Below are 251,087 nucleotides of genomic sequence, written 5' to 3'. Positions count from 1 at the left end.
GTAAAATGGTTCTGTGACGCAAAGAACCTTTTTGTTTGAAGTATTTCAATTCGGTCCAGGAATCTTCTCTCCGGATCAATTTAAGTACTGTACAGGAACCTGTTTTCCTGATAAATTCAAATACGATCCAGGAACTTTTTTTTTCGGATTAGTTTAAATAGGGTCCAAATTCCATATTGAAATGAATCAATAGCCTACGCAAGTTGGACCGAAATTAAGACTTGCGAGAAAAAAGTTCCGGTCCTGTTGAAAAACCCAATAGAACCCAACCAATAGAACCCATTCCTACACTTTTAACAACTCTGCATATTAGAAAGACCTCCTCACCATAAAGCGGTTCCGTTCGGTTTAAACACGTGCGAAAAGACAGATAGTACCTTCTTTGACAAGTTTGGGCTTGAGTTTGAACCAGTGGCGTATTCTCCACTTTACCTCGTTTACCGCCGGTAAACCAACTTTTTTGTTATGTTTATACAAGGTGTCCAAAAAGTCATGTACCTGAGATTTTGAACTTACTAACTTTTGTACAAAAAGCAATAGAGACATGAAATACTGTGAAATAATTATGTCTATGTGGATATTTTTTTTAACATTAAATAGGAGAATCATGCTGTACATGAACGTTCGGTGTGCGGAAAAAAAATTACAGAGATTAAAAAAAATGTACCAAGTAAAATCAAACATGAATAAAATACATCTGTGGAGTTGCCTTCAAACACTTTATTTGTTTATCGATGGTGTGTTTGGGTATTTATCGAATTGATAAAACAACGATAATTTTTGACGCATTTTATGCATCAAAAGTTATTTATGGGGTTAATTATGACAAAATCATTAAAAAGTGTTTATTTTTTCGAAATTACGAGTTGTACTGGCAACATTGGTCGTATCAGGGGGCAGTACCAGGTGCGCCCGACATCTGGCCATGTTATTCAATAAATATGCAGATAACAGAAATAATTTGAAATTTATCGTACAAAAAGATAATTTGGGCAGGTTCTTTAGCTTTAATGCTCATTATAATTCTATTAAAACAAGTTTTTGAAACAGAATGTAAGTAAGCCGACCATTTTGGCGGAGTGGTTAGTACACTCTACGGATCCTGTGTTCTAATACCTGCCTGAGAATGGATGTTTGTGAGTGTCCAATCATCAATTTTCATCATATGATCATTCATCCCCATTTTCCCAAATTAGCCAAAAGTGGCACAAAAAGCGAAGTAAAGTAAACCAAATCAATCAATCAATAAATCAGAATTTAAGTAAATTATTTATCGAACTTAAAAAGACTGGTTTGTGTACGTCACTTGAACGAGGATAGTGAGAGGGAGAAGAAGACAAAGTGGGCGACTGACTACGCGGCCTGAGTGGTCAGTTCCACCGCTCCAAACAGCGTTGGCGAAAGAACACTTCCTGGTTTCTTCACCGCGCTAGGCAGATGCAGTGTTGCTACATTTACATTGGTGCAAGGAAATACAGGTTCAATTTCAGCCAAAAGGGAAATTTTATGAAAAATATGCAATTTCCGGATAATTTGAAATTGTCGGATTTCTCTCCTTGTTTTACTTGCTTGATTGATTTGCTTTGGTTTTTTTTTCGCTTTTTGTCCCACTTTTGATTAATTTGCGAAGATGGGGAGTGTGATGTTATGAGTCCATGCTCAGGATGGGGTTCAAACCCGGGACTCCTGTCGTCGTAGCGCGTTGTGCGTACCACTCCTCCACGAGGCCGGCTGTTTTGCTTTCATTGGTATTTTATTTCTATTATATGTAATTGTATAAAATAAATAACAATTGCTGCGGTAAACCAGGTCAGATTTCCATAATACGCCGCTGGTTTGATCATTTGTTAAAAGTTTTCAAAAATAACACTGTTAAAATGGTTCACCAAATATACCGATGCACTGCTGTTTCCTCTTACCAAGGAACTCACAAGCACCTCTAACATTCAGAATTTATTTATTTATTACACACTACATTCAAATGCCCAATTACAGTGCTTTGAGGTTAAATTCTGAGTTAAGGTCACATACATGTTGATTAAACAAAGTAATTAAGAATGGGGAATAGAAAACAAAAACAATAAGAGAATAAACTATAAGAAGGAACAGAATAATCGTTGCATAACAACAATATACAATTCAAGGGAAGTATATTATAAAACATACAACATATTTGGTTACAATGCTATTATACAGGGTTATTATACAATATGCTTAATTGGAAACGCCATTTGTATGTCACGCGGACTTGTTTAACACAAAAGTCCTTTTACGGGACTGATTGTTAGTGATAATAATTCTATGCCTCAGTGCAATATTAATTGGACATTCCCATTGTCTCTACCTTTGCTTATTTCAAAATTATATTTTCAGTTCACCTCTTCTCTCGTAAGGTGAATAAATATAGTCATATTTATCTTTGTTTCGGATATTGCAACCATTTTGCCTAATCTCGTTTCGCCTAACGGCTTAAGATAAGATATGACAACTTTCCGCTCTTATTGGCGAAATGGGATATCCAGATATTTCACACGAGAGAAACAGGACATGGCATAGAGTGACATGAGGCTAAGCAGATAGGAAGGGAGAAGAGAATGCTAGTGAGAAAATAGAAGGAAGCCAAGGACATAGAGAAGAAAGGTGAAGAAGACACAATGAACTGGAATGGGGACTGAAGTTAAACAAAGAATGGAAGAAGATGTTAGAAAGAGTGGAAAGGACAAGAGAGAAAGAGGAGAGGAGAAGGAAGAAAAATGAAGGGAAAAGAGCGTGAGATTAAAAGTCCAACCACATTCTATATGGAAGTAATTGTGTTTAGCCTTTTAGGTGAAAGTAAAGTTGGCAAGTGAAAGTCACCTGCTAGAAAGTTCCAAACAACTTTCTAAATAGTCTGGAGGGAGTAATGTTTGTGTATATATAATGCCCTGTTTTTGTATCCTGTTACTTTTGTACTTGATACAGAGTCTGAAGAAGACCTTGCTAGAAGGTTGAAACGTTACGTTTAGTTTATGTTTTTAATAAAATAAATTACTGCCTTGGTCAGCATATTTAGTTTTCCATGAAAATAAAGTCAAATTTAGATACTACTTCCGAATGGATACGAGTCAGTTTGATCATCTTTTATCACTACAAGCATGGATACTTTTCACTTCTTCAATTAACTTCTCTTGAAAAGTTAAATTTGTATCGTAGGAGTTTAATAAATACATGTTCTAGACACTAGTGAAGGAAAAGTACTGGTGACTGAGATTTCACGTAACAGGCATCTGAGATCAAGTCTACTGCGCATGCTTGTCCACGGTGACGCTTTCAAAACAATATCTGAGAATCCGATGATTTAGTGGTAAAGTCGTTGCCTTGTAATCATGGGGTCCCGGTTTAGGTATTAGTGTTTTGGAACCCACTTTACGCTGTAGGTCCAGTCTCACTTAGTCGATCTGTGCATAAACTCAAACTAGAATTCAAACACTCCTAAAACAGCGAACGTAGCATATGGAGTGTAGTCAACTCTGCTTGGCTACTCATGTTGTCAGTAGAGGGACATATTTTTTGCTTGGCATATCGAACATTCTGTGCGTGGTACTCTATGAGGGTGCAGTTTAATTCACATACCTTTACTTTGTTTCATATATTCATACTACGTTGGTGTTATATCTTAGCAAGTTCAAGACTGAGGATTAACAATGTACCAAATGATGTAGATAAGAACAGAGTTCATAATTTCTTGCCTTATCTCGCGTTAAATTCCTTGGAGGTTGGAAAATATTAACTTATTGAATCATACAGTATGTAACAATCTTATTCGTGCACGCGGATTTTCAAATAAAATGCTTTAATATCTGAAAGCAAATACACTATTTTTAAATTGTTTCTTTACAATTCAATAACTAATATCATTAGGAACATAAAACCTTACCCAAATTCTGTATAACCAATGATAATAATAAATTAAATGAAACTGAAAGAGAAACATGCCATTTTTTGTACAACTTTTCTATTCGTACACTTAATAATATAAAATACGAAAGTATATTCAGAGCAAATTGACTGACAGTTTTAATACTTTGATGCGTATCCTTTGACTTTAATTACTGCATGACACCTGTTCTTCATAGAATTAACCAGTTTCCAACATGTTTCAGAGCTTATTTTATTCCACTCGGCTTGCACAACAGTTTTCAACTCTTACCTGGACTTGACGCCTGCTTTATGGACTCTGCCATGACATCCATGCTTCCACAAGGCACGTCGGACAGTTTGATTGGTCATCATCTTGCCAACATTTTCTACTAGCAGTCGTAACTGAGGAACACTTAGTCGGGTGTTTTCTAGCACTCTTCTTAAAATAAAGCGTTCATCACGTTTATTCAACCGTCTCACTTTTGGTTTTCTCGGCACATTCTGTGTTGAACCTTCCTCTCTAAATTTGTTTACTATGTATTGAACTGTGGAGTGTGATTTATTGACTGTTTGTCCAATTGTCCTTAACGAATAACCTCTAAGGGCCAAATTTATAATAACATCCTTCAGATTTGCTTATTTCGAACACGTTGATAGATAGACGATAGGCCTACAACAATACCTACGCCAGCATTCCGCTTGACGTGGAGCGCGCCTGCTTGTTCAAACTTGTTACGAAGTTGCAAACTGCACGAAATCGCCAGAATAGGGGTGGCGCTGTATGCGAGGAAGATTGAAAGTCTTGCCTGTACGAATAACAATGTTGCATGAAACAGCGTGTTTTTCTATTTTCACACAAATTATATGCTCTGTTTATACACTTTGAACAAACATTTTTATTGACATTTGTTGCTGAAACCTGCATTAACATTAATTTCCAGGCACTAATGAAAATGATTATATTTACTAGTAGATATGACATTTTTTCCTCGAAAATTCTATGTGTACGAATTACAATGTTACGTACTGTATATTACAGGAGTTCCATTTTTCCATTGCTTTACTTGTATCTTGGGAAGTGTACAATCTGTAGGTATCTATTGTAACGCGTCTGAACATTTTATATGTATGGATGTGGCGCCACGTAGTACCGTATGTAGTAATCGGTCAATGTTCTTGTCTGTACTGTGAGAAATCAACATCGACTGGTTTATTTATATTGAAGGGAACATAACTGATACAAAATGATTTGGAGCTTAGTTGACAGCGCCTGAACACGATTCCTCAGTGGACACTGAATAGCTTTAGATGTTGAAAATTCTATAGTTTATCGAATCGTTTATGAGGACAAATATTCTAGATTGTAAATTTGAAGAGGTGCTAACAGATTTGTGTCTTTCGTTAGACGGAAAGATAGACAAATGAACATATTTTGACATTATAATTTATCATTGGTAACATTTTAGTGTTATTCTAAGCAGGTCTACATAGTAGAATTGATGAAAAACAGCAAAATAGCTTTACTGAAACATTGGAATAATGTTTGACTTTTGTATTAAATCCATTTTATGCACAAATAGGCTAATCGGTAAAGTGAGATCCAAATCACTATATGCCTCCACCGGGAATCGAACCCAGGAGCACTTGGTTTCTAAGGAACGGTGTTACATAGTGAAAATCCGAAGGTTAACATTGCATTAGGCACATAAGGAATAAATGCAATACAGGCGGAATACAGGCAAAATAAGAAAAAAACGGAACAGCAACTACAACAAAGAAACACTTTCGCTGTTCATTCCATGATCTTTCAAAGCATTTTCGATTGTTTCAAAGTCTGCCAAATATTATTTTGTATTTTTGAATAAATAGTAGTATGAATTTTGTGTATACGTGTATGATCTAAGGAATGCGATACGTCATAAAATTCCCACGTACAAACGTATATTATAATAAGCACTCATGTCATAGGTCCTCAGTCCACATAATTTACATTTTAGTTCAGGGAGTTTTGTAAGGTATTGATTGACAGGTCACGTGATGATGATTGTTGATTCACCTTGTCAGAAAGATCAATGCGGTCAATTTTTGTTAAGAATTCCTCTTCAAAGAGCTTCGTTTTTATTACTTTTTCAATAATTTGTCAATGTTTCATGCGGTCGAGTAGACTACAGAAGACTTAAGTAATTTACGCTTCAAAAATATCTTTATATATTGAAATAAAATATTATCTTTTCCTCAGGGGCGGCCCCAGGGCGCTGCGGAGAGGTGCTTGCACACCCCTTAATTTTCTTCCTCACCCCCTGTTCAAAACTGATTTTCAACCTAATGAAATGTTATACTACGTTATACTATTAAAACAATGTCGTCACTTTGGGCGTAGAATGTTAGGTATTCAAGTGATACCTCTATTATTGTATTCATTAAGTAATCCATTGGTCCTGAGGAAGAAATTGTATTTACTTTTCTGTATTGTCGGCGATCTATACAAATAACAGCGGCTGTTGTCTTACTTTCTTCAGCGTTGTTAATAATTGTTTGTACTTTTTGATATTCCGGTGGCGTTTTCAATAATTACCTACAGCTCAGTGTCAGTTTCTTCATATTTTTAATTTTTTTATTGTTGTTAATAAAAAACAGTTTTATTTTCCGCCTACTTTTTCTTCATCTATTCTGAAAATCGCACTGCAACAAAAAATGTACTTGCTTTCAGTAGATCATGGGGTTGTGTTCGGAAATCTTCATAATCTTTAAATTGGAGCTCTTTGTCCACAGTTACTCTACCAATGCCCTTGGCTTTTTTGGCAACAAAACCACTACATGTTTCAAAACTGTACATCTTGGCCCTTAACCCAGCAAATGCCACAATAACATCACCAACTGTCTCATCTTTTAACTTGCCAGGCACCTTTTTGTTGTGGGGTTGAATTTTTGTATGTTCACTAGTATCAAAATATTTAAGCAATGCAGGCTGTGACATATCTTGATAAACATCTTCTGTCTGAATATGAAGAATAAAGCTATCTGTGTCCATGTACATCAGTTTTACACAATCAATATAAAAAGGCTTGAGCACATCATAATAGAGCTTTAGCATGTGTAATTTGGCCAATTCCAATATCACAGCCCCTACATAAATAGGCTTATCAAACTTAAACTTTGTTTTGTTCATGTTGAAGAGTGCCATATTGCCATCATAAATTCTTCTATAATTGAAATTAGGCTTTGCCACCAATTTTTTGCTCCGGCTGGGGTCAGTAATTAATTTAACATCACTATGTTTTCTAACATTTTCTATAGTTTTGCCATACACTGAATTTACCATCAATTTAAACAAAGTTTTATCAAATTGGCTCATTGCAGATGTTCGAAGCTCTGTGTTTGTATCAATATATGGCTTCAACCATCTTGAGTGCCTGAACCTTAAGACTTTGCCAACTTTGGTCACTTGAACACCATGATTCAATAGGAACTGGAGGTTTTTGTAATATATGACATAATCCTGTTTTGGCTCTAGAGTCATCATTAGCTTCTTCTGTTTAGAGCCAGGTGAACACTTAACTTCAGGAATTGGGAGCAGATCAGAAAACTTGTTGTGTAAATCATCAGGAATTGTCAGATCAACTTCTAAGAACAGGCCATAGTTACTGTCATCCAAATCCTGAAGATCTTCAATATTGAAATCTTCAACCCACTCAAGCCCTGCATATGGCAATTTATCCATCATAGCATAACCATACAGGCTGTTGGCATCTACATACAGTATATAATTTGATGGCAGTGCTGGATCATAATTGGGAATATACTTGTTATTTGCTCTGGCATATCTCTGAGAACATTGCACCATGCCTCCTCTTAAACATTGCTCCATAAACAGATACATATCTTGATCTTGGATCAGATCCAATTGCATTTTAGTGTTTAAAAACATTGCAGACCATGCTAGGCCTGGAGCACTGTAGAAATACATTGGATCCAGCTTATAATTTTCCATCGATGATTTTCTAAATGCCTGAAGTATATCAGCTAAGAGAGTGACATCAAGTTTTAAATATGCCTTGTGATAATCACCAAATGTCTGGCATTTTAAGTTGTCCCACATCAACTGGGCATGATGATAATCATCATCAGTGATTCCAGATCCTCTGATTTTGCTGTAAAACTCTTGTTGCGGTGGCAGAGCACACTCATCTAATTTAGAAAAATCTGTAACATAGTCATATGGATATACACCCTTCCGCCTAATTAATTTCAGGTCCTGATTTGGAAACAAAGCACATGTGATTTTGAATTGATCATCAGATAATTGACTGGCCACTGTAGCCAGGCTAGCAGACAGAATTCTGTAGGAATCCAGAAATCTTAAGTGAATAGGAACACCATTAACTTTAATTATCTTGCTAATAGCAATATATTTCTCATCATTTTCTGCTAAAATATTTAAATTCTGCTTGTCAAACCCCTCGTAGCTGATCAAATGATGAAAATCATAATTAGATGCACCATGGCAAAATATAGGGACAAATTTTGGTCTCTGGATCTTAATATTACAGCTATTACACAGGGCCATTTTGAATTTACCATCTGTATGAGAATGGTGATGCACCTTGATATTTATATCTGAAAATTCAGAATCACATACCGGGCATTTTTCTGCATTGTTGAAATCTTCAATCTGATCCTCTGTTAAAGGCAACATAGGTTTTTATTTTAATAAGACATTAGATGCTATGTAATGGCATTTATTTTCTATTCTATGTGCAAATTCTTTGATGGCATCTGGTCCCATGTATAAATATTCTTCACTAACAACACCATCCTGTACAACAACATAATAAAAACTAGAAGGCTCATGTAACTGGTATGATGTAATTGAAGATTCATCAGGACCTGGGCTGCATAATGCAAGAGGTTTGAGGTTTGATTCAAAATCACAGACTATATATGCTAGGTGTTCCAACAAGGCTTCAAATTTTTTGAATTTTGCATTTTCATTTGGCTTAGGCATAACCACATGAACAGGTTTATGGTTGCCACAGTATTTTAAATGTTCAATTAACTTGTTTTTAGCAATTTCTGCATTTTGTTCATAGACACTATTCATTATTTTTCTACCATCAAATACAGTTAAACATCTTCTACACAACTTGAATATTGTCTTAGTGTCTAGTTGTTTTCTGACTAAAGCTTCAAGACTTTGTATCAGAGTGTAATGGTATGTGTCATCCCCTTCAATTAAGAGCAGATCAATCGGAACAGCAGAATCATCATCAAGTGTACTGATTCTGAGAGGTTCTATCAAGCAATTGCAACGGCCAGTAGAACAAATAAAAACATTAATAGATAATTGTTTACCATTGATATCCCTGGCCTTTTTTTCAAATTTATCAATATTCTGAACTGACATTGGATACTTTAAGCCCTCCATAGCATCATCAAAATCATGTTCATGTTGTTTATAATAAGTTATTCTCTGAGGGTTCCTTAAAACTGGATACAAAGCAGCTAAAATACACCACAGAAAACATTTCTCATTATTATTTTCTATGTTAACCACGGCTCTTTTGTTTTTAATATTGGCAGGTAATGGCAGATATGTAGATCCTTGTAATGGTATGAATTCAGAAATATTAATATATAACTTGTGTGGAGATCCACATAGGCTCCATCCTGATTCTTTTGCAGCAAATTCAGAAGGTTTAATATTCAATTGATCTATCAAACTGCTTATTATTTTGTCTAAATTTGTATTTGAGTATACAGGTACAGTTTCTGTTATGTGGGGCTGTGTAAATTTTGTGCCATTTGGTTTCTTATATTGTGTAAACAATTTGAGGGACAGCTTATAAGAGCCATTTTCTGCATTTAGAATTGCCTGCACATCAGGATTTATACTGTTCAAAAAATTCTTAATATCACATCTTGGCTCTGATACAAAACAGTGATCCCTAAGTTGGCCAGCAAAACTGCTATGAATAGGTGCATTGCGCGGCTGCTTTACTGCTCTATGATTATTGGGTATTTCAAGCTTCCTTTTCAGACCAGATGTAGATGGTTGTGGGGGCAATGTTGATGACTGTGCAGAACAAGTACCCATATGTTTATATGTGAAGTATTCCATGCTATATTTTCTATGGCATTTTGGGCATATTTTTGTGGGTGTTATGCATTTTTCTGGATCACAATTCTTTTGGTGCCTAGCCCAATTGGGGCTGGTTATATTCTTATTGCATTGATTACAATATTTTTGATTTGGCATTTTTGTTGTTGGTTTATTATATAAAATTTCTTGGGGTTCAAATCAAAACTCTATACTTAATAAAAAATATCAGTTGGGTTCAGCAGTGTGCTTTGTATATTTAGTGTATATACTTAGTGTGTAAATATGTTTGGCTTTGGCATTTTTGTTGTTGGTTTATTATATAAAATTTCTTGGGGTTCAAATAAAAACTCTATACTTAATAAACCTAAAAAAACACAGGTGTCTGTCAAGTAAACCGGAAGTAAACCGGAAGTGGACCGGAAGTGGACCGGAAATAAATATGTGTGTGTGTGGGTGGGTGTGGGTGTATGTGGGTGGCTCTTTTGAGCATTTTTGGCTTAGTTTTAAGTGTGGCCATAGCAATATCAAGAAGAGCATATTTTTAACATGGTTATGGACAACAATCTCACAGATGTAGCTTTTGTAAGTGTAGGCAAATCAATCTGAGGGGGCTCATCATTTCACGGGAAATTCCCGAGGGCATTTTTACAAAAAATCTTGGGTTAGACAGAGTACCACACTTGAGCAATAAGCTCATATGCACATCTTGAGCTAGTTTTAAGTGTAGCCAAATCTGCCTGAGGGGGGCTCATCATTTATCGAGATAGTACTATCACAAATAACACTACTATTGTACATTTGACTGCATGCTTTGTACCTCTCTATACATGTTTGTTGAGCGAAAAAATAACATTTTGGTGAGCATGCTTTGTAGGTCAAGTTCTAAAAGTATGAAGGTACGAGTAGAAATAATTTGAAAATTTACTGTATGTATTTGTCCGAGAAGATCATTCAACATTAAAGCATGAATTGAAGGCAACACACGTAATAAATAATTGACGAAAAGAAAAGATCCGTGACCAGGACTAGAACTCGTATTACAAAACACAACACGCTACGAAAGCTGGTGCCGCAAACCACTGCACCAAATTACCGTTTGGAGATTGTCCCGGCTGTTAGACCGGATATCCTGATCACAAATTCTCCAACACGACCTCGCCAAATTAATTCTAGCAACTACGCTGCTTAATTTCCATATTTGCACGGACATTGGTAAGCTCTGCCACACGAAACAAGTCTTCCTCTGTACCAATTTAACAGTTTTATGAATCATATCTGGCTTAATCTCACAGTGAAGTTGCGAGTGTGGAACTTCGATAGCTGCATGAGGCAGCCATGTTGCTTCGTAATTTCCAGTTAGGCTGGTAACTGCAAGAAGAAGTAGCAGTAAAGATAATCGACACCAGAGTTCCAGTTACGACATGAACCTTAACTGTACATTGAAAAACCGGCCCTTAGAAAAATAACTCAGTTACAGTTACAGTTACTTTTACAGTTACTTTCTACTGGAAAATTTCTTGCAACCAAATTACACAAATCGATCATGAATTGTAATAAAATAATTTGTGAAGACTTACATGTGTTTTACTTATCGTATCGTACCCAAGGTGTTGGGTAGAAGTGTCAAGTCTTAACATAGCAGGAAGCAGAGAAAGGAATGCTGAATATGTAATTAGGCAAATATTAGGATATTGACTTGAGAGACGGTGTGGAATGGCAGCTGGAATCGAGAGAGAGCGGGGACAGTTTGCGAGTGAACGAGATAGAGTGAAGTTCTGGGTTCGAGAGAGAGTAAGGAAGTGCGGGACGATTATTGAACACTTGGCGAGTGAACGGGATTGTAACAGGGGGTCAGATATGTAACGGTCACAATTGAGCGGTTGAGAGAACGATCTATGGAAATTACCTACATCAACGAGAGGCACAATTATGGAGAGCAGTGGCGCAGGTACGGGGGGTTACAGGGGTACATTGTACCCCCTCAAATTTTTGAAGGGGGTACTGTACCCCCCTAAATCGTAGATTCGAGTTTTACCCCTTGTACCCCCTCAGATAATTTGACAGACGCGAGGTGATACTGTTAAAAGAACCTAATATTTTATATTCGCTCAACACAAAAAGTGTATATTGTTTATAAGCATTATAATTCTTTACCACAGGAATTCAAGCCATTGTAAACTTAATCGACTACATTGTGCTAATAGTTAGTTCATTAACCTGTGTTCTTGGAAATCTTTCTAAGATGAAAATTGTTTAAAAATGTATCTGAAAACATGGAATCCGTTAAATTTTACTTTCATAAAATCATGCTGTAGACGAATGCCCCTTCGTGTAAGGCGAGTACACGTTTGTAAAGAAGTGGTCACGTCGATTCGAAGATATAAACCTGCATCAGAAGAGTATACGAGAGGCACTATTTATATTTTGAGCCTAACAATGAAAAAACAGGAATTTAGCATTGAAAACTGCTTTATTGTTTTTCGAAGTATTCTCCTTTATGGTCAATACACTTTTGCATTCGCTCGAACCATTTGTCAAAGCAATTTTTCCAATCTTCTTGAGACACCTCCATAATATGGTTTTAGAACGCATCAACGGCGTCTTCCGCCGACGAAAATCGTTGTCCACGCAATTTATTCCTGACATTCGAGAAAGAAATCATTGGGTGCCAAATCAGGACTGTACGGCGGATGACCCATCAATTCGATTTTTTGGCTGTTCATAAAGTCGGTTGTTAGACGAGATGTGTGACAGCTGGCATTGTCTTGATGAAGAATGATCGTACGGCGTTTCCGACGAAGACCTCTGGCAAACAAATTGTTGCGTACCATTCAGAGTTGACCGTTCTACGTTCCTCTAAAGGCACAGTTGCCACATGACCAGTTTTTCCGAAAAAAACAGGCGACCATTTGTTTCAATGTGCTTCGAGCGCTGACAACTTTTGTTGGATTGGGTTCATCTTGAAACACCCATACATTCGACTGCTGTTTACATTCCGGCTCATATGCATATATCCATGATTCGTCATCTGTTACAATCTTATATACGTCTTTTGAAGCACCACGATTGTATTTATTGAGCACTTGTTTGCACCAATTGACGCGAGCGTCTTTTTGAGTTTTTGTCAAATTGTGTGGGATCGAACGAGAACATACCTTTCTCACAGCTAAATGATCATGTAATATTTTATATATGCTGGTGGAACTAATGCTTATGGTTGCCTCAATCTCACAGTATGTCACATGACGATCTTGCAGTATTAGGTTTTGCACAGCATCAATGTTTTCTTGAACAACAACTGATTTTGGACGACCTTCGCGAATCTCGTCGGTGAGCGAATGGCAGCCACGATTAAATTCGTTAACCCAGCGTTTCACAGTGGCAAAGAATGGGGCTTCATCGCCAAATGTGGAAGTAAGTTGATCGATGCACTCTTGTCTTGATAATCCACGTCGAAAATCGTAAAAAATCATCGCACGAAAATGTTCACGAGTTAAATTCCATTTTATTGTTGTCGCGCAATCTCCAAGGCAACATAAACAACACAAATGAAGCTATTGACAAAACATTTGAAGTACGTTATGGTCAATAATGCCAGACGATTCCGTGCAAACGTCATATCGCGCCTAACTTCAATCAGTGTTGCCAAGGCTCAAAATATAAATAGTGACCCTCGTATGACTGAGTTTCTCTCCTTTTGATTTTTTCAAATGGAATTTTCCGAAAATAAATACTTTCACAATTCCTGCCTCGTCTTGTTTCCGAGATGCGATACGACAGACCAATTTGGTGGGGGTACAATGTACTCCTGTGAGTCACCGATTATTTTCTTTAATTAACTTTGTCAGGGGACGTTCGGAAACCTTTTTTTTCCTTTTGAAGATAGAGACGGTACGGAGACAAAAGAAGTCTCAAATTTCTAGACGAAACTGAAATAAATCTCTGCAAAATTAAAACGAGACGATCTCTTTCGAAACTTTCGTATCATATTTGAGGAATTTACTTAAAATAAATTGTGCCTTATTTAGATATACCAAGCGTATATTTTGTTCATATTTCAATTAAGTCGTCTATTTTGTTTATTGTAATTGCAAAGTTAATCCATTAGTGACAATGTGAACCTATGCTGCACGATTTCATCTAGTCTTGGATAAAATTCCGTATTTCGACTGTTTGCAGCGTCGAACAAAATGTAAAGGGGAAAAAACGTTATTAGGATTTTTTTGCTTTAATGACATATGTACGTTGTGGAAGTTTGAGTGGTGACACATTCGTTTCACCTCGATACCATTCCTAGTTGAAATGATGGAGAGATGTTTCCTAGACATTAAAGCAGGGTGCGATGTGTGATTTTATCAGAAGGGACGACTTATTTTACCTATGCATTGGGTATGCTTTGAATTGCACATAAATTGCTAAGAATCTAATTCAAGTTCCAAGGTCTCCTATTTTTTCTTCATTACTAGAAGCAGTTATAGACGTGAGAGTTCTTTGAGAAGAAGCATCAATTCTTGAAGTTTGATGAGGCCAGATGACAGCACGATACGACCCATAGGAAGTTAATGGCGCTATTGACATGTTTTTGATAATGGGAATGACATCATTTACATCGAAAGAACAGTGTGTTGTTATCCATTTTCTTCACATGCGTGGAGTAACACCCATCGATATTCATCTTAAATTGACTCAGACATGCTGTGGTTGTGTCATGGATGTGACCAATGTGCGTTCGTGGGTCCCATAGTTCAAGGAATGTCGAACGTCGTTTGAAAATAAACCACGAACCAGCCACCAGTTACTTCATTGCTGAGAAAAGGGATGTTTTGGGACAGCGAAGGCGTTATACTCACGCATTGCTATCCTAAGAGTACCACAATGATGGGTACAAGCTATGGAACTGATTTGTGGACCAAGTTGCTTCCAGCATTGCGAAAGAAACCGCCGAAATATGGCTGCAGCTGTGTTCTTTCATCAGGACAACACACCTCCTCATCGGGCGACCATTGTTCAGACTCTCTTCATGGAAAACAAATTTGAAGTGAATCACATGTTCTGTCCATACTCACCTGACCTCGCACATAGCAATCTTTGGCTCTCTTCAACCCTAAAGTACAGTCTCCGTGGTCGCCAATTATCCAGCTGTTCCCCTCTTGCATCAGCGATTATTCAGTATATATGGTACAAAACAGACTTTTAAAAAAGCGTTTGTAGAGGCCACGCTATGGTGACGTCAGCAATGTGGAAAATGTGTACGTCTAGACAGTGATTATGCTGAGAAATGATGAGGTGAGTATATTTTTCAAAATAAATTAGGAGACCTTAGAAGTTGAATGCACCTCATATCGAGTACAACACAAACATAACACCATTTATGGTTAAATTCTAAAGTCAAATTGTAAGAAAATTACATTAGTCAGTTGAATGAACGAAATAAATGACTCACTGCAGGTTCGATGATTTGCCAGTTGGCTTGTCAAGGACACTGTAATGTTTAGTCTTGATCAAATTTGTTACAATTTTTTCTGCATCAAAGCTATCCACTGGGGGTCATTTGAAATGAAATCAGATTTAAAACTTCTAAATGATTTCTCTAATTTGTTAGGGTAAGGTTCTTGGCACTGAACTCGTTTTCAGATTCAACTGTAGATATTGGTACAATTTGGATTGGATTTACAAAGTCTTTGAGTAAGTTGGGAATGTGTTTTGGATTTTGTTTGTAGATACGAATACATTCGACTGATGATGCGCACATGTTCTCTCTTACATTAAAGTTCACATTTTTATATAAACGAGAAATTAACATGCCACCACAAAACACATGTCTGTATCTGAATTTAATGTGACAACATCCGAAAAATAATCTAAACTTTTCAAACCGGCTCTTCATATTGTCAACCAAAGATTGAAACATAATATTTCGAACGTGTGATTTTCAACTTTTCTTGCTATGAGATCTGAAGGATTTCGGATTTGTATGTGCAATGGTAGTACTTTCAGTGTTTGAAGAGCATAAGGTACAGTTTATTACATTACAAACAATTACTATGTCAATTGTTTTACAAATACTTCAAAATTAGATCTCTTGTGAGTTGATCGGGTATCATCTCGACTTAGTATTTTTTTTAAAGATAACACAAAAAAGGTTTGATAAGTGTTAAGGACGAAGTGGCCCAATATACGTCAAAGACAGGGCACAGTTTTCGTTCGATAGAAAGTACTTTCGAAACACCCTTTAGAAGTCTGAGAAAATACGGAATACATTGCTTCTAAAAGGCACTGTCCAGGGTACATATCTGCAGTAAATTAGTTTAATGATATTTTATATATAGCTCTAAAATGAACTGAACTGAAGTGGAATTCTATAAGTATGATATATTTTATAATATGATTTTCATATTCAGTGGGTGGGAAATGATTATACCTGATTCGGAATTGCACAGGTTAGAGAATGGGGAATCCTCCTCACCCCCTTTAAATCGCAACATGCATTAAAATAAATAGATGTATCTTTGTTTGCAATTTCCACATTGCAAAATCCTGATCTTTCCATTTCATTAAAATCAAATGAGCTCAGAACAAGGTATAGAGGTTTATATGTTTTGGAATTGTTATATGGTCTTGAAATCTATTTTTAAGACAGCCATCAATTCTTTTTTTAAAAAAACAAAAAAGAAAATGGTATATAAAATATTAATGCAAATTTTGAATTAAAAACTGGATATTCGCGTCTGAAATGGAATTTTCCATGCCCCCACATTTTACTCAGATATACATATGTGTGTGAAGTACACACACACACAATATATATATATATGGAAGGTTGAAATTTTGTACCCCCCCCCCCCCCCAATGAAAAACGTTCCTGCGCCACAACTCCATTTATTGTACATGTCAATTCTTGCCATTCTATTCGAGTGCCACCTCTCGCACATCATATTTTAGGCGAAGCGAGTGAAGATCTGGATGATGAATGATGAACAGTTACGCCACCCAAGTGACAACTCAGGCAGGGTCTCTGGTTCGATCCCAATGCAGTATTAACATTGCGTTACGTTATGTTACTGGTACATAATATAATTCTACATATATTCAAATTTATTGTCGTTGCAACAAAGGATGGACATATGTATTGCAGCAGAATCTAGTAGTTTATCGATGTTTTCGGCTCACTTTAAGTTCTAAATCACCAATAATTTACGACACGTATATAGCAACTTAATGTGATGAAGTAACTGTACAATTAATTGGAAAATTAACTGTTGAAGCATTACGTTTATTGGAAGAAAGTAACTCTGTTCCAGTTACAGCTACTTGATTTTAAAAGTAACTTGTTAAAGTTACATTTCTTCAAAGAAAGGAGCTGTTACATGTAACTGAGATAATTGTAACTGTTACTTGTAACTAAGTTACATGTAAGTAGTTACTTCCAAACACTGGGGACACGTTTGTGTTCCCTGACCTTTCGAGCAAATACTGAGAGTTTGTATCACATGGATTGAAAATATCAACTCTACGACGAGATATTTTATTCTCTTAAACCTCGGAACACATGGGGTTGTGCTCTGACGTAGCAAGAGCGCGATCTTCTGCCATCCGCCTAATTTCATGCTTTTAGTCGATAGGCCGAAATAATTTTTCCAACATGCCCAGCACATAAATAACATTGAATGTATGAAAATTTAATATTAGCGTTAACCCATTATATATTTTAATTCGTTTTGGAGTGATTGAAATTTGATGACATGAATTTTTGTTCCGTCTTTGCAGGCATAACGATTTGCCGTGGAACATCCGCAAGTTCTTGAGGAACCAACTCCGCAACTTCCACTTCAACGAGAATCTACGCCAGGAGGAGCCTTGGTCGAAAAGCTCCTGGTCGCACACGGACCTCTACAGGCTGCGGCAAGGGATGGTGGGTGCTCAGGTAAGGATCCGACAGTTGTAAATGCATGCGATAGTCTTACTGAAATAGGGGCAATAGCCTGGGTGTGTGAGTGTCTTACGTCAGAAATATGTGTTATCTAATAACGTTATTTGGTTGCGTTTCCATTGAGCTGGTGTTCGTTAGGAAAACAAAAGAAAAATTCTGGGGATACATTAATACCAGAGATAGATGCCATTAATAATAATAAGAAGAATAATTAAATCAAGAAGACTTAGATGGGCAGGCCTTGTGGCGCGAATAGGTGAGGATAGTGGTAGATCCCATCATTCGCTTTAATATGTACTAAGTGATAATTAAATTATTTTCTTAATGTAACTTAATGACTTCGCACTCATTGACGTGTCTGTTATATAGGTTAGATGTTCCTTTAATCTGATCTCTTAGCATACTATTAATTGATATCGACACCCACATTATAAACATGTCTTTATGAAATTTGATTTGTTTTATATAAACAAATCCATACATAAATATATTCTTGAGTATTCCTATACTTCTACATTAATATATTATCTAAGTTTCAATACAATTTATGTTTCTCTTAAAAGAGGTGAACTTTTGAAGCATTGAAACGTCGAGGACATGTTAAAGTATACCACAGAATAAACATGTTTATTTCTTTCCCGATGGCGAAATAATAACGTTAACGTCTTGCAATCAAGAGATTCCGAGTTCGATACCCACGAGAGGTACCTAGTGCTTTAAATCTCACTTTAAACTGTAGATTTCAGTCCCTATTAGCCTATCTGTACATAACGTGAGTTTAAATCAAAAACTCAAAATGGAATAAAGTAATAGATCATAACTACAATTACCATTAAAAAAATGAAAAATATTGTAGGCTAAATATACAAATTAAGCCGGTCTTATCTTAACACTCAGGATTAAAGTAGAGTTGTACAGTAGTAATTATGATTATATTTTTGGTGTGGCAACAATAAGCTCAACATGTTTTTTAAGGGTGAATGATAATAATCATGAATTTCAACATTGGAGCAACTTGGTCCTGATTTTGAAGAGGCAGAATCGTACTTATGGCTTAACTACAGGGGGGGGGATAATAATGTTTTCCACATCATAAAAATAGCATAAATGATAATTTGCTAAATAAATGTTGCAGTTTTGAAAACACACATATTATTACCTAGTTCCTCAGGCCCTAGGAGGTTAACAGAAGTGCCTGTAACGTGTCAGTCTCTATAAAAAATAAATTTTTTTGGGGTCCAGTGCTCCTCTTGTCCTCGCCAAATTACGCCTATACATTCAAATCCACTTGACCTTAAATAAGTCAGTCCATACAACCGTACCTGGTTTTCAGTATAATCACTCCGCATGGATAAAAACATTATGTTGAATCAAATGAACTAAATCATATTTATAACCCACATGATACTGCACCTCATTAACCCTAGCATACCATTGCCGTATGAAAAACTTCCCTGACAGAGATGGGGGCACAGGGCCATCCTTTTTCCATCACAAAAATTAAAGAAACCATTTTGTTATCGAATCACTGCTTCCTTTCCTTGTTTACATACATTTAGTTATTTATTAATTATAACAATTAGAAAATATGCTTTCAAGGCACGGTGTTATGCACACGGGAAATTTTACCTTTACCTTACAATTACGAAAAATTACCATAATTAATCAAAATTAATAACCAATTATTGAATGAGTGTCACACAAATATTTAATCGCTCACTAAAACTAGCAGAAACCATATTAGTTTTACATCAATGGTTTTTTGTTTATATAGGTGCAGTTATATATATTAATTATAATAATTACAATAGTTATCATCATTAACAACCAATTGTATACATTGTCACTTGCATGAGTGCCGAATAACACACAGCCCATAATTAGGCCAATCAAATGAGTTTTGCCTCATATGTACTTTAATTTTATCATTTTACGAACAAAAGTAATACAGAAATATTTGGACCACCCTCTGGAAAAATGCAATTTATTTTCAATCTCTTATAAAAAAAATACAAATAATAACAGTCGGCTCCTGTAGCGGAGTTGGCACCACATCGCGCTACGACGCCAGGGGTACCAGGTTTGAATCCTGGTATGGGCATTGATGTTTGTGAATGTCCATTCATCAATTTTATCATATCATCAATCATCCCCATCTTCGGAAATTAGCCAAAAGTGGCACAAAAGGCGAAGTAAAATAAAGCAAATAAAATGAAATGAATTAAAAAATAACAGTTGACGTAATCGTGAAACTAGGGGTGGTGTGCTTGACAGCCCCACTCTCGGGTAAGCTAGGATTAAATCAAAGAAACAAGGAACACAAAAACTCATAACAGCTATTTACATTCCATCAACTAATGCTCGACAGCAAACAAGATGGGTAAATGGGTCTATAGGTGTGCAGAGACTGGGAACATTAAATATCTCAGTCGACCAACATCTAGCAAACAAGATAAACTATAAAAATAAATGCACGTTTAGTCGAAATTTGTGCTTTTGGATGGTATTTATATTTACAATAAAGGTGAAAATATCCTTCCCTCTCTATAGAGCGTCTCAACCTTAAAAGTCAGTATGGGTTAAATGGAGCGCAGCGTTGCCAGAATCAACAAGCGTAGGCGCATCGATTCGATGTTAATCGCTAATGATTGCGACAAATTTAGTTCCTTAATACCGTATAGGAAATCTTCAAAATCTATGTATTTGATGCATTTTGGAAAAAAAACTATAGTTACCTCAAGATTTGTATGTAAAAGTTTATATTTGCAAGCAACTTTTTACTATTTAACATTTGCATTATAGGTAATACACGCAAATGTTGTTACTTCCTTCGTTGAATGTTGAATCCTCTACACAAACAAAATTAAATAAATGCAAAAAGAAAACCATTAAGATATATTCGGTAACGAACTGTCATCATTTACCCTCCTCAATATTAATTTCAGAGTGGGTGGAATGTTCTCGAAAAGCAATGAACGGAATATGCGACGCAATCCACTTTGCACTATGCCATCGTATTTTGTCGTTCTGGCATAATTCTGTTTCCCCATTTTTTTAGACTACTTTCTTGCCGGTGTTCTAAGAGGACCTTCGGTTTCTTTCTTTCGTATTCTGTATACAAGATGTTCAGAACACTCGGTAACATATTCATTGACTTTAATGAGAGATTTAACACGCACATAACTATTATGCGTTCTTTACCTCGACGTTTACCAATACTGCGTCTTTTTCCAGCTTCTCTATCCATTCTTAAACGTATTATGTAATTTACATGAAATCCACAATTATCACACAGCACACTGCACTTCCTACGATCCGGGACACCTGCCTGCAACTGAATTATAACGTCGGTGGCGCGCAATGAATTTTATACGCGAGACAGCCCGCGTAAACAAACTAGGATTTTACAATAAATAACGGTGCTGTGGAGTAACAATGCATTCTAAAAATAATTTCACAAATTGGTCAGAACTTCTCTCACTTGGTCTGCACGTGTATCGCGACAAACCGAAAAGTTTCTCGCTAACCACCTTTTTGTGTTACGTTCTGATGATTTATACAAAATATCCAATGATAACTCTCTTCGTAAGTACGTTAATTAATTCAGGCTAAGAATATCATATCTACAAACACCATAGATCCCATAAAAAAAAACTGGCTAAGTTGTTCAAGCGGTTTGATATTTATGGCTTTTGAAGTATTTACAAAAAAAAAAATAAGCATTTTGCAAAATTGCATATTTATGTAGATTTCAGATCACATGAATTTATGACAGGTTATATAATGCTGTCAGTAAATAGAGCATAAAAATACTCTACAGGATAATGATTTCACTGTTTAGAAATTTATGACTTTTACATTTTGTAAATTTTCTAACATCTGGCAACGCAGCTGTCGTAGATGACAGAGCTATTGGAAAACTCATCTATTAAAGAGAGAGGGAAGTACTCCATTTACTTCCATACTGACTTATAAGTTTGAGACACTCTATAGGCTTCTTCACTCAGTTTATCTGGCAAATTATCTGTGGGCGACAAATGGTTGTTTTATTGTAGCAGAAAATAGCGATATACTGATAACATTGTAATAATGTATGAAAATGCTACATGTAGCGACATTGGAATAAGAGCCAAGTTTAAACATGGCACGCAAGATTATGAAGTAAACAAACCAAAATAAAACAAAAAATTGAATTGCTTACTGTAATAAAGAAAATGGTTCAACTCTTGATCAAAGAGAAGGTGAGAGAAAAATAAGACGCCATTCTTGGAAATAGCCTGTAAAAGTTTGTAGAATCACCCCCATTTCATTAAGAGTTAGGCCAACTCATTGTTTGATTAAGATCTGTTTATCCGTCTGGAAAGTAATGCTAGGTGAAAGTAATACATAAAGAAGATACTTTAAAATCAGATCGCACGTTATGTTTCACCATTTGGAAGCACTTGAAAGTTGTAAAATGTAATTGGGTTATCATCCGTGTGAGAGAGCGTGTGAATTATTAAATAACACATTTCAGCCCCACGTTTCAGATGGGGCAACATGAGCCCACTAACTGGTAGCACTCTTGCATACTTTAAAAGCGAAAAGAGATAGATGTAAATGTCAAATCCTGCCTTAAAAGATCAAGCGAGCGAGTTGAAACGTGTACTGGGAATATTCCTTCCATGAAAGAACTGGATACGTAATGCTACTCAGAAAAAGCCTGTCAAAGGTTAGGTCAACTTTATGCTCTGATAGGCTAATTATGACTGAACCTTGAGTTTAAAGTAGGACCTCAAGTTACTAAAGATGGAGCAGTGGTATCGTCGTAGCCTTGTAATCAAGAGAGCCCCGGGTTCGAATCCCGATAGAGGCATATAGTTGTTCGGATCCCACCTTAAACTGCAGGTCCAGTCCCGATTACCCGTGCTATGCATAAAGTGGACTTAAAACACGAAATCAATCAATCAATCAAGTTACTGAGGGACTGAGAGATGGGTAAACTCTTATAGCTCTTGTCTGGTTTTACGGCTGGGGGCCTGCATGCTGGCAAGGGAAGAGGGGAACGAGGAAGTGACCATCAGCGTTATGAAAATTAAAGCAGTTTGTAGAACGACGTGCACGCAGCACCCCTTCCTCTAGACATCGTAACTCTCGGCGCCACCGCTGTTGTCTGGTTGGTCTGCGGCGCATTCCCCGCTCCCCACTTCTCTTGCCAGCTTGTGGGGCGCCCGTCGTAAGACATGAGCTAATAAGGAAAGGGACAAGAAGTGTCAGGAAACATCCCGTGGCTTCCATTACAGTTTCGATATTAACATTTACTTGGAGGGGCTGAAGAAACCATTCAAGCATATCGACCAGATAAATTGATAGATTAGTAACATAAACTAATCTTGGGGCATAAGCTAATCAACATAGAATGTTCGTATTGATTGCAATGAAATGGAACTGTGACTTTAATTCTAATTGAGATAACATCAGGAAATGTTACTCATTCAAAAAAAAGAACGTTTTTGGCCAATCGAAAATAAGAGAACAAGAAGAAAGTTGAGGATCATTTTGCGGTCCCAAATTAGTTCGTCTTTGCACGATTTGTATTACTGTATTGTAAGAGACCTGTAGGAAGGCCAATACGAAAACGGAAACACAACGTTGAGATGGACCTGAGGGAAATTGGTAAGGATTGAAAAGATTTGATTGATCTTGCCCAGGATAGGGACAGATGGAAGAGCTTCCGGTTTAAGAAGACTAGAGGGTTAGTTTAGTTGAAGTTAGTTTGGGTCATGGTCTACTAAATCTTCGTATAAATAGAACAATAAACAGTAAATCAAATTCTGTGTTTTACTAAGATTTTGAGGTAGTATAGTATAGTTGAGTTGAGTTGGTGATTTACTAAGTCCACTTTATGCACAGTAAAGCTAATCGGGACTGGACCTACAGTATAAAGTGGGATTCGAACCACTTATACGTGCCTCCTCCGGGTATCGAATCCGGGACCAGTTGATTGCAAATGACGACGTTACCACTACGCAATCGGGGAAGCATTTTGAAGCAGTGTAGGTGTGCGCCAAAACTAATAGTCTTGTTCCTTTACTTGTTGAGTAACTCTCGTATTTTTCCCGCACCATGGCCGTGCGGTCTAAAGTTTGGATTCCGACAAAGAGTCGCCTCTCCTGGGCGAAGCGTAACGACTTTTCTCCTGAGATTTTGGCCTGTGTATCAAATAGGTGGCCAGCCACATTCATGAAAAAATTGGTGAGCTACGAATGAGTAGAGTAACCCGATCATTAACAACTTACGAGGCCCGTCCAGAAAATAAGTTTTTCTGGGACCATCTACAGAAAGAAAAATTATTGCAATGGAAATTTTTATCGGAAAAGATACAGCAATTATTCAGCTATTTTTCAACATAATCTTCACCGGAATTGAGACATTTGTAACCCTGAGTCGTAGAAATCTGCCGCCTGGGATCGGAACCAGTGTGTGAAAGCCGTCTTTATCTCCTCGTCACTTTTCAAATCCTGACCGGGCAGGAATTTCTTGAGATGTAAGAAAAGATGGTAATCACTGGGAACGAGATCCGGGCTATAAGGTGGATTGTTCAACACCTCCCAGCGGAACACCTGTAGAAGATATGTTGTACGGTGAGCCGTATGTGGCCGAGCGTTATCGTGCAGCATGACAACACCGTTACTGAGCATCCAGCGCAACTTCCGTAGTTTTTCACAGTACCGTTCAGCGTTCACAGTCTCACCTCTGGTCAAGAACTCGATGAGCAGAATGCCCTGTCTAGGCCAGAACGCCGTGCACAGCACTATCCGCACCGACACAGTGTTCTTGAATTTTGTCTTGCATTGAGATTCACTGTAACGCCAATGCATAGAATGCTGCTTTGTTTCTGGGGTAAAGTGTGCAACCCGCGTTTCATCGCCTCGTCGCTGTCATCATGGTACTGCTGCAGAAATGTCAATGCTGCTCCCATGCGCTTTGCTTTGTGTTCGGGTGTCAGTTGTTCTGGCATACAATTTATGGAACAGCAGGTTCTTCGTCACGATTTCGTGCAACATGGAGCGAGATATCTGCGGAAAATGGCTGCTGAGTTCCGTTATCGTGAAGCGATGCTTCTCCACAATGCGCTGTCGTATCTCCTCCCCAAAGGTCGTCCGTAAAAATAGAGAGTCGCCCACTGCGCTCCCCATCATGCACATTTTGCCGACCTTCTAGCGACGCACAATCTGCTTGCTCATGCATCTCGTACGCATGTGCAATAACCTCTCGTAGCGCATGGCATGCTAACTGTTGGCCATTCGAGAAACTTATTTTCTGAATCCGCCTCCTACAACAACGACTGGACGTTCGTCGTGTTGACCACACGTCACTCCATAACTTACTGGATGGCCGCCCGTATTTCCGAGGCATGAGGGAGTGAGGCCGACAGTCGGAAGGTGGTGTGGTGGGTGACACCTCCAGCTTGCACAGAACGCCAAAAATAAATGCTATGAGCTCTAAACCCGCTCATCCTAACTTACAATTCCGCTTAGGCCAGGTTTATGTCTCTGGTGTAAGCTGGGTGTGACCCGCACCAGACCGGCCGTTAGGTGGGTCTTGGCTCTCAAGGACTGTTGCGCCACGGGTTATTATATAGGGTTTCCAAAAATCCTTGACACATTTAAATTCACTTTAACATTGTAACGAACAGAGACATTTCCGTGAAATGAAGGTTGTACTTCACAGACGTCTTTCAAATTTTACCTGGCAGCACCGCATGTCTGTCGCTTTCATCGCCACACCTCCAACTGGGCACAATTCACATCCATGTATATGTGCAATCTTGTTCTGAATCCGCAATGCCGCGATGACTGCAGATATATCTGCTTTCAGGTCATACAGATCTCTTGGTCTTTCCGACTAAACTTACGTCTTGACATATTCCCACAGACAAAAGTCACACGGTGTCAGTTCAGGCGACCTTGCACACCTGCGGCCAATCCACCTGCCTTTTGAATCGAAGCACCTTGGTAACACCTCATCGCTCGCAGTCACGTGATCCTCTCAACGCGCAGTATTGCCAGATAAAACTTTAAAGACTGCTGTGCAGTACACAACTTTATTTCACTCAAATATATCTGTTCGTCACAGCGTTATAGTGAATTTAAATGTCGGAACGACTTTTCAAAACCCTGATTATTAACCATCGTATTAGGTTTGTATGCAGTGAAAATTCTCCTAATTATTGGAGTGCAGTTGAAAAGTACCTTTCACGCACGACGAAACATAAACATTATGACATTTGGAAGCCCGTGCAATCCCACAAGCAGCATTCGGTCTAAAGTCGCTTTAATCATGAAGATCTGCCTCCACGAAGTTCTCCAAGCGTTTTTCACACAAATTAAACACGTCATACATCACTGTTTAAGCTGTCACTCCAATCCTTCACGCTAATCACGGTAACCGAGTTTGAAACATGCACGTTGGACAAAAACAGGAGAGGGAGGTTCGGCTAGGTTTGATTGAATCATTCGTCTGATTTAAACCCTTCTATGAAAACCGCTTTCCAAAGCGCAACCGGGACGAACATAAACCTGCTCACGGTGCAGTGGTCAGCGCGGTACCACAGCACATGAAACCGCACATTAGCAGAATTAAACGAATTTGCGATTCGAAGACTTGGTTTTGATTCGGGCTTCACACAGTTCGTTATAGATTTCGCATATTTATGTTCACATATAACCAAGGCAGTAACGATAGACGAAATGTTCATGCAGGCCTCAGTCAATCACAAGGTACGCGAAGAGTATGTGGTTCAACTGTCAACAAAACTTTTCTTCTCTGAAAAACATACCTGAGGTTTTGTTAATTTATGCACACTTTAATCTTACCTTCTGCACTCTATACCGTGAATCTGTGGAGCGTAAAGGCAGAGGAGGGGGGAAATGCGTGGGCAGAGCGAACCAGAGCACTCTGGTGGAAAGGCTTTGTTGCTTTCCCACCTCCGCGCAATACCGCTCCCTCTCACGTGTTCATTGGTGGAGCCGTCTCGCGTCACTACTTGCGCATTGACTTGTTTTCGTTCGTTCGCTCCAGAGATTCTCGGGACAGAGTATAGCAGAATAGAGAATGTGGTCAAGCACGATGTTTTAATCTGTATGCTTGTGTTATGATTTTTACCTTCTTTGCATTTTTAGGTATTTTTCTCTTTCGCCGACCTTCGTGGCGTAGTGGTTAGCACTGCGCGCTTCAACGCCAGGAGTCCTGGGATCGAATCCCGGCGGGGCATGACTGTTCTTTATGAATGTCCCTTCATTAATTTAATCATGCACACATCACTCATCCTCATCGTCGCGACTAGCCAAAAGTGGCAGAAAAGCGAAGTTAAATCAACCACATAAATCAATCGATAAAGAATCGTAATCACTGCATGTGTCGGAAATGCTTCTCCTCAACTATTATATGCTGGGTTCAGAACACAAGTGGTGTAACTAGTTGAAATGGAGGTAAATATAACTTAGAACTGTGAAGTATCAACATTTCAGTGCTAGCAATGTCTCCTGAGTTTCAAATTCTTGCTCATATATGCACCAATATGTTTGCACTCCAACAGTTAAACACAGTGCTTAACCATATGCATATTCATATAACCAAAGTTATCGAAATGTAGCTTTTTCTCAAATCTGTCTTGAATGGAGTTACGCCACTTGTTTTCTGAACCCCTCATATATCATTATATATCACTACCTTTTTGAGAACAGTACTTATACATATATTGTCGCAGGGTTTTTGTAAATGGAACAATGAACATAGCAACTAATTCATATCGCACCCAGCTGCTAACGATAGGGACACACCGTGACCATGGGCGTTGTGACTGACCCAAAGATGTTCATTTATTATTTATTGTTTAATTTTGCGTTTAACATGCATTATGATATTTATGTTGTTATCAATTACTATTTTGTTATGTTTCAAAAACGTTGTAGAACTAATAAGATGTATAATTAATTATTGATAACGTGAAATTGCGATGTATAAATTTCTATACTTATTTTGAGCATAGCAACGAAAAACAAAAGACAGTAGATCAATAAGTGAAAAATATATTGAAGATATATATAGTGACGTCCGAGTTTTCTTTGAATTTAACAAACTGTAAGTAGATTTGGAAAAAGATAAATACTAGGATGTTTCGTTGAAGTACAAGTAAAAGGCTTGCTTCAATAATTTGGCGACCCAGCCAGGATTGAAAAAAAAAAAAAAGGACAATCTTCTGGTGCGTGGTGAGAAGTTTGCGCAATGGTAGTTATAGACTTTTAAAATTTTATTTTGTCTTCGAGTTTCAATTTGTTTAACATGTTGCGAAGGCAAAATTGGCGACCCTAAATATTTTATTTATGTTTATTATTATTCTGTGCAGTCATGGCAGATAAATCTAAAGAAACGAAACCTAGACATTCACGTAGGCTAAAATCTAATATTGCATATGAAGGAACCTACTTAAATAGTAGTAATTCTCACGATGGTGACATTTGTGATGTACAGTCAGGTAAGATTGAAGAAGTGACGTGTTGTGATAAGCTCGATAATGACCTGAGGTATGTGCAATGTTTTGATTGCCGTTCGTGGTATCATGTTTCATGTTTGAAGCTTTCCATCACACATTGGACAATTTATTCTACCACTAAGGAAAAATATTGTTGTAAGAAATGTGATTCCAGTTACGATCCTTACCAATTGCCAGTGTATTTGGAAAGTATAAATCCTAATTTAAATGACATACTAAACAGCATTAGAAGCATACAATTAGCTGTTGTAAATTCTAATCAGGAACTTAAGACTCAGTTTGAACAGTCTAATCAGGAACTTAAGACTCGGTTTGAACAGTCTAATCAGGAACTTAAGACTCAGTTTGAACAGTCTAATCAGGAACTTAGATCAGAATTAAATCTGTCTAATGAAAATATTCAACTTAAACTTGACGTTATATCTTTAAAACAAGCTGAATTATCTAGTGCACATACACAGTTATCTTCACAGCTTGATGTCAAATTTGAAGCTGTTAATCATGATATTAGTCATGTTAACAATCGGCTCAATATTTTAATGTCTGAATTTAAGGACAAAATAGATGCGGTTAGTACAGCGTGTTTACAATCAACTACACGTCTTGAATCTGTATTAGATAATAAATGTAGTAACGTTGATGACAAACTATCTGAATTTGAAAATGTACCAGGATTATTGAAAGAACACGTTGTTGATTGTGACGAACGTCTAAAGGATGTTAATAACAAGTTTAATGATTATGATCAAAGTTTAGATAATATCAAATCAAATTATAATTCTAACATTGTTGATCTTATGTCTAGAGTCACTATTTTAGAAAGTAAAAGCAATGTTAATGATGGTGTACATAAGCATATTTCTGATTGTATAGAAAAGTTCCAACAGTTTAATTCCCGAATTGAATGTATGGAACAAGGTAGCAAAAACCTGCAATCTGATGGGAAATATTTAACAGCCAAAGTTAATTCCTCTGCTCGTAATTCTGTTGTTACAAATAGTAATAGTAGAACAAAATCAAATGTTGTAGATAATACAGAATCTAATACATGTCGGAATGGAAGAACCCAGTGTGATATTGGACTCAGTACTTCGTCTAGTGATGTATCAGATGATTCTTCTAAGAAAGTTTCCGGTAACAAGAATGTTACTAATACTCGTACTCGTAAACATGTCCGTTGGAAGCACAAGAATAATAAATCTGTAAGATCTAGCTCTGACGAAACTTCCGTAAAGAAATTCCGAAGTATCGACGCAGAAGGTCCATTCCCAAAACGAGAGTTAGGTGCTGAGAAATATAACTACACTGATGCTTGCTATCAACTTTTTGGTACAAATACACATCCTACTTCTAGTTCTGTGTTTACTAAGAATAATGACAATGTTAGTAATGTACATAATAATCCACATTGTCATCTGGATCAAAGCGTTAATTCTCCTTGTATGTGGTGTGATTTTAACCCACAAATATCAGAACCTAACCCACAAAATGATTGTGTTAGTAATATATATCGTGATGCAAGTGTACCATGTTCAGTTTCGAACAATCACGATGATCTTCATTCTTCTGTAAATGGTTCGAGATTGCATAACTGTAGTAACACAGGGTTAAACGGAGCAAATCATATTTGCTATAATCAACCGTATAGTTCGAGAGGAAGAAGTGATCATCCTATAACTAGAAATACATGTAGTGGAGAAGGAAATGCAAGAAGTGGACGTTTAAAATTAAGTGAACTATCTCAATTGCCTAAGTTCTCGGGAAAGATAGAGCAACAATCAGCGAGAGAATATATTGAACAGCTGGATAACATATTAAATGTTGTAGGAGTGCCAACAGAAATGAAACTGCAAAGTATTCAACAATGCTTCATTGGGAGAGCTGGTTATTGGTTTCGGACTCATAAATATTACTTTAATTCTTATGATCAGTTTGTACAAGAATTCATTAATCAGTTTGCTTCTTCGGAAGTTATCCAATCACAACTCTCCGTATTGAGGAATCGCAAATACGATCCCAGTGTACATGGCAGTTTAGAGACTTTTGCTTTAAAAACTCACTCTAGTTATTGCAATTTGGTTGAAAATCCTCAAGATATAGATGTTGTGCAGTTAATACTTAGCCAATTACCTGATAATATTGCCAATCACATTACTTGTCACGAAATTCGTTCAGTGGATCAACTAACTAGCATGTTAAGAAGAATAGATGTAATAAAATTTAGTAGAAAGGGGCTTGTTGTTCTTCCTAATGAAGACAACGAACGTGAAAATATTCCAAAGGTTTTTAAGAATTTGGAACAAAATAGAGGCAAGTTAAATGTGCGGCAAGTTAATGTTCGACGTTCGAAGACCACTAGTGTTTGTACTCAGACTCCAACTAGTAGTGAGGTAGATGCCAATGCTGTTATCATTCAAGGTTACGAAAATCGGCAGGGAAACAATCTTCGAGGCCGATCTTTCAACAATTTTAGGCGAATCTCTAATAATTATGGATATCATGGAAATTTTATTGCTCGAAACAATTATAATGGTTTAAGATCTAGAAACGGAGGACAATTCCGAAATAATTACAGGCAAAATAATTATCGTTCACCTACAGGTCAATTTAGTGATGAAAATTTGCTCAATCAATCGCGATTCTATTACAGGAATGAAAATCGTAGTGCTGGTAATAATACAATGCCCTATCAGTGTTTTCCTGCAAATTCAAATTCATTAAATTCTCAACCTGAATCAGCAGGTTTGGTACCACAAACTAATTCTGATTCTACAAGAATGGCAAATCGTGAACAAAATTCTTCGCGAATAGATCAAGTACAAGGATCGATACAGCAACAAATTCCTAACTCTGCACCTTTAAATTAGTTGCGCAGAAGGAAGTGCCTCAGTCCCTCTGCTGTCCTGTTAAGAGGCAACGTTCAATTGATGATAGTGTTAGTGAAGAAGGTCATAATAATGTTGTAAATAATGCGAGTTCATCCTTCAAAACGTTTGAAATAAACTTTCTGTTAGAATGGTTCGACGATGAACCCGACTGGACTTTTAATGAGGATGGTGTTCCTATTCCTGTAACGGAAGTTCCAATCATACATGGACTCATATGTAAACTACCTATTACTTGTATAATAGACTCTGGAAGTCAAGCAAATGTTTTAAATTACGAAGTTTGGTGCAAAATAACATCATTGATTGGTAATCTTAAATTAGACAAGGTTGCAGATATTAGATTGTCTGGATTTGTTGGAAGTAAAAGGTGCAAGATTGCTGGTTGCAAAACGATAAGCCTTCAAATTTATGATGAATATTTTCCTATGGAATTCTTTATTATAAAGGAACTTAACGCTGATGTTATTTTGGGAGTTCCATTCTTACGAAAGTATAAGGCTATAGTAGATCTCAGGTCACAGCACATAAGTTTAGTAAGTTCTTCAGGTAAGGAAATTTGTGCTTCATTAAATAATGAAGATTCTAATTTGTTACACTCTAAATGTGATGAATACTGTAGCTCTACGATTAAGAATGAACCTCAATCCAAAGCAAATAAATTGAAGTGTTGTGGATTGTTAAATTATGTGCCTGTATCAGATATCGAATACATGCCTTCTAAGAGCGATATTTACAATAAAGTTTTTGAAATTAACGACATAAATGAAGTACAAAAACAAGATTTACTTTCACTTTTATGGAAGTATCATAACCAATTTTCCGATAGACCAAGACATGCAAATGTAGAGGTATATAAGATACAATTGGACACAGAAATACCTGTATCTACTGCACCATATCCCATTCCGATTTCTAGAAGAAAACCTTTGGAAGAAGAACTTGCCAAATGGGAAAGTTGGGGCATAATTTACCAAGAATCTTCGCCATATTTAAATCCTTTGCACATAGTCCCGAAACAGGGGGGTCTGTGGAGGCCAGTTGTGGATTTTAGGAATTTAAATAAGCATGTTATTAGTCCGCAAGTTAGAGTGGAACCAATCAATGAAATGTTGCAACGCTTTTTGGGAGCGCAGTATTTTTCTTCTATTGACTTATCTTGTGGATATTTTCAGATCCCGTTAAGTCCTGATTCATATATTTATACTGCTTTCTCATATCGTGGAAGGCAGTATCTCTTTCGATATCTTCCTTTTGGTATAAAATCTGCAGTTTCTGTTTTCCAAGACAGAATGAATAAGATATTCACAAGGGAATTTAATGATTATGTTGTTTGCTACTTGGATGACCTCTTGATCTTCAGTAAAACTTGGAAGGAACATTTACGGCATATAGAAGCTGTTATTCAGAAACTGAAGGAGGCTAATATGTCAATTAAGTTTTCGAAGTGCAAATTTTCATGTAAGGAAATTTCTTTTCTTGGCCATATAGTTTCTGGAAGCCAAATTAAAGTTGATCCAAGCAAGAATTCTGCAATAATAAATTTTCCGACACCTAATAACAAAAGAGCTCTTCGTAAATTCCTTGGCTTGGTCAACTGGAGACGAAAATTTATAAATAAATTTGCAGAAACTGCTCAGCCTCTTCATGAACTTCTGAAATCTGATGTTCCTTGGATGTGGAAGGAATTGCATTCAAAGGCATTTGAGAAGTTACGTGAGTTAGTTATATCTCCCGAGGGTTTAGCACAACCTGATTTTTCAAAACCTTTCAACATAAATGTAGATGGCTCGAAGAAGGGGATCGGTGCGGTTTTATGACAAAATGGCGACAGTTCAGGAGAGGATCTCAAGATTATACAATATGCAAGCAGAGTTCTTCGCGGTAATGAGGTGACTTACAGTACGCACGAGATCGAATGTTTGGCAATTCTTTTTGCTTTTGAAAAATTTTATATATATGTTGCTGGAACCAAAGTTCATTTGTATACTGATCACAAATCATTATCATGGCTGGAGTCTGCGAAGTCATTAAATCAGAGACTCAATAGATGGTCCTTAAAACTACAAGGATTTGATTATTCCGTGCATCATATACCTGGAACTTGTAACCAAGCTGCCGATACTCTTAGTAGGTATCCTGATTTATCTACAGGCGTTCCTCTTATCAATGAATTATACATTAATTATTTGAATCTAGATATTGTTGATGAGGACACAGTTGACTTTTGGAAGGAGAGTCAAAGACTGGATCTATACTGTTCTGAAATTATAGGGCATTTAAAGGAAGGCAATACTCCGAAAGGATCCAAAGAGATTTACAAATTCCATGACGGTCTTCTATTTCTGAAGCACTTTCCAGACGATAAGTGGAAACTCGTAGTTCCAAGGGAGTTGGTACCTAAAATTCTACATCGGCTTCACGATAAGCAAGGACATTTTGGATATTTTAAGGTTCATAATAAATGCAAAGATTATTTTTATTGGCCAAAAATGAAAGATACTATTAAGGAATATCTCAGAAACTGCTTAACATGTGCAAAGACTAAGCAGGCAGTCTTAAAAATTGATAAAGAACTTTTGCATGTACATACTACAACCCCTCACAGTATGCTTTCTATAGACCTTATTGGACCTTTACCGAAGTCACAAGGTCACAGCTTTATTTTAACAATTGTGGACGTTATGTCGAAATTTATAATGGCTTACCCTTTGAGAAAAGCTACAACCAAGGAAATTATAAATAAGTTCCAACTGCAATAATTTTATCATTATCCACTTTCTAAAGTAATTTTGTCTGACAATGGATCTCAATTTCGATCAGTTGAATGGAAGAGTTTTATAGAATCGAATGGAATAAAACATGTTACAACATCAGTGTATTCACCTTTCGCCAACCCAATTGAGCGATACAATAAGGAAATAATCAGGTTACTAAGACTATACACAAAGGATAATCATCAGCAGTGGTTTAAACACTTAAGTGTAATCATTGGACTTTTAAACAGTTCGGTATCTGAGGTTACAGGATTTACGCCGAATGAATTGTTTCTTCATGATAATGTCAAGAATACAGTATTTCATCAAATTAATTGGCCATCTGAACTGGAGAAGGTGACATGGCAGAATAAATGTCTAATGGCAAAAACAAGAATGAAGAAAAGGGCTATAACCAAAACGAAGAAAGAGGATGGAAGGAGTATCACAATCGCAGTCAACGATATTGTTCTTGTTAAAAACCACGAGAAGAGCAGCTTTCTTAATAAGAAAATTCACAAATTTCTGGATTTATGGTTAGGTCCTTACTTAGTTAAAAATGTTAAGAACAATTATGTGGAACTTATGTCTCTAGATGGGAAGAAATCTGTAAATAAGCAAAATTTGTCTAATGTAAAGAAGTTTAATTGTTCAGCCGACAGGAAAACAGAGTTGCTTAAATTTGCCTAAATAATTCTTGAATGTAGTTAGGTTAAGGTAACTACGGACACTTCTACAATGAAAAATGTTGGATATTTGCATAGTCAATAATATTGTTTATTCATTTAATGTACTGAATTCATGCAACTAAAACAAAATGAAGAATATGTCAGTCAAGTTTGATTCACGGAGTTCATAGTGAACTGAATTAATATTGTTTGAAAAAAAAGTAATTTATGTTGTAAGTTAAAAATGCAATGTTCACAAGTTTGTAACTAAATGTAAAATTTTCGATGTTTACAGAACTTAAATAAGTCGAAAATTTTCACCCGGAAGGGGTGCGTATTGTGACTGACCCAAAGATGTTCATTTATTATTTATTGTTTAATTTTGCGTTTAACATGCATTATGATATTTATGTTGTTATCAATTACTATTTTGTTATGTTTCAAAAACGTTGTAGAACTAATAAGATGTATAATTAATTATTGATAATGTGAAATTGCGATGTATAAATTTCTATACTTATTTTGAGCATAGCAACGAAAAACAAAAGACAGTAGATCAATAAGTGAAAAATATATTGAAGATATATATAGTGACGTCCGAGTTTTCTTTGAATTTAACAAACTGTAAGTAGATTTGGAAAAAGATAAATACTAGGATGTTTCGTTGAAGTACAAGTAAAAGGCTTGCTTCAGCGTATTTAACCCTCCGAGTACCACCGGGTCTATGAGACCCATAAGTTACTTCATATGTCTATACTTTTGCAAGGCATTTTGCAGGGACTATGATGTCATGTGACTTTGTTGCAGTTTCGGTGAAGATTAAGTGTTGAGATTATCTTCCTGTTTGAGTTTGCCAGTAGACTTCGTCTAGTAACAACTGGGTGTTTGAGACCCACTGATATTTTCCATTTGAATGTGTAGATGGCGCTGGGGAAATGGCGCTCGTTACCCTGAAAGGACGCAATGCTTGCATCCTAATGTCCCAGAAAGGGCAAAGTAGTGTTTGTTCTCAGCACCATGCACTCCAAAGGCAACATCGATGAGAGCAACTCATTGAGAAAACCAGAGGTGATCCTCTCTTACAATAGCACCAAACCAGAAGTCGATACAATGGACCAAATGGCTTGTTTCTATTCTGGGAAGACAATGACAAGAAGATGGCCAATGATGATCTTCTACAATATGATAGATATCAGTGCCCTCAACGCTTTGTTGTGTGGATGTCACTAAATGGGGACTAGTGCAGTGGAAAATCACACAAGCGTCGACTGTTCCTTATCGAACAAGGGAAACAGCTTGCTGACATCTCTGGTGCTTCACCCTCGGCTGATCCGAATCCTATTCCACCTCCAGCACAAGACAAGAAGCGAGGGAGATGCTCTACTTGCGAGTGGAAGCCAGATAGGATAACCAATCACATCTGCACAAAATGTAAGAAACCCGTATACATGAAAAATTCACATTTTGTTTTCGGGAAGTACATAGATTTGTAAATAAATTGCCTACTGTGCAGTAGTTCTTGTACCAGTGTAATAAAACCAGAAACAAATAAAATTAAAATTAAAATTGTAATAAAACAAAAGAATAATGTTACAAAACTGAATAAAGTGTAATAAAACATTTGAATATGTATGTAGCAAAACGGAAATAAATGAAAAACTAATGATAATGTAATAAAACAGAATATAGTAGAACTGTAATTGTAACAAAATGTAATAAACTGCAATAAATGAATAAATCGAAACATATACATGTTAGTTTCGGAATTTTTGCGATAAGAAACTGCATTGGGACTAACAAATCAGTTATATTTTTCTCCCTTGAGTCTTCTTAAAGGAATTTGGTTTCTGAGAACGCAGTGCAAAACCAGGGAAACACCGTAACACTCAAGTTGTTTGACACAAAATGGACAGAGAGTATCAATACTAAATAGCGTGACTTGTGAAAATGTAGAAACTTTAAAGGCTTTACAGTTTACCAGTACGAGAGAAACATTTCAGTAATCTTTTCAGTTTCTTTAGTGTGTAACCTGTGGGGAGTTTGAAATATCTCCACTTGTTCTAACCAAATTGCTTTATGCAGTTCAACATTACTTTGGTGACCTCAAAAGGTGGACTGTTCAATATTGTGAACATGTCAATATATTTTCTAAAGAAATCTAAGAGAGAGTTCTGAGAACTTTAATGAAATTTATTCCAAACCAAAGAAACTACTTAGAGACTATGATGAAGACATGAAGAGACCAAGAACACCCAGCCGTCAAATAGGAGGAATAATGCACCACCTGAGAGCACAAACGAACATTACAAACTAAATCATAATCGTCCATTTTATAACCATTTTGTATTAGAATTGAACTCACGTCTCTGAACAAAGTCAACACATTACCAGATTAACAACCGTGATGCGTCCTGTTTCTTCGGGATGCACAAATGTCCTGGGAAAGAATAAATTATGAAAACTATACTTTTCTAAACTTTATATTTAAGTGCGTAAAATTAAAATGCTCATTTTACTAAACAATCTAACTGTACATTGATCAGCTCCCTCTCGATATTACAAAAGTTGAAGTAAGTGATTAAGCTTTTCTGGCGACGAATGATGAACAGAATCTTTCAGGCTATCGACCAGATGAGCTGTGGAAAAGATTCCAAGCTTTTGAGAGCTAGAAGTATACCCTGAAGATGAGAGTGATGTTAGCTCTCGAAAGCTTGGGATCTTTTCCACAACTCACCTGCTCGATAGCCCGAGAGAATCTTTTCAACAATACAAGAGTTATCGAGTTACAAGAAGATGTTGCGAAGATATTTGACTTTACGATAGCGCCGGCATCTGCTAGTAGCAGTTGCAAATCTCTTCTATTGCATAGTAAGCTGCTTATTCTAAACAGGCAGTGCTTGGGTCCCTATCTGTTCAGTCCGCAGGTTTCAAATGAAGTTTCAACATCGTGAGATAGCAGCTTAGTTCATTATGAAAGGAATTGCAAGATTAATGATGTACTTCGAAGTGTCTTTTTTTAAGAAGTGCAGAGAATATGATAATGGATATGTACATACACACAACTTTGTCGGGTTCAGCACGACCCCCCCCCCCCCTCCACAACAAACCTCCGGTCAGCAGTGTCCAGGATTATGACTTATGAAATATAGCAACACTAATCATACCAAAAGTTGAACCCCCCACCTTACGTGAACTGTATATACGCCCATGACCATGACCCTACGTCAACTTATAATACAGAGTCAACAATCAATACCACGTGCTTAAAACACAAAATACATATCCTTAGTACATGTAGATTTATGAATATTTATTATTATTTTCATCAATATTTCAAATAATGAATGAATTTGTTTCCTTATACTTTCAGTTTTGGTCTGCATACGTGCCATGCAGTTCGCAATACTTGGACGCTGTACAACTAACATTAGAACAAATAGATGTGATACGGAGGCTGATTGACAAATATCCCGCTCACATGCAGCTCGTTACGACATCGGAAGGTAATTTCCACAACATTTTCTGTTTTCAGAGGTGAAGAGTATAATATATTGGGAACAATTGTTGCACATCAAATTATACATAAATTTAGCACCAAATTATGAAAAATCGTTAATACTATAAAAGTCAAATCGAAACCTTAAAAGTCCAATAAAAATTGTAGGACAGTCTGTATACATCTCAAATGTACACGAGCTATCAACTGTTATTTACAAAACGACCTCAAGGCTGCAACGCTGATTAAGTGAGCTTCGAAACGCCATTTTTGTTATTTTAAAGATGGCACCTCCTCTGCACACTTGCACCAGTGAAGAGGAGTGGTTTCGTGCCATCTGTCAGTCTAACAACTACAGAAATTTCTAGCCACATGAAATGTCATCTCTGTGCATGCTTAGCACATCAGAAAGTTTACTAATGGAGGAGAAATTTGACAATCACCCCCAGTTCGCAGGCAGATGGGTGCAAAGGCCTTCGCAGTGGCTCATAATTGACTGCACGTCAACCCCAAAGACGTATTCTTCTTAAGGTACACAAGCACTAACTCAAAGTTCAAAATATATGTAGGTCAGCAATAGGTCTGTGCTAAATTACAGCAAACTTGTGCAACCTTATACTCGTATACAGAAATCTACTACATAAGAAACAAGAACAAATGAAGGTTTTTATTTGACTCTCCCTTGTAGTTATACAACAGTTAAGGCCAACTAAGCTTTATACTCTAACAATTCAATTTGGATTTCTAAAAGTATTGTTAATATACTAAGTCATTTTTGGTAATACTATTGATTTAAGAAATACTGCAGTGACTCACACGTCATTTATAGTGAAAATGGTCAAAACGTGGGAGAGGAATTATATTTTCTACAGTTTCAGTAATAACTGATAAAATTCTCTTGATATTACATGAAACCTGCTTCAATAATATCTAATCCTTGAACAGGGAACCACACCTCACTCTGTACATTCTGGTGATTAATATAACTTTGAGGGCTTTTAGGAAATTGGCCTCTATGTATCGAACTTCTTCTTAGTTTGAACATAACACTTGTTATCAGTAGACCTCCGATTCTTAGGTTCTAAAAAGTGTGCTTTTAGGTTTGTAAAGTAGGCTCTAAAAATCCGCAAGTAGGTTCTAAAGATCCTAAAATAGGTTCTAAAAACCTCAAATTAGGTTCTAAAAACCTTATATTAGGCTCGAAAAATCCTGAATTAAGTTGAAAAAAACTTAATTTGGTAAAAACATTCCTGAAAAATACTAATTAGATACTATCATTAAAAACAAAATTTCACAACAACCGTAAAAACCAAATATTAATTTTCTAAACAAATTTTCATTTCTTTATATCATTTTCAATATTATCTACAAATTATTATAATACTGTATTTGTGCTTTTAGAAAAAGTTACTTGTTGATGTGAAAAATGAATTACGTATGTATAATTTGCTGCACAATATCAGGGTGGCTACTCACTTGGAATTCCTTGAATTTCGGGAATAACGCGTGAATTATTGACACCGTAAATTATGCGTGAATTATTGGCTCTGGAAATTATTCATGAATTTTGGCAAGACATAAAAAAAGGTACAACCGGATGTTTTCTCTATTCCATATTTTCTCCCTAGACGTGAAAAATTGTAACTTTTATTAATCCATATCCCATTAAATTTATACATGTTTATAAATGCCCTGATGCAAGTTTCTCTCAGTTTAGCTTTTATTTCATTATTTTTTTTGAAGAAAATAAAACAAAATTTTCTGAATTCGTTTACTTTGTTAGTGTCTTTTACAGAACAATCTATCTTACAAACGGAAGATTATTACAAAATAATATATCTTGAAGTTGATTAGGTAATTTTTGGAATCATACAAACCCTTTATATTGTCAATACTGTTGTGTGTAGAAGGGAGGGTGAGAGTCGGTAATACGTAAGGTTGGAATAGAGAAAAGATCTGCTTGTATCCTTGAATTTTTGGAAAGTTCACCTTGAAAAACAGGAATTATACTTGAATTTTATCATGGTCCTAGTGACCACCATGATTTTTTTTGAGTAAACCACAATCAAACTCCACCTTTCGTCTGTGAGGATCATTTCATATGCTAAACATTATCTTTCAACAGAAACATAGTCAGTAGTGCTAATTTGGATGCTGAAATATTACTTCGCAAGTCGTGAATGCCAAAAAGGACCAAACTAACGCGAAAGTGAGCAAGGCCACACAGATCAGAAGTTTGCACTTGGGACTGTACAGTCAGTAGAGACGATTGGGCGCCAAAACTGAGAATGTGGAGGAGGGGGTGGGCAAGGACAGTTTACTTTATCTTAGTAGGCAAGCCTTAGCATTAAGAGTCTATAGTGCAGGGTTAAAGAGATTGGGTACTGTCCCCTTTCGCCGCCACTGTCTGCAGGTAACAGTGACATCAGACATTTTTGTTTTGTTTAAAGCTTTGATAAACATCATATACGAGGAGGGAAGGAAATCGACAGAAAACATGTTTCAAACACGCCAGTCATTCAATTATTTCGCCACCAAACCAGGAAATACCTCTGTGAGATATAAAATTACTGTAAAACCTAAAAAATATATAAAAACCTAAAAAAAGGTTTAGTTTAGGCACATAAACCTAAAATAGGTTCAAACAAGCAAAATAAGTTATTATAGGCACTATAAAACTTAGTCAGTCGTTTTCTTTGTTTTTTTTTTTTTTGTTTTTTTTTTTTGTGAAACGCCGATATAGGCCTTCAGCCAGGCAAGTTGTCGGTACCTCTCGGGTGGACGGGTTCTGATATGATTTTTTGGTAAGGTTTGGATGCCTAGAGATAGAAAATATGTGATAGCATGTCATAACTCTTTGCCTTCTGTGTCTTATCACTCCACTCCCCAGATAACCTTCATGTAAATGGAAAATTTTGATAATTTTTAATATTTTGACATTTAATATTAGAAATGGCAGTTACAGTAATTTTGGTCTAAATTAATAATAATGATGATAATATTTATTATGTGAATATTTTAATAATTTAATTGGCAAGCTGGATGGTATTTAACACCATCACTGGAGTCGGTTGGCTATTTGCCCATCATTAATGCCGATATCTCTGAATTAACAACTGAAGTGCGTAGCTGTGAGAATGGCAATAGCATTCCAAGGACAGTGTAAGAGTTCATTGAGGAACGTGGGCAAGTGGCACAATGCCTCTAAATTGTGATTTACCTGAATCAATGGCGTGGAGAGGCATAGGATGGATGGAAGTTGGACAGACAACGAGAGGTATCTGTAGCTCTTGCAGTGTCTCAAAATGCCATTTCTCGCTTGTAGATTCGGTTCCAAACAACGAGAAATGTTCGACGAAGGCAAGGTTAAGGCCGTCATCAACAACAGCAAGAGACAACAGGTACCTCTTGTTAACAATATATTTGAACAGACGACAAAGTGCAACGAAGCTATAACATGCCATTCTCACAGCAATAGGGCGCAGATGTCATCTCAAACTGTCTGCAATCGCCTTCTTAAAGATGGCCTCTATGCATATAGACTAATGGTGTGTGTGTTCCATCACCGTACAGCTTTCAATCCGTAGAAACTTGGCTGAGGAACTTCGCAATTGGGGCCACAACAAATGGGGTTGAGCGGTGTTCTCCGATGAGTCGCCTCGATTCAGCCTCGAGCCTTACAATAGACGTGCCTAATCTGAAGTGAATGTGGAACACTCCTGTTTTTGTTCACGAAACATTCTAAAATGGAGGTGGTGGAATGATTTTGTGGGTTGGAATCAAAATTGTGGAACCTACGGACCTCCACGTCATCTAAAATCGCAGTTTGACGGCCCTTAGATATGGAGACGAGAACGTCAGACCTCTTGCCATGCCGTGCGCAGATGCAATAGGCGATCGTTTCCTTCACATCGGCGATAATGCTCGTACTCACACAGTTCTGTTAGTGCACAACATGCCAGAGGACGAGGGAATAGTGAGTATGGAGTGGCCACCGCGATTAATGAACTTAAATCCCATAGAGAATGTCTGGGATGCACTTGAAATATGCATTCTAGGTAGGATGGCACCTCCCTCAACACTTCCAGAGCTTAAATTGTCCAAAGTGAAGAGTGCCGAGGAATCCTCCAAGCTCTCATCGATCACCTCATCGAGTCCATGCCACACAGATGTGCAGCGCTGTTGGCCTACTAGGGGTGAGTTACTGCTGTGACTATGTCTGTTTCTGAGCTGTTCTGTTGGTACACACATTGATTGCTCTATAGTGACGCACATCATGTGAGCATTAGTTCAAGCAACTGTAGGGTATTTCTAATACCTGTACTAATCCATACTATAGTGTATATGTTCTCTACATGGTTTTCGTCTAGTTCTTTCTCTTCCTCTCTTGATCCAAGAAGTAGGCGGTGGATAGTTATGGCAGGTAAATTATTATCAGACAAGACACTATTTGGTCGAATTATTGTGACAGTACAGAATCGGAATCTTCAAATGGTCTATTTCTTAGAACCATTATCATGGGCTTCAGAGATATACTTGTAGAAAAATGTTATTCCCTCTGAGAAAATATCTGGAAATTCAGCCACAGCGATTGATGGTATGGCTCTTATTCAGAGAGTAAAAGAAGAGGAGTCAAATTTTGGTGAGGTCTATCGTCCTTCAGAATAGCCCCAAAGTGCTCCTCTGCATTCAGGTCCGGTGATGCACCCGGCCATTCAGAACTGCTGAAGAAGTCAATGCCACTTTGCCGAAGAAGGTCTTGGGTAGCATTTGCCTTGAAGCAAGGTGCTTTGTTGTGAATTAACTTTTAATTTTGTTTTTGTAGCCACAATTGTCGTAGTAAACATTTGGTATTACCATAATTTCTTAATTGTTGTTACTTTTTCCTGCAGACCCCTAGAAAAAGGTTATTTCCCACCCTGTACAATGAGACGTCTATAAAGAACACAGAAAGGATAATCACATGGGAAGAACTCGGGCATCAATCACAGAGCATGTCATCTTCCCAGATTGTCAGAAAGTGAAGGAAATTCCCAAGTCACGTAGTTAATAAAACAACTCTAATTGCATTTCTTGTTAACGAATATAGGAAACCAGAGCATTTTGCAAATCTAATAAATAAATCACTTCGAGAACTGTGGAGATAAATGATGGAACATCACATCTGAAGGGAGCCCCAAAGTGCTCTATCTCAACAGTAAACCTGAAGGAGAGATGGTCATTTGTTGGCGAATACTACTGCTGCTAATGAGGGTTATGAAGCGGTATTGAGAGGCTCAAATGACACCGATGTGTATTGTGTGTTTAAGATTCCATAAAATAATCATGGATAAATTGTTTCTGAAATATAGAACTAAAATACCCATGTGGGTTCTTTACATTAGAAAAATACCTTCAATTCTTATTAAAAATGTTTGTCGAGATATGATAAGTCTCCATGTTCATTTGCAGGAAAGGGAAAGGTAAATGCATATATCCTACCAACAGACGAACACAGGAAATATTTTCGCATCCTCTGAGATGAATGGGATCTCAATGAAATAGTAATGGGCAAAATGTAGTTCTCGGGCTCACTGTATGCTCCAAAATCTTCCATACATTGTGTGAATGACAAGACATGTCATCTATTCTGTGTAAAGAAGGGTGAGATAGATATTTATCAACTTGGAAGAAACATGCTTAACGTGCGATTATCAATCCGCTATAAGCAAGAGATGTCTTCTGAAGGATCCACGTACACCTAGACCAAATGTGAGAAGGTGGACATTGAAAAATAAAAAAGCACGATGGAGCAGAGGAGCTGGTAATGGATTGGGTGGAATGGTAGCCAGCATCTTAAACTCTGTTAGATCCACTAGCTTGCAACTCATTAGAAACTGTCTCTCCGATGGTGCGGTTGTAGCATCACCGCCTTGTAATCAAGGGGTCCCAGGTTTGATACTCGGTAGAGACACATAGTGGTTCGGATAACACTTTAAACTGTAGGTCCAATCCCATTAGGCTTACTGTGCATAAAGTGGACTTTAAACACCAAATAAATCAACCAACCAATCCATTAGAAACTACAAGCTGCCAACGTGTGTCTCTGTCAAAATTACATCAGGTGCAACGACAAGTGCAGACTCCCCACATGTGATAATCAATGAGTGATAACACCTATTCAGAAGATGATGATGATGAATGTAAATAATAAATCTTGTTTGTTAAAATATAACACACATGCATATTTAAGAGTTAGCCACTATTATTATTGAAAATTGTGAATAAAACTTATGTATTTAATCAATGTCAGTATATAAGCAATATAATAAAGTTTTATTATTATTATAAGGATATTAATATTATTACACTTAATACTTATAATTATTATAAAATAATATTGAATTTAATGAGTCTGATGAAATTCAATTTATTTATTCAAATATTATAATCAATTTGTATGCTTTTTATAAAAAAATATGAAAATTCCTTATTTTTTGGCTATGGTTACTAATTCAATAATATTATATAAAAAGCAAAGAGTTATGAGATGCTATCACACATTTTCCAATTCCAGGCATCCACACCTTAAAAAAAATCATATGAGGACCCATCCCCCCGAGTGGTACCGATAGCCTAAATTTGAGGTCCTGGCTCACGAACTAATATAACTTGTTATTTCTCATTTACCTGCAAGAAAAATAATAGGTTAAAAACCTAAAACCCAAGGTCTAGTTATCTGTAACATGCTTCGAACAGGTTGATGGAAGCATAAAGCGACATGTGGAGCAGTATTCATTAAACAAAATAGCAGTTACTATTAAACATAAATGAATGACTGATTAATATCATACCCCTTTAAATTGGAGAACAGGAAAATATTTGCAAATGTGCTAAAATCCTTTTAGGAAAATGTTGGAACTCACAAATGACAACCTACAATAAAAATACTGTACGAAGTATGAAAGCAATATGTATGAGGTCATAATTTGTAAGAAATGTTTACCAAAAATAAATGTTCTAAATAAATTATTGAGGAAACTGATTGAACACAGACAAGGGTGGTTCGAAGATACGATCAAAGAAATTTAACCCACCACATGGTTTCAACTGAATTAATTGGACTAATTTATATTTAAGAAAATAAAAGTGTGTGAAATTTTAAAAATTCCAGTGTATAAACTACTATTCCATCTCGAGCCAAGCCTAAGAAAATACAACAGGATACAATGAATACACAGTATAAAATATTTTTTGTTCAAAATATATCAACTAATTAATTGTAAATATTGTTCTCGCTATTTATGAGATATCACAATTGTTTTATGCATGCATTTATACGTGCGGGTGTGAGTGTACATATAAGAGCATTTGCTTCCTTGATTCCAGGAATTTATGAGGCCCATCACTCCAGAAAACTGGCGAGCCTTATAGGTGTGGAAGGCGGCCATTCCATCGGGAGCAGTCTGGCTGTGTTGAGGATGTTCTATCACCTGGGAGCGAGATACATGACGCTGACTCACAGCTGCAACACACCTTGGTGAGTCACTTTGCTATCCTAGAATTGTCCAATATATAAGTAGAAGTTTTGTATTCAAACATATTGGAATACTGGGTACTATTAGTAAATTTAGAGCAAAGGACTAACTGAAGTGATTAGCATAAGCCCTACGAAGTTAAGGATTACTACACGATCAAATCCTGATTCATTTATTTCATCAGTTCAATCGTCATCGTGAAACAATGTAAAAGGAATGAAACTACTAGTAACAAATTAAAATTATTACAATTCTTTGAATTATATTGGGTCATCACTTAAACTTTAGTAAGTGATTGTGTATTTTTTTTTCATTTAGAAACAATAAATACATTTCTCATAAGGGACAAAATTAAATTACAATATTTGAACAGTCTTTGTTTATGAATAGCAAACATTTTAGAGAACGGAGTGTGCTTGTTTGAGGCAAGGACATATTGATAAGATATTAAAAATTCAACAGTTTATATTAGATGAAATTAGTTATTTCGAATTCAGAGAGCACTCGTAAAATAACTTAAAAGTTATTTAGAATGGGATGGACTTTCATTGTAAATAAAAAGAGTTTTACTTGTTAATGTTATTTGCTCAAACCAAAAATATAAAATAATTGCAAATTTATTTTCAATTTAAGTCCTTAGCTGTAAAAATATCAATCTCATTTTATAATTCAATGTTTCGCAATTTAGAAATAAAGGATAAAGGATTGCCTTAGTTACATATGAAACATACATATTTTAATTTTAAAGAAATGTAATAATTGATCGGTCACACGAAGAACGTGATTCCAAACATTTCTTCTGCACTCTGTTTTACAACTAATGTTTGACTGTGCAGATCTGTCCAACATCTAATATCGTTACCATATTCTACATGCTAAGAGCAACGTTGTAATATTTCTATATCTCCGTTACCAAAAACATTAGTTGCAACAATGTTTTTGCAACCTTTTTGTTATTGAATATTTTGACTACTTCCATTGTTGGTTATATGTGTGCATTTATTTATTTATTATAAGAATTACAATAATTAACATTTTTATTGAAAATGTATAACCAATTAAGGCATAAGTGTCAGACATAATTTACCATTCGGTAAAACTCACAAAAAAACTTAATAATATGTTTATTAATGTTTTTCTTATAGAGAAGCAGATTTTTGATTTGATTTAGTTTATTTTACTTCGCGTTTTGTGCCTCTTGGCTAATTTGCGAAGATGGGGATGAGTGATGAAATGATGAAATTGATGAATGCACATTCACAAACAACAAAGCCCGACCGGGATTCGAACCCGGGACCCTTGGCGTCGCAGCGCGATGTGCTAACCACTTTTTTTTTTAATTATTATTTATTTACAATTTTTCTTTCATACAGTAATTTTGCAGGTTTTGGATAACAATAGTTCTTTTAACATTCCATCAGCACCTTTAAAAAATGTGCGAATAATATTTTTATTTTATCTTGAGACACTTTATGATATTCCTGTTTAACATATATTAAAAATTGATCATGAAAATCTATACCTTTATATATGCAGACAAACAATATATAATGTCCAACCAACCATCGTACACTACGCAATTTAGTACATGGAAAATACGAAAACGTAGGTAACATTATGTTATGCACAGTAAACGTATTGGGATGGGTGCGACAAATTTTTCCTAATAACACACATAGATATTTCCATGTTTCACGTGTCCGTATGCATTCACTTAGCCAGTGTGAAATCGAACCATTTTGTTGACACCTACCACATAGTGGGTCTTGTAACAGTTTTAATTTATGTAATTTCTCTTCCGTCACCACTATATCCTGTACCACACAGTACCACGCAGATTTTACCAAGGGCGATAAATGTGGTGCTTGAACATTGTTCCATATTGTGTGCCAGGGATGGGTTGGTTGTTTAATCATTATCTTGCAGCTAGGCAATGTTGCCAAACAACGTGACTTGTATAATTGAGATACTTTTGGTATTTCAAGAGGTTGCGCTGAAAGTAGTATATAACATATTTCTAACACTGATTCTTGTAAATATTTATAATGCGGTGGCACCGTTGCTATAGCGATCGGAGACTGCAATGGCATGGTGTCCAAAATCTGCTTAAGTATCACACCCGTTAAACTGTCTGGGAAGTTTACTAACATTGACATATCTGCTTGTACGCGGAGAGCTTGGCTTTTTAACTCCACCTGAGTCAAGCCAAGCGCTCCGCACCGTACCGCTAGACACACTCTCGTGACTCACCCGCAACATTTGGTGTGCCCAAAGAAACCAGTTTATCGCACTCCTTATCTGTACAAAATCAAATTTCCTCATCGGAAGCACTCGTGCCACAAACCAGAGCTTTGAACTCGCATAAATATTTACAAAGGCTACCCTGGCAACCAAGCTAAGGGCACGAAGTTTGTTTTGTTTAAGCACACTTTTCAGGCCAGCAATACATGTTGAATAATTTTGAGCAATCATTTCTTGTAAAGAGTGGGTAAAAATTATTCCAAGTATTTTCAGTGTATTTACTTTTTGAATTTTATCGTTTTGATACGAGTGGTTTGTAGCATCTAAGTGCATCCAATGAGTTTTATTATAGTTAAGCTTTAGGCCAGCCACCGAGCTGTATTTTTCTATCACATTTTCAAGTATTTCCATATCTGTCGGCAATTTCACAAACACAGTGACATCATCAGCATAACCTAATAATTTTATCGTTGTTGAGTGAATATTTAACCCCTGCAATTGCATTTCAAGTACCTTTAAAAATGGCATTAACGCTACACAAAAACTTATCATTGACATGGGATCACCTTGTCTGACACCCCTTTGTATAGGAAATGTCTTAGATAAAAAAACATTGATTTTTACACACGATTTGGCATCAGTATATAAACTCTTAATCGCATTTACAAATTTTGGACTACAACCCATCCTTAAAAATACAGCATAGCCTATAAAAATTCGTGCTGTACAGTATCAAAAGCATTTTGAAAATCCAATGCCACTATACCATGGTGACCTTGTATGGTCGTATGTCTATAACTAGTTATGACATCACGAATTGTCTGTAAAACAGTAAAGATCGATCTATTATTACCATAACAGTATTGATGGACACCGATCATTCTTTCCATATAGGGCAAAAGACGACGAAGTAAACATCGTGCAAAAATTTTATAATCCGTGCACAACAAAGATATAGGTCTATAGTGTTTTACTATCGTAGGGTTAGGAACTTTGGGAACCAGGACGATTACACCTGTATTACTCGTCCTTCCCAAGCAGTGTTGATCAAATACTGCATTTATCCAGTCTGTCACAATATTACCTACAAGTGACCAAAATCTTTTATAAAATTCTATGGGAATACCATCTATTCCTGGCGATGAGTTATTCTTCATTCCTAGAATCGCTTCGTACACCTCAGCAGCTGTAAAGGTCTTTTCAATCCGCAAGTTGTCATTAACAGAAAAAATGTCCGGAACTTGTTGTAAAAATATTTGTTCCTGAGCTGGATCATAACTTGTTCCTTGAAATCTAGAGTGATAAGCGCGGTAAAAGATTTCCTTTATGTCAGTCACATTACTATGTTCAGAATTATCTTCGTCTATTATCTTATGAATCGTTTGGCGTTTTCCACGATTACGTTCATGTAGAACATGACTAATATTGGCCATTTCAAGAGGGTCAAAAGGTAAAAGTTTACTACGTATTTTGCACCCACTTCTTTTTTGTAATTGCAACAATATTGCCTGTACTTGTTTAATGTTCTGTTGCACTTTTCCCCCTCTTACCCCTTCATCAGTTAGCTCTCTCAACACTTTATAATAAAAATTGTATTTATTATTCCAATCCTGGTTCCGTTCTCTACTATATTGTCTATAAAATCGTGTAATAGCTGGCTTTAGATATTCATCCCACCACTTAATTATATTTATTTGTTTCGCCCTTAATCGTTCCCAATACTTCCATTTCTCTTGGAATTTGTCAGCAAAAAGTGGATCACCAAATGAAGATATATATTCATTTTCCAATATCCATACCCATATTGTATATTTGGCAGTTGCATATTTACCGCCATTATAATTGCACTATGATCTGAGAAGCAAGTTGGCACCATATTAACATTAGTGATATTAGGGATAATTGATGGTGAAACATAAAATCTATCTAACCGTGAAGCTCCCCCATCCTTTACATATGTGAAGACTGCACTTGTTGGGTGCAAAGTGTCCCATACATCTTTCCATTGAAACCCAGTTACCAACTGTTGCAGCGCATTGGATGTATTAAAGCCAGGGCGCTGGTCTTTTGGCAACAACACACAATTAAAATCGCCTCCACAAATAATATGTTGCTTATTACCTTGAAGTTCCGTCGCAACTTCAGTTGCGAAAAATGCATTGCGTTGCTGCCTTTGATTACTACCAGAAGGCGCATACAGATTACATATCCATAGGTTTTCCACTTGTACAGTTGTAATTCTACCACTCGGATGGTATTCTACATATGATACAGGTATATTGTCTCGAACTAATACAGCTGTTCCTTGCGCTGAATATGTGGGATTATTATAGACAATATAACTAGAGGGTAACTCATAATTAGTTATTGCTACTTCTTGAATGAGAGCAATATCTATAGCGGACTGAATTAGAAAGTCCCCCAATGCACTTTGTTTTGTTTTGTTTTGTTTTGTAGTTTGTTTATGTTTATACTAGCAAGTCTAATGGTGGTAAGCATCACTATGGATATGTAAACACTTGTTTTTACAATATTGTTAAATATATACATTGTTTTACTGTTTTTAGGTCTACCTTACACACAAAGATTGTTAAAAGGAAAAAATAGCTATACGTTATACTCTGGCTATGTATGGAATATTTCACACCAATCACCTGATCAAACATCATATACCGTTACTCATTTTACACATACTATTTCTGATTTTCATTTTTACTTGCACCCACACATTCACTAGACACACTAGGGGAAACACTGAATTTGGATCCGATCACAGGTTGTAAATCAACACTCGGGGCTAAATTTGTCACACTTTGGGATCTGGTTATACGTACTGGGGAGGGGGCTATTGCCTGCTGCTTCACATTCTTCTTGTGGTGGGGGTTATGTGCCACATTTTGTTGTACTTTTTTCTTCTTCAACTGCTTCTGTTCCTGGAGTCTCTTCACATTTGATTTTCTTTTGGCATTGTCCTTCGTACCTGTTGTGGCTTCACCAAACTGAACTTTGCTTTGTTGACCTTCCAGTATATGGGATCCTCCTGCTTCGTATATGTTAGTCTCCATTTCACGATTGCTCGTAGTGTCAGACTCGCGCATCTCTTGATCAGTTGTTTCCAGACTGTCAGTCACCGAAAGGTTATCCCGTACATCACTGTGGAGGTTGTCTAAAGATGCCACCTCTTCCGCCCACGATTTGCTGTGGATAGGCACAGGTAGAGGTGTTTCCTTGGTAGGGTCCAGTTGGTGTTCTACAACATCAGCTTTTTTCGGCTCTTTTTGCAGATTTTTATCGCGTTCATTGTTCACAGTTTTTTCTTGAAACTGAATTGGAATTGGCAACACTGTAAATTGTGTGTCAGCCTTTATCTCCATCTCATGCGCTGAACGTTAGCTAGGTGGTCTATGTACCTTTGCTGCATATGACTGCTTAGGCTGGATTTCTACAGGAGTAGCACATGCTCCAATGTTATCTTGTATCACTCGCTCACCCACAGCACCACGTCGTTGTGGACAAAACCGTGCTGTGTGTTGAGTGTCTTCACATATTTTACAGGTAGGTTTCTGTCCATAATATGTTAGCCAATATTGCATACCCTGTATTGATACATAGGACGGGATTGGCTTATTCAGAACCATTCTCACCAACTTAATGCCTGTACGAGTTTTATAAATATGCTCATCCGAATATCGCTCGTCCACCGGAGGGGTCTTAATTTCACCATACTGCGCAAGCACTGTACGGATATGGCTATCGGTTATTTCCATGGGTATAACATGTAATCTCACTAGTGTAGTTGTCCTATCAGCCCAGTCTAATATAATTTCATGTTCATCATCCTCATCACAATACACTAACTTCCCTTCAAATTTATTAATTAATTGTTCGCCTAATAGACGCGTCACTAGCTTAATATATACGCACTTACGGTATTTGTCCAGTTCAATACTTAATACCTGGTCTTCAGTCAATGCAAGAGTATCCCGTATCCAACGATGAAGCATCAGCGATGATGGGCATTTCTTCACACTTGAAAACCATAACTTTAGCGTATTTACGCGACGAATTTCCATTTTTCCTTCAATTCAACAACTTTACGTAACTTGAAAATTTACGCGTTTCGCGTCGTCTAGCACGCCAGAGTCCCGATGACTCACCGGTTCACGAGCAGAGGCACGGCGATGTTGCTCGCACGGGCACTTCCGCTGAACACCACTCGGCCACAGGGTCGGGCAGAGAAGCAGATGTTTATTAGTTATAATAATTACAACAATTACTATAATTACCAATTAATTGTACACTGTCAATAGCATGAGCGTCTCGAATAGCACATGATCAAAGATGAGGTCTGATAAGTCCACCTAGTACATTTTGTCTCCTATTTACATTATATTTATGTTTTTATGAACAAATGTAAGGGGCCTCCCTGTTGCACGATTAGCCTTAATGTGCATAAAGTGGACTCAAAACATCAATTCAATCAATAAATCAATCAATCAACAAAAGTAATACAGAAATATGCCCTACTTTAATTTATTTTCAATTTTCTATAAAATTTTTCACAGTTGAAAAAATCGAAAAAAAGAGGTGGTGGACCTCAGAGCCCCCCTCCCTTTTTTGGGTAAGATGTATTTCAGTTTAATCTCTTTGCTGGAGCGATAAAATGTACCTCTGTTAATCACAATTCTGCAAGAGTAACTGCTTTCAATTGTCTTTTAAGCCCACAATCAAATTTGAAACCAGTTAGATTTGAAGCACGAATTCAACCAGAGTCGTACCAAACAGGTCTATACACTCAGACAAACTTGTCCTCTATTCATATAGCTAATTAACAATGAATCGTACTAGCGCGTGCCTTTTTCTTCTAGGACAAAATGCTATTTTCATCAGGACTGTGGCTTCTTAGTTTATTTGATCTTAGCGTCAAACCTGATGCTTTGCAATCCGCTAATTTCGGTCTCCAAGGCTGCTCCCGCGCGAGCATGGCTTTCACCTTCACCCCAGGAAACTATCGGCAACAGCGGGAAAAACAGGACGGAAGCTAAGTTAGATGGTCCTCAGAGATGAAGATGGCTTGAGTGAATACGAGGTGAACATCAATGACTTAGCCGAGTAAACAAGCAAGACCACTCGCAAACACTAATTAGAAATGATCTTATGTACTTTCATAAACATGATGAAACTAATTTATATTGATTATGGAGAATGAAGTGCTAATAATTCATAACTTGCTTGGATATGAACTCGAAAGAAATAGTTTTGTGTGTACACCCACTAACACAACCTTCCATATATATATATATATATATATATATATATACACAGAGTGAGTCACCTAAAATTACCACCGGAAATATTTCGTGAACAACAATAAATATTGAAATACTGCTTTCGCAGATATATGGGTATGAGAGGGGCTCATGAAATTAGTGGACACATTACGTTCAACTACATAAGGAAGTACGATTTTCAACACCAAGTTACGTTTCTTTAAATGGAACCCCCATTTTATTTTCAGCTCATTTGAAAGTACTGAAAAATTCATCAAGAATGGCGTTTGTTACATTGTAATACGTCAAGTAGTTCTCAAGTAATTGTAAAATGAAGTTGAGCGTGACTGCAAATCGCCACTATGCCTGTTGGCAGAGCCGAGCTTGAAACGCTTGAATCTAACATTCTCACAAGTTGATTCGTGGAATCACTTGTGATTCCCCTTTTGATGCCATCCGGGTATCGTAACAAACATGTTACTCTTCTGCAAACTATGCGTTGTGCTAAGGAAAGTTGTTACGTTCCAACAACTGAGGGTTACAATAAAATGTGTAGTTTATACATGAGTAAGCTTTGCCAAACTATCTAATGGCCGGTTTTTCAATGTCCTGTTAATATTTCTGTTAACTAACTGCCAGTTGGAGATAACAGCCAGTAACTGCTAGTTAAATAACCCATTCTCGTTTTCCAAAACAGTGTGTAGGCTATTCTGAAGCACGAAAATTACAGGAAATCGATCTGCGCGCCATCTGCTAGTATAGTTTTAAACCTTGTCGACTGGCTCACAGCCACAGAAAAGAAATGTCAGCGTCTCGCTCTAGTCTTGAGTTGTAACTTTCTGTCTCGTCTAGATTTATGAACATTCGTTTTATTCTCGTCTATAAGGACAAGTCTTGGTCTAGTACTTTTGTTGAGCATCTCTTTTCTGCCATGTTCGGCAAATTGTGACGATGAGGATGAGCCATGATTAGCTGAAATTGATGAAAGCACATCGATGAAGAGTTTAGTTCTTTAAACTTGAAACTTTTAATTATTAGGATCCCTAGTTAAAGAAATAAAGAAAGGCTAAAAAAATGTTCATGAATCTTAAAAAGAGGAAGCAGACTAACATTTACGAGCAATGTGGAGAAGAATCTTTTTAACATCCCGAAATAAAGAGAGCCTAACATAATGCAAATATTTCATGGGTCTATCCACGGAAAAATCACAAGCAATCGGAAGCAAGCATCTTCGACTTTATGGAAGTCCTGACGAAAGAGAACATAGCTGAGAGGGTCATGGATCAATACAATGTCGATGCAAGGACAAAGAAGATCTGGAAGTGGTTTCGATGAGAGTTCAAAGCTAGTAAGTGGACGAGCTATTTCCGGTTCCTTAAAAGGTCCAGGTTCTGGAGTAGACACAATGCCAACCCTTCAAGGGGATGGACTGAATTCTAGTGGCGGAATGGTTTAGGTGTTCTTACCTATGGTAACAAATTAATATTCAGTTTAATTTGGCATTATTCTCTTGTGCCCCCCTTACGTATATTTATTTCGCACAATTCGTAAAGACATTGTTTTATTTATCCAAATTGTCTTCCAAAATTTGTTAAGACAGTGTGTCTATTTTCTTGTAGTGGCATCGTCGTTACTTTGTAATCAAAGGATCTCGGCTTCGATACCACGTGAAGGCACATGATAGCTGAGATCGAACTTGAAACTCTTGGTCCAGTCCTGACTTGCCCCTCTGTGCATAAAGTGGACTCAAAAAAGCAAACGTTATCAATTATAACAACTATGATAATGTTATTTAGCATATCAGGAGTTTCGTTATTCCAAAAAATCTTAAATTAAAAAAATATTGGAAAAATAATTTAGTCAATTACCAATGTTGTACTATCAGGAATCTAAAAATAAGTCAAGAATGAATGAAATTACTGCATCATACAAAAATACAATTTTTAACATACATCATATTTACACAATTATGTCACACGTTTCGACAACTTAAGAAATCTTGTCATTAGTGGCTATACTCGTATGGTGGTAAAAGTAATTTTCTTTAGTTTCATAACAACCTGTTGGTTTCACGAAAACTCTACGGTGTCATAATTTTTTTTTTGGAATGGTTCATTTGTCATATACTTGTAGAGAAAGTTTTAAAAATGATATTGTTTTTGATAACGTAATTATTATTAGATCAATGGCAATACATTCGTGTCTCTCCATAAATCCCCACACTGGACCATTACCCTGACCCTGTATTAGAATAGAATAACATGCACTAAATGAATTGGTAATATGATTTAAGGCTAATGAGGAGTGATGGGGAGGCAAGTCTAGATATTGAGATTCTCATGAAAGTGATCTGGTTGTCACGTCAAGAGAACTTTACGAAGTTTATTTTCCGTGTGTGTGTACTTGAAACCAACTCATTCTGAAACTCAAATTCAAATTCATTTTTTTTAAATCGAAGGGCGAGGTTCAGCCTGTGGCTGTTCTCCCACAAAACCCCGGTTATACATTTACATGTTGTACATAAACAAAATCATAACACTAAAAAAAAAAATGGTTACAAAGAAGAAAGACAAATTTTAAAAAATCAAGAAAACACGTAAAAAAGAAAGAAGAAAACCACATTCACACACACACGTACTGAACATTTCTGAGCAGGAGATTCAAGCAAGGATATTGAGATTAATGTACTGAAATATGCTAGCTTTGTGAGGTAAGATAGAACAATGTAAATATTGCAGTATAGTAGCTGAAGATTTTTCAAGCATTGGCGAGGCTAGTATGCAGTTTAAACTGTATTGTGTAGTGCTATTCGTGGGAGCTTGAACAGAGATATTGCTCATCTAACAGAAGATTCTTTATCTCATTCTGAAATTTGTTACGACTAGCGAGGTTAGTTATGGAGGAGGGGAGTTCATTCCATGTTTTGCCGCCGAAAGTGTAAAAGACGATTCAAAAATTTTGAGTGAGTGAGTGTTTGAAAAGTTCACGTTTTCTTGTTCCTCCTCGAGCGATGTAGCAGGAGTAATTTTGAGACGTGTCTAGTCCTTTCCGCCATGTTTCAATTTAATATCTGTGAATATAGACACTAATGAGTAAATAGGATCTGTTAGTAGTAATTATCACACCATATACATCAACTACCGCGCGTGGAGCTTATTCCCTCTTACATACACACAGTGCATGCGTTTACATAAGCCGATGTACACTACAGCACCTGGTGAAGCGGATAGCATAACATATACAAGAAAAGGAAGGCGATACTGGATTTCAGCAGAAGGCATTGTGAGTCGTTGCGATTGTCCTAAACAGGTCGAAAATATACAGTAAAAATTGCAAATTAATGTAAATAGCAGACACTGCACAATTGATATGCTGGAGTAACTGATATTTAAAGATCAGAAATACTAACTTAAAAAGCAGGGTTCGTTTGTTTCTGCGATCCTCAGTTTTACTTCTTTTCCATTCTAGTTAATTATTTTCCTTCCATTTCCTTCTACTTCTTCCTCTTTTTCCTACGTGTTTCCTCATACGAATTTATATTCTTTCTTTCCTTTGTCTCTAATTTCCTTTCCTCTCTTTTCAAGTCCACTACATTCATTTCCTTCCATATCATGTTACTGGGGCTTCACCGATGGTGCAGTGGCAGCGTCATCGCTTTATAAGCAGGGTGTCCCGGGTTCGATACCCGATGGAGACACACATTGGTTCGGATTCTACCTTAAACTGTAGATCCAGTCCCGATTAACCTTACTGTGCATAAAGTGGATTTAAAACTATCAATCATATCATCTTACTCTTCTTTTTTTGTCAATATATAATTTCTTGTCCCTCCCTTTCATTTTCCTTTCCATTTCTTTCCTATCCTTTCCTTTCTTTAACATTTCAAGCCATCATTTCTCTTTAGTTTCCTTTCATTTCTTTTTCTTTTGCTGTGTTTCTTTATATACGTAATTTTCTTTCCTTCATATCAATACATCAAGTGTTCCCGGGTTCGATTCCCAGTGGAGGCACATAGTGGTTCGGATCCCACTTTAAAACTGTAGGTCCAGTCCCGATTAGCGTTACTGTGCATAAAATGGACTTAAAACATCAAATCAATCGAATCCAATTCATATCAACTCCTTTCCTTCCTTTTCCATTCCACTCCATTAATTTTCTTCCATTTTGTTTTACTACTTTCCCTTTCTTTTCTGTGATTTTCTTTGTATTATTTCTTTGCCCTTAGTTATCGTTTCATTTCCTTATATATCCTATCTCTTCCTTTCTTTACCATTCCCACTTTATTATTCTACTTCGGCTTCCTTTTATTTATTTCTCTTTGTTCTATGTATTTCTTTATTTCCATTTCCTTTCCTTTCCTCCTTTCCTTGCCTTCCGTTTCCTTTCCTCTCCTTTCCTATCCCTTCTTTTCCTCTATTTCCCCTGCCTGTTGTGTTCTTCAATTATGTTTCTTGAAGCTTTATATTTTTCTTCTTTTCTGTCATCGTTACCAATATTTTCTCCTTCAATTCTGATACTTCCTCGCTTCTTTTCTCCTACTTATTTTTAACCAAGGCAAGATGTAACTGAAACATTGTCTTCAGGTGGTTAATCCCAATACTTGAACTTGGAACTTCTTCATCTGGTTAAGTTTGCATTAATATGTAATTCATTAAGCAAATTGAGGAGGTTTCGAAAGACAAGATGCAATAGTGGAAAGGTGTAGACAACATCTTTCTGTTTACACAAAACTAGGTTTACGAAGTTTGAAAAATGCTATGTTTGTACAGAATTAATGCTAACACTGTACATCCCCCTCTCTATCTCACTATCCTTTTCAACACCATTTGGCTTTCTAGCTGCAAATGCTGGCATAAAATGAAATTATGGTGCAGAGGCTTCGCTAGTACAACGGCAGTAAATTTGTAACATTATTTGAAAAGCGAACGTGGCTTAATTTTCGACTGTTTTGTATCGTATCCAATTAGCGTTTCTAATTATCTGGCGGGAGTTATGACGTGGAACGTTTGCTTTTCCCCACTGCACATCCAAGTTCGTAACCTTTTGATCGCGGGTGAAAGCACATAGTGCCTGCGCACTTCAAGCCAAAAGCTTTTCATTTTCTTTACAAGTTCATGCTTTCTCATTAGTTTTAAGAGCTATGTCTTTACATTCATTAAGTATGCAAACTACTTGGTTTGTTTCAAGAATGGGTTCCGAAATAATACAGTTATTTTAAATGAGTTGTTTGAAACGTGGAGCTGTAGATCAAATAATGCGAACGTAGTGAATATGATGTCGGTTCATCGCGTCAGGAGGAAATAAGTTGCAATACCACGGTTTCTAGAGATGTGTGAAAGTTGATTTCCAGCACTACTGGAGGCTGTCCGTAAATACGTGGTTACGGTGACGTCATCATTATCTTTACTAAAGGTCAGAATCAGTGGAGCGAACTTACGCGCCCACCCAATAATGTGTCGTGTTGTTGTTATTATTATTATTACATTTTTAACGAGATTTGTGGTGGATTGCTTATTGATATAAGTAAATAACACATTTTTTTAAAACAAAATAAGTAAGGATGCTCATTGATATCATGATACGAGCACATAGAAGAGAGGTTGTATGAGATTTTTTTTTGTCAACTTATAACTCGATTGTTTGAGCCCGCCCAATGTTTTTTCAAAGTTGGAGCGCCTAGTCAGAAGGATTAGGGGGTCTCCTCGAACGGATAGTGGTACCACCGTCGCCTTGTAATCAAAGGGTTCTGGGTACGATCCTCGGTGAAGGAAGATAGTGTCTAGGACCCCACTTTGAACTACTGTAAGTCCAGTCCCTGTTAGCCTATTTGTGCATATAGGGAACGTTAAAACAGTTACCTCAAGTAAATTGTCTGTCGTCTGCAGCCCGTTGTTGACAAATAGGATATGTTTCATGGAAACGTTGAAACTAACTGCGCTATTTAACGGGTACATCGAAAGGGCAAGGCATTCAAGCTTTTACATAGTTAATTGTTTTCCGATAGCCACCTGATAAAAGCTCAAAATGGAAATTTTCACGAAAAGGAACTCGTTACGTCTTTTCTACAGTGCCGAATTTAACGACTAGTGAAATGACGCGGTGTATTATTATTAACACTAAAGTGGTACCGTGGATCACGATAGTGACCCACTTAAAAACTGCTGCTGCTGCAGTTGGGCAACAATCTTGACCTTGGCTCCCAGTAGACCTTCCTGGAACAGCACAGGGAATCTGTTCGTTCAGCCGTTATTTGAAATATATCCATTGTTGACGTGTTATTCGAGCTCATATTTCAGTGGAGCACATTAGCGATCCGCGAGACCATTTACGGAAGTGCTTTCGGATACGTAGCATTTTTATACATTTATAACTACGTGTCTCTAAAATCTGTTACATATATACACGTAAGTATGAAGTGGGTGTGTCCAGACCATGGAAAACCTATTTATGAAGAAAATAACAAGAAGTAAGATTCTAAGATATGTATTTATGTTTGGTTTCATCCCATCCAAACGTTGTGCACTAGATTTAGAAATTCCTGTAATACTGTAATGTGTTGAGTGAAAAAAATTATAATTGTTTTGATAAATGAACCAGAATACTTCACAAACGACATTCGCACTATAAAACCAGAGAAATGTTGACAAATTATGGGTAAAAGCGATAATATTCTATGGATGACAATAGTGATCCACGCGATCAGTGACGAGAGTTTTTCCCACGCGACCACTGAAATGTGTTAATAATGGTCAATATTAAAATATATACATGCACATAAAATAATATAACATTTGGACGCGAGGCTTTGGGAATTTTGTTCTTCTTAACATTTAAACAGACGGAAATAGTGAATGGTAGTCAGCTCTCCCAAAAAGGGGGAAAATCTTTGATTTAAATGTATATTTTTCTCAATACTCTTTCTTAATAATACTTATTAAAAGTGCATATTGTTATTTTGCGTGTGTTAAACGATTGCTTTTATTGTTTGACTGATTTAAAATATTACTATTGGGTTAATCGGACCTAGAAGTAAGGACGATAGAAAAGCACTGAAAAGGGAAAATTCGAAGGAAAAAGGAATGCTGCAGGTAAAATTGCTTGGAGATCCAGCGCTCGGTACTTGTCTAGGCAACACTCATACTCTAAGCCCCTTCTTTGCAACAATTCATATCCATGTATAGGAGAAGCTTATATGAATGCTGTAATATGTAGTATTAAAGAGTATTGTCAATTTAGTTCATACTGAAAATGAAAATGTGCTGTAAAAACTGCATTTAATCGGAACGGTCCGTTGCTATTTTTGGCGACACGGAAGGGGAAGGTTCGAGATATTCACGAACCGGAACGCCGTTCCGGACCGATACTATCCATTTCGACCCCTGCACTTACATGCACGGTGTTTCAATCATTCTCGGTCCTGGATTTTTGCTTATAAAAATCAAACTATTGGTCATAATGTAATTAAATTTGCTGCGGACATATCTTGATGACGTCACAACGAGTGTCGTTTGCATTGGAAGTGTGGCAAGTGGCGCCATCCAGCTGAAAATAGCCATTATGGAGTTCCTCGTCATCCAACTCATTTACAAACTCCTTGAAGAAATCCCACGTAGACTTCCGTATCCACTATTGTGAGGAAAAAGATGGGGTCAAGAATGCGGCGCCTTTATAAGCTCATCTCACCCCAATTTTTTCATCATGAAGAAGTGTTTCGTGCACAGTGCAAGGATTCTCAGTAGCCCAAAGCCGGGTATTCTGGGAATTCACGACCTCACTTTCAACCGAACACAAGGAAAGTGGACGTACGACTGGCATTTAACGGAAGAATAGCCCAGACGCATGCGCATGACCACGCAAATGGCTATAGAGGCTGCCGCTGCATCTCCAATGATGTCACCATGCTTCTCGTAACTTAAGGTACGTCGGTAGCAAATTTCATTACATTATCAACAATAGTCTGATTTTTATAGGCGAAAAATAGGTGAAACACCGTGTACCTGTTTTCTTCAACCGCATCCACGTTGAATGTGACAACCAAGTATTCAAATTCCCCTCGCAAAGTGAACGGCGAGCACGTCGGCTGCCAACATACGAGTGGTGGGAACTGTATCAGGCTAATCACAGTACAAATTAAGCTTTTTGCTCGGAGGGGAGGTGTGGTGCTCACTCAGCGGAGTATTTGTGATTTCATTTCAGGAGGTAGTTTTATTTGTGTATTCAAATTTGTATGTCACCAGTTAGTAAACTAAACTATTGCCTCGAACCCAGGTCATTAAATCTTATGATAACGTTTACAGGTAATTTAGAACACTTAGTACATTTAGTATATTTACATTCTAAGAAAACACAACGTCGTACACAAGAAGAACTATCGACCTAGTAACACCAAAAACTTCACTAAGTTTTATTGCCAAACTCAAACTTAACGTCCGTCTAACCTACATCCAATTTTGTTGTGAACACGTACACGTAAAATAGCAACACTACGCCTTGGAAACTAAAGTTGAAAACAGCCTGCTGTGTCTTGGATCGGTGAGGATGGTCAGTTGCAGAAAGGTGGTGTGCTTCTTTAATCCACAAGGATGCATATCTTTCCGAAGAGAAACATGGACCATTAATGATTTTGCAAATTGCGTTACACATAGTTAAGAAATTTATATACAAAGAATATAAATAATATTGTACATTATCTACTATGTTTATTATATACTTTCAATTCCATTTTCTCTAAGGGGAATAAAAATAACTCTAGCAGGGATAAAAATAATTTTCTTATTCCAGGGAAAACATGTTTTGTGGATTCCCGGCATTCGTCTGGTTGATTCTATGAGACTGAATGCGATCTAGTGCCACTTGATAAACATAAAACACACTCGGATGAGGATATAATATCAGCTGGAGTTTATAAAAATATAGTAGATATGAGTGTTCCTAGCGTCGATGGCTTGGTCGTTCTCCTTAACATATTGGATCGCTTATATTATAACAAAAATTGATGGAGAGTAGAAACCCACTCTTTTTCCCTCACCCTATGATCACAAACACACGTAGGTTGAGATAAATGGGTACGAGAAAGATATGTGTCTGAATCGATCCCATGTACAGTCATGCACAGTTCTGGGTTGTAACGACGGCATTGAAAATCAGAATTTTGTTTGCCAAACCAAAGGATAACTACCATCCTTTATGGTGTTACGTGCCGGAATGAGCGAAGCCAACGGTAAACATATGGAAAAATAGTTGGTGAAAATTACGATAGATGGCAGCACAAGTGGAAAAACTGAAAGTAAATTATTAATGAACTACTAGAAAGTATTTTAAAATAAAAAAAACAAATAGAGGAGAATGATTAGTGATTAAGTGCTTGTAAATAAATAATAAAAAAACATAAAGGAATAAAGGAAGCTCAATGATTGACATAATCCTCATAGGTTGTACATATAGAAGATTAAAGATGTTAAGCAGCTTATTCGAACGTGGATCTATTTCTGTCTGTCGAGATAGAAACTTTTTGCTAGAGTTTTGGTTGTTCCCTTTGTGGCGCTATATCAATATTTCTCGCTCAAAACACTACGGTAGCTCTATCTCCATTAGTCGCACTGGACCAACGGTAGCGCCGGTATAACCGCGATCCTTGGTTGCCTCATCGGTTGTTATCACTCCTGACATCTTGGGACGAACAGTGTGGAGCTTCAGACACCGTGTTTTGAAATGCATTGAAGAGAACGGTCATCATTTTGAACATTTGCTCCTTTAAACATTTATTTGTGTACCTCAAATGTTCGAAGGTTGCAATTTTTTTCCAATTTTTTTCGAACGAAAAATACTTCTTTTTCAACACGGAATTCAAATATGTAAAACGAATGGGGGTGTTCCATTTGAAATTTCACATTTACCACCCACCCCCTGTGGGGGCGACGACATTTTTGCGGCATTGACTTACCCTCTCAATAGCGTATCAATCCCTAAGATTATATGTTTATTTTTATAAAGTCTCTCTGAATGCTTCACGTTGACCAGGGCATTCACTTGTTTTCCTCAGTTGTCTCAACCTCTGAGGCATGTTTACAATGCACTATGTTGCACTATGCAAACCTCCTGAGCATTCAGGAAACAGGTAGTTTCTTCTGCCTATGGAGTCGGCGGTTTGCATAGTGGCAATTAAAAACACGATTCGGCATAGAGGAAGAGCTCGCTGGCCTAGTGATATAGAGGTGAGACAAGCTGAGAGGGGACTGACTTTTGGATTGGAGTGAGAAGGGAGAAGTGGTCAGGAGAGCAGTAGGTCAGAAGTGAGACGACGCTCTGGTCGACAAACTGAGAAGCCAACAGAGGACTTCGTAAATTCTATTCAGCCTAATTCTTCAGATAGACAGGTAATTATCCTAACCCCCAGCCATGATTCAGGTTCAACGGTTCACAAAACCCAACGAGTGACCATTGTCTTTTCTGCAGTTTAGTTCCTTAGTGTGATTTTGTACCTTTCGCATTGCCAAGCGTTAACTCGTCATGCCAATTACGAGTGCTCTCATCAGAGGATGAATGATGAGTAACATACATCACCCAGCAATTAATTGCCCAAGGACTGGTTCAGATCCCCTCATTCTTTAGAATGACACGATAGTATCAAACATTTTTTCTGTGCAATTTGTCGATTGTATGCATTCTGCATACGATATTCCATAGTATCATTATAAATGGACCACCCGGTATACGAAGAAAATATAACTCGAAATGGTTGACATGTAATGAGAACATTTTGCTTAAACGTTTGCTTGAAATATCAAAGATCTGGTATGTTTAGGAAGAAATGCTCATTTGTGTGTAAGAGGGGGAAAGGGAGGGGAGTGACACCTGTCGTTTCTCATATTCGCTAATCAATGTGTTCAAACAGCAAATGCGTCGAAGTGTGATTTCAGGAACGAGGAAATTACTAATCGATGTTTGCAGAGTTAGCTCTTCTCTCTCTCGGATTGGTGGAGCTTTTATTGTCTCTGCGAACACGAACTGGCATTCGATTACGAAGTCAACATTGACGGGAACGTTTCGTAGAAATGCAGGGAGAGGAAAAGATACGTTGCATTTACTAAACAGGTACTAATACTAGTCTGAAAACTGATTAGCTGGAGGAAAAACGTTGAATGGATCAGTGAATTCAATGTACAATTTATAAGGTTTTAATACTTGTGTTATGTCAATGTCTACGTATACGTGAAAAGCTGTGTTCGTTTCGTTTCTACTTGAGACCTCCGAGAGAGAGGGCGAGGGAAATGGAGAAACAGTGAGAGGCAACAACAAAGATTCGAGAAGGAACCGCGAAACCTATACAATATTTGACATAATGCTACCACCAACTAAAAGGTAAATATTACATCCACTCCCCCCTCCTCGATCAATACCGTCGCTTACCTTCCATCTTCAATTAGCGACTATGGTTATTTAGAATATAGATGATCCAGCGATAAGTAGGTGTCTGACTGCTTGATTATGGTTTATTTTACTTCACATTTCTGTCACTTTTGGTTAATCGCAAAGATGAGGATGAGTGATGATATGGTGAAATTACGAAGGCTCACTCACAAAGAACACCCATGCACAGACCGGGATTCGATATAGGGACACATCTTGAGGGTTGTCTGAATGCCGTGTGAGTGGTGTCACGTGGGGACTGACTGGCGTTCACTTAGTCTCAAATAAGCGAGTACCTAGAAGCAACTGTGGGAGGTAAATGCGACCCCAGAGTGTTGCTGATCACATCACCTCCAATAATCAGTGATTATGAGATTGTAAGTCCCTATCTCCATATCACCCAACATGTCTTCACGGCAGGTCTGGGTAACCAAAGCCTGATATGTGATTACAAATATTATTATTCCACGGGCGATATGGTCTTCCTAAAGTTATTGTTCCCTTTGGCCTGTAATTTGGTATTTTTCTCGCATGCTCAGAACACGCTGATTCAACATAAACTGATATTTTTTTCATTTATTCCACCAATGCTTCGACCTTCCATTTATTTTATTTCCAATTTCTTCACTTTTAATTTTGTCTGGTAAGGTTACTCCGCTTAAAGACGTTAAAAGTCTAATTTGTGAAAAACAATTTATTCTAGCGTTATCATCGTAATAAAGAGTCCAACATGCGCTACCATATAGAAGACACGGTTCTGAAATTATGTTATGGTATGTAATTTGAATTTCATTCTCATTTGTCTTTCAAAATTTATTCTCAAAATTCAATTTAATCTATTTTATTAAATCTTTCTCAACATATTTCTAGTGTTCGAACTGCGAAGGACTGATATTGCATAAATTATCAGTGGTAGAACCGCGTGTTATTTTTGTAATTTGATTATTCCATCTGGAAAAGAACTTACAAAATTTTACAATACGAAATGTACAGAGTGGTGCATATTCTATCTACCAATATGAGTTGATTACCCAGTAGGAACGCAGGTGCGCATGCGCATAAGTCCGCCATGCTTAGGCAGATGCAAGTCTAATAATTAGTCTGCCATGAATTTTTAACCGGTCCAGACAGGAATTGTGACAGTGGAAGCGTTCATTCGAACGGGTTCCATTCAAGAGAAGCACCAAGACGCCAGAGAATACGTCTCCTCCGACCTGGATACTTTTGTTTCTGCACGCTGCCATTGGGTTTCTATTGTCTGACGCATCGTATCATGTTGTGACGCTCTGGCACTGGTTGATGGAGACTCTAACTGGACCGTCGTCCCAGCACCTGCTGCTTCTCCTGAATGGAACTCGTTCAGATGAACGGGTCCAATGCCACGATTCTCGACTGAACAGGCGAACGTTTCATGGCGGACTGATTGCCAGACTTGCACCTGCCTAACCATGGGAGACTTCTGCGCTTGCGCATCTAGGTCCAGACAGGGTTGCCAAGTCATATTGGTAGATATAATATGCGCCACCCTGTACTTAACGTTATGGGTGTGCGGAAAAAGAAAAATGATGTCCAGGTAAAGACTAATTCATAAAATATGTAACATTTTTTTTATTTATAACCAAGGTCCTTCATTCCAAGAAACGTGTCCTCCACTCTGTTCCACTGCCACCATGTTAACTACTTTCACGTGTGTGGATGACAAATGGCGATGCTTGAATGAATACACACACATGTATCCATTGTGACCACCAGTTTGTTTTTTAAAAATTATATTTCCTGTCATACAAAGACAAATTATGCATGTGTAAACTTTTACTTCATGTCTTCTTTTGTGCAACTTGTCGTTCAATTGAAATTATTATATTTAGCCGAAATATAAAAATTATCTTAACCATAAAGTCATCACAAGAATAAAAAACATTATTCAAATTCTACATACCATTGCTACAAATTGCACAAAATGTTTCAATCATGTGTGAAAAATGTAAAGCAAGGTACGAAATCGATTAATGTCTATGCCTTAGACAGAACTCTAATAGTCCATTAATTTGAAGTGACGTAACTGTCACTGGTAGCATATACATACTCACAGAATTAATTGTAAACGTTTGTATATATGTGTGCGTGTACACACACACACACAAACACAGTCACATACGTATGAAGAAGATGTGACTATGTTGGTACAGCGTGAGACTGCAACTCCACAGACTTGGATTCGATTATCTGATAATGTCAACATTTAAAGCGATTCTGGAGTCCACCCAATCGCTAACCATTCGGTAACTAATCCACTAAAGTCATGATTGAGAACGTGTGAAGCCATATATCCTAACTCGTATGCGCCTGCAAAGTACAGTTCAATTAAATTCATATGTTTTCTGTGTGTGCGTGCATATTGTATACATATATGAGTGTGTGTGTGTGCGCGCGTGTGTGTTGGGGGTGTCTTGGTGTGTGTGTGATTTAACTTTGAGATGAGTTATTTTTACATGACTTAACTTGTTAATGTGATTGTCGGTGTAGTTTTGTAAGAAGTTTCTTATAATTTTACTTTAGTCTAACATAAAACTTGTACAACTTGCTCATTGCTTTGCTCCTTGTTAGGGCAGACTGCTCCACAGTGGATGCCCCGGGACAGATTCCAGACCATGGAGGACTCACGGACTTTGGGAAGGTAGGTAATTGCTCCACTCAGTTCTCACTTCTCAGAAGTTGCATGTTCTGCTTGTTCGTACTTGAATAAATAGCATATAATCATCTTGTTTTATTGCACTGTCAACATGACCATGCTGTGTGTGTATACTCTAAAGATAGGAAGAAGGTTGGGATGCAGAAATGTGAAATTGAGTTTGAATCAAAAAACAACCCCTATTGTCGGAAACCCATATTACAACTTTCAGGGTGCTTCACTCGCTCTTGGCCCCTGATTTTCGCTTGTAAAATTCAAACTATTTGGCATAATGTAAGGAAATATGTTAAGGACATATTTTGGTGAATGAGTAGCATCGTGACGTCATTGTAGATGGCGCCATAGTTTCTCAAGTCCTGGCGTGGGCATGCGCGTGCGCCAATCGTACGGACATGTGCTTTCAGTCTGAGACGGACTTCAAGGGGGTTGTTTTTTTTTCTGGTTCGGTTGAAAGTTCGTGATTAAAGTGGAAACACATTGTTGGATGTGCCTGAAGGAGATCGCCTGACCTATTCCCACCTAATTTCTTCCTGAAAGGAGATTCTATCGTAACAAGCCATGGACTATCATGGAACTGCACGGCAGCATTCGGCGGGAAATTGACGCTGTGGCTTCTAACGTGTTGGTGGCTATTTTCTGTAACAATATGCAGACATGCGTTGATTCTAATGGCAACCACTTCCAATTCGCTGTGACGACATCATGCTTCTCATACACCAAGCTGTATCCGTAGCAATTTTAATTACATTATGACCAATAGTTTTATTTTTCTAAGATAAAATCAGAAGCCGAGCGAGTGAAACACCCTGTACTTTGGTGCATTGCTTACTCTGTAAGGAAGCATGTTGAAATAGATAGGTGCAACTAAGATAACTTCCATGCACAAAGGAAAACTTTGACGGTGAATACCCATAAACATACTTTTCCTCAAGATAATGGTTTCCCTCCTATATGTTCAGCAAGAGGGTACGAGTTCGAGACCCAATATATGTGGTGTTGTTCTTTTTCATTTCTCCATTGATCAGTACTGTCATTGCACGAATCTAGCAAGAACTCATAATAGACCATTAGTATGCATATTCCGATGGCTGAGAAAACACTAAGACTTTTTACCTGTAATAGCACAATGGTAAAGGAAAAATTGAGCATACACAATCAAAATGTAGTTAAATTGGTTTCAGCGTGCGACCGAATATCCAGCTTAATATGCAGTACATCAATATAGAATGTTACATTGTTTAGAGCATTTCGGACTTTAAAATTCGCCATAGTGTTTTTCAAATACAATAAGAACAATTAATTAACATGTGAGATGTGTGTATTTTAAATTATTTATTAACAAAAACAATTAAATTATGAATGTGTTCTCGATTACAATTTCTGTCACCCACTTCTCCAAAGCAGATAAGAGCTTCACAGGTCTCTAAAATGTCTAATCGATTTTACAGACGCAATCACTTTTAAGGGTAAATTAATAATTATTCTTAGTTTCGATAATAACTGCATTCATCGCAATATAGAAGCAATACGTGATGCCTGGTACCTACAGAAATGACGGATAAATGCAGTTTCCGAAACAACAATTGGTTCATTATTATGTGAATAGATTCAACTCTCCTATGAATATGTAACCTTTTGTTAACAGATAACTGTATTGGCTTCGTGTAATTTCACATCAATTTATTTTTATCCGTGAAATGTCCAAACTTCAATTAATTCCCGATAGTTCAAATCAATTAAAATTGGATATGCAAGAACATACAATTGACATACGGTCAAGCGTTGTCTCTAACATCTGTTACTTACATTATTATCATTTTCATTTTATAATTGACGGTTCTCATTTATCAATTTATACATTCCTCATTTTAGCTTTTTTCTATCTGTTCTCTACTGTCTATGTCTCACCGCATCTCCTTCTCTCTCTCTCTCATTGTTTTTCTATCTCTTTCTTATTTTTCTTTCAATACACTTCTCTCTCTTTCTCTTCCTCCTTTTCTTTCAATGCCCCTCTCTCTCTTTCTCTTTCTCCTGTTCTTTCAATGTCCCCCCATCTCTATCTCTCTCTCTCTCACTCTCCCTCTCTCTCTACTTCACTCCCACCCTCCCCTCTCTATCTCACTCTCTATCCCTCTCTCTCTCTCCCTTCCTCTCTCTCATTTCTTTCTATCTCCATCTCCTTTCTTTCTATGTCTCTTTCTCTATCTCTATCTCATTTTCATTATATCTCTTTCTCCATCTCTTTTTATTTCTATGCTTCTCTCCCTCTTTCCCTGTAATGTCCCTTCTATCTCTTTCTTCTTTCCTCTCCATTCCCACCCCGTCTCTCTCTCTCCATCGTTTTCCTTCTATCTTTTTCTCCTTTTATTTCTACTCCCCACCTGTCCCTCATTCTCCTCCTATGTCTTTCACCTTTCCTATCTATTCCTTTCTCTCTCTCTCTCTCTGTTGTCTATCCTCTCCGCACTTACACTCTCTTTTCTCTTCCCCTTCTCTCTTCCCCTTCTCTCCTTCGCTCTCTCGCTCTGTCTGTAGCAATATAACAATCAATAAGCCATGTTTCCTGCGAAATCAACCATCAGTCTTTCGTATTTCAAATATTCCTTCTGCCTTCTAACAACCTTCTTACTCTCCTGATCTCTTTAAATTTTCTTCGACATGATGTCTCATGAGCGACAAAGGTTGGGGGAGGGGGAGGGAGGGCAACCCTTCATTGGTGTTAAATATCACTTAGCAAAATACAAATGGAATGTGCCAAGAAACAGGAATGTTCAAGCATAACAAAGGCACATTGTGGATGTATTTGGTTTAAGATTCATTGAATTGATATATTTTACTTCGTTTCGTTATGAAACAAGTTGTAATCACTAGAGCCCGGATTTCTATGCAAAATGCATGTTTCATGTAGCATGCAAAAACTTATGAAAAATATTTTATTCTTTTCGACGAACTTGTAAAGAGTCTTTTGAGACGCATATGATAGCGCATATAAGTGCATATTTTGAGTGAATTTTGTTTTGCGTGCATATTTCTTCAACTTTGCAGGATAAGGCATATTTCGAATTTTATTGCTACATACTAGCATATTTCATAGTCTATCAAGAAATAATAGCGTTGAGTTTGTTGCCCACATTAGTTGGTACATTCACTTTCGACTACACGGCGATGACCGAATGGCGAACATACCAATTGAATATACAATATACACTATACTTTTTAAAGTTTATTTTTCAGCATTTTAAACAACAGCGATCTAGCATGTTCTGATGCTTTTACAACTGGCAACTAGCGCGAAGCATTTCTCACGACTTGGCAACTATGTGGAAAGGATTCTGCTGTCAGTATCAAAGGAGTTCACGAACGTGTCAGTGTTATTTTGTGTTGTGTTAAACAAGCCACCTGAAAAATCAAGTAAGGCAGTATTGTTGCGTAAATACGTACAAGAATTTGGAAGTAGTGTATTTACAGAAGATGGGTCAGTTTTGTTCTGTGTGGTGTGAGAAAAAAAGAGTTTCAGCAGAGAAGAAATTTCAAGTTACTCAACGTGTCAATACAGCAAGACACAGGGAAGCCCTTCAAAGAAGATTGCGCAGTAAAACACAACTGCTTACTACCGCGTCCACTAATTCAACATCTGAATGCACAGTAAGTGATACATTCTATGTAGATCTGTGTTCTGCGTTTGTGAGTGCTAATATTGCTTTGTGGAAACTGAACAATGCCCATCTACGAGGTTTCCTTGAAAAGTACACGGGAAAGAAGGTGCCAGATGAATCAACGCTACGTAAAAACTATGTGCCTGTTTGTTTTAATGGGAGAAATTCTGTAAGCGTTGAAGCACGAGAATATATGGGTGTCTATCGATGAGATTATTGACGCGGCGGGACGTTGTGTTTGCAATGCTGTTGTTGGTGCAATGAAGGCGAGTGGTAAACCCTACTTACTGAATATCCAGGTGTTTGAGAAAGTGAATCATTCCACAATTGCCAAATTCTTTAACGATTCGTTAACTTTGTTGTGGCCAGATCACATCCAGTATGACAATGTGCTACTGTTTGTTACTGACGCGGCCCCGTACATTGTCAAAGCAGCATCTGGTTTGAAAGTGTTGTATCCTAAATTAGTCCATCTGACTTGTCTTTCACACGGTCTTCATCGCGTAGCAGAAATAATTAGATACCAATACCCGGAAGTAGACGCACTTGTATCAAATGTAAAGAAAGTATTTGTGAAAGCTCCTTCGCGAGTACGTCTCTTTCGCGAACTGGCGAAAAATGTTCCGTTACCTCCGCAACCGGTATTAACACGATGGGGCTCGTGGCTAGAAGCTGTGTCGTATTTTGCAGAAAATTTCAATGAAGTGAAGGCAGTAATAGACTCACTAAAACCAGAAGACGCAGCCGCTATTCGTGTGTCACAGAAATGTTCCTCTAGAAGCGGCATTGAGAATGAAATTAAGTACCTACACAACCGCTTCTCGAGTATACCTGCAATTATTACACAGAGTCCCGTAATAATCCTTTGCAGTATTCACTCTCCTAGTTGGGCGAAGTATCGCAAACGTTATCCAGTGAAACTCACGGTGTCGCCAAAATAGCGTCAGAAAAACTTCGCCAAGTATTAGACAAAAATCCCGGGTACAGAACAATCTGTGACATTGCAAATGTACTGAATGGTGAAAATGTGCACTTGGAAGAGAACCTAACACAGGAGGAAGTTTGGTGTTTCTCACATGCACTTGTGACTTCTGCTGATGTAGAAAAGAACTTCTCGATCTACAAAACGTTTCTCACTGATAAACGCAGAGGGTTTACAGAAGAAAACCTAAGGAATACGTTCATAGTTCATTGCATCAGAGGTCATTAAGGTAAGATGTTTGGAAAAAAAAAATTGTTCATGCATATCTTAGTGCATATTTTTGATATTTTTTGTGCATATTTGCATGCATATTTTGCTGTTTGTTTGTGCATGGAAATCCGGGCTCTAGTAATCACACATTTTGGCATGCAAAGTTTGACCGACCAGTATAACACCCAAGTGGAAAGTTTTTCTACCACGGCTTGTCATTTTTAAACAGCGAGCGATGGAGAGTTCAGAGTTCAACGACTAAATCTCTCAGAATGGGTTCAGGGGACCTCGTGGATAATTGAAGAACTCTTCTTCTTCTTCTTCACGGAGACATCTATAAGCTGCTTGTACAAGTATGTTTTTATATATGATTCGTAGATGAAAATTCTCTGTTCCAAAGTGTATCCTGCGGCATTATAACTACATTAATAACATTTATAGACACTTAACATTTGTAAGTTTATGACGTATCACCTTAGCATTGACCCCCGTGGAGTAATGACTATCACAGTTCGCTACAATCCCGCCTTGAGCATAGGCGTTTTTTGTGAATGTCTCTTAATCATTTTGATCATATAATCACTCATCCTTTCATCTTCGCGATTAGCCCAAAGTGGCAGAGATGCGATGTAATATAACCTAAATCAATCACTCTATCACTTATGAACATAGTTAACTACACAGAAGATAATACATATAACTATTCCTCCCACACAACATATCCACTCGTACGAAAGCAAATACTGACATTCACGGCAGACAGAGTGGTTTCACGTTCTTAGAACATGGATCTGTTCTTAATGACATTTATGATTTAATCAGAGTTAGTTTCATTCCGCTCACTGCTCCACAGTGTGCTTGAGCAACTTCAAACCTCAGCTTGGAAAGTTAACAGATGCTCTTGAGTTGAGCCCATAATAATTTGAGAGAGCCCAGGGAGGTCAGTTTATCCCCTCCTGGAAAATTATTTTGGGCCTAATTATTGATTCATTGATTGTTTGGTGCTTCAAGTCCACTTTATGCACTGTAAAGCTAATCGGGACTGGACCTACAGTTAAATGTGGGATCCGAACCACTATGTGCCTCCACTGGGTATCGAACCCGGGACCCCTTGATTACAAGTCAACGACGTGAACACTGTGCCATCGGGGAGACCCAATGTGGGCCTAATTATATAATTATTGTTTTTATTAGCGTATTATTATTATTTATGAAAGTTTTGGTGACTTAAATGATACATCATGAAATAAATATGATCTCCTGTTGTCAAAAGCTATTTACTATCTGCGTGACTTACATAACGCTTCTCGTCCCTTCTAATAAACTTTTTGATGTTAGTCCTACGTTGAAGTTGAGAAATTTATCAGAAGAACCAATCTTCTTGAGAACTCCTTTGACTTGAGCAGGCGTTAATAAAATTCTCCGAAAAACTTAAAACTTACCCCCTGACACACAAAGCGAGATTTGTCTTTTGATTTTGTGTCAAAACAAATAATCTAGATTTTATATTCTTCTTGTAGGTTCGTATTGAATCTTCATGTACGGTATGGCTATGTTTATTCACTGTTCAACATATAACGGAACACTAAAGAAAATGCAACCCACGACGCAATTTAACATACTCAGTAAACAGCTGTTTTCGACTGCAATGGAACATTTTTGATGGTTATGAAGTGCTTGAAATGCCTCCTTCACTGCCCCTTTCCACAAAATCTACATTCAATCTATTAAAATGTTATATTACGTCATGGTATTAAAACCCTGTCGTCACTTCGCGCTCAGAATGTTTGGTATTGAAGTGATACCCCTATTAGTGTATTCAACACGTAATCTATTGGTTCTGAAAGAGAAAGTGAGTTGTTTAGTGTTTCTATTTATTATTATTATTATTTGCATTGTTGGTAAGAAACATATTTATTTTCGGCCTTCTTGTTCTTTCTGTATTATCAAAACCAGATTCAGCAACAAAAATCATCGGGTTATGCCCGGGAAATTATTTAACGCAACTTTCATCGAGACTGGTAGTTTTTGTTTTGTTAATTCACACTTCTATGTAAGAGAAGGAGTCTGATAATTACTTGAAATTGACTACATCATTTCGTATTTTTTGTACGTGTTATTTTCTTTTCCAAATAACAGAACTTCAGGTTGCACATCGATTTTTTTTACCCAACGCACACAAATTGATCACTCAGCAGTAGTCACTGATATCTGCATCGTAAAAACGTACAAGAAAGGAAATAACTGTTATCAAAAAATGTTAGATATGTATGGAAAGAATATGAGGTTAATCCAGTCTATATATAATGAATTGAAGCCTGAACTTGGCACCAACGCCAAAATATTTTCAATTTAATTTCAATTTTATGATTTCTGTAACAACAGCAACAATAATAAAGATAAAATGTAAGGTCCTGGAAAGATACGATATCGTTACTCTGCCCCCCCCCCCCCCCATCCTCCCAGGAGCAAAACATTTGCAAGCCTTAATTGTCTTTACGTCTGGTGGCTCCCGTTGTAACGCACGTCTGAAATGTCTTTGGACTAAAATTGGCGATTTCGTTTCCGCATAACATACCACGCACTACGCTCTCTCTTGTGCTGTCTTCATCGTTGCTAACTTCTCAACGCTTTAAAAAGAAACTTTTTGAGTTGCTTTACATGATACACACACACACATACGCGCACGCAGACGCACCCCAACCACACACATATATATAAGGGGCGATTCAAATGATTTTAACATTATACGGGAAATGGAAAATTGGCTCAAGTAAGGAAACTTTGCTGCACTGACATGCTGACGTTGTTAATTTTCTCTCGCAGCTAACAGCGGCCTCTCATCTGCTTTAAGTAGACGTCAGTACACAGCTGATAACGAATGCCTTGGTGCAATGGTTGTTTAAACCCGTAGGTGGCAGTTTGCATGTGATGTGAAATCATAAACGATGAGTAAGGGTTTTGTATAACCATCAGTTAAAAGCATCAACATTTTTATCGTTGTGAATAATAATAAATTGAAAAGCACATAGCACCGTGCCATGAAGGCACATTTAGGAGATGTGGGAGTATCAGTTGGAGGCACATAGTGGTTCGGATTCCACTTTAAACTGTACGTCCAGTCCCGATTAGCCTTGTTGTGCACAAAGGGGACTTAAAACACCAACTCAAACCAAACAATGTTTGATGGCTACAGACACATTCTCGATATCGGTTTTATTTTAAATGATGTGAACAGCACCACGCTCCGGCAGTTTTTACCTCCCAGGTACCCATTGATTTGAGGCTGGTTGGTTTCCAGAGCTGCTTTTAGCGGAACTCGAATATACAAGCGCGTTAAGTGGTCAACTTTTATACTCACAAATGAGGTTTCCTGGTTCGGATCCCAGCCTGGGCAGTGGCGTAAATAACACCTCCGCAAGCTCCGCCTTGCAGGGTGTCGCACGAGCTTCAAGGACACATTAAGAATGATAAAATATGAAAGAAAATAGATACTTGAAGACTACAATTGGTAAACGCTGTAAGTGCCACCATAATTCAAACACCGTTTTCCACGTTAAACTGTGCAATGTGCCATGTGTTATAAGATGGTAAACGTGAAATGTGGCTGGTAACCCTCTAAGTAGTTCAAAGGGCGTGTAAGGAGGTCACTAGTGTGAACGTTCTTACGGGCTGATGTGCTGAACGATGCGAATTCCCAACACTTTCGCTTTTGGCACTTACAACGTTTACCACTTTTAGTCCTCAGTTCACAAAAGTTTCTCTTTGGATGTTAAAATATATATTCAACCAAACATAACATACTTATGCCCCAACAACTGAAGACAGAAAACGTTGATCACTAAAAAGTAGAAAGTGGACCTTCATTATCTGCTTAGTTAAAGTCTTTGATTACGTCACCGTAGGGTAGGCGACAGGCAAAAAAAGGCGCCGCAACTCTGACTTTCACCACTCTCCTTTCACCTCATTTTCCCCTTGCGTTTCAGCAAGGTTTGATCAAAAATTACTTAAGAAAGAAAATGACAAGAGCGAAATTGGGTGGACTGGTGTTAAGCATAGAGCACCAAAATCGGACTTGACCAAACTATCAAAAAAACGGTGAGGACTGATATATAATTAAAAAATATAATTTTTTACAGTTTGTCTGTTGTCTCAACCTTTCTTACCAGTGACATATATGTATTTGCATATTTGTACATGAATACGAGGGGAGGCTGATTAGTATTGAGCCTTAGTAAGAAGAAAAATATGAGCTAGGAAGCTGTAAATGCCACATCATTAAACATATTCCCCCAGGAAGTCAGTGCACTTGCGACATCTGTCTTGCAGCTTTTAAGTCCCTTAAATAAAATTTCTCCGACTGCTGGTAATATCACTCATATGCAGCATTAGTTACCTCCTCAACTCCAAATTCGTTGTTCTTTAGGTGTTTTTCAAGATGGGGAACAACAGATGATAGTCAGATGGAGCAGGTCAGGCGAATAGCGTAAAAAGCCTAAAGAGGTCAGCGTCGCCACTGTTTCGCCTGCAGTATGTGGCGAGGCATTGTCATGCAACAGGATGACGCCTTTGGAGAGCTTTCACTGAAGGTGCTGCCATTTTCACTTTGGAACTGAAAAACAAATGGAAGTCGATTTTTGCATCATTACATAAATGTGAATTGACCAGTGCATCCTGCAAATTTCAGTCTCCTGGCTATATATTTTTCTGGGTAAGGCTCAATACTTATCAGCCTTCCATCGTATGGATGTAGGCGTGAATGAATATTTTAGAAAAGAAAGCATTTTTCTTAAACGAATAGGGTTGCATAACTGAAATATGTTGGGGCCGGGGAAGGGGCGCAGAGCGTGTTAGTTACGCTACTATGTCTGGGCATGGGAGTTGTTTGTGAATACCCCTTCATTACTCATTACACATCTAATCATTAACCATCCTGGTATTACAAAAATGTTGCAGAAAAGCAACGAAGGTGCTACCTACATGTAAGCCGTAGAATTCCAAATTAAAGCAACGAAGTGTGGGAATTCATAGAACGTGCTGAAAAGGTTGTTGGAATTTTTATTCGTCGACAGCGAGGATAATCATCTGTGGAAGTTCCTTTGTGAACTGAGTGCTCTCAGCTTTTAATAGTTAAGCAGATGCTACTCCTCAACGACAATATAGTTTTACTTTATTTGAAACAATCAATGAATAAATGCCTTTAATAAATTGTGATAGAAAGTTCTCCGCAACCGAATTGCTTAAACTTTAGATCTAGGATTGCGCAAAAATCTCACTGACCTGTTTTGCGCACAGATTTTGAGAGAACGTTGCCACTTTCATAACAAAACTGTTTTTTCTTTAGACAAGAAGAGAGAGAGACATTAGAAGTAAAAGAGTAAATTTCTTAAGGATTAAATAAAATAATATAATTTGACCAGTAAATGTAGCAAGTCATGATACAATTTTCATACCAATTTACTCAAACTCAAATGTTAGGTTAGGTTCGGTTAGGTTAGGTTAATGACTGCAAAACAAACACTTCTGTCAATGAAGCTCGTGACCTTCGGTTCAAATACGGAGATACGCCGACCATTACATTCTAGTCCACCAATCAGGTTCAACATCTATGCCTATCAAATGCTATCCTTCCAGCAAGTCCACAAACAAACACACACAAACAAACACAACAGAAGTAAGAACGGCTTGAGAACATTTTACATCTGACAACATCATTTTTTGTGCACAATCCTCTACATTGTGACAGCTTGTCAACGGCTTATCACATACCACTGATAAAACCGTAAACGTGTGCTCAATCTGGCTGTAGCCAGAAAGTTTTAACAGACCTATTTTATTTTCTTGTTGGTGCGTATCCACAATTTTAGTTAAAAGGCTTATTGTCGTTTTGTGTGACTGACGAAAAAGCCTCTGCGCTGAAATCCGCATAATTTTAAACATCAATCGATCTACACACGCACAAATACAACACGTACGCATACAAATATACGATGGGTTTCTTGTTATTCGTTATCCACTACAGCTCTTGTCCAGTCTTACGGCGGGCGCCATACATGCTGGTAAGGGAAGTGGGGAGCAGGAAACCGACCAGTCCAATGCTACAAAAAACACAGCAAACAGCCTGTAGAACGAGGTGCACGCAGCACATCTTCCCCTGACGTCGTATATCTCGGCTGTTGTCTGGTTGGTCTGCGGTGTATTCCCCTCTTCCCACTACCCTTGCCGTAATGTAGGGTGCCAGACGTAAGAGTGGACAAGAACTTTAGCTCGAATTATCATCACTGCTGTTATGTATAAGTTTCACCACGTATTATGGTACAACAGCTCTGTATGGGTGTGCTGATAGTTTTTCTTCAATTTTCAACACAATGCGGACCTTCAATGGACTCGTTGCAGCTTTTCCAAAGAGATCTATGTAAATGTGAGGAAACGCACAAGTAAATTAGCCTACATTTTGGGGAGATGGGGAAGTGCAGTCCATTTTTCGATTGAAGTCTTGATTGATTCATTGATTGATTGATTGATTTGGTTTATTTCACTTTCCATTTCTGCTACTTTTGGCAAAATCGCTAAGATGCGGATGAGCGATGACATAATGAAGGGACATTCAGAAAGAGCAGCCATGTCATACCGGGAATCGAACCCGGAACTCCTGACGTCATATAGCGCTGTGCTCACCACTCCGCCACGAAGGTCAGCCCACATCGCGCCACGACGCTAGAGGTCCCGGGTTTCAATCTCGGCCTGGGTATGGATGTTTGTGAGTGTTCATTCATCAATTTCATCCTATCATCACTCATCCCCATCTTCGCAATTAGCGAAAAGCGGAACAAAAGCGAAGTAAAATAAAGAAAATCAATCAAAAAAAAATTAAACAACATTGTAGAAAGTAAGTACAAAGAAACATTACCATAAAAAGTTAAAAAAAGAGGGAGAAGATTGGACATTGAGAGTGAGAGAGAGAGAGAGAGAGAGAGAGAGAGAGAGAGAGAGAGATAGATAGGATTCAAAAGTATAGTATTTGCAATATTGTGTGACTGTGATGCTGACCTCTTATTGTGATTGGTGACCTACAAGTGCTGACGTTGCACGTGGAGCATGACTTTCTGCGAGGGTTTTGTTAGTACAAGATATTGACAACAGACACTCAACTGTGTAGCGCTGCAAAAGAAAATCATTACAACAGCCCCGTAATAGAATTGAAAATGGACCCTTTAGTGTACCTCTCTCCTAAATTCTCGCGCTTGAAGAACCTCGTCCTGTTTTCCCAACTCGATTTACATTAAAATGAGGTCGCCAGTTCGTGGACAAGATTATCCCAGCGGAATAAATCATAGCAGGGACCACTGGACAGAAATAGAGGGACAGAGTCATCTGTTGAGAGAGAGAGAGAGGAATAGTAGAACAGAACGGTGCAGAATTTCAATTGCCCCAACCGCAGACAGAAGTTAACATCGCCGCGGTGGAACAACCTGTTTCCTTCGTCCTAGTAATTGAGGGGGGAATATTCACCTCTTAAAAGAGCCAATAAGGACAAGGAACCCTTGTCCGCATAAACTGGACATACTAACCTATCCGAGTGATTATGAGTCGGTCTTCTCTCAGACGTGTTCCTCTGAATTTAACGGAAGGGCAATAAAGCCAGATGTAACAAGGTTCCCTTCGAGATGTGGATACATTCTTTCGCCCTCGACGATCCACATATTGCAGCAATATAACGATCTGGCAGGCTAACTTCCTCTGTTATTAGGTGTACCCTTCCATAAGCAAACAAAGAGGTAATTCCCTCCGAAAACAAAGTTAGTGCGTCAGAGTTGTGAAAGCACCTACAATTGTTGTGGTGTAATTTCATTAAAGTAGAGAGTTCTCAATGAAGAATTGCGCTAACGTCGCGATTATACAACAGCGCAGCGGAAGGAAACATAAATATTAGACGCATAAAGCGTTAAAAGTATATATTTCTGGAACAGCAATATTGTCATAATAAATTAAAACCAATTAGAAAAGGAATACACAAATATCAATATCTAAAATTTATTAGAGCTTAACAAAACAAAACAAAGTTTCTCATTGAAATAATTCTTGAAGGTTTCCTGGAGGCGAATGATGAAGATGTTTTATCGGGATATCAAGAAGGTGATTTCCGAAAGGCTTCCGAGCTTTCGAGAGCTAACGTCACTCTGGTCTTCAATCCCTGAAATCACCTGCTTGATATCCCAAAAAAACATCTTCCTCAAAGTTTTTCATTGTAGAAATACGATTTAGTTTGAAGTTTGTGGAAATATTTACATCGTAAGATGACATTTCTTTTATGTTGTCTCAGATTACACTTACAATACCGAGAAAACAAACTACATTTTCTAAAAGTTGCCATGCCTCATTTTTAGGAAGAAAATTGTTGTCTCCCTTACGAAAAAACTTCCCGTTCGACACTGACATCTTCATGTTCAAAGCGAAACCAATGTCGAAGTTTTCTACCATCGTGTACAAGTGTTATGTTAAACCATTCAATGTTCAATTGACGGTGTTGTTCAAAACCTTTCAATTGTCCACAGCCTTGAACGCCATATATTAATGCCTATTTCGTTCATCATTTTTACTCAGGAGGAAATTATAGACACCGGAATGAAAGTGAAACACCCACGTCTTAAAATGATTACTTCTCTGCAAAGTTATGTGTGTTGCCTAGCTTTACGGCTGTTGTACAAGTTGCCATTAAAACCTAAAATTAAAATCCACTTGAGTTAGGTAACACACATTAGGCCTTGCAGGGAAGAGAGCATTTCAGGATCTAGGTGTCCGATTTTTATTTCCGGTTACTGTACATAGGAGAGAGTTCCAAGACAAATCGCTCCAAGTGTAATCGGGTTACCAGCAGAATTTTTCCTGGAAGAGATTGTCAAAAATGCTTATAATCTGGAATGAAACTACAAGAATTGATCGACTGACAAAACATTGTTGCTTGAATACCTAGATAATCTATAAATAATGAAGATCAGTATCCAAAAATAATGCATCGGGAAAGTGCTACCAGAGGAGACGAAGAGGAATGTATACCGGGATAACGTGGATGGATGATAATATGACAGATTTACGGCAGATGGGGATAAGAAGTGGAGAGATGAAGCGAGAAATAGAGAGAATTGGAGGGTGGAGTAGATCAAGGACCACCAAGGGTTGTAGAATCAGAGGGGTTTGATACAATTGATGCCTCAACTTTCCAACAACATGCAATTGAATGTTTAGTATTGATTTCTGTTAGTCCCCTTTTGTGTAGTAAGCGAAATGTATAGAGGCTCGTATGTATATTCCCTCACAAGGGGATGAGTTTCGAACATGGACGTCTGCAGAATATTTTCCAGGAGCAAGAAACTAGGTATTTTTTTCCAGTAGGAGGCCAAGGCATATTTCCGCCCTATAATAATGATGCTTGAGTGAAAGTTGTTCACGTGCATCGGAATTGTAGTGCTGCACAATGCACTTATCAAATATGTTGCAACTGAGCACATGAGATCGCTTACAGATATACTCATCTACCTGAGTAATGTTTCAATAAACTAAATTGCTTTCTTATTTAAATATATACTTAGATTATTGTTGTGAACTACATAAGTGTTTGGTAAAGCTCTTCATACACTGTTCAATTTTGATGGTACTTGGTGTTCAAGACAACGCACAATCGAAAGGTGTTGAACAACCTATCAATCGAAAAACTCGAATCGTTTAACCATAGCCGCTGGTTTAACATGGTTCTCGTACACGTTCGTAGAAATCCCTGCCAGTGATTTTGCTTTCAAGATGTCAGTGTTCTACGGTAAGCTTTTTTAATGCAGGCAATAACTTTCTTACTAAAAGACGAGATAAAGAAACCAGCAAAAAAAATATTTGCTATCTCGGTATTATAAATGTAATCTGGGACGCCATAAAAGTTGTGATCCCATAAATGATGTCCATACTTACCAAAACTATTCAATAAATCTAATGTTGGTAGGCATTTCGAAACTTTCTTTCATTTTGTTATGCTACATAAAATACAGTATATTCTAGACATGGATGTGAAAGTTTATGTAGTTGTTTTTACGACTCCATCTTCGAACGGTTTTTAATTTATTATCAGAACGTTTCTGCTTCAGAATAATTTAACTTGAACGCTCCATGCGTCTAATATTTCTACTTCCTTGCCGTGCATTTTTTTGTATAATTGTGACTAAATGAATAATGGCAAGAATGTTTGCTTGGCCCGGAATATTGTATGCTATCGCAATGCTATACAATTCTGGGTAAATTGTACAGTTTGCAACACTGTAATTCGGAAATGAAAAAGATATGGATCTTCAAAGTTGCATGTTTTCCTGACTCAAGTGGATCTTTCAGTATGCCAAAGTTCAAATGAATCAAAATATGTGAGTTTGAAGTGCCTCTTCACTGGTTGATTTCACATGGAATGCCCCCATTATTTTCTTATTCTCTGAAAAAAATTGTACAGTAACTTGCAATAAAGATTTGCAGTTGTGTTATAATATAATACGATATACGAGGGGAAGTCAGTATATAGGTCATAAACTGATGTGGGTTAGCTGAAAATTATAGCGAAGTAGTTTCTAAATGTGCCATTGCGTGGCACCATAATAAGCTTGATGATAAGCTTGATGATATCCAGTTAATAGTTGCTAGTAGACAGACGCATGGCAGATCAGTTTAAAAATGGCGACCATACTCGAGGACTGTACAGTACGGTACGGGTGGAGTACATGGTTCGAGGTGACAGGCGAGTGGCAATAAGCAGTATGCAGTTCTCATAGTTTAGCTTAAAGCATAATGTATGATCGTTTGCATTTCCGAAAAGTGGCGGAAAACGTTTCCAGGATGATGGAGATGTTGAACGTGATGTCCGGCTGTGTCTAAGGCAACAGGCTAAATACTTTTATGCAAGAGGATTTGACTTTTCAGGACTGACAAAGCGCTGGGATAAGTATATCAATGTTGGTGGAGATGTTGTTGAAATATAAAAACGATTTTCACGTCAGTATCTCGTTTAGTAGTTCCTTAATAAGTGTTCGTAACCTGCTTGCTGATTTACCAATGAATTATTCGAATATTCACCATAAATTTGCAGTCGAAAAACATACACGTTACATCGTTTAGAACAAGGCAATATAGAACAGTTTTTTTACATATCAATATGTCTCCATAGATCCCGTGACATCGATTATTATCTTGCATGGAAGCCCACTCTACATGTGTTATTGCATCTTTGCTTAGGCCTCTTAGTCCACCAAATTTGGTAAATATAAAATAATTTTCTTTTTGGCATAGACAGACAAACGGTGCATTAGGGTTCTTCCTTTTCAACTTTGTCCAACAGTACACTTGAGCTTGATTCACATCTACACTGAAGCAACACTCAGGTCACTGTCCTCTAACGCTCCGCTCACGATCAGGGGATATCCACACTAAATTTCAAGCTTCGCTCCCGTCAAGAGCGTGAGTCTGGTGTTGGTTTCTTCATAGAGTACACCGACTTTTCTGTGTAAAGAGCCTGCCGATTGTGCTGAGTAGAATGTTTTAAGATATTTTCAACGACGCACTTGTCTGTTTCAGCACTGGCATTAATTAGAAGAAAATATAGAAGAAAGAGAATTGCGAAAACGAGGATTGATTGATTTACTTCGCTTCTCTGCCTGTTTCGACTAATTGCGAGGATGAGGATGCGTTGTGATATGTCGAAGGTATCAACTCAGGGCAAGCCCTGACACCTACCGATCTTTTGGGTGAGAATGAGTTAAGGCGAGCATGCTATATATCTTTTCTTGGTACCCCAAACATAGGCACTGGCTAGGCTGGAAGGTTTAATGAACAAACAGATTCTGTAACTACGCACTGGTAATGGCAATATGCAACTTCAATACATTCATACGTGGAATCCACTCCTCCGTAAAGTCGTCCGCTAGTAAAACACGAGAATCCAAATCGAACCAATCACAGGACAAAATCTAAGCTTCTTCCCCTGATCCACGCATACGGTATTTATCCTTGCATTTGGTAAGCTTTTCAACCTCACCACCTACGGTGAACGTCATTGGAAACGTGCCACCCGTAAGAAGAGTCCATAAGTAGGGTAAAATAATATTTTGGCCCCAAAACGGGACATCCCAAGGAGCCCAGTTCACCACCGCCCCTTTCCTGATAACTCGGTTCGGTCTAATTATAATACATTTTCTTATTGACTCTGGTCCCATTTGATAAACTTTGATGCTAATCCTAAGTTGAGGAATGCCAGAACTATTTATCGGAAGAACCAATCTTCTTCAGAACAGATTTTTTCTTCACCAGCTCCAGACATATCTGACAGGAAATGCAAGATTTGTCTTTTGGTCTTGTGTCAAGACGACGGAATTTAGAACCTTCATTCAGGTCCGTATACTACGCTCATTGAAGATGGCTATTCATTTCTCTACAAATAACGGAACACACAAAGCGACCTAAATTAAACACTTAACTGTTGTCTGATCGAACATTCTGGACGACAATGGAACATTTTGATTGTTAAGACGTGCTTGAAACATTGTCCAGTTTTTGCCATGGTGTTGCCATGGTGCTAGTTTAAAAATTACAACCTTATTTTTAGTATGAACTGAATCTCAGATTTACAAGATATGGTTTTCAAGCTAACTCTTAGATTTTTATACAAGGTAACAAATAGTGTATTTTTAATAATCTCGGCGAGAGAGCCCTTACACATCTTTGAAACTGGACTGTCCTGGTCAAAACTGGACGCATGGTCACCCTAGATCCCACGACACCACTAGGGCAATACAGAATGACATCTACAGGTCAACAAGCAGCACCCCTGCTGCACTTGCCTTACCCTGGCCTTACGCTAAATATTACATCCTTACCGCAACGACAATCTTTTCACTTTCGACGGTTGCAAGTGGCATCATTTGACCCAAAAATACGATTAACGTAAATACTGAGACATAGCCATTTCTAAGGCCGAAACTCAGGAACATTGCAACCGCTATAACCCAGGATGAAGGATGTAAGATGAAGGATGCAGGATGTCAATGAAAGTTCCGAATCGGTTAGTTCATCGAAGTCTTTAGCCTAACTATTTCCTATTTAGGGGAACAGGGAAGGGTGTTTAAAGTCAATGCTTTGACTAATTCTGACCGAACAGGTCGGTAGGTGCCAGAGTTTGCCCTGAGTTGATACATTCCTAGAGATGAATCCAGCTCGGAAAGGTTTGGAAAGTCCAATCAAGATTCGCTGATTATGAGAGCAATGTATAAGCTCGAACTATTTGAAGATGATGTTGCCGGCACCCGTGGCGGAGTGGTTAGCACATCATATCATCACTTATCCCCATCTTAGCAAATTAGCCAAAAGTGGCACAAAATAAAGCAGCAAAAAATGACTGGTATCCCGTGAGCACTTGCTGTGAATTTTCCAAGTTATTTATATTAATAAATAAAATAATTCAGATATGTCGGCAACGTACCTTTTTAGTTACCAGTATGCAACACACAAACGTGCAAAATGTATCCATTGAAATTTTCATCTCACAGTTGCAGTTGCGCTTGTTCGCAAAGGCATGTCCCTGAGAATTGTCGAGACTAGATTTAAGCTTCTTCGTGGAACTGACCTGGGAAATCTCCTCTGCTAGCTCTAAGGTTTGTCCTGAGAGACAGCTAGGGAAAAATACCAAGTTATAAGCTTTCTCTTGAGCCCATGAATAAATACCAACTTATGAGTGCCAATTTAATCCAACTATACTCTTATTCCTATGGTCTTCATTCCAGAGGTCTTCATATAGACGTACACATGGGCGTGCAAGCGGAAGGGGGGCAGTTGACCTTCTAATATTCTCACTTACAAATTTAGTGTACAGAAATATTATTACCGTTATAACACAATATTTTTCTGTTTAAAAAATAGAGTATTTTCAAGCAGACGAAAGTTCCAAGCAACTACGGCTGGTTTATTTCCTGTGTAATTGGATTATCTAATTTAGTTCTCCATTAAATTACTTGTTATTAAGACTCACGTATTGTATTTATCAGTCAGTTCCATCTGGTCGCAGAAAAAATTGGTCACACATTGGAGAGGAATTTTATATGTGTTGTTGCTTTGAATCTGACTTACGAATCATGCTTGGATGTAGGTTAGTGTGAACCACAGAAGGAAAATAAAGGGAGAACACAGAACTATTTTGCCTCAACAGCTCGAATTCTTTTAATAAGAGTATTTTCTTTTCGGTGCGTTCGGACACACACTATATACACACCCCTGTTTAGAACCCATGAATACAATAAAACCGTGAAATGAAAGGAGGTTTTTCTTTCTCCGACTGAAGGCTCTTGCGCCCTTAATCAAAGGGTTTGCGCAAGCCTATTGGTCTTCATTATTTATTAAAATTTGTTTCCTATCCAGTGTGCAATGTACCTTCACCATGAATCGAATACGGGTTCTGTTGGTAACAGGGAAACAGCGTTGCCGTTATCCAAACATTATCATGGAGGTCTATTGCTTTCTCACGAAAAAATTAACTGTTCTACTTCTTAAGTCACATGTGTTCATAAAACTTGCACCTAACTTCCAGAAACTTTTTAAAAATACTTTTTGCTTGTGAATTCGGGCTATTGCAAACCCATCAACCCCTCTTTATATTTTCACACTAGTTCTGTGGTGGATCACTTTATTTGCTCGACGTACAGTCACCGGCAAAAAATATGAGACTTGCATTCTGAAATACTCTCTTCCCTGCAAGGAGTTATGTGTGTTGCCTAAATATACGGCGGTGGTAGAAGTAGTGGTATTTACTATAGGATTGGTGCAAAACTTTTCTTGTATTAAAATTAGGCTAAGATGCCTATAAAAGTTTATTATTCAAGTGTCCCCCTCTATCAAATTTAAGATTTTTGTACAATATTACTGGGATGAAGAGGGAAGAGGTATTTTTGACTGAATAGAAATATTTGAAACTAAGGCAAAATGTCTATAAAATCTTATTGCTACTGTGTAAAACCTACGATTTTTGAGCTTCTGAGAAAGGATGACCTCTTTTTTTAGATTGATTTGGCTACAGTTGTATCTGTTAGATTGTTATTCATAAGCTTGTTAAAAATATGTCTCTCTCGATACTATTTTGGCTTTACTTAAAACTAATCTAATAAGTTCATAAGAGTTTATTAATTATATAGTAGTATACTGTAATATAATTTTAAATATTTATTCAAAATATTTTTGTACTATTATGTTAATATGTTGACCTGGAATATTCTGAATATTTTAATTTAAGACCAAACTCAACTCATATATCTAATACTAAGACAATGTAATATGCAGAGGTGTTCTAGAATTGCTCTGTTTGGTTTCGCGTGGGTATTTTTATTTCTTGAGTCTCTCACTTGCTTAGCCACTACTCTGTAGATATTTTTATCTTGAGTGCATTTTAATATTACCTACATTGGTCTCTCACTTGCTTTTAGTTTAGCTATTAGTTTTTACAACCTGTTATTTATTAAGTATAGAATTTTGATTTGAACCCCAAAAAATTGTATATAATAAACCTATGATAAAAAAATACCTACACACTAAATATATACACTAAATATACAAAACATATTGCTAAACCTAATTGATATTATATATTAAATATAGAGTTTTAATTTAAACCCCAAAAAATCTTATATAATAAATTAATAATAAAAATGCCAAATCAAAAATATTGTAATCAATGCAATAACAATATATCTAGCTCTAATTGGGCTAGGCACCAAAGAAATTGTAATAAACATAAAAATACTTATTATATACAACTATCTACATCTTCATCTGGTCTAAAAAGGAAACTTAAAACATCTAATAATACTAGATCAGCAAAGAAGGCACGCTATGCACCTATTCGTAGCAGTTTTAATGGTCAACTAAGTGATTACCGTTTTATATCAGACCCAAAATGTGATATTAAGAATTTTTTGAACAATATAAATCCTGATGTGCAGGATATTCTAAATAAACAAAATAACTCTTATAAATTATCTTTTAAATTATTTACACAATATAAGAAAGCAAATGGAACAAAATTTACACCCCCCACATAACAGAAACTGTAGTTATATATTCAAATACAAATTTAGATGAAATAATAAACAGTTTGATAGATCAATTAATTATTAAACATTCTGAGTTTGCAGCAAAAGAATCCGGATGGAGTTTATGTGAAAGTCCACTCAAGTTATATATTAATATTTCTAAATTTAACCCACTACAAGGTTCTACATATTTGCCATTACCTGCTAATATTAAAAACAAAAGAGCCGTGGTTAACCTAAAAAATAATGATGAGAAATGCTTCCTGTGGTGTATTTTAGCTGCTCTGTATCCAGTTTTAAGAAATCCAGAAAGAATAACTTATTATAAACAATATGAAAATGATTTTAATAATGCAATGGAGGGCTTAGAATATCCAATGTCTATTCAGAATATTGATAAATGTGAAAAAAGGCCAGAAATATGAATGGTAAACCATTATCTATTAATGTATTTATTTGTTCCACTGGTGTTGGGAATTGCTTGATAGAACCTCTCAGAATTAGTACAGTTGATGATGATTTTGCTGTTCCGATTGATTTGCTTTTAATTGAGGGGGATGGCACATGCCATTACACTTTAATAGGCAATCTTGAAGCTTTAGTAAGAAAAAAACTAGACAAATCTAATGCAATATTCAAGTTGTGCCGAAGATGTTTAACTGTATTTGATGGTCAAAAAATGATAAATGGGGTTCGTGAACAGAATGCAGAAATTGCTAAAAATAGGTTAGTTGAACATTTAAAATATTGTGGCAACCATAAACCTGTTCATATGCTTATGCCTATGCCAAGGGAAAATGCCAAATTCAAAAAATTTGAAGCTTTGTTGGAATACCCAGCATATATAGTTTGTGATTTTGAATCAAACCTCAAACCTCTTGCATTCTGCAGTGCAGATCCTGATGAATCTTCAATTACATCATACCAGTTACATGAACCTTCTAGTTTTTGTTATATAATTATACGGGATGGTGTTGCTAGTGAACCACAATTATACATGGGACCAAATGCTATCAAAGAATTTGCACATAGAATAGAAAATGAGTGCCATGATATAGCATCTAATATCTTATTAAAATCAAAGCCTATGATGCCTTTAATAGAAGAATAAATGCAAAATTTTAAAAATACAAAAAAATGTTTGGTATGTGATTGTGAATTTTCAGATACAAATATCAAGGTAAAACACCATTCCCATACAAATGGTAAATTTTTAATGGCACTGTGTAATAATTGTAATATTAAGATCCAGAGACCAAAATTTGTCCCAATATTTTGCCATGGTGCATCTAATTATGATTTTCATCATCTGATCAGGTACGAGGGGTTTGACAAGCAGAATTTAAATATTTTAGCAGAAAATGATGAGAAATATATATCTATTAGCAAGATAATTAAAGTTAATGGTGTTCCTATTCACTTAAGATTTCTTGATTCATATAGAATTCTGTCGGCTAGCTTGGCTACTTTGACCAGTCAATTATCAGATGATCAATTTAAAATTACTTGTGACATGTTTCCAAATCAGGATTTGAAATTAATTAGGCGAAAAGGTGTATACCCATATGACTATGTTACAGATTTTTCTAAATTTGATGAGTGTACTCTGCCAACACAAAAAGCATTCTATAGTAAACTCAGGGCCTCCGGAATCACTGATGAAAATTATCACCATGCCAAGTTGATGTGGGACAATTTAAATGCCAGACGCTTGGTGATTATCATAAGGCATATTTAAAACTTGATGTAACTCTTTTAGCCGATATACTTCAGGCATTTAGAAAATCTTCAATAGAAAATTATAAGCTGGATCCAATGTATTTCTACAGTGCTCCAAGCCTAGCATGGTCTGCCATGTTTTTAAATACTAAAATGCAATTGGATCTGATCCAGGATCAGGATATGTATTTGTTTATGGAACAATGTATACGAGGAGGCATGGTGTAATGTTCTCAAAGATATGCTAGAGCTTATAATAAATATATTTCTGTTTATGATCCAGAATTGCCATCAAATTATATACTTTATGTGGATGCAAAAAGCTTGTATGGTCACGCTATGATGGATAAATTGCCATATGCAGGACTTGAGTGGGTCGAAGATTTTAATATTAGGGATCTTCAGGATTTTGATGATAATGATTATGGTTTATTCTTAGAAGTTGATTTGACAATTCCAGATAATTTACACAATAAGTTTTCTGATCTGCCCCCAATTCCTGAGGTTAAGTGTTCACCCGGTTCTAAACAAAAGAAATTGATGATGACTTTGGAATCAAAACAGGATTATGTAATATATTACAAAAACCTTCAGTTTTTGATGCGTCATGGTGTTAAAGTAACTAAGGTTTGGAAAGTTTTGAGGTTCAGGCCCTCAAAATGGTTAAAATCATATATTGATACGAACACCGAGCTTCGAACATCTGCAGTGAGCCAATTTGATAAAACTTTGTTTAAATTAATGGTAAATTCAGTATATGGCAAAACTATAGAAAATGTTAGAAAACATAGTGATATTAAAGTAGTTACCGACCCCAGCCGGAGCAAAAAATTAGTGGCAAAGCCTAATTTCAACTACAGAAGAATTTATGATGATAATATGGCACTTTTTAATATGAAAAAAACAAAGATTAAGTTTGATAAACCTATTTATGTAGGGGCAGTGATATTAGAATTAGCCAAATTACATATGTTAAAATTATATTATGATGTGTTGAAACCTTTTTAAGGTGATCGTATTAAATTAATGTACATGGACACAGATAGTTTTATTCTTGATATTCAAACAGAAGATGTTTATAAAGATATATCACATCCTGAATTAATTAAATATTTTGATACCAGTGAATTACCAGGCCATCTGAATATTCACCCGAACAACAAAAAGGTGCCTGGCAAGTTAAAAGATGAGACACTTGGCGATGTTATTGTAGGATTTGCTGGGTTAAGGGCCAAAATGTATAGTTTTAAAACATGTAGTGGTGGTGTTACTAAAAAAGCCAAGGGAATTGGTAGAGATACTGTAGATAAAGAGCTTGAATTTAAAGATTACGAAGATTGTCTTAAATCAGATAGGTTAATTAGAACATCGGAAAATAGAATTCAGAGTAAAGATCACTTGTTAACTAGCACTATTGTAAGGAAAATAGCTCTAGACCCACATGACGATAAGAGATGTATTTTATCATGTGGCATACATACTTTACCGTGGGGGCATTGTGACTTGAGAAGTGGCAATCAATGCCCAATTACAGAGCATAATTTAAAATAAATAAAACATGCCAATGAATTTATTTGGATTTAAAAAAAAGTTATTATGGACCTGTCGACACCAGCACCCTCTCCTGATATAATATCTAAACTAACTGGTTTGCTAATTATTCATCTCAATAGCATACTTACAGATGTTGATGATAAAACATTATACATATTTAACAATAATTTAAATCATTACCAATTACCTATAGGTGGTCAATTACAATTTATTACAACTCCCGAGGGTGATGTCAAAATTTTAGTAGGGAGAAATATTTATAGAATTAAGCACTCAAACATGATTTCTGGTACTGTATATACCGTCTCTGCCGGTGACTGTTTATATATTGAGGTCCCGGGATATTATGACAAATTTATACCTTTTTTTATAGAATTAAGAATTAGATATTCAATAATAAATAACCCCTAAAATAAAATAAAAATAAAAATGCCTAATGATATATTTGGCCATACAAGACATGAAGATCACAGTGATGAGATTCTCATGCTTGATGTCAGAGTGAAAAAATTAAGAAGTGATTTACAAGTTTTACAAAGCACACTCAATGCCAGTCTTCAACTAGAAATTACAAATTTACAATCACAATGCATGGACCCTCTTCTTAAAATTGATTCAGAACTTAAATTATTGCTTCAAAAATATACTGATTTGGCAACATTGGATAATTTTCAAAGTTTAGAGGAAGCTGTAGCAACTCTTCAAGCCAAATTAAAAACTCAGAATACCAATTCTGAACAATTAAAACAACAACTAGAAGACCAAATTAGTAGTGTCCAGGCACAACTCCAAACAATTGTCAAAAGCATAAAGTCACAAGAAGATTTTGATCTAGTAATTTCCACTCTAAAAGAACAAATTCAATCACTACAAATACCTAATCTGGACCCCTTGAACAATGCCATAGCCGAGGTTAAAGAAAAAATTGAGACACTTCAGAATTTTATGAACAATTTACCATCTTCTGATGCTCTGAATGCTATAACTCGCAGTGTAGCTAACATCAAACTGCAACTTGAGACATATGAAGATTTTGGAAAAATTCAGAGTACCATAACCCACCTTGAAGGTACCATAGCAGCAGTACAAAGTGATCTGACAAATATACAAGAAACTCTAGAATCCCGCTTGCCTGGTATTGTAGACACTCTTGACAGTGTTCAGCAACAAATCACAAAACTTGAAAACCTCAACACTGAATCTGAGCTATCTCATTTTCATCACTTGATCGATGATATCCAAACAAAACTTGAAATTTTACAACAATCGACACCTACTCAGGCAGACATAACCCTGCTCCAAGATGCTATGCGTAGTGTGGCTGATGCTAGTGAATTAAATGATATGAAATTAGCACTTGAATCTTTGCAGAATACTGTATCAAATCTGCCCACATCACAGGAACTTAAAAATATTAAGAGATCAGTAAATCGGATACTCAAATCAGAAGATATCAAGAATATCCAGACAGAAATCAAACAGATTACTCAGACAGTGGCCACTCTACCAACTAATCAACATATTAATGAACTGCATGCTTTGTTTGAGGATATCAGAAGACAAGTCCATGATCGTACTGCCCAAAATTCTAAATTGGCAGTTGTTGAAAATTTACAGCAAATTGTAGCAAACATCAAGCAACACCTAGGGACCATGGAATCCAACCAAGCAAATACTCTGTCTGTTTTTGCAACGCAACTTCAAGAAATTGTACAACAATACAAAAAACTTGCTGTAGACATAAGAATAAAACCAGGCCACGATGAAATTGTTAGGACTATCAACAAGCATCTTGAATCTGTAACAAGTAGATTGCTTACAGCAGAAAAAGAAATAACTGGCCTAATCGAGAATCCTAAGCATACAGTAATTCTTGAATTGAACAGTATCCCTAGCAATGAATATAATTCACCATTTACACCAGGTGGGAAACTGTATAAGCTGTCCCCTGCACAATTTTATTACGAGTTTTTTGTTGGGGGCACACTTAGACCAATCAAGATTAAATATAGCCTACAACCACAAGCACACCACTATCCTACCTTATCAATAACAAATGCTGACAACAAACCAAAAGTCACCAATATAGAGTTAGAAGATTTTACAGATCCCAATACATTAGAAACATCTTATGCTGAAGATGATGGATCTCTGGAATTTAAAATACATATAGGAGACAAATTATATTTAGAAAATCCTGTAGTATCGGATACTGAGCACCCTATAGTTGCAATATTCTTCTTTACATACTATATCTAGACAAATTATTGTTGATGAATTACACAAACCAACTAGACATAATTATAAGCGACTGCCAGTGGTCACAAAAGGCATAGATGATTTATGGCAGTGTGACTTGGTCGAGATGGCACCTCATGGGGGACAGTTGAAAAACTTACACAAGGTCAACAAAGGATACAAGTATATACTTACTGTCATAGATACATTTTCAAAATTTGCCTGGGCATTGCCGCTAAAATCTAAGACTGGAAAATGTGTTACAGAAGCCTTCAGGACAATTATTAATCAGAGTGGAAGATCATCGCGCTATCTACAAACAGATAATGGCAAAGAATTCTATAATTTGGTGTTCCAAAAATTTATTAAAAGCCAGTCAATAAAACATTACTCGAGTTACAGTGATCTCAAAGCCTCTATTGTAGAAAGATTCAACAGAACTCTAAAAAATCATATGTATAAACAATTTACCCTTCAAGGTAATTATAAGTGGCTTACAATCTTACCAGATCTTCTAGATAGATATAATAATTCAGTTCACACTACAATCAACATGAAACCCTCCGAGGTAACTTCATCTGATGAGCAAAAATTGATCAGCACTGTTTACTATCCTAGATACCAACCAACAACTAGAAAAGCTAAATACAAAGTTGGTGATCAAGTAAGAATTAGCAAATATAAGCACTTATTTAAAAGAGGTTTTACAAGAAACTGGAGTACTGAATTATTTACAGTGGTTCAAGTTAAACCTGGGGCTCGTAATACATATATAATAAAAGATTACCGAGGTGAAATTCTCAAAGGCAGGTTTTATGAAGAAGAACTTAACAAAACTAAACAGCCAGAAACATATCTCATAGAAAAAGTTATACGCAAAAAAGGCAACAAAATACTGGTCAAATGGCTAGGTCTCCCAGAACACAGTTGGATCGAGGCAGACAAAGTGATACTATGAACACCTGGGATGTTATAAAGAGACTACCAGAGCCTGAAGAGCAGACTAAGAGAAATGGCCAGCTGCTGCCTGATAATATTAGATGTCTTATTGTTGGGCCATCGGCTTGTGGTAAAACTACACTAATGATTGATAATTTTTTATTGGCACCCAATTGGCTAGATTGGAAAAATAGGCATTTGTATGTTTTCTCTAAGAGTTTAGAACAATTAAAATATCAGCAACTGATGAAGATATATATGATGGACTGGATATAGCCACTTTTGAATCAGATGTTAAACCACTTCATGAATGTCTCGATAACTCTGTTGTTGTATTTGATGATATTATATTAGAAAACCAAAACAAGGTTAGAAATTTCTTTACACAGGGCCGACACAAAAACATAGATTGCTTCTACCTGGCACAGACTATTTCTAAAATACCAAAACAATTGATAAGAGACAACAGCAATTTTATATGTGTATTTCATCAAGACCATACCAACCTCAAACACATATATGATGAATATGTAGGTGGCGACTTGAGTTACAATAATTTTTCTAAGTTTTGCAGTAGGTGCTGGAATCAGGACAACTATGGGTTTGTCACAATTGATATGACAAGGAAACCTAATAATGGTAAATATAGAAATAAAATAAACAATTTTATAGATATTAAAACATATATAAATAACCATGAAAAGACCAATAAATGATGATCTTAAATGAAGAGATTATCTTGTAAAAAGATTTAAGGGATGGAAATCAGAAAACCGAGGTATTTATGAACAACACAAGCGCACAGAACAACCTATTATTGATGCTATTAGTGAAGTAGGTAAAAATATCAAAACTGTTACAGAGCAGAACCAAAATTTGATCACAGAGCTTGTACCGGTAGCTGCTAGGAACATATTAGATTATCCAATCACCCCACTTTCTAGTATTCATACACCTAGTCCTGTTCCTCTTCGAAGAATTGAAGCTACTCAGTATCCTATTGAATTGGGTATTCTTGCTCAAAAATATTTACACCTAAAGACAATAAAGATGAGGTTTTTGGTTTATATGCCGACACAGAACGTGATGGTAGCATCATACATAGAATTGGCAATTTTAGGGTAACATTTATGGGAGATGATCTAATTGTATATTCAGAATCTCATCTTGGAGAAAGAGGTGGTTTTGTTAAGTATCCTGGCACACCTGGATTGTGGGAACTGATGACTCGTAAGAGACCTGGCAGCTATACAGATCAAGACTATGAGCACTACAAAGAAATATTAATAAAATCAGATGCTCTATACCAGAACAATGATCCCACACAAAAAAGAGTCAAATCTAGTAGTGGAGCAAAATACAACAATTTAATCAAGCCCATACGGTCACAGATCAAGACAGGTAGTGGGATCAAACAGTACAATACCCTGCCTAAAGAATTTGTCTGGGTTGACGATGTCAGGAAACTCGTAGATAGGTTGCTGGTCATAGCTGGGGAAGAAAATGCTGGTAACCACAATTTTTACAATGAAAAGGTTGGAATTATGGACATGATAAGCACCAAATTGTCTAATTTTATGGTTAATGACACTAAGGGGATTGGATATCTTATAAAAATTATTAATATTTTACCACCCAAATTTTGGAATATCTCCGAGGGTCGGGGGCTAGTCAATGACATCATAAACAAGTTGCCATTTGAGCTACACATACCAGGCTATCAGTATTGTGGTCCAGGTACCAAACTAGACCATAGATTAAACAGAGGTGACCCTGGCCTTAATCCCCTAGATGCTGCCTGCAGAGACCATGACATAGCATACAACACACATACCGATCTTGACAAGCGACATGTGGCAGACAAAAAATTAGAAGAGGTTGTATTTGGTAGATTTGTAAGCAAAGATGCTTCTTTGGGTGAGAGAATAGCAGCATTGGGGACCACCATAGCTATGAATACCAAACAAAAATTGGGGTGGGGGTTGTAATAAATTAAGTAAATTAGCTATAATTTAATTGAACTAGTTAGTCCCAGAATATGTATATAATAAACCAAAAAAATGAAGGCCAAAGGTGTTATGTATCAGATACCTTATGCAAATCTTAAATCTCTTAAAACTATTGATAGTCTTCTAACCAAAAAACAGCGCAAGAAGAAAAGTTCTTGTCTTGCCAAGGGACATGGTATGAAATTATTACTTAGTACCCCACAATTAAAAAAATTACAACAATCTAGAAAAAAATCACATATAGGTGGATTCATATTTAGTATCCCAGCTATTTTAGCAGCTCTCGGCGCAGTTGGCAGTTTGGCTGGGGGATCGGCTGCCATAGCAAAAGCAGTAATAGATGCCAAGAAGAATAAGGCAGAATTAGATGAACAAAAGCGCCATAATCTGGCCATAGAGAAACAAGGCAAAGGTGTTAAGAAAGTTATGAATAAGTTAAAAAAAAACAAGAGCCGCTTACAAACCAAGACATTGAAACTTTAATCAAACCACTGGGCATCAAAAATTTTAGAGGTGTGTACATGTCTGATTCTTTACCAGAAAAACCACTTAAAAAAGAGTGTGGCATAGTTAATTTGGATAAGTACAAAAATCAAGGTACTCACTGGATCTGCTATCTTAAATATTTAAAAAATGAGGCATTTGTGTTTGAATCATTTGGAGGTGTTCCACCTGAGAATTTAGTAAAATATCTAAACTCAACTAATCTTTATTACAATAATGCCCGTGTTCAAAATTTCAAAGATGTTAATTGTGGACATCTGTGTTTATCTGTTCTTAGATATCTGTCTCAAATAAATAAACCATCAATTGAAAATTTTCAAAAAGCCTTGTGGTATCTAAAACATCATGGGGGTATTCCATCTCACCAGCCAAAAATTCAATATTGAAACTTAGATTACATGATTATATAGTTTATCCCAAAACAATAGCTCTCAGAGCATTCTATGGCATGTACTTGATACCCAATATTACACACCATAACAACACAATCACAGTTGGTGACCAAAACATTGTCATCACTCCAGGGCAGTATAATCTGTCTACTCTAAATGCTCAGTTACCCAGAGGTATAGTTTTAACTCAAAATTCTGTTACTCACAGAGTAGAAATTGTGTCTGCTACAGAGAAAATAGATCTGGGTACTATAGGAGAGCTATTAGGCTTCCAGAACAACACAAAACTTGAACCAGCCATTAAACACACTGCTATTAATATACCTAAATTTTTAGCCATAGAAACTCTAAATATTCACTGTAATGTGGCCGAGGGTATGATCACCAATCAAATGGCATTGGCACTCACAAACAAACTGGCATTATTGCAACATTTAAACCTAACTCTGAATTTATGGAACCAATCATCTATACTCCATCACCAACATTATATTTTCCTGTGTGTCATAATAGAATAGACTATATTGAGTTGATGGTCACTAATGAAAAATAAGAATTAGTTGATTTTGCTGGAGCCACAACAACTGCTATCATAGAAATTAATATTTAAGTAAAAATACATACAAATATATAAAAAAAAAAAAAAATGGAAAATATTGAGAGTTATGAGCTACAATCATTCCCTCCAAACAGGAGGACCTTTGCAAATCTAAATCAACCCAACACAGAGATTGAGGTTGACCTTGATGTAGGAGATGGCTTTATACACCCTCACAGAGCAGACCTATATATTAAATTTGATGTTGTAAAACTCGATGGTACAGATTATCCGGCTAACTCAAATATAAGACTGGTAGACAATTTTGTGCCACATCTGTTCTCTGAAATCGAGATAAGAAAACATGGTGTTGTTATAAATATAGTAGACTATCCTGGTATTACATCTACTGCTTTGGCCACAATAAAATTATCCAAGACTGAGGCCTCATACTACAAAATAGGTGGATTTGAGGCTGGTGATAAAATATTAAGCAAGAACCACACAGTATTGTTTTCAATGCGCCTGTTGCCAGGATTCTTCTCAGATTACAAAGATATTATGTGGAAGGGTGGTTTAAGAATCACATTTAGAAGATCTGCCAATGATAATAACGCTTTGATGAGGTACAGTACATTAAACCCTACCGGGGCAGCTCTGCCTAATACCCTACCTGATGAGGGTAAATGTCTTATTCAGACTATGGAGCTAAGAATCCCGGTAGTTGAATATGAAGCCAGTTATGCTCTTAAATACAAAGCAAATATACTAAAAAATCCACAGGTTCCTTTAGAATTTTATACATATCAATGTGTGCAGAAGCCTGCCACTGGTAACTATTATGAATTTGATGCTACAAACTCATTCTCCAGTATACAATATGACAGGCCAGATTTTGTGGTGGTACTGTTTCAGACTGGAAGAAACAATAATCAAGAAAAAAATTCAAGTAAATTTGATAACTGCAACATCAAAAACATATATCTTAAAAATGGCAGAAATGAGGTGTTCCCCAGAGAAAATTATAATTTAGACATGTCCAAGGATGATTTCCTCAAATTATATGAAGCATTTACATCATACATAAGAGTTACAATTGGGAATACTGACATGTATTACTCACCAGATGAATTCAAAGCACAGAGACCCATGTTTGTCATCAACACCTCAAAAAGGAAACAAGTTGTGTTAATGACAGGACAAACATTAAAATTATTTGTGAATTCCATGATACATTCCCTGATGACACCATATGTAGTGTTATTCTTATAGGTGAAAAATCATATGTTTATGATGTAAGAAATGAAAGAGTCACAGAGCAATTCTAGAACACCTCTGCATATTACATTGTCTTAGTATTAGATATATGAGTTGAGTTTGGTCTTAAATTAAAATATTCAGAATATTCCAGGTCAACATATTAACATAATAGTACAAAACTATTTTGAATAAATATTTAAAATTATATTACAGTATACTACTATATAATTAATAAACTCTTATGAACTTATTAGATTAGTTTTAAGTAAAGCCAAAATAGTATCGAGAGAGACATATTTTTAACAAGCTTATGAATAACAATCTAACAGATACAACTGTAGCCAAATCAATCTAAAAAAAGAGGTCATCCTTTCTCAGAAGCTCAAAAATCGTAGGTTTTACACAGTAGCAATAAGATTTTATAGACATTTTGCCTTAGTTTCAAATATTTCTATTCAGTCAAAAATACCTCTTCCCTCTTCATCCCAGTAATATTGTACAAAAATCTTAAATTTGATAGAGGGGGACACTTGAATAATAAACTTTTATAGGCATCTTAGCCTAATTTTAATACAAGAAAAGTTTTGCACCAATCCTATAGTAAATACCACTACTGGTAGAAGTTGCCACTGAATATTTACTATTGAAATCCATTTATCGCCGTATAGTTAGGCAACACAAATAACGCCTTTAAGGACAGTAAGCATCTCAGGATGTAGGTGTCGCTTTTAATTGTCGGTGACTGTATATCTCTTCTAGGAGTTTTACTCATTGGCATTGTGATTTCTCCCTATACCATAAGGTTTGAAATTTTACTACTTGATGTAACCATCTTTATTCACCTTCTACGGTAGTTTTTCTACATTGAAGGGCATATCATAATGTGAAAAAATGAATTTTTTTTTCGCTTAATCGGGAGGTTACATTTCGCTAGGCAATGATTCTCGAATAACATGATCTTAGGACAGTAGTTTTCTTGCTTCCTGATTAGATTTATTTTTAGGAGGATATGGGGTTAATTTGAGCAGAAACATGATGCACTTGTTTTAAAGAAGCACTGGCGTACGCAGAATTATTTTTTTCGGAAATTACGGAATTGTAAAGGAGGATAGCACGTACCTTAGTTCTAGCGGAGCGGGATGCACAATAAAAATATGTATTAATCTTGCACTCGAAGAAAAATGTGAATAGGGTGATGATTTGTTTCTTTCCCGTTCTTAACGAACTTACGACGGCCTCCGTGACGGAGTAGTTATCAGCGCGCTACAACGACAGGGGTCTCGGGTTTGAATCCATGCCTGAGCATAGGTGTTTGTGAGTGTTCTGCTGGAGGGTGGTTGAGTTGGACAGTAGGAGTAAGTATGTCAAAGTTCCTAGTAAGGAACGAGAGAATCACAAGGAAGAATCCAACAACCAAGCACTTAGTTAAGGACCATCAAAGATAGGAATCGAGATGAACAGTGACAGAACATGCAAAACTTAGGAAGTGATATAAAAAGGAAATGCAAGCATACTACATCTGGAAGTGTGAAACAGTAAAAAGTGCATAGTGTGAAACGGACTTAAGGAACTCATGAAAATACAGACCCAAGAAGAAGAACAAATTACTTGAGGGACCATAGAAGTCCCAACAGAAAAGTCTAGGGGGACGTAGCCTCTTTAATTATGTAATATAAACACAAGTCTCAAACTCTATCCGAGACAACTTCATCTTCTCTAATCTCCTAATATTCACTCACTATTTTAATTATATTCTAATTCATTACTCTATTCTCATATATCATAAACTATCATATCATCTTGCATATATCCAACTAATATTTTATAACTTCTCATATCAATTATTACTCAATCTATTCTTCTACGTAATTCTTATATTTATATCCTATATTTTTATATTTTACTTATCTAGAAGAGGAAACTTTCAATTACGTCTGTCCATTCATCAATTTCATCATACCATCAATCATCCCCATCTTTGCGATTAGCCAAAAGTGGTAGAAAAGCGAAGTAAAATCAACCAAACCAATGAATCAATCAAATTTAATTTTTTATTTTCTCAATATTTTTTCGGAGTCCCATCAACTCTCTTATGAGTACACCAGTGACACTTGCCAGTCAGTTTCCCACAAATGCTCAAATGCTTAGGCTTAAGGGGTTGTTGCCAGAGGATTGGGTTATGTATGAAATCATTATGGTTACGAGGGCAGCGTCTCTCGCACAGAAACATCGCCGAGGAAAGATAAGTCTGAATGCAAAGCGTTTGCTTTGTCCCGGCGCACTTCAATTGTTCTCCCAGAGTTCCAAGTGCGAGACACGCGGCTCTCCTAATAAACAAGAGAATGCCTGAATGCGTCTCACGAAAAGCAAAAGGAAGCAGCGGGGGATTAAGTGCAGATGGAAAGAGACCCTCTGCATCTTATTGATCTACTTCCCACCAACTGCTCCGTAGCGAAGCAGCTGCTAATTGCATTTCATTCGCTCTTTGATCCGGAAGGAGGTTCAAGTGGGGAGTTATGGAAATAAGGCACTGAGCGAATAAGTGGCTACCTGCGGCACTGATGGAATGCGATTCCACGTATTTGAATTGTTTTATCTCGAGGGCGTGTTGCTCCCGTGCTTAGGAAACGGGAGATTGTGGGTTCGAATCCGGTAGCTGAAGTCAACGTTGAGGACGTTTGGGGATAATTAGGCACATACGTATGTTATAAACACGCAAGGAAGCGCGTATGGGTACAAATTACCCAGCGACTTTGAAATAAATATTTTCATCAATTCTAATGAGTTCCTGAGTCCACCCTTTTCAGTGCCTTTCCAGTGAACCCTTCCCAACGTCAGAACCTTGATTCACATGCGAGTCTTCTTTTGCTCTGCTCCCAGGCCCATAGATACACTGCCTGGCAAATTTTACTCACACACTCACGCCCATCCGTTTCAGTTTTATATTTCAACATGTTCTCTGATTTTCATATTTTGGTGAAGTTGTAGCGTCGTTGCCTTGTAATCAAGGTATCCCTGGTTCGATACGCGGAGTAAGCATTTGCACAGTGGTTAAAATCAAACTTCAAACTGTAGATTCAGTCCCAATTAGCCTATATGTGCATAAAATTGACTAATAGAGCAATTCATTCCATTAATCATATTTCTATCAATTGTGTAATACAATAAAATTTTCAAACCTAATAAAATTAGTTCAATGAATGAATGTACAGCGTGAGCACAAAAAACACTCCCTGGTTTTGAAAGGGTATAACTTTAATACCAAAAGTAGTATTCTACAGAAATGTTCACAGTAGTTGTAAAAACTCATAAAGTTTTAAGTGGTGTTCATTGGAATTACAAATGCTCAATGTGCGCGCCACCTGTTACGCGGGAAACATCGAGACGATAATCCAGCTCCAACCACACCTTCTCAAGCGTATCCGGTGTGACGAAGTTGACAGCTGGACTGATGCGTTCCTGAAGATGATTCAAAGTTGTGGGTAGTGGAGGTACATAGACCTGGTCCTTCACGAACCCCCAAAGGAAAAAGTCACAAACTGTCATGTCCGGTGATCGTGGGGGCCACTTGCATAGATTTTGTTCATTGGCTCCAGCTCGTCCTATCCAACGGTGTGGGAGGTTGTCATTCAGAAAGCTGCAGACAGATTGATGCCAGTGTGGGGGCGCTCCATCTTGTTGTAGAATGTAGTCACCTCTCTCTGCAGCAAGTTGAGGAATTAACCAATCACGTAGCATTGTTAAGTAGCTTTCACCTGTGATTGTTGGCCCATCAAAGAAGAACGGACCGTACACTCGACGCTCTGACACTGCACAAAAAACATTCACCTTGGGTGAGTCACGTTTCACATCAAGAGTGGCATGCGGATGCTCGCTTCCCCAGATCCTAACATTATGCCTGTTCACTTTTCCACTCAAGTGAAATGTCACCTCATCATTAAATATGATCTTTGTCAGAAAGGTTTCATCGTCCTCCATTAAAGTGTGGATAGTCTCGCAAAACTCACGTCGCTTTACCTTGTCTTGTGGATATAACGTTTGAACCAATTGCAGCCGGTAAGGGTGAAAACGCAAACGCTTCCGTAAAATCTTGCTTACGGTAGTTTGTGGCACCTGCAACTGCCTGCTGGCTTGATTTTCTGGGACTGCGTACAAAGGCTTCTCGCACACGCTCCACAATTTCCTCAGAGATGGACGGTCGGACAGAATGGTCTTTTCTTTGATCACAAATGCATCCTCTCTCAACAAATGTTTTATGCCACTGCATAATGGATTTGTGTGTAGGTGGAACAACATTAAACTTCCGTTTAAATGTACGCTGCACTCTCACAACACTGCTTGTTTTGGCAAATTCTAACACGCACCAGCTTCTTTGCTGCGGAGTGAACGCCATTTTCGATGTTACTGCCCTCTAGCTACTGAATTCACAACTAGCTATTCTGAAAAGAAAGATATTAAAATATTTTGAGTTAACTGAGCTTTGGATATCAATTTTATAAAAATATTCAAGTAACTATTAATTTTATGACATCTTGAAACCAGAGAGTGTTTTTGTGCTCACGCTGTATTATTATTTGCATGCTTTAAAATTTATAATTCTGGTATGTACGAAGCAATTTTGTTTGTGGATAAAATTTACCCAGCGTCTATCCTTTCGGGTTTAAGAAGGGAGACTTACAAAATATCCATGGAGCATTTTGTGGATCTTCTATTTGTATTAGTGTCGTACTCACATCACAAGTGGCATTTGTTTGAAGATTTGGCTTCTTTGAGAGAACATTTGCCTTGGTATTTGTAGTCGAATTGAAAGACTTACGTCTTACCTTAGTGGAAGACAGGGTAACTCGTCTAATTTGTGAAAGAGCGCTCTTGCAAGCATGCGTAGCGAGAAAGGCTACTTTAGCGTTGTAAGAAGGGCGGAGTTGTGACGCGCAATGTTGCAAGCAACTTAAGCTTGAAATATGCGGAAGCTGTTACGAAGTTTGACACACGCACTCAAATTCAAATCGAACCCTTATTAACACATTCAGCAACACTACGGCTAGCGGATGACTGTCGACGTGGGACACAATTTAGGGGCAAGTGCAAGGATTCGCCACAATAATGTTAGGCATGTTCATAATTAAAATTTGTAGAGAAAATCTTCGTTGTTTACCCCATAATTGTTCCTTGTATTTTGAGGATGTCTTGAGTAGAGATCAGTGACTTTAATTCCCAGTAGTTAAAAGTTGTCCCGTTCTTGTAAATGAATTTTCTTCGAACTCTCTGGAGGAGTAGGTATCGTAATACCAAAGTTCGTAGTCCTAATAAAACATGCAGTATTTTATTTGTACTCTTTTAATTTCCTGTCGCTTTCCTGTTAAATTTGGCTAATCGCGGCGATGAGCATAATTGCTCAGTGGATGAAGTTGATGGACTCGAATCGGGAATTTTCGATGGCAAGGACCACTCGATGCCTTGACCACCGAGGCGGCTACTTAAATGCATAATTGATTGTGTTTACTCCATCGTTTGTTTCACCATACATGATCGTCGCAAATATACCAGAAAGTAGAAAATGAAGGTAAAATAACAAGAATGGGAATAGTAATAAAAAACTATCTTCTGAAGTAGATTAGATTTGTTTTTTGTAAGACCAATAGTTTATTTTGAAGCGCTGGTTTCCAAAATATGCTGAAATGTTATCTACTTTAACTCTGAGCGTTCGCCAGCCTCCACAAGTGCACGCGACTTGTCCAAGCATGCTTAAGTGAAAACAGCTATACATTGGCAAGATATATATTTTGCCCATTCAAAATTAGCGGGCAATATTTTAGAAGTTCATATTGAACTTTCAGTGTTTGTAAAGCCCACCTTCGGGGCGTAGTGGTTTGCACAGCACCTTACGATTCCAGGGGTCCTTGGTTCGAATCCTGGTCTAGCTTCGGGTCTTCTTTGTTAGTGTGCCTTAATCAATTTCATAATTATTATCACCCATCTTCGTCTTCGTGGTTAGCCAAAAGTGACAGATAAATTAACTTAAATAAACCAAATCAATCAAACCTTCATCACTCACCCTACCTCTCATTGTATCGTATATTTATTTTGTTATTGCGTTGCAGGCATAATTAGTATAATATTACTTCAAATATGCCGATTCACATATTTGTATATTTAAATTTCTTGAACGTATAATAAAACGAAAAACAAAAATATATAAATTGAAATCCTGGCCGATTTAGTCCATGGACGCACACTCAAACTTTGTAATAACATATAGTAACCTCGGCACCCTGTACGTACCCCCAACCCCAGTGGCCCTTGCCACCTCGCAATTTTATAGATTGACTGCGTTATTTTATTTAATCTCCAATGAGCTTATATGATTCAAGGTATTGCGTTGCAGAATCTCCAAAAATGGTCTACAAAGAGCAGTTTCAACTTGCCATCACCATCCCATCTCTGCACCGACACAACCGCAAATTATGTGAATGAACCCATAGAGCTGACTTGTATGCAAATAGACTAAATGAAACTATGCACTAGGCTTCATAACCGCATCACATGTACTGTGCATGAGCCTGGATATATCCTGCCATGTATGGCTTTGTTTCGTATTGAGCAGGCTTGTATGTACCTACGTACTGCATTACGCAGGTCAACCCACGCGCTGGTTGATCCAGGGGACATAATATCAACATGTATTCTTACCAGCGTGTCTATCATCTGACTACACTGTCTTCCACTTTCTCTTTCATTTAATGTCCAAAATGCACTTTCCGGTTAGTAAATATCACATTTCTTAATGTTACTTGTGCCATTGTTGTGTTTCATTATATACGTGATTCGCAACAAGGGGTGCCGCGAGATATATTAGGGATAAACGAAAAAAACGAAGAATGAAAAGGCAAATATACTTGGGTAGTAGGCAAAATAAATATTACGATGAAATAGATACGTAATTTCCATCTCTAATCTCTATCCACCGATAATTTTGACTGGATTGTGTCACCTTTTGATTTCGCAGATATTTTGGAGGAAATAGATTTTACAACTTGTGAACGAGATGAATTAATTGATGTTTGCGCTGATTTCACATTCAAAGCTAAGTTCACCAAGAGGGAGGCATCGGTGGCTGTTGTTTGGCTTCGACTGGTTAACCTAATGAAGAGAATAATGGGCGTACTTTTGCCCATCTCAACTTTATATTTGTGCAAGCAAGCCTTCTCTGCTTCAGCGACAATAAACTCTATTCGATTCTGACGTTTGTTCCTTACATTATCTTTCAATAAATGAATAACATTAGTACTGGAGTAGGTATTTTTTTGACAATACATTTTTCATGTTCGTGATAACATATTCCACTTCGATTTAAGAATAAACATTAAAAAAAATTAACAAGGGAGTCTCAAGTTTTAATATTTTTTCCAAAGGTGTAGGAAATTTAAGAAAGATTGTAGATGTCAGTACTGTTTGTACAGTTAAAAGTAAAGTGCCATTGTTCCAGACGGATTGTGAAAACCAACCTTACATACCTTATTTATCTTGAATTTTACCATCATATGGATCGTCCGCTAAAATGGAATGCCAATAACTGAGTTTTAAATGGTGATTTAATGATTCCGTAATGAGGGTAACTTTCCCCTGACTGTTGCTCTCATGGTCCTGGAAACACCCCTATGCATACATTGCAAAATCGAATCTTTTTGTGCATAAACGTTATCATCACCCTCGATTCCTTTCAGGCAAACTCCCGGGAGGTATCGAGGCTGATGGGACCGCACGGTGGAGCGTACTATAGAGAGTCCTATGAGTCTCGAGGATGTTCATTGGAAATTGAGATGTTACAATTAATACCCGCATGCTTCAAGGAAAACAGATAAATATATCTGTTTTCACGTCTGTTGAAAACAAATTTCAAAATATACTAAAGGTAACAGAAATCCTTTGGAACCATTCTATAGTTCCATTAATCACATAAGTCAACTTAGATACACAGAACAACTCTCTACTGCTTTGCCAAATTAGATCTAACGAACTCTACCTTTACATGAATGACAGTGTACGTGCAGTGTATCTGTTCGACGTGCTACCCAAAACCTTTCTGGTCGCTCTTGAACACTCGAGCTCGTATTGGGCAGCACCAATCAGATCACGCCTGACGTCATATCTTCTTCTTATTTTTAACCCTTGAGTTCGTTGGTTAACACAAATATTTTAAGGCCACTTAACAAAAACATATAGTGTTTTTAATGTATAGTTAATAAAAATTTCTGTCTACGTTGAATAAAGCAAAGTATTTAGAAGTGTCAGATGAAAAGTGAAATAGCTGTACAATAATTTTTACAGTTCATTCCCATAGAGTGGGATTGGATCAATTCTCGAGGATTGCAGCCATCATTTGTTATTTCTTAAAACTGAGAATTGTACTTTTATAAAGGACTTGGGTTTATTTCTTTGATGCGGCACTATTGCAATATTATCTTCTATCAACTATTCCTTTTCAATATATTTTCTCTTTAAATGTGAATATTTGACCACACATCCATGCGATTCACTATCATTACTTCAAAAGTTATTTGCTCAAAATATAAGGTAGGTACGATTACAATTACTGTTTTTGTAAATACCCTGTTATGGTTACCATGAATTTTTACAGTTACTCAAATCCATGCCTTAACTGCAAGTAAGCTATTTTTTACTTTTACTGATGATCATCTAATGTACACTCAGCTTCATTATAAAAACAAACGTAGTTATTCATTTTTAAAAAGTAACCAGTTACGGTTTCTCATTTTAGAAAGCAAATAATTAAAGTTGTCTTTGCTCAGAAAAAGTAACTTACTTGCAGTAAATGTGTTACAAGTATCTGGTTAATAAAAGGTACTGACCCTTATTCGCATTCTTATCTCGTACTCTATATTGTGTCCATGGAATCTGTGGAGCAAATCGGCGCTCAAGGGAAGAGGACGGGAGAAAGGAAATCAGCGGAGCAAAACCGTGCCCGCTGGTGCAAACGACTGCTACCTGCACTCACTTACCCTCGGAGGCATTCATTGGTCGAGCCCTCTCGAGTCATCACTTCCGCATAGACATGTTTTTCTTTCCATCGCTCCAGAGATTCTGGAGACAGAGTATAGACGACATTTGAGTATTTGAAAACATTCATTTACATCTGCTACATACTGTTAACGTACCTGTACCACTACACTTTTTAGTGCAAGTGGAATTCATTCTCTTCGCAACTCTAAGTGAATGTCCTTTCTCCTCTCTCGCAGTTGGTGGTCAAGGAGATGAACCGGCTGGGGATGATGATAGATCTCTCGCACGTATCGGTTCGAACGATGATTGATGCGTTGCAGGTTACGAAAGCTCCAGTGATATTCTCTCATTCGTCTGCGCATGTGCTCTGCAACAGTTCCAGAAATGTCCCAGACCACGTTCTTCGCATGGTGGTAAGTACCTAATTACTTCCTTCATTCTCAAGTTTGGATTTCCAACAAATATTTTTACACTCATCAGTAAATAATTTTAGCTGATGTAGAGCATTCATTGTCTGCTAATGTCAATAACACGCAATCAAGTAGAAATATATACAGATTTTTTTTTTCAAATCGGCCCTTACGGTAGAGAAAGTTCGCTAAATTTTTAAAGAGACAAGGTCACATGCGATTAATACGTTTATAATCTCTGGCTTGCTTGACGAAATGAAAATATAGCTGCAAGATGTTATGTTATTTGTAATAATGCTTGTTTGTGAAAGAAGTGTTCATATAATAGATCCGAGAATTAAGTTTCTTTTAATGCATTTTAGCTTAAGTAACATTTTAAATGCCTGTGTCTGTTTAGCTCTTGAGGTTGGTATTCCTGATGCGTAGTGGCAAAGCTGTCGCCCTTTAATTAAGAGATCCCGGTTTCGATCCTAAATGGAGACGCATTGCAAAGACTCTCGGATTCCACTCCAACCGTAGCATTAGTCCCGGTTCTCTTATCTGAACATAAAATGAGCTTATAGCAAACTTTGGCGAATACGGTGAAGACATTGTCCATTATATCATAGCAAGTATGGTAATACGAACGGCTCGGATTCTTATTAAATTAACAGTGGTTCCGGGTTGGAATCTCGTCCTGTGCATGGTTGTTTTTTGTGTGTTCCTTCATCAATTTCATCATATCATCTATAATTCTCATCTTCGCGATTAGTCAGCACTTGCAGAAAAGCGAAGGATATATATATATGTATATATATAACCAAATATCTCAACCGACCTTATGTAATTACATACATTTTCGTTTGCGTATAGAAAAATATCGGCGTATTTCAATGTTATATGCGAGTTACATATAATTTATGTTATATATTCTGAAGAATGTTACACATTTTCCGCATGGAGTATTCATTTTTACATATAATATGGTGCTTTTGTCATTTCCGCAGCTTTCATTGAGTTATGCAGATACTGTATATTGTGAAACAAACATTCAAATATGATCCCCCCCAGAAAATATTTATTTAATTGTGGGAGCCTGTTTTTTTATTCGATGAGAATAAAAATATTGTGGAAATTTAAGTGACCTCCCACGGGGTCGCAACAGGCTTTTATATACTGTTGTCTGTTACACATGTTATCACATTACCACCCTCTTTTAATTAATGATTTAGTTTATTTCATTTCGCTTTTCTGCCACTTTGGGCTAATCGCGAAGATGGGAATAGGTGCTAATAACATGAAATGAATGAATGAAAATCACAAACATACAAAGACGACACAGCACGTATCCCTCAGACAATTATCCTGCATGCAGGTTTAGGTGCCGGAGCCTCGTTAGTCAGCAAAATACAGTCCAGGATGTTAAAGTTTACCACGATAACTTTTCAACGTTATTTAGTATATTACAATTTCATTATATCACAAACACCTCTTGTATTTTAAGAAATGACAAATTTATTTAGTATAATTACATTTTACTGTCAGAAACTTAAAAACAGTACGTAAGACTACGAAAAAAGTACTTCTTAATACATTAAATTCTTGTTAATCCGGACTAATGGGGGATAAATTAACTGGTTTAACGAAAGTCCGGATTAACTGAAATAACCTAAAAGAACAGTAGAAAGTGCATTAAAACTCCGTTTATAGCAACAAAACAAGTTTATTATGGTGTATTAAAAAGGCATAGGCCTAAATACACTATACAGTACAGTCTGCGGAAAACGGAATTCCATCAGTGTTTGACTGCCTTTTCTTCGGAAAGTTCTCTTGTTGACTTCTAGCCACATTTAAAACATTGCATTCTGTTTCTTTTTTTTCTGCCTGTCCGGATTAAGCGAAGTCCGGCTTATCGGGATCCTGATTAACGAGATTTTACTGTATAGTCACATATGTATGTACAAATTCCGAATGATTTGATTGATTGTGTTTAGTTTACTTAGATTTTCTGCCACTTTTAGCTAATAGCGAAAATGAGGATTGAGTGGTGATATGAATATGTTCATGAAGGAATCTCACAGGGGACACCCATGCCCAGACCGAAATTCGAACCTGAGATCCCTTGCATCGTAGCGCACTATCGGCGGGCATGATTTGACAGAATGAAATACAATGTTTAAGTAATAAGTTTGTAGTGGCTGAAGGTGGCATGACTTTGTTAGGGGTGCAAAATCGACGCACCCAACATAGCGTACATGTTACGACGTTAAAAGTTCAGTTTCAACCATACCAGTGTGGAAGGCCGGAAGCTGCCCCCTGTCGCTGATGTTGACAGTTAATTTAACATTCCTCCTCTGGCAATTACTTTTAGTCTCCTTCCCATCGTAAGTCCATTACATTTACTACAACCTTCGTAAACATGTATCAGGTAGGATAGATTCGGCTCCAAGCGCAACTTTCCCTGTGAGAGAAATGCCACAACCAGCAAGATGTATGATGGAGAACAACTGAAAAATTCCGATGCCCCAATGACACTTCTCCCACCATGCTGATTTCCAACCATTCACAGTTGTTTTCTAACTTAGAGTTTCATGATAAAATATTTATCAAATCTTTTTCTAACTTTTACTTCTGGGTCACGAAAGACATTCAATACAGATGTCTATGGAGTATTTGTAATAACAAGATGCACATTTAATGATGTTTATGCAAACACTGTATTCTGTCTGTGGTATAATGTATCAATAACCATGTATTTTGTACCTTTCCTGGTGTTATGGTTCGGCCTTTTGTTGTAATGATTTTTTTAGCTAGCAGCCATAGGGGTAGGTAATTTCGGTCAATGAAAGTGACCTTGAAGGACTATGGGTGCGAGTCTCGTGCCCAAAAACAAATAAAAATGCTATCATAGGTTGCGGATATAGACCTCCTAGCGGATCGGTTGGAAAAGCGTGCGCAATCTTGCAAAGGATGATCAGTAGCTTGCCACCGAGCCATCTATCAATATTCCTTGGAGATATGAATGTAAATTTGCTGAAAGATGACAAAGACTCAGATACGTTAATGGAAACGTTATCAGTCCTAGGACACAAACAACTCGTTACTCTGCCTACAAGAATTACGTGGACATCCGAATCGTTAATCGACCACATTTATTCCTCGAACCCTCACTTGCACACAGTCACACGAACTGTCTATGAGGACATGAGTGACCATTTTCTCGTTTACACCACACTTAAAATTAATATAACGCGCACGCCAAGGAAGCTAATTACTACCCATAAAATTCATAAAATATACGAACCTAATTTTTTCACCTTCGCGTCGTCTCTTCCGTTCTACGCAAGCACATCTCCCGACTTAACCGTGGACGACAAGGTCAGTCATCTGCAGTCTCTCATTTCGACTGCACTCGGCGAATTTTCTCCCTTGAAAACTCTCAGGGTGAGAGAAAGCAGGAAGCCCTGGATCACCCCTCAAATTATTAAATTAATTTCACAGAAGAACAGCTTGTTCAAGAAAGCGGTGGATCCTTCTTGTGACTATACGTGGGAGCAATACAAATCTTTTAGAAATCATTGCACAACAATTACTAGGCAGGCAAAAGTAAACTACTAAAGAGATATGGTGAACCAGACCACTAGCAATAACAACTGCAAATGGAAGGTTATCAATGAGATCACGGGTAGAGAATCAAAAACTACAATTAATCATTTACTAGTCGACAATGTCCTCTTAACGAGCCCGTCCGACATAGCTCATTATTTAAATATTCATTTTTCTAATATATGCAAAGCATCGGCGCACGTTAATCCTTGCAATTCGAACATAAATATTCTAAGAAAAGACCCCAATTCAGCTGTTGTACAACAAATTGAAGAGTTCTCATTAAAATCTGTTACGGTCGATGAAGTTTTGGTAATTCTTAATAAATTAAACGTAAAAAAGGCAGGAGGTTCGGACGGCATTCCCAACAGCGTTCTGGTGGCGTTGGCCCCACTTATAGCGGAGCCCCTCGCCGACATAATAAACACGTCCTTCGAACGTGGCCAATTTCCAACGAGCTGGAAGCACTCTATAATAACTCCAATTCACAAATCTGGATCTCCTACCCTAGCGTGTAACTACAGGCCGATTTCCTTAACCCCAACATTAAGCCGAGTTATGGAAAAAGTAATAGAGAAGCAACTGACAACTTTCCTGGAAGCCAACAATCTGATGTCTGATCGACAGTATGGATTCAGGAAGGATGTATCCTCGGAATTATTATTACTTAGTTTAATTAATGAATGGCGCGAGACACTGGACAAAAAAAGCAATTCCCTAGTTGGATTAATTTCCCTGGACGTATGCAAAGCCTTCGATACCGTTGATCACAATTTGCTAATAGAAAAATTAAAGAACAGATTTGGTTTCAATAGCAAAACAATTCTCTGGATGGAAAGTTTTCTCGCAAATAGAAAAATCTCAACGAAAGTAGGATGTTCACTTTCCACCGAGCAGTCAGTGTCTGCAGGCATTCCACAAGGCTCTATACTTGGCCCAAAATTATTCAACCTATTTATTGACGATATCACACTAATAAATTCAGATTTGTCGATTACTCTGTACGCAGATGACTGCCTTCTCGTCCATGTTGGAGATACGTACCAGGATGTAAAGGAGAAAATGGAAAACTCATTCCCCAAAGTATTAAAGTGGTACAACATGAACAACCTGAAACTTAACGTTGCAAAGACGAAGGCCATGGTGCTTCACACCGGTAAGGGAATCCCTGCTAACACGATAGATATTACCCTTAATGACGCCAGAGTACCTTTGAGCAATCATTTAAAATATCTCGGAATCATTATCGACCCTCAGCTAAATTTTAATTATCAAATAAATAACTATATTCGTAGAATCTATCACCATATTTACATATTTCGAAAAATTCGTAAATATCTCAATAGAAATCTGAGTAGACATTTCTACCTTTCATTTATTCGTCCCGTATTCGAGTATGGTGCTAGTCTTATTTTTGGCGGTAACATAACTCATCTGAAGAAACTTGAAACTATCCAAAACAATTGCTTAAGAATCATACACATGCACCCCCAAGAATATAATTCCCAACAATTGCGCAAGATTTACAATATACCTACAGTCACTTCGAGAATACATTACATCTACTTGAATAAGGTATTCCATAGCATACATAACAAATCGTCTACAATTCATCATAACATTAAGCTCCGTTCTGAGTTCAGCAACCGAAACACCAGATCATCCTTACATAGAGACCTAGTAATCCCCAAACCCAACAAAAGCAGATTTGGTCAGAAGTCTTTCTCGTATCTAGCAGCGGTAACCTGGAATTCACTCCCGACGAAGATCAAACTCAGTACCAGCAAAGCGCAGTTCTGTCGTCTTCTACGTTCACATGTCTTTAAATTCTAACTCCAGTAATGTTTATTTTCAGTGCTTACCCCCCCCCCTCCTCACCATCCCCCACCCACATTGCATATTTTTTTTTACTATATAGGGCATCAAGTCACTATTTGTATTAATTTTGTTCAAAATGAAATGTTGTATGGCTTAATTGTAACCCTATGGAAATAATAAATAATAATAATAATAATAATAGTAGTGTATATTGATTGTTTCAAAATAATACTTTGTAGGTATGCATTTGTAGCCTCTGTTTTTTACCAATCGAATATCAGTTTTTGACATATTTTGACAATTTTTTGTCGATGTTTTTGCGTTTAGCGATGTTTTAGTAAAATTTCCCTTTTTTCCCACTCATACTTAGTAGGTATGCATTTGTAGCCTCTTTTTTTACCAATTGAATATCAGTTTTTGACATGTTTTGACAATTTTTTGTCGATGTTTTAGCATTTAGCGATGTTTTAGTAAAATTTCCCTTTTTTTCCCACCTCACACTTGTAGGTATACCACGATCTTACGTGATATAACTTAACCTATTTATTTTTTTTTCGTGCTAAACTACACGAGAGCCTCTACGTGCTTTGACCTACTTTAGAGTAGACCCAAATGGAGAGTTCAACGACAGAAAGTGGAGCTCGGAGTGGGGTTCGGTGGAGCTCGCCTTAATGGTTTTCTCTTGTAAGGCATAAGCTCCATTTTCTCGCAGTGATGCCAACACCTCACTCGATCACGATCTTACGTGATATAACTTAACCTATCTTACGATTTCTTTTTTTACGATCTTCAGTGATATAACTTAACCTATCATTTTTTTTTATTTGCACACCGAACTGTAGTAGACCCAAATGGAGAGAGTTCACCAACCGAAAGTGTGGGCTCGGTGGGGCTCGACTTAATGGTTTGCTCTTGTAAGACACACAAGCCTTATTTTCTCGCAGTGTTGCCAACATCTTACTCGATCACGATCTCTTACGTGATATAACTTAACCTATCTTACAATTATTTTTTTTTACAATCTTCAGTGACCTATCATTTTTTTTTATTTGCGCACCGAACTAACTTACATTATATTTTATATAACCTTGTTGATTTTATTTTTTTTTAGTATGTGGCAAATTTTTTTAGGATTTTTTTTTTAAAACTGCTCCGTAACCCTCTCGTTCTTCACGTCGTGGACGAAGGACTTCTCTGCGACCAGGATGACGCTGCACAGAGTATCGGCAGGCAGCGCGTCGTAGAACTCGCAGACGATCTTGATGTTGGTGCGATCGTTGACCACCACCTGCTTTCTCTTAGATGTGTTGATGACGAACATCGGCCTGCGTGCTTTGAATTCGCTGGGCGCATAGTACACGCCCACGTTTCCCTCGGTCACGCGCTTGTAATCTGGCCCAACCCATCGCAATGATGAAAAGTTCTTTCGTTACGGTTTCGGCCATGATCTGCTGCAACCTGGCCGTCCGCATCTTCTCGTCGGCTATCAAAAACGTATCGGTCAATGTCTGCACGAGCTGCTTTATGTGCTCGCGATTCGAAACGCAAGCTATGTTTTTTTTTCGTACAATTCGATCAGGGCTCCCGCGTCCAAATGGTTGATGTGTCCGGGAGGCAGGGATGTTGATTTCAACGCCTCGCAGGTGCAAGAAGCGGTGGTCCCAACCCTGGGACGATCGAAATTGATGCTGGCAGCGAGCGCAAGATGGTGAAGCCCGTACAAGATCGAAAAAACGAAACATTCGACTACAATCTGCAGCAACGCGATGAACATGTGTAGCATGTTCTTCTCGTCCGTGAGAGGAGCCAAAATCGAATTCACCAGCTCGATGATGGGCGGATTGCCTTCGTACCTGCTATCCAAGCGCAGAAGGTTCGAAACAGCCGCACCCATGCATATCGATATGTATTTTTGCTGCACGGAAGCTTCGAGTATCGAATTAAGTACGTTGTTGTAAAGTTGAAACGTAGTACGGAGGGAAGGGGCCGTAACGAAAGGTTCAACAAATTCTCGTACCAAAAATTGAGAGGTGAAATGAAATTGTACCTCCTCGTTCGAAGCATCCGTAATAGCTGTGGGTTCGGTGTCGACCTCCATGGCATTTGAACGATTTTCAGCTTCGACATTCAATTTACTTACAAGTTCCAAGAAAGCTTTTCGTTTCTCGGCAAGATGAATTGCTATCAAGGAAATGCTGCTATCTCCGAGCATATGCATGGAACATGTCGTGGCTCGGAGGGCATCGTTGAAACTGTCGACAAAGAAAAGCGCGCGGTGAAAAAAAAAAAAAATAAGTGGCTGCGGCCCCGAGAAAATTTTTCGGCCTTCCCCAAGAAATTCTATATAAAAATAACATACCTGAAAATTGTATTCACAGTATAGATTGAATTCTTCGAGTTTTGTATTCGCACGCAAGAAATTCTATATAAAATAACATACCTGAAAATTGTATTCACAGTATAGATTGAATTCTTCGAGTTTTGTATTCGCACCCAAAACATTCTATATAAAATAACATACCTGAAATTCTATTCACTGTATAGATTGAATTCTTGAGTTTTTTTTGTATTCATACCCAAGAAATTCTATATAAAAATAACATACCTGAAAATTGTAACGCTATATATACTAGACTTTTTTTGATTTCTGTGATTTTTTTGGAGAAAGCAATGGCATCCACCTCCAGTTTCCATCGTAAAAATGATAAAACTGAATGTGTTACTTGTGGGAAGCTAATCTCAAGGAACAATTTATCGGTACACAGGGCAAGATGTAGCGAAACAGCTTCGAGAATTAATCGTTCGTTACCTTCTAAGCCTTGTGTTCGATGTAGAAAAATGATCAGCACTGCAAATTTAAGTAAACACCTCAAAATTTGCAAACCATCGACCGGACAAGCATCGAAAAGGAAAATCTATAATTCAGAAACGGAAGCTTCCACTTCCAAGCAAATTAAATTATCCGATGAACGCAAACCAATTAGATCTGCATTCAACGACCAACTCAAGGATTTTTCAATTAAGTCAGAACCAGGTCGTGACATCCTTAGTTTCTTGGATGAAACGAAAACATCTGTACTAAATATTTTAAAAGATAAACTTGAAAACAACTATATAAAAGTATACGTTGTTCTGTTTTCTGAATACGAGAAAGTTGATGGTACAACGAGTATTTTTTATCATCGTACAAAAAACCAGACACTTTATTTTGCTGACGTCGAAAATTTAGACAACTTCTATTATAAAGTTACCAACGAGCTGGTTAAGAAACACGACGATTTCGAGGCTAAAGGGTCGGGATGATCTCTGTGTGGAAGTCCTCACACGTTAACCGTTTACGTGAACCGATTCTCGCCTCTTCGCGCTTCCAGCTACGTTCCTCTTCCACCGAACATTCAACACAAGAGGGCTGTGTTAAATATACAGAACAGCGATAACAAGTGTTTCCTTTGGTGTGTGTTGGCTGCACTGCATCCTGTTTATTGCAAAAATAATCCACAGTGGGTTGGACATTACAAACAATACGAGTCCGAGTTTGAAAGTGTAATGTCTGGCATCGAATACCCGGTGACATTGTCGGATATAACAAAGTTCGAAATTCGTGCAGGAAAACGCATCGCTATTAATGTATATTCCTTCACGTCAGATAAATATCTCGTGCATCCCGTCAGGATAAGCGATGTCGACGATGATGATGCTCGTGTAATTAATCTTCTTCTTATTTCAAACGACAGTGTTCACCATTACTGTCTTATTCGTTCACTATCACGCTTGGTCAGAAGTCAAACTACCAAGTATGCAAACAACATCGAAGTTTGCCCGAGATACCTAACCAAGTTCGACGATCGAAAACAAGTCGATTATCGAAATTACACCGGACGTCAGATTGCTATCGAGAAACTTGCCGAACATAAAATTTATTGCGGTGACAACAGACCGACTTGCATGTTGATGCCGAAATCAAAAGAGGTCGAAGAATTTAGGATGCATAAGGCATTGTTCGAACATCCTGCAATCATCATTGCTGATTTTGAGTCTTTTCTCAAACCGTTGTCGTACTGCGAACCAGACCCCGAACTTTCTTCCACAACACCGTATCAGTTGCACGAAGCCTCGAGTTTCGGATATGTTGTCGTGCGACAGGATAGGATAGATGAACCGTATGTTTACCGAGGACCAGACGTAATCAAACATTTTTTTGAAAAGTTGGTTGAAGATGTTGAGACTATTGGCAGCCTCTTACGCGAATCGAAACCAATGCTTCCATTATCCAGCGATGAACTTCAATCTCACAATAACATTGAAACGTGTCCGGTGTGCGATCAACGTTTCACCGACGAGAACCGGAAAGTATTTCACCATAATCACTTCACCGGAAACTACATCGGTGGAATCTGTAACACGTGTAATCTAAAGATCCAAAAACCTACGTTTGTCCCCATATACCTTCATAATGGCAGCGGTTACGACTTCCATCTCTTAATACGGAATCTTGGATATGATAGACAAAAAGTAAATATTCTAGCAGAGAATGAAGAAAGGTACATCAGTGTCAGCAAGCGAGTATTGATTCCGGGAACAAACGAAACTGTGGAGATGAGATTTTTAGATTCTTACAGATTTTTATCTGCGAGCTTGGACGCTCTTGCAAGCAAACTTTCGGCTGAACAATTTAGAATAACGAGAGCTAATTTTCCCACCGTAGACATACAAATGATTAGACGTAAAGGGATTTATCCTTACGAATATGTTAGTGATAATTCTAAATTTAACGACGACACTCTCCCACCTCAAAAAGAATTTTACAGTCGACTCAGAGAGAAAGGAATCACGGATGATGAAAACGAACACGCGCAACGGATGTGGGACAAATTAGGATGTAGGACACTCGGCGATTATCACGATGCCTACTTAAAACTGGACGTGACAATACTCGCGGATGTTTTTCAAGCATTCAGGAAAACGTCGGCGAATATTTACAAATTAGATCCTGCATATTTTTACGGTCTCTCGGGCTTAGCGTGGTCTGCCATGTTATTACAGACAAAAATAAAACTCGAATTGATACCGGACGTGGACATGTTATATTTTATCGAGAGGGGGATACGAGGTGGAATGGTGCAATGCGTACAGAGACATGCAAAAGCAAATAACGTTCACATGACAGAAGAATACGATCCTAATGAACAATCGAAATACATATTTTATGTGGATGCAAATAATTTATACGGACATGCTATGATACAAAAACTTCCTTACGGCGGGTTCGAATGGGTGGATACCACTTCCATTAACATTAATAATTTCAACGACTGTGAATTTGGCTTGTTTATAGAGGTGGACCTCGAATTCCCCGACCATCTAGACGATTACTTCAAAGATCTACCTCCTGCACCCGAACTAAAATGTTCGCCTGATTCAAATTAACGTAAGCTTCTGTTAACATTGGATAGGAAAGAGAGATACGTTCTCCATTACAAAAATCTTCAATTCTGAATTGAGAAGGGAGCTCAAGTAATAAATGTGAGAAGAATAATGAAATTCAAACATTCCGAGTGGTTAAAACTTTACATTGAAAAAAATACGTATCATAGAACACGCGCCACGTCAGATTTAGATAAAGATTTTTTTAAACTCATGAATAATGCTGTTTACGGAAAAACAATGGAGAATGTCAGGAAGCACGTGGACGTGAGATTAGTTCCCGATTCAAATAAATGTAGAAAATTGATAGCATCGCCGACATTCAAATCACGAAATATATATGATGAAAGCCTGGCCCTGTTTGTGATGGATAAAAAAATAATCAAGTTCAACAAACCAATCTACGTGGGGGCGACGGTTTTGGATTTATCTAAACTGCATATGTTTGAATTTCATTATAATGTCATGAAACCCTTCTATAATGAAAATATAACACTTTTGTACACGGACACGGACAGTTTTATTTATTCCGTACAGACATCTGACCTCTACAACAATTTGAAACAACCGAAAATGATTGATCATTTCGACACATCTTCCTTCCCTCAACCAAACAAATTTGATCTCCCTTCTCGCAATAAAAAGGGGCTTGGTAAAATGAAGGATGAATGCAACGGAGAAATCATTCTGGAGTTCGCCGGCTTACGTTCCAAAATGTATGTGGTGAAAACAGAAACCAGCATCACCAAAAAAGCCAAAGGTGTTGGTAAAAATACCGTGAAAAACAAGCTTGTGTTCGAGGATTACATCAATTGCCTCTATTCACAGTCGAGGATTCTACGTTTGGAGACAAGGATACAAAGCGTAGACCACGTGCTTACCACAAACAAAGTTAAGAAAATTGTTCTGGATCCGCATGACGATAAAAGATGTATTTTGTCTTGTGGAATCCACACGTTGCCTTGGGGACACTATCGTTTAGAAATTAGTAAAAATTGTAGGCAAACTAACTAACTAACTCTCTAGCCTTCTTAAACCCGAAGGTTCATGGCTGCAGCAACACAGGCCTTCCATCTGTCCCTATCTTGAGCAAGATCTATATACTCTTTTCCATCCCTACCGATTTCCTTTAGGTCCATCTCAACGTTGTCCCTCCATCTTCGTCTTGGCCTTCCTACAGGTCTCTTACCATCTGGTTTCCCAACAAGAATCCTGTAAACTCCTCTTTCCTCTCCCATTCGTGCCACATGGCCTGCCCACCTAAGTCTTCTTGATTTAATTATTCTAATAATATCTGGACATGAATACAAATTATGTAGTTCTAAATTATGTAACCTTCTCCACTCACCTGTCTCCTCATCCCTTTTAGGTCCAAATATTTTCCTAAGAATCTTATTTTCAAATACTCTCAATTTATGTTCCTCTTTTAATGTAAGGGACCAAGTTTCACACCCGTATAATACTACAGGCAAAATTACTGTTTTGTATATTTTAACTTTTAGTTTCTTAGATATTAAACGAGAAGACAAAAGTTTATGAAGAGAGAAGTAACATGCATTTCCTGAATTAAGCCTACTTTTTATTTCCTCTTTAATATAATTTTCATTTGTTAATATTACTCCTAAGTATTTGAATTTGGAAACTGGTTCAAACGAGTTGTTATCAATAATTAGATTTTGATTATTACCTAACACTTGGTTTCGGCCTGTAAGCATATATTTAGTTTTCTCTTTGTTAACTTCCAAACCTATCTCTTTAGCAGTTTTGAAAAATATTTTAGCATTATTCTTAATCGTATTTATATCATCCCCCAGTAAGTCTACATCATCTGCATATGCTAACAACTGAGTCACACCATTTAATTTTAGTCCTTCTTTAGTTTCTTTTACCTTCCGAACAGCATATTCTAAGGCAAAATTAAAGAGCAATGGAGATAATGCATCTCCTTGTTTTAACCCATCATGAATTATAAATTTGTCAGACATATTATTACCCACACGAATTTTACTTTCTGTTTCACTGGTGCATATTTTTATCATACTAACAAGCTTCTTAGGTATTCCAAACTCTACTAATATATTATATAATTTATCTCTTTTGACCGAATCATATGCTTTTTTGAAATCAATGAATAGCTGATGGACATTTTGATTATATTCCCACTTTTTTTCAAGTGTCTGTCTGATGTGAAAAATTTGATCTGTAGTTGATCTGTTACGTTTAAATCCACATTGATAATCACCTATAATTTCATTAGCATATGGGGTTAGTCTTGTTAAAAGAATGTTAGACAATATTTTGTATGTTGTTGAGAGTAGAGAAATTCCACGGTAATTATTGCAGTTCATTTTATCACCTTTTTTAAACACAGGAACAATTATGGATTCTTTCCACTGTTGAGGGATTTCTTCTTTATTCCATATTAAACAAATTAATTTATGAATTTGACATATTAATGAATTTCCACCATATTTAATTAACTCAGCTGGTATTAAATCAATCCCAGGTGCTTTGTTATTCTTAAGCCTTTTAATAGCATCTTTAACTTCAGTCAAGTTAGGTTCTGGAACTAAAGGTTCTGCTGTGTGGACTTCATTTACTTCTGATTTATCTCCTACATGGACATTTAAAAGGTCATTAAAGTAGTTCTTCCATCTATTTAGAATATCGCTTGGGTCAGCTAGAAAATCACCGTCTTTATCTTTTATCAAGTTTACTTTAGGTTGCCACCCCTTTCTAAATTCATTTACACCTTTATATAAATCTCTGATATTTTTATTTTTGCTGTTTGTTTCAATTTCGTTAATTTTGCTTTTCAAGTAATCTCTTTTTTTACTTCTAAACGTGCGGTTAACTTCTCGCTTTATTCTATTATAATTGCTTAGATTTGTATCATCCGAGTTATTTAACCACCTAAGTCTAGCCTGATTTCTTATTTCTATTAGATTATGACATTCATTATCAAACCATGGCTTACTTTTTCTTGGTTTATGGTATCCTATAGTTTCTTTAGCTGCTGATTCTATTGCATTACGTATGTGCTCCCAATTCTTATTTACGTCTGTTTCATTTATATTTTCATCATCATTTAAATCCTGCAAAACCTCAAATCTATTTGACAGTTTAATTTGGTAATCTTTCTTAATTCTTTCATCAGCAAACTTTCCTGTATTAAATTTTATAACTTTTAGATTTTGTTGCTTATGATTTATCACTGAGAGTCTTTCTCTTAATTTAGCAATTACTAAATAATGGTCACTGGCACAGTCAGCACCTCTATGTGTACGAACGTCAATTATACTAGTATGCCTTCTCTTATCAATGAGAATATGGTCTATCTGATTATGAGTTTTACCATCTGGAGAAGACCAGGTATATTTATGAATATCTTTATGTTTAAAAGTGGTACTTTTCACAATTAAATTCTTTGAGGTTGCAAAAGTAATCAATCTTATACCATTATCATTACTTAATTCATGAAGACTTTCTTTACCAATCGTGGGTTTAAATGTCTCTTCTTTGCCAATCTGTGCATTACAGTCACCTAACAGAATTTTCATATCATACAGAGAAAATTTATCAAAGACCTGTTCTAACTCTGTATAAAAATCATCTTTAGTATTATCATCTTTATCTTCCGTTGGTGCATGTATGTTTATTAAAATAATTTTACACCACCTACCTTGTAAAACTGCATATGATATCCTATCATTAATAAATTCTATTGTTTTAAGAGCCGAGATAATTCTATTATTTATGAAAAAGCCTGTTCCAAAATTATGATTTTCAGTACCACCATAGAAAAAAGTATAATTTTTAGTTTTACAATTCCCTTCTCCTGGCCACCTAACTTCCTGGACAGCTACTACATCTAATTTATACTTCACTATCTCATTAACTGTACACTGAAATGCCCCAGGCCGGTAAAGGCTCAGAACATTCCAGGTGCCTAATTTAATATCCTTATTCCTAACGTAGATCTTATCCTTAGTCCAGGGACCTCCCAAAGTAGTCCCCACCCGGAGATCCGAACGGGGGACTATTTTACCTCCGGAATATTTTACCTTGGGAACATCCATGGCCTTATATTTCTGTTTCTTGACATGTCTTTTTACAGTGCAGAGTTGTCAGCTCTACGCCTAACCCCCGATATGAATGGAGGAACTACTACACAAGACAAACACAAACATATTAGACAGCACAATTACTACACAAGACGAACACAAACACATTAGACAGCATAACTACTACACAAGACACACACAAACACATCACAACTATAACACAATATAAACACACACACACCACAACTACTACACAATATAAAAACAAACAAACAAACAAACACTCAGTGTCTCTCTCTCTCTCTCTCTCTCTCTCTCTCTCTCTCTCTCTCTCTCTCTCTCTCTCTCTCTCTCTCGTGGAAGTGATCGATTTGCAATACAGAGTGAGCTTTTAAAATTTACTTAAATACTGTTAGCAATAATAGCTAACCCAACCTAATATAACAGCATCTAACACATCGTACATTAATGTTTTGAAGACATTTGCTCATTACATTACGTGAAGTAAAAAGTATTTTATTTATTTATTAAACACTACTATATATTATATATATTATATATACTATATATTATACTACTACTAATTGTAGGCAATGCAATTAAAAAAAATAAACTTAAATAACTATAACTAAAATAAAAAAAATAAACTTTAACTGTCTCACATACACAATAAATAAATAGCAAGGACAATGAATCTCTTTGGTTTCCGAAAGTAAACAATGGAGACTGTACACCGCACGACAGATCATGAATTTCTACCTTCCGTGTTAACTAAACTCAACGGTCTGTTGATCATTCACCTCAACAGCATTTGGACGAAATTGGACGAGGACTTGGGCAAGATTTTTTACGTCTTCAATAACAATTTACATTTCTACGAAATTCCGATCGACGGGAAACTTCGGATCACCGTGAATCCGGAGAACGAAGGGCGAAATATTAAAATTTCTAGCGGCAAGAACATTTTTCGAATGAAGCACGACAAGGTACTTTCTAACATGTCGTACGATGTGTCTGCAGGAGATTGTCTTTACGTGGAACTCCTCGGAGATTACGACAAACTCATTCCTCTCTTCGTAGAATTACGAATCGTCTATCCTATTATAAATAACCGTTAACCAAAAATGCCTAACGACATTTTCTGCCACACTAAGCGTGTAGACCACGCAGAAGAGATTCTCATGTTGGATGTCCGAATTAAAAAGTTGAGGAGTGATTTGATCGCTTTGCAGGAGACCTTAAACAAAAGTTTAGAGTCCGAGATCGCTACGCTCCAAACGCAATGTCTCGATCCCATTCTGAAAATCGATTCCGAACTGAAAACACTCATAAAAAATTATGTTGACGTACCTTCTTACGACAACGTTCAAAATATACAGTTGAGCGTGGATTCGCTTCAAAATGATTTGCTCAAATTACAGCAATTTCAATCGAAAAATGAAGATTTGGAAAAATTGAAACTCGAAATCGAAGAACGAACTTCCGCAATCGAAAAGAATTTCTCTGAACTTCAAACCGTCGTGAACGATATCGATGTAGAACGCTTGCACGTCGTCGTTTCCAAATTACAAGAAGAATTAACCAGCACGTTGGAAGAAATTAAATCCAAGTTACAGACTTTGTAAGATACAATGACGAACTTACCATCGTCAGACGAACTGCAGGTCATCGGTAAAAGCGTCGCGAACATAAAAATTCAATTGGAGGCTTATCAAGATTTCGAACACATTCAAACCACCATCGCTACGCTTCAGGCGTCTCTGGAGTTGATCAACGAAGAAATTAAAAATATTCACGCTGAAGCAAGAGCGTTGACGAGCATTCAGGACACGTTAATCACGGTTCAGCAGAAGATCGAATATTTAGAAAATTTGAACGTCGAATCCAATCTTGCTCATTTTCATCACGTACTCGACAACATACAGGGTGACTTGGAATCGTTACGGACGAGCGTACCTTCGAAGGAAAATTTGGAAAAATTGAAAACGGCGGTGACGGCACTATCCGATTCGAGCGACATCAAAAGTTCGTTGAGCGATCTCGAGAGTAGGGTGGCCAATCTCCCCACCTCCAAAGAATTGCACGCTTTGAAAAGGAACATATCACGTATGCTGAAACGACTAGAAACGGAAACGGCGAACGTGGAACAGATTCGAGACGAATTGCTTCACTGGTGTCGACGTTGCCCACTTCGCAGAGCGTCGCCGACCTTCACACGCAGTTTACCGAGATGCGAAGCATCGTGAACGATCTTACCGAGAAGAGCTCGAAATTGAATCAAGTCGAGAACCTTCAGAACATTGTCGTCAACATCAGAGATCAAGTTGGAGTGCTGGAATCCACGCAGGAATCGACGCTGGCCTCTTTCGGTGCCAAGTTGCAAGAACTTAACGAAAACTACAAGCAGTTGAACGTGGAAGTGAAAATGAAACCGTCATTTTCTGCCGTAACGGATACCATAGTCGAGCATTTGTTGCCCATCGAAAATAAACTCGGACACGTTCACAGTAATCTGCTCGGCGTCGACACTAAATTCGCCAAAATGTTCACCTTGCAAGCCATCGAAATCAACAGCGTACCCAATCAACAGAGAATCTCCACGTTCGTCGAAGGTAACAAACTGTACATGTTAAATCCTTATCATCCGTACTACAAGTTTCTCCTCGATGGCACGATTCAGGTAAACGAATTTTCGTACTGGTCTCACGGCAGAAAAGCTAGCGTCCCCACCATGACCTTGATATCGAATCGTGGTGTCCAGAAAGCAGGAAACATTCCTCTGGCACGTTGGAACGAAACGCGCAACATATATGAAATACACGAAGACGAAGATCTTACCGTTTTCGACGTGAGTGCCGGCGATAAGCTTATCATTCAAAACACGAGCGAGGTGCCACCCTCTTTGAATCCCATCACGCTGGTGCTTCTCTTCTAACGTAATCTCTAAAAAAAAAAAAAAAAAAAAATGTCCAGGCAAGCCATCGTCCAAGAATTGCATAAACCTGCACGCCACAACTACGAACGTTTGGCGGTGGTAACCAAGGGCATCGACGACCTCTGGGAAAGTGACCTCGTCGAGATGAGTAGCGGCAAGTTAAAAAATGTACATAAATTGAACAAGGGCAACAAGTACCTCCTCACCGTCATAGACACATTTTCGAAATTCGCATGGGCTCTACCTTTGAAGGCGAAAACGGGAACATGCGTCACGGAAGCGTTCAAGACAATTTTTCGCGAAAGCGGCGGCAGACGACCTCGATTTCTGCACACGGACAAAGGGAAGGAATTTTACAACGCCGTATTCCAAAAGTTTATTCGGAAACACGACGTTCGACATTACTCGACCTTCAGTGACGTCAAAGCCAGCATCGTGGAAAGATTCAATCGAACCTTGAAAACACACATGTGGAAACGATTCACGCTTCAGGGAAGCTACAAGTGGGTCACCATTCTTCCGGAACTCGTTAACGACTATAATCACACGGTGCACAGAACGATAGGCATGAAGCCAGCTGACGTTACCAAGTCCGACGAGCAGCGTTTAATTTCTAGCGTTTACTGTCCAAAGTACACACCCACGAAAAAAAACAACCTAAATACAAAATTGGAGACCAGGTGAGGGTCAGTAAATTGAAGCGAACGTTCGACAGGGGTTTCACACGAAACTGGAGCACGGAACTTTTTACCGTGGTTCGAGTTCTACCCGGGAACCGTTACACGTATATAATAAAGGACAGTGGCGGTGAAATTTTATTGGGGCGCTTCTACGAGGAGGAACTCTCTAAAACTAAATACCCCGACACGTACCTTATCGAAAAAGTTTTGCGTAAGAGAGGTGACAAACTTTTGGTGAAATGGCTGGGACTTCCAAAAACGAGTTGGATCGATTCGAACGAAGTGATTCTATGAGTGCGTGGAATGTCGTGAAACGTCTACCTGATTCGGAGAGTCAAACGAAGAAAAGGAACGGCGAATTGCTCCCCGATAGCATACGGTGTCTGATCGTAGGACCTTTGGGGTGCGAAAGACGACACTGCTCATTGATAATTTTATCCTCGCACCCAATTGGTTAGACTGGGAAAACAGACACCTCTACGTATTTTCGAAAAGTCTCGAACAAGCGAAATACCAGCAACTTATGAAACTGTACGAGGGACTGGGCATTGCAACTTTCGCATCCGAAAACATTCCACTGGACGATTGTCTCGAGAATTCCGTTGTGGTGTTCGACGACATGATCTTGGAAAATCAAAACGAGATTCGTAATTTTTTCACTCGAGGACGTCACAAAGGATTGAATTGTTTCTACCTGGTACAAACTTTTTCCATGGTTCCTAAACAACTGCTACGCGACAACGCTAATTTCATATGTTTGTTTCGACAAGACCACACCAATTTAAAACACGCACACGATGATTACGTAGGGGCTGAAATGAATTACAATATATTTTCTAAATTCTGCTCCCACTGTTGGAACCAAGGTGATTTCGGATTCGTGACCATCGACATGACTCGAAAAGCAAACCATGGAAAATATAGGAATAAAATAAACGTTTATCTAGACGTCTCAAAGGCTAACAAGAGGACAATTTCAGATTTGCAACAAGAATAAAAAAATCCAAAAAAAATCAAAAATCAAGAATCTAAAAAATAAAATTTGAAAAAACGTTCTTTTTTTCAAACGTCCGACAAGCATATATAAAATAACCATTACAACAAAAAGTGAGTGTTAGAAAAAGTGGATAGTCTCAAGCGGGTGACAGCAGAAAACTAGGAGAACCGAACGTATAGGCTGAGAATTCGACGTTTCAAAAACGTTTCAACGTATATAGAAAAATGTCAAAACGTCAATTTCAAGAAGACGAAAATCTCAAGTTGCGGGAATACCCTGTGAAGCGCTTCAAAGGTTGGAAATCCGAGAATCGCGGATCCTACGAAGAGAAGAAACGTCAGGATCAACCTGTGATCGATGCCATCAGCGGTCTAGGTAAAGAAATTAAAAGTGTCACGGAACAAAATAAAAATTTGATCAACGAACTCGTACCACTGGCAGCTAAAAGTTACGCTGTACCCACACCCATTTCGAGCATTCCTTCGACGCCGTTCGAAGTGAAGGAAGTACCGGCACGACGTCGAGCCATAGGTAGCACGTCGTCGTCTTCGGATAAGATCGAGTTGGGACCTTTGGCACGAGACTACCTGAGCACGGGGAAGTTCGACGAGGATGAAGTGTTCGGATTGTATCCGAGCATGGAAACCAACGAAGGCGGCGGTGTGGTGTGGAAGATTGGAAAATCGAAGGTGACCTTCGAAGGCAACGACATTAAAGTCAATTTAGGCGAGAAGGATAGTTGGACCAGGTATCCGGGTACGGTGGGACTGTGGGAACTCGTTGCCAAAAAGCAGCCGAAAGATTACACCGACGAAGATTACCAGAGTTACAAGGAAATTTTGATCATGACGGATGCCTTGTACCAAAACAACGACGCCTCGCAGAATAGGGTGAAATCGAGCAGCGGCGAGAAGTACAGGAATCTCATCAAACCGATTTGGAACCAGGTCAAAACAGGAAGCGGCGTCAAACGCTACAACACGTTACCCAAAGAATTCGTTTCGGTGGACGACGTGAGGAAGCTCGTGGACCGATTGTTGGTGATAGCCGGCGAAGAGAATGCAGGCAATCGTAATTTTTACAACGAGAAGGTTGGCATCGTGGACATGATCAGCACCAAACTTTCCAACTTCATCGTGAACGACGACAAGGGCATAGGTTACCTGATCAAAATCATCAACACGCTGCCTCCGAGATTCTGGAACGTGGCCGAAGGAAAGGGACTCGTGAACGACATCATCAACAAGTTACCTTTCGAGATGCATTTACCTGACTACCAGTACTGCGGACCGGGTACCAAACTCGAGAAAAGATTGGAGAGAGGAGACAAGGGTGTGAATCCGTTGGACGCCGCATGCAAAGATCACGACATCGCTTACAACAACACGCAGACGGATCTGGATGCACGTCACGAAGCAGACAAGAAACTGGAGCATGCCTCTTTCGAAAGATTCGTCAGCAGAGACGCATCGTTGGGTGAAAGAGTTGCAGCACTGGGCACCACCATCGCCATGAACACGAAACAAAAATTTGGGTGGGGTGTATAAATAAATAACATACAGTAAAAAAAAAATCAACATGTCTCGTATAACCGATTTGTCGCACGAACTGCTATGTAAAATATTCCAAGAGGCAGTAAACGGAGATGTTAATAAACTTTTAATCATAGCGAGATCAACGCCGGATTTTCGCATCCCTTGTGAAATGGCTGTCAAGGACCGTCTTCGGGAGATCAGTGGCATGAGGTGCGGTGATCTCGACACTCTTCTTTCGGCTGCAGGGGAAAAATTAAACGATAAGTTAGATGAACTTCACGAGGCGAGGCAGGGAAGAAGACGATACACGGATGATTGGCGAACGTCTAAACAGGAGACCGAAGATATCATAACCCACATCATCGCGTTTTCCGAAGCACGGACTTTCTTCCTCTAACACACACAAAAAATATTCGATACAAAAATCTCGTGAAAAAAAGTATATATAAATAACACACATCGTGAAAAAAATTAAATTTCTCTATAACACTCTGAAATTTCTCTTCGATATGAGTGAAAAAAATGACTCATCTCCAAGCATTAAAACAAATGCTAAATTTGTCAGTCGAGTATGTAAAAATTCAGGAATTGGAAGTCGGCAAACCCTACACGATAACTTCCGGTTCAATTGTTTCTACCCAGTATGGTCCCAAGGTGCGTCTGTTGCTCGACGGACAATACAGTCTATTTTTACCAGATCGATACGCTAACATGTTATCCGACGAGAAGCTAGCTATTTTAATCGAGAACAAAACTCGAATCGTGTACAAGGGGACAAAGGAACTTCTTGGTAAGAAAACAAAGCACGTAATAGAATTTGTGTAACGGGGCTGCGCGGAGTATATATAAAATAACATCCCTTGAAAAAAAAAATTACACGAAAAAATCTCAGAACATATATATAAATAACATACCGTGAAAAAAAAAATACGCGAGAGAGGGTAACAAAAAAATCTCAGAACATTTATATATAAATAACATACCGTGAAAAAAAAATTACGCGAGAGAGGGAAACAAAAAAATCTCAGAACATTTATATATAAATAACATACCGTGAAAAAAAAACATGAAGCCCAAGGGTGTCCTGTACCAGATACCATACTCCAATCTGAAAAATCTAGGTGCCCTCGATGGGTTACTCACCAAGAAACAACGCGAGAAGAAACGTTCTTGCTTGACGAAAGGACACGGAATGAAATTACTTCTCAGCACACCTCAATTGAGACGCTTGCAGCGTTCGCGGAAACAGCAAAAGATCGGAGGTTTCATATTCAGCATCCCGGCCATCCTGGCAGCATTGGGGGCCGTTGGAAGTTTGGCCGGCGGAAGCGCCGCCATCGCGAAAACCGTCATCGACTCGAAGAAGAACAAGGCGGAATTGGAAGAACAGAAACGTCACAACCTGGCCATGGAGAAGAAAGGGGGGAAGGGCGTGATGAGGAAGTTTAAAAAAAAGAAACAGCAGCACTCACCAACCGAGACATTGAATCTTTAATCGAACCATTACAAATCAAAAACTTCAGAGGCGTTTTCATGTCCGACTCGTTACCTTCAACCGTTAAAAGAAGAGAATGTGGAGTAGTCAACTTGGACAGTCAAGAAAATCCAGGCACGCATTGGATATGTTACCTCAAAAATGACGACAAAGCATTCGTTTTCGATTCTTTCGGAGGTGTTCCACCTACAAATTTAGTTCAATATCTGAAAACGAACAATCCTATATACTGCAACGACGAACGCATTCAAAATTTCGGAGACGAGAACTGCGGTCATCTCTGTCTCTCAGTGCTCGCGTTTCTCTCTAAAATAAATAACCCTACGATCGAAGATTTCCAGAAAGCATTGTGGAATGTTAAACACGATGGGCGTGTTCCATCTCACGAGCGAATCTTCGATCTTGAAACTCACGCTGCACGACGACATCGTCTATCCTAAATCCATAGCTCTGCGTGCATTCTACAGCATGTACCTCATACCTAACGTCACGCAGCACAACAACAAAATTAGCGTCGGAAGCGAACATATCGTCGTCACGCCAGGCCAATACAATCTTTCCACTTTGCAAGCTCAGTTACCCAAAGGCACGTACCTTTCTCAAAATTCGGTCACGCACAGAATCGAAATCGTGTCGGCTACGGAGACCGTGGACCTGGGCACCTTGGGAGAACTTTTAGGTTTCGAGAACGACACCAAACTCGAAGCTGGCATCAAGCACGTAGCAACCAATATTCCTAAATTTCTAGCCATAGAGACTCTGAACGTTCACTGCAACGTGGCGGAAGGCATGATCACGAAATCCTCGGACGGGGGGTTGTTGGGAAGTCACAAGCAGACGGGAATCATCGCCACTTTCAAACCCAGTTCCGAGTTCATGGAACCGATCATCTACACACCCTCTTCGCCGATCTATTTTCCAGTATGTCGCAACCGCATAGACGACATAGAGTTGGTGGTGACGAACGAGAAAGGAGACGTGGTGGATTTCGCAGGTGCAACGACCACTGCCATCGTGGAGATCAACGTATAATAAATAACACACATAGTGAAAATGGAGTAAATCGAAAGTTACGAGTTGCAATCTTTCCCTCCGAACCGTCGCACGTTCGCCAATTTGAACGAAGCGAACAGGGAGATCGAATACGACGTGGACGTAGGCGACGGGTTCGTTCATCCTCACAGAGCGGACCTTTACATTCAAATCGACGTGGTGAAAAAGGAAAGCGGAGAAGCGTTTCCGCCCAATGCAAATTTGAAACTCGTGGACAACTTCGTGCCTCACCTGTTCTCGCAGGTGGAGGTGAGGAAACACAACACCGTCATCGACAGAATAGATTATCCAGGCATCACGTCGACGGCAGTGGGAACATTGAAATTATCCAAAACGGACGCAGCGTACTATCAAGCTGGAGGTTTCGAAGCGGGAACCAAAATATCGACGAGAAGTCACACGGTGCTCTTTCCCATGCGTCTGCTTCCGGGTTTCTTCTCGGACTACAAGGAGATCATGTGGAAGGGAGGACTGAGGATCACGTTTCGAAGAGCGGCCAACGACAACGACGCACTGATGCGATACACCAACTTGAACGCCGACGGCACGCCGATAGCCAACACTTTACCCGAAGCAGCCAAGTGCGTCATCCGGAGCATGGAGTTGAGAATGCCGATCGTGGAATACGAAACGAATTACGCCCTCAAGTACAAAGCGGAGATCTTGAAAAGTCCGCAGGTACCGATTCACTTTCACGGTTACCAGTGCGTGCAAAAGTTGGCGTCCGGAAGTCACATGGAATTCGACGTGACGACGCAGTTCAACAACATACAGTTCGACATGCCAGATTTCGTCGTAGTGCTCTTTCAGACCGGGCGCGATAAGAATCAGGAAAAAGATTCCAGCAAGAACGTTTATCTCAAGAACGGTAGGAACGAAGTGTTCCCGCGCGAGAATTACAACCTCGACATGACCAAAGACGATTACCTAAAACTTTACGAAGCTTACACCTCTTACAAGCGCGTGACCGAGGGAAGCGTGGACGTGTACTATGCGCCCAGCGAATTCAAAGCACGCAGGCCGATGTTCGTCATCAACACATCTAAGAGAAAGCAGGTGGTGGTCAACGATCGCACCAACATCAAGATCATCTGCGAGTTCCACGACGCGCTGCCTGCCCATACTCTGTGCAGCGTCATCCTGGTCGCAGAGAAGTCCTTCGTCCACGACGTGAAGAACGAGAGGGTCACGGAGCAGTTTTAAAAAAAAATCCTAAAAAAAAATTGCCACATACTAAAAAAAAATAAAATCAACAAGGTTATATAAAATATAATGTAAGTTAGTTCGGTGCGCAAATAAAAAAAATGATAGGTCACTGAAGATTGTAAAAAAAAAATCGTAAGATAGGTTAAGTTATATCACGTAAGAGATCGTGATCGAGTAAGATGTTGGCAACACTGCGAGAAAATAAGGCTTGTGTGCCTTACAAGAGCAAACCATTAAGTCGAGCCCCACCGAGCCCACACTTTCGGTTGGTGAACTCTCTCCATTTGGGTCTACTACAGTTCGGTGTGCAAATAAAAAAAAATGATAGGTCGTTATATCACTGAAGATCGTAAAAAAAGAAATCGTAAGATAGGTTAAGTTATATCACTGAAGATCGTAAAAAAGAAATCGTAAGATAGGTTAAGTTATATCATATCACGTAAGATCGTGATCGAGTGAGGTGTTGGCCACACTGAGAGAAAATGGAGCTTATGCCTTACAAGAGAAAACCATTAAGGCGAGCTCCACCGAACCCCACTCCGAGCTCCACTTTCTGACGTTGAACTCTCCATTTGGGTCTACTCTAAAGTAGGTCAAAGCACGTAGAGGCTCTCGTGTAGTTTAGCACGAAAAAAAAATAAATAGGTTAAGTTATATCACGTAAGATCGTGGTATACCTACAAGTGTGAGGTGGGAAAAAAGGGAAATTTTACTAAAACATCGCTAAATGCTAAAACATCGACAAAAAATTGTCAAAACATGTCAAAAACTGATATTCAATTGGTAAAAAAAGAGGCTACAAATGCATACCTACTAAGTATGAGTGGAAAAAAAGGGAAATTTTACTAAAACATCGCTAAACGCAAAAACATCGACAAAAAATTGTCAAAATATGTCAAAAACTGATATTCGATTGGTAAAAAACAGAGGCTACAAATGCATACCTACAAAGTATTATTTTGAAACAATCAATATACACTACTACTACTAATAATAATAATAATAATAATTTGTATTGGGGTTCATTAAGGGAGTTTCAATTGCCTCTGTGAACAATTTTAGCCTAAATCAGGTTGAGATTTTATACATTTTCTACTGCTTACTACTTTATAAAATACAATATTGTATCTGGTCACTTTATATTTAATACTCTGTTTGATTTAATATGTAAAAAAGTATTCTTTAATACTTGATTACTAATTATTATAGTAAACAATATCACATTCTTTTCGGAGGAAGGAGGGGGAGAAAAAATCGCGAGAGGGGGTATTTCAAATGAAAGGAAATAGCTTACGTTTTTGTACCTCGAATATATTTTTACTATTTTAATAGTACTTTCTACTTATTATATTTTTGGAGACACGTTAAGGGTGCCCAGGCACACCTGGTACCCCTCCCTCCGTGCGCACGGCCTTAGAAGCAGCGGTTCGATTGTCTTTAGTAATCTACATATGTTTTCATTGTGGACTTTTAAAAGTCTCTTATGTAGGGCAAATAGCACAAAATTAAGCAGAATATTTTGTCTTCTAAAGTTGGTACTCGGGAATTTTTGTAACCCTTTTTTTGAGTAGGAAAATATTATATTCTCCATGTTTCAGTTTTCCAAATCTAAATGTACATATTTTTCATCATTGGTTATACTTTTCAAAGTATCTAAAGGTCTAGAATGTATTTAAATATAGAACGTAAGGAACATTGTGCTCATTTGAAATCAATGTTAATAATGTGAATACTGGTTTCATACGGATAATTGAAAAAGTGAAAATGTACAACAAGAAACGTACTTGCTTCATTGGATATACAGTAGTACGACAGTGACATTATACAAGCAGTCTCACCAGGCTTCGTAAACAAGTCATCTTGAGAACTACAGAGCTAAAGTAGAAGCTGTACTATAGCATTGTAAGGAGAGCGGTAAGGAGGCTTCGTCGGTCGCGTTCGTGCATTGGAAACCTACGCCCATCTGACTCTAGAGTAAGAGTGCAGTGGGTCCTTGTAATAAAGGCAGGAGAAACGATATGTGTTTCCTTGCAACAGTTTGCTTCTCGATTATTTTACGTCGCATTTCTATCTGTTAGGGTAATCACGAACACTACTAAATGATGACCTGATGAAATATTGATAGAAGATGCGCACTAATATATTAATATAATATGCAGCGTTCGTACCTCTGACATCAATGCAGTCTTTAATCTTCCTTTATAACCAGAAAAAATATAATATGACCTTGGATTAAGTTCGACAAGATATAAACAATTATAGTCCACATAATACGTACATACCACTTAGAATATAATGATATTAACATACAGGCCAAGGCAGCGATGGAGGTATAACGTTGAGATGGACCTAAAGGAAATAGGTAAGGATGGAAACGATTGAATTGATCTTGCCCTGGATAGGGACACATGGAAGGCTTGTGATGCTGCTGTCATAAACGTTCGGCTTTTAGAATGCTAGAGTTAGTTAGTTATTTAAAAAAACACTAGCATATAACCTAACTACTTGCCTGATCTAGACCGCAGAACTAATCGGCAGTAGTAATGCACCCTCCTTGAGTCCGATAAATCAATTGATTGGAAAAGATCGATCAAAGATCAATTGATGACGCAGCAGTTTTTTTTCGTCACAAAATGAGCGGGGCTTATTTTGCAAGGACGATTTTGATTGGTTCTGACGTCATAAGTGGGCGGGGCGTAAGTTTGTGAGGAGCGTTTTGATTGGTTGGAGGAGGAAAAGTATTCGGGTTTTTCCCGTGACGGTTGGCCGGAAGTTTCCGGCGTCTGAAAACAGATGGCGTTGATGAGTCAGAAAGTCGGGGATGGGGAGGAGGAAAAGTAGGCAACGTTTTTCGGTGACGGTTGGTTTTCTCGGAATTGGAGTACGTGGTTTCGGGGTCTGAAAACAGATGGCGTTAATGAGTCAGAAATTCTGGGAATTTGGGTGTTTCCGTTGTTTGAAGAGAGATGGCGTTGATGAATCATTCTGGGAGGAAGTGTTTTTCTCGGGCGTTGATGAGTTTGAAATTCCAGGAATTGGGTGTGGTCTGAAACATGCCCGAACTTGTTTTAGATTGATGAGTCATTCTGGGGAGGAGGTGTTTTTCTTGGGCGGCCGTTGATGAATTTCAGTGATGGAGAAACGGCAAAAAGAGAAAAAGGAGAGAGAGCGTCTAGATGTAAAGAAAGTAAATAGAATAAAAAGAGTAGGTTTCACGGAGGGGGTGACATTGCATAGTGTACCAGGGCAGGAAGAAAATAGAAATGGCACGGGGGCGTTGGACGCTTTGCGGGAACGAATGCGTGCAGAATGTGCTGATGACGTAGATCGGGAGGGAGGTATATAAAGTATTGGCGGATCGAGAGGTTACCATAATCAGCATCTCAATTGTCGAAGCAGCAGGAAGGACCTCCTCTCACTTGTGAGTTCCCAGATATTATACAGAATACCGACACGTCGGAAGCAGAAAACGACGTAGCTTAAAAGGTGAGTAAATAAGAATGTTACCTGTCTCAACAGCGGTTTATTTGTTGAAGCCTGAAGATGTAGAAGTTACAACAATGTTAGAAGATCCTGGAGGTAGAGTACTCGTTCATCACCGTCACACAGTGAGAATCGTAAACATAAATACATCTTTCTTTTGAAGCAGACAGCTTGAAAGGTGAGAAAATAAAAGCGGTACCTGTGTCATCAACAGTTTAATGCAGAAGAGGATGACATTTAACAGTGATCGATGGTGGGGGGGGTCGGATCCCGGTCCTCTTCTGCTGGGGGTGGGAGAGGGGGCGTATAGCGTCCCTCCTCCTCTTCTTCAACCACATCGGTGACGTCGTCCTTTTCTTCCTGCTCTGACAAAACAGGAGAAACAGTAGGAGAAATAGAAGGAGAAACAGGAGGCACCAGTTGGCGCTGCCGATTGGCTCTAACGTCATTTCGGTTACGCATTCTGAAAAACAAAATATAAGAATTAAAATATATTCCGTTCCATGTAGATATCGGCTAGAAAGAAAAGTTATCAGGTATGTAGCATATATAATCGGAAAAACAGCATGCTAGAATAAACGATGTTATCAGAAATAAACTGAAAAAATAATTACCTGGCTCTATACCGACGGAGATTGGCATGGAGCCTTTCCCTGTTCCGGGTACGTCGAGCCCGGAAAATAGCGGAGGCGCGCTGTTGGGCCTCCTCAATTCTATTTTCTTCCTCCAGGTACCGCTCAATGTACCTTGTAGCCTCTGTGAAATGCGCAGCGCCTTCAGTGCCTGCCTGATGTTGATAATATGCATTTCGCAGAGCCTCCCCGTGATGGATTATGTGTTCCTGAAAATATGTGTGAATTAATATATGAAAGTGATTAATTTGTGTAAAACATAATTAACATATTTTCTGTCTAATTTCAGATGTCGACACTCCCTCTCGGATTCAATTTGGTGCATGGCGATATTAAGGAGACAACAGCAGGTCCGACAGAACGAAGAAACTTATGGAGTAAAACACATGGAAGACAGGTTGAAAAACACATCGGCAATTATGTGAATTTCTGTGAAGAAAATGGACTGGCGGAAGAGTTATTGGCAAAATTAGAAGGGACATGTAAAGATATCGAGGTATCGGTGGACTGTTTGGTCAAAATATTTACTTACATTGTTGACAAGAAACGAGATGCGCCAGTGTTTGGCGATTTTATAGAAAATATACAAAGAGCGCAATATGTACCTTCCCATCTATCTTTAAGAATATGTTTCGAATTGATGGAGGTGTTTAAAGGTGTCAGAAATGAGAAGGGTGAAAATAAGAAGACAGGAGAAACAGGGGAAAATATACATGAACGAATGATGGAGATGTTGAAAAAAGAAAACTGAACGAGTAACTAACACATACTAATACACTAACATCTACCAGTAGTGTAACAAAATATGTAAAAATATCTAATAACCTGTAGTACGAGTTGAAATAAAAACAAGTTTGTATATGTAGAAAACTTGTACATTTTCTGTAGAAGTTCAATGTGTTAATCAAAAATTTTGTACAGAACAATATTGTTTTTGTATATAAATAGTATTATATTAGAATGCCTAAGACAGGATACAAACCCCAAAAGTTTAATGAAAAAAGTACCACAAATCCTGAAATTAACTATGTTTTGATAAACGAGGTACCGGATTCGAAACCCTCCAGACATGGTTCGAATCCTGGAATTGCCAATATTTGCATAAAGAAAACCCGGATTCAAATCCCACTCAGGCATGGTTGCGAATGTCGACGGAGACCCTGGATTTGAATCCTGCACTTAACTAAGGTTCCCTAAAAAAATGTTTGATTCTGCTCAGGTATGATTGTGAAATGTAAAAGGGTACTTGCAACACGTAATAAATCTTGGCCATCCATGTTGCTGCACAGATGAAAAGGAGATGAACTGGAGGGAAGAAGGCCTGCAGAAGGAATTCTATCCACTTCCTTATAGAGACACACATCTGCAATTATTTTTTGCAACGTACGTTAGAAGTCTGCATATGAGATCACGACGTTTTTGTGAGGCACAACAGTTCCTTGATGATTTTCACAGGAGTTCCTCGTTCCGTGTCAGCACATGTTCTTCGAACAAGACTTCCTTATAGAGACAGACATCTGGTATCATTTTTTGCAACGCGGTTTCCTACTTACTTTATTTCCAATCGTAGACCTACCTTCCGACCACTCAAACGAAAGGTCTCGACTTGCAGATTACGAATATATAATCAGATTCGCTGTACGTCAATGAGGGGAGGAGCTAGAGCTATTTGAAAATTTCGATTTTTGCAACTCATATGAGTCAGGAATACATCTGCGTTGAATAACAAAATGTGTCGCTGCTAAGAGCCATTTTGTAAAGACGGTTAATTGATTCCAAGAATGTACATGAGCCTTCATATCAGTCAGGAAAACATCTGCTGAAGACGTTTGACGATTTCTGAGAATTTTACATGAACAGTCATATCCGTCAGGAAAACATCTGGTGAAGACAGTTAACTAGCCGCAGTAGAACCGTTAGGAACGAAAATAACTGCTTTGTCATGCTTGCATATATAAAGACAGGCGTCCTCTCCACAACACAGTGTTCGTGAAACAGTAATCGTACGATCATGGCTGTACAGTTATCCGCTGACGATCTGTTAGCACGTTATCGTGATTGATATTACACAACACATGGACAGTTGCGGGAAGTGTTGACGATCATCGCGCAAAAAATCATCGCGGGTGAAAGTATCTCCCTAGTAGAGGAGTATGACCGTCTAGTACAGACCGTGACATCATTCGTACCCGATCTTACCGGAGAAGGATGGAGAGATATTTCCGAAGAGTCGCCAGGCCCGTCATCGACACCCGATCCTGTATCCAGAGTTGCCGAGGAGAAGCAGATAGCCGTCACATCACCAGGAACTTCCAGAAACACCGCATCCGGATCAGACCCGGAACCTTTACCAGGACCGTCATGGAGACCAGATCCCTTACCCTCAGCATAACCGTCATCCCAAAGTACTTCTGTATCAGATAGAAGAGGTAAGAAAAGAAAACGTGATACAGTGCCTCGTGAACAAATAGGGAACATAATATTACATAACATTCAAGAACGTGAATATCCCAAATTCCGTTCCAAAGGACGTCGTGTGGAATTCAGTTTCTCGCACCCTCTAGAAAACGTCGATCCTCACACATGGATCCGTGAAGGTGTTGAAAATCTTCTCACCTATGTTAAGAAAGACACCAAGGATGAAGACAAGATAGGTTTAACTTTCTCTAACATATATGACCCAACCGTGAAATATATTTATATCGGGTGGCACAGAAGCGACCAGTTACACAGTGATATGGTGTGGAACATTATGTATAAAATATTGCAGAGTGCGAAAACATTCATGGCTACAGATCGGTTAATTTTGCGAGCCGACCATGTCGATATACCTGTCGGAGGTGGTGGAGGTAAACGAACATATTGTTTACCTAATTACATGTGAAGCACGCAAAAAAGGAGTATCGTCGGTGTGCCGAATAGGAAAAAAACACTCTGTTTAGCTGAAGCTTTGGTAATATTAAAAGCCAATGCTGATAATGATCCGTCCTATTCACAGTATCGAAAAAATAGAAATATTCTTAAACCTTTTTTCGAACTTATGCGGAAAGCGGATGTAGATCTGACAGACAATGCGTGTGCCGGAAGCGGAATTCCTGAACTGAGAAAATTTCAGCAAGTTCTCACAGATCATAAAATTATTGTATACAACAATCTTCGTGATGCTAAAGATGTTCTGTTTGAAGGACAGGTTGAACATGTTTCAAAATTTATATACCTTCTGTATGATAATACCAGACAACATTATGATGTGATAGTGAACCGTGTTGGAGCATTTGCAGCAAAACAAGAATGTCATGGGTGTAACCAGCTCATATTTGGTAAACCTCATAGTCACATGTGTAAGCAATTATGTTGTATGTGCCGTGCAACTCCACCGTGTGTACCTGAACCGGGTGTCCGTAGAACATGTCAGACATGTCACCGAAATTTCAGAAATGAACAGTGTTTCACAAATCATGTTTCTACACCATTCCGAAACGGTACTGTCTGTAGCGAAATCCAAGTGTCCCCGATGTTTCAGAATTATTCTCACAAACAATAGATATGAGAAAGTACATAGATGCAACATGAAATATTGTACTGTGTGTAATCGTGTGAAACCTGTAAATCATTTCTGCTACATGCCTATACCGAAACCTAAACAGAACTCAAAATTTCTATTTGTGTTTTACAATTTCGAATGCTACACTGATATTAATTATTCTGACAAAGAAAAAACTTTTCTTCATGTTCCGAATCTTATTGTGGTGCAGACAGCCTGTCACGCATGTCACAAAAGAGAGGATTTAACAGCTTCATGTTCTGTTTGTGGAACAAGGCAGTTTATATTCTGGGATGACCCTGTAGATACATTTCTGTCGTATCTCGAATTGCAACATAAGTTTACCAATATAACCATCTGTGCACACAATGCACGAGGTTACGATTGTACATTTCTATTACGGAGAATGCTGGAAAGAGAAATGAAACCTCGTGTTATATTAGATGGTACCAAAATTGTCTTCATGACATACCAAAATCTCCATTTTGTGGACAGTCTCAACAATGTTCAGTCAAATCTTGCAGGATTTTCAAAACTGTTTGGTTTACCTGTGCAGAAAGGATATTATCTGCATTTGTGGAACCCTTACAAGAATAGAAATTACATAGGACCGCCACCTCCTCCTTCTGCATACGGATATGAATATATGAAAACGGTTGAAGATCCACACCGTTTCATGTCCTGGTACAACAATGAATGTAAAAAAGTATACCTTTTAACAACAAAAACGAACTTCTCCAATATTGCATCAAGGATGTGACCCTGTTGAGACAAGGATGTCTAAAGTTGAGACAGAATTTTCTAGAGATATGCAAAATAGACATTTTAAGGGACTGCATCACGATAGCATCTGCCTGTTCATTAATTTACAGACAGAAATTTATGCCGTCTAAAACTATTGGAATAATCCCTAAAGGAGGTTACCATCATGCAGATCAGATGTCCAAGTTCGCATTGAAATGGTTAACCTATGTTGAAGAACAGAATCATGTAATACTTCTTCACGGTGGACGTACTCGTGAAAAATATGTCATAGGAGGACGTTACAAAGTGGACGGCTATCACGAGGAGACGCAGACAGTGTACGAGGCGCTTGGATGCTACTGGCATGCTTGTCAACGCTGCATATCAATTAACAGAGATATGTATCCGAAAGACGACGACGAAGAAGAAACAGATCAGGATAGTAACAGTCAGAGATATAATGACATGTTGAACACAGCAGCCTTTAGATACGAGACAACATGCCGTAAACTTGAGGCATTGCGTTCTGAAGGATACCGTGTCGTTACAATGTGGGAATGTGATTTTAACAAAACATTGAAAGCCGATCCTGAACTTGATAGATATCTGTCGACACATCCTATTGTTTGCTGCATTTCTTTAAATGCGCGAGACGCCTTCTATGGAGGAAGAGTAGAAACTGTCAGGACTTATTACAGGATCAAGGAAAATGAGAAATTGCAGTACAACGATTTTACAAGTCTGTACACGTATGTGAACAAATACCTTGCCTATCCTGTCGGACATCCTACCATATTTCTAGGAACTTCTATTCCTTCGGTAAATGAGATTCTGCACATGGAGGGGCTCATCAAATGTACTATTCTGCCACCAAAAACCCTTTTACATCCTGTTTTGCCTACAAAAATGTATGGAAAACTCATGTTCGTATTGTGTAAAGAGTGTACTATCAAATTGAAATGTGAAGGTACATTCCAGCATTCCGATGAACAACTCGCGCTTTCGGGGACTTGGGTCATCGCCGAGGTGCGTAAGGCTTGTAGTTTAGGCTACAAAGTGTTGTCGGTATCGGAAGTGTGGAAGTATGAAACATCGATGTACGACCCTGTCACAAAAACTGGAGGACTTTTTGCAGGCTATGTCAACACCTTCTTGAAAATAAAACAGGAAGCGAACGGTTGGCCTTCATGGTGTCAGAACGATGAGGATAAGAAGAAATACATACAGGAATATTTCGATAAGGAGGGTATTCTATTGGAAGAAAACAGTATAGAAATCAATCCTGGGAAACGTACTCTGGCTAAACTCTGCCTTAATTCCCTATGAGGCAAGTTCTGTCAACGGGATAACCTTTCCCAAACAAGCATCATCAAGGAATCGAAAGATTTTCTCGATAAAATGACTGACCCTAATATAGTGATCGGAGGAGTCGTATTCATCAATCAGGACACTGTTTTAGTGAGTTGGAAATATGTTGAAGAGGCTGTCAGTTTGAACAGGAAAGTAAATGTTCCTATTTCAGCCTTCACAACATGCCATGCTTGTCTGAAATTGTATGAACTTCTCGAAATTTGGGTGACAGGATATGTTATTGTGATACAGACACTGTAATTTACATAGATAGTCCTGAAATGAGGTATCACCCCCAGACAGGTGACGCACTACGAGAACTCACCGATGAATTGACAGATTTCGGCCCCGATGCGATTTGAAACAGTTTGTCTCAACGGGACCGAAAAGTTACAGCATGAAAATAACGAAGCCATTCTCCGAACCACAATATATCTGTAAAGTGAAAGGGATCACATTGAATACCTCCACATCGGAATTGGTTAATTTCGACACCATGTGCGACATGATAAACGATGAAAAACCTGAAGTTATGGTCGAAAATATTTTCAGAATCAGAAGAACAAAACAGTTCCAAGTTATAAGTACGAATGAAAAAAAGATGTTTCAGCCAGTATTGTTGAAACGACGATTCGATCATGAACATTTATAGTTTCCTTTCGGATACTGTGCAGACTAAAATATGCCTGTAGTGGTCCAGAGTTTGAACCCTTCTTCGGACAGTCAGTGTATAAAATGTGTTTACAATGTGCCAGATCTTCATTTTTCTTCAAATCTCCAGTATAAAACATGTTTCCTAAACTTTCCCATCCTTTCACCATGATGGTCTGCGGAGCATCAGGAAGTGGAAAAACTACTTTTGTGACAAATATGGTCGACTCCATCGTTCATCTTGTCGAAGGACCCGTCAAGAAAATCGTATGGTGTTACGATCAGGAAAACAGTATTCCGCAAAATCTTCGAGATGTGCAATATCATAAAGGGATCGTCAATTGGCAGTCGTGGAACGGAAAAACCCCTACTCTCATAATCCTGGATGATCTTATGATGGTTGCTCAAGGAGAAAAAGTCGCCGACCTTTTCACAAAAGGCAGTAATCACAAAAACATTTCGGTGGTGTTCATAACACAGAATCTTTTTCATCAAGGGAAAAATTGCAGAGACATTTCGCTTAAAGTAAAGCATTTCGTTATTTTTAAGAATCCGCGAGATATGAACCAATTCACTGTGTTTGCACGACAACTTCATCCTCACCGCATGAAGGAACTCGAAAAAGTATATATAGATGCTACCACTCAAACTTTCAGTTATTTGTATATTGATCTTTCACAGTCAACACCGGATCCTTTACGTTATCAGACAGACATTTTTAACCAGAATTACTCAACTGCATATCTTCCTCATGAATGTTTAAAACATCGAGATGAGAACGAGGAAGACACTTACCAAATCACGTTCTAACAGGAATTCGACTCCTTTCAAGAAACATTCCCCTTTTTTGCACGTGTTGAAAAATTCACCGACCAAACTCCGTAAATCGTTGCTGAAAAGTGCTCCGTAGAAGACAATCCGTTTCATCAGCGAATGCTGCCTGAACGTTTTAAAAGGAAACGTGAAGATTAAACCGTTCACATAACGTCGTCTGGCACCTTACAAGACGGTCTTACGCAATCTCGTGAAACCGAAAGTGAACATCGAAAAAAGAAGAAAACTTCTTGTGCAGAAAGGAGGATTTCTACCCTTACTTCTAGGGTCTTTGTTATTGGGTCTTCTCGGTACTCTCATTCCTCATTGAAAAATGGCATCTTCTTACAAAAAGATGATCGTCCTTTCACCGGAACAACTAGCACGTATTCGCGGTTCCGACTTGTCTGTAATTCAAAAATTATCCGTTCTGGATAAGAAAATGAATGATATTCTGAAAATGAAAAATATAACAGACTATCAAAAATGGCGGCTTTACAGAAAAGAACTGGACGAGTATTTATGGCTGAGTCGAAAATCCCAAGAACCATTACAAATTCCTATTGTTCAAGATAACGACGGTTCTTCTACTATTTCGCCAGGATCGACGTATTTTCCTCCGAACCTAGCAGAGACGTTACCCCGTAATACACGTCATCAGTTACAAAATATCATCGACGAGTACCAATCTACGGCTCAACATTTGATAGACGAACGTCAGGAAAAAACACTTCCTGATCCGAAGACGTTGAACTTCTCAGCGTCGTCAACGGAAAGCCCTGGACCGTCTCATCGACAGAAACAGAAAAAGAAGAAGAAAGTGGCTGTCCGTGTTTCCAGAAAAACTACACCTTTTCTGAGAACACCTGACCCATACAAGCTGCTTCCTTTGAGAAAAAGCCGTATACAGAGAGATCAGTCATGGGAGTCCCTAAGTTAAAACACGATAAAATCCTCACCAAAATATATTACGATCCCCGACACCGTGCTTCATTCTCATCTGTAGATCGTTTATGGAACGCTGTACGGGATAAAAATATATCCCGCAATACGGTGAAAAAATGGCTGATGCACCAGGAAACGTACACTCTCCACAAACCTGCGAGAAAAAGGTTCCTCCGGAATCATTACAATGTGTGGAACATAGACATGCTTTGGGAAGCTGATCTCAACGACATGACTTCGATACAAAAACATAACGATGGATACAGATATCTTCTGACAGTGATCGATGTATTCTCAAAATATGCCTTTGCATTACCGCTAAAAAGTAAAACAAGCAATTCGGTAACCGAAGCTTTCAAAACTATTTTCGGACGAAGCAGACGAAAACCCGTCACACTACAGACCGACCAAGGAACGGAATTCACGAATTCTACATTCCAGAAGTTCTTAAAAAATGAAAATTTTTCGATCGCTTCAAATTATCCTGTGAAAGCAAGTGTAGTGGAACGTTTCAACAGAACATTGAACGAACGAATGTGGAAATATTTCACATCGAAACAAACAAGACGTTACGTAGACATTTTACCGCAACTTCTCAAAGGTTACAATACAACTATCCACAGTTCCATAGGAATGGCACCTCGAGATGTGAACGAGTCTAACGTTTACATCGTGTGGAAACGTCTCAACAAAGCTGACAAAAACATATTTCACAGCCATCTTCAGATCTGAATGTTGGTGATATCGTACGAATCTCCGTCGTCAAAGGACATTTCGAGAAGGGATATAAACAATCGTGGTCACGAGAACCACTCCCTTGTTCAGCGATCACCTGTACCTGTATACATATTAGACGATTTAAATGAAGAACCTGTAAAAGGTACATTTTACAAACATGAACTGCAAAAAGTTTATTCGGATCCTGACGAAGAGTATAAAATTGATAAGATTTTGAACAGTCGGGGAAAAGGTAAAAATTTGGAATACCTGGTTCGCTGGCTCGGATATCCACCTAGTTTCGATTCGTGGATCAAGGCATATTCCGTAAAACAGTTATCAGAAAAATAATTTCCAAAACATATTTATATCAAACTATATCGTCACCACGATCCAGTGAATTCTTTGTGTTCGGTGAGAATGGACGATAATTTCTATGTTTACCTTCCGTCATCTGCATCGGAGAATTATTTTCCGAACAACACGCTGGCCCATTTCAACGTAAAACTTGCAAAACGGATCGATCTGTCTCCAGAATTGTGGGAAGTCGGATTAGCAGAACTGCATTATTCAACTCTATACGACAATGTTTTAGAAACAGATTCTGGAGCGGTAACCTTTCCTGTTCGGACGTATGCGAGTGCTGAGGACCTGATCTCTTCCATTGAAGAATCCCTCCCCAACGACCTGGAAAAAAGGAGAACCGTTCTCAAGAAACTCTGGCATTTTTTGTTGTAACCGCAATGGGACTCGTCGGGATCTTCTGTTTTTACAGATAATACACTCTATATTAACGAACAGCCATTCTATTTTCCTGCAGCAACATACACAATAGAGGATCTGATTCATTTCCTGAAAACAAACCCTGCTAACATCGCTGTTCCTACTCATCTCAGGTTTTTCTTTAAAGAGGCTGTGTACAAACATCTGTCCGTGATAGGGGTTCCAAAGCCTGAATCTAACGATGCTCCAACAAATACTGTTACACCCATAGACGAGACTGATGACTATGCAAAATTTCGATATGACATATTGAAATCTATTTATTCTACGCACGCTGTGTCCAACAACGTCGTGGATAAAAACCCCTACATATTCATTTACTCCGATCTAGTGAAACCGCAATTGGTCGGAGGAGAAATGCTACGTCTTCTACGTCTTACTCGAAAACTGTATTCGGAAACTGATTCATCTTGCACAGTACCCGTAGCCCATCATACTTTCAATCCGATTCATTACGTTTCTCTGGATAAAGGTTCTTTCGAAACAATAGAAATTGCGATGTACGATAGAAAAGGAGATCTCCTTCCTTTGAGGAACGGCTCCGTACCCACAATTGCTGTTTTACATTTTCGTAGAAAAGCAAAGTCCTTTTAAAAAACAGCAGGCCTTTATTTTTCTCAGTCTATGCCGAAAAGCGGATGAATCACCATGAATTCGTAGACCGAATATTACAGTAATCAAATCCGTGGGTTAATTGGACCCATCTACCGTTCAACTAGAATTAAAAAAGGGAGAGGATTGGGCTCACTTTTCGCAGGACTCTTTAGAATGGTGAAACCTCTACTCTGGAGCGGTACAAAAGCAATCGGGAAAGAAGCTTTAAAAACAGGCGCTAACATTATCACCGACATTGCAACAAGCCAACAGACTCCGAGAACTATCGTCCGTCAACGTGTACGTGAAGCAGGTCAAAATCTTCAAAGTAAAGCACAACGAAAAATCGACTCTCTGGTAGGTTCCGGTATAAGAACAAAACCTGCAACAAAAATTGCTCAGTCGATGTTAAAACGTTCAGCCACCCGTATTAGAACATCTGCGATCCGTAAAAAAAGCGCATCCAAAAAGCGGAGAAAAACATCCACAAAATCTAGGACAACACGCAAAAGGAAAATTAAACAGAAGGCGGCAGGAAAATATATTTTTGGATAATGATGGAGGATAACACTTGCATGATCTCACAGTTCGATCTTTTCAGCAAAAAACATATTCAGCAAAATGTCGAAAAAACTTACACGGTGGCCTACAAGCCTATCGCTTCCATCAATAATCAGAACATACTTCAGTTTGCCATTCCGCCGGCAGGAACAGATTTTCTAGATCTTTCATCTGCCTATCTTCGTCTGCTAACGCAGATGGTCAATCAAGATGGGTCTCCCATGAGTGCTTCCGAACCTTCCAACGCCCTCACAAAAAACTGCGGCGTCGTAAATTATCCTCTGCATTCACTTTTTTCACAAGTTACAGTGGCTCTCAACGGTATCGCTGTAACAGTTGCCGATAACAATTACGCATATAAATCAATCTTCGAAGCAGAAATCAATTACGGCAGCGATGCTGCGAACACGTATCTCACAAATGCCTTGTGGTACTTGGACACACCTGGACATCAACATGAAATCACAGCCGTCAACAAAGGTTTTACCGCCAGAAAAGTATTTTTCCAGCACGTTCCGACAACCGGAAATCCTACGGAAGTGTCTGCCGTAGTCGAACTTATGGGAAAACTGCACATAGATTTTTTCCACCAGCCTAAATACCTGATCAACGGCGTTGAAGTACGTATCGATCTAGCCAGGTCACGTGATGCTTTTTACATCTGGGGAGATCAGACTTCACCACAGTTTGGCCATAGACAGAGCACTCTCTTACGTTCCTGCCCATTATCCGTTCACCAGAAGCGTCATCAAAGCTTATTCTTACTTTGCCGGAACGCAGCAGATTTCGATCGATAATGCTTTTCAAGGTCCTTTTCCGAATGTTGTTCTTTTTGCTATGGTATCCACCGCCAGCTTTCTCGGAGACAGTAAGAAAAATCCGTTCGACTTTAGAAGTTTTAACCTATCTTCTTTCCATCTTGTGAAAAATGGAGAACTCGTACCTTACGAACCCTTGCGGGTCACCACAGGAGGAAACGGTGGATTGATAACACGTGCCTATCAAACTCTATTTTCCTGTACAGGCATTCACCACGCCAATTACGGACACCAGATCACAAGGAAAATGTTCGAGAACGGGTCCTTTTTCCTGATTTTCGACATAACGCCTGGCTCTTCAAGAAACGACACGCACACCAGTCTCCAGGAACAAGGTATCATCGGAGCCGAGATGCAATTTTCTCCCCAGCTGTCGGAAAATATAACATACCTTCTGTATGCTGAATTCGAATGTGCAGTAGATATAACAAAAGACAGAAGTGTTATCCTCCATCAGTGAGACCGAATTGTCTATAGATATGTGTGCTCGTGTTTCTTGCTCGCAGTGTTATCGAGACAGTTCTGATGTAGACATTATACTACCTGTGATGGAAAAACCAGCCGAACGGAAAACCCATGAAATTACCCATAAAAGTGTTTCTTCGAAAGTGACAGCTTCCAAACCTGTTGACACACGTTTGCTTCCACGACTGCCAGACGCCAGATTTTACCCTGGACTCATAGAAATGACCAAAGACAGAGATTTTATTATAAAGATATGAAAACATATGTAACGTGAGATGAAAAAACTTTCGAACTGTTAACCTGTGATGATATTTATAATAGTGATTCTTTGGAAGCACTGTCCGCCAAACCTGTTGACACGCAACCGTCCCCTAAAATATTAGAAGAATATCATCTTACTCTCATTTTACGTTTTCGAAAACATAGGCAACATGAACACGTCGCAGATCAGGGAGATTCTATATCGAAACTGTTCCACCAAGAACATTTTCTACGGTATTTATTCGAGAGATCTTTTACCTCGGACGTTTCCTACCCCTGCCTTGATAATCGCAAACACTGACACTTCCAACTTCCAGGGTACACACTGGGTGGCCTTCTATTTTGGTAAAAACAATATTGCTGAATATTTCGATTCATACGGATTTCATTCTTTCTATCCAGAATTCGTAACTTTCCTGAATCGTCATTCCTCGGTCTGGACTTACAACAACATTCCCTTACAGGGGATATTGGCCACAACATGCGGTCATTACTGTTGCGTGTATGCTTATTACAAAACACACCAAGTTACGACCAAATATTTCATTCATGCATTTCCGCCCGGTGTCAGTAAAGATGGATATATCCTACACCGTTTTCGTCAGATCTTCAAATGTTTACCCCATTCCAAGTGCCCGAGAGGGGATCAATCGTGTTGCTCCTTCCACACGATCCGGTGTCGTGTTATGAAAAAAGCTATATAAATGTGTGCTGCTGTGTCTTTCTCACAGTGTCGTCGAGACAGCTCTAGTGAAAACATCATGGAGCCTACTAAGGATTCTACAATGGAAAAACGTAATAAACTAGTGAAACGCATGACCCATCAGGATGATGCTTCCAAACGTAAAACCCGCAAACGTGTACAGCCCCTCAAAATCGAAACTGCCCCTATCAAGAACGTACCGATGGACGAGGGAATAGATGTGACTACAGACTGTGATTTCATAAAACGGCGTAGGGAGATCGGCTTCTCCCCAGATACAATCGAATGTCCTGGACTACACAACGTAGAGGCATGTTTAGATCTCTATCTTGCTAACACATATTTTCTGAACAAGGAAAAAAACAAATTCGTAGCAATAGGATTCGAAAAGTAATCCGCTTTCAATTTGGTGTGGTAGTTTTCGCAACAGGGGACATCTCCCGTACGCATCGATTCTAAGCAGATTAGAGAACTGTGGGCTTTGAAATCTGACTTACTGAATTACGTCGAAACAGGTCGTCGATTCAATTACTTGGTTACGGGAAATATCACCATCAGTGGTGTAAATTTTTTCGGGAAACCTTGTATCTCGATGTATCAGCATCATTCATCCGATGCTTTTATTTTCACAGCCTCTGAACTACACTTATTTTTGTGTAACCTTTTTTTGGCCTCTGCTGAAATTAAAGAACGGACGTTATCATAAATTGCAACCCGAAATGGAGGCTTTTGTATATTGTATCAAGAACAATATGGTTTCAGAAAAAAAGAAGTGCCCAATTTAGTGAACTATTTTATATTCTTTGGTACAACGAACTGATGATTGAAATATATCTTGAGAACAATCTTGGACAGACATTGACATTGTAAATAAGTTCTGTTACTTTCATGTATCTGATGTTGTAAATGAACCATTGTTCTTTCTGTGTATTGTTATTTTATGTATTGTAATATAACCCTTCAGGTATTGTAAACTTTTTATATTCAATTGTAAATACAACATTTGTGTTATTCTATGTATTGTAAACCTATATCCATATTCTCGATTGTAAATAAAACATTTGTATATTTTAAAAAACTTTTTTATTTCTTGTACTTATTACAATAGAAACTGTACATCTTCCAGACATTTTCAACTGCACAGTTTTTTTTTTACATTTTTACATTTGCTATGTTCTTTGCATCTTCCTGAAGTGTTTTTCACACTATTCAATTTTGGACATTCAAGTTCTTCGATGTTACGTACGGATATTTTACCCTTACCTTTTTTTCCATGTAATTTTTCAAAACATTTCTCTTTCTCCGTACCTTTGACGTACACTATTTGATTCACAAGCACAACATATAACAGATCTCCTAATTTCTCATACGGCAGCCATCCATCTCCCCAGTTGAGACCGTGTTTGTTGGCACGGAGCCAGTAATTCACTCGGCGATACTTTTCACTCAAACAGTGTAAACCATATGGAGATTTCACTAAACAGTCAAATGCATTGTCAAAAGGAAATTTTAAAATTCCGACTTCTTTCCACACAAATTCTCCTCCTGCTCCTCGAAGACCTTGAACGTCCAAAAAACAGACATCCATTTTGTTCATCAGGTGAAAACTGTCAACGTATCTTCAATGCTACCCCGGCATACGGCGCACTTGTCCAATTGGGAAGCACAGGATCCGCAGGAAACAAAATGTCGACACGGGATAATTACAACACTGCTAGGATTCTCAAAACATATTTTGCACACAGAATCCACACTAGGTTTATCGGGCGTTTTCTCAGGAGTCTCTATACTGTCGCAATACTTGCAGCTCTTGGAGATACGATGTAACGCCGCAACACTCTGTATAAAAGGACACTGGGGTACCAACATGTAATGTCCTAGAATCGGACAATCTTTGGATGTCCAATCGCAAAGTCCGTACGAAAAATGAAAACATAATACTCTGTCGCTAAAGCCAGAATAGTAAAATCCTGCAGTCACTAATTCTTCCGGAGTCTGACGTAATCCTATAGGCCACTTTCTGTATATTCTGCATCTCGAATTCACTGATAAGTAATTGATAACATTCGGCTCGGCGTGAGTCCAGCAGACGTGATAAGTAAAAATTCTCATACGTCATAAAAGGTGAAGTAATCGGATACTGTAGGTGACGGCGTCCCAGGTATCGGCGATAAAGGAACAGCCAGAGGATCGTCGGGGAACAGACGTCTGCGGACACCGAAACCTTCTGCAGGAACCACAGGGAAACAGGGATGTCCTTCTAATTTACGTAACAAAGGACGATCACAGCCAGAACACCACAAGGAATTTCTGTTCGCCAACTAAGAAAGCCACTCTTTCAATCTCTCCTTTAAAGCTTCACCGATCTTGTCCTCTTCCTTCCTGCGACGTAGTTCGCACATACACCCGTGACTTGGAAATCCTGTTCTCTCGTCCGCTCTTCTTTTCCTCTCTTCTATCTCCTTCAACGTCTCGCAGTGATGATGGACTCCTTTTCCTAATCCGTTGAACAGGTAACATCCACCCCAGGGAGATTCAGGTATCGCTACATACATAAACGGGAAATAACTCAGCACCCGATGCAGGGCCGTTCGATCGTTGTCCACGTCGCCGCAAGATCGAACAAGTTCCCAGAACTCCTCGTAGCTAACCTCGTAGAAATTCACGCCATTATCAGACAGTCTTGTACCGCACACATCCATCCTCGCATGACGCTATTATCATGTATCCCTTCTATTTATACCTTCTTTTTTCCTACGTCACGATTTCCGTTAAACACACTTCAAATAGTCCTCTAGAAGACCGAGCCTAAAACATGTTCGAACATGTTCCTTTCAGACAGAAAACAGCCACACCCAATTCCAGGAATTTCCAAGAATGGCTCATCAACCTAAAACATGTTCGAACATGTTCCTTTCAGACAGAAAACAGCCACACCCAATTCCTGGAATTTCTCAGAATGACTCATCAACGCCATCTCTCCTCAAACACCGGATACACGTACCCAATTCAGAGAATTTGAGACTCATCAACGCCATCTGTTTTCAAACAAAGGAAACACGTACTCCAATTCCGAGAATTTCAGACTCATCAACGCCATCTGTTTTCAAACACCGGAACACGTACTCCAATTTATATATGACGTCACACGCCAAAATAGCGTAACAAAAACAAAATTGCGTCACAGAAATTAAAACAATTAATAATAATAATAATAATAATAATAATAATAATAATCCGAGAATTTCAGACTCATCAACGCCAACTGTTTTCAAACACTGGAAACACGTACTCCAATTTATATATGACGTCACACGCCAAAATAGCGTAACAAAAACAAAATGGCGTCACAGAAATTAAAACAATTCATAATAATAATAATAATAATATAATAATATTTAAATTAATAATAATTTAATAATATAATCTGGTCACGTGACTTCCATTTTGTGACGTCACAAACAGTCACGTGACTCCCATTAAAAAAAACTGCTGCGTCATCAATTGATCTTTGATCGATCTTTTCCAATCAATTGATTTATCGGATTCAAGGAGGGTACATTACTACTTCGGCAGAAAGAAAATTCTTAAAACGTGTACAGGAAATTGTGTTTTGATGACGTCACATAAAAGAAAAAAAACACTTCTATGCAAAAGTGACACACATGAATAAGAATGAAATATAAACGAAAAGTTTTGAATCTGTATCTAGGTGAAGAACTAAACATGGATATAAAGAAACGTGTATTTCAACGAACGGAGGGCATCAAAATTAAGTGAGAAATAAGAAAAATAGAATGAATAAAATCTCAAGTGGAAGAACTCTAGTTTTAGTTCCCTGGAAGCATGTGATAAAACACAGTAAATAACACCTAAGATCCATTATTTAATATAGTATCTTTACTGCAAATTTAACTGTAGTTATGGCTACGATTTTGGAAAATTCGCTTCTGTACAAGTCTTTATTATTCGACCATGGATGATTTGCCTAACTCGAGAGGACAAGTCCAAGCAAGCAAGGTGAAGGAAGTAGAAATATGAACGAAACTACACTGTGGGATTTGGATCAGTATGTGTCTTGTATGCATCCAGTTGTATATCGCTCGATGTGTACGTGCTTGTGATAGCTGTTACAAAGATTTTTTCCACGTTTACTTACAGTCGTCACCCCTAATTTGCCAGTGGACTCGTTTATTTAGAGCATGTGTAATTTCGTTCATGGTTGTCAGCGTCGTATACCGACTGCAGGAAGATATCTGTCTAGATTTATATAATTGGAAACATTTCTCTGCAATTTGCCAGTAAGGGTGATCAGTTTTCAACATGGCGATTGTATTTCGAAATTGACTAAATTTAAATGTATACACTACGGAAAGCTATTGCCAAATTTTATCTCATTCAGAGGAATTTTTATGCGTAATTGGCTGCACTGGCAATCAACTTAAATACGGCGGCGGTAATATGGGGTACACCTCACTACAGTCACGAATACCTCTGCATTGTAAAGCTCCTATTAGTTCTCAGCGGGATTGTTACAACCCAGAAGTGTCCGTGACTGTATTGGGGGATTCTTAGTACATATTATGAAATATTTGGAGGAAACTATGAACGTTGCATGATGATAATTCCTATCATTACAAATATTTACCAATTGTACTTTCTTGCACTGTCCATAGAATCTGCGAAGAATCGGAATACGTTCAAATCTTGATTAACTTCCCTCAAATGTCCCCGTGGTTTTCTCACAGGCACCACAGAACCAAAAATCCAGGCTTTCATTACGCTGAACCTCGCACACACGCATACTTTATTACAAACGCAATATCCTTCCACAGATGAGAGATGGAAGGGTCTTCGCGTCTTTCCATTTAGCCACGGAGACGCCTTTCACGAAGTCGTGTAGGACAACCGGAATTCTCTGTCCCGGCAAGAAGAGTCCACAGGTACTATTGTGGGAAGGAAGTTCATTCGGCCTTCCTTGTGGTGCAACAATGTGTGATGATAGTGGGGAGGGGTACTCTAGTATTTATATTAGGGTCCCGTAGGGTCTCATAAATTTACTAAGGGTGACAATTAAGAGTGGAAATGTGGGGAATTTTCCATCTCGCAAAGATAAAGAGGCCAACCGTCAGGAAAGTATGATTTTTTGTCTCCTCAGAGAGGGCGCCGTTGTGTAAGGTTTTGTAAAATACAAATATGTATATGTTAACAAATGTATAAATCTTTACATACAAATTAGTTACGGCTTAACACAAATATGCAGTGGCGTAGGTAAAGGTAGGATAGTGTGTACTCCCTTAAACCAAAAGGGATTTTGCTGTGGTCAGCGTATTTATCGTCAACATTATTACCATGTACGTACAACAGCATTTAACTTACTTTGCTACTCTTCCATCTGCTACTCTTCTCCCGCCCCTGGATCCCTTGCTTATTTTCGTTGCTAATTTAAGATGGCATCCTAGATAGCATATGAACTCTCGAGTACTCGTATTGGAAATGTTTTGGGTTAGATTTCCCATTTGGTCAACAATTTTGTTAATGTTTGTAGTACCTAAATAATGTATTACTGTATATACAGGGTTACTTCAAACTCGACGTATTCCTTTGAAGGCATGATTGTACAGCGAATTTGCAACAAATTTCCAAAAAGTGCCATATACCAAGGAGGGTCATTTTCGAGATATTCCACATTTATTGATTTTGTTGGAAAACTCCAGATTTCCAGGTTCAAAATGAAAATAAGAAACAAGGTGATGATAGAATTCAACTTGTTTTAATTTGTATGTCATGCCAAGTAAGTTTTGACCTGCTCTTTGAAAATGTTCGGCGCTTTTGATTGTTTTACTGTTCATAAAACATTGTCAACGTGTTGGCATGACATACTAATCAAAGCAAGTTGAATTCGATCATCACCTTGTTTCTTATTTTCATTTTGAACCTGGAAATCTGGAGTTTTCCAACAAAATCAATAAATGTGGAATATCTCGAAAATGACCCTCCTTGGTATATGGCACGTTTTGGAAATTTGTTGCAAATTCGCTGTACAATCATGCCTTCAAAGGAATACGTCGAGTTTGAAGTAACCCTGAATATTCATATATTATATATGAATGCTACAAATTGCTTTTCAGACAGAGATTTACTAGCATATACTTCCTCACAGAACACGTGTGAACAATTAAATCATATACGGAAAGTGGTATTCACTATAACTCTCAGATTACTTTCGCCAAGCAGCAATGACGAATAAGACTAGGGGTTACATTGCGATTTCCCCTTTCGGTTTGGAAACATGTCAATTTTTTGATTTACAATAATTTATTGCTTAAGCCTTACAGTATTGAAGAACAACACTTCATAACACTTTCTTTTTTACTTACTAATAAACTTCAAATTCTTCGTCTATTTATGACAGTTTCAGATTAATAATCTAAACTACAAAAGTAATTTTGTTCTAAACTGCAACGCAGTACAATTCCTCTTAATTCAAAACTATAACTTTCTCTACATTTTGCTCAGAATCTTCTCTCATTTTGACATTTTACAGACGAGATCCATCTAGGAGTCACTAGTTAATAAATAACACATCTCTGTAGCAGTACACGTGGATATATAAAGTTTAATTGAACGTTTACTGAAATTATCTTTCAAAGTTCTAGTTTAAGTTTCCTAACTTCGAATTTGACTTCATAAATTGTTGATTGTTGGCCAGACGTGTGTGTAAGACGAGCAGAATGTCGAAATATGCGAGTTAGTGAGGTCGAGTGTGGAATAGAATCTAGAGCGGCGATTTATTGAAGGTTTTTGCGCAAAATGTTTGCCAATTAATCATAAGTATCTCGGGTGCCCGAGGTAGACTGTGTTGGCCACCACTTTGCGGGTGAGTGAGGCCATCATGCATCAGATCGCTGAAGAGGACCGAAGATACACGTCCTATGTGATCAAGGTATGGCAGATGCTGTCTGAGGCTGCCAAGACCAAGGGAACTGTCTCGCTGCAACTTGCTTCTGGCCTTCGAATAGTCCACATGTAAATCCCCTGCACTATTACGTGAGGAGCTTTTTCACAAATGTTACTAACAAGTCCAGGCATCCAAAAGCGGCATCTCTCCAGGCAGCATTAGTGCATTTGTAACGAGAGCAGATACAGAGGGTGTGTTCGCGATTCAGACAGAGAATGGAGGCAGCGATCGAAGCGAATATCAGAACCCAGGAAGGATCCCTTCAGTAACATATGAATGATTGTTTGCGAAGTGCAAGTTTTTTAGGAGTAAGCAATTGTTCTATTTAACTTAGTGTTTTGTACGGATTTTGCTGACACACCCTGCATATACACTGCAGTTCCATATATATCTCTCTCTCTCCATTAAAAATAAATATTCCGAAGAGTGTACATTGAGGGAGAGATAAAAGGGTATCCTAATCCCTTGCCTTCTCCTGCCCTACCCTATCCCCAAGTCATTGCCTAAGCATGTCGTATAATGGAGTTAATATATTTTGTAAATTTGCTATTTTTTTGTCTAATTCTTTTCTTTGCAGGCGGAGAATGGAGGTGTTGTGATGGTGGCCTTTTACAATTATTTTATAAGCTGCAATGAAACAGCTACGATGCAGGATGTTGTAGGTGAGTTCGTTGTATTACTTTAAATTTACACAAGTCAAATTAGTTCTGAAATTTATTTTATGACTCTTATATTCAGAAATAAATCAAGTATTCTGAAATTTGCACCATTAATATAATATGCAAAATGATATGTTCAACATCTCTATTCGGAATATAGTTACCCAAAATATGCGGTGATAAAATTTCACAAGTAAGTTAAAAACGTCTTAGATAATTCGATTAGACGATTTTGAGTTCGCAGTGTTAACTTCCAAACTGTTAGTTACCATTAAAGCTCGCACAGATTTTTTTTTACTACGAGCTTGTGTGTTTCGTATTATACATTATTATTATTATATGAACTGCATGTCTACAAAAATCTAGACCTATTATTAACTCTGGAAGTCCCAAAAAAGTTTGTATTTGCGACGTGGATAGATTAGCTTCATGTCAAACTTTTGGTCGTGGATTAGAATCGTTAATGTGACCTCCTTTCCTCAATTAATCGTGCATCTACGTAGCTGCTACTTTGTACAAAATATGAATAAACAATACAGGATAACCAAAAATAAAAATACGTATTTGTGCTTCGTGGTAAGTTCATATAACATTGTCCCAGATTTACAGTTGGACTTCTAAAATTATTCTGAAACTCTCCAGCAAGATTCATGTCCTGAACTTTGCAGCAAGTTGCGCTTCCTCTGATACTAATTTGCTTTAGAAACTGGAAAAATATCACCGAGATCCAAGGATTCAATTCTAAATTTGCATTTTTTTTTTCACCTCATAAGCTCAGAATAAGAAATCAATGGAGCTGCCAACAATATGAGGCATTTGCTATCTTCATTTAAGATTCGTTTCCGGAGAGAATTGATCGGTGTTCGGTTTTCTTCTCAAAGAGATATTTCATTTTGATCCATTATTTCTGCGGATATGTTAATGTCAATGTCCTATGATATTTTCCAACAGCCCAATCGTCATTCACTTATTTCTTTTTCTGTTCTCTCTTTCAGCTCATATCAATCACATCAGAGAGGTTGCGGGGGTGGATCACGTTGGCATCGGAGCCGGATATGATGGGATCAACTTGTAAGTATATTATTTTAAAGCGCTTTCTGAATACGAAAATAATATTATTTGTTACTGTAAGTTCACATTTCATAATTATTATTACGTGCAACTTGAAATAAAGGGGTCTCGGATTCGATCCAATGTGGTGGCACATTCCACAGTGCATTTGATCTAACTTTAAACTGTAGGCTCAATCCCGTGGAGCATATCTGTGCGTAAAGTGGACTTATACTCTATCCCAGGAATCTGTGGAGGAAGACAGCTCAGAGTGTCAGATCGAAACAGTACATGCTGCTGGGAAGGCTGATAACTGCAGTTGCCCCCTCTCTCTCCAAACAATCCAGATTCCTCTCGCGTGTTCATTGGTGGAACTGTCTTGTGTCACTACTTGGGCAAATAGTTTTCCTTCGCTTGCTCCAGAGATAGACGGGACAGGGTATACACTTTCAGTTTTATTTTAATGTTCATATCATCTCTAGTGAGTCCTCGACTGTGGCCGTGTGACGTATGAGTAGTGTGACCCGGTTATGGAAACCTACAACAACAACAGCTGGGAGTTCGCCGTGCTGACCACACGTCACCCCGTAGCTAGTTGAATGGTGGGAGGTGGAAGTGAGACCCTGGCCTTGACGGGGTGTTGCGACACGGGTCATTACTTAGTAGGATAGGAGAGTAAAATATTACGTTTTAGTTTCACTAATTCATTTGTTTTACCTTCCACTTCAGTGTCAATATGGAGCCCAGTGTTCGGCCATTCTTTAAAATTTAGTGCACACCAATCTGGTTAAGATTTTTATGTGAAGGTCACGACATTGTTTAAGTTGAATATTAATTTGCAATCGCTCTCAGTTCATCAATTAAAATAGCACATACAAAAATTTAATTATTACAGAATAGAAAAGAAGCCTCTGTACGAAATGAGCTTAGGTTCACTGACTAGACAATTATAGAAATGTATGCGCATGCAGCTCAATAAATACAGGGCATAAGAACAAATCTATTTTACTGGTGTGTAGAATCGAACCTGGGAAGAACCTTTGAGTAGTCTGATGGCCCACTGCATTTGTTGTAAAAGACAGGTCCGTCGATCCTACCACATACATAAAATATTTTGTTCACTTGAATAGAAGTTAAGTGTTGCTCTCTCGATCCGTAACGCACTAGGTAAAAGGATAAACAATGGAATTAAGAATTAAGATTACATGCTATTTGTTGAGAATGTTGTCACAAATACTAATATTCAGAAAATATTGTTTCAGATTGAACTAATTTAAAGTAAATTTAGTGGTATTCTCTCTATTTATTAATTATCTGAATTTATGATCCTAGAGCCATTGTAAAATTTCGCGGTATTGCATTTGTATCTACGAGGGTCGGTCAAAAAATAAGTTGCACTTACCCATGACATTTTGTCTGAAAGATTCATTTTGATGAACGTGGCATTGAACACTGCTCACGGTTCTCTTGTGCAGTAGCTGTTAGGGATTGGATATGATCAGCTTGAACATGTTAGGTCAGTTGGAAGTGGTGTTCGAACTCTACGTGCATGCAGTTACTAGTTTGCTGTGTGCAAGAAGGTGTGATAAAGAAATATCGTCTCACGTGATCGAAAAATGGTGTGAGATGTTCGAGAATGTACTTACGGATATTGAAAACGACTACCAGCAAAAAGGCTGTCAACTGGCCGCGGTGGCTCAGTCTGTAACGCGTCTGACTACCATGCTAAATGTCCCGGGTTCGATCCCCGGCCGGTTCAAATCCGGGAACTTTTCTAACGTTGGAAAACCCAGCGTCGAATAACATGGGTACCTGGGGGAAACCCTGGGGGGTAAAGGCGGTCAGGGGCGTGATGCTGATCACATCACCCCCACTCACGACCGGATCAAGAAAGTGTAGGGCGTTACCCCCGCACCAACTATACGCCTTCATGGCGTGGTGCTATGCACAGGGGAGCACTTTACCTTGCGCCCTGCGATTTTAATGTGTTGCGAAGCGGCGATATCATTTCGACCAGGAAGTTTCAATTTGGACGTAAGGATGATTATCGAAGGTTGGACCGGAATTCTTCGAACAAGGTGTAGAGAAACTCGTGTCACGATATGACAAAGGTTTGAACAGACTTTGTGACAGTTTTGAAAGTGTCCATTCATGAAAATACAAGAACCGTTCTTCATATTCCATGCGCTACTTATTTCATGCTACTGCAATAACCATTTGACTGACCCTCGTAATATGTTTGCATTTGCATGTGCATCAAAGAACAGAGAACAATATACATAGTACTGAAACGTGTGAGTAAGTTATAACAGATTTACAAGAACAAAAAAACATGTATATTCATAATATATGTAATCATTGCATCCCGTCTTGATTTTGTTGTGCAGTTGAAGTTCAGTTTGCATCCAAAGATGACCTTCAGCTATTTAGCAAGACTTACGTGTTTCTTAAATCTCTTTGCAGAACTCCAGAAGGACTTGAGGATGTATCGCGGTATCCTTATCTCCTGGCAGAGTTGCTGGGGAGCAGTAGGTGGACGGAGAAGGACGTCGAGAAACTCGCTGGTCGAAATCTCATCAGGGTGTTCAGGGACGTTGAAAGGGTAAGTAGTGCTCTCATTGCTTTCCTCCAGCAGGCCCTGGAAGTGGACTGAGATTAGGAGATCGCGTTCCGAGATTTCATACCACAAGGAATTTCAAACAATGGCCTTGTTGTGTGCAGCCGGCATCTGCAGTGGCATTTGGGCAACTCTAATGTCCGGTCCTAGACTGTATTAAATGCGCAATTATATTTTATTTCGCTACATGAATCTCACCCATTTTCTTTAAAACCCAGCAATTCAAACCGAAAGACAAGCTGTCTCGGTTTAAATAGTTTTTACTAGATAACTTAGATGCATTTGACTGACGTAGTTGATTTCACTACATTGAGAATCGGTTTGCCGACATGATACTGTGTATTTAAACTGTGGCTATCTTAATAGTCGACGAAGATGCCAAGGGGTCTCGGATTTTATACCCGGTTGAGGCACATAATTATTTGGATCTCACCTTAGAGTGGAATAGAATAGAATGATCTTTTCATTTACTTGAGAGCAATGTTCAGCCTTAAACTGCTCTACCACCTAAACTACAGGTCCCTAGCAAGTGTCCTTGTTTGCAATTAGCACAAGTGGGTTGTATATATTGTTCCTTGTTGGAACAATCGGCGAACAAGTGGTCACCTGAGCATTTGACGCATCGGGGTCGGGCGTATCAGTTACTCTGACCGTGGCCTATGTGTTGGCATATGTGGCACTGCAGGATCTGTTGAGAACGGTACTTTTCTACCACTATGTGAAAAGGTCCAAGCATCTTGATTTTGTGAAACCAAAAATTATCGGGTTACTCTTTGTTCAGCGTAACCAAAAACAGCGGTAGGGTTTGCTTGGTCGAAGGAGGAGAAGAGGCATCAATTTGGTTGTCGTTCTTCTTGGGTCGTGCTTTAGTAGAAAGTCATCCGATGGAGAAGACACGTAGCCGGTGTTGCGTCTCTAGGAGGTCGAAAATGTAGTCGAGATCCAAGTCCTTTGGTAAGTGTCGGATGATTACTTTCATTTTTTCGGAGGCCGTGGAGCCGTAAGCGTGTTCGATTTGCTGACTCCGAAGGAATTGTCGAACAGCGGAGTATCCCGAGTTGTCGAGCGTGTGTATTCTACAGCTGCCTTTGCTGTAGATAAAGGTGATCCTCAAAGGGAGAAGAGCTTCTACTTGGCTCGCCATCGCGAAACCAGTCTGTTGAAATACTGTGATGCAAGGGCTTCTTTATCGGCTTCTGCGGGCACGGTGTTGAATCAGATTGTAGTAGTCCCATGGGAGTAAGGCTGTCGGATGTACTTGTATGGCTGCTGGTGGCAGGGGAAGCAGTGGCAGACCTTCCGCCTCCTTGCTGTTGCCACCTGACTTCGCTGTCTGGAACATCATCTTGTGTTCCAAAGGAGCAATCGGATTTCACTTTACGCTTCCTGCCGCTGTTGCTGGTCTCTGACGTTGAAGACCTCGTACCTCGAGGCACTCCGTCGGTGCGTGACATGACATATTGGTTCTTTCCGGACTGCAGCAGAGAAGTCGGACTTCCTTCTCTGTCAAATCTGGCTTGAAGGATGACGAAGACCAAAGTACAAATCAGGACGATATATATACACAAAAATTACTCCCCTCCAGACACAAGACTATTGGACTCTTTATCTCACACACTTTTTCCTTTTTCCAACCACCTTCCAGATGAAAGGAAATGTTTAGCTAAATAGCCTGTCAGGTGAAAGTACAGTTGACAAGGGAAGACCAGCTGCTGGAATGTTCCAGGATAACTGCTTTGTAATAGTTTTGCGTCTGGGGGAGTAATTTTTGTGAATATATATCGTCCTGTTTTGTACCTTGTCTCATTTGTACAAGGTACAGAGTCTGAAGAAGACCTTGGTAGATAGTTGAAACGTTACGTTTAGTTTATGTTTAATAATAGAATGAATTTCTGCCTTGGTCAGCATATTGAGTTTTCTAAACAGACATTATTTGTCCCCTGGCTTCGATATCTCACAGAATAATGACACCGCTAGGAGCTTAACGCATTGTACAGTCACGGACACTTCTGGGTTTTAACGATTCCATTGAAAGTCAATGAATTCATTTTAACCCAAAACTGTCCGTGACTGTACCTGACAGGTGCTAGGTGACGGAACCAATTGGATCACTCTTACAGCAGAACACCTGTAAGCTGTTCGCCATTACGTCTTTGTTCTGGATAACCACAATTTCCCCTACTACATACAATGCAAGCAAGGTAATGGGGTGGCAAATAAGCGTTAGTAATAATAAAAATTACAAAATAGAGCTTACACATGATGAATCTTTACAAGAGTTTTCATAGCACGAAGGAGGAACCAGCCAATAAAGGATGAGTTTATTACCCACCAAATACATTAGGCAGGTCCATTTCGAAGTAATCTCCTGCCTGCCCCAGTGCCGGAGTTTGTGAATGTCCATTAGTCAATTTCACGATATCATCACTTTCCTCATCTTCGCAAATTAGCCAATTGCCAGCTTTGGTACCCACCCTACACAGAGAAGTGCTATGGACAAGTACTCTGACGAATTATGAAGACACTGCCGTGAGAGATGTGTAAAACGTCTGCTAAGTCGAGAACGGTTACCGAGCATTCTTCATAATTAACAATGACAACAGCTGTGTTAATCGTTACCTTGGTCACGACTATGGCCGATGCTGAGAGATTTCTTATTGGGATATGAAAAGTCTTTTACTTCAATCCTATTCTCATTTCTGTTCTTATTTCTCTTCTTCATTTTCCCTTCGTTCTTGTGTAATACATTTTTTTCTCTTTAACTCTTGTTATTTCTTTCCTCTACTATTACTCTCTCTCTCCCTCTCTCTCTCTCTCACTCTCTCTCTCTCTCTCTTGTTTCCTATTTTTGCCTCTCTCTTTCTCTCTCACCCCTTTTCTTTCTCTCGTTCTCTCTCTACAATGTTTTTCATTCTCTTTCAATCTTTCTCCTGCACTCTCTCTCTCTCTTCCAAGTTTTCCTTCATTATTTTTCTCTCTCTTGAATCTGTTTTTCTTTCCTTCTTTCTATCTCTCTCGAACTCCTTTCCTTCTGTTCCTCGAGTTTCCATCTTTGGTTTTCCTTCTGCGCCTCTCTCTCTCTATCTCTCTCGAGCTCCTTTCCTCTTTTCTTAACGTCCACATCACTCTACCTTCTATCCTTTACATTTCCACCTCTCTCTATCTCTCTCTCTCTCTCTCTCTTGAGTTCCTTTCCTCTTTTCTATCTTTCCACATCCCTCTACTTTCTATTCTTTCCTTTCCATCTCCACCTCTCTCTCTCTCTACAGCTACTTTCCTATTTTATTTATTTCCACCTCCCTCAAGTTTCTATTCTTTTCCTATCCATCTCCACCCCTGTCTATCTCTCTCGCTTTATTTATTTCTTTCTTTCCCTCTGTCTCTGTCTCTGCCTCTCTTTCCATCTCTCTCTCTCTCTCTCTCTCTCTCTCTCTCTCTCTCTCTCTCCATATCTTTTTCATGTATTTTTCTTTTACTTTCGTCTTTCCTTCGCTGTCTGTTTCTACAGTCCCTACCAAAAGTTTAAGACCACCAACTTTTTTCATATAAATTAATCCTGACCTAAAGTTTTTGGTACAAATATGGAGTGAAATTTTATTAAAGTAATATAGTGTGTGAGGCATATATTACCGAAAAGAATATTGGTATACGTCTTGTAGTTCTTGAGATACAAAGTGAAAAATTAAATTTCTTAACTGAAAAATCCAGCATTTTGAAGTACAGATGAATGTGTATACACGTAACCGACGTCGTTATGACAGTACTAAATTTTTTCCAGTATTGTGGAACATGAACGAAGGTTTTGTGAAAAAAAATAAAAAAAAAAATTCTCATGTTCTTAAATTTTTTTCTAAAATTCGAAAAATTATAAAAATACAGCGAAAACTGAGAGGTCTTCAGATAACAGTATCTTGCTCAGCGACTGCGCTGGAGTGAACAAATTTTATCAGTCACTAGTTGAAATGTGTGTCAATAGATGGCGCAGAATGACATATCTCGAGTAGTAGCATTGTGCAAGTCCAAACTGTTTTCGTTACGCTTGAAAATAAACTGGGTGTTTGAATCGCAACGTACGTAATATTGGGGAGAAAATCTCTGCCCGTGAACGTGAAATGGAAAATAATTGGTATGTACAGATGCAAAAGGTCTCATAGGGAAATTGCAGTAGCATTAAATGTGAGTAAAACCTGCGTGGTTTTACAATAAACAAAGTCTTCGTGTAACCAGACGCCAGCCAAGGAATGTCCAAGAACTTCATGAACATATCTCCGAAGTATGGAATAAGATTACGCCCCAAGAATGCCAGAATGGTCAGCAGCATGAGAAAACTTGTGCAAATGTGCTTGAATCTTAAAGGTGGACCTATTAAAATTTCACACTTCATTCTTCTAATTTTATGAGAAATGTTTGTTTAAAAGTACTTTTTCAATGTTCAAATTTAATGATTTTACAAATTGTACGTTTAGTTGCATCTATTAGTTATAAGTGCACTAATATGCCTTTACACTTTCTTTATCTTGATGTATCTTTCAATAACGTTACATAATAATTCCAATTTTGTATTAAAGTATTTATTTCATTAAAATCACTCGCATATGCACTTTTTCTGTTTGTCTGAAAAACACATGACAAGATGGTCTTAAACTTTTAGTAGGGACTGTAAATATTTCTGTTTCACGATGATTTGCAAACATGACGTCACGGAAATTGTCACGACACACGTTTATAATATTGACCTCACCTACAGAAAATGATCTTCAGTATCACGGTTAACCTAAGAGGTAGAAATCTAGTAAAATGAGCAAAAGATAAACATAAATCATACTGAAACAACAGGGTTGAGTTTGTTCTTCTGTCGATTATGCAGAGAATATCATGATAAAACAATTCCCCTGTATTTTGCACGGCATGAAACTACGGTCATCTCTCTTCAACCGATTATGCTATTGATGTACAGCTTTAGGGAAATCGGAAATACTTTTCCCAGTTTTACATTCGCGTGTTGCACGCTACCTTAGTAGTTGTATTGATGATATTATAAACCCAACTTATAAGTGTAGAAAAGAAGAGCTCAAATGATTAAACAATCCGATTTGGCTACACTTAAAACAATGTCAAGAGAGGCTTATACCCCAATTCTTCTAGTGTGATATGTTTTTAAATCCCATGAATTCTGAATTCTAGTGTAGAAAAGAAGAAGTCTCAACAGACAGATTTGCCTACACTTATAACTATGCCAAGTTCCCATATGATCTTATTGTTTACAGTGTGTTTTTCTGTCAAAATCCCAGGAATCTTGAATTCCAGTGTAGAAATGATGAGCCCCCCCTCAGATTGATTCCGCCATGTGTACATTGATATAAAGCTCATAGCTCCTGGGTTCTGAGACCCAGTAGAGTGTGGTGCATAGCCCCATGGTTTTTATTGCCTTGTAATCAAGAGGCTTCTGGGTTTGAGTCCTGATAAAATATGAAGCCTCCCCTGATTGCAAAATGTTAATATTGTTGCCTTGTAAACAAGAGGCTCGGGTTTGAGTCCTGATAAAATGTGTAAGATTGAAATACATGTGGCAAAATAATATCTCCACACGTGAGATTTTGAGAATAATTAGTGCTAGTTGATATACAACTGATAGCTCCCAGATCTGAAACCTGGTAAAGTGTGTTGTACAACAGCATAATAGAGCAAAATTATTTTATATTGGGGATTACCAGAGCCTAGTTATTGCTGTTGTCTGGGTATAAAAGCACCAGCTCAGCCACTAACTGCTGTTATAATTGTTTTGGCATAGTTCTGTTTTTTTGGACCAAGAAATTTTATATAAATAAACAATAAAAAAGCCAAAACAAAAATATTGCAATCAGTGTAATAAAAATATATCTAGTTCTAATTGGTCTAGGAACCGGCATATTTGTGACTCTAAGAAATGCAGAAAGGCCACAAAAATGTGTCCAAGATGCCATAAAATATTAAGCAAGGCATATTACAAATGGCACAAGTGTAATTCTTATGTACAGTCATCAATATTGCCCTCACAACCATCTACATCTGGTCTGAAAAGGAAGCATGAAACACCTCTTAATGCTAGACCGGCAAAGCAGCCACGCTATGCACCACCTATCCATAGCAGTTTTAATGGCCAATTAAGAGATCACTGTTTTGTATCAGAGCCAAGATGTGGTATTAAGAATTTTTTGAACAGTGTAAATCCTGATGTGCAGGCAATTCTAAATACACAAAATGGCTCTTATAAGCTGTCCCTCAAATTGTTTACACAATATAAGAAACCAAATGGCACAAAATTTACACAGCCTCACATAACAGAAACTGTACCTGTATATTCAAATACAAATTCAGACAAAATAATATGTAGATCAATTGAATATTAAACACTCTGAATTTGCAGCAAAAGAGTCTGGATGGAGCCTATGCGGATCTCCACACAAGTTATATATTAATATTTCTGAATTCAGCCCATTACAAGGTTCTACATATCTGCCATTACCTGCTAATATTAAAAACAAAAGAGCCGTGGTCAATATTGAAAATAATGATGAGAAATGCTTTTTGTGGTGTATTTTAGCTGCTTTGTTTCCAGTTTTAAGGCATCCTGAGAGAATAACTTATTATAAACAATATGAACACATTTTTGATGAAGCAATGGAGGGTTTAGAATATCTAATGTCTCTTCAGAATATTGATAAATTTGAAAAAAAAAGGCCCGGGATATCAATGGTAAACAATTATCTATTAATGTATTTATTTGTTCCACTGGTCGTGGCAATTGCTTGATAGCACCTCTCAGAATCAGTACACTTGATGATGATTCTGCTGTTCCGATTGATCTGCTCTTAATTGAAGGGGATGGTACATATCATTACACTCTGATACACAGTCTTGAAGCTTTAGTCAGAAAACAACAAGGCAAATCCAATAGAATATTCAAGTTGTGCCGAAGATGTTTAACTGTATTTGATGGTCAAAAAATGGTGAATGGGGTTCGGGAAGTGAACACAGAAATTGCTAAAAACAAGTTATGTGAACATTAAATATACTGTGGCAACTATAAACCTGTTCATATGGTGATGCCAATGCCAAGTGAAAATGCAAAATTCAAAACGTTTGAAGCCTTGTTGGAACACCCAGCATATATAGTCTGTGATTTTGAATCAAATCTCAAACCTCTTGCATTCTGCAGCCCAGATCCTGAGGAATCTTCAATTACATCATATCAATTACATGAACCCTCCAGTTTTTGTTATGTGGTTGTACAGGATGGGGTTGTTAGTAAAGAAGATTTATACACAGGACCAGATGCCATCAAAGAATTTGCACATAGAATAGAAAATAAGTGCCCTGACATAGCATCTAATATCTTATTAAAATCAAAACCTATGTTGCCTTTAACAGAGAAACAGATTGAAGATTTCAATAATGCAGAAAAATGCCCGGTATGTGATTCTGAATTTTCAGATATAAATATCAAGGTGAAACACCATTCTCATACAGATGGTAAATTTTTAATGGCCCTGTGTAATAGCTGTAATATTAAGATCCAGAGACCAAAATTTGTCCCTATATTTTGCCATGGTGCATCCAATTATGATTTCCATCATTTGATCAGGTACGAGGGGTTTGACAAGCAGAATTTAAATATTTTAGCTGAAAATGATGAGAAATATATAGCTATTAGCAAGAAAATTGAAGTTAATGGTGTTCCTATTCACTTAAGATTTCTTGATTCCTACAGAATTTTATCGGCTAGCCTGGCTACACTGGCCACTCAATTATCTGATGATCAATTCAAAATCACATGTACCATGTTTCCAAATCAGGACCTGAAATTAATTAGGCGGAAGGGTGTATATCCATATGATTATGTTACAGATTTTTCTAATTTGATGAGTGTTCTCTGCCACCAGAACAAGAGTTTTACAGCAAAATCAGAGGATCTGGAATCACTGATGAAGATTATCACCATGCCCAGTTGATGTGGAACAATTTAAAATGCCAGACATTTGGTGATTATCACATGGCATATTTAAAACTTGATGTGACCCTCTTAGCTGATATACTTCAGGCATTCAGAAAATCTTCCATGCAAAATTATAAACTGGATCCAATGTATTTTTACAGTGCACCAGGCCTAGCATGGTCTGCAATGTTTTTTAACACTAAAATGCAATTGGATCTAATCCAAGATGAAGATATGTATCTGTTTATGGAACAATGTATAAGAGGAGGCATGGTGCAATGTTCTCAGAGATATGCCAGAGCAAATAACAAATATATTCCTGATTATGATCCAGCACTGCCATCAAATTATATACTGTATGTAGATGCCAACAGCCTGTATGGTTATGCTATATGCAGGGCTTGAGTGGGTTGAAGATTTCAATATTGAAGATCTTCAGGATTTTGATGAAAGTAACTATGGCCTCTTCTTAGAGGTTGATCTGACAATACCAGATAATTTACACAACAAATTTTCTGATATGCCCACAATTCCTGAGGTTCAGTACTCACCTGGCTCTAAACAGAAGAAATTGATGATGACACTGGAGTCAAAACAGGGTTATGTCATATATTACAAAAACCTCCAGTACCTAATGAATCATGGTGTTCAAGTGAGCAAAGTTGGCAAAGTTTTAAGGTTCAGGCACTCAAGATGGTTGAAGCCATATATTGATACAAACACAGAGCTTCGAACATCTGCAATGAGCCAATTTGACAAATCTTTGTTTAAATTGATGGTCAATTCTGTATATGGTAAAACCATTGAAAATGTCAGAAAACATACTGATGTTAAAATAATTACTGACCCCAGCCTGAGCAAAAAATTGATTGCAAAGCCTAATTTCAATTATAGAAGAATTTATAATGAAAATATGGCACTCTTCAACATGAAAAAAACAAAAATTAAGTTTGATAAGCCTATTTATGTAGGGGCTGTGATATTGGATTTGGCCAAATTACATATGTTAAAATTGTATTATAATGTGTTGAAACCTTTTTATAAGGATCGTGTAAAACTGATGTACATGGATACAGATAGTTTTATTCTTGATATTCAGACAGAAGATGTTTATCAAGATATGTCACAGCCTGAATTGCTTGAATATTTTGATAGCAGTGAACATACAACGATTCAACCCCACAACAAAAAGATGCCTGGCAAGTTATAAGATGAGACACTTGGTGATGTTATTGTGGCATTTGCTGGGTTAAGGGCCAAGATGTACAGCTTTGAAACATGTAGTGGTGCTGTTGCCAAAAAGGCCAAAGGCATTGGCAGAGTAACTGTTGACAAAGAGCTTGAATTTAAAGATTATGAAAATTGTCTCAAATCATGTAGCACAATCAGAACATCAGAATGCAGAATTCAGAGTATAGATCACTTATTGACTACAAATATTGTAAGAAAAGTGGCTCTGGACCCACATGATGATAAGAGATGCATTTTGTCATGTGGCATACATACTCTACCATGGGGGCATTGTGATTTGAAAAATGGGAATCAATGCCCAATTACAGAGCATGATTTGAAATAAATAAACATGCCTATGAACTTATTTGGTTTCAAAAAACAGGCTATTAAAGACCTGCCAACACCACAACCCTCTTCTGATATAATATCTAAACTAAGTGCTTTGTTAATTATTCATCTGAACAGCATACTTACAGATATTGATGATGAAACAGGTAAAACATTGTACATATTTAACAATAATTTAAATCATTACCAATTCCCTGTAGGTGGTCAATTACAATTTATTACAACCCCTGAGGGTGATGTCAAAATTTCAATAGGGAGAAATATTTACAGAATTAAGCACTCAAACATGGTTTCTGGCACTGTATATACTGTTTCTGCTGGTGACTGCTTATATATTGAGGTCCCGGGATCCTATGACAAGCTTATACCTTTTATTATAGAATTAAGAATTAGATATTCAATAATAAATAACCACTAAAACAAAAATGCCTAATGATATATTTGGCAATACAAGACATGAAGATCACAGTGATGAGATTCTGATGCTTGATGTCAGAGTCAAGAAATTAAGAAGTGAATTACAAGCTTTACAAACCACACTCAATGCCAGTCTTCAATTAGAAATTACAAATTTACAATCACAATGCATGGACCCTCTTCTTAAAATTGACTCAGAACTTAAAATATTGCTTCAGAAATATACTGACTTGGCCATATTAGATAATTTAGAAGAAGCTGTAGCAGTTCTTCAAGCCAAATTTAAGACCCAGGCCACCAACTCTGAGCAATTGAAACAACAATTGGAAGAGCAGATAAATAATGACCAGACACAGCTCCAAACAATTGTCAAAAGCATAAAATCACAAGAAGATTTTGATCTAGTGATTTCTACTTTAAAGGAACAGATTCAATCACTGGAGATACCTAATCTGGACCCTCTGAACAATGCCATAGCCGAGGTTAAAGAAAAAATTGAGACACTTGAAAATTTTATGAACAACTTGCATCTTCTGATGCTTTGAGTGCAATAACTCGGAGTGTTGCCAACATCAAGCTGCAACTTGAAACATATGAAGATTTTGGAAAAATTCAAAGTACCATAACCCATCTTGAGGGTACAATAGCAGCAGTGCAAAGTGATTTGACAATGTACAAGAAACTCTAGAATCCCGCTTGCCTGGGATTGTAGATACCCTTGTCAGTGTCCAGCAACAAATCACAAAGCTTGAAAACCTCAACACTGAATCTGAGCTATCTCATTTTCATCACTTGATTGATGATATCCAAACAAAACTTGAAATTTTACAACAATCAACACCCACTGAGGCAGATATAGCCCTGCTCCAAAATGCTATGCAAAATGTGACTGATGCTTCTGAATTAAACAATGTGAAATTGGCACTTGAATTTTTGCAAAATACTGTATCAAATCTGCCTACATCACAGGAACTTAAAAATATAAAAAGGGCAGTGAATCGCATATTGAAATCAGAAGATATCAGGAATATCCAAACAGAGATCAAACAACTTACTCAGACAGTGGCTACTCTTCCAACCAATCAACATATTAATGAACTGCATGCCCTGTTTGAGGATATCAGAAGACAAGTCCATGATCTTACAACCCAAAATTCAAAATTGGCAGTTGTTGAAAATTTACAGCAAATTGTATCCAATATCAAGCAACAGCTAGGGACCATGGAATCTAATCAAGCAAATGCTTTGTCTGTTTTTGCCACGCAGCTACAAGAGATTGTGCAACAATACAAGAAACTTGCTGTAGACATAAGAATCAATCCTGGGCACGATGAGATTGTTAGGACTATCAATGAGCACCTTGAATCTGTAACAAGTAGATTGCTTACAGCAGAAAAAGAAATAACATGCATAATTGAAAATCCTAAACATACAGTAATTCTTGAATTGTACAGCATCCCCAACAAAGAATATGATTCACCATTTACACCAGGTGGCAAAATATATATGCTGTCCCCTGCACAATTTTATTACCAGTTTTTTGTTGGGGGCACACTTAGACCAATCAAGATCAAATATTGGCTGCAACCACAGGCACACCACTACCCTACCTTATCAATAACAAATGCTGATAACAAAGTAAAAATCACCAGTGTAGAATTAGAGGATTTTACAGACCCCAATACATTAGAAACATCTTATGTTGAAGATGATGGCTCTCTGGAATTTAAAATACAAATAGGGGACAAATTATATTTAGAAAATTCTGTAGTATCAGCTGCTGGACACCCCATAGTTGCAATATTCCTTTTTACATATTATGTCTAGACAAATTATTGTTGATGAATTACACAGACAAGCCAGACATAATTTTAAGAGACTGCCAGTAGTCACAAATGGCATAGATGATTTATGGCAGAGCGACTTGATTGAGATGGCAAGTGGACAGCTGAAAAACTTAAACAAAATCAACAAGGGCTACAAGTATCTACTCACTGTAATAGATACATTTTCAAAATTTGCCTGGGCTGTGCCACTCAAATCCAAAACTGGAAAATATGTTACAGAAGCCTTCAGGACAATCATCAATCAGAGTGGAAGATCACCGCGCTATTTGCAAACAGATAATGGCAAAGAATTTTATAATTCAGTGTTCCAACAATTTATTAAAAGCCAGTCAATACAACATTATTCGAGTTACAGTGATCTAAAGGCCTCAATTGTAGAGAGATTCAACAAAACCTTAAAAAATCTTATGTATAAACAATTCACACATCAAGGTAATTATAAATGGATTAATATTCTTCCAGAACTTCTACATAAATATAACAACTCTGTCCATTCCACAATCAACATGAAACCCTCTGAAGTAACTTCATCTGATGAGCAAAAATTGATCAGCACTGTTTATTATCCTAGATACCAGCCAACAACAAGAAAAGCCAAATACCAGGTGGGTGATCAAGTAAGAATCAGCAAATATAAGCACTTATTCAAAAGAGGCTTTACAAGAAACTGGAGCACTGAATTATTTACAGTGGTTCAAGTTAAACCTGGGACCCTTAACACATATATAATAAAAGACCACCGAGAAGAAATTCTCAAAGGCAGGTTCTATGAAGAAGAGCTCAGCAAAACTAAACAGCCTGACACATATCTCATAGAAAAAATCATCCGCAGAAAAGGCAACAAGTTATTTGTCAAATGGCTAGGACTCCCAGAACACAGCTGGATCGATGCAAACAAAATAATAATATGAACACCTGGGATGTTATAAAGAGGCTGCCAGAACCTGAACAGCAGAATAAGAGAAACGGCAAGTTGCTGCCTGATTATATTAGGTGTCTTATAGTTGGGCCATCGGCTTGTGGTAAAACTACACTAATGGTTGATAATTTTTTATTGGCACCCAACTGGTTAGACTGGAAAAACAGGCACTTGTGTGTTTTCTCTAAGAGCTTGGAACAATTAAAATATCAGCAGCTGATGAAGCTATATGATGGATTGGATATTGCCACTTTTGAATCAGATGTTAAGCCACTTCATGAATGTCTCGATAATTCTGTTGTTGTGTTTGATGACATTATACTGCATAATCAAAACAAGGTTAGAAATTTCTTTACACAGGGCCGACACAAAAACATTGATTGCTTCTACCTGCACAAACTTTTTCAAAAATGCCGAAGCAACTGATCCGAGACAACAGCAATTTTATATGTGTGCTTCATCAAGATCATACCAACCTCAAACACATACATGATGAATATGTAGGTGGGGACTTGAGCTACAAAGATTTTTCTAAGTTTTGCAGTGGGTGCTGGAACCAGGACAGTTATGGGTTTGTCACAATTGATATGACAAGAAAACCCAATAGTGGGAAATACAGAAATAAAATCAACAATTTTCTAGATATTGAAACATATATAAATAAACATGAAAAGGCCAATCATTGATGATCTTAAATTAAGAGATTATCTTGTAAAAAGATTTAAGGGATGGAAATCAGAGAACCGAGGAATTTATGAAAAACACAAACAAACAGAACAGCCTATTATTAATGCTATTAGTGAATTAAGTAAAAATATCAAAACTGTTACAGAGCAAAATCAAAATTTGATCACAGAGCTTGTACCTGTAGCTGCTAGGAACATATTAGATTATCCAATCACCCCACTTTCTAGTATTCATACACCTAGTCCTGTAGCTCCTAGAAGAATTGAAGCTACTCAGGATCCTATTGAATTGGGTCTTCTTGCTCAAAAATATTTAAGCACACCTAAAGACAACAAAGATGAGGTTTTTGGCTTATATGCTGACACAGAGGGTGATGGTAGCATCATACATAGAATTGGCAATTTCAGAGTAACATTTATGGGAGATGATCTGATTGTATATTCAGAATCTCATCTTGGAGAAAAAGGTGGTTATGTTAAGTATCACGGAACACCTGGATTGTGGGAACTGATGACTAGGAAGATACCTGGCAGCTATACAGATCAAGATTATGAGCATTACAAAGAAATATTAATAAAATCAGATGCTCTATACCAGAACAATGATCCCACACAAAAAAGAGTCAAGTCTAGCAGTGGAGCAAAATATAACAACTTAATCAAGCCCATATGGTCACAGATCAAGACAGGTAGTGGAATCAAACAATACAACACCCTGCCTAAAGAATTTGTGTGGGTTGATGATGTCAGGAAACTTGTAGATAGGTTATTGGTGATAGCTGGAGAGGAAAATGCTGGCAACCATAATTTTTACAATGAAAAGGTTGGAATTATGGACATGATAAGCACAAAATTGTCTAATTTTATAGTGAATGATACTAAGGGGATTGGATATCTTATAAAAATTATTAATACTCTACCACCTAAATTTTGGAATATTTCTGAGGGTCGGGGGCTGGTTAATGACATTATAAGCAAGCTGCCATTTGAACTACACATTCCAGGCTATCAGTATTGTGGTCCAGGCACAAAATTGGACCATAGATTAAACAGAGGTGATCCTGGTGTTAATCCCCTAGATGCTGCTTGTAGAGACCATGACATAGCATACAACACACATTCTGATCTTGACAAGAGACATGTTGCAGACAAGAAATTAGAAGAGGCTGTATTTGGTAGATTTGTAAGCAAAGATGCTTCTTTAAGTGAAAAAATAGCAGCATTGGGAACCACCATAGCTATGAACACCAAACAAAAACTGGGGTGGGGGTTGTGAATATATGTATATAATAAACCTACGATGAAGGCCAAGGGTGTTATGTATCAAATACCTTATGCAAGTCTTAAATCTCTTAAAACTATTGATAGCCTTTTGACCAAAAAGCAGCGCAAGAAAAAAAATTCTTGTATTGCCAAGGGCCATGGTATGAAATTGTTACTTAGTACCCCTCAATTAAAAAAATTACAGCAATCCAGGAAAAAATCAAATGTAGGGGGTTTCATATTTACTATCCCGGCCATCTTAGCAGCACTTGGGGCTGTTGGGAGCTTGGCTGGGGGATCAACTGCCATAGCAAAAACAGTAATAGATGCCAAGAAAAATAAGGCAGAATTAGGTGAGCAGAGGCGCCATAACCTGGCCATGGAGAAACAAGGCAAACGTGTTAAGAGAGCCATGAATAAGTTTAAAAAATACAAGAGCCGCTTACAAACCAAGATATTGAAGCTTTAATCAAGCCACTGGGCATCAAAAATTTTAGAGGTGTGTACATGTCTGATTCTTTGCCAGAACAACCACTCAACAAAGAGTGTGGCATTGTTAATTTAAATTAGTACAAAAATCAGAGCACTCACTGGATCTGTTATCTTAAATATTTAAAAGATGAGGCATTTGTGTTTGATTCATTTGGAGGTGTTCCACCTGAAAATTTAGTAAAATATCTAAAATCAGCTAATCTTTATTACAATAATGCCCGTGTTCAAAATTTCAAAGATGTTAATTGCGGACATTTGTGTTTATCTGTTCTTAGATATATGTCTCAAATAAATAAACCATCAATTGAAAATTTTCAAAAGGCCTTGTGGTATTTAAAACATCATGGGGGTATTCCATCTCACCAGCCAAAATTCAATATTGAAGCTCAGATTACATGATGATATAGTGTATCCCAAAACAATAGCTCTCAGAGCATTCTATGGCATGTACTTGATCCCTAATATTACACACCACAACAACACAATTGCAGTAGGGGATCAAAAAATTGTCATCACTCCAGGGCAATATAATCTGTCCACTCTAAATGCTCAATTACCCAGAGGTATAGTTTTAACTCAAAATTCTGTCACTCACAGAGTAGAGATTGTATCTGCTACAGAAACAGTGGATCTGGGTATTATAGGAGAGCTGTTAGGCTTTGAGAACAACACAAAACTTGAACCAGCCATCAAACACACTGCTGTTAATATACCTAAATTCTTAGCCATAGAGACTCTGAATATTCACTGTAATGTGGCCGAGGGTATGATCACCAAATCAAATGGCATAGGCACTCACAAACAAACTGGCATCATTGCAACATTCAAACCTAACTCTGAATTCATGGAGCCAATCATCTACACTCCATCACCAACATTATATTTTCCTGTGTGTCATAATAGAATAGATAATATTGAATTGATGGTCACTAATGAAAAAGAAGAATTAGTTGATTTTGCTGGAGCCACAACAACTGCTATCATAGAGATTAATATTTAAATAAAAATACATACAAGAAGAAAATGGAAAATATTGAGAGTTATGAGCTACAATCATTCCCCCCAAACAGGAGGACATTTGCAAATTTAAATCAACCCAACACAGAGATTGAGGTTGATCTTGATGTAGGGGATGGATTAATACACCCTCATAGAGCTGATCTATACATCAAATTTGATGTTGTAAAGCTCGATGGTACAGATTATCCGGCAAATTCAAATATAAGATTGGTAGATAATTTTGTGCCACATCTATTCTCTGAAATTGAGGTCAGAAAACATGGTGTTGTTATAAACAGAGTGGATTATCCCGGCATTACCTCCACAGCTTTGGCCACATTAAAATTATCCAAAACCGAGGCTTCTTACTACAAAATAGGTGGATTTGAGGCTGGTGATAAGATATTATCTAAGAACCACACTGTGCTGTTCCCCATGCGCCTATTGCCAGGATTCTTAACAGATTACAAAGATATTATGTGGAAGGGTGGTTTAAGAATCACATTTAGAAGAGCTGCCAATGATAATAATGCTTTGATGAGGTACAGTACATTAAACTCTACAGGGGAAGCTCTGCCTTATACCCTACCTGATGAAGGCAAATGCATTATTCAGACTATGGAGTTAAGAATGCCGGTTGTTGAATATGAAGCCAGTTATGCTCTTAAATACAAAGCTGATATCCTAAAAAATCCACAGATTCCTCTACAATTTTATACATATCAATGTGTACAGAAGCCCGCATCTGGTACCTATTATGAGTTTGATGCTACAAATTCATTCTCCAGTATACAATATGACATGCCGGATTTTGTGGTGGTATTGTTTCAGACTGGAAGACACAATAATCAGGAAAAAAATTCAAGTAAATTTGATAACTGCAACATCAAGAACATATATCTTAAAAATGGCAGAAATGAGGTATTTCCTAGAGAAAATTATAATTTAGACATGTCCAAGGATGATTTCCTCAAATTATATGAAGCATTTACAGCATACAAAAGGGTCACCACTGGCAATACTGACATGTATTACACACCAGATGAATTCAAAGCACAGAGACCCATGTTTGTCATCAATACTTCAAAAAGAAAACAAGTTGTGGTTAATGACAGGACAAACATTAAAATTATCTGTGAATTCCACGATACACTCCCCGATGACACCATATGTAGTGTTATTCTCATAGGTGAAAAATCATATGTTTATGATGTAAGAAATGAGAGAGTCACAGAGCAATTCTAGAGGGCCGACTCAAACACAGAAGCCTCTTGAGTACAAGGCAATAATACCAACACTTTGCCGTCAGGAAGGCCCAGACACTCTACCAGGTTTTCAAACCTGGGAGCCTTTTTATTATAAAACATATAAGCCATGGAACTATGTCTACAGCACTTCTGCTTATTGCAGGGAAGCTTTTATATATATTACTTACCTAAATTTTATAGCACTTCTGCCTATTGCAGGGAAGCTCAAATATAGCACTTCTGCCTATTGCAGGGAAGCTCAAATATAGCACTTCTGCCTATTGCAGGGAAGCTCAAATATAGCACTTCTCCCTATTGCAGGGAAGCTCAAATATAGCACTTCTGCTTATTGCAGGGAAGCTCAAATATAGCACTTCTGCTTATTGCAGGGAAGCTCAAATACAGCACTTCTGCCTATTGCAGGGAAGCTCAAATATAGCACTTCTGCTTATTGCAGGGAAGCTCAAATATAGCACTTCTGTCTATTGCAGGGAAGCTCAAATATAGCACTTCTGCCTATTGCAGGGAAGCTCAAATACAGAAATATGCAATGAATATTCTGTAAGTTACAGACTCGGGTTTATATTATTGCAACAAGACCAAACCTGAATGCAATTCAGGCTTGCATGACAACATCCAAGGAGCCAATATTATCTTTACTAAGAACTTCTCTTTGAGCTAATAACATGATGGATGGCATGTAATTTTCCCTGAAAGAGCACAGTGTAGATAAGAATTTCTCTTTGAGTTAATAACATGATGGATGGCATGCAATTTTCCCTGAAAAGGCACAGTGTAGATTATATTTCTTGCATGCCAGCAGATATAATCTCCCAGGCGTACAGAAAAAGGCCAATATTGTCTTTACTAAGAATTTCTCTTTGAGTTAATAACATGATGGATGGCATGTAATTTTCCCCTGAAAAGACACAGTGTAGATTATATGTCTTGCATGCCAGCAGATATAATCTCCCAGGCGTGCATAATTTATTGCTGGCCGGGACATGGGATTGATCAAAGATTAGAAAAAACATGAAACAGCCTGCTCTTGTCATATTGTATTGATCGGGGGGTTGTAGAGCATGAGAAAATAAGCAAACTGAGAGATTCAGCCTTTGGACACATGGCGGAATCATTTCTATACTAGAATTCAAGATTCCTGGGATTTTGACAGAAAAACACACTGTAAACAATAAAATCATATGGGAACTTGACATTATTTTAAGTATAGGCAAATCTGTCTGTTGAGGCTTCATCGTTTCTACACTAGAATTCAGAATTCTTAAAATTAAGAGCATATCACACTTGAAGAATTGGGGCACATGCCCCTCTTGACATTATTTTAAGTGAAGGCAAATCTGTCTGTTGAGACTTCTTCTTTTCTACACTAGAATTCAGAATTCATGGGATTTAAAAACATATCACACTAGAAGAATTGGGGTATAAGCCTCTCTTGACATTGTTTTAAGTGTAGCCAAATCGGATTGTTTAATCATTTGAGCTCTTCTTTTCTACACTTATAAGTTGGGTTTATAATATCATCAATACAACTACTTACCTTCGATTCTGTAGTAGTAAAATTAATTGGAATATATTTCCAATTTTTTTGCTTCATGGTTTATTGATTGAATTTTATGATTCCTGGAAAAGTTGATAAAATGCGAACTAAAAATAGTACAGTACATTAAAATATCAGAAGATACTTATAGCAGTTTTAAAAACTTTGAAAACGATATCAAACTTCAAGAAATTACTGCGCCAAAACTAATTTCCCTGACATATGCATTTGTGTGATACACACCCATATCGATTGTCGAGACCCTGTTGTGATACGCACTACAATTTTAGTTTTAGGTCTGCCGGCTCTGTTGCGGAGTGTTTGGAACACAGTTTTACGACGCAAGACGTCCCGGGTTCGAATCCCGTGCTGAGCATTGGTGATCCTTGTTAGTTTGCCTTCATAAATTTCATAATATCATCACTCATTTTCATTAGCTATAAGTGGCAGAAGAGCGAAGTAAAATAAACGAAATCGGTAAATTGATTTGTAAGTTCAGGAAAGTATAAACTGCACTTTAATAACAAACTTTAAAATGTTCAAAAATTACTTTATGAAGCGATTATATTTCGCACTATACTAATACAGGGATTATAAACAATGGTATACATGCACATGTTGTACACATCGCATTATGTTAGGAACTTCCGTATCTCCGATTTGTGATATGAGATAAATTTATTGTGTTTATCCACTTCCAAGAATGATTGATTTGCTTTTCTAGCATTTCTGGATTATCTCGAACCTTCTTTGTATGAGTAACGACTTCTGACGTCATCATGTAACAGTGTATAAGAAGAATGCCGTTAATTGATTAATATCCAATACCTACTTTTGGCAATTTTTGATGCTTGATGAGGATTTCTGGGCTGGCAGAACCATTACTGATGTTACTTCAGATACAGTGAAATACTATTCTGGTAGAATAATGATACTGAATTTTCATTCCAGGAACCATCTCGTATATTCCAAAATATGTTGTTATGTCATGTGAAAGTTTGTACTTTGTTGTTTTATGTCGCTTTTCTGCCACTTTTGGCAAATCGCGACGATGGGAATGAGTGAAAATCAGGTGAAATTGACACCCATTATTGATTAAAAGTCGGGATTGAACCCACAGTTGAAAGTGAAATCCAAACCACTATATTTCTCTACTGTAGACCCCTTCATCACAGGCGAGAACGTTACCACCACGCCATCGAAAAACCAAGTGAATCATCAACCTCAAATTGATACTACAGTGCGTTCGTTCTGGATTTGGGCTAAGATAGCGCGTGGCAATGAGTGACATGGCGCAGATTCTGGCATTTTCGTCCCGTAACATCTCTCATATTTACGCACATTGTAACGGTTGTCGGGCCTGCGCCCAAGCGTACCGTCAGGGGTTATGTGACTCAAGACATCTGGGCTTAGAGCTGAAAGAGAATTCATTATTATCTAGGTAGAGTCGTAATACTAAATAGGAGAACCTGTAAGGTGTAGACATAATCAGGCGCGTAAGTAATGATTAACAATAACAAGGTTTATTATAGATATAAGGTGTGGCTGATATATCAAGGATATCCCAACCTATGTGTTAAGGGAAGGGAGCTGAAATGCAAGAAGGGTGGATTAGCGATACTTAGTAATCTTGAAGTGAAGTTCCGTGTCCATCTTCTAAGTGCCTGAAGACAGCCTGGACTTGGCTGGGTGGATAGCCATCTTGGGTCGGAGGCTGGACAGCGCCTCTGGCCGTAATTCGGATCTGCTGGTAGACTACCATCCCTGGTTGACTGGATTATCAGGACTGCACTCTCGACTCTCTGGACTATGAGAATCAACTCCCCTCTCGAATTCTATATCCTGCCCTTTTTATATTTGTGTATTTCCTTTGTCTCACCTGTTTATGGTTTTTCCTAGTGCACTTACACCGACCAGGGGAAGGAGTAAAACTGAAGACAGGCAAGATAAGATCGATCCACAGCGCCTTGATTGCTTCCTGTTCTGAAAGCCGCACCCAAATCCAAGGTTACAGAAAGTCATGAACGTGCGAGAACTTGCACGTTACAACATATCTTTATCATGTAGACAAATATATTTATATTGCAAAACGAGTACTAATATATGTTATCAGATTTGTTCACAGTTGTTCACGCGCTATTCGGTCCAGAGCTGCAACGAACGCACTGTGTTTGAAGACGAAATTAGTGTGTTCAAAAACATTTCTATATAAATAGATTTTATACCTGGATTAGCTGTTAACATCCAATTTCCCTCCGAAACGACCGAATTTTATAATTGCTTGTATGCTGTGAATGTTTTATCATACCGTACCGTATTAAGTAGACAATATCTACTGGCCCGTGCTTTTAACTATACTTATTCTAGCAGTACATTTTGAGAGAGTCTTCTTCTGTTTCGTCTTCAGGCAAACAAATTTTTACACCAAAGCCAACCAGCTTCTCCACTGTGACCCGGTTGCTTAACGCAGCGGATTTGAAGTAAACTAACAGGTTTATCAGAAGTCTAAAACCCACTACGGGTAAAAATAAATTTGTTCACTTGAAGACGAGAGAATATGTGCTTCCTAGAAATGCAGTGTTAAAGAATAAATACTTAATGTACTTGACAATGAACAATGTCCAAATAACACTGCATGATAATGTCACTAACATTCAGTAATATCGTTAAACTCTTAACTTTACAAAAACAATTTAACGTTGCTTTAGGTTCACATCAAACTTGCATTGTCAATACAAATGAATTAAATGAAAATGTTTTATTACAACAATTTCAACAAACAGAAGTGAACTGTTCACTATTATAATCAGGTGCCCACGTGAACCATTTACAATGCTCAATATTTATCTAGTTTCAAGCCATAGAAAATATTTAGCAAATTTATTAGAAGCGACTATATATTAAAATTTCAGTCAACAGCAAAAGCTAAGTGTATAGCAAGGATATGTAGTAAAGGCACATTTAAATGTATCATTATTATAAATACTGCATGAAAATTTTAATTTGCGCGTGACACGTCTGGAAATAATGCGGTGTTCCACTAACAGCAAAATATACGGCCTCTGTTCTACTTTTTGTTCATTATTCACCAAGAGTTCGTGGACTTCGTCTAATAGTACATTGCGTATAACTGAAGCATGTGTAAGTTGCATATCAAAAGTTGCCAAACATGCAGAAGTTAATATAAGAGTGTTTGCCCTCGGTGGCTCACTCGGTAACGCGTCTGACTACCATGCTCAAGGTCCCGGGTTCGATCCCCGGCCGGTTCAAATCCGGGAACTTTTCTAACGTTGGAAGCGGCCCCGGCGCCCAGTGTCGAATAACATGGGTACCTGGGGGAAACCCTGTGGGGTAAAGGCGGTCAGGGGCGTGATGCTGATCACATCACCCCCACTCATGACCGGATCAAGAAAGTGTGGGGCGTTACCCCCACACCCCCTATACGCCTTCATGGCGTGGTGCTAAGCACAGGGGAGAACTTTACCTTTTTTTACCTTTTTTTGAAAATATACTGAACCACGTATCATGTCAATTAATCCCAAAATGGAGTGACAGCATTGTCTAGCAATTATTTGTTTTTCTAATACAGTTACGTCTTTTTTTAAACAGTTATGTTTCTGCATTTGTTATTTTTGTCAAGTTTTTCATTAAATTTTCTTCTGAATACGTTTTCTCTTTCTATTAGATCTTCGATACCCGATGGAGGCACAGAGTGGTTCGGATCCCACTGTAAACTGTAGGTCCAGTTCCGATTAATCCTATTGTGCACAAAGTGAACTTAAGACACCAAATAAACCAACCAACCAATCTTTGTAGTCGATCAAGCCCATTGGCTAAATGTATAAAAACAGAAAATCTGGATTCTAGGTTAGAAGTACAGTCACCAGCAATAAAAATGAGACACGCTATGTATGTTGTCTAACTTTACGGCGACAGGTTGATCTGAATATCAATAATGTTAATATCAAATGCCAACTTCTAACACCACTTTACTGTAGATTTTGGCAACACAAGCGACGGCTTGCAGAGAAGCGAGTACTTCAGAATGTAAATATCCCATTTTTTATTACCGGTGACTGTACATCCATACAAAATATTTAGTAAGCGTAGTTCTTGTTTCTCGTACCTGCTTGTATATGCGAATATTGAACATCGAAATAAAATCCTTGGTGAACACGTACTTGATTTATTTTTAAAGATAACTCTAAATATTGAATAAAAGTTCAGCATCAAATCCAAAGGCAAAACAAAATTCAGAATCTCAAAGTTTGAATTTCGTTGTTCACTAATCCTTAATCAAAGGATTGCAAATTGAACCAACAGAATGAAGATAAGGAAAAGGAGGAAAGAATGAAGTTGAGCGTGGAGGAAAAGGAAGAGGGGATCACTTCTGTGAAGAAGGAGATTACAAAGGAAGATATCGGTAACTACACAGAAGGGTGAAAGTGCCGAGGATAGGAAGGAACAGATGGACAGAACCGATAGGGAAAGCGGGGAAATAGGGGATTAGACTCGGAGAAAGTCTTAAAAAGAGTATGGGGTAAAATGGTAAGGGGGAGGAGAAACTGTTTCAAAAGGACGAACCTTTGTTGGAAAGAATAATGGAGCTGGCCGGGCTTTCAATTCGAATAGACGTCCAACGTTGCGTGTTAATTTTTAATCAATTTCAAATCTATTTTGGTTTAAAAAACGAATATTCATGTCGATATTGTCCATGCAACCACCTTTCAAATACATATTCCCGGCCTCTTTCTCTCTCTGTATGTAAAGCCCAACTGAGTGGTTACCAGATTGCGCTACGACGCCAGGTGTCCCGGGTTCGTACTCGGTCTGGGCAAGGATGTTTGTGATTTGTCATCAATTTCGTTATATCATCACTCATCCTCATCTTCGCAAATTAGCAGCCAAAAGTGGCTCAAAAAGCGATGTAAAATAAGATAAATTTTGTGGGGGGGCAAGATAGGCATAAACAATACATTTTATATGTAAATAAACATAAAATGTGCCCTTTTACGTGAATTTGAGGGGGGAAGAAAGTGTCTTTCCCCCAGTCGGCGACTATGGTACAGTCACTGACATTTCTGTATTGTAATGAACCTATTTATGGTAAATTGAGTCTCTATAACCAGAAAATTTCCGTGACTGCACACACACACACACACACACACACACACATTTATATGCGTATATATGTATATTTCTTTCCGGTAATAGTCGTTTGGCAATTAATAATTCCTTGATTTGTTCTCGTTGTTCCCAAAACTGTCTTTTCGAAGGGAAGGGCAATTCTACTTACCACCTCTTGCATGACACCATAAGCATCAATGTGAAACAAAATAACAACTCCTCCTCATTTCTTTAATGTAAAGCATTCTTTGTCTACATTAGTGACCAGGCGATATATTTATAATTGAGGTAGGGTCATCAGTTGCCCTTCATGACGTCTGTCTTTCAATCTTTAACGCATTTGTCGAAGACAAATATGAAATGTCGCGGCAGTGTTTTGTGTCGATAAACCTGATTGGAGAAATTGGATCCAGTCTTCCTTGTGAACTGCTTGTCGTAGTGTACTAGGGTTTGATTGATTACATTTTTGATTTAAGTCAACTTCACTTGCAGAGAGGTTAATCGGGACAGGACCTACTGTTTAAAGTGGGATCCGAACCATTATGGGCCTCCATCAGGTATCGAACACGGGAGCCCTTGAATTCAGTACGACGACGTTACCACTAGGCCATTGACGAGGTCAGCTAGGGTTCGAGTTCTTGGAAAGGTATAGATCTCGCTTCGTGTTGTCTTCATGTATTTAATCATACCACTTCATGTCATCCACATCGCAGCAATTAACCTGCCGTAGGGAAAATGGGGAGTAAAGAATAAAGAAAAACAAATGCAAGTGGTAAGTTGACTAGGGGTGGAGGAGTCAGTTGCCTACAGAAGACTGGACACTTGATAAGCGAGAGATTTTGGCAGGAATTCCATGTTGCTACGAAGGAGCTGAAAGAGTGTGGGACGCTGAAACAAGCATCATCTTCAATCTCATGGTAATACACCATCACTTCTCTCAACCCAATCAAGATTTCAGAGTTACAATTCGCATCAATGCATTCAAGTGCAGATTCCAGATAGCTCTCATACTTCACTTCCCAAGGAAAGTTATAGAAGATATATGTGTGTAACGTAAACCATAGACGTAAACAAATATATCAATTTATCAAAGCTTCCCACAAACTTTCCGATGTGTTGCCTTCAATTTCTAGCATTTCTCAACCACCTTCAAACCCTATCATACACATCCAACGCAGTGAAATATTAATCATTTCTGGCGACAGGATATTTCCTGTATTCTTCGAATTTTACCGTATGTACTGAAAATGTGTGTACTATGTGCAGAAACTGTTACATTCCTATGAATTTACATTGGTGGAGCATTCTACCAATAACATACATCTAGAATTGGATACATCTCGTATTCTGAAATATGCTTTGGACATGTCCGCGTTCTAACATTTAGCCTCTAGTATTTTTTCTTTAATTCCTTCGTTACAGCTTGTGCAAGTGATAAAATGGTATCTAGAAATAAGCAATCCTTTACATGTGACTTCAACAGGTGTTACATTAGAGGCTCGTATCAGAGCAAAACAGAATCCCCATAGGAATAAAATTCTCTGGAATGTTAGTTAAATAAACTTTCTCGGTGAGATATCTCAATATTGCCTTTGCGTAAACCTCAGCTCTTAGGAAATTAACAATGCATTTGAAGAGTGGACCAACTTTATATGGCCATTAAATTTTCAGCAGATATATAAGGTTCGTATGAGAAAAGTATAAAAAGAAAATGAAGAAATTATTCGATCACAAGTTTCAATGGAAGAATTTATTTTTCGAATTTAATAAAGAAGGCTTTAAATTGTTACTTAAATTCAGAATTTGAGGTTTTGTTAAACAAGTAAATTTAATATTGTGTTTGTACCTAATTGGCTTGACACTTATTATCAAATGCCAATGTTCGTGAATACAATTTAACTGTATTTCAAATAAATTGCAAATATTAAAACACTTCTCGAACATCTTCTTTGAATAGTGCTTGCACACAACTGTGCTGTAAAATTCGAATTTTTACTAAGTGTAGAGATATAAATATAGATCGAAACAAAGCATTCGCCCTCTTAGAGGGGTCATTCTAAGCCTAAAGTGAGTAAAGGTGTTCCTTTTACTTTTGGAAGAAAAGCGTGATAACTTTTTAACATCAACAATTACATTTATACAGTGGTCGAAGTGAGGGGGGATGGTGAGTAAGAAATATGGCTACACGTTTGAAGTAAATGCAGTGAGTTACTGTAAAATGCAGCGGGAAATGGTGTATTATGGAAAACCAGGGCAACAGTAAATATGACATTTCCTTAGAATTAGCAACACCGCTAAACAGGTGAATAGCGAAAACTGGAAACACATCATGGATGGCGAGTGTTGAAGGCAACAGAAAGTTTGGCCTTAACTATAATATGATGCATAGGAAAGTCCCGTATCGTTGAAAACTGCTACCTGAGCAAGTTTCGTGCATGTTTGTTTTACATATGATATATAGGCCAAGTTAAAGCGTGATTCCTAAATATTACTTTGACATGATATTGAAAAAGAACACTCTACCAGCCGGGATCTGGCAGTCACGATTGTCAAAGACTGCAATAACGGGACAAGAGAGCACGGGACATGAAGGAACTTGCACTCCCCCCCTCCAGAGATTTTAGTTATTTTTCCATTTTCTTTCTTACAGAAGTTTAACACAGAACGAGGGGGAAAATGAGCTGTTCTTACAGCATGACCACATAAAAATATGCTTGAAGAAAGAGCAAGGAAAACAAAATGTGCCGGCCAGGCTAATAGAAATTCATCATTGGAGCCAGAAGTATCATTAAACAATCAACAGAAGATGGAACAACACCTGATACATCTAAAACATTAATAATGCACTCTGCCAATTCTCTGGTGAATTGTTTGCAAAACTCCAGAAGGTAAAATGTGGGTTGCTGTGCAATTTGCCAGGAGTGGTCTCACAAGGAGTGCTCAAACTCCGATCCTTCACATCATCTGTATATGTGCGTCTAGTCGAAGTGATATTTTTGTATCAAATTTTCTTTATAATGTATGTTCCAAATACAACATTTGAGCCCATTGTAATGTAATATGTTTATATTTCTTTAAACATCTAATGTTTTCTTGTGTGTTCCTTCTTGCCGCGTGCACTGTTTACTTTTGCCCCAGCCACCAGGGTAACAATGAATGTTTGCAGTGTTTGGAAATTTTCCCTGTGGCACATTTGTAATTTGTCTAATTTCAAAAGCTTTTCATTACTATGATACTAAAAACTTCTACTTTTCATGCCCTAACATTGTAATCTCTTTACGTGTTCAACTTATAAAACAAGATGTTCACTCTTGCCCTGGTTTCCCATAATCTTGAAACTTCATTTTTAATTTCATATAAGAAATTAGCTTACGTATTAGCCTGAACATGCTGAACATGCAGCAGCAAGTTGCAGTCGCCTCGTGGGCAATTGCATACCAGAATTATCGTGAGAGCCGTGTGAACAGCAATGGACTTAATCAACAATTTGATGCAAGCAGTCGTTTTCTCTACAGTCGACGGCAACAATATTACGTTAAAATTACTTCTCGCCAGTCTCATGGCCTCACCGTCATTCTGGTATGCAATTGCCACGCTGTAACTGTAACTTGCTGTTGCCTTTTAAGCTCCATCTTGGATAATGACGTAATCTCCGGCGCGTGACTCTTACATGAAATGAAAAATGAAGTTTGAAGTTTAATACACCATTCACAATTTTTCTCTACATTCAGTAATTTTGGACTCACCCTGCGGGGAAACATATAGTGAATGCTAAGTATTGTATTGTATTTTTGTAATTTGGTGTAGCTATTAAGCACGTTGTAATAATTACGACGATGCAGATGGGTGATGATCAGATTAAACTGGTGACAGGGGAATCAGAAAGTGTGCTGCCCCACGCATTATTTTCCTCACGGTGCCTAATCTGTATTAATTCATGATAGCTGATAGCAAATATGATGACGCACCAGGGTGGATAAAAGTCATGATTTTTATTTAAAAGTAATAACATTTTTGACGATATTTTGTATTTAAATCACAGTTTATATATTTAAATCCTTTTAAAAAAAAAAAAAAAAAACACGCTTAAAATTGCTTGCGTGATTTTTGGCGTCATACACAGAGTAATATGCTTCTTTAGGGAAAACCTTTTACTGGTAAACGCCCCTGTAAAATATTTGAACAGTTCGATTCAAGCAAACATAAAGCTACATGCAAATATACATTTTTCTATTTCTGTTACTGTATATATATATGAACCTACTATGGACATGTTTGTTGAGTGTGTATATAAAACTATAATAATTTCAGTAGCTTTTCTTCCTGTGAAAATAAAACTTTCTGAATGTACTATATAATTGTAACGTAAAATATTTTTTATAGTCTTTGTAGCTGAATATTTGCAATTTTTTAATGATATTTTGCAAAATATCAGCTGCCATGTTTACTTTCACTTTATTGATAATGACACTATTTACTGATTAATATTTTGTGTAATATTCTACACAAAAGTTTGCTATTTTTGTCTACAACATTTATTGAATTTTATATCAAGAAAAATTTAAGTGTGTTTACAGTTTACATATTACATATCCTTTCGTATAAGCTTCACCCATCAGTATACCCTATATTTTGTTCTCTTTCTTCTCCTTTCTTAGAGCCTAATAAATACCTTTCAATTATTAGGAGATTATTGTACTTTCACCAAAAGTGATTCTGATATCTACAAAATCCTTATGTACATTATTATAGAAATTATTTCTTTAAAGTGATTTAAGCCAGTGATTTTTTTTTAAATTACCTGATTCAAATGGTGATTTAAATCAACCTGATTTAAATGAATCCACCTTGTGACGCACCCATAATTTTAAACCTCACAATGCAAGTAGTGCCGTAAATGAACAACCATTTATGACAGCAGCTAGAATAGAATTAGAAGGTGGACAGGAATTTGCACACGCAGAGAAACATAACATTGCGAAAAGTATATATTTTATCTTGTATCCTTTATTATTATTTTCTTCACTATCTGGTAAGTATCTCCCTTATCGAACAACGCGTGTGAAATGTTGCGTTCTGACGTCTCCGAGGAACGCTTTCATTGTTAGGCTAGATGCCTACGTTGTTATGTTTAGTTCTCTAAGCATAAATATTATATTTGAATTGTGTTTATGTTAAGCGAACCAAATCTAACAAACCTATCCTAACAACGAAGGCATTCCGCGTCCGACATCAGAACATGAATTAAGAATCGTGTTGTACGATAAGGGTGACCCACCTGAAAACGCCACAGACATAAGTTGCTTCACTGTGACCATATTTGTGTTGCCAAAGGAACTTCAAAATCCCTACCTTATGATTCACATTAACTAAAGCCTGGTCCACACCTAATGTTATATTGTGAGTCTTGTATGATAGCCTAAAGACAGAGAAAAAGCTTGAATGGTGTAGCCGTTGTTTTGCGCCAGTCACATTTTTCTTATGCTGGACTGACGAGAAAACATTACGTGCGGACCAGCCTTTGGATATCCTCCCACCTTTTTAACAAAACGTTTTGTACACTCTGTATGTATGTATGTATGTATTTCTTTATACAAGGGGTCCGAATATTATAGAAACGCCCTAATGGCAAATGTCTGTAACTGTCTTATTCTTAGCGTATTTTGTTCACATAATCTTCACAGAAGCCGAAGCAGACGATTTCTTCTGGTCACAGGTGCTGATGGTACTCTTCCCGTATCTTTGCAGGTCAAAGACGAGTGGGCAAGCTCCGAAGTTCGACCCTTGGAGGACGTCATCCCTCCTCAGGACATGTACGGGAAGACCTACTGCAGGTATCCAGTCACGTGATTCGAATCACAGGACCGCGGAATTCAAATTTTCTAAAGTTCAACTCACTGCCATTGCGTAGGGGAGAAGTTAGGAATTCTCTTTATGCCTTCAGCAGTGAAAACCAAAGCAAGCGGAAGTGCGCAATACAGCCAACGATAGAGTGCGGACATGCGTACAATAATTTATAATCATGGGTGCCAAGTGAGGTTGCTTTCAGGAGTAAATCTATACGCACATCCTCAAGGACAAATCTATAAGTGCGTAACAGTTCGAAATTACAATGTTGACTAGCATTCTTTTTTTATTAACATAAAGAACAACAGGTTCTAAAATGGACAAGATGTAATTTAAAGTAATATACCACCCAACGTTCTACAAAGAAGTGGAGGGAAATTAATAAGGTGCCTGAATGTAACGAGCAGACAAGTTTTAAATAGATAAGAAAGTTTTAATAAAGTGTTAAAGAGAAGGAGAATATCAAATTATTGCGGCATTGTCTGCACCACAACAATCACCACATTTTTCTCTACATTTGTTGGAAAGTTTTATATTAGTGCTATTATTGTTATCGCAATTATCACACAATAATATATACGTGTAATTTGTTGGAATAATAAATGATTATCATATCTAACACAGATCTTTGTCTACTTTCTTTTCTTCATTGTTCGATTTTTGTTGTGGTTCTGTTTCTTGGAATCACCTTTATAAATATTGAAAAAATGTCGTCACCTATATTCATGTGCACTCAAGGACACTTCGTGCTTGTAATAGTGATTGGCATTGTTGTAGCCCTTAAATGTCCATTACTGAACTTCCCAATATGTATGTGCGTTTGTGTGTTGATCATGTGCACGCACGCGCGCACGCACAATTTTATATACAGGGTGTCCCTCACAGTGGCCGTGCGGTGTAAGGCGTCATGCTTTAGGCTCCGACTACGGGACGCGCTCAGGTTCGAGTCTCCTTGGGGAAGAGTAACAACGTTTGTCCTGAGATTTTGTATGTGTGTGTAAGGAAATTGGGGGCGCTAGAGTGAGTATACCCTGTACCAGTTAACTGTAGAGCAGGCGAACGAGAACATGTCTCTGCGCAAGTAGTAACGCGAGACTGCTTCACCAATGAAAAGTGAGGGAACGGGATTGCGTAATGAACGATTGGAGTTACCAGTATTCACACACACACGTACCTGTCTTTCAAGGTTCATTATATATTCTTGCAATCAATTAATGGCTGGTATAGAAGTATATGCTAGTTAATCTCGAAGGAAAAGTTATATATAGTCCATAATATTGACAAACTGCATCCTAATAACGTAACAGACTAGTGGTACATTTTAGAAGAGAGGAATTGAAGTTGAGATCGCCTAAATGTCCTCGAAACGGGCAATTTGTGGTTGTAATTACTTGACTTATCATTTCTAATTTCCCACGTACTGTTCGTATATAATGAATGGGGCACATCTGCAAACAATTGTATCTGAACAAAATAAGAAAATTACAAGAAACTCAGAGTGACATGGTAAATATACCTTTGTACGGTGGCTTGTCTGCCAAAAAAAAGTAAAATGTACTTGCCCTCTAAGTTATGGCAACTAATATAACCGCTACTGCCTCTGTAAAAAAAAAAACTACACAAATGGAAAATGATCGACTTACCAAACATTAGCAATCAATGCTGATACAGTTATCTTGATCGTCTCCGAATATTGTATCTGAAGAATTGGGTCCAGGTTCAGAATGATAAAATGACGTCTTTGAAACATATTTATTAATTTTTCCTGTTGGTTTATATAGTGCATGCAAACCTCCGCGATTTGTAGAGGTAACGTCGTCGCATTGTAATCAAGGTGTCCCGGTTTCGATACCAGGTTAAGGTAGAGTACAGTACATTGCACATTGGTTCTGATCCCACTTTCGACTGTAGCCTTTCTGTGTATAAAGTGAAATTAAAACAACAAATTAAACTTCATGCATGTACAATAGGGTGTAACAAAAAAATATTTATTAAAAAAAAATTCTAATAGTGCGGAAAAATTGCCTTTTGATGTAAAAAGACAAAAATAAAATTTCATGGTAATTGGTTCATGTCTGAGGTGCGATAAAGTTTCATATATTTGAAATGTTTTGCTCTATTTCAACCTTCTTCTCTAGTTTCTTATTTGCTTTATAAAAGCCCAAATCAAAAAGTTCGTACTTTTTATTTTTTATTAATAGAACAAACGTTTTTTTGGGGGGTTAAGTTTACAAAAGTAGAGTAATTGGATGAAAATTAGAAGAAAGTTATCAAAGAACCGAACAAAATGCATTCAAGACAGTCAAGGTCTGATAACAGAAAATAGAGGATTGGTTTTCGATGGATGAAAAGACAAGACAATTATTCAAGAATAGATTGGAACTAAGTTTTACAAATTGGTCACTACGGAAGAGCATGTTTTGCTAATTGAAGAACCAAACTCAAAGTTTTTAGACCACGTAACACCAATATCTGGTACTGGGAAATACATTGCAGAGATCATAATTGATTTTTTACGAGATGACGAACATAATGAACAACTTGTGAATTTTACCGCGATTGGATGTGATGGAACCGTTGTAAATACTGGAGTCAATAATGTTGTGATTTCGTTTATGGAAAACACAATATGAAGATCACTGCAATGGTTAGTTTGATTATTCCGTGGTAACAAACTGCCTTTACGCCACCTTTTTTGTTCTTTAGATGGGAAAACTAAGGGCCCCAATGAGTTTAAAGGGGAACTAGGTAAGCAACTGCAGAACTGTCATCAGCTTCCTGTGGTACCCTTTTGACCAATTCAAAATAACCTTTCCTCATTAGAAAATATAAGTGATTTAAGTACAGATGTGTATTGCTGTATGTAGTGGAAACTGCTCGTTGGATTTATCTTTGAAAAAACCTGGAAAACTTGCTAACTTCAGATGGCTTCCATTAGCAAATCGAATATTTCGATTGTATGTAAGAACTGCCAATCCTGCTAACAACCTTCAAATTGTGACTGAGTTTGTTTTAAAAGTTTATGCACCTGTGTGGTTTAACATTAAATAGAAACTTTCATTCTCGATTGCTTCTAAACATCTCTGGAAGCTTATTTCTTACTCACGCTATCTAACTACTGATCTTAAAGAAACAATAGATCCAGTTATTCAAAGAAACGGATACTTTTCTGCTGCTGAAAATATTATTTTGTCTTGCTATATGATGAGCGCAAACATATAAGAGAGCTTGGTTTGCGCAGGCTTCTAAAAGCAAGAGCAGAGGGTAGAGGTGATATTACAAAGTTTACAATTCCACAAATAAACCTTGTAGCTAAGGATTACATTGATATGATCCCATGGAACGACATTGAAATCACTGAGCCTCCAACTTCAAAGCATATTTCCAATGATTCTCTTAAATAATTCATTAGGGATACATCAGAATCAACTGTTGAGGAGAACCCATTAATTGACTTTCCAAGGTTTCCATGAAACACGCAAGCCGTAGAAAGAGCAATTAAACTAGTTACTGAGTCATCTTTGTCTGTCTGTGGATCATCTTTGAGAGAAGGTTTTATTAATGCAAAAATTTTAACTCAATAAAAGATGCCAACATTCCATACAAAAAAACAGTTCAATTTGCCAACGCAGTGAAAACTCGTATTTTTATTGTGTATAATATTTTGTGCAGAATGTTTTTTTTAAATCTAATAAGACTTTATATTGTTACTAATTGCATTATTTCACAGTAGATGTGCAAAACTTTGAGGAAATTTGCACAATCAAATTTTGATTTTTTTTTAAATTTAAGAAAAAAAATTAGACTCTTTGCGGCACCTCAAAACATTGTAGTAGAGCAGTGACATTTTTTAATCCATTTTTTTAATCCAAAAGGCAACTGTGGGCCGCTATTAGAATCCCAAATAGATTTTATTTTATTTTTTTTGCCGGTTTTCGTTCCACCCTAATGTACTGAGTAACAAGCATACACCAATTAACCCTTAACTAGGATCAAGGGGGTTAATTTGACCCCCAGGTAGGTATTTCTTAACGCCGCAGACACTTGTTGTTTGCCCCCGGTGCTTGCTTATCTATTACCTTCCTAAAACAGTCTGATTCAACTTTCAAGGTCATTTGCTTCATTGTGTGTGTAATTGCTGCAAGGTGAAGCTGTTCCCAAGTTGATGGGGGTCAAATTTACCCCCATGCGCCTAGTTTCGTATGTGAATTTTTGTAGTTAATTGTTTTTTTAGAACTTTCCCTTACTGTGCTTCGTGAGTGAAATATTTTAACAGTTTTTACTTGATCTGTGTTGTGTGACCATGTTTTAAAGTGAATGTTTAATTTTTCTAAGAAATCGTTCAAAAGCTCGTAGTATGAAAGACAGCAGGGGCGTATACGGTGGCTGTTGGAGGACATTTCGAGCCTAGTCCATCTGAAGTGCTTCAAGATGAGTAATTGACTCCAAATCAGATCATAATGTACAGAAGGTCGTTTCACGTCCATGGTAACAAAGTTAGAACCCACCTCATCTTAAGATAAACCATGACGTCACGAGTGGTGGTGCTCCACGTGATACAGCAGCAATGGTCCTGCAGCGGAGTTTCCATTGGAGGAGACTGCGTTGAAGAACACATTGGTCCAAACGATCATATTCCTCCTGACAAGCTTTCCAAAGACCCTCAATTGTGCGGAGCCGTCTGCTTCCCAAGGATCGTTTCAACAACGGAAACCCACAAAAATCCATGGAAGAGGCATCGGGGGATTTCACAGGGATGTCTGTAAAGGGGATTGCATGAATTCCCGTTTCACGTGCCATCCGATCCATGTATGCCTGCGTGAACTTTGCCGTATGACTGGAAGCCTTGTCCTGGTGGATGACTCACGAGATGTGTCGCTGCCATAGAGAGAAGAAATATCATGTCTGTAAAGTTACTCCAAAATATTCGTCTGGTAAGGCTGCATTTGTTTTTGCCTTTCTTTCCACTCTGCGCAGTGGAAGTTTGCCGTTATGGCAGTTACCACCAACAACCATGAACCCACGTGGAAAACTTTCAGCACATTCACGTACCCACTCAAATCGACCTCTTGCATCACGTGGACGATAGTAGATGGCCCTTTTTTTTTATCACAACTCGACAGATACACCCATGCTTCATCCAGGGACACCAAATACTTCCAGCGGTCCCCTGCCAGATGTCGTTCTTAGAGCTTCCGACTGTTGGTCTTCCTCTCCTGGACATGTGAGGCACGCAACTTATGAACTTGAGCCTTGTGCTTCCGCACAAGTTGTAAATCTTGGGCTATGATGTGATTTACAGTTGAAGGGAAACATTGCACTGCCCATGCAATCACTCTTTGCATTGCAAGGTTTTCACATCGCACCAAGGATCTCACTTTCCGCACAACATCGGAGAACACACAGTACTTTCGTCCTACTGGCTCTGGCTGCTCTGTGCTGTGCCTACGTGCTGCTTCCTGGTGATCGAAATCGTTACCATCAAGGTGAAACAATCTTCTGTAGAATATCATGTTACTGATTGAAAACATGACATTAATTCTAAGACAAATCATAATGATGAGAATGATATCCCGGATGAAAATGAAACTTATTTCCTGGGAAAAGACAAAATAACTCGGTGGAAAGAAGCACCCTGCTCATTTTCGAATATTCACAAAAGAAGTATGAACATTGTTTTACGTCTTCTTGGATCACTTGCAACTGCAAAAAATATCAACTCTGCTATCGAGGATTTTCACTTTCCATAGATGACACTACTGTGAGAATCATTGTGGAAAATACCAATATGTACGTAGAAATTATACGGGTATATTCTGTAAGGGAAAGAAATGCCAAATTTGCCTTTGAAGATCAAGTTTTAAAAACAAGACAAGTTAATTTGACATAATATATGATCAAGTAAATAATACAATGGTCCCGTTTAGTTAGTTGTTTAAAATAATTGAGATCTTGAAATTTGATATGTATTGGAACTTCAATTTTTTTCAAAGGAAAATGTACTAAAAATATATTTTTGTATTTCTTTAAAAAATGGATATTGCAAAATTTTCACAAATATTTGAAGTACAGTATATACCCAACAAAAAAAATTGTATTGCATATTTCATACTTTCCTCATTATTATAATTTGATTAACTATTGCAAAAAAGGGTTTTGAAATGTTGAAAATGCAATGTCTGTCTATATTAATTTTTTCAAATTAATTGCACTGATTTTCTATAATCAAAAACTACTTTACGTTCTTGAATATAGTCAAATTAATCGTATAAAAGTATTTTTTCGAGCATATGTATCGTACTTGATTACAAATAATATTTTAATTTGGGAGTCAAATTTACCCCCACGCGCCTACTTAAGGTGTTGAAAGAGGTGCGCCTGGTTAAGGGTTAAAGGTCGATGTGGAAAAGTGGTGTGTGTTTTTCAATTTTATCAGATTTGTTTCACTGAAAACAGGTTCACAGACAACATTTGAGTGTAGGAGGGATAAAACAGGAGGTGCAAATTTTGACAAGCAGTACATTTAGCGTACGGACCAAGGTCTGCAATTACGTCCATACATTTACGGTATTTACCGTACGGTTTGCAACACTGCGCTTTCACCATTCGATTTACCTCCTCCTTCTGTACCGCTCTACAGTTAGCTGGGCCAGGGTATAGTTATATAAGAAAACTAGAACAACGACTGGAGGTTCGTCGTGTTGACCACACGTCACCCCATAACTGATTGGATGATCTCCACCTCGGAAGGTGGAGTGAGGCCGGCAGTCGTTAGGTAGGTCTGTGACCCAATGGTCTGTTGCACCACGGGTTATTATACCGTTTTTTTTTTGTTTTGTTTTGGTTTTATTTTCCCAGTGAGCTTCAATCAAACTTGTAGGGTGGATGGAAACTTATAAGGAACCGCGGTCCGGAAACGCACTATTAAAAAGTTATGAGCCCAAACTATTTGGAGCTTTATATGACAGTGGAATAAGACAACTGAAAGATGTTGGTCCCAGCGTCGCAAGATTCTTCGTCGAATGCACTGTGGAGTCGTTCCGACGATATGGCAAAGATTATTGCCAACAAGTCCTCCTCAAACGATTGGCGATTGGGTGCTCAGCCGAGGGACACTACTTGCATCCGATCCTGGTCAGAATAATTACTGCCTGTAATATCGTCAGAATAACTTCGCTCCGGTGATATTACAGCAGATGCGACAGGGCTTCTTGCGATGTAATCGTGCCTGTATCGACTCTGGGGGCGGCCGTTTTGAACAATTACTGTAACGTTTTCGTCGTACAGTGCTACGATACACTGTAGTAACGTCTGTATTAAATCTACAAGCAGTTCTCTTATTCTACTGTCATGTAAAGACTCAAATAGTTTTATATAACTATTTAATGGTGCGTTTCCAGACCAGGGTTTCTTATCTCATATTGGTACTTTGGTTAGTCTCCATTCACCGTGCAAGTTTGAGTCAATGTCACGGAAACACGCTGTATACAGGATAATTGGCGGATGTAGCTGGAGGGACACGGAGGCACGTGAACATCCAAAAATATATCAGTAAGTATTATGTAATGTATTGACAACATTATATGACAACGAACAAAAAAGTGTTCGAACAACCATTAGCAAAGAGTAAAAGAATAAAACGAAGTTGAGCTCAATTACATTAATTTGGACGAGATTTACTATACACTTAAATAACTCTACTCAGGAAATCTAATTTAGATCTTCTTAGTTACAAGTCAATAATGTCAACTGGTGATGAAAGAGAGATATAAAAATAGGAAATTTCAATATAGAACCATGTGAATCTCTAAAATATCTCGGTATGCACCTAGATAAAAGTTTATCCTTTTCACAACATGTAAAAAGAATGTGTTCATGCGCAGCACCTAGAATCAAGCAGTTTCAATTTCTCTGCAAATATGTACACCTTGCCCACAAATTAGCGTTCTATAAAGCATTTATTAGGCCGTTACTTGAATACTGTTCCTCTGTACTTTATGGGATTAATAGAAATAACACCACGAAAGTAGAGAAAATGCAAAATTGGGCTATTCGTAGCATAAGAAATACAGCGCACACGACCACACGTGCAACCAGAGAAGAGCTCCAATTACCCCCGCTGGAATCCAGACGAAAATATGCATTTCTAATAAAAATTCACCAGGCAATTAACAAGCACCGCCACTTATTAAAGGAAAAAGTAATGGTATCTAGTAATATACATTATCCCAATCTGCGATCCAACAACACCAACAGTATCCGAGTCCCAAAATGTAACAAGGCAAGATACGGATCAAAATCACTGTCATCTCTGGCAAGTAAAGCATGGAATCAACTACCTGTAAATTGCAGAAAGGAGAGAAATTTGGCCAAATTTAAACAACAGATTAGGACATTAATCTATGAATACTGACACTGTGCCTATTCTACCTCATTGCCTCCTTCATAAAACGTAGCTGCAAAAAATGTTTATTTTAGTCTATTTCTTATGTTTTTCAATTATATAAATTTATAATATTCCATTTTATGTATACTTATAAACAAATAGCATAACTGTATATCAATTCATGTAGGGCAAAAAGCTGTTTTTGTAGTTCAGAATCAATGTAAAAAAAAATGTAAGCTTAATTGTAACCCTACTTTAATAATAATAAATAATAAAAAAAAATTCCCCATGTTTGCGACAGGTGCGTCCGAGGGAATGAATCCTCAATTTTATCTCTCTGCTTCAACTATTTCAATTTCACAAAACTTTAGAAATGTTATTGCAGTATAATCAAAGGGTTCTGGGTTAGTTCCTTGGTCTAGGTACAGTACAGTAATTGGGATCCCTCTTTGAACGTCCAGTGCCTATTACTTTATCTAATTACAAAATATGACCTAGATCGAACCCTGATAATAATTATCATGACGCGAATAATGTACGAGCTTTGCCCCTATGAGAAAAAAAAATATGGTACGCCTATGTACAGAGTGTTCAAGAAAAGTGCATAATGAAACGTAGGTATTATGTTCAGTTTGGTTCTTAGTTAAAGAAGACCCTGATATACAGTTGAAACGTTACATGTGGAATGTTTTTCACATATGCAAAGGACTGCCTTGGTCAGCATCTTTAGTGGCAACAAGGCTTAATCTCGTTACCAATGAAGTTACTGCACATGTAACGTTATAACTTTACGCTTTTAAATGCTGATTTGCAATAATAATCTGCAACAGAAATTACCAGCTCTAAAAGGAATTTTATTGTTGATAAGGGACTCGTCCTCATGAACACTATATAGCCAAACGTCACCGGACATCCAAGTAAACCTGGCTGTTTTTCCTGGTTTGGGCTTTGGTCATGAGTTTTGGTCAAATGCAACATGAACACTGGCGTTTATGAGTATATTGTAGACAATAACATGCTGCCCACGCTGTGGCAACAATTTTGAATGTGCCCTTTTCTCTATCAGCACCATGAAGCACCATTGCATTGTGGTTTGAGGACAATCGGGAGATGTGCTTAGCTGGTCCGCTCAAAACCAACACTGGAAACCAATAGAACATCTTTGGAATGAACTGGAGCGTCGGTTGCGTGCCAGCCCCACTCGACCGAAAACTACCCATGGACTATTCACGAGGCTACAGGACAAATTAGGAAAAAATCCACCAGCAATGTAACACAACTTAGTGGAAAGCCTGCATCGAAGAGTAAATGCTGTAATAATAGCTAAGAGAAGTCCGACATCTTATTAGTTACCTCGCTGGTGTATTTGGAATGAATAGCACTTGGTGTCCGGTGATTTTTGGCTCTATAGTGTAGGTTAAATTTTCAAATACATCTTAATGCTGCTATGGTTCTACCAATCAAACGCATTTCCAAGTTAATCCCCAAGTGAACACGAAATGGGTAAGGAATTATAACAATTCATGCTTAGCCAGGATTCCAATAGACAACCCGCTGGCGGAAGATTTTTAAACTCTCTGTCTCACTGACAATGTGCCGCGAGGGCTCTGGTTTCATTACCAAAATCTTTCTGCCTAATGCAACCTCTTCACTTAAAAACAGTAAAAAAGAGCATCTGTTGCACATGACAAATTTGTTGGTTCATACATGGTGTCTTATTCGCACTATCGACGCTTTCCTTCCTGTCCATTTTCTCTCTTAAACTACACAAGCTGTTCCCCGATGTTCGATTAGCATATCGATTCAATAATGTGAGGTTAAATCCGTTCCTGCCTCTTCACCAAGTGAACCTTTTCTGGATTAATTACAATTGTTGTGGTTACACCTGCTTAGTTATTGCAATCCGCTAATGTGTCGTTGGCGTAAGAGCTGTCATTAATCGAATATTGAATTATTATTAACGCTAAATCAACAATGCAGTGTTTTCCCACATATTGGCTTCCAAAGCGTATTGTGGGGACAATTTGAATGTATATGAGATCATTAGAACCACTATTAACTCTAAAATGATCATTTCAATATTAATTAAGTATTGCAAATATCCATATGTTTAGATATCATACATATATATTAGTGTAATTTATGAAATTTAATGAATGGAGTAGTTAAGGTTGTATCAAGTCTTTTCTCTCACTTTGCCATATACATAAAATTACACATGAATATATAACATAGAAATGCATACAGGTTTGTGCATACTGTATCTTCCAATGTTAGTTGGCAATCCTCTACGAATCTTAGGCAGCTATCATATGTTCTGGTGTGGGGTACACCCAGCTTCTAACCCTGGCCCTCGTAACCTAACAATTCCTAACCCCACAATTTAGCTTAGGTCTAATAATGCTCATGCGGTTAAATTAGGAGGGCAAAGTTTAGAGATCTTAGCATTTATTTTTGGCGTTTGTGAAAATGTATCGCTTATCGTCCTTTGCTTCGATCTGAAATCTCCCTTGGCTTTTGAAAGAAAGTATTTTAAGTGCAGGTCCAACATGAAATCGAGATGATTATGTCGTTTCTGCAATAACATACTACAGGCAGGGTTGTCCAGGAACCATAAATTCTAATGGGTTCTATTGGTTTCAGTTTCAGGACCGGAACCTTATTTCCTTGCACAATTTAAATTCGGTACAGCTTGCGTATTGTTTCATTGCAAAAATGTTCCTAGATCGTATTTAAATTGGTCCGAAAAAAGGTCCCCGGATCTAAATTAAATTTGTTTGGAAAATAGGTTTCTGGACCGAAATTAAATTCAGACGGAAAAAAGGTTCCTGGGCCATATTTAAAATTTACCTGAAAAAAGTCTCCTGGACCGTATTTAAATTCAGCCAGAAGAAAGTTTCCTGGACCGAATTGAAATTATTTGCAGATAAAAAGGTTCTTTACTGTCACGAACCCATTTACGCTTTCTGATTTTCTCTCCTGGACCTGAATTTATTTGAAATTCCTAGACCTTTAATAACCCTCACTTTAGGTACGTAAGAGCATTGGAGTTTCTTTTGTATTGTGGTCGTGACACCTCAGGTTTTCGTGCAGTTTTTCTCAATATGAAACTGATTTTCGAGTTATTTTCTGTTGTGCAGAAATGCTGTAGATAAAATGGAAATTTCCATGTAGATGAGACAGAAGACACTGATTTATTGCATCCACCATCAGGTTCTTGCGTTAATTCTTCACCGAGAGAGGTTTATGAAGAAGACCCATAAGAGAAGAATGTAGTTTTCATTGCTTCCGTGCGCTACGTTTTCTACAACCGCGGTGTGCGCCATTCCAATATAAAACGTACTCGCGCACCCTTTTATAACGCAACTTTAAATCGGACCAGTTAGAGTAGAGAAATCAATACAACCTCATACTCTGTCCCAACTATCTCTGTAGAAGGCGAACAGAAACAAGTCTCTGCGCAAGTATAGTGACGCCAGACGGCTCCACCATTGAACACCTGAGAGGAAGTGGGATTGCGTGGAGGTGGGGAAAGCGACTGCATTTACCAGCCTTCGCAGCAGCGTGTACTGCTTCGCTCTGCCCACTCGATTTCCTTCTCTTCTCTGACGCTATGCGCCGCCTTTCTCCAGAGACATTTGGGAGAGGGTGTAATTACGGTGGACCGCAATCTTTTTCCCGGATAAATTCAAATACGGTTCAAGTTCCGTATTGAGAAATTAAATTACGCCAGAAAAATAAAAGGTTTCGGCCCTGACGACAATTAAGCAGAAGAAGACGACGCTAGAAATACATTGGACGAAATGCAATCAATCCCTTTAAGTATGAAATCAACAAAATACATAAAACAACCCGTTTCAGATTTTGTCTGGTAGGAAGTTTAGAGCAATCTGCGTCATAGAAAATGACGAGGAGACTCAAACCGATGATGGCGAAAACTACATTAATTCAAAAACTGTGTCTTTGATGGAATTATTTATTAGAGTTGCATTGATACGACCTGCCCAACTTGTGTCCAATTAGCATGTATAGATGAAAATTCTTAATTTGAAATTCATTAAACATAGATAAGTAATTTTGTGTATATTGATATTTCTACTTTTATATAAATGCATAATTTCATGTGATTTTTAAACTTATACTAAATTTAATTCGTAAATTAAGAATAGATGTTACATTGTACTAGTTAAGTAGGTTGCTACTGCCTGCATTTATTTATATTTCAGGGTTAAATGGTTTATATTGTTTTATGCGGTCACATTTATTTATTGTTATAACTTTAACACTCCTAGTCTAATACAGGGGTTCCCAAAGTTTTTCGTTTCACGGCGCCTTTAGTGTTTCAAGATTTTTCCGCGGCGCCCAAGTCAGAATGTAGGCCTATCTAACACTTGCAACGTTCAGTTAGTGTGGTTAGGTTGCTTGCCTTAAGTTAAAATATCAACACATATTTCTTTAGAAACATTTTATATGTAAAAGTACTAAATATGCACATATTTGGAACAATCATATCATTTCAGTGAAAATATTGGAACATTTCGCTGAGTCCTGTAAACAAGCCACGGTGCCTTTGGGTGGCGTGGCACACGATTTGGGAGCCACTGGTCTAATATGTTTCTGTAAGTAATTATTGTGTTGTATTTTATGCACATACTTTATTATTTTTGGGCACGCTATTGATATTTATGACTCTCGCGTGGCGCAACAGTCTTTGAGGGCCAGGAGCCGACTGTTCACCTCACTCCTACCAGAGATGGTATATTATTGGATCAGTTACGGTATTTATAACATTTGAAATTGCTTTACACTCGAACGCGCACGCTCCAACGTAGAGAGAGAGAGAGAGAGAGAGAGAGAGAGAGAGAGAGAGAGAGAGAGATAGAGAGCTATATATATATATATATATACACTGCCTGACAAAAAAAGTTAAGCACCCAGAAGGAGTGGTTGGACGTGAATGAAACTACATATGCTGAAAGTCCGTGTACCTTTATTGAACTGATTACAATATAGGATGCAAGAGTCAAGGCCGTTGGCAGTTACAGGTGGAATGGTGGCACCAGGTCAGTAGGGTGTCGCACCCCCTCTGGCTGCAATGCATGCCCTTATGCGGTTCGGAATAGTGTCAAACAGCCTTTGGATCCTCTCCTGAGGCACGTTCTTCCACGGGTGTTGCAGCTGTCCCTCCAGATCCCGCAGGTTGGCACTAAGACAGAGTCCCCGTCCAATGTCATCCCACACATGTTCAATGATGGAGAGGTCCGGGGATCGTGCTGGCCACAGGAAGACCTCAACATGCTCTAGGCAGTCCATAGACACATGGGCTATGCGTGGGCGTGCACTATCTTGTTGGAACACTGTCCCAGGATGCTATGCCATAAGGGGTAGGACGTATGGATGCAGAATGTCTGTGACATATCGCTGTGCCGTCAAAGTTTGCCGAAGCACTATTAGAGGTGACCTGAACGCATATCCAATGGCTCCCCACACCATGATGCCAGGGGTCACACCTGTGTGTCTCTCCACAATGTAGGCAGGATGTGCCCTCTGCCCTCGACGCCACCACACCCGCACACGATGGTCATCGGAGGTCATGGAGAAGCGGGACTCATCACTGAACATGATGCAACGCCATTCGTCCTCTGTCCACACCTCCTGAGCATGGCACCACACCAACGGCAGGCATCGGTGTTGTGGTGTCAACGGCAACCAGCGCATGGGGCGGTAGGACCCAAATCCGGTGGATGCGAGTCGTCGAGACACTGTGCGGGAACTCACAGGATGTTGTAAAGTGTCCAGTACATGTTCTTGGATGACAGGTGCCGAAGTTGTGGGATCCCGCACTGCTTGGAGCGCCATATGATGGTCCTCCCTCGGGGTGGTGTTTCTTGGTCGACCTGAACCTGCACGACGTGCATGGGTGCCCTCATGTACCCATTAATTCCAACATCGGGCCACTGTGACATCTGAATGGGCCACATGCCTGGAAATTGCCCGATACGACCAACCTGCCTCATGCAGTCCCACAATGCGGCCTCTGTCAAATGCTGTCAATTGCTGGATCGGCTGTCTAACGTGTCTGCGAGGCATCGCCGGTGCTTCGTTTTCCTCTCTGAACTTCGTGCTGCACTGTCTGACTCATAGCAGGTAACTGGTCCCGCCTTATCAGCAACAGGAGGTGACGTTACAAATGCCCTCTGGTGGGCGTTCTACACATTACAGATCCTTGTACATCTAATCATTTACTCACACATCAATGGTATGCATGTATACCGAAATGGGGTAATCTTCGACCACTCCTTCTGGGTGCTTCACTTTTTTTGTCAGCCAGTGTATATATATATATATATATATATATATATATATATATATATATATATATACAGATAGAGAGAGAGAGAGAGAGAGAGAGAGAGAGGTATTATATTCGCCATTTGATAGTTCGTAAATATTTCCTTGCATGATGACATATGTATATCCTAGATTCACATGTCTTAATGACCCCTTTGTAACCTTTTCTGTTGTTATTGTGCTCTTATGTGACTCCTGTTCACAAGCCATTAACTACACTCTATTTCCCTCTGTTATATTCTGATGTGAAAATGACTAACACAAATTATAGAACACAAATCTACTGCGAGTGTGCCACCTATCAGCATTTTATATTGGTTGTATCTGTGCTAATAAACATGTACAACCATATGGTTATGGGATCAGTTCCCTTGCCAACAATACAGAATTCATCCTTGTCCACATCCTGCACAGTCTGTGTTACTGAAATATGGTACATGGATACTTTTAATTTTATTACAGCCCTTTATACAGGAATCAAAGGTACACCATAATAATGTATATCTCGTGTAACTAGATTTCCTCCTCGTTTTGATGAATTGTTAAACTTCAATCTTTCTCTCTCTCAATACCTACTACTTGATTGACCCATGGAAACCCTGTGAGGGAATTTACCAAAAGTCAAACAACGAAAACAGGATTACAAAGTCATTGTCTGTTTCACACATATTGTCCATTGTAAAAGATAAAAGGTAGAGAAAGGCCCTTAATTCAATTGCGTGCGCCATTTCAAAATATCTCTTAGGTAGCAGAAGCCGTTTTGCCGGTCTCTTAGCGGGAGCCCCATTGTTTGATTGGAGAATTGGAAAAAGCGATTAACACCAGGATCCAATTAGTGACCTCTGTCTGGGAACAGTTGAAGTTCATTTGCAAAGTTCATTTGCAAAGGTTTCTGTTTTGGGTTAAAGATGTAAATAAATGTTGAACAGAAAAAAATTGTTTCTTATGTAGAAAAATTGCATCAATATACAGAGTGTGCGAAAACAGTGTTTACACCCTTTAAACGTCAATAACAGGAACACTAATAACAGCAAGCAAGAACTATTTTTGGTGTCAGATACCTTAAAGTTATAGATGTACAAAATGACCAACATTGGCAGTATGCCTAATACATAATGTGCAATATGAACAGATCGATAAACAGCAGAAGTAGTATTGATCTACGCCAACGTCGGTCGCTATTTAATATTCGCAATTAATTTGCATGTACTTAGAACTAATTTGCACGTACTTAGAATTCATTTGCATGTACTTAGAATACTTTACATTTATGTATTTGCATGTTTATAACTTTTTATGAATATATAATTATTTATTTTATGAAAAAATATGTATATAGAAGGTAATTAGAGGTAATAAACGCTATGCATATGGTTTTATATTTATTACTGCAAAGTATGTAATGTATAAAATGTTAATATTAATGTTTATAGTATTGAAAATAAGAGTTTATGGTTTATGAACCGCTATGAACGGTGGTAATGGTACGAAAGAAGACGGTCCCGGTACTCGAACCCGCGATATGTAATATTATTAATTAGTACTATGTAATAATGTATGTTATTATGTTATGAAAGACGATGGTACGACAGGAGACTGTGAACTTCGCGCAGGTAGACGAGAAAGGAATTTGGGGAGTGTGCGTTCAAGGTCAAATGACGTCACAACGTCAGAACAAAGAAGGAATCTGATTCACCAATCAGAGAACGCGTCGGTAGATTTTCAGAACCGGTTTTTCCAAGGTTAACCAGTACGCAAGAACAGGAGAAAGGTATGCAATACTGTAGGGCAGGGGAGGGATTGATCCAGACAACAAAGGATGTCTGGAATGCGCAGCAATGGTCAGATCTTTGAAGCTATGCGTCGCTTGTAGAACTGGTTTCCGCCGCCAATTAATATTCCGCTCAGGGTTGCCCCAACGCACAGGCCGCTTTAGCGCAGGTTTTTTTTATCTGTACTATGAAGAAGGGAGAGCTATCAGGGACGGGGCCTACAGTTTTCACTATTTGTTTTTATCACGGGGTAACGAACCTAGGACCCTTTGATTATTGATTTAGGTAGTAAATGTATGTTACTGTGTGCTATTTAACTTAATTTTGAGTTTATTTTTTACCAAACTTTGACTTTATGTCAAACATTTTCACAGCTTATCCTTATTTTTACAAAATAACACTATTTATACTATTCAGGCAACATTTTTTTTATTAAATTTTGGACTCACAAAGACAATTTTTCAACTTTTAACTTATTATTTTACAACTTGATATTAATTTTTTACAAAAATAACACTATTTATACTATTCAGGCAACATTTTTTATTAATTTTGGATTCACAGACATTTTTTTCAACTTTTAACTTATTATTTTACAATTTTATGTTAATTTTTTACCAAAATAACACTATTTATACTATTCAGGCAACATTTTTTCATTAATTTTGGATTCACAAAGACATTTTTTTCAACTTTTAACTTATTATTTTACAACTTTATGTTAATTTTTACCAAAATAACACTATTTATACTATTCAGGCAACATTTTTTCATTAAATTTTGGATTCACAAATACATTTTTTTCAACTTTTAACTTATTATTTTACAACTTTATGTTAATTTTTTTACCAAAATAACACTATTTATAATATTCAGGCAACATTTTTTCATTAAATTTTGGATTCACAAAGACATTTTTTTCAACTTTTAACTTATTATTTTACAACTTTATGTTAATTTTTACCAAAATAACACTATTTATACTATTCAGGCAACATTTTTTATTAAATTTTGGATTCACAAAGACATTTTTTACAACTTTTTAATTTATTATTTTACAATTTTATACCTATTTTTACCAAACTAACACTATTTATACTATTCAGGAAAGACTTTTAGTTATATCTTCGACACACAAAGTGTGTTTTTTCAACTTCTATCTGTTTATTTCACAAGTTTAGGCTTATTATTACCAAAATAACACAATTCAATCTGTTCAGGAAAGACTTGTAGTTACATTTTCGACACACAAAATGTGTGTTCTCAACTTCTATTTGTTTATTTCACAAGTTTAGGCTTATTATTACTCAAATAACACAATTTCATCTATTCAGGATATTTTGTATTTACAAATAGATTTTTTTCAACTTTTAATTTATTATTTAGAAGTTTATGCCTATTTTTTTACTCAAATAACACAATTCTATCTGTTTAGGAAAGATTTTTAGTTATATTTTCGACACACAAAGTGTGAGTTTTCAATTTTTATCTGTTTATTTCACAAGTTTAGCCTAATATTTACTCAAATAACACGATTTGAACGTGTTTTTTTAATTACATTTTGGACACACACACACACAAACACACACACACACACACACACCCACACACACACACACCCACACACACACACAGATATATTTTCCAAGTTTACAGGATTATTCTCGAAGTTTACTCAAATAACACATTTTAAATGTGTTTTGAATTAAACTTTGTACACACGAAGTGTGTTTCGTCAATTCAAGAAAGTTTTCAATCATATTTTGGATGCAAAAGTATGTTTTGTCAAGTTCTACCCTTTTATTTTACAAGTTTAGGCTTATTATTATTCAAATAACCAATTTCATCTATTCAGACAACATTTTGTTTGTTATATTTTACTCACAAAGACATTTTATCAATTTTAAATTTATTATTTCTCAAGTTTATGTAATTTTTTATTCTAATAACACAATTTTAACTATTCAGGCAACATTTTTGTTGCAATTTGGACTTACAAAGAGATTTTTTAAATCTTTGTATTAAATTTTCTATTTATTGCGTTTTGTATTTCACATTCGATATTACAAAGTTCTAAGGTGTGTATAATATTTCAAACTATTTTCAGGGTGTATTTGTTAATGCATTTGGATAATAACTATTAGGTTTTTGGATGAACTAATGTTAAGAATATTTCAACCAATCAGAAAATGTGTCGTTTTTATTTCCACCAATCAGAAAACGCGTCGGTTTTATTTCATCCAATTAGAAAACGCGTTGATTTTATTTCAACCAATCAGAGAAGGCGTCAGTTTTGCTTATGAGGTATAAAAACTGCGTAAAAGCAAGCAGAAGCTATTTTGAGAAGTATTTGTGAAGCATTGTGTCAGAGAAGACATCAAGTTGTGATTATTGGCCGTGAGTTTCAGACAAAGAACTCAAGAGAAGCTATAATTAAGGTAAATGATTTTTATTATGTAGCGTGTTTTTAAATAATATGTAAATGCTAATATTGAAACGAAGAAAACGTCAATACAAACCAAAAAGAATATGCGTAATGTGAACAAGTACTACAACTATATTTCTATTTTTCAGATGCTTCTAATTTTGTATGTGTGACTGAAAGGGACCATTAGTGAAAGATGGCGTCTTCAACCTCCACAAACAAGGCTAACCACACTACGGTGAGTACCTCGCAAGAGATTTTACCATTGGAATGTATATTTCTCCACTAGTTTTTTGAAATAATATATAAATCCAGAAAACAAAGAAACGAAAAAGTAAATACAGAAATGAATATGCGTAATATAAACAAGTACTACAACTATGTTTCTATTTTTCAGGTGTTCTTATTTGTGTACCTGTGAGTGGAAGGATCTATTACTGGAAATAACGTCAACAAAGTAACCGACAAGGGCATGAGTAACATGATTTCAGATGTTATCCATAAGGATTCTGTGTTGGAGATTTTGAAGAGGTATACACCTAGCAAGTATATTATATGCAGGGGTTGTTATCTAAATGTAGGCAACCATTTTTATGAGTGCGAGTGCGTATGCTGTAAAGATGAATTTCTGATTTCCGAATGTTTTTCTATTTGCCAAGGGGAAAGCCGTTTGTGTGAATGCCAGCATTGTGTTGAGTGGATGTGCGAGAGAATCCAGTGTTATTTGCAGGATCAGGACAATACAAAACATATTTTTTATTTTTATATTACTAACCATGAGGATGTTGCGGATGCTTTGACGGCACACGAGGTACAGACAGAATACAAAGCTTTTTATAGTGTGTTATGTGAAATTTCAAACAATATCGAACTAGTGAAAACTGTTATAGATTCTATACGCTCAGCAGAGCTTACTTATGGTAGCACAGGATTTTTGTGAGAGTTGAATAAAGAGAGACTGACTAATAACAGCGAAAATGGTGCAATACATTATTGATGTACAAGGATTTATTTATAACAGAAAATTTATATTGCGTGAGATTAATGTGAGTTCTACAAATTTGGACACTGTGTATTATGCGCTTGTGAGTGTTCCCGATTATTTCAAAGAGAACAAAGAATCGCGCTGGGTTAAAGACAATCTCCATGCATTAATGTATGATATTCCTTGTGGATGTGAAATATACTATGTCCGGAGGGCAGTTAGGAACTTGAACTGTCAAGGTGGTACATTTTTCTGCAAAGGAAAATCCCAAATTATCAAAGATTTGTTTAATATTGATAACATTGTTGATTTACAAACTGTAAACTGTCCATCCCTTAAGAATTTGTATATGTTTCAAGGAGGATTGTGCAAGTATCATTCTGATACTTCTCCCCCAGCTGAACAAGGTTGCGCATTCAGAAATGTTCAAAGACTTGTATGTTGGTACAATAATAAAAATATTAAGGTGTAATGTATTTTAGTGCAAATAATAAAGATTTGTGAAAAAGAAATGTTTTCTATGTTGTTATTTAGTTTTAAAGTCTGCATTCAAGGTATTTTCAAGTATTACCGGTTTTTTTTTGAGTGATTGACTTAATACCAGGAGTTATAACGAGCCGTATTTTAACTACAATCACTATATGTCTATGATGACTAAAATCCACTGATTGAACCTTAAAGCTTAGGCTTACTATGTATATTGATTACTCACAGGACAACACGAATCTTACAGAGGATTGTAGGAGGCATAGGCCCACACGCCAGAGCCTTATTAGCCTGCAAGAACAACTTATATGTTGAATTGTGACTGTTTAGAATCAATATTTATAAAGTTTAAATCATTTTCATTAGATTACATATATATTTTGGATTCAAATAAAACACTCAAGTTAAGTTTTTTAAGTTTATTTTTATTTAATATACAAATATAGAATATATCAAATTTACATATATGAAAAATACTCTACCAAAGAGCAAAAGTCACATAGGGATTACGATTTAGCCGATGCTGAAATTCTTCCATGAGGGATTTGTAGTAAGAGAGAAATTTTCGCCAATGGTTAAAGTTGAGGGTGACTCCACCAGAGATGTTGGTGATTTCCACTTTTATGTTTTCTCCAATGCCCTCGAAGGTGAAGTAAAGTTCTTCTATAATGTTTATAGATCTGAATCTGTCTTCTTGTGTGGGGAATCTGTTTTTGTAAGTGTCGAAGATCGCATCTGATTTGTACACGCATGATGGGTACTCTTCTCTATTTAGGACAATGTAATTTTTTCATGTTTCAAAATCAATTCAGTATTTGTGAAAGTACCTCGAATAATGATATCCATGTTGGCAACGATGATGAATCTGGTTTCTGGTTTTATGTTGTTCATTTGGTGGGTACCTCGGATAGACTGCATTTTGGTTTGCTATCAATAAAAAGTTTTAAAAATATGCAACTAGTGCTACAAAAGGAACGGAAATTATCGACAATTTCTGGATTATAACTAAAATTCAGTTTGCCTTTTACATATCCAATATTTACAGACCAACACTAACTAGACTTCGATGTATATAAATGTAGCGGGAACTATATTTCTGAGAATCCAACTATATTAGGATTATATGTTAAACTTATACAAAACCAGATTATTCTATGTAAGTATATTTATATTGACTGGATTATTTAACAGATCAAACAGAAAGAAGGCAAAATCCACTAAACGTAGGTGATTGCATGAAAATAACTAGGTCAAGGAGTGACCAACAGTGAGCTGAGGTTATGTATAGAGGGTCGCTCTTCATAATTCTTACCTTCGCTGGATCGGTTTCTGCGGGAAGGGAAGCGTAGGTTGTCTCAATTGCATGTCCTACGTCACTCAGTGTCTCTGGCTTTGTGACGTACACAGCATCCATCACAGTTCCCAACGTGTAGTAATTTAACTATGTTAAATCAAGAGATCTTCAAGGATCTTACGTTTCTCGAAAGAAAAATTTCTCGCCTCTACCATTTTGTGTACACTAATGATTACCGCTTGGCAGGCTGGGAAGGGACTAAAAAGAAAAGAAGGCCTACGTGCTTTCACACATGCTCAACATACACATTGCAGCTTCAAATGCAAAAAGTCCAGTCAATACATCTTTAATGGTTTCCCTGCTATTAAAGTTCAAAAAGTGTAAACATTATTTTGGGGCACTTTGTATATATGCGGTTCCTTGATTGATGAAATTGAAATTCTTTACTTCAGTGTGCGAGGTACTACTACTTATATCATGGAATACCTTTAAAATTTTATTTGTGGTATGCTCTTACAATATTGCAATACAGCATGATGTAGAATGCGATTTAGCTACATAATACAGCTAATGATCGATTAATTGTTACAAATAATAAATCTAATGAATATACAAATTGTGAAAAAGACAAATACATAAAATTGTAAAGAGGATTACAGATTACGTCATAGTGCTTGAACACGCTCTCTGCTTTGCTAGAAGGCAATTCCTTACTTTCCTATGCAAGTATAAGAATCAACAAGTCAGCCAGATACGACTGCTTGTTACATTTAATAATTTTATATACAACACAATATACAGGTATGCAGGGTACTCTTTTTAACTTCAAGGGAACACGAAAATCTTCAAATTATCCAAAATTTGAATTAACAAGGACATGTATTAACACTGACTGCTTAGGCTACAGCCCCCTCCGAAATTTTAAGAAAATTAAAATTTTCAAATAAAAGCAGTGAATTACTCGGGAAAACCAGAGCGGTAAATGCAATCAATTCCATTTAAATGACCTGATTGCCATTTTATAGAGTAGAAAGACTTAAATATCCAAAATATCCGCGTATGCCAGCCCCCTAGAAAGCGGCTATGCACTATACACTTTTAGAACTACACTAACTCCCCAAACAATCCTGCGTAAGCCAGTGAGCTTCATTAAAGACGAGTGCAAGAGGAATAAACTTTTGTTCGAATTACTAATTATTAATTTTAATTATTCAGGTTGGAATTAAAAATATTCTACAGTATATGTACCGTACATTTTCAGGGTATTATTATTATGCATGGTAACATATACTCATCGGATGCAAAATATGAACAGACTGCAATCATTTTGACATTAAAAAAACAATAACGTGAAGTTTTAATTATTCTACCAGAGTACACTATTTAATAATAGTTTAGAAATAGAGAGATACCTATGGACTAGTTGCAGGGTTAGCCCACAGGCCAACTACGGCCACAAAAATTTCCAATCTGAGCAGGAACTCCTCAACTTACACCATTGTAATTAATAATCACTATGATTACCTCTTGCGGAAATCATTTCTTCACCTTCAACTTCATTATCTGCAACACGGGTTAATTCATCTTGTGCACAATCTAATTTATTTTTGGAAATTGAAATTCCCAACGTTACTGTCTCCAGCAAATTTTGTTCACTTTCGCCTTACATACGAGTCAAGACATGTCAGTAATTGTTGAAGTTTGACTTTTGAAACCATCTAGGAGTTTGCTTTCTCTATAAACATGTAACTCCAGTTCTCTTTCCATCAACTAGTTTAGTTTATCTCCACCCTAAATAGATGGAAGCTAAAACAAGTTTTCATTCCAATCAGTCATTGCACGTACACATGTAAGCCAAGCGTCAAGTTAAGTTTGCAGCAGGTTTTCGCATATGTATATCCAATCGTGCGCGCAAGAATATAGTTCCACTGAGACGGGTTTTATTGCGACACAACTGAATACTTGCAAGAAATCAGTTATTTAATTTGTAAAATACAGACTAAATAATACATTCATTGGCAGGTATGAACTTGATCGGTTGCAATCACTGTGCAGACGGACTTGGATCCGCAGATTCGCCAACTATGATCTTTATTGTGCTGAAGAATCGCTGAAGCTAAGAACGAGACGAGCAAAATTGAATGCGTTGCAGAGTGCATGTAATCTGTGATACCAGTGTTGCACATCCCACTATTTTAACCCTAAGTTTATTGTGATTAACAATCGTGCTATACAGCGGCTGAATTTTCTGTTCAGCGCGCGGTTTTACTCGACTGTTATTTTGGCCTTCATCACAAGGGAGGCAAATGCTCTTCAAAGTCAAGCCAGTTGTTTTAAATGCATAATCCTCCTTGCAGCAACAAGGTCAAAGTAAAACAGGGCGTGAGGTGATTTGCCGTCAAAGTGCGCACGAACTGTATCACAGGTGTTGAATGAATTTGCGGTTTGAATTTAGCAAGAGGAAACGATTGTTTGTTGTTTGACGACAAAAGAATCTCCGCTGTATTAAAAGATATCGCCTTGAAACATGTTTATTATTTGGACGAGACGTGCTTTTACTCGGCGGGGGGAAGAGGGGCGCATATTGAATCAAACATTGAAGGATAGCACCGTGCAAAACCACCGCCAGTGCTGAAGAAACCGACGAGAAAAGGACAGGGGAAGGGGAGGCTTATTGTTTCACCCACTTTCGGCAATGAAAGCATTGTTGAAGACGCATATTTACTGTTCCGTGCAAAGAAACGGAAGGGTGATTATCAGCAAGAAATGAACAGACAAAGATTTGAATCCTGGTTTAGTGAAATGATTGATAAATTGAAACCAGAGTAATGGCAACAGACAATGCACACCAATAACAAATCATGCTCTTTTGGTGGTATAACTTCAAGTGCGTGTGTCTTACAGTAACGGATGTATTGCGAATGAAGCAAACAAGTTTTTCATGTATTTCTTCCTAAAACAAAAACAATAATTTGTCATTAAATTCAAGAGGGACCTATCGTTGTTTACTTTTATCTTTGTTTATTTTTCTTTTTGCGTGCTTGAAATATACACACATGCTCTCATGTTTCGAAGATATTTCGCACTTATATTAAGTAATGACACATTTATTAAATAATATATGCGCAGAAAGTAGTTTTAAAATTTTATATTTCAGGAGACAAAGAGAAGCAAAAACACATTCCGCTTGACATGCATGCAAGTTTTGATGTGTTCTGCGGTTGGCAATACTGTGGATTTTGTAGGTGTCTGCGATGTAAGTAGCTCGGCGGTTGAGGCAAGACTGGAACGGAACTCGGAAGATTCTGAGCTCAGTTCTCGTGCAGATTGATACATAAAACCTGTTGCAAAGTTAGCTTGACGGGTGGCTTAGTAACTGACACTTCTGGGTTTTAACAATCTCATTAGCTTTCAGTGGAATCATTACAAGCCAGAAATGTTCATGACTGTACGTACGTCGAAAAACCAACGAAACAAGGATCTGCGATCGTAATTTCAGGTATACGTAGTTAAAAAGAACACATTACAATTTAAAACATTTCAATTTAAAACAAAAACGTTGATTTGTTCTTACAACTGTAATTGTATTTTATTGTGTATAATGTCGAAAGTTTGTAGTGTACTATCAACTGGATTCTCTGCAGACTGTGTTTGCCCTTTCAAATAACTCCTTATAAGCAACGGAATTTGCATGGCAATTAAAGTTCAATATTGCAGTTTTTCTGCAAGATTATACTCTCTCCAATGTCTCCTTGGTAAGACGCAATTGAGAATTGTGAAGGTTGAGTCGGCTTATGTCAGATTGGTCTTATGATAAGATGTTGAATCAGCCGCAAGTGAGTGAGAATTCACACACAAAATTACGTCGTCTTATCGACACTATAAATGAATGCATTCGTGTTTTAACTGTGCTCGGTGTGCCTGTTGAATGTGTATCACATAACAAGAAAGCTCGATTAGGAGTCGAGAAAACAATGGGAACTCTCTCTCACGTCGCAAGAAGTGCCTAGTTTTGCCGAGTTGACCCAGTTCCTAGATCGTAGATCAGCGAGCGAGAGGATTGTTGTGGCAAGTGGAAACAACAATCGGGGGAAGGTGGTGAGTCATAATAAGCCTTCAACCTCCTCTTACTTTGTAACATCAGCTGTTTCCTTCTGCCCCAAATGCACAACGAAGCAACACAAGTTACACAAGTGTCAGGAGTTTCTTCAGATGTCCGTGGAAGAAGGGTACAGTTTCGTGAAAAATAACGTGCTTTGTTACTATTGTTTTGAAAAGCACAAAGTAAAATTGTACGTCAAATAAATGTCGGATCTGTGGGAAATGGCACCACACTGTAAATCATTTTGACAACGCTAACAGGAATGAGCAACCGACCAGTTTTTCCCCCCACAAGTGTATTCTAATGTTGCAGAATACAAGTTAGTTAAAACATCTGATGTACCATAAGTACTGTTGTGTACTGTTGTTGTCAATGTTAAAAACACACAGGGTCATTTTCTGCCCTGTCGTGTGCTCCTGGACTCGGCTTCCGAAGTGTCCTATGTCTCTGACACGTGTTTACAAAGGCTGCAGTTACCTACGCAACGCACAAGTATAAATGTTTCTGGCATCACTTAAAGGGGTGTTTAGTTTCTGGCAAGGTGCAAAACACAACTGTACAGTGTAAAGGCTGTAGTAGTAAAGAAAATTACATGTTATTTACCAAGGGTACAAGCACCAGAGACATGCACTTGCTCACACATACAGGGTTTACCCTTGGCTGATCCTACATTTAACGTGAGTGCTCCACATTTGACAATTTAGTGTACATGTATAAACAATCTTTATGAAATCTCTTCACTTTTAAACGTTTCCAACTTGTAACATGTTCATTTTTAACATATCTTATTTCTTGTAATTGTGCAAGTGTGCAAAAAATGCAAACTCTCTTTAAAATGACCCCGTAATATCATTTTTGTTTCACAACAACTTTTAAAGCATAATTTAAAAATAGTATTTACTAATATTTCAGTGTATATCCTGGCCCCCTTAGAACAATACCTATATTTGCAATTCCAGCTCACCTCCCAAGGTATTAATATTAATATTTTAGATTGTAATAATTATACTCTTTTGCACCTGTCATCACCGAAAAATATTCTTGTGTACGCCAGAGTGCAGAGACAACAACAAACGACACCTTAAACACTGCAAAATCAATGATGTAAGCTCCTTCTACACGATCCAAAAATGAATCATGAAGAAGTCGTTGAATTGAACGCAATCAAAAGTCGTTGAACAGCATTCCCATTAGTCAAGGCAAACTAAAGCAATTTTCACTCAAACCTGGGCAAAATTACTTCAGAGGATTATTGAAGAGTTTCTAACTCAGATATCATTGCTGAATAACATATTCAAAATAAAAAAAAATCGCACAAGAAGAAAAACCCCAAAAACGGATTTCAAAATGGCGGACTGGCTATTGTGAATTTCCCAAAATTTTTATGTTTATTCGTGATTTAATTTTTAATATGTTGTGTATTATTACTTATAATTTGTGTTTTCTTGTTGTGTCTAGTAGTTGTATTTACGATAGGATGAGGACCACTTACAAGTGTAGAAAAGGCGAGGCTATTTGATTGAATAATCCGATTTGCTTACACTTAAAACAATGGCAAGAGGGGCTTGTACCCTAATTCTTCAGGTGTGATATGCTCTGATTTTTAAGAAATTCTGAATTTCAAGTGTAGAAAAGGTGAAGCCTCTCAGATAGATTTGTTTATACTTAAAACAATGGCAAGAGGGGTTTATATTCCAATTTTTCAGGTGTGATATGCTCTGATTTTTAAGAAATTCTGAATTTCAAGTGTAGAAAAGGTGAAGCCTCTCAGATAGATTTGCTTATACTTAAAATTATGCCAAGTTCCCATATCATCTTATTGTTTATTGTGTGTTTTTTCTGTCAAAATCCCAAGAATCTTGAATCCCCCCCCCCTCAGACAGATTCGGCCATGTGTGTAAAAGCTATATCTGTGTGATTGTTGTTTATAAACTTGTCAAAAATATGGCTTTTTTGATATTATTTTTGGCCATATTTCTATGCTCTACAATTCTATTGCTTGGGGTAAGCAATTATAGCTCGGAAAAATGCATGAATTGATATTAATCTATCAAAAGACTAATGTTTTGCCTCCATGCCTTGCCGGCACGCAAGAGATAAAATCTACACGCTAGAATGGGGCATTAATGATTTTTCTGTGCGATTCACTGAAGGGGCCATTAATCTTTCTGTGCGACAGGGGGAAAAGTGTAACATGTCTGCAACATGTAAAAGTGCAACAAAGATTAAGATAAAGATACACATTTTCTGACATAGAGGCAATGAACTGCCCCTCTTCATGTTGAAAGCAATTCTATTCTGATAATATGTGCCTAGGCAAGACTTGGAGAATATTATGACAGAAACAAAATCCAATTTTGTCTGTATCAAGGTCTTCAGAACCCAGTAAAATGTGGGCATATTCTATTTGGAGACGTGTTAATATTGTGGCCTTGTAATCAGGGGCTTTGGGTTCGAGTCCTGATAAAATGTATAAGATTGAAATACATACAACTGCCCACACATAAGATATTCACTGCTAGCTGATATACAGTTGAGGTTTGTGTGTTGTACAACAGGATAATAGAGCAAATATCTTCTAGAACTGCTCTGTGACCCTCTCATTTCTTACATCATAAACATATGATTTTTCTCCTATGAGAATAACACTACATATGGTGTCATCAGGTAATGCCTCATGGAATTCACAGATAATTTTAATGTTTGTTCTGTCATTCACCACAACTTGTTTTCTTTTTGAAGTGTTAATTACAAACATGGGTCTCTGTACCTTGAATTCATCTGGTGTGTAATACATATCAGTATTGCCTGTAGTGACCCTTTTGAAAGCCGTAAAAGCTTCATATAATTTGAGGAAATCATTCTTGGACATGTCTATATTGTAATTTTCTCTAGGAAAGACCTCATTTCTGCCATTTTTAAGATATATGTTCTTGATGTTGCAGTTATCAAATTTACTTGAATTTTTTTCCTGATTATTGTTTCTTCCAGTCTGAAACAGTACTACCACAAAATCAGGCATGTCATATTGAATACTGGAGAATGAATTTGTAGCATCAAATTCATAATAAGAACCAGATGCGGGCTTCTGTACACATTGATATGTATAAAATTGCAGAGGAACCTGTGGATTTTTTATTATATTTATTATATCTGCTTTGTATTTAAGAGCATAACTGGCCTCATACTCAACAACAGGGATTCTTAATTCCATAGTCTGAATAATGCATTTGCCTGCATCAGGTAGGGTATTAGGCAGAGCTTCTCCTGTAGAATTTATTGCACTGTACCTCATCAAAGCATTGTTATCATTGGCAGCTCTTCTAAATGTGATTCTTAACCCACCCTTCCACATAATATCTTTGAAATCCGAGAAGAATCCTGGCAATAGGCGCATCGGGAACAGCACTGTGTGGTTCTTAGATAATATCTTATCACCAGCCTCAAATCCACCGATTTTGTAGTATGAAGCCTCGGTTTTGGATAATTTCAATGTGGCCAAAGCTGTGGAGGTAATGCCGGGATAATCTATTCTGTTTATAACAACGCCATGCTTTCTGATCTCAATTTCAGAGAATAGATGCGGCACAAAATTGTCTACAAGTCTTATATTTGTATTTGCCGGATAATCTGTTCCATCGAGCTTTACAACATCAAATTTGATGTATAAATCTGCTCTGTGGGGGTGTATAAATCCATCCCCCACATCAAGATCAACCTCAACCTCTGTGTTGGGTTGATTTAAATTTGCAAATGTCCTCCTGTTTGGGGGGAATGATTGTAGCTCATAACTCTCAATATTTTCCATTTTCTTCTTGTATGTATTTTTATTTAAATGTTAATTTCTATGATTGCAGTTGTTGTGGCTCCAGCAAAATCAACTAATTCTTCTTTTTCATTAGTGACCATCAATTCAATATAATCTATTCTGTTATGACACACAGGAAAATATAATGTTGGGGATGGATTGTAGATGATAGGCTCCATGAATTCAGAATTAGGCTTGAATGTTGCAATAATGCCTGTTTGTTTGTGAGTGCCTATGCCATTTGATTTGGTGATCATACCCTCAGCCACATTAAAGTGAATATTCAGAGTTTCTATGGCTAAGAATTTGGGTATATTCATAGCAGTGTGTTTGATGCCTGGTTCAAGTTTTGTGTTGTTCTCAAAGCCCAACAGCTCTCCTATAGTACCCAGATCCACTGTTTCTGTAGCAGATACAATCTCTACTCTGTGAGTGACAGAATTTTGACTTAACACTACACCTCTGGGTAATTGAGCATTTAGAGTGGACAGATTATATTGCCCTGGAGTGATGACAATTTTTTCATCACCAACTGCAATTGTATTGTTGTGGTGTGTAATATTAGGGATTAGGTACATGCCATAAAATGCCCTGAGAGCTATTGTTTTGGGATATACTATGTCATCATGCAATTTGAGTTTCAATATTGAATTTTGGCTGGTGAGATGAAATACCCCCATGATGTTTCAGATACCACAAGGCTTTTTGAAAATCTTCAATTGATGGTTTATTTATTTGAGACATATATCTAAGAACTGATAAACACAAATGTCCGCAATTAACATCTTTGAAGTTTTGAACACGGGCATTATTGTAATAAAGATTAGCTGATTTTAGATATTTTATTAAATTTTCAGGTGGAACACCTCCAAATGAATCAAACACAAATGCCTCATTTTTTAAATATTTAAGATAACAAATCCAGTGAGTGCCCTGATTTTTGTACTTATCCAAATTAACAATGCCACACTCTTTGTTGAGTGGTTGTTCTGGCAAAGAATCAGACATGTACACACCTCTAAAATGATTGATGCCCAATGGCTTGATTAAAGCTTCAATATCTTGGTTTGTAAGCGGCTCTTGTTTTTTTTAAACTTATTCATGGCTCTTTTAACACCTTTGCCCTGTTTCTCAATGGCCAGGTTATGGCGCTTCAATTCATCTAATTCTGCCCTATTTTTCTTGGCATCTATTACTGTTTTTGCTATGGCGGCTGATCCCCCGGCCAAGCTCCCAACAGCCCCGAGAGCAGCTAAGATGGCAGGGATGGTAAATATAAATCCCCCCACATGTGATTTTTTTCTTGATTGTTGTAATTTTTTTAATTGGGGGTACTAAGCAACAATTTCATACCATGCCCCTTTGCAATACAAGAATTTTTTTTCTTGCGCTGCTTTTTGGTTAAAAGACTGTCAATAGTTTTAAGAGATTTGAGACCTGCATCAGGTACTTGATACATAACACCCTTGGCCTTCATTGTAGGTTTATTATATACATATTCACAACCCCCACCCCAGTTTTTGTTTGGTGCTCATAGCTATGGTGGTTCCCAATGCTGCTATTTTTTCACTTAAAGAAGCATCTTTGCTTACAAATCTGCCAAATGCAGCCTCTTCTAATTTCTTGTCTGCAACATGTCTCTTGTCAAGATCAGAATGTGTGTTGTATGCAATATCATGGTCTCTACAAGCAGCATCTAAGGGATTAATACCAGGATCCCCTCTGTTTAATCTATGATCCAGTTTTGTGCCTGGACCACAATACTGATAGCCTGGAATATGTAGTTCAAATGGCAGTTTGTTTATAATGTCATTAACAAGGCCCCGACCCTCAGAAATATTCCAAAATTTAGGTGGTAGAGTATTAATAATTTTTATGAGATATCCAATCCCCTTAGTGTCATTCACTATAAAATTAGACAATTTGGTGCTTATCATGTCCATAATTCCAACCTTTTCATTGTAAAAATTGTGGTTCCCAGCATTTTCCTCCCCAGCTATCACCAATAACCTATCTACAAGTTTCCTGACATCATCAACCCACACAAATTCTTTGGGCAGGGTGTTGTATTGTTTGATTCCACTGCCAGTCTTGATTTGTGACCATATAGGCTTGATTAAATTATTGTATTTTGCCCCACTGCTAGACTTGACTCTTTTTTGTGTGGGATCATTGTTCTGGTATAGAGCATCTGATTTTATTAATATTTCTTTGTAATCCTCATAATCTTGATCTGTATAGCTGCCAGGCCTTTTCCTAGTCATCAGTTCCCACAATCCAGGTGTTCCGGAGTACTTAACAAAAGCACCTTTTTCTCCAAGACGAGATTCTGAATATACAATTATATCATCCCCCATAAATGTTACTCTGAAATTGCCAGTTCTATGTATGATTTTGCCATCAAGCTCTGTGTCAGCATATAAGCTAAAAACCTCATCTTTATTGTCTTTAGGTGTGGTTAAATATTTTTGAGCAAGAAGACCCAATTCAATAGGATCCTGACTAGCCTCAATTCTTCTAGGAGCAATAGGACTAGGTGTATGAATACTGGAAAGTGGGGTGAATGGATAATCTAATATGTTCCTTGCAGCTACAGGTACAAGCTCTGTGATCAAATTTTGATTTTGCTCTGTAACAGTTTTGATATTCTTACCTAAATAATTAATAGCATCAATTACAGGCTGTTCTGTTTGTTTGTGTTTTTCATAAATTCCACGGTTCTCTGATTTCCATCCCTTAAATCTTTTTACAAGATAATCTCTTAACTTAAGATCATCAATGATTGGCCTTTTCATGTTTATTTATATATGTTTCAATGTCTAAAAAATTGTTGATTTTATTTCTATATTTGCCACTGTTGGGTGTTCTTGTCATATCAATTGTGACAAAGCCATAACTGTCCTGGTTCCAGCACCTGCTGCAAAACTTGGAAAAATCATTGTAGCTCAAGTCCCCACCTACATATTCATCATGTATGTGTTTGAGGTTGGTATGGTCTTGATGAAACACACATATAAAATTGCTATTGTCTCGGATCAGCTGCTTGGGTATTTTTGAAAAAGTCTGTGCCAGGTAGAAGCAATCAATGTTTTTGTGCCGGCCCTGTGTAAAGAAATTCCTAACCTTGTTTTGATTATCCAGTATAATGTCATCAAACACAACAACAGAATTATCGAGACATTCATCAAGTGGCTTAACATCTGGTTCAAAAGTGGCAATATCCAATCCATCATATAGCTTCATCAGCTGTTGATATTTTATTTGTTCCAAGCTCTTAGAGAAGATATACAAGTGCCTGTTTTTCCAGTCTAACCAGTTGGGTGCCAATAAAAAATTATCAACCATTAGTGTAGTTTTACCACAAGCAGATGGCCCAACAATAAGACACCTAATATTATCAGGCAGCAACTTGCCATTTCTCTTATTCTGCTGTTCAGGTTCTGGCAGCCTCTTTATAACATCCCAGGTGTTCATATTATTATTTTGTTTGCATCGATCCAGCTGTGTTCTGGAAGTCCTAGCCATTTGACAAGTAACTTTTTGCCTTTTCTGCGGATGATTTTTTCTATGAGATATGTGTCAGGCTGTTTAGTTTTGCTGAGCTCTTGTTCATAGAACCTGCCTTTGAGAATTTCTCCTCGGTGATCCTTTATTATATATGTGTTGAGGGTCCCAGGTTTAACTTGAACCACTGTAAATAATTCAGTGCTCCAGTTTCTTGTAAAGCCTCTCTTGAATAAGTGCTTATATTTGCTGATTCTTACTTGATCCCCCACGTTGTATTTGGCCTTTCTTGTTGTTGGCTGGTATTTAGGATAATAAACAGTGCTGATCAATTTTTGCTCATCAGATGAAGTTACTTCAGAGGGTTTCATGTTGATTGTGGAATGGACCGAGTTGTTATATTTATGTAGAAGTTCTGGAAGAATATTAATCCATTTATAATTACCCTGCAGTGTAAATTGTTTATACATAAGATTTTTTAAGGTTCTGTTGAATCTCTCTACAATTGAGGCTTTGAGATCACTGTAACTCGAATAATGTTGTATTGCCTGGCTTTTAATAAATTGTTGAAACACTGAATTATAAAATTCTTTGCCATTATCTGTTTGCAAATAGCGCGGGGATCTTCCACTCTGATTGATGATTGTCCTGATGGCTTCTGTAACACATTTTCCAGTCTTGGATTTGAGTGGCACAGCCCAGGCAAATTTTGAAAATGTATCTATGATAGTGAGTAGATATTTGTAGCCCTTGTTGATTTTGTCTAAGTTTTTCAACTGTCCACTTGCCATTTCAATCAAGTCGCTCTGCCATAAATCATCTATGCCTTTTGTGACTACTGGGAGTCTCTTAAAATTATGTCGGGCCTGTCTGTGTAATTCATCAACAATAATTTCTCTAGACATAATATGTAAACAAGAATATTGCAACTATGGGGTGTTCAGCAGCTGATACTGCAGGATTTTCTAAATATAATTTGTCCCCTATTTGTATTTTAAATTCCAAAGAGCCATCATCTTCAACATAAGATGTTTCTAATGTATTGGGGTCTGTAAAATCCTCTAATTCCACACTGGTGATTTTCACTTTGTTATCAGCATTTGTTATTGATAAGGTGGGGTAGTGGTGTGCCTGTGGTTGAAGCCAATATTTGATTTTGATTGGTCTCAATGTGCCCCCAACAAAAAACTGGTAATAAAATTGTGCAGGGGACAGCAATATATTTTGCCACCTGGTGTAAATGGAGAATCATATTCTTTGTTGGGGATGCTGTACAATTCAAGAATTACTGAATGTTTTGGATTTTCAATTATGCCTGTTATTTCCTTTTCTGCTGTAAGCAATCTGCTTGTTACAGATTCAAGGTGCTCATTGATAGTCCTAACAATCTCATCGTGCCCAGGCTTGATTCTTATGTCAACAGCAAGTTTTTTGTATTGCTGCACAATATCTTGAAGCTGGGTGGCAAAAACAGACAGAGCATTTGCTTGATTGGATTCCATGGTCCCTAGCTGTTGCTTGATATTAGCTACAATTTGTTGCAAATTTTCAACAACTGCCAATTTTGAATTTTGAGCTGTAAGATCATGGACCTGTCTTCTGATATCCTCAAACAGGGCATGCAATTCATTAATATGTTGATTTGTTGGTAGAGTGGCCACTGTCTGTGTGAGTTGTTTGATCTCTGCCTGGATATTCTTGATATCTTCTGATTTCAATATCCTATTCACTGCCCTCTTAATATTTTTAAGTTCCTGTGATGTGGGAAGATTTGATACTGTATTTTGCAAAAATTCAAGTGCCAATTTCACAGTGTTTAATTCAGAAGCATCAGCCACATTTTGCATAGCATTTTGGAGCATGGCTATATCTGCCTGAGTGGGTGTGGATTGTTGTAAAATTTCAAGTTTTGTTTGGATATCATCTATCAAGTGATGAAAATGAGACAGTTCAGATTCAGTGTTGAAGTTTTCAAGCTTTGTGATTTGTTGCTGGACACTGACAAGGGTATCTACAATCCCAGGCAATCGGGATTCAAGTACATTTGCCAAATCACTTTGCACTGCTGCTATTGTACCTTCAAGATGGGTTATGGAACTTTGAATTTTTCCAAAATCTTCATATGTTTCAAGTTGCAGCTTAATATTTGCTACACTCCGAGTTATTGCATTCAAAGCATCGGAAGATGGCAAATTGTTCATAAAATTTTCAAGTGTCTCAATTTTTTCTTTAACCTCGGCTATGGCATTGTTCAGAGGATCCAGATTAGGTATTTGGAGTGACTGAATCTGTTTTTTTTTAGAGTGGAAATCACGAGATCAAAATCTTCTTGTGATTTTATGCTTTTGACAATTGTTTGGAGTTGTGCCTGGACATTATTTATTTGCTCTTCCAATTGTTGTTTCAATTGCTCAGAGTTGGTGGCCTGGGTTTTAAATTTGGCTTGAAGAGCTGCAACAGCCTCTTCTAAACTTTGAAAATTATCCAATGTGGCCAAATCAGTATATTTCTGAAGCAACAATTTGAGTTCAGAATCAATTTTAAGAATAGGGTCCATGCATTGTGATTGCAAATTTGTAATTTCTAATTGAAGACTGGCATTGAGAGTGGTTTGTAAAGCTTGTAAATCACTTCTTAATTTCTTGACTCTGACATCAAGCATCAAAATCTCATCACTGTGATCTTCATGCCTTGTATGGCCAAATATATCATTAGGCATTTTTGTTTTAGTGGTTATTTATTATTGAATATCTGATTCTTAATTCTATAAAAAAGGGTATAAGCTTATCATATGATCCAGGGACCTCAATATATAAGCAGTCACCAGCAGAAACAGTATATACAGTGCCAGAAATCATGTTTGAGTGCTTAATTCTGTAAATATTTCTCCCTACTGAAATCTTGACATCACCCTCAGGGGTTGTAATAAATTGCAATTGCCCACCTACAGGTAATTGGTAATGATTTAAATTATTGTTAAATATGTACAATATTTTGCCTGTTTCATCATCAATATCTGTAAGTATGCTGTTCAGATGAATAATTAACAAGCCACTCAATTTAGACAGCATATCAGAAGAGGGTTGTGGTGCTGGCAGGTCCATAATACCCTGTTTTTTGAACCCAAATAAGTTCATAGGCATGTTTATTTATTTCAAATCATGCTCTGTGCTTGTGCATTGTTTGCCATTTTTCAAATCACAATGACCCCATGGTAAAGTATGAATACCACATGATAAAATGCATCTCTTATCATCATGTGGGTCCAGAGCCACTTTTCTTACAACATTTGAAGTCAATAAGTGATCCACACTCTGAATTCTGGATTCTGATGTTCTGATTAAACTCTGGGATTTGAGGCAATTTTTATAATCTTCAAATTGGAGCTCTTTTTCCACAGCTACTTTGCCAATGCCCTTGGCCTTTTTGGCAGCAACACCATTACATGTTTTAAAACTATACATCTTGGCACTTAGCCCAGCAAATTCCACAATAACATCACCAAGTGTCTCATCTTTTAACTTGCCGGGCACTTTTTTGTTGTGGGGTTGAATATTCAAATGGCTTGGCAATTCACTGGTGTCAAAATATTTAAACAATTCAGGCTGTGCCATATCTTGATAAACATTTTCTGTTTTAATATCAAGAACAAAACTATCCGTGTCCATGTACATCAATTTTACACGATCCTTATAAAAAGGTTTCAACACATCATAATACAATGTTAACATGTGTAATTTGGCCAATTCCAATATTGCAGCCCCTACATAAATAGGTTTATCAAACTTAATCTTTGTTTTTTTCATGTTGAAAAGTGCCATATTTTCATCATAAATTCTTCTGTAATTGAAATTAGGCTTTGCAACCAATTTTTTGCTCAGGCTGGGGTCAGTAATTATTTTAACATCGGTATGTTTTCTGACATTTTCAATTGTTTTGCCATATACAGAATTAACCATCAATTTAAACAAAGATTTATCAAATTGGCTCTTTGCAGATGTTCGAAGCTTTGTGTTTGTATCAATGTATGGTTTCAACCATTTTGAGTGCCTGAACCTTAAGACTTTGCCAAGTTTGGTCACTTGAACACCATGTTTCATCAGGAACTGGAGGTTTTTGTAATATATGACATAGCCTTGTTTTGGCTCCAGTGTCATCATGAGCTTCTTCTGTTTAGAGCCAGGTGAGCACTTAACCTCAGGAATTGGGGGCAGATCAGAAAATTTGTTATGTAAATCATCTGGAATTATCTTATCAACCTCTAAGAAGAGGCCATAATTACTATCATCAAAATCCTTAAGATCCTCAATATTGAAATCTTCAACCCATTCAAGCCCTGCATATGGCAGTTTTTGCATCATAGCATGACCATAGAGGCTGTTTGCATCTACATACAGTATATAATTTGATGGCAATTCTGGATTATAATTGGGAATATGCTTGTTATTTGCTCTGGCATATCTCTGAGAACATTGCACCATGCCTCCTCTTATACATTGCTCCATAAACAGATACATATTTTGATCTGGGATCAAATCCAATTGCATTTTAGTGTTCAAAAACATTGAAGACCATGCTAGGCCCGGGGCACTGTAAAAATACACTGGGTCCAGTCCATAATTTTGCATAGAAGATTTTCTGAATGTCTGCATTATATCTGCTAAGATGGTCACATCAAGTTTCAAATATGCCATGTGATAACCACCAAATGTCCGGCATTTTAAATTGTTCCACACCAATTGGGCATGGTGATAATCTTCATCAGTGATTCCAGAACCTCTGATTTTGCTGTAAAACTCATGTTGTGGAGGCAGGGAACATTCATCAAATTTAGAAAAATCTGTAACATAATCATATGGATATACACCCTTCCGCCTAATTAATTTCAGGTCCTGATTTGGAAACAATGCACGTGTGATTTTGAATTGATCATCAGATAATTGAGTGGCCAGTGTATCCAAGCTAGCTGGTAAAAATCTGTAAGAATCAAGAAATCTTATGTGAATAGGAACACCATTAACTTTAATTGTTTTGCTAATAGATATATATTTTTCATCATTTTCAGCTAAAATATTTAAATTCTGCTTCTCAAACCCCTCGTACCTGATCAGATGATGAAAATCATAATTGGATGCTCCATGGCAAAATATGGGGATAAATTTTGGTCTCTTGATCTTAATATTAAAGCTATTACACAGGGCCATTTTATATCGACCATCTGTATGAGAATGGTGTTTCACCTTGATATTTGTATCTGAAAATTCAGAATCACATACCGGGCATTTTTCTGCATTGTTGAAATCTTCAATCTGTTTCTCTGTTAAAGGCAACATGGGTTTTGATTTTAATAAAATATTAGATGCTATGTCACGGCACTCATTTTCTATTCTATGTGCAAATATTTTGATGGCATCTGGCCCCATGTATGAATATTCTTTACTAACAACACCATCCTGTACAACCACATAACAAAAGCTGGAAGGTTCATGTAGCTGGTATGGTGTAATTGAAGATTCTTCAGGATCTGGATTGCAGGATGCAAGAGATTTGAGGATTGATTCAAAATCACAGACAATATATGCTGGGTGTTCCAACAAGGCTTCAAACTTTTTGAATTTGCAATTTTCACTTGGCATTGGCATCACCATATGAACAGGTTTATGATTGCCACAATATTTCAGATGCTCAATTAACTTGTTTTTAGCAATTTCTGCATTCTCTTCAGGAACCCTCTTCACCATTTTTTGACCATCAAATACAGTTAAACATCTTCTGCACAACTTGAATATTATATTGGATTTGTCTAGTTGTGTTCTCACTAAAGCTTCAAGATTATGTATCAGAGTGTAATGATTTGTGCCATCCTCTTCAATTAAGAGCAAATCAATCGGAACAGCAGATTCATCATCAATTGTACTGATTCTGAGAGGTTCTATCGGGCAATTGCCAGTGGAACAAATAAATACATTAATAGATAATTGTTTGCCATTAATATCCCGGGCCTTTTTTTTCAAATTTATCAATATTCTGAACAGACATTGGATATTCTAAACCCTCCATTGCTTCATCAAAATCATGTTCATGTTGTTTGTAATAATTTATTCGCTCAGAATGCCTTGAAACTGGAAACAAAGCAGCTAATATACACCACAAAAAGCATTTCTGGTCGGTATTTTTTATATTAACCACGGCTCTTCTGTTTTTAATATTATCAGGTAATGGCAAATATGTAGAACCTTGTAATGGGCTGAATTCAGAAATATTAACATAGAGCCTGTGTAGAGAGCCGCATAGGCTCCATCCAGACTCTTTTGCCGCAAATTCAGAGTGTTTAATGTTCAATTGATCTATCAACCTGCTTATTATTGTGTCTGAATTTGCATTTGAATATACAGGTACAGTTTCTGTTTTGTGGGGCTGTGTAAATTTTGTGCCATTTGGCTTCTTATATTGTGTATACAATTTGAGGGACAGCTTATAAGAGCCATTTTGTGCATTTAGAATTGCCTGCAGATCAGGATTTACACTGCTCAAAAAATTCTGAATACCACATCTTGGCTCTGATACAAACCGATAATCTCTTAGTTGGGCATTAAAACTGCTATGGATGGGTGCATAGCATGGCTGCTTTGCAGGTCCAGCATTAACAGGTGCTTCATGCTTCCTTTTCAGACCAGATGTAGATGCTTGTGGGGGCAATGTTGATGACTGTGCATAAGAATTACAATTATGCCATTGTAATATGCCTTGCTTAATATTTTATGGCATCTTGGACACATTTTTGTGGCCTTTCTCCATTTCTTACGGTCACAAATAAACCGGTGCCTAGCCCAATGAGAACTAGATATATTTTTATTACACTGATTGCAATATTTTTGTTTTGGCATTTTTTCTTGTTGTTTATTATATAAGATTTTCTGGGCTTCAATTCAAAACTTTATACTTAATAAAAATATCAGTTGGGTTCAGCAGTTAGTGGCTGAGCTGGTGCTTTTATACCCAAACAACAGCAGTAACTAGGTTTTGGTGATAGTTTTGCTGATGTACAACACACTTCACCAGGTTTAAAACCTCATCTCTATATCAACTAAATACAATTCAAAATTGGATTTTGAACTGTGCAATAAATATTCTGTAAGTCTCACTTGTGTTTATATTAACAGAACAAGACAAAACCAGAATTGTATTCAGGATTGTATGTTTTCATACAAAAAAAAAACCATATTTTTGACAAGTTTATAAACAACAATCACACAGATATAGCTTTTACACACATGGCCGAATCTGTCTGAGGGGGGGGGGGATTCAAGATTCTTGGGATTTTGACAGAAAAAACACACTATAAACAATAAGATGATATGGGAACTTGGCATAATTTTAAGTATAAGCAAATCTATCTGAGAGGCTTCACCTTTTCTACACTTGAAATTCAGAATTTCTTAAAAATCAGAGCATATCACACCTGAAAAATTGGAATATAAACCCCTCTTGCCATTGTTTTAAGTATAAACAAATCTATCTGAGAGGCTTCACCTTTTCTACACTTGAAATTCAGAATTTCTTAAAAATCAGAGCATATCACACCTGAAGAATTAGGGTACAAGCCCCTCTTGCCATTGTTTTAAGTGTAAGCAAATCGGATTATTCAATCAAATAGCCTCGCCTTTTCTACACTTGTAAGTGGTCCTCATCCTATCGTAAATACAACTACTGTGTCTAATTATATTTTGCCATTGAAGAATGAAAATCTTTAAATTGTGCGCGATTTGTGAGAAAAATTGGACAATGGACAAGCGGTAGTTAAAATATGATCACCACGAATGACCAGCATTGCATGTAACTTGATAAATGCCGATAGAACCGGCTCGACCACAAGTTGCAGTTGCAAACTATGCCGAAGAATCTCTCCAATATTGCAGCAGCCAGACACCACAATTATTCGAGCCCCTATATCTGTACTTGCAGAAAACGTTGTTTGTCATCTGAAAATCCAACCGTGCAGAAAATGTTCCTCAGAGGTAAATTTGTCACAAGATGAAGTGACAGATTATGGACCGGACTCGCGTTGAGTTTTAAGCTTTTGTTTTAAGTCCATTTTGTGCACAGAAAAGCAACTTGGATAAGATATCTTAATAGAACAGATACTAATGCATTCCCTGTAAAGCATGGGAGGATTGACACGAGGAAAGGGATTTACAGAAATACAGAAAGCAACATGGCTGTTTTCCAAACACCTGGGTTCTATTTACAACGTAGCAAATGCAAGAATATCCGAGAGTTTCTTTGAAGAGTAGTGAACAACACGATAAAATGCGAGAAAGAAATGTAACGACTGGAATCCATATCCCCATTCTATGTTGACTTAAGTTAATGCAACATTAGTACAGAAGTAAGTCACAGCTGTTTCAAGAGTTAATTTTGATGAATTGCATTACGGTACATCGGTACGGACATCGTCTTGAAAATAATTGAGAAAGAGGTGTTCAAATATTCCGCAGAAAGGTTGACAAAGTGAAAACAATTGGATGTTCTGCTGCTACTGCTGTTGTGACCCTGTTGAATACAATATACGAGTATATGCAGCACTGTTTCAGAGAATGACGACTTCTGCCACTTGCGGTGCGACTGGAGGATGACATGTCTGACGAGTTTCGTGCGTACTCTCGTGCATTATTTGAATGATAAAGTATGTTGAGGAGAGCCGACAAGTCTCAGTTCATGCAGTACTGAAATACACCAATAAGTTACGAATGGAGAAAGTTCAGAGTACAAGCCAGAGCATTTTGGGTGGTGGATCTATCCTATATTGAGTTCCATTGCATTAAAAACCTACATCATACTTCACGATGTAGAAGAAAGCGTAATCGATTTTCCTCTTCAACTGCTCTTGGCGAGTGGTTCCAATAATATTATGATGACAGTCACTAGAGTACGCAGGATTGTATTTTTCTTTAAGGGTGGAGGGGTGGAATTGTAAAGATGGGCATTACCTATGCTCTATTGGGGGTACACATTAGCAAATTTCGTATATTTGGAACTTTCACTCAGAATTGTAATCTGAGGATTAATTTAAGAGGGATTTGCATTTAGCACTTTGCTGTTTCCAAAGTTCTTTGCTGCTTTCATTTAAACTTTTTGAATATTTCCAAAATTTCGAAAGGGAACGTAACCCCATCTGTCGTACCCCCCCCCCCCCCCCCATGTGTATGCAGTTTACAGTGATGAAGACGATTAAGTAAACCTTGTCCATCCTTAGAAGTTGACCTTGTAATTAAGATAACTTATAAAATAATTCTATTTGAAATAATTGTTATTTTCCTCGATTTCTAACTTCTAAAAATAACTCTTAATATCAAAATTACATAATGAATGGTATATTGTTGAAATATGGTTTTAATTTAAATATTATTAAATGTAAACAAAAACGTTATCCCTCTCTATGACGCGTAAATTACTATATTTTTGCCTTAATAGAAAAAAAACAGTCTGCCATTTTTAAATTCGTGTTGGGGGTTTTCTCGTCAGGAATTATCTCTGAGATAGAAACTGTTTAAAAACCTTCTGAAGCAATTTTGCGCAGGTGAAAGTGTAAATAGCCTGGGCTGTATTGGAAATCTTCAATGGTCTGAAATTGCTCATGTATATTTATTTATTTATTTATTTAGTTATTTATTTGAAAAGTCCTGATTATAGAAAAACCCATTTTACATCAGGATATCAACCGGAAAAGAAATACACAAAATAATAAGATGGACACATACACACACATATACATATATAACAAGAATAACAACTAGGAGAAAAAGAATGTTATTTATACTTCAGCTGCTTTATGCACGCCGTTCTGTAAGTCTGCCGGAGCGTCTTTTAATGAGTTGTAAATGGTTTGTAGCCTGTAGAGAAGTGATCTTTGTTCTAAAGATAGCCTTGAAGATTTAATGTAAAAGAAGTTGTTGCATTTACTGTTGGGACGTGGGATTCTGATATTAAGAAGTGGCAAGAGTTCGCTGGTGAAAAGTTGTCCATTAATGATTCTGAAGAGTAGTGTTAAATCTGAGAGTTGACGGCGAAGAGAAAAGTCATGAATTTGTAGAGTGAATAGAATTTCTTGTTTGGAGAAGTTTGCAAGGGCTGGGCATCTGTGTTTGACTATTCTGACGAAGAAACTTAGTACTTAATTTGTTTTCTTTAAATTGCTTACGATCAAAGAACAATTGGACCAGTTCACATTTGACCAAAACGTGGCAGTGTGTACGGCGTGAAAGGAGAATAATAGTCTAGAGATTAGCCGTAACAAAGATAAATTATTTCCAAAGGAAGAAGTGGGACATACTTCAAACTTGAAAGAAGTGGAATTCTGATTTATTTTCTCGGGTCCGCTTTAGAAGGAAGCATTTCCTTTGACATTTTTGCTAGCATGAATGCAATGCAAATGCTGCTAAAAATCTTATAGCAGATAGTACGTATTTAGTTGACAGGAAAGAATTTCTTGAGCATTTCGGATTTGTGGTACATTGTTTACATCTCAAGCGGCCGCTATTGCACCTGAATTCCTCACCTAGAGGTGGCTTTCAGATAATCGGTTTCAATAACATGTGCTCTGATTGATCGACAGTCAGGATTGGATCATATTTAAAAACTCGGATCAAATGTTTGTTTATTTACTTTTTTATGTCGTGTTTCTTCAACTTTAGGCTAATCGTAACGGTGAGAATGAGTGATGATATGATTAAATTCATAAAGGGGCACTCACAAAGAACACACATGCCCAAGCCTGGATTCGAACCGAGGCTACCTGGAGTCGTAGCGCTCTGTCCTAACAACTCCTCCACGGAGGCCGACAGAAAGTCTAGTAATAGAACAGTGGAATAGTAGATTTATTACACTAAGGGAAATACTAGAAGACAAAATAGAGGTCTTCTCTCCACCAATCAACTAAACATAATCTCCAATTCGACTCCATGAGTATTCTTTGAAAAGGTTCCCCCCTAGAATCACATATAAGCTAGTCTAATCGTATCCCGACTGGGGAATCTAGAGAAAGATGTAGTCAAAGTGGCTTTTTTGCCATTAGGAAGGAATTTCTTTTGAGTTAGTACCTGGTGCAATAGACTTAGGAAGAAAGAAGAAGTTTGTCTTTTATTCCGGCCGTGCGTTCGCTTCTCCATCTTAAGCAGGAGCCTCACTGAAAGATAAAATCTTCGCAGCCCACGAGAACATTGAGCAGGGCTGACGGGAACCGTATTTCAGAAAGGAATATAGGCACGGTTCGGAATCCGTTACAGAATGTTTTTGTTCACCATCAGACGAAAACTTCCTCCTGGAAATATTTCGGGGGGATTTATATAAGAAACGCTTCGATGTGCTCTTGCAGGGCAATTTTTCTAATAGAAATTTGGCATCCTTAGCTGACAAAGCCTGCGATTCCTTTCGAAAATCCCCCCTTTCCTTGTTTTACCTATTTCAGAATATTTACATGATTGATTGATTGATTTGGTTAATTTACGTCACTTTCCTGTCACTTTTAGCTAATCACAACGACGAGCATAAATGGTGATTTGGTGCAATTGATGAAATGAATTATTTGATTTATTTTATTTCACGTTTCTGACACTTTTCGCTAACTGCTAAGACGAAGATAAAAGGTGATGAGATGATATCGATGAAGGGACTATGACGGTACTGTCATTGACCCGGCATGGATAATAGAATGTTCACCGGAAGGTGATGCAATGTGCACGTTTGCTGTGCGGTTCTATGCACAAGCGTGCGGCCGATGGAATCGGTGTGACTTCCGGAAATAACTTATGAAGCCTATTATTTTGGAAAGTTCACACAAAGGGATTGAAAATTGTTATTTTTGCTTCTCTTTAGCGGCAACACTGTGTACATTCAACAAGTTAAAATAGCATCCAATATTATAATTGTTTTTCAGGGCAGATATCTGTTCTATTTGTACACAAGGTTATTTATAACGGGGATCGTTCAGCGGGAAATTAGCCTTTCTGCTTAGCTCGGCTTGCGAGGTTACATTAGGCGGGAAGGGGGAAGAAGAAAGAAAAATTGTGCCGCGGAAAGCTACATAAAATAGGACGCCGTTTGGCTAGTGGTTACGAAAGGGTTCGAATTGCTGATAAAGAAATGTTTACTTTTAGCACAAAACAGATCCTTAACGCATGCGATGGTATTGTATTGTAATGGGCTGCTTTATTATGAATAAGGTGAAATTTTGTAGTGGTGGAGGCAGGAAATGATGGGATAAAAGGGGCTCGTGATAATGGATGCCGTAGTTCATAGTTGACGTGGATCAGCATAGTAAAATTCTGAGCTGTGTGCGTGGATTCCGTGCTTGTGGTATGCTGTAAGTCAGCCTTTACTGTCCAACTTTCTTTGAAGAATGGACTGACGAGTTTGTATCGGTTGAGGAGGACGTAAGTACAGATTTCACTGCAGGTAAGCAAGAATAGGATTATGCACTGTGTAATGTCTCCACGCACGGCGTCGCAGCATGCGCCATATAAAGTTTTCATCGATTTGAAAAGGAAATATCATGAATCGATATTTGATCACGAACATAGTTGCAGTGGAACTGCATGTATTTTGGAATCGCCAGGATGATGTCAATAAGGTAAGGGTGATTCGTAGCATACTCGAGCAAGTAACAGCGAACAGAAATTTACACGAAAGTAGTAAACTATACACAAATCTTTGTTCAAGTGCATTGTATCTATGGATTCGTCGGCATGATCATGTTATCACTCTGAACTAATAGAGTTTGTAGATGCGAGCGTAGGAATTAGCTATTAGCTTCGTGGGAAATACTTTCATGTGGTTGAAACCACACATGCCTTTTACATTGGTAATGGATTAAACGTTTGTCTTCCTATAAAGTGGTAAAAGGTAAAAAAAGGTAAAGTGCTCCCCTGTGCTTAGCACCACGCCATGAAGGCGTATAGGGGGTGTGGGGGTAAAGTGGTTGAATATATTTCGTGGATAACTCTCCTTCTGGAGCATATTTTGCATTACGTTCTGAAAGACATTGGTTGCATAAAATGATGTGAAGAAAATGATTGAGTATTAAGTTTTGATGCATATATGTTTGCATAAGCATTCGAATCTGAAACAAAGCTGCATCAAAACACCTTGGAAAAATGATAAAATCTGTTTCAAATATTATTTTTCTGAGTGTTGTATATTATGAGCATATGGTATTGAAGAACCCATACAGCTTAATCTCCAAGGGATCTCCATTGAATATCCAAAATGTCCAGATCAGATCCATGGATATTATGCTTATCCATTAGATATCCATATCAGGATATCTAATTCTGTATATCCATTAGACGTCTATGGGATATTCATAACTGGATATCTGAAACTCCACCAATTCAAAATATCTAATACATAGCCCAAACATGTATAAAACTGGCAGTCAGAAACATTGTCCAATTCCAAATATCCAATACGTCTTCAGATTTTGTCCCAAAACGGAATATCCAAAACACATCCAATTGTCAATATCCAAAATATATCTAGATCTTGTCCAAAACGGAATATCCAAAACACATCCAATTCTGTATATCAAAATCATATCTAGATCTTGTACAAAACTATATATCCAAAATACATCCATATCTGGATATCTAATACATAGCTAGAACTTATCCAGAACTGGATATCCAACAATGAACATAAATAAAATCTGTTTCGGATATTAGAAAATTATCATAGTATTTCCGGTATCTATACTTTTTCATACTTTTTCGTGGAATTGAAACAATAATTGCATCTACCATTAGCGTGTATAGACTTATTTACATGTTATTTAGTGATCTTGTTTTTTTAATCTTTTAATCAGAAAATGTCGACTTAACAATCGAGACTAAAATCAAGTCAATCCTGCTTAGCTCAAGCGGGAAAACCTGTTCCCAATATGTAGCATAGACAGTAGCTATGCACATCATTTTCAGTTCGCGTCTTTTACGCCTGAGGCCTGAGTGAATCAGAAGCTTTTAACGGTTTTGCTTCTTGGTGAGCGTCTTTTTATTTACTATTATTAGCAATTAAAACTTCTTAAAATCTTAGAATCAGAAACGGGACAATACAACGCAGAAAATAATCGGGTCAATGCTCGCTTGTAGCATCACAAATCTCCAAGTAATATTCATAGCATATAAGATCCATGTATGTCCATTTTACGTCCATAATAGCTCCCGCCCTGGATATTCAGAGGACACTCGTGTGGCCATTGTCTGTGTCACAGCGAGTAAGGCATGCTCGCACATGTGCAGGTGAAAGTGAATTGTGTCTCGCTGATTGACGCCAGTTTGAATTCAGGAAGTTGCGATACGTGGCAATGAAGAACAACCTCTCTATACTCTGCTTATCATGGAAATGCGTGTGAATATGAGGTATTCTTTTTTGCGGATGTGTAGACGTGCGAGTATGTTTTTGTGAGTTTGTGTACGTCCGTGCGTGGTGTGTGTGTGTGTGTGAGAGACGGAGAGAGTTTGTTTGCATACGTGAGTGTTAGGTGTGTGTGTGTGTGTCTGTGTGTGAGTGTGTGTGTGTGAGAGAGAGAGAGAGAGAGAGAGAGAAAGAGAGAGAAAGATAGGAGTGCATGTTAGAAATCTATGTGTACAAATCTATGAAATCCCCTTAGCTTCACAAAAGTTTCTTTAAACGCGATTTCTTAAGGATTAATATGTAGTTCAGTCCAGGAGACATCTATTTGATGTTTAAATGGTGCCCTAATAAAGTTATAAAATAAAAATAATCCCTCTTATATCCATATAATGTATGGATAATATCCAAATTAAGTCTAAAAAATTTACTTTTCGTATCACTACGATATCCATAGTACGTACAAAAAATAGCTAAATCAAAGCACATAATGTCCATATCTGTTGGATATCCAGAACTCTTGACCTGAATATCCAAGAGATATCCAATGGATGTATTTTGGACATTTGTGTGTTGTATGGGAAGGGACCATTGGAACTAGTCAATCGGATTTCCATAAAAGAATTCTCAGGATGCAGTTTATTTATCACCAATAAACATTAATATTACCATATTTATTTATATACACCGACTGTATATTTGTTAAATTTAAAAGTTAACTAATCATGTATTCCCTTACAGCTTGCGTGCATGTCACGTGAACAAATTTCACGACCAGAAAATCTCGAGTAGGGAGTATTATATATCCATTGTTGTGCTTTACTGGGAATATCGACTTTTTCTTATATGCACTATAAGGGATAGAATCATCTTCTTCTGGCCAAGTGGGTAATTGAGTATAAAACAGAGAGGGTAGAAAAAAGAAGGGAGAAGTTTTTGCTAATCCTTAACATAAGATTTAATACAGTTATTCATCATGGACATTGTTGTCGATCTCAGGGAACATAGGCTGAATGTCTTGCATGTTTGTATGGTCACGGTGACCAAGAAATATACTACACGAATTTGAGTAACTTGATATTTTTGTTGTTGTTGTTTTGTATATTTTTTGACATCAATATCCTTTTATGTACGAGTAAGAAAAGCCGTAATGCTTAAAGTGCTATATTCTGCGCAACCGCACGGTAGTTACATGAAAATCGGATTCGGAGAGAAAGACGGATGAACCTGAGTGATTTTCAGGATTGTGAAGATTCAAAGTGAGATTTTCGTGTAACGGGAAGGATTGTTCAATCACGCCAGGACCATCGCAAACACACATGGACCACACACAATTCCTATAGATCATTATGCTGGCCATGGGTCCAGACGCAGAACCTCGTTAATCTGTAAAAGGCAGTACATGGTGTACTACGCTGAAGTGATGTTGACATTTCTGTGTCTTGTGAAGAGGCTTACCCCTTACACCCATAAAATTATTAAAAGGGGAATATAGAACACACATGACAGGACCCAACACCAGTGTCATATGCCGTATCACGCCAAAGGCGCGTTTCGAACCCGGGATTCTAGACGTCAAATCTGGATAGACTAATCTCTTCGCCAAGGTGTCCGGCTGAAGCGTTGCATGTAACTTGTTACAAGCTTATTACACTGGCAATCTTTAAACTCTACTGACACGAGAATCGACAAGACATCAAATGAAATACAGTGAAGTCAGCTTTATGCAAAAAGTACGGTTAACGACAGGATGGAACTGGCTTAACGGCTTTAACGATCGGAAATTTGAATCCCCTTTAAATAGATCGCGATAACAGATTTCGCCTCAGTTGTAGTCCGAAAGTTATATAGTAAAAAGTTGTTGCCTCCAAGTTATACGTTGAATATCGGTGCTACGCTAGAGTTAGAAGCGGGGAGCTGCTCTCCCTAAAGACGCTCCATTTGAGGGCCGTGCCTTATCTACCAAATCAGCGGAGACGATCATCTCTACAGGAATCTACAGGTAAACGAACATCCCTTCTATTGATATCATGACCTTGCCATGTCCGGTCAATAGAAGTGCTAAATATTGAAAGTCGTTTGTGTTCTCCTTATTTCACAGGGGTGAGTCCCCTTACATAAAAGGTATAGTCACGGACACTTCTAGGTTGTAACGACCCTATTGTAGAAGCACTGAAGCAAGCTATCCATGTCTGACCACCAAGCGCCTTGTGACTAGACAACCAAACCAGCATTGCAATTCTGCGGCTTGTATACCAGTCACGGGTATACATCTCTGTAAATAGAGTAGTGATGCCAAAGAGAAATACGAGATGAAGATTGTCGATCTTAATGTCTCCTGTTCTCGACATGGAATAATACTCGGTCCACGTTACGTTCCATTATATAATGTTGATTGGGACGGACGGACGGATCTGACGGACTGGTTTATATTTTCACTGCTTGCATTACCGTAAATTCCATATTTTACAATTATAGCAATGCTTTGAACGAAAAAAATACCCAGAAAAACATCGAACACACGTGCACGTGACAACAAGCACACAAAGCTAAGTTTTAATTTCCAAGTAAATGTCCAAATAACAGTAAATGGAGAAGCACGATGTGCGAAACATGGGATTTTTCACAGAAAGAATGAGTATATTTTTGACATACGTGGTTTCTTTTAATAGGCAATGAAACAATTATGATAGAAATTGAGATACGTTTTCGTCCTCAAGTATTGAGTAAGGAAACAGACTGACTGGAGAAAATAAAACATGGTGTTTTTGATAGAGTGTTGGTTAGCGTACATACCTTTCATCAGTGAGCTCTAGGTTCGATCCCCACCAAAGACAACTTTATATTCATTTCTATTAGTGCAGAAGTATGTAATATTGTTTTCTAGGCATTTTGACTAAAGGATACACATCAAGTTTGTTCGTTTAATCTGTATTTTCATTCTTCTAATAAGTTCTCTATCACAATGGATATACCGTAGAAATTCTCTATCTAGGCGATTGATATCTTGTCAATGGTTCCGCAGCTACGATTCTCCAGTCCCTTCCACCCACTTGTCTTATTTATTTACTTTATTCATATCAACTTACGAAATACCATGAATCTAACGAAAACACACAGATATAGTTAGAACAAGAAACACACCTCGCGTCGAAGGTTCCAGACTCTAGTTCTGGTTTTCTTGCGAGGTTGATTATTCCTGTGTCTCTGTTTATCATCTTTGTCTAAAAAATATTCTTCATTATTGCCGTGAATAACGTAGCGAGAGACCAAAGCGACTGAAATAACAAAAGTATAAAAAATGCAAGACCCATCTGCCAAGGCATGTTATACCTTGGGAATTAGCAATCTGAAAATTGACTTGAGTTTCACTCGACTACTTGCGAAAGAGTTTCGTGTTGTCTCACTTGGAGTGTTGGTTATCGTGTCGGACAGCCATGCGGGTAACCTGAGTTCGAGCCCAGCGGAAGGAATTTTTTTTTTTTGTCAAATTTCATCCAACCTTATTTACAAAACTGAGGTTTCTGAAAAAGCTTTTAAATTGCATGCCACTTCGTATGTTGGTAATCTGAAAGCAGCAAAGATGAAAATTTGATGTTCCAAAGCGACGATGAATTTGTGTATGTGTTATTTCTTAGCGAATAACATGTAGCCACGTGATCATTGAGAACGCTTCCTAGTTGTCAGTGCTAATATGGCAGTAGCTACAGTCTGTCAACACACACCAAGTTTCAAATTCCCCGTAAAATGATTACCTTTCCACGTTTCAAAATCATGAGTGCTGTCTAAAGCAATACTTTGATACTTGCGTTTGCATGTTCGAATCTAAAGTGATACGAAACTTTTTCCCCCAGCAAATGACATTGAAACCATTGATAACTGTTTGCTGATTGATTGATTTAGTGTTTTAAGTCCACTTTATGCACAGTAAGGCTAATCGAGACTGGACCTACAGTTTAAAGTATGATCCGAACCACTTGTGCCTCCACCGGTTATCGAACCCAGGACCCCTTGATTACAAGGCTACAACGCTACCACTGCGCCATCGGGGAGGCAATAACTGTTTGCAATGTGATATTGATATCTTATATGGAAAGAATAAAAATGGAGAATTTCGCTTAAAACAACTTATAAATATATTAAATTATGTGGATACCTGATGTGAAACGTACGAATCACGATCAGAGAGCCTGAATGTTGCATTGAAAACTGCAGAGAACAATGACTGACTTATGAAAAGTGAAAAGTTTCTCTATGCTCCCATGGGATTTTATTTATAGCTATAAATAAACAAGGGAGAAGGACACAGGTTGGTATAATGAACAAAATTGTAATCTAAAAGTTTTAATTGAAGAAACAAAACACGTTCACGGTCAAAATAGGGTATTCAATTTCAGGCACATTACACTAACTGAAAGAGTATTTTCAAAATGTATAGTATCCCCGGTTTTTCACCTTTTCTCAGTTGTCACACATGTCAATTTCCTCTATATTCTCTGTATTCTCATTGGGACAAACACATAGATCTATGCCCCAACCGAGTATTGGTAATATCGCACGCTAGCCAACAATTCCCGAGGAAAAGTTTGATACGCGGTTTTGGCAATAGTGGTTGGAATCCCACTTTAAACTATAGATCCAGTTTTCTTACTGTGCATAAAGTGGACTTAAAAAGAAGAAAAAAAATCGAGGAAAAGCGCTTGAAGGTTCCATGAGTTCCAAGTGCCTTGATGAGGCGAAGCTATTACATGATTTTCAAGTGTTCAAGTACCCCCGTGGTATGGGATAAGTTTCACGTAAAGAAGGCTTTGGGTTCGATTCCCGTTCTGTTGCCCTATTTTTTTAATAACTCGAGCAACTAATTATTGCATTTTATTTAATAATTTATTGGAGTAAAGGTTAAATGTCCTCCTCCGTGGCTGTGCGGTCTAAGGCACCTTGCTTTGGACGGCGGCTGCGGGACAGCATGGGTTCGATCCCTGGTTCAGTCTTCGGGGATATTCGGCCTGTGTATACAGCCGGTGGCAACCCGTCATCGTAAGGAGATTGGGGAGCTCCGAGTGAGTGAGCGTAATCCGGTCGACCTGTCCCCCTAATCTGGCTGGAAATCTCCACCCCCTCCCCTGGTGGTCCGCGTGGGAGGGAGGCCAGCAGTCGGTGGTTAATCCAGGGCCCAATATTGGGCTGTAGCGCTATAGGATTAAGGAAATGTTAAATACATGTTTAATTTATTTTTGGGTGGAAATCTTTAATTTACCGTTTTAAATTTTAATTGTGAAAATTATTTTTTACGAGAGTTTTTTCACATTTCTCATCATTTTAGAAACATACTCAATAAAATGTTATGCCTGGCGAAAAGTATACATTTCTTTCGAGAAAATGATCCAGAGAAATACATATAATAGAATTCACAAGAAAATATCGTAATCGTTTGGAAAACAAGATTCTATTCAAAATTCAACAATTCGCACAGTAAATAAAACAAGAATGTTCGCAATAAATGAATTGAAATATATAGTCGCTCGAGTTAAGAAAACAACTGGAGGCAATCAAACGGGAATCGAACCCGTATCTCCTGCTTGTCTAACTAACACGCTAACACCCCACAACCTAGTCTTCTGTCAGTCGGCAATATAATCGCCTTGTGAGTAACGCTTGCTAAGTTTCTAATCTTTGAAGTGCTTGTAATTGTTGATGTGTGTCACTTAGTTCTGTTTACTGCAACATATGAGCACACAATACAAACATACGTAAATTTTATACACAGAAAACATGGGTTTTCTGCACATAATTACAGAGCATGCGCTCTGTCAAGGACTAGAAGGAACCTCACAAGATTTACCGAAGCTTTTCTACGGTGCTGGCAGTTGGCCCCGGAGTCACGTGGTATCTGCTTATCAGTCGACATGACCTTGTGCCTGCAGAACCAGCACACTGAAGTGAACGAAGGTATTTTACGTGATTTGTAAGCTGGAACAAAACATGCCACGCGTTACAACAGACAGAGGTTTGTATTCAGCTTTGGGACAGACAAACCACACTAGGCATACAGACAGAGTATATTGTAAGATAAAAGGAAATTATTTCTCCGTCTCCTCACACTGACAATTTTATTGCCTTTTTTGGAGTTATTTGACCACAGAAACGGATTATATTATTGAAGTCGTATCTCGTGTGATGGCTTGGTTCAGTATGCTGATCAGGTTTTCTGACAAAAGCAGGACGAACTTCCCAAGAACAGTAATTTTCTATCTTTTATATCTGCTTCCTTCCTCATCCAGTATAAGGCAGACGAGCACATACCACAAATATGTAAGAGAACTATTGCCAATTTGGTAACTTGTCTTGCAATTGAATTTCTGTCATGAACGGCTGCAAAGAAACAAAGGCTTTCCTATTTAAAGATTACACTGAATAATTGTTATTCGATTAGGAAACTAAAAATAACTTCCGTATTTCCATGCAGTGCACACGATATTCTAAAAACACTCTATAACATACTCCTGTTTGTTTCAACGTATAATTTTAACAATCAAGACACAAAATAAAGGGCATGATCAAGAAAAAAATATTTTTCTGTGATAATCAAGAGCAATACGTGGTTAACATCAAGTTTCGATTTGCCGGTTATCCAAATATTATTAATTTTGGAAATAGTCTTTCAGTTAATGTAATGTGCCTGAAATTGAATGCCCTATTTTTAACAGTGAACGTGTTTTAATTTCTTCAATTAAAACTTTTAGATTACCATTTAGTTCATCATACCAAACTGTGTCCATCTCCCTTGTTTATTTATAGTTATAAATAAAATCCCATGGGAGCATGGAGAAACCTTTCACTGTTCATAAGTCAGTCATTGTTCTCTGCAGTTTCCAATGCAACATTCAAGCTCTCTGCTCGTGATTCGTACGTTTCACATCAGGTATCCAACATAATTTAATATATTTATAAGTTGTTTTAAGCGAAATTCTCCACTTTTATTCTTTCCATATAATTATGATATCAATATCACATTGCAAACAGTTAGTTATTATTGGTAGGGTTCGATACCCAGTGGAGGCATATAGTGGTTCGAATTCCACTTTAAATTGAGGCACATTCCCGATTAGCGTTTCTGTGCATAAATTGGACTTGAAACAACAAATCAAATCAAATGAAAAGTTATTAATGGCTTCAGTGTCATTATAAGAAGAATGAAAGAAAGGGAAAACAAGAATGTGAGAAATTAATAGAGAAACAGGGAAAAAAAATAGAAAATGAAAGAAAAATTCAAACCAAGAGATAAATAGAGAAAAGAAGAAAGAAAATAACAGAGGAAGAAAGGAAGAAATCCCAACTTAGGCCACACTACTGGCACCATTCTGGTATTGCAAAAACCTCACATATACTCTTGTAATAAACATGGCAAAGGAGGTAAAACATACACCCGGTGTCCACGCATTTCTAAGGCGTTACTATACATCCAGAAAAAATATAAATTCGTCAATTAATTAAGAGTATGGTATTTCGCAGTACTTAACGATTGAAATCTTTTTCCTGTGTTATATTTTTTACAGATATTTTACTTTAATGCAGTGATGGAGAAAAACTAATATGTGCAGTCACCGGCAAGAAAAAAGGGACACATAGATGCTGAAATGCTCGCTTCTATATAAATCGTTGTGGGTGTTGCCTAACTCTACGATGGTGGTATAAGTTGCCAATAAAGAGTTGCTGTTAAAATCCAATGATTTTAACATTTAGGCAATAAGCGTAACGCATTTGAAGACCTTAGTGTCCCATTTTTTTTGTGTGTGTAACTGTACATTTTTCCTTGACGAATATGTACGTTCTAACCCGGTCGTAAATTAGTGCCACTGAGTTCAAATTATAAATTAATGTTGTAGGTGCGGTAAAGAAATTGTTAAAGTTGAGAGTGGTGGGTGCTCTCTTGTAAGTGAAAAATTAATAATCCTATTTACAACGCATTTTCATTGACATGTCATCGAAATTTTGAGCCTCAGCTTTCACGTTAATGAACGAGGAACATGTCAAAACATATTTCATGCTCGACACTTTGCCACGAATCCCTTTAAGAAACACGTGTGTGTCTCCGGACAAACCATTATGAGTGGAACATTTACGCACTTCCATCCCGCATAGTCTCTCTCACCTGAAACATCATGCAAAAGGAAGACGGCAATATTTTACCTCAGTCCTCTGGGTCTCCGTATTCTATTGTGTACGGTTGACGGTCGATCTCTCCCAGGCGGTTCCCTGTCCCTGGCGATGAATAAACCACTTGCAAGTCTTTCACGAGAGAACCTTGGCTCAGAAAAAAAGAAACTGAAATAAACATGCATCCCTGCCAAGATTATTCCTTTCGTTTGCTCATCCTGACCTCACTACGGCTTGTTGCGCAGGTCTTGTCTCTATTACTTGTTGTATATTGACACAGCCAAGTCCGTACCCAGGATTTTCTTCAGGAACGACCAAAACCGAAATTAATTATATTATATATACGTATATATATATATATATATATATATATATATATATACAGGGTGTTGCAAAATACCTGTTACAACGCTTGGGAGGTGTAAAGTACAATAACTCAAGAAGGAAGAAAGATAGCAATGTCGGATTAAAAGAATACAAAGAAAGTCGTGCCTGACGAATACAATGGTGCATCAATTGAGGCCCAGTGTAAATTGCGCAAGGGGACTCTCAAAGAAAGTGGGGAATCCCCTGATGGAAAATACAAGAAATTTACTACTATCTTCTACATAATGTTGAGATCGGAATGTAGGCAGTAAAAAATGATGACGTATGTCCGCATGTCCCACTACTGCTGGGACACCGTCCCACACTCGGGAAATAGGAAATTTACTCGAAAATGACGCTATGCCGTCAAATTACGCTCAGATTCATTTCAGCTAATTGATACAGAAAGTCCCACTAGAGGCGCTGTGAGTGTAGGTCACCTGTTACGTATCAGTGTTGGTGGATACTACGTAGAGAGTGTAGTCGACCGTTGTTTTTCCTGTCTTGTTCTGCGTCTCGCAGCGTGCAGTTTAGTCTGGCGTGTGTGTATGGTTAAATTGCGCCAAGGAATATTGTACGTAGAGTACGTATTCCATGTTCTTTCTCGGTTTGCAACAACTGCGTGGACACCTGTGTGACATTACGTGGGTGCTAATCACGGTAGTTGTGATCCGTCACTCGGAGGGAAAGTGCCCCTGTTGCTGGTCAGTTCTCGAACAGGACAATGGTGGAGTACTCTACCCACGAGCTTGCTGATATGCATCTCGTTTATGGAGAGGCAAACCGAAACAGCCGTGAAGCACGGCGTTCGTATCACGAACGTTTTCCCAATAGGCGGTTACCAGAACATGCACTCTTTCAAAGACTTGATGCTCGACTGTGTGAAACTGGATCTCTACTACCCCGTAGGTGGGATTGTGGAAGACCCCGCACTGTGCAATTTGAAGAGGACGTGTTGGACGCGATACAAGACCGTCCTGACACCAGCACACGTGTCATTGCTCGTACTCAACAAACCCACCATAGCAATGTGTTCCGCGTTCTTCAGGAGGAGGGATTGCACCCATACAAATTGCATAACGTGCACCACATACTGCCCACGGACTTTCCCCTATGCTTGGATTTCTGCCAATGGTACGTGCAACAAACTCTTGCCATTCCAGATTTCCCAACAAGAGTTTTGTGGACCGACGAGGCAATGTTCACCAGGAACAAAGGTAAAAAAAAGGTAAAGTGTTTCCCTGTGCTTAGCACCACGCCATGAAGGCGTATAGGGGGTGTGGGATGTTCAATAGCCACAACAGCCACGTCTGGGATATGGACAATCCGCATGCAATCATTGTGCGCCATCATCAACATAGGTTCGCAGTGAATGTGTGGTGTGGCGTACTAGGTGACCACTTGATAGGCCCGTACATTTTGCCCTCTACTTTGTGTGGTGGGAATTATCGGCTGTTTCTACATGACGTATTACCTGAACTTTTGGAAAACGTGCCACTGGCAGGTAGACAACGTATCTGGTTTCAACACGACGCCGCCCCCGCACATTTCGACCGGGGAGCCAGGGCCTTACTCAACGATAATTTCGGCGATCGTTGGATTGGCAGGGGTGGACTTTTACCGTGGCCACCTCGTTCCCCCGACCTCACACCACTGGATTTCTTTGCGTGGGGAGAAATGAAAAGGCTCGTGTATGAAACCCCCGTGGAAAGTGCTGAGGATCTCGTTGCTCGTGTTAGTGCCGCTGCTGGGACAATTGGTGACATGCCAGAGGTATTTGCGCGTACCAGGCAATCAGTGCTTCGCCGATGCCATCTTTGTCTTGAAGTCAATGGCGGACATTTTCAACAACGTCTCTGAGTATACCGGTGTTTGTGAGCCAATATCAGCACCGCATAGTGTCCTTTAGTGAAAGGTGCGAGTGAAGATGCTGGATATCGCTGTACTTCATACCGTCGATCTGCATGTGCGGAGGTTGTGCGCTTCTCAGTGGACTCCCTTCCAGATGTGCTGTGCCTGGAAATGTTACATGTCATTGTGTGCGTTTTCTCGCCATTCTCCGTCTTCATTCCTTCGAGGATTACCCACTTTCTTTGGGGAGCTCTCTTGTAGTATATGTACAGCCTGACGACATGTGGCCATTGTTTAACTTTTGTTTTTCGTACTGCAAAGCATTTTTTTTCCATTTGGGATGGTGTCCCAGCAGTAGTGAGACAAGCGACAAATTGGTTTCTTTTCTTCTTCGTACCGCAATGTGAACCGTGTACAACAGGATATTTGCAGTTATTTGTTTTATTTCCCGTGTGTGGGACGGCGTGCCAGCAGTAGTGGGACATGTGGACATACGTCGTCATTTTTTACTGGCTACATTCCGATCTCAACATTATGTAGAAGATAGTAGTAAATTTCTTGTATTTTCCATCAGGGGATTCCCCACTTTCTTTGAGAGTCCCCTCTCAATTTACACTGGGCCTCAATTGATGCACCATTGTATTCGTCAGGCACGACTTTCTTTGTATTCTTTTAATCCGACATTGCTATCTTTCTTCCTTCTTGAGTTATTGTACTTTACACATGGTGTGTGGCGATTTTCGCACGCCTGTTACTCAAAAACGGTGCCGATTTCGACATTTTTTCACATGGCATTTTTTCCTTGTTTTTACTTGCCGAATCACCTCCCAAGCGTTGTAACAGGTATTTTGCAACACCCTGTATATATATATACAGAGAGAGAGGGAGAGAGGGAGAGAGAGAGAGTACCAAAGAGTTTTGTGTTCCGCATATTAAAAATGTTTTAAAATTTCCTTCAATTTCTTATGCGAGCGTCATTGAAAAATTATAATTATATGTCTAGAATATAATATATTTATAAACTAAAAGTTGTTTATTAGCAATTATTATTAGAATAAAGAACATGTCTAGATATGAGTTTAAAAAAATAATAAAGATACATTTTCGCAGGCATATATAATATTGAACTGTACTGACCAAATTGGTGAATCAGACGACTGGTAGCA

The 251,087-nt window shown here is 37.7% G+C and overlaps 1 protein-coding gene across 1 annotated transcript; it reads left to right on the top strand.

Annotated features, from left to right (window-relative positions):
• The first annotated feature begins 15,278 nt into the window (after positions 1-15,278).
• On the top strand, positions 15,279-192,034 carry LOC145978104 (dipeptidase 1-like). The gene is made up of 10 exons (XM_083110545.1): positions 15,279-15,286; positions 17,768-17,924; positions 38,147-38,279; positions 45,641-45,791; positions 67,317-67,386; positions 108,757-108,933; positions 158,325-158,409; positions 159,402-159,477; positions 161,920-162,065; positions 191,940-192,034. The coding sequence occupies exons 1-10, from the start codon at positions 15,279-15,281 to the stop codon at positions 192,032-192,034; spliced, it is 1,098 nt and encodes a 365-aa protein (XP_082966671.1).
• Positions 192,035-251,087: the final 59,053 nt, after the last annotated feature.

Source organism: Lepisma saccharinum, chromosome 24, assembly GCF_977018435.1.
Source record: "Lepisma saccharinum chromosome 24, izLepSacc3.1, whole genome shotgun sequence".
NCBI classification, from domain to species: Eukaryota; Metazoa; Arthropoda; class Insecta; order Zygentoma; family Lepismatidae; genus Lepisma; species Lepisma saccharinum.
Note: the sequence above shows the minus strand (reverse complement) of the source record. Positions and strands in the feature narration are given on the sequence as shown.

What these genes read in the sequence shown, in the direction of transcription:
- LOC145978104 (XM_083110545.1), top strand. An exon ending in AAGGGATGGTGGGTGCTCAG is followed by an intron (nt 17,925 to 38,146) that starts GTAAGGATCCGA and finishes TTATACTTTCAG; the next exon opens with TTTTGGTCTGCATACGTGCC. An exon ending in GACTCACGGACTTTGGGAAG is followed by an intron (nt 67,387 to 108,756) that starts GTAGGTAATTGC and finishes CCTCTCTCGCAG; the next exon opens with TTGGTGGTCAAGGAGATGAA.